The sequence below is a fragment of the Maniola jurtina genome, chromosome 10 (assembly GCF_905333055.1).
Source record: "Maniola jurtina chromosome 10, ilManJurt1.1, whole genome shotgun sequence".
NCBI lineage: Eukaryota > Metazoa > Arthropoda > Insecta > Lepidoptera > Nymphalidae > Maniola > Maniola jurtina.
In genome coordinates this window covers 14,859,993-15,148,350 of record NC_060038.1, presented here as the reverse complement: position 1 = coordinate 15,148,350, position 288,358 = coordinate 14,859,993, and the positions used below count along the sequence as shown (strand labels likewise).

At 37.7% G+C, this 288,358-nt stretch overlaps 10 protein-coding genes and 3 long non-coding RNA genes across 22 annotated transcripts; 6 read left to right on the top strand and 7 right to left on the bottom strand.

The window, feature by feature from the left end:
- Window positions 1-26,941: 26,941 nt before the first annotated feature.
- Window positions 26,942-30,904, bottom strand: LOC123869113. The gene is made up of 3 exons (XM_045911852.1): window positions 28,382-30,904; window positions 27,533-27,979; window positions 26,942-27,163 (listed from the first exon to the last, which is right to left on the bottom strand). Exons 1-3 carry the CDS (start codon window positions 30,686-30,688, stop codon window positions 26,942-26,944), a joined length of 2,976 nt encoding a protein of 991 aa, XP_045767808.1. The 5' UTR covers window positions 30,689-30,904.
- A 5,356-nt stretch (window positions 30,905-36,260) lies between these two features.
- LOC123868779 (calexcitin-1) lies at window positions 36,261-88,220 on the bottom strand. 2 transcript variants are annotated; one of them, XM_045911389.1, is made up of 7 exons: window positions 88,150-88,220; window positions 79,867-79,896; window positions 42,260-42,327; window positions 41,679-41,731; window positions 40,983-41,102; window positions 37,330-37,542; window positions 36,261-37,120 (listed from the first exon to the last, which is right to left on the bottom strand). In XM_045911389.1, the coding sequence occupies exons 3-7, from the start codon at window positions 42,315-42,317 to the stop codon at window positions 37,010-37,012; spliced, it is 555 nt and encodes a 184-aa protein (XP_045767345.1). In that variant the 5' UTR covers window positions 42,318-42,327; window positions 79,867-79,896; window positions 88,150-88,220; the 3' UTR covers window positions 36,261-37,009. The 2 variants fall into 2 exon arrangements, with proteins under 2 accessions (XP_045767345.1, XP_045767344.1); XM_045911388.1 differs by having other exon boundaries at window positions 79,863-79,896; window positions 88,150-88,219.
- Window positions 88,221-111,211: 22,991 nt separating this feature from the next.
- On the bottom strand, window positions 111,212-112,078 carry LOC123869112. Its single transcript, XM_045911851.1, has one exon. The coding sequence runs from the start codon at window positions 112,076-112,078 to the stop codon at window positions 111,212-111,214; it is 867 nt and encodes a 288-aa protein (XP_045767807.1).
- Window positions 112,079-135,394: 23,316 nt separating this feature from the next.
- LOC123868780 (neuropeptide CCHamide-1) lies at window positions 135,395-186,847 on the top strand. Of its 3 annotated transcripts, XR_006796715.1 has the most exons (10): window positions 135,395-135,428; window positions 143,813-143,923; window positions 150,366-150,443; window positions 159,402-159,437; window positions 162,515-162,606; window positions 163,010-163,092; window positions 163,321-163,426; window positions 163,854-164,019; window positions 185,360-185,364; window positions 186,836-186,847. XR_006796715.1 is itself a non-coding variant. In XM_045911390.1 (8 exons), the coding sequence occupies exons 2-8, from the start codon at window positions 143,824-143,826 to the stop codon at window positions 163,875-163,877; spliced, it is 519 nt and encodes a 172-aa protein (XP_045767346.1). In that variant the 5' UTR covers window positions 135,395-135,428; window positions 143,813-143,823; the 3' UTR covers window positions 163,878-164,610. The 3 variants fall into 3 exon arrangements, 2 of the variants coding, with proteins under 2 accessions (XP_045767346.1, XP_045767347.1); XM_045911390.1 differs by lacking the exons at window positions 185,360-185,364; window positions 186,836-186,847 and having other exon boundaries at window positions 163,854-164,610; XM_045911391.1 differs by lacking the exons at window positions 150,366-150,443; window positions 185,360-185,364; window positions 186,836-186,847 and having other exon boundaries at window positions 135,396-135,428; window positions 163,854-164,610.
- On the top strand, window positions 152,178-153,747 carry LOC123868792. The gene is made up of 2 exons (XR_006796720.1): window positions 152,178-152,333; window positions 153,562-153,747. It is a non-coding gene; the product is annotated as an uncharacterized LOC123868792 (long non-coding RNA).
- Window positions 186,848-189,986: 3,139 nt separating the features above from the next.
- Window positions 189,987-207,945, top strand: LOC123868794. The gene is made up of 3 exons (XR_006796722.1): window positions 189,987-189,997; window positions 192,398-192,403; window positions 207,802-207,945. It is a non-coding gene; the product is annotated as an uncharacterized LOC123868794 (long non-coding RNA).
- On the bottom strand, window positions 191,914-217,454 carry LOC123868783 (neuropeptide CCHamide-2). Its single transcript, XM_045911395.1, has 6 exons — window positions 217,339-217,454; window positions 207,293-207,367; window positions 200,428-200,495; window positions 198,137-198,260; window positions 194,260-194,333; window positions 191,914-193,499 (listed from the first exon to the last, which is right to left on the bottom strand). The coding sequence occupies exons 2-6, from the start codon at window positions 207,360-207,362 to the stop codon at window positions 193,437-193,439; spliced, it is 399 nt and encodes a 132-aa protein (XP_045767351.1). The 5' UTR covers window positions 207,363-207,367; window positions 217,339-217,454; the 3' UTR covers window positions 191,914-193,436.
- Window positions 217,455-226,481: 9,027 nt separating this feature from the next.
- Window positions 226,482-228,230, bottom strand: LOC123868777. The gene is made up of 3 exons (XM_045911385.1): window positions 228,021-228,230; window positions 227,144-227,510; window positions 226,482-226,726 (listed from the first exon to the last, which is right to left on the bottom strand). The coding sequence occupies exons 1-3, from the start codon at window positions 228,036-228,038 to the stop codon at window positions 226,527-226,529; spliced, it is 585 nt and encodes a 194-aa protein (XP_045767341.1). The 5' UTR covers window positions 228,039-228,230; the 3' UTR covers window positions 226,482-226,526.
- Window positions 228,231-232,413: 4,183 nt separating this feature from the next.
- LOC123868768 lies at window positions 232,414-249,595 on the top strand. The gene is made up of 5 exons (XM_045911375.1): window positions 232,414-232,871; window positions 246,690-246,942; window positions 247,553-247,723; window positions 248,226-248,358; window positions 248,843-249,595. The coding sequence occupies exons 1-5, from the start codon at window positions 232,730-232,732 to the stop codon at window positions 248,987-248,989; spliced, it is 846 nt and encodes a 281-aa protein (XP_045767331.1). The 5' UTR covers window positions 232,414-232,729; the 3' UTR covers window positions 248,990-249,595.
- Window positions 249,596-250,890: 1,295 nt separating this feature from the next.
- On the top strand, window positions 250,891-251,918 carry LOC123868788. Its single transcript, XR_006796716.1, has 2 exons — window positions 250,891-251,198; window positions 251,639-251,918. It is a non-coding gene; the product is annotated as an uncharacterized LOC123868788 (long non-coding RNA).
- Window positions 251,919-252,188: 270 nt separating this feature from the next.
- Window positions 252,189-257,675, bottom strand: LOC123868747 (CDK5RAP3-like protein). The gene is made up of 9 exons (XM_045911340.1): window positions 257,400-257,675; window positions 256,911-257,324; window positions 256,351-256,503; window positions 255,764-255,988; window positions 255,142-255,267; window positions 253,982-254,137; window positions 253,476-253,669; window positions 252,971-253,142; window positions 252,189-252,352 (listed from the first exon to the last, which is right to left on the bottom strand). Exons 1-9 carry the CDS (start codon window positions 257,403-257,405, stop codon window positions 252,281-252,283), a joined length of 1,518 nt encoding a protein of 505 aa, XP_045767296.1. The 5' UTR covers window positions 257,406-257,675; the 3' UTR covers window positions 252,189-252,280.
- Window positions 257,676-257,968: 293 nt separating this feature from the next.
- Window positions 257,969-274,559, top strand: LOC123868771 (leucine-rich melanocyte differentiation-associated protein-like). 4 transcript variants are annotated; one of them, XR_006796712.1, is made up of 8 exons: window positions 257,969-258,094; window positions 258,339-258,545; window positions 259,969-260,073; window positions 260,186-260,323; window positions 265,586-265,696; window positions 266,245-266,394; window positions 266,615-266,920; window positions 267,173-268,029. XR_006796712.1 is itself a non-coding variant. In XM_045911380.1 (7 exons), the coding sequence occupies exons 1-6, from the start codon at window positions 258,520-258,522 to the stop codon at window positions 266,847-266,849; spliced, it is 765 nt and encodes a 254-aa protein (XP_045767336.1). In that variant the 5' UTR covers window positions 258,252-258,519; the 3' UTR covers window positions 266,850-266,879; window positions 274,549-274,559. The 4 variants fall into 4 exon arrangements, 1 of the variants encoding a protein (XP_045767336.1); XR_006796714.1 differs by lacking the exon at window positions 258,339-258,545; XM_045911380.1 differs by lacking the exons at window positions 257,969-258,094; window positions 267,173-268,029 and adding an exon at window positions 274,549-274,559 and having other exon boundaries at window positions 258,252-258,545; window positions 266,615-266,879.
- On the bottom strand, window positions 273,205-285,965 carry LOC123868728 (peroxidase-like). Of its 4 annotated transcripts, XM_045911299.1 has the most exons (12): window positions 285,554-285,965; window positions 284,712-284,958; window positions 283,918-284,126; window positions 282,757-282,936; window positions 282,023-282,216; window positions 277,365-277,566; window positions 276,753-276,950; window positions 276,254-276,437; window positions 275,903-276,130; window positions 275,494-275,557; window positions 274,748-274,946; window positions 273,205-274,063 (listed from the first exon to the last, which is right to left on the bottom strand). In XM_045911299.1, the coding sequence occupies exons 1-12, from the start codon at window positions 285,735-285,737 to the stop codon at window positions 273,870-273,872; spliced, it is 2,283 nt and encodes a 760-aa protein (XP_045767255.1). In that variant the 5' UTR covers window positions 285,738-285,965; the 3' UTR covers window positions 273,205-273,869. The 4 variants fall into 4 exon arrangements, with proteins under 4 accessions (XP_045767255.1, XP_045767259.1, XP_045767258.1 ...); XM_045911303.1 differs by lacking the exons at window positions 282,023-282,216; window positions 282,757-282,936; window positions 283,918-284,126; window positions 284,712-284,958; window positions 285,554-285,965 and adding an exon at window positions 278,355-279,270; XM_045911302.1 differs by lacking the exons at window positions 273,205-274,063; window positions 274,748-274,946; window positions 275,494-275,557; ... (2 more) ...; window positions 276,753-276,950; window positions 277,365-277,566 and adding an exon at window positions 280,786-281,968 and having other exon boundaries at window positions 282,122-282,216.
- Between the last annotated feature and the right edge of the window lie 2,393 nt (window positions 285,966-288,358).

Below are 288,358 nucleotides of genomic sequence, written 5' to 3'. Positions count from 1 at the left end.
GCAATACCTAACGAGGTATTGCGACTCGCAGTGATGATAGTTTATTCGGTTTCAATACGTTATTTGGTTCTTTCGCCAAACAATTATCACAAGCAGCTCGGAGGCGGGAAGATGACGGCGGTACACCTGCGTGCCCCGGAGAGCACGTAGAGCCTCGCTCCTGTCGTGTCGGATTGCCGTTCCAGCGGACTATGAAGTGACGCAATACAAAATGCACTATAATATTATCACATAATATCTCCCGTGTACTGAGCTGAAACTCGGTTGAGATAACATAAAAACTTTTAGCTTCACTTACTTTTACTGCTTTTTAAAACATTTAACTGCCGATCGTTTCGTCATAAAGTCCGCCCTCAGTAATCGTTATAGGTATTGTACGTGAGTGAGTTCGTGAGTGCAGACGGTTTACACTTACTATTTATTATACCACTAATAAAACTATTACCTACTTAAAAGTTTGTTTTATTAGTTCAGTTTCTTTCTCAAGTTTGAAAATCATCTTTATGTAATCGAAATAGAGTTTTTTTTGCAGTGGTCAACGCGTCCACAAATTACCCGGTGCGACAGCAAACAACTTATTACGGAAAATTGTGAGCGGTTTCATCCACAGACAAGTGGGAAATGGTTGATTTTAATTTTTAAAGTTTACAACTTATTAATGTTCAAGGGTCTGTGGCAGCCGGCAGGGGCCGCCACGACACTCGGCAGGCAATGCATCACGTCATTTCTGATACTATTCCGAAGAAAATATAAAAAATTACACTTTATACTTTGGACGTAAGAATATGTGTTACACCTTTGCTACCGGCTATCTGCCAAAGCCACCGTGATACAAACTCCATAGTCGCAGATCAGTAGTAGGGGATTCGCCGGTTCTGCCCCAGGCCCTGGCCCCCTCCGTGCCTCGGTCAAGATCGAAACCTAAAAAAAAAAAAAAAAAAAAAAAAAAAAAAAAAAAAAAAAAAAAAAAGGTTTTGGGGTACGCTGAATCGATTGCGCTCACTCCCGACGTCGTATCTCTAACGGTTGCAAAGTTAGCTTTTCGAAAAACTAATCCCTACTTCGTTATCTAAATGCTCAATCACCTACTAATGACGCTCTATTGTTCGCTGGCTCGCTGCTTCATTCTATGGGTTTTAAAGGAAACGCATGAATCATAACTACTCTTTATTAGCTTTCAAATATTGATTTAAATAACTCACATAAAAATATATCATTCTCTACTGTATTTCCATTGAATAAATCTAAAAAATCTGAACTTGTATAGTAACCCGTAAACATGAAATACAAATACATTATACAATATTCTCCACAAACTGATGTGTAATCATTCTGTACCCGCCTTGTATTATAATGCCATATTCTTGTGTTTCTTTCCAAGAACTGCTTATGATATTTTGGTGGTGCTCGTCCAAATGAATCAAAATATTGTCCAACACCATTTGTATCTATATATATGGCTATCCAATGCGATCCTGGTTTATAATCGGGGTCTAGATTGCTTATTAAATAGGCGGGTGTTTCAACATAAATCGGTAACCGGTTTGCGGCATACACATTGTCTTGCAGACTTGGGTGGATTCTTCTTAAATATGTCTTTATCCCTATTGTATTCATATTACTTCAATACTACTGATCTTATCGCTGCCGAGGATCATACATGAATGGGACGTAAGACCATGTTATTTCAGATATATTATAAATCATCATCATCATCATGATCAACCCATCGCCGGCTCACTACAGAGCACGGGTCTCCTCGTGAGAAGGGTTTTCTGGCCATAGTCTACCACGCTGGCTGAGTGTGGATTGGCAGACTTCGCACACCTTTAAGAACACTATGGAGAACTCTCAAGCATGCAGGTTCCCTCATGATGTTTTCCTTCACCATTAAAACAGTGTTATTTAATTAAGTACTTGAAACGCACAAGACTTCGAAAAGTTAGAGGTGCGTGCCTGGAATTGAACCCCGACCTCCGATTAGAAGGTGGACGTCTTAACCACTAGGCTATCACAGCATAGTCTTATTAAAAATAATGGTCCATAACTTAAATAAAAACAAAAAATATTTCTTGTATCAGTGTTTTATTACAAACCTTAATAATAATGTAGGTACAAATTATAACTTAATCTATTTACAGAAATTAGGTTTCTTAGCTGCTATAGTCCACGCTTACATTACGATTTTTATCAATTTCAATAACATTGTCAAACTCTGCATATACGATGCAGTTTATCGTTTCAGGAATAGCTGAATCAAAGCGAACTTCTAGCCTCACACTACCGTGCTTTATAAGATTCCAATGACTAGAGTGAGCTGATAAATCAGGAGTTAAATCGAATGCTAAGAGACAATAGCCTTTTGCATATTGTTCCCTAGATATTCCGTTCCCTTCATTTAAAAAATGGATTCCCGTGCCTGAGAATAACGTATGATAGGCTGAACTGAAAGTATTATCATCGAATGATGGTTGCAAAGCTTTTGAAGGTATTTGTTGGCCATCAATATATAAACTAAATGTATTCATATGATAATTTTCAAAGTTGAATGGATTTTTCGTAAGAGTTCCATTAAATGCTGCGTTGTTAACAAATCCGACAATACATCTTTTAGGAACTTGACCAAGAAAAATATTATCGAGTGTTTTACCCTGAACCCCTGAAGGAATTGTTAAAACTTTAACTTCCGCTCGAGTTATTGGATATTTTGCAGTAGTAGATGCTAAAACTTTTTGATGTGCAAGTAATACAGTCGGATTGATCCGCGCGCGTCGATTAGTCATTATTCATTCCAGGTATTTGAAATTCTGTAGGTGCGTCATTAGAAAATTCCAACAATACATCTTTATCTAGGTAGTTAGCTTATCACGTTACTTTTGGCTTTGTTCAATAATTGTTACAATCATTAACCACATTTTTGAAATATTGATTGCAAAACCTTTTTCGATAATATGCTGTTTAACTAATTGTTATCGGTGCAAATACATTCTTCACTAACGATAATGGCATTGGTTTTACTATATAAGCTCAAAATAAATAATTTCTGTCATATTTACTACCTCGTTTCTACTGAAGAGTACTGAGAGAGTACAGTTTGACTTTAAATCTATATTGTGTTCATACAAGTGTTTATTAGCAGTGTGTGATTAAGAAGTGTCGTGTGATAAACAATGGAGGTGAGTGTGTAATTTATTTTCTTTTAGTTCCCTTTAAATTAATGTAAATATTTATGATATCAGTATGATAGTTTATTTTTATTGTTACAGAATATATCGTACTCCCCTTGCAACAGTCAAGAAAACAATACATATAAGCAATATTACTTTCCTGCGAATTTGGTAGAAGAAGAAACACAAAATTTGCTCATAGATCATGAAATGCCATCAAAGAAAATGAAAAGGAAATCTGAAAATATAGACATTTTTTTCGAGTCATCCCCAAAAAATAAAAACAAAACTAGTTCAACAGTAGCTCGAGCTAACAAAGATGGCAGTATATCATATATATCTACGAACTCCAACGATGGTGCGACAGCCACACATCTCATTAAATTAGAGGTGTATGACCTAAAAAAACTAGCCAAAATACCTCAGTCTCAACACTGGAAACATGCTAATGTAAAAATCAAATATTATACAGAAAAGGCTAATGGAAATTTTGCGAACACGAATGAGATAATTTATAATATTACAAAAGAAATCGCAGAAACAGAGGGTTGTAAAAAATACTCATTCAATAATTAATAACTTAATCTATCATTAGTAAACTACCTCACATAAATACTTCACCATAATTTAATTTGTGAGATTAATTCGACGTAACACTTATACAAGCAGTATAAAAACACATTGTAAATCCTATAGTAATGTCAGTAAGCCACCTGGTGCTGTTAATGAATAAGTCTCCCTCTGTAGTCTTATAAACTGTTAGCAATGGAAGATACAATTGACAGCTGTGTTAGCACATTTTTCAACACTTCAATTAATGATGAGGAACTCATTGAGGCTTTAGATTATTTTGACTTACTGGATCCAGCATATGACAATGAATTGTATAATATATGTGAAGCAATTGATTCAATCATGTAAGTATTTAAACATTATTCTTTTTAAAATTATATAATGTGTATTATTGATTGTTTTTATATGCTTCTATTTTTCATTTCTAGCCCAACTAAACAGAAACTTCAAATTGGTGGAGCTTTAAAGCGGTCCAATGATTTCACCGTGAACAACTCTGCGAAAAGAGTGAAATATAATGAGGGAGCCTCAACTTCATCTATTCAACACTCAGAAAATAACTCCACTACACCATCTGCATATTCAGAAGGTAATAAAGTGAAGTGTGATATTTGCAATATTTTTATAACCAAAAGGTATTTTTCTAATCATTTAAAAAGTAATTTACATAAAAATAATCATTTAAAGTCGCACCCATCATTATCGAATGTTTCTGTAATTGATTCAGCTTTTGGACAAAGAATAATAACGTACATGATAAATAGTAAAAATGATGATTTATCGATTTTTAAGACCCCTGAATCATTTTTGAATTCAATAAAAAATGATATTTTATTCCTAGTTCAAGAGTCGATCAAAGAACATACAGTTTTTAAGGTAAACTTCATTTTACACGCAGACTTTATACAACAAACCAAACAATTGACAAATTCATTTGACTTTCAAACATCAAACTATATAGTTTTCCGTGGAGACGATCTAAATATTTTCCTGTCATCATTATGTGACACTTTTAAAAATAAAATTAGTTCTTTTGAAAGAAAAGACAGTGGCTGGAGTTTAACAAACATAAAATGCTTACATATGAATGTAAATAAATTTAACCCGCTTCGTGGTACATCTTATATTGATTTACCTCAAGATATTAGAGCAAAAAAAGCGGTGATAAATGTTAAAAATGCTGATTATATGTGTTTCAAATGGGCATTACTTTCTGCTTTATATCCTCCTGCTAATAACAAAACCGATAGAGTCTCGTCATACAGCATGCATTCAGATAAACTTAAATTTGATGGTATATCATTTCCAGTCAAATTAACGGATATACCTAAAGTTGAAAAGCAAAACAATATAAGTGTGAATGTTTTTGGCTTAGAATATAATAAAGAAAAGAAAAATCATAGTATTGTAGGTCCCCTCTATTTTACAAAATCTCGAAATAGTACTCATGTTAATTTATTATTAATCTCAAATCAAACAAACTCGCATTATTGCTATATTAAAAACATGTCACGACTAGTTAGCAAGCAAATTTCAAACCAAGAACATGCCATTTATTTATGTGATGGGTGTCTTTTACATTTTCCTACACAGGAGAGATTAGAAACCCACCAACAAAATGATTGCGTTCATATCATTACAGAATTACCAAACAGTGAACTATCTAAAAAAAATTGGTTTGGACAACCATCATCAAACAATAAAATAAAGTTTGATAAGTTTAATAAAAAGTTAAGAATACCATTTGTAATATATGCTGATTTCGAAGCGTTTTTAAAACCAATAAATTCATGCTCAAACGATCCCTCTAAACCTTTTACTGAGAATATTCAGAAACACGAAGTGTATAGTTTCGGATATTATATTAAATGTTCATACGATGATAGCCTTTCAAAATATGAAACATACAGCGGTCCAGATTGCACTAAAGTATTCATGGAACGACTCTATGAGGACATAAAACTAATATGCAGAAAAAATAGTTTTCAAAAACGCCCAAACCCACTAACAAAAGATGATGAAATAACTATTGCAAATTCTCATAACTGTCACATATGCGAATCAAGACTGAATGGAGAATCCATTCTGGACTTTGACTGGCATACTGGAAATCTAAGAGGTGTAGCGCATGAATCATGTGTGGAAAAATATCGCGCTCCCCGTCATATTCCTGTAATTTTACATAATCTTAGTAATTATGACGCACATTTCATTGTTCATTCATTAAATTTTACGGAAGGTGAAATCGAAGTAATACCTCAAAATAAAGAAAGATATATTTCGTTTTCAAAAATATTAAATGTTAATAACCAACAGATAAGTTTGAGATTCATAGATTCTTTCAAATTTTTGCCGTGCAGTCTTGATCAATTAGCAAAAAATCTCAATGACGATCAATTTAGATCGTTAAAAAGAAACTTTCCTCATAATGATGACTTTAGTCGTTTAAGAAGAAAAGGTATTTATCCGTATGAATACATGACTTCCATTGAATGTTTAAAATCATCATCACTCCCATCTCAACCTCAATTTTACAATTCGCTGTCTAATTCCCATGTTTCCGATGATGACTATAATCATGCAAAAGATATTTGGAGTCATTTTTCTTGTCAAAACATGTTAGATTATTCGAATCTGTATTTGCAAACGGATGTTTTGTTATTAACGGATATATATGAAAATTTTCGTGATATTTGCATCAAAACATATGGATTAGATCCAGCTCATTATTACACAGCTCCAGGTTTAAGTTGGGATGCCATGCTTAAATATACTCAAATTGAGCTAGAGTTATTGACCGACTATGATAAAATAGCTTTTATTAAAACTGGGATCAGAGGAGGCATATCTCAATGTAGCAATCGTTATGCAAAAGCAAATAATCAGTTTATGGAAGATTATGATAAGGAAAAACCCAAATCGTATCTAACATATTTAGACGCTAATAATCTTTATGGTTGGGCCATGTCCCAGTATCTTCCAACAGGTGGGTTTGAATGGGTAAACACTGAAACAAACTTTAAAGTATCAGACACATCGGATATTGGCTTTATTCTTGAAGTCGATTTGGAGTATCCTAATGAACTTCATGATTTGCATTCCGACTTACCTTTATGCCCTGAAAATCTTCGTATCGGGAATTCTAAAGATATCAAGTTAGTACCCAATCTTAATAATAAAACGAAATATAAAATTCATTATAGAAATCTAAAACAATGTCTTAGTATGGGTATAAAGTTAACTAAAATTCATAGAATATTAAAATTTAACCAAAGTCCTTGGTTACAAACATATATAGATTTAAATACAAATATGCGAACTTTGGCTACTTCAGATTTTGAGAAAGATTTTTATAAATTAATGAACAATTCCGTTTTCGGCAAGACTATGGAAAATATCGAAAAGAGAGTCAATGTTAAAATGTTAACGCATTGGGAAAATCGTGGTAAAGTCTTAGGGGCACAAGACTTAATTGCTAAACCTGAATTCCATAGCTTAGCCGTTTTCAACGATAACTTGGTAGCAATACAGTTGCGCAGAACCAAATTAACTTATAACAAACCAATTTATTTGGGTTTTTGTATTTTAGACATTTCTAAAACTTTAATGTATGAATTCCATTATAATTATATGATAAAAAAATTTAACAAGAATATTAAGTTATTGTATACAGATACAGATAGTTTAATTTATCAAATTTATACAGACAATTTTTATGAAGATATAAAATGTGATCTAATTAATTATTTCGATACATCCGATTATCCACAAGATAATATTTACGGCTATCCAAAAATAAATAAAAAAAAGTTAGGATTCTTTAAAGATGAAAATAATGGGAAAATTTTAAGAGAATTCGTAGGATTAAGATCAAAAATGTATGCACTGGATGTGGACCATAAAACTTTTGCAAAAGCAAAAGGAGTAAATAAAAGTGTCACAAAAAATATGACCATGGAAAATTACAGATCGTGTCTACTTGATAAAAAAATTCAGTATTGTAATATGCTAAGATTTCGATCCATCAAACATGCGATTTTCACACAAAACATTAATAAAACTTGTCTGTCGTATAATGACACCAAGCGGTATATTTTACAAAATGATATTGACACATTAGCTTGGGGTCATTATAAAATTAGTAATAATGAGGTATTTTAAGAAATGTAGTGTAAGGAATTTTTAATGTAATTTGATGTGTCTTTAATTTATTTATTTTTTACTTGTAAATATTTTAAGGAATTTTTATTGTAATTTGATGTGTCTTTTATTTTATTTTTTTTACTTGTAAATACTATATAGTTTTAAGAAATTGATTTTAACTTTCGTCTTTATATGTATTTTATTACAACTTTCCTCTAGTTCATTTTTGTAAATAGATTAAAAAAAATTAATGTTTAATGTGATTTATTTCTTTTTGATTTTTATTTTGTTTCATAGAACTTTTATTCCATTGTATATAATGTATATTAAGTAAAATAAAATGTTATACTGTCACTGAAATGTCTCAGTCTTTTCTTAAACCTTTCAAGTAACACACGTTACAATGTTGTGTTTTATTCATCCATTTACTGCAATCGTAGCTGGTCCAAGTGGTTGTGGAAAATCAAATTTTGTTACAAATTTCATAAAATATGTGAAAGAAATTTGCAGTAGAGACTTTGCTCAAATTACTTGGTGTTATGATGAAATGCAACCACTATATAATTTATCAAATGTTAACTATCATCAAGGAATTCCTGATCTTACAATGTTTGATGGCAAAGATGCTCACCTTGTTATAATTGATGATCTTATGAGAGAATCTGATGGTCGTATTGTAGATATTTTCACTAAAGGTAGTCATCACAGAAACTTAAGTGTTTTTTATATTACTCAAAATTTATTTCATCAGGGAAAAGGACAAAGAGATATATCTTTGAATTCAAGTTACATTATTTATTTTAAAAATCCTCGTGATAAAACACAAATACGATACCTATCAAGACAAGTGTCACCAGAAAATTCAAAATTCATTGAGGATGCCTATAAGGATGCGACAAAAGAAGCACATGGATATTTGATGATTGATCTGAAACAAGATACAAATGACATGTGTCGAATTAAGTCAAAAATATTTCCCTCTGATGAATGTTGCGTCGTATATATCCCACCAAAAGATTATAAATATTTAAAGAATCATCAAATTCCTATCATTTACAAATAATGCATCGAAGCCTAAAGACACATAAAGAGCTGCTACAAGCGTTGCATACACTTAAACCTAAATATCAAAAAGCATTATTAAAATCCTGTGAAGAAGAAGAGATAAATTGCATTTGTGAGTGCATTCACAACGTATTACAAGGTAAAGTTCCACTAGAAGATAGACGAAAGAAAAAGTTAAAAAAAATTAAAAGTATACTTCGCACTTTGGTTCGCAAGGGAAAAAATAAACTAAGAAAAAAGATATTGATTCAAAAAGGAGGAGCATTTTTACCTTTAATTTTGGGTTCTATTTTGAGTGGATTAGTATCATCTATAGTTTAAAATGGAAAATGCTAAAAAAATGTTGCTTGTTGAGCCTAGTTTTATAGAAAAACTAAAGCAGCATACCAATACTGAAAATCCTATGTCCCGATTAGATGCAGAAATGCAAAAGATTTTAAATAGTAATATCGAAGATCGGAAAAAATGTATTTTATATCTACAAATTCTACAAAGATACCTACATTTTACCGAAGGAGAACGACAACCTATCGAGTTGCCAATCATTACTGACAATATAAATGAAACTAAGAGTTATAAAAATAACAACATGGAAAATAAAGACTTAGTATCGTTCGAGTCACCAACAGCTGAAGTGAAGGAAAATAAAAATTCGAATGAACATAGTCAACCACGTTACTCAACAACTCAAATACTAAGTCTTATACCAAAATCATATTTGAAAAAAGGTGAGCTGTTATTAAACTTGATTTCTTTGAGTAAAAATACAATTTATTGGGATGATGATGATGGTACAGTGATAATTAATAATGAAAAAGTCCCTGGAAGTAATATTGTTGATCTAATTAATGATTCGTTGAGACCACTAAAAAAAAGTGATCCAATAGGTTGGGAAAAGTTTGCCAAGGCATTACATGCAATCAAAGTACCATTGACTTACATCGGAAATTCTAAGAGGTCGGATTTTATTCATCAACTTCAGATGAAATCACTCGAAGGGAACTCTACATCTGATGAAAGAACTTTAAATACTCCACAAGGTAGTGGTGATAAATATATTAAAAAAATTAGGAAGAAAATTGATTGGGAAAAATGGACCCCTTATTAGAAATTAATAATATATATTATAATCCAAAACACCCAGCTGGGTTTAGTAGCATTGATAAATTATCAAAGACCATGAAAGGTAAAATGAGTAAAACGGATGTAAAGAAATGGTTACAATCACAAGAAACCTATACTCTTCATAAACCTGTTCACAGAAAGTTTTCTCGAAACAAATACATATTATCAAATCTCAATGAATTATGGCAGGCTGATCTTAGTGATATGAGAACTTATTCGAAATATAATGATGGTTTTAACTATATATTGTGTGTTATTGATGTCTTTAGTAAATATGCTTATGCTAGGTCGATGAAAAAGAAAAACTCTAAAACAATAATCGAATGTTTTGAAAGTATATTTAATGAATCTAATGCGACTCCTACACACATACAATCGGATAAAGGAACTGAGTTTGTTTCTAAAGATGTTAAAAAGTATTTTAAAAGCAAAAATATAAATTATTACACTACAAATAATCCTGATATAAAAGCAAGTATTGTAGAAAGGTTTCAAAGAACTCTGAAATCTAAAATGTGGCGCTATTTTACATACAAAAATACATATAAATACATAGATATTTTACAAGACTTGGTATATTCGTATAACCATAGTTTTCATTCTAGTATTAAGATGTGTCCTTGTGATGTTAGTTCTAATAATATAATGACTGTTTGGAGAAATTTATATGATAGAAAAGCAACTAACAAACCATCATCACAAAATTCACTACCTACATTTCATGTTGGTGATAATGTTAGAATTTCAAAATATAAACACATTTTTCAAAAAGGTTATGAATCTAACTGGAGTGATGAAATATTTGTTATATCTTCAATAATAGATAGATCCCCACATGTAGTTTACACATTGAAAGATTTACAAAACGAACCTATAGTTGGAACTTTTTATGAAAAAGAATTACAAAAAGTATTTTATGACCCCTCCTCAAATTATAAAATAGATAAAATCATTAGTTCTCGATACTCCGGCAACAGAAAAGAAGTGTTAGTGAAGTGGAAAGGTTATCCTGATAAATTTAACAGTTGGGTTTTAGAGTCTAATTTAAATCAAATATGATAAAGGAAAACTTTTATTTGACTTTACTTAGTAATAGTTCAATGGAATACTTCCCGGAAAACAAAACAACTATGTTTTCAACGAAGTTACCAAAATCCCTTATATTAGAAGGTGAATGGTTTGTTGGAGTTGTAGAAATTCAATATCCTTGTACGGTATTTACTGTTCAAGAACATGAAAATGTTATTAACACATCTAAATGGGTTTTGATGCCTGATGATGACACACATTCATTAGTGCACTATAAAGGACGGATTCCGGCCATGAACTATGACAGCATTCAACATGTTATAGAAACTTTAAATAGATATACTTTTGAAGAAATAGTATTTCATTATGATGAAATAACCAAACACGTATCAGTATCAATTTTGGATAACTCAATTGACACACTTAAGTTGTCCACCAAATTATGTTTACAACTTGGATTTGAACCAAACAAAAATCTTGCAGTAAATAAAATTGGGAGCTATCCTTCTAATTTAAAATTAGGGTTGCCATCTCAATTGTTTGTTTATTGTGATATAATAGAACCGCAAATTGTGGGGGATGTAATGGCTCCTCTTCTCAGAATTGTACCTTTAGATACGGCAACATATGTATATGGAGCAAATAAAATGCATATTTTCTCACCACCTCACTATTTACCTGTTATGCGGCGGGAGTTTGATACTATTGAAATAGATATAAGGTCAAGCACAGGCAATAAAATCCCATTCCAGTTTGGAACTGTGTGTATTAAACTTCACTTTAGAAAATTATAATGGATCCTTATCAAAAGATAACTTGTCCTTACGAGCAATATTATTCACATCAGGCTGGATCAGGTATTGGAGTAATTTATAAAGGTGTACCATATCAACGTGGTCATGGTATTGGGAGTTTTCTTGGAGGATTGTTTAGGTCTATTTTACCACTACTCTCTAGTGGTGCTCGAGCTGTAGGAAAAGAAGCATTAAATGCAGGTGTTGGTCTTCTATCGGATATGGTTAGCGCACGACCTTTGGAAGATTCTATCAAAACTCGTCTTAAGGAAGCTAGTTCAAACTTAAAAAGGAAAGTTCATGACAAGATAGACAGAATTAATATGTCTGGCTCAGGATATATAACTAAAAGAAAACGCCAATCTTCATTCATTCAACCGCTGACAGCTAAAGTGAAAGCTATTAAAAAATCAAGGCTTAGTCAAAATAAAATAAAAGATATATTTTCTAATTAATTATGTCTTTTTTACATAATCATTCATGTGAGTGTATTAAATCAGAATTAGATTTGTTTGCTTTGCCATCAACGCAAACAAGTATAGAAAATGGATTATGGATTCATTACAAACCCATTTCATCCCTTGCTGATGATGGACCGATAGAATTTCAAATACCTGGAACGAGCGAAGACTACATAGATTTGTCTCATACGTTGATCCATTTAAAAGCTAAGATAGTGAATCAAGACTTATCAAAACTTAGTTCATCTGCAGTTGTAGCTCCAATTAACAATTGGTTACATTCAGTCTTCAGTCAGCTGGATGTATACTTGAATCAAAAACTCATTTCACCTCCAAACAATACATACGCTTACCGTGCTTACATTGAGACATTATTAAACTATGCGCCAGCAGCAAAAGAATCTCACCTGACTTGCGGTCTTTGGTATGAAGATACTGCGGGGAATATGGATTCAGTAGATGAAAAAAATACAGGTTTTACTAAAAGACAGAGTCTTGCAGCCGAAAGTAAAGAAATAGAAATGATTGGACACTTACATGGTGATATATTCAACCAGGAAAAATTTTTGATTAATGGTGTTGAGATGTGTGTTAAATTAATTCGCTCAAGGGAAACTTTCAGTCTTATGGCTTCTTCAAATGATTTAAAACTTAAAGTGTGTATCACGGATGCAACCCTTATAGTTCGACGCGCGCGGATCAATCCGACTGTATTACTTGCACATCAAAAAGTTTTAGCATCTACTACTGCAAAATATCCAATAACTCGAGCGGAAGTTAAAGTTTTAACAATTCCTTCAGGGGTTCAGGGTAAAACACTCGATAATATTTTTCTTGGTCAAGTTCCTAAAAGATGTATTGTCGGATTTGTTAACAACGCAGCATTTAATGGAACTCTTACGAAAAATCCATTCAACTTTGAAAATTATCATATGAATACATTTAGTTTATATATTGATGGCCAACAAATACCTTCAAAAGCTTTGCAACCATCATTCGATGATAATACTTTCAGTTCAGCCTATCATACGTTATTCTCAGGCACGGGAATCCATTTTTTAAATGAAGGGAACGGAATATCTAGGGAACAATATGCAAAAGGCTATTGTCTCTTAGCATTCGATTTAACTCCTGATTTATCAGCTCACTCTAGTCATTGGAATCTTATAAAGCACGGTAGTGTGAGGCTAGAAGTTCGCTTTGATTCAGCTATTCCTGAAACGATAAACTGCATCGTATATGCAGAGTTTGACAATGTTATTGAAATTGATAAAAATCGTAATGTAAGCGTGGACTATAGCAGCTAAGAAACCTAATTTCTGTAAATAGATTAAGTTATAATTTGTACCTACATTATTATTAAGGTTTGTAATAAAACACTGATACAAGAAATATTTTTTGTTTTTATTTAAGTTATGGACCATTATTTTTAATAAGACTATGCTGTGATAGCCTAGTGGTTAAGACGTCCACCTTCTAATCGGAGGTCGGGGTTCAATTCCAGGCACGCACCTCTAACTTTTCGAAGTCTTGTGCGTTTCAAGTACTTAATTAAATAACACTGTTTTAATGGTGAAGGAAAACATCATGAGGGAACCTGCATGCTTGAGAGTTCTCCATAGTGTTCTTAAAGGTGTGCGAAGTCTGCCAATCCACACTCAGCCAGCGTGGTAGACTATGGCCAGAAAACCCTTCTCACGAGGAGACCCGTGCTCTGTAGTGAGCCGGCGATGGGTTGATCATGATGATGATGATGATTTATAATATATCTGAAATAACATGGTCTTACGTCCCATTCATGTATGATCCTCGGCAGCGATAAGATCAGTAGTATTGAAGTAATATGAATACAATAGGGATAAAGACATATTTAAGAAGAATCCACCCAAGTCTGCAAGACAATGTGTATGCCGCAAACCGGTTACCGATTTATGTTGAAACACCCGCCTATTTAATAAGCAATCTAGACCCCGATTATAAACCAGGATCGCATTGGATAGCCATATATATAGATACAAATGGTGTTGGACAATATTTTGATTCATTTGGACGAGCACCACCAAAATATCATAAGCAGTTCTTGGAAAGAAACACAAGAATATGGCATTATAATACAAGGCGGGTACAGAATGATTACACATCAGTTTGTGGAGAATATTGTATAATGTATTTGTATTTCATGTTTACGGGTTACTATACAAGTTCAGATTTTTTAGATTTATTCAATGGAAATACAGTAGAGAATGATATATTTTTATGTGAGTTATTTAAATCAATATTTGAAAGCTAATAAAGAGTAGTTATGATTCATGCGTTTCCTTTAAAACCCATAGAATGAAGCAGCGAGCCAGCGAACAATAGAGCGTCATTAGTAGGTGATTGAGCATTTAGATAACGAAGTAGGGATTAGTTTTTCGAAAAGCTAACTTTGCAACCGTTAGAGATACGACGTCGGGAGTGAGCGCAATCGATTCAGCGTACCCCAAAACCTTTTTTTTTTTTTTTTTTTTTTTTTTTTTTTTTTTTTTTAGGTTTCGATCTTGACCGAGGCACGGAGGGGGCTGAGGCAGCGAGGCATGGGAGGGGGCCAGGGCCTGGGGCAGAACCGGCGAATCCCCTACTACTCAGATCGTTCTTCTCCATGTTGGAAACAACACCTACGCAGAAAAACTTTCAGCTTTTAAAAATAACAAAGCTCTGGCCCTCGCGGCCTCTTATATAACGTTGCATAGTATCTAATAACTAATAAGTGGTTATAATATTTTGTTGTACATTTTCGATGAAAGATTGTTCCTGTCAGAAATAATTACAACTACGTTTATGTACAGTATTGTTTGTAATTGAGTACAATAAGATAACAAGCTTGATGGAACAAAGCATCTGATAGCGTGCCGAGATATCCGGTGTGTTTGGCGGCGGGCTCCCTGCAGCCGCATTCGCCGCGCCATGCACGAGGATTACTCCAGCAGAGCGACCTCCGCACTCCCTCCCTGCTGTACTCTTACGGGATGTAATTAGGACGCTAGTAAACACTTACAGCTATTATTATTATAGGTACCACCCAAACATAATCCAATACAATTTTTTTTTTTTAATACTTGTAATTTTAGCGGTTTAGTATTTTTAAACCCGCAGTCCATAACGTGCAAACTGCAAACCAGTGCCCGATCTACGACGCGGCACTGACTCCGCAGCACTTAATTACGCAACTTTCGTTAACTTTTAACGTTAGTCATATGTTTTATTTGCAATACATTGCGAACTTTTAAAAATATATAATTTATATTGTTTTAGTGCTTCGTTTTTTTGTTGTATCATGTTATCAGAAAGTAGGTACTGTCAACTGTCTTCATTCTTGCTAGCGATCTAACGGCGCCTGTCGAATGTAGATAAACAATATTACTATGTCGACGTTACATGTAGGTATTGGTATTATATAAATTAATAATAATTGAGTCAGCGACGAGCGGCCAGTTGTTTTACTAGTCGGTGACAGAAGTAGGATGTGAACCGAGCCTACTTCAAACTGCTAGCTACTCGTACCCGCAGCGCTACACACAGACCTACATTCATACATACTAATAGCTAATAGAGTTCGAATATGCAATCTTTTCTTTTAGAAGTTGGTTATGTAATTTAAAAGCTAGAGGCTGTTTCATACCAAGCACGGTATCCTGAAATACAGCCGTTAACATTATCATCATCATGTATACTGGCAGGTTGTTACTAGGCTGGTTTATGAATATAAAGTCAGCTCGTTTGGCTGGGCGAAATCGCGCGTTTTTGCCTGTTGTGTGAATAATGCTAGTACATCTACATATAAACATTATTATCTGAGCTGTAAACTTTTCCCAGTTTTAATCGATGAAAATTGTAGATACGAACTTCCCTCACCCTTTGATGCCTTTCACAAAAACCCTTTACTTTTATCTTATCGAGTAGTGCTCCCCTCCGCCCTCCGCGAGCGCCTCTGAAGTTGGAACAATGGCCGCACTGATCAGTATTCAATATTATCATGAACAAGAATGTATCATTAATTTCCTTAACATTATATTAATCAACGACTTAGCACGGTTGAAATGTATGAACATCTTGAGCGGCTCAAGCTGTAAGTTGATAACGAAGTACGAGCTTGTGAAGAACAGGAGGTGATACTCGCTATGTTGTCGCGTGGATTTAGGTTTTTCAAAATCCCATAGTTTGATTTTCCGGGACAAAAAGCTATAATATATGCGAATGTATGCTAGCTATTTTTTGCCTAGTTTCATTTATTTATTTATTATAGTAAAATCTGAATCAAAATATTGCAAATAAAACATATCCTAGGAAGCCTAGATTAAAAGTAAAAAAAACCGGCCAAGTGCGAGTCAGACTCGAGCACTGAGGGTTCCGTACTCGGGTATTTTTTCCAACTTTTTGCACGATAAATCAAAAACTATTATACATAAATAAAAATCTGTTTTAGGATGTACAGGTAAAGCCCTGTCATATGACACCCCACTTAGTATAGTTATCTTATTTTGAAAATTAAAACACATTTTTTTTTTAATAATATTACCACAAAATCGCGGTTTTCAGATTTATTCCTGTATTTGTGCTATAAGACCTACCTACCTACCAAATTTCATGACTCTAGGTCAACGGGAAGTAACCTATAAGTTTCTTGACAGACATGACGGATGGACGGACAGACAGACAACAAAGTGATCCTATAATGGTTCCGTTTTTCCTTTTGAGGTATGAAACCCTAAAAATTATTATAAACCAAATATAAAGAATGAATGTGTAAGTTAACGAATAAGAGTGTATATGTGAATGTAAGATTGTGTGTCTGTGTGTGTGTGTGTGTGTGTGTGTGTATGTGTTATTCTAGCAACAGCTGAATTTTGGGAGTAATTTTTCCTTTTAAAAGCAACTACAAGTATAATAGAAATCGGTTTAACGAATTTGCCGTGAAAATACAAAACGGACACACAACTAAACAGACAGACAGTAGACAGATATATAATATTATAATATAAGTGATCTAAATAATATGACAGAAAAAAAGGAGAATGATAGAACGTTAACTTTTAAATGCTGTTGGAACACGTGATTCCATAAAATATTCATAGAATTGCGCCAAAAATCACAAAACAAACAGAAGTGCGTGTTTGTTCTTTATGACCAAATAAAATTTTATCGATAGCGATTCAGGTTTTAATGAAACGTTGACACAGGTGCAGTCGGGCGGATCAGATCTGCAGTTCCGATGGATTGTGCTGAAACTAGAACAATAGGAACAAAGCTCGTTACTTCCTGATGAAACAATGTCATAAATAGGTATAAGCCAAAACTAGTTCTCAGTTCAGATTCACCCACATTCGTTGTGATGTGATTTGAAACGGCTGAAACCTCTATTATTCTCTAAATACTTACAATATCGCAAAGAGTCAAAAGTAACCATGGAGAGCTGAATCCCAAGAATTTCAGACGATTGCTAGCCGTGACATCGCTACCCAAAAGTGTTCCGGCCATCGTTGACTTTCAGTATCTTCTTCCTTTTTCTCAACTTTTTCGTCCCAAATCTGACTTGGAATCCGCTGGGCACAGAGCTCGTAACAGATGACAACTGAAAGTTTAGGTAAAGTGCGTGCTGCGGCCTCGACACGTGACCCTCTGGCCAGCCTCGCCCGCCGCGACGCCGACACGTGACCCTGTGGCCAGCCTCGCCCGCCGCGACGCCGACACGTGACCCTGTGGCCAGCCTCGCCCGCCGCGACGCCAACACGTGACCCTGTGGCCAGCCTCGCCCGCCGCGACGCCGACACGTGACCCTGTGGCCAGCCTCGCCCGCCGCGACGCCAACACGTGACCCTGTGGCCAGCCTCGCCCGCCGCGACGCCGACACGTGACCCTGTGGCCAGCCTCGCCCGCCGCGACGCCGACCGTGACCCTGTGGCCAGCCTCGCCCGCCGCGACGCCGACACGTGACCCTGTGGCCAGCCTCGCCCGCCGCGACGCCGACACGTGACCCTGTGGCCAGCCTCGCCCGCCGCGACGCCGACACGTGACCCTGTGGCCAGCCTCGCCCGCCGCGACGCCGACACGTGACCCTGTGGCCAGCCTCGGCCGCCGCGACGCCGACACGTGACCCTGTGGCCAGCCTCGCCCGCCGCGACGCCGACACGTGACCCTGTGGCCAGCCTCGCCCGCCGCGACGCCGACATGTGACCCTCTGGCCAGCCTCGCCCGCCGCAATAATAGCAAGTGCGTTTAAACTTACACCTCATCATTGCTTTTTGTCAGCTATGGGTGTCGCCAAGCGCAATCGCAATTCCGAGAGAAAACGGAAACGGTGCAGGAAACCGATGTGCGGTCGCGCTGAGGCGTGTATCGGGGGAAACGACCGGCGACCCTGAGAAATTATTTCTACGATATCATTAACGAGTAGGAGTGCTCGTTGCAGCAGCGAGCAAAGCGTCAAGGAGCTTACGTGCTTCGTTATTCCGTATTCTGTTTGCGGCGGCTCCCGGACACGGCGTCGCGCCGCTCTCGGAACACGAGCCCTGCGTCGAGCGAACGAAGAGGTTGTACATGACATCCTGATACCGCAGCGTTTTGACATCATTTTCCGCAGGGAAGACGAGTAACCTGCATAGATTTAATTCATTGTAGAAAAACTCTACAGAAAATGTTTCGAGTTATCTTCGAAGTAAAACTGTGGAATAAAAATCGTAGCGCTTCCTCTGTATCTACAGATTTATTTCTTAAATGACTTCTTTTAATGTTTATTAACTAATACGTCTTGCTTCGCTCGGGTGCTCAAAATCCTCATATTTGAATACCATTGGAGTGTTGTCATTGAAGTTCACAAAGTATAGCGCACTGCAGCGCGGCGCGGCGCGGCGCGGGCGGGCGGGCGGGCGACGCGGCGCGGGCGGGCGGTGCGGGCGGGCGGGCGGCGCGGCGTGTGAAACGCTTTCGATAGCGATCATGGAGTCTCGCTAAATTGTTAATAATACTTTGAAGAGGAGTTTTACTTGTAAGTGGTTGTAGTTGTCACGCAACACAAGCAACACTGTGAAGTTAGCTAATAGAGCTTTATTCAAGAAAGAAGATAATTATTATGGTTTAGTGAAATAAAAAACCGGCCAAGTGCGAGTCAGACTCGCGCACTGAGGGTTCCGTACTTGGGTAATTTTTCTAAGATTTTGCACGATAATCAAAAACTATTGACCATAAAAATAAATAATAAAATCTGTTTTAGAATGTACAAGTAAAAAAAACCTTTCATATGATACCCCACTTGGTATAGTAATCTTACTTTGAAAACTAAAACACATTTTAATTTTTTTTTAATGATTTAACCACAAATTCAGGGTTTTCAGATTTATTCCTGTACTTGTGCTATAAGACCTATCTACCTGCCAAATTTCATGATTCTAGGTCAACGGGAAGTACCCTATAGGTTTCCTGACAGACACGACGCACAGACAGACGAACAGACAACGAAGTGATCCTATAAGGGTTCCGTTTTTCCTTTTGAGATACGGAACCCTAAAAAGTGATTCAAAGTTATCTCAATTCATACGATGGTTCTTAGTAGTGTTATTATACTCCTACCAATTTTTGTGAATTTAAAAACATTTAGTGTTAAATAACGTTTAGCTCGCCGTCGTTACAGCTAAAGCTAATAACTGCCTATTGTTCAATTAAAACTTCCTTGTTTCCAAATAAGTATTGACACCGCCCACCGGTATGCTCTATTAACTTTGATCCATTCGATATGAAACTCTGTGCCATTGGTACAGGGTTGACATTCGCGTGCGCAGCGCGTGTGGAAAATGACAGTCGTTGCGGCGAAGAGCTCATTACCGGAAACTTGGCAGAGTACCGACAGCAGAGCGCTAACAGTGCTCAGAGGAAAACGCGGAATGTCTTTTATTACTCTAAGGGTTACCTACTTTTTTGTTTACTTTTACGATTTTTAGTATAATTGTCCGTAGAAATAATGAGTAAGTAAATCCATCAATTTTTCCTATTTTTTTTTTTTTAATGGGCCAAGTTGAGAATATCTGCTTTTTGGAAGGCAGCTATTAATATCCAAAATAATTAATGTTGAATTTTTGCTCTAACAAAATGTTTTTATTCAATTAGACTTTTACAATTACTTTTGAATCGTCGAGAGCATCTACCACTGGTTCGAAAAGCCTTCGGAAGAAATACATGTTATTTTTTTTTGCTGAAAGGAAGATTTTTTTGCTGTTGGTGGCGGAGGGATCAAAGGCGGCAATCACTTAGCTCGCCTCCGAGCTACTCCACTCGCTACCAGCCAGCGCACGGCGCACGCTCACAGCGCGACGCAGGTGACACGGGGCACGCTCTCGCATGTCACGCCGGCTTGATCCACTCCTTTGCTTATGAACTGGAGAAGGCTTCGTAGTCAAACGTGTTGCTCGGTACTTCATTTGCTGCAGTGGACATGTGTCCTTTGCATCTCATTTGTTTTAGGGAGCCCTTGAATTCGACGACATTATCTCGAGACGATTGTTTGGTTCGAGAGTAAGTAAAACGCGTTGCAGGTGTGATACTCTCGCAGATCGTGTATTGTACAGTCGCCAGTACGAGCGACTTTGGCCGGGTGCAAACCTAGCTATGTTGCTGACTGTACATACCGGTGTAATAGTCTTTCCATTTGCTTTAAATATTATTGACCATCTAAATTAGATTTCGAAATTAATCATAAGTACTTAGAAGTTTAAGCCAGAGTATTTTTGTTTACTAGAACATAGGCTCGATGGTAATAGCATTTCATTATTATAATGAAGCTCTATGACAGAAAAAAAAATTGGTTGTCTGTAAAGTCGGTTTACTGACGATAGTTGAACGTGACAACAAAGGCCGATTGTGCTTCTTTGTCGCTCGTTCCGCGCTCTCGCTTGCACTTCAAGCCTTACATGGAACGCCTCAGAGCGAGGTAACGCCGCATGAGTTATGATTTTTCGTGCGTGCAGCCGGCTCTATCGAATTATAAGACGTTGTCACGTCAAAAGGTTTGTTTATTTTGTTGTCACGAGCATATCGCGGGACATATCAGGAAAATTCCATCTCCTTCAACGGGAACATTCTAAGAGAGGTAGGGTTAATCTTATAATCTGCAAGTTTCAACAAACATTTCAAAGATCCCTTTTCGATATTCGTAGAGTTTTATAACTTTTTTCAGTGAACGTGGATACACGCTTCTCCACTTATCCGTGTACGTATCTAATTTCATTACAATGTCACGTCACCACGACTAGACTGTTTGTAAGTGCTTAAGTACCTATCTCAAAAAGGTACGGCATGATCAAACAATTTTCATTAAAGATATCTTCTGGTAGATCCTCGTACGAGTGGCTGCATGACAGCGCTCCCTGCGACGGCAGTGTTCTCGTAGGTTCACCGCAACCTTAGCTTTACTCATTAGCTGTTGATAATAAAATAATTGCACCGACTTTACGTTTGTCTCGCGTACAGTGTCTCTGTAATTTTGTTCTGCAAGTAATTTGTGGGTTTTATGAGTATTTTATATAACCAGCATGTTTTCTTACATAGTTTGAATAAAGCTTATATGATGATTGATTATATTTACATATTTAACCAATTTTGTATGGTAAATTATAGTTTTAATACTAAAATGAAATTGTTTATTGTTTCACTAAATGAATAAAAAAAATATAATCAGATCCCATCCTTCCTGTGAACGTGCAAACAGCTTGATGTCATTAAAATATTGATGAACTCATAACAGCATTACGCGAGCATTATAGTTGCCGCCATGCGCGACGTGCCTGCGATGCTAATGATTCATTATCATATTGTTCGATATATTCGATTGTCATTTTTCCTTTGACAATGACCAGTTGGGCGCAGCTATGGTTTGATTGGTGAGCTAAATATTTATATACAAAATAATATTATTATGATGGAAAACATTGCCGTGGATCGTAGGTATAATAGCAGTGAGTGAAAAGTAAAAGTACTCAGATTCTCTTACACACTTTGCGAAATTACGACGAATTTAAAGCACTAGCTTTTACTCGCGACTTTGTCCGCGTGATATACTTTATAGCATGTAGTGCTCGTGGATAATGTAGCCTAATATACTTACGTCAAATAATGTTCACAATCAGATCACTAGTTCCGGAGATCGCCCTCTAAGTACAAACTAACTTTAACCTCTTAATAATATTAGAATATACGATGCAAATAGCCGTCTACGCTTGTTACAAAATTGAACCTATATGGAAAGTTACGTTGGATCAGAGCTGCTTGTGCGGGGCCCGCAGTGTCGGCGGCGGGCGCGTACAACGTATGAGTAGGTAGGTGCCGCAGAGCGATTTTCATAAAGCCCGGCTCGGAGCGCGGCCGCGGAGGCTTTATTGCGTTTTCCCGTCGCTGCCTGCTCGCACTGATACGTATTACACTTACACGCGGTACACATGCTACAGTATATTTATATGAACGACTCAACTATTAATATCGCCAGTTTATTCTACAAGGACAGAAGCAGCTCAACTTGGCTGAAATTTTGGAGGTCTAAGGTTGAAATTTATAGAGCGCACTTTAACCTGTGCTTTGACTTTGTTGCACACAAAAAATGGCACTATCGTGAAATGAATTTGTTACGCAAAGCTATTTTTCTACGAATCTCATCATTTATTTCATTTACAAGGAAAAATGTAATCTGCTTGAACGGGGACTTATTCAATCCCGGGGCCATATCATCGAAATAATTGGTCGGTTCGCTCTCGCACTTTACATTGTTGAACGGGTATTACCTTCATCTCAAAATTCTAATCATTACCAGAGTCCACTATCAATACACTGCTCCGTACATAAAGGATCTTTATTTTAGGCAAGCTCTGTGTTCGATGTACGCGCGTCTACATGAAATTCTTCACGTAGTAGACCGCGCTATTTGACAGAAAATCCTAAACAGGCGAGTGCGAACGTGTGTCTGTCTATCTTGCTGCTAGCTTTGCGCGGGTTTGTCATCTAGTAAATAATAAGAAAAGAGACTCTTCTACTGGCTCGAAACATAGGTTCACTGGTTCACACACAAAACACGGCAGTAAAGTACTCTTTCCAAAACTAAAAGTCCAAGCAAATATACAAGTGTTAACCAAACCGTACTTACGGTTCCACATTAGTCCGGAGAGCTTCGCTATCTCTACAACGGACAGCTCAACGTATATTGTAGTTTTATTTTTGAAACGGTTCAAAAGGGAATTGGTTTTCCGTCCGCGTCGCGGCGCGCCTGCCCCCGCTGCACCGGGCGGCGCGGCGCGGGCTGTACGCTGAACGTAGTGGAACGGCTGCAATAGATACACAACGCTGGCTTTGTTCCGTCTACTTGCTCTAACTCCCGGTAGGTACAGTAAAAGCTAGACGTAGATTCGGATTGTGTAATACTATGGATACTTACTTTAATTTTCTTATTTGTTTCTTATTCAAGTAAATAAAATGCTCTACTTCATAATTAAATTTATCCAAATATGTGAAAAGGAAAGGTGACTGACTGACTGACAATGCACAGCTCAAACTACAGGACGGATCGGGCTTAACTTTGGCATCCAGATAGCTATAATGTATTATGACGTAGACATCTATTAAGAAAGGATTTTTGCAAATTCAACCCATAAGGGGATAAAAATAAGGATTTCAAAGTGTAGTCCACGCGGACGAAATCATAAGGGCAAAAGCTAGTCAAGTATAGTTTAGAAGAGAAGTAACTCGCTGAGTGCTGACGGCATATCAACGTGTACCTGCAGTCTACGCTTCGAGCAGAAACTTTGCGAAATAAAAATCGGTGGCACTGAATGCGTGCCTAAAGTCAGGGACTTTTAGCTCTATTTCACTCTGACGTTATTGAGTTTCGACACTCGAACTCTATCAACGTGGCGGAATCTTACATCTTATACTAACCCTGTTCCTCGACGTTTCCAGATAGTTCAGAGAGAGAGTTCCAAGTGGCCAGCAATAATTTACAACAAGTACCTTTGCAAAAACCCAGACTTTCGTCCAAAATGCTTATTCATTGTTTTCCAATCAGAACTGGAAACTTTTAATTAGGTTCCCGAGTCTCTGGACTCCGGAGAGGGATGTAATGTTGTTGTGCGAGTCGACGAGACGTGACCAAATTAAAAGCGTTTAAACATCTCCGTCACCACTTTGTTATTCCGAGGACATCGACGCCACCAAGTGTGTGACGTCATCGAAGGGTGGACTGAATAATTTTACTATTCTTACTCATGAAATGATTTTGTATTTTATGTACTGTGTTATATGTAATTATACCTACGTAATGACTACCTCGTCTGTACTGTAACTGTACAAAGCCATCGCCGCGCGGTACAATAATATACGTATAAGTACTTCGTGCTAAGAATAATTCTGGCTGCATTTTCACGCTGAACAGCCATATTGAATGTTTTTTAAAAATAAAGTTTACTAACTAACGATAGGTACCTACCCAATACTTACATCTAAGTCTGTTCTGACATTTAGAAGATATGGTGGAATAAAACAACTCACATACATATTACATACCTATATGAACTCTGAAAAAATTACTGTTCTTTTTTGGCCAGTCGTGTAAAAATAAGCCAATAGTTCTAATATTCTAATTAAGACACGAGTAAAATTTAAGTTTGTAACTAAGGAAGTGATCGGCTTTGCATTGAACTGCTCCACATGATTACTACTAATGAGAAAACAAATTGTTTATACCATGATCACTTTAGCTTCACAGCTCTATGTTGTGTGCCCGTTTGAAAAGATTCACTACTCATTTTGTTGCTAACTCTTTTCCGTGGAATCTGTTTTCCGCCTGCGGTAGTAGAGTGTAACAAGTATTTTTGAAGAGGGTATTGTCTCTATATATATTTTGTTAATTTTGTTAGATGATAGTTTAATGCTTGTAGTAAAAAAAAACCCGGCCAAGTGCGATTCGCGCACCGAGGTTCCGTACTCGGTATTTTTTATTCGACATTTTGCATGATTAATCAAACCTATTATGCCTTAAATAAAATAAAAATCTGTTTAAAATGTACAAGTAACGTCGTTTCATATGATACCCCACTTGGTATATCTTATTTTGAAAATTTAAACAATTTTTTTTTAAGAGCTAATAAGAAATTCATGGTTTTCGGATTTATTCTTTTACTTGTGCTATAAGACATACCTACCTGCTTTTCATGATTCTTCGGTCAACGGGAAGTACCGTATAGGTTTTCTTGACAGACAGGACGGACGGACGGAGAGACAGATAGACAGACAGACAGACAAACAGACAACAAAGTGATCCTATAAGGGTTCCGTTTTTCCTTTTGAGATCCTAAAAATTGTGAAAAATCGCACACCTATATTCAGAACTCAAAAAAATAAATGAATATTATATAATAATTAATAAAAAATATTATAAAAATATTAAATAATATGATTGCACTGTAATGCAATGTACCTACCAACGTATTGTAACATTTAGCGTGGCTATATTGTATCGTAGCTACAATAGTTCCGCGTAGAGGCGCGTAGCGTGACGGAACACAAAAATGCTGTTAGCGCCTTAGGCAGCTCGCGCAGCTTCGACGTATAACATCTGGGCCCCTGCTCGCTGCGAGATTATAATCCTTCACCAAATAGAATAGAAGACTTCGGGCGTGCCGTCAAGCGATTTAGCGTTCCGGCACGACGACGCCATCGTGAAACCGAAGGGGTAGAGTTTAATAAAAACTGTCATGCCCCTTCCAGGTTAGCCTGCTTCCATCTTACACTGCATCATCACTTACCACCAGGTGATATTGCAATTAAGGCTAACTTGTATCTGAATAAAAAAATAAAACTGTATTATTAGTAGAATTGCCGCGGAATTGCTGTTTCTCGGTTATAATGTTGTAGAACTTTTGAAGATAGTTCAAACTGTTAATTAGTTTCTTGCCAAATTCATCGCGGTGAAATCAACTAGTGGTAGAGTTGCTGCCAACAGAAACACTCGAGCTTAACTACTTCATTTGAATTCTACCTTTATAAAATTCTTGCCTATAATAATATATCGAGGCATGCATTAGTCTTTCTTTGATCGTAATAGTATTTTATCCTCATATTTCATAAAATGATGTTTCCACGGCAGCGCGTAGGTGTAATGGGTGAGCGCGAGCGGAATGCGTTCGACTAACTATGCTCCTGAGAAAAGCATATTATACTATCGAAGATTATATAAATGATAAAAGAGCGTGGATTTGACCTGCAGCTCGCTCCAGCAATGCGCGGGACTTTCATTACTTGTATACATGGCATAATATTTGTAGAGGATAGTGAAAGTCTCAGTAATTTAGTAAAGGCGTTAAAACGTATTTCATGATATTTCCTGAAAATATTATAACAGAGCTACCATTGTCAGCGGCTGTTCGTAAGAGAAGAAGTAAACAAACTTTGAACGTCTTTTGCCTTTTTTTTAAATATATTCCAAATTTGACATGAAGTACGTTTTTCATCCTATTTTTATTTTTTAACAAAAAAGGTTTAATCGCGTCGCCTACACGCCCGCCCCAGTGCTGGCTCAGCACTCATTAACAATAGGTAAAAATGCGACGCGTGCCATAGATCGCCTCAGGAGTCGTCCAGACGTCGTCCTCACGTTCACGACTCGCACTCGCCCGTCCTCGCCTGGCAGCACCGCTTCGATGACGCCTCGGGACCACGCTCCTCTGGGCATGTTAGAGTCGATGATCGCTGCTAGGACTTCCTTCAGCCAGAGGTGCCAGAATTGATCAGTCAGGAGCTACGAAATGCGCCACTGCTTCCTCAGGAAAAGGTCGGAGTTGTCAAACACCCCGAGTACAGGAAGGTTTGAGGAAGTACCTAGAAGAGAGTGATTAGTAGTGATAGCTTCTGTGGTTGAAGGCTCCACAGTTACATAAGTGAGGGGACGGCTGTTAACAATCTGTTCCACCTCTGCCATCAAAGTGATCAACACCTCTTCTGTTGGTGCGCGTTCGCTCAGTACAGTCTTGAAGCTTCTAAATAAACATTTCCAGGCCCGCCCCAGTGAGGGTTATATTTTCTTTAGCAGTGCATGCTTAACAATAGGCCTGGCTATTTAATGTTGACTGTCCAATTCAATAGACTGTTTCATTCTGGTAGTAGATACGTAACGCCATTCACTCGGAGAGGTAAGTAATTCATAAGTTTCCCCAAGTCGATGCGCTACGAATGTTTGATAATTTCGTGCATTATCTTTCATCCAGTGTAGTACAGTCATCGAACCGTACCAAAAGTATTTTCTTTTTGATTTAATCGTATGCTGTTTAAATATCATTTCCTTCAGTAACTTCAGCCATTCAGCCCACTTGGCATAAGGTTCACCTGTAAACGATTCGTCCCAGTCTAAACCGGTTTTCCATATGTCTTGAAATAATATTAATTTTCCTTTAATAGTAAATAGTGACAAAAATCCAAACACATTGAATATTGACATTATTACTGGTAGCACTTTTCGTTTCGTAAGTACCTTGTTGCCTGAAAGTAAAGTACATTCCGAGTTCTTTTCAGTAATTAACCTTTTGGCTGTCGGACCTAAGACTTCGGTTGGGATGAACTCTAATACCTCTCGCCGATTGCTAGTCCAGTTTCTTTTCTCGAAATCGCCTTGGCTGTGAATAAACTTAGTATCTTTAGTTAATTCTCTTGCAGTTTCTATGTTGTCAACGCTGTCGATATAACCATCCGTGTAGTGCTGTTTACAAATCGCTCGTACGGCAGCTGGCTTTGATGACTCATATTTCTGTGCGTTTTTGTTTTTTATAAATTGAGAACTAAACGGTAAGTACCAGATCTTTAAACTCAATGATATATTTGATATCTCTTTAACGAAATAATTTTGAAATAAATGATCTATTCTTTCTTTATAGCGTGTGGCAAAACCTTCATCAATTTTCATTTTTCTTTCTATTCCTTTTAGTCTTGCCATTGCCGAAGGAAACGAGTTAGGCAACTTCACGTCGTTATCCTTCCACGGCAACCCAACATACCATTTTCCATCTATTAAGCTGCTTGTCTTTTCTAGATAAGCTCTAGCCTGTAAGTCATCAGCATTCTCTCGTGGTGCAGCAGTAACACCTAGGGACTCTACAGTGAAGGAACGTCGAACTTCCTCATGCATCTCTCGCAGTACGTACTCACTCTTGGTATCTAGGTCACAGCAGTTCGAGCTGACGAGCAGGGTGGAGTGCCATAAACTAGCAGAAGCTTGCGCTCTCGTACTACCATGAAGACACCATCCAAGGGGGGTAAGTGTAGCATACGGTTCCCCTGGTTTACCTTCAAGTACTTGCAGTGGTAATAACAAATGGTAGTTATCCTGCCCTATCAACATCTGTGGCTTAGAATATTGTAGACTAATTTGACTTTCTATTTCAGAAATATGCTTGTATGTTTCCGTACATAAATGCGAGGTATCTTGCGCAGGTAAGTTTAGGTTTTTAACACTATTTGCTTCAAACGTAAATAGCTGTCCATCTTTGTTAGATATTGTCAAGTTTACAATCTCGCTATCGCATTCAAACGTGTGGCTATTCCATGCTCCACACATGCGAATCTTTTTCTTATATCCACATAGACCGAGCCGTGCAGCAAGGTCCGCACAAATTAGCGTCACAGTCGATCCGTCGTCCAAAAGCGCTGAGGCTGTCTCTATTCCGTGTGGCCCGTGTATTTGGACTGTTATAGTTTTTAATAGAACTTGCCTGTTATCGTCTTTGACATGCGTTACCTGTTGCGTTTCCGTCTGCGTTTGGTTTTCAGCCGTTTCGGGTTCGTTCCCGGCTTGTCGTTTAAACTCGTAGTGTAACAATCGGTGATGACCCAATCCGCAGCTCTTTATATCACAAGTACCAGAGCAGCTGTTGGAATGGCTATCGTTGTGCTTTTCTACTAAACATCGAAAACAGATACCGTACCTCTTGACGTGAAACCACCGGTCTTTACGTAGTGCTTTTTGAAACATTTTGCAGTCCGGCAAATTGTGTTTTGTTGAGTTCCGGCAAAATCGACATTTCGAATCGTTCGTGTCAGAATCACTCTGTAGCAATACACTATGAGATTTATAAGTATTATTTTCGGCGTACTTACGTTTATGAGTAGAATGTTCTGGCTTAGTATAATAATTAATGTTGATTGCTGTCTTCGTGGTTTTTACGGCTTCCTCTCTTAAAAAGTCCGAAAGTATGATTAATTTTGCCTTAGAGCCTTCGGTTATAAGAGGATAACTGTAGTCCGTCCATTTTGAAAGCAAAACTGTTGGAAATTTGGATAACACAGCCGACATGATGTTCATGTTTTTTAGGTACTCATCTTCGCCAATAGAAATAACTGCTGCTACAAAGTTCTGAACCTTGACCGAGAACTTAACTATATCTTTATGATATTCCTGTGACATGATAGGTAACTTTTGGATATCTTGAACTATTCTAGAAATAATTACATCAGGGTTTCCAAACTGTAGTTCAAGTGCATTCATTACTGTGTCGGGAGTTGTGGCGCCAATCAACAGCGCTATCACAGCTTCCTTCGCTGGTCCACGTAAGCAGCTACGCAGCCTCCACAGGTTCTCTCTAGGAGTGAAATTACATACTTCGGTGGACTCGTTGTAGGCCTGTTTGAATTGTAGCCACTCAAGCGGATCGCCTGCAAATACTGGTAAGTCCTTTTGTGTGCTGATACGACTAAGCAACCTTGAATTTGGTGCGTGGCTTTTAGAGATGGCTGCCATATCCTTCAGTGCGCTAGCTAGCATTTGAACGGTTATACTTTCAGTGCCACCGCCTGCAGCGGCGGGCGGGCACAGCTCGCCCAAATCCGAAACATCTTGCCGGACGGGCTGTGCTAACCTTTCGTCGTGGCTGCGCTCCAACCATTTCTCTACGTCACTGTTCGTGCTACGTACCTCATTCTCTTCCGCGTGAGAACTGTATTCCTCATCAAGTGCGGCCATATCTGCTTGTAGTTTTTTGTCTATCAGCTGCATCTGGATTCGTGCTTTCTCTTCCGCCGCCGCCAGCTCTAGATGCCTTTTTCTTGCTATGATGGAAGCTGAGCTTGACCTTTTCGTCCTACCGATACTCGGCGCGTCATTGTGAAAAGGCTTCTTGCTAATATGTAGCTCACCATCAAGCTCCACAGCTGGTGCCTGTTCCTTTTGCTCACCTTTGTTTACTGAGGTCTCTCCAGTTCGCTGTTCCTCCTCCTGCGCCAGCCTTCTTGTTGTGCTGCGTGTGTTCACCATCGTTGGTGGGGGAGTACGGAACATTAGATAGGTACCTTTCTTTACAGGTCCGGCTCGAAGACCAACTTTGTAGAGGATAGTGAAAGTCTCAGTAATTTAGTAAAGGCGTTAAAACGTATTTCATGATATTTCCTGAAAATATTATAACAGAGCTACCATTGTCAGCGGCTGTTCGTAAGAGAAGAAGTAAACAAACTTTGAACGTCTTTTGCCTTTTTTTTAAATATATTCCAAATTTGACATGAAGTACGTTTTTCATCCTATTTTTATTTTTTAACAAAAAAGGTTTAATCGCGTCGCCTACAATATTGTATATCAAATCTTTGAAAAGAGCAACCGCCGAGTTTCTTGCTGGTTCTTCTCGGTAGGAAAGGCATTCCGAACCAGTGGTAGATGCTCTTGACGATTCAAAAGTACTTGTTAAAGTCTAATTGAATAAAAATATTTTGAATTTTTGAATTTTGTCACGCGGGTAGTGGCTGCCAACTGCAGTACGATACAGCCAACGCGGTAGATTGATGAGCCCGCGTCGGAGCCCCGGGAGTCGGCAGGATGAGGACATTACTCATGTCGCACGAGGCTGGCGGGACGAGGGCGACGCCGGGCAACCCGGCCTTACCACCGCGCTGTGTCACTCATTTCCCGCAGTCGGCTTGAGTTCTCTAGTTTTGTCGTTTGAAATAGAAATAGAAAATCTTTATTCAAATAAATGTTTACAAGTGCTTTTGAATCATCGAATGCATCTCCCACTGGTGTTGAGTGCCTCTGACATGCAACGGTGCTACGAGACAGTTTCAAGTAGGTGCCCGTACCAGACAGTCATATGTCAGACAATGCCGACGTACTTATTCATTTTTAACCCCCGACCCAAAAACAGGGGTGTTATAAGTTTAACGTGTGTAGCTGTGTATCTGTCTGTGACCTCGTAGCGCTTAAACGAATGAACGGATTTTAATTTTGTTTTTTTTTTTTGTTTTTACGATTTGCTACTGTAATAATGATTGATGCAGGTTTATCGGAATCGACCTACTGGTAACTATTTTCAAATCCAATCACTCTGGAAGTTGTGATAAGCTGAATGTTATGGTATTCATGCTGCAGCACTGCATCGCAGCCAGTAACAACAGAGTGTTAACCAATCGGAAGTGATCGTGATCGTCATAGCTGGCAATCTACTTCGTTAGGCTAGTGTAGATCTAAAATATAAAAACAACAACTGTTAGGCTTCCTTTACATGAAGCTAGAGCTTATCGGATCGAAGCTCCGGACCTCATGTTTGTATCTAAATAAACAAAAATCGCGCGCGAGGGCAGCGCGCGCTGCCGCGTCTACGCCGCCGTTTTGTCCACTAAATTCCAACGTAACAAAATCGTGACAACGATGCAGACCTGCTCCTGTAGCAGCGCTGCGACTCCGGCTTCGTGTTCAGGAAGCTTTATAACTAAAATCAAAATCAAAGTGATTTGATTGAGTGAGAGTCTGAGTTCAATTTTGTAAGTCATTTCGGCAATGTAGTTTTAATCTAATTAGTCCTTAAATTAATCCAATCAAAAAAGATCAAAGTAGGTAATTTCTTTCTGTTTTTGTCTAACAAAGTGAATTGTTTTACTTACTACGATCTCGAAAGAAAGACTCTTTAATTTGGTAATTACCATAGTAAAGAAGTACTCAATTTTTTTGGAAACGATTTTTACAATCTAAAAGTTAGCACCTACTAATAATAATTATAAATGCGAAAGTGTCTGTCTGTTGCCTTATCTCCGGCCTATACTTGCATCTCAGGGCCAGATATATGGTACTTTTAATCTCGGAGAATCAGAGTTTCCACGCGATTTTTAAAAACCTAAATCCACACAGACGAAGTCGTGGGCATTATGCAGTAGGTACTTAAATAAAGCATAATATTTTTCGCCGCACGGAAATGACGTAAAACGTGAAATTACCTCGCGCCTAATTGAGGACATTAACATTTGATGTGCACCATCACGCGCAGGCTCTGTCGGCGTGTAGCGGTGAGCTACACGTGTGTGACCGAGCTGTGGCAAAGTTAACTACGAACCAAGTTAGCTCCTCCGGCTACTACACTCCGACACTGGCTACTCGTGGAACTATGCGATGTACTCAAGCCTTCATTTGGTAAAGATATATAAGGGCTATATATCCCCCGGGTTATGTATTAATTTGTTCTTGCTAGTTCTTCTCCATGGAAACTGCTTTCCGAACCGGTAGGGTTTCAGCAAGTCGTGACACTTTACAGCCACAGGTTGTCCTATATGAAATATTTTTTTAGTCACCAAAATATTATCATTAAAGTACAGTCATGCGCGGCAGGAAATATTGTACATCGAACTTTAGAAAGAGATTTTGAATTCATAGAGCGCTGGCTCTGTCACCCTTACCTATGTGACGACGTTTCGTCGGTCTAATGGACAGAGACAACGCTCTACGAAACCGATGTCTCTTCGATATATTTCAATATTTGCAAAGGCCTAAACATTATCTTCCACATCTTAGTTTGCCTTTTCTCTGAGCTTTTATACCGGCAAATAGTTAGGACCTGAATATCGTACACATTTGAGAAAGCACTTAATACTTTACTGTGAAAAGAAAATTATTTTTTCTGATAGATGGGATTAAATATGAGATAGCTATAAATAGCAGCACTTCAAGTGTATGTTTAAACAGCCTCTTCATATTCGTATCAGGGTTCGCGAGCGATCCGCTAACGCGACGACGACGTAACGAATATGTCGCGTGAACTTGTTGGTGATATCGTGTCGTGTCGATGAGGACGTGTCGTGGAGAGGGCGTTTATTTTATTAGTCAGTTGACGCCGGTTTACGCGCTGTAAGGCTTTATGGCCGCGATGCCATTAAATCTGAGTGATAGCAGTGATAGGCTGAACACTCATAACTTCTCTTATCGACACCTATCTATCTATTATTACTACTTATATTTCGCCGACGTCTGTGGCGCAGTGGAGCCGGGAACGCTGTCATCTGTCTAAATTCATATAAAAGGAAAAAGTGACTGACTGACTGACGATCTATTAACGCACACTCTAATTATTGGATGGCTCGGGCTGAAAGGTATGCAGATAGCTACAATAACGTAGAAATCCGCTAAGAAAGGCTGTTTGAATATTCAACCTTTAAGGACGTAGAAGCGGGGTATGTTTGTGCAGTTCACGCGGACGAAGTCACGGGCATAAACTTGTACATAAACGGGCATAAAGTTCTATTTCTGGTGGAGTGTGTATAGTAACTATATGCTATTAACTTTACTAACTAGTAAGTACTGCCTAATTGTGGTCTAATAATAATAATAATAATAATCAATAACTTACCTTGGAGTTTTCGTTGTTGGTTGCAATAGTTATTCCAATATTTACTTTTAAAATAAATTAATTCATATTATGTATTATTTCTTAATACTTTACTCCAAAAAAATTTAATTTCAACATTTCTTTAAACTCAATATTTCACAAAATGTACAAAACTCTAGTAAAGATTGGAAAACTCTCAAGAGCAGGTTCAAAGTACCGAATCTACACAGTTCATAAAAAATGACGACCTCATAAAATTGGATACGAGCTGTACCCTCGATATTTATGAGCTCTTTAATAATGATTGATATTAGCTCAATAAGTATTTTCAAAATACAACGGTGTAAGTACCTATTTGATCAGTGATAACATCGACTGAAACTAGTTTTATTAGGGTTATGCTATAATATTAGATAAGTATTACTCTTTTAATTTTTCCCAGGGCCTCGGAGGCCTAGGACGAAAGTTGGGATAACAACAACTAAGATTTCTCGCAATGTTAGTCACAACTTTCATGCTAGCCCCCTTCCGATTCACGTGCGTAAGTTGTATTATTGTAGTCATAACTGCAATTTGTGACAAATTACTGTTTAGTTGGGAGAGCGATCGCGGTGGACGCCAGTCACGAATTGCAGTTATAAGTGAGATGCGTTTGAGTGTAACATTATCTGAATCAATTATAATTTTCTAGTAAAAGACTGTTGAACTATGGCGCGCCACTGTAGGCATACAGGTTAGTATTATACCTACTTTAGTTTTTGTCAGTTTACTTAAAATGTAAATAAGTAGCTTTTCGCTGAAATGTATAGAGAGGTTGAAATCTATAGAGATACGAGACAGACAGCTATACAGCAGCGGTATAGCGCTGTCTCGTTTTAACAGTGTCTTTAGGGCGCGCTTACATTTAAACCAAAAAATGCGAGTTTGACCATCATAGGAAAGACTTCCACATAATTGAATACATGTTTCAAATAAATAAATCTTTCGTATTGACAGTTAACAGGGCTCTCTCCGTCACTCGTTTCATACAATCGTAGTTCCAATTTCATTTGAATATTAAGCAACCAAAGTCCATGAAAATTTGCACACATATTTTAGAAACTAATATCTGTGTCTGTGGGGTTTTAGATTTTTCTAAAAATATGCAGTTTTAAAATTACAGGGGCTCAAAGTTTTGTATGAAAATTTTTAAGGCCGCGTAACTTTGAAACCGAATATTTTAACAGAAATCTGGAAAACCACAGACATAGATATTAGTTTCTAGAATATGTGTGCAAAATTTCATGGACTTTGCTTGCTTAATATTCAAATGAAATTGGAACTACGATTGTATGAAACGAGTGACGGAGAGAGCCCTCTTAATGAACTAAAATATGGATTTTTAATCACATTAATGAGTAAAAAAAAAGAACTGGTACCAATTTTTGCAAATTATATGGCTAGTTTAACACGATTTTTTGTATAGAATAAAGCATAATGTGAAAATAAACTATGTTCTTTAATGAATCTATTTATGTAGTTTTGGTTTTGGTATCCATTTATTTGATCTAACATAAAAATAATAATAAACTCCAAATTGCAATAAGCAGCCACGCAATAAACAAAATAGTCTTTTTAAATATGATACATTAAATGTCAATACGAAAATTATGTTTATTTTAAACATGTACTCAATTATGTGAAAGATTTTCCTATTGTGGTAAATTTAGCACTTGAAATCTTAAATTTTTTGATTTTTGTGAGAGCGCGGCCTTTAGTTTGAGCAAAGTCAAAGTGCGTTCTCAGCCTGAGCGGCGCGGCGCACTACGCGCAGCGCAGCGCGCGCCACCTCGTCACCGCCAGCTGATAACTCAATCTTACCCTGATTGACATGAATCAATCAGGGTAACATTGAGAAATTGAACTGCAAATTAAGGGCTAAGGGCCGGCGCACATATGGCGGAGCGCAGCGCAGAGCATGCCCGCGAAGTTTTCTAATCGTATGTCACATTACGGGAATTCCTACCAAAGAATGCGCGTGCACGCGCGAGACTACGCGCGGATGCGCGAGTATCCGCACGGATGCACAATTGATTTAAGATATTATTTCAATGAGGACAATGTCGATAATATTTTGACTGTGAAAAATGCTCTGCGCTGCGCTCCGCCATATTACGTGCCCTAAAGGTCGGGTAAATCGCATCACTAGCGCGTTTGTCCGAGAAGGTTTCTGCGATTTGTTCGAAGCGAAGTGACAGGAAATCTAAAGTATAGTAGAGTAAAACAATGAAGTATTGTGACATAAACTTTTAATTCATTTTATATACATACAATAAAACATTTGAATGTGTAACAACTTGAATCGTTCGAATTATCTAAATCATCAAACAAAACGATCAATATTTGTATCATTCGATACAACAATAGTAATATAACGAATTATAGTTGAAATACAATAATTAGTAAGTAATACGAACATCATTGGACTAGAACCGTTCCGGCGACACGCGGCGAGAGGAGCGTGGCAGTGCTGCGCGTTGGTCTCTTGTTGCCTAACGTAATGTACGAGGGATACGACAACACGTCAATTTAATACAATTTCTTAACGCTCGGTTTACATCGAAACACGAAACCGAACCGACGAGTATTAGGAGTCGAGGAACTATAACTAGATATGACTACAGATATGCTACACGAGAGTGACGGCAGGAGGTTCGTCGTCAGCACGCGCCCTAAGAGATCGAAAAGTCATTTTGAGCGTCGATATGGGAAAACCTGTGAAGACTCCACGTATCGAATATTAAGAGGAAAATCACTATACGCTCTGCACACACACACACACGCAAAATGAAGTTGTCGAGTGACATTGACGTTTAATGTAATGGTGTATCTCACGATTCATAATAATTGAATTTGATTCCAAAACTCGTTGAAGCTTGTACGGGAAAACGCGATGGAACCGCGGCGTCGCGCGTCCGCGTCGCTCGCGCGAGCGCGCTGCGGGGCGTCGCCCGCGGCGCGCAGGGAGGGCTCGGCGGAGTTTAGAAGCTAGTTCGACCGAAGATGAAGTTGCCGGGCGCGTCGGGGTCCTCGGTGGCGAAGAACTCCTTCCACAGCTCCTGGAACTCCTCCCACGACACGCTCGCCTTGCCCTGCAGTACGAGAGCAAGCATGATAGCATTGTATTTTGAATGATTCTTCAGGAGAAAATCTGTCCCCTAGTACAGTCCCAGTATGCGATCTAAATCTACTTTATATACAATACTAGTATACTCACCCCCTAAAACGAATAGCATAAACGAATAGCACAATAGAATAATTAATATGAGTAAACTGCGCGTAGCAGTGGATGTGAATGTACCTTGGCCATCTTGGCGAAGGCGGCCTCGCACTCGGCGGCGCGGATGCCGTAGGCGGAGCACACGGTGGTGAACTCGTGGCAGTCGATGGTGCCGTCGGCGCTGGCGTCCTCCAGCTGGAACATGAACTGGCAGTACAGCTGCTGCCACTGCAGCGCCGCCGCCGGGTCCTGCGCGTAGTCGTTCCACATCGACACCCACTCCTCCACCGACACCTGCGCACACACACACACACACACACACACTTTACTTCTACTCCATCCCAAACTAATCTTCAAACAGAAAAATGGTAAAACGGTGAAAAGTCGTATAAACAGAAAATATTGGTATCAGCATTCGGAAATGTGTATAATTACGACACGGCTTGCGAGCTATGAATAAGGCTATATTTTAAGCGTTTCTCTGAACCAAGGTTACGGCCTGGCGATGGCGGGGGGCGGGGGGCGGGGGGCGGGGGGCAGGCTATGCTCCTCTTTTTGTTGAAGCTCGAGAGTGCTAGAGTGGAAACCGCGTATAGTAAACTTAACGTGGGGTGCTCCCGGGACGATGGGCTGACGATACAAAGAGGGTGGCGAGAAGCGGCTGGATGAGAAAGGCTGAGGACAGACCTGTACTTTACAGTAAATATCTAATGATGATGAGTTTTAACCTGAAATGTGTACTCTTTTTTTAAGTTTGGGTAGTTTTACAGACTCATGAAAATCCCAATTCCCTAAGTGAGTCACACTATTCCACATTGGCGGACACTCTGCACGTATGCAAGTGACACTCATCACAATAGTCTCCGGCGAAGCGCAGAGGAGCTCGAGACGGCATCGGAGAGCAGTGCTTAATCCCTTGAATGGGTTTCCCGACGCTCGTCGTGAACAAGCGGCGGATTAGACGCTCGCATGCAGCGCTGCGGCCGCATAAAGCCATCGGTCTCTGCTAAGCTGTAACGCTTAGTGCACATGAAACGCGTGGTCGCTACTTACATGTCATTGGCTCTAGAATATTATTAGGTATTAAATCAGATATCTCGGCAATTAGTATTGTTTCAATGAAATCGTTAAAGACAAATTTTAACTATTCCGTAAAAATATTGAAATTACTTAACCTATTTTATGATGTTACTAATATTGTAGACTCGTTTAATCGGAGCGATACTGAGGTAAACGACACACGAACGTGTAAACGGGACAGCAGCTTCGGCCGGCCGCGGAACCCTGCCGTAGGGCCTTTGTTCCTCGCCGGACCCAAACATCTATCAAAAAAGGGTCAGGCTTTTATTAAGACTGACATTTTAATGTTTGTGTATCGCCACCAGTTGCCGCGCGGTGTGTATTAGCATTTTTATGAAACACCGCTATTATTGTTCCCCTCACATCCCTGTGGTGTGTTTGTATGTATGTGTGTGTGTGCTCGTAACATCAATTGTTTATAACTAAGATTAATCAAATCTATTACTAAATTAAGTATACAAAAATAAATAGTTATGTAAAAGGTGATGTATGTGCGTGCGTGCGTGCGTGCGTGCGTGTGTGTGTGTGTGTGTGTGTGTGTACGTGCGTGTGTGTGTGTGTGTGTGCGTGCGTGCGTGTGTGTGTGTGTGTGTGTGTGTGTGTGTGTGTGTGTGTGTGAGTGTTTGTGTTTTGTGTGTGCTTGTGTAATCTATACTAATAAATAAAATTGGAGTGTCTGTCTGTAATTTCGAAATAACTACCGCATATTAAGGTCATATGGTTATTTGAACGATACTATAACTGAATCACACGTTTTTAAAATTTTTGTCTGTCTGTCTGTCTGTCTGTCTGTTTGAAAAGGCTAATCTTGGGAACGGCTGAACCGATTTTGACGGGATTTTCACAGACAAGTAGAGAATTGACCAGGGAGTAACATAGGCTACTTTTTTATCCGACTTTCAAAAAGGGAGTTGTGTTTTTATACCTATGTACACCGAAATCTCCGAGATTTCTGAACCGATTTGCGTCATTTCTTTTTTAATCGATAGAGGAACTTTGCGACATTGTTTCATAAAAAAATTGGAGTCCAACTCCTCAATCCTGATGCTGCAGGGGATCTGACCAATCCACGCGGGCGAAGCTGCGGGCATCAGCTAGTTATATCTATGTTTTAAGATCAAATTATATTTTACGCAATGTATGTATTTAGTAGTTTTTCTGTTTCCTCGTAATTATATTTAGGTAGGCAGTTTTTTAGGCATTTTTTAAGACCATGTTTACTTAAATGGATGATTTGAGCTTTTTTGTTGATACACCTAAACAAGTACGGTATAAGTATTACATTAAAATCGAGTTATCCATATCCATCCAAGTCCTAGTGTATATTGTTATACAGCAAAAGTTGCTTCTCATCCCGATCTTAGTCGTATTGGAGTGCCCTATGCTATACCTAGCTGTGACAATTTTATCACATCAAGCATATTGAATTGTTAAAAAAAAATCAGTGTCAGTCGGGATGACGTAAGGATTTCAAAGATCCAAATCTGTTCAGATATTTAGAAGTTGTGGTCAAAGAAAGAAACACATGAACCCCGAAAACATTAAACACCTTTTTGGGCAGTCGTGTAGAAAGAAAATAATAGCGTGATTGTATCAGCTTCATTATAATATATGATGATAGTATCGCACCACATACAGTGCTGGCGGCGCGGGGAGAGAAAGGAGCGCCGCGTCGCCGCTCGCTGATAACATCGGGCCCCTTTGTCGACCGCGTTGTTAAGATTAAGCCCATTAACCACGCCCGGGCGTTAGTCGCGGCTGATAACAGAGCCAGGCATCTACGTCAATGTAACTAGCGTCAGCATCAACCGAGTGGAATTTCGGAAAATGCTTTTTAATGAGGGTCGATGTACGTTAGAGAACCCACGTGCAAAAGGTAGCAGAAGAGCTGTAGGTATGCTGATATATGTCAGTCTGTTAGTTAAAGTAGCACTTCTTGGATATGTGATAATAAGATCACTCATAATTTTATATTGTGTTCTACATCTAAACTAGATTATATCTACTTCTTGTTTGATACCCATAACTGAACTTTATCTTATGCCATCACATAAAGAGAGTAGTAATATTACTGTTATGTATACACACACAGTATAGATATATTGTTATGCGTTCGAGAGCCATCTGCATGTCGACAGGTTCCGCGATGATGATCTATTTGAATTGTTATTTTATTATTAAATTATTTTTATTTTTTGATGGATTAACATGTTACAATAATTGTACCCCAGCGAGATAGAGCTTGGATTTTTTTAAGCCCAAAATGAATCAAACCGCCAAAGAACTAAAGTACTGACATAGAACTGAAGGCAACCATGTCGAAGTGGCAGTAATGGCCGACTCGCTTGTGTCAGAGACCGATGAACGTTGGAGCCGAAAGCTAGTCGAGTGGAGACCGCGTCGCGGCCGGCGCAGAGTAGCGCGCCTCCAGGCTGGCTTAGATGAGATTTTACATATCACCAACGTCGATAGGATTCGAGAGTCAAAAACACAACAACGTCAAAGTGAAATGGACCAAAATCACTTTGATTTAAAGTCTAAAATTCAGTACCGCCATAATCTCGCAAGTTTTCTGCGTTGAGCACCGCGTTGCCTTTAGAAGTAGATGTATGGACGAACTTGAGTAAGGTGCGCGCTAACATTGGAGCACCAACCTGGCCGTCCCTGTTGGAGTCGGCCCTCTTCCGCAGTCCCTCCCAGATCTTGATCATAATTTCATGTGTTTCAGTGTTCTTGGCGTCTCCGGGTTTCCAGCCTCGGAGACTGCAGATTTTCTAAACAATAATAACTTTTTTTAGAAAATATTTTAAAATCTACTGGTTTTGCACTAGTTACAACTAGAGAGAATAGCGTTTATGAATGCATTCAACTGTTCTTCATAAATGCTTTTAAGAGCTTTAATTTAAATTATTTTACTGGGCCTTTGATACATAAATATAAATAATAAAGTTATGATGTTAAAGAAAGAACCATTTTCTCAAAGTCACAGTAAAGAGTTTGTTATAACTTTGGCAATGATTATGAACGGGAGTCCAATTTCAGGAAACGCACCGCGATGGGGTCGTTTTCGTTAAAAATACTGCTTTCTATGGAATTGGTGAGCGGGTACTTCAGTACTTTGGATTAAACTTTTTCGTTGTTACAAATAATTTAGAATTAATTCAAGTAACGAATTTAAGAACAAAAACTTGCTTTCTTCCTCTAGGCAAGCATTACTGAGAACTAAGGCCTCATCAATGTTAATTTATAACTTTTTTAGACTAAATAAGGATATTATGAATATTGTCAAAGCCGGCCTCGCGACGTAAAGGCGCTTGTAGCGTGGTTGTGTATGGTACCCAGGTACCCACCTCTATGGCGAGTTCGAAGTCCTTGCGCTCGATGGTGCCGCTCTGGTTCACATCTGAAACACACGCACTGTCAGCGCCGTTCCACTTTCACCGCAAAATTAGCTCTTTGATACTGGCCTCATGGTTTTTAATAATAATTATTGGACGCGTATTTTTTATCGTCAGTGTACTTGTATATCATCGTCATAGCTAAACCGATTTTGATATTTATTTCTCTATTTGATATACTTAATATCAGGATCGTCCCATTTTTAATGAAATTCTTGTCGTTATAATTTTTGTTATGTACTTAGGTCGCAAACATAGCTCGGGTCAGATAGCTTCATAAGTACATGTGTATTGTGTAGCCGGCGTCTAGAGGTAAGTTACCTCATGCAGGCTAGACGGCAATGAGACTGAACGTGGATGTCCGCTATAGCAGCTCAGCGCATTCACTGCGACACGTGTCTCGCGACGTGTATTGCGTTGCGGGTGAGGCGCGCGCGCCGACAACAAACAATAATGAGGTTAGGTCGGAGCGCGCATGTCATGTGTTTGTGTTTGTGTTTGTGTTGTGGCTGTGAGCGCGGGGAATACGTTACCGAAGAAAACGTTGAACACGTAGAGTAGCTTCTTCCGCCGGAACGCTGAGATGGACATATTGGCTGATCTGCAACACACAGAGCGGACGCTGTTAGCGCGGGACGCGTATACTCACAGACTAATGGGAAACAAGATAAAGTGTAAAACTAAATCCCGCCTACTCTTAATGAGCACAACAGAACTTTTGCACATTTAAAAACATACTTTCTTGCGGGAGCTGCATCCATTCATCTTTAGTCTGATGCTTTCGATATGGCTTTGAGCGAGACGAAACATCCCTCGATACCCCGAGCGCGGAGTTTAGTTGTATTCATTTAGTTAGAGACTCGTGTTGCGGCGCCACTGCGGCACTGCGGCGCGCGGGCCCACGGCTCCCAGATCGAATTTTATTTAATCCTCGAAATGACCTGAAGTTTCCAAGATATTCACAATCTTCCCACTTTTTATTCGACGTTATATTGTAAGATAACTTGGCATGTTTTTTAAAAATGGGAATAAGTTTTTTCTGGAATTATTATGTTAAAGTTAGAGCACTTACAATTTTTTAAATTATTTTCTTTCTATTTTCTGCTATACAACTCTGTACATATAATATACCTAAGTAAAATGATAAGTAGCTGACTAGTATAATAATAATTATCGTACAGCTTAAATCACTGAGTCTATTTTCCACTATGCCTGCCTCCAGGCCGCCACTGCTGGGCACAGGCCCTTCCAAGAGCGCGCCACCAAACACGGTCCTGGGTCTATTATATACCCCATACAAAATTGAAGTTTCTATAAAGTAGACTTCCATAAGTAAGGATTTCCCAAAATCCCACTCGAGTGCAACCGGGGTAGGTCAGCTTACACGATGATAAATGAATATGTACTAAGTACTTACTTAATTGAATACTTAGTTGAATTTTTGCTTCAGAAAATAATATATTTAACCACTTAGTTTGATTTTATTAAGCAAGTGGGCATTAAAATGTCCGTTGCTTTCCGAAATAAGAGGTAGGTACTTCGTAGGAATGATTCTGAAGTAAGTGGCTGTTACAAGTAGGTAACTAAATGAATATAATAACATAATCGGTAACAAATTAATTCCATTCAATTTTATTGTTTGTGCTTATTGAAGTCAATTTTTGAAAAAATTCAGTAGGTACCTACTGAATCTTCCTCATACTCAATCTTTGGAGTCTTTGATTTCATAGTGGCTCAATTTAACTAAAAGAGTCTCGTGCTCAACGCAGTGAAATGCCTTGGATAAACCACAGAAAATACCAATGGCATTCTGTAACCCCTCCCACGCATTGAATAAATTAATAAACAATTACTTCAAATTTAAAAATAAGTTAAAAGATCATCTAATAAATAAGTGTAACTACGCAATTAGTGAATATTTAGGTTAATAAAGCATAATAATTAACAATTGTTACAATTCTCTTCCTTGACATTAGAATTAATTTTTATTATTAGATATTATATTTCATTTTATTCTATTTGATTACTGTAATTGTGTTAAATATTGCATGCCGTAAGGCTTTTGGTTGTACTTATTACAGGCTTAGATTAAGACCAATGTATATTACCCAAAGCAATAAATTGATTGATTGATTGATGTATTATATAGTTATTATATATAATGCTAAAATTATAATCATTTTGCAGTCGAGTAATTAATAAAATTATCAAATATATCTTTTACAAAGTTTTATCCATTCTTTGACTGAATCTATTATGCATACCAAAGAAAACGGTCTTCACATAAAAACCGAAAAAACTTGAATTTACCACAAAAAGTAAAGTTTATTCAAAAGGTTCGCAACTTCTCTCATAAAACGCGCAAAGTTTCAGACTTTCCAGTTTTGGAATATCATCCGAAGTTATAACAAGTGTAATTGTCATGGTTTGGGGCGAATTTATAACAATAAACAGAATGGAAAGGATTTCATAAATTTTGTGTAACTGGATTGTTCTGGTACATAATATTTTGGAGTATTTTAGATTTTCAGAAACCAATTTCCCCGGGGTTCCAGCAAACGCGCACAACATAATATAATTTATGAGCGATATAACAATGTTTATTGCTCTATTAAAATAAATATCTAAAGGTTGTTATACGAAAAATTGTAAATAAAGCTGAACTCGATTTGTGAAGGCTTATTTAGTTAGGAACTTATTTTATACCGTAAAGTTCTTGAGGCCGGTACGCAAACTGGTCGACTATGTAGTGTGTATTATTAATTATTATGTAAAGTGTACCTATCATGTTTACTTCTAGAACTTTGTAAATAATAATAATATTAAGTTTCAAACATTGTTTGTGAAATTGGAGGCTTAAAGCTAATCGCAGATCTCAACAAGAGAACATTGAAAATGGAGTGCGGTTGACGTTCAAGCTGTTGTACGTCGGAGCAACAGCATGCCACTGTGCTACATCGGCGATGGCAACTGGCAAATAAAAACATTAATTTTGGGACCTTAAACAGCATGTACCAATCTCTTTTATGCTCCCGGGATTAACGTGCTATACAATTGCAATATGTACATGATAGTGACGATATAATATCAGTCTGTCATCAATTCTTGCTACATTTCAAATTAATTATTTCGTGCGGCCCTGCAATGTCGCTATAAATATTATGCAAAGCGAGTGACGCATGCAGCTCTTGCGTCTTTGCGGCTCACATCAGGTGTGTGATCAACTTTAGAAAGAAATTGAGCTAAATTTACGAGCGTAAAGTAAAATGAACTTAATTACCACGAACGAAGCTGTTTGCACATAAGTGTATTAGCTCAGGACAATACGAGCAGAAAGCGGTTTTATAAAAAAGACGTTACAATCCTTCACCGCCAACACTACACGGGATATATTACGGGAAAATGGCACTTTTAGGTTTTTACTGGATATTTAGAATTTAGGTAAGGTCAAGACCGTTTCGCTTACATCAAGAGCTAAGATAATTAAGAAATAGTAAGTAAATAATTTATTTTGCAATCTCGTACACATAGGGATCTGTGCTGGGGCCCACTGGCTCGCCAAGAGGTTTCAGGTTCTATACCTGACCAATTGCGGAAACAATGTTTTTTTCGTTACTCGTATGATGTAAGATTCGTTATGATCTGCAAAGTACAAAGCGACTAAGCATTATCGAAGCCACGTAAAAATCGATCAGGTACTGCTAACCAGCCATAACTATCCTATATTTCTAACAAAGCTACCACACCCCTCCGCACTTCCTTTCCTTCTAAATCACTTCTTAGTAATGCGTCACGAATACTATCAGGAAAAATCTGAATACTATCTGATCTGGTCTAGTGGGAGGCTTCGGCCGTGCCTGGTTACCACCCTACTGACAAATTGTGCCACCAAACGATTTAGCGATCCGGTACGATGCCACAGAGTAACGAAACCACAGTCGAGGCTGAACTTGTAACTAAAAATATTGTAGTGACTTATTAACTTTTTAAGTTTTATTTTGTTTGCTTAAACCTATTCTTAGAATGGCCTTTTATCGTAGATTGTTTCAGTAGCTCTCACGTCTTAAGAAAATATTCTCAGATCAAACGGGTGAGGAAGGAATCCTGAACAAAAGCAATCTTATCTGCGCTAAGTTATTTCCCCGGACCGAGCTGCGAGATGTGACCGGGGCTCGGGGGACCGGGCGCTTCAGAAAGAGCAGCCGCGGTATTCAATCTATGTTATACTTTTTAATCAAAAAAGAATCAAGCATTAAAAATTCTAACATTTAGAAAGTAGACTGTGTCATCAAAGGAAATAAACGGGAAATAACGACATTCGACGCAGCAACGACATCTTCTTCACCGATCTAACGTCCATGTAAATAATATTATAAGTATACACATTAGATATCTACTTAATTAAAGATGATAAAATTATAAGAAACAGATAAGAAATAATCTAGGCAAATAAAATGTGAATGCAAAAAGATTTTATGAACAAAATTAATAAATAAAAAAGATGAATGTTAATTTATTATTGTTTCGGAGGGAGGCTGAATTCCGCGGAAGCTGTACAGCGTAAACATTTTCAACACATTTTAAATCTCTCCTCGTAAAGTAAAGTAGGTATCTATAAAAAGATCCGTTTGGGCGGAATGATAATGAAAAGGTATTTTCATCTCCGCAGGGCCACGACTTCGGCACACGAGCGGCAGCAGTGCGGACAAGCGATAAAAAACCAACGTTTATGAAAACGGAGAAGTGTTATTTTGGATTGTTACTTTGCCTGCCATTTAGAGCGAGATCTAGATTTATTCAACTTTACAGCGTTCTGTCAGATACATAGATCTCTCTCGTTTTGATTTTTAAAATGGCGAATTTTAAAATAGCTGTTATTCAAATTTAAAAAGTACCTCGTGTGCGAGTCCAACTCGCACTAGGCCGGTCCTCTACATCATATCTTCGGGCGTTACATTGCGCAGGCCGGGGCCGTGGCCCCGCGACAACGGCTTGGTATTCAGCGCGCGAGGAGCACAGAGCTGACAAAGCCCGCGCGGCGCCGTTTCAATAACGAAGTTAGCGCCTCGCGATCACCTTTTGTAGCTCACCGAGTGGAGCGTGTCGCACAGCCTCAGTCTGTGTACCACTCCCAGACTCGCGTACTGTTGATGGTTCAGCACGCACCTTTGTAAGCCATAAGGCTTACAAAAAGCGCCCAAATTCACTAAGTACCTAACGCTGCCGCGCCGCGCTCGCGCCGCGCGCCGCGCCGACTCAAACCAGTATGTCATGTGTAATATGTCGCAGCGACATGGCATTTAGCGGGAACTAACTCCCGCAACTCAATTAGTGCATTTCACTTAACAAACTACTGATAATAATACAATACTGAGCATAATCTTAAAGTAACGTAAGATTCTCACTTTAAGGTCATAAGGATATGAAAAAGTACAAAATCACTTGAAGGGCTAAACTCAGTCATTATCATAATCATCTTAATCACAATAATCACCGGTTAAAACAATGATATTAATCGCTTAAAACGCACGTAACTCCAAAAAGTTCCAATGGAATGCTCGGAGTCCGGCATCAGCTTGTGTCAACGTGTACGTCACATGGTCTGCTTATAGCGCACTCTACATCGTGTGACGCGGATGAGGGCAGTGGCTTTATTGAAACCATCAATCAACATGTAACAGTGTAAGGTTGAGTGGACGCGCGTGTGTGCGAGCGCTTGTAGCGAGGGGCGAGTGACGTTTACGATCACTGAGCAGACGGACATCAAATGTTACTTTGCGAAGGCTCGTGGGGAAGCTGGGTCGAAACTGTCCCGAAGGGACCGCTTATTGTTTGAAATACATTACTTACATAATCCGATGCGTACACTCACTTCACTACCCATCACTCCCATATCACGCAAATAAATGTTAAAGTGTGTTGATTTGTTGGTTCGTTGGTTTATTGGATTGTTGGTTTGTTCTCCAATCACACCGCTACGGAGAAACAGATCAACGTGATTTTTTGCATGAGTACCTACAGTTAAAAATCTGGAGAGAGAGATAGGCTACCTTTTGATCCCGGAAAATCAAAGAGTTCTCGCGGAACTTTACAAACCTAAATCTTGCCGTACGAAGTTGTCATAGTATATAGAATACATAATGTAGAAGGGGAGATGTACTGACTGATATGTCGACATGTACAGCTCTGACCGCTGTTTACAGAAACAGATTCCGCGCGTAGTGATCTCCTACTTCAATGGTTTACTCTGTAAGACACCACTGAGAAAACATTTCCAGAAGCCATGAAGGAAAGCCCGAGGGAGGGCGAGTCACATAGTGAATCAATATTTATTGATAAAAGCAGGCGTTACAGTGCGGGCGTCCATACACACCGGGCTACACAGGGAACCAAAATCTTAATTTGCTACGAGTAAGTATAATCCACTGAGAGAGGCAAATCTGTACGGTGCAACATGCAGCATTCGACACATTATGTGTGTAGGCTACCAATTCGTACTGGGCCAGCATGGCGAACTATGGCTTAAGCCATTCTCATTCTGAGGGGAGACCCCCCTGTGCTCAGTAGTGAGCCAGCGATTAGTTGATGGCGATGCTTAAAATTAAATATTGAAGTAGAGATATACTCGTACATAGCACCTTCGAAAATTCCGCAGTCTTAAGAGCTCCTGTAATAATAATTTATAGCCAATACTGAGTACCCAGTTTACGTTAACTGCGATCCTGAGCACTGAAACTGAAACTGAAATCAATTTACGGCGGGTTTTGCGAGTTACGCACACCTGCCGTCCCGAGGGACCCGTGGGGTTAGTGTCGCCAACGTTGATAGAATCACAGGGTCGAAACTATTTTTTGTTTAAGTAAAATGGACCTTAATTTAATTGCCTATAAAGCTTAAGTTCGTCCATTCTTCTGCAGATTTAAGCAGATGCAAAATAAAAATATATCTTAATCATCGTCAATATATGAACTGATAGACATCAACTGCATAAGTCTAAGACATAGGTCTCTTGTGGAGACTTCCACATGTTCGGTTTTGCGTCGCCTGAATCCAGCGGCTCCCTGCCACTCGTCTGATGTCGTCCTCCCACGTAGTGAGCTACAGTACTTATTGCATTGCTTTTAAACAAGTATCTTTAGGTCCATTTTACTCTAAGGTCACGGTTATCAAAAAATTGATGAATGTCTAAATGACTAGGCTCGGCTGCAGAGACACGTTCGGCTTCGCATCCAGCAGCCCACGAGGTAGTGTTATAGTTACATTGCTTATGCCTTGCATCATTTTATATTATAAAATTTTGTTTAAAAAAAAAATAAGTAACTGCTGAAGTTCTTGCCGGTTTTCCGAATCATACTCTACGAGCGCTGTGGTATAGTTTTGAGATATTATGAGCGCATAGAAATAAATAGATTCCTTTAATTTTATTTCACGTTATTGCATATCGACGCTCGAATTCCATCAACGTTAGCGAGAAATAAAATCTCATACTAAACCTACTGAAGGAACGTTACGGTGCTCGTAGGCTTAGCACGTACTAGCGAAATGAATGCTCAGCTTAACTCTAGCTTATACACTTAACAGATGTATGAAAATGGAATACAGTTTACGTATATTTGTTTTAAAAGCTTTTTTGCGCGCTTTTATAATACTTGGAAGGTTTAAGCAGAATTTTAAAATATAGTCGTTGAAAACTGACCTTAATGGAAAAAATTCCCACGTGTAAGCCTCTCACTAATCTTACGTAGGAAATATTTATAAGTACTTGTACTAAAATATCATGAAATTATTAAATTCAAAAGGGAATGAAATATCAGCTCGATGTATGTAAAATACTCAAAGTACTTCGGCAAAAATATTTTTACGAAATTAATATCAAAGATTTTAATATTTACAATCTCTGCAAATTGTTAAGTACTACACATTTTTGCTATAAAGTTACGCTATGTTATTTTTCAGAACCCGTGGATATATTCTTTCGTTGTTTTAATATACTTAATCTTAATTAAAATATTTGACATCAGTCCCGGCCTTTACCTCGACTCTTGTACCGAAATTAGTTTCATCTGCCCCTCCCCCCTCCCCCGGCGGCGCGGCTGCCTGTAATCACCTGCACTATCTACTCATGTGCTAGGGCCTAGGACCTATCTCATTATCATTGCCACACACACACACACACACACACACACACACACATACACCAACACGCACGAACGCACGCATGCACACATACATACTTGCGGCTCATGAAATACTGACTTTTACTTTTTACTATAACTATTTTTCTTTCAGCACAACCTGTACGACTTTAATCTCATCCTCTGGAATCTCTTTAAACCTAATAGTGGCTTTGACTAAAACGAGGATATATTTTTTCTTTGATCGTGTCGAGAAAAAGGAAACTAAATTGTAGGTATATGTAATTTTTCCAGCGCTAGTGCAGTGGGCGTGTCCCTTTACCCCGTTAGCGGCTCGTGAGCGATGTGTGGCTGGGAGCCGGCAGCGGGGAACAGGACGGGGTGTTTTGTTCACTGGTATAATAAGTACTTACTTTACACTAAACCAGTTTGATTTCTTTTTACGAGATTTCAATATTAGAAGCCGGAGTTTCATTAAAAGTTTGTGCTTAGGGTTACTTTTTATTTGTTAATTTTGATCCAATTATTGCAGGGAAATTGAGGGCTTTTGGTAATAGTTCAATAAAAGTTTGGTAATATTTAGGATAAACTGAGTTTTAACTAATTTAAAACTCTCGTCTATCTTTACAAAGAAAATGGTTAGAAAGTTACTAGCAGCTAGTTTTCCAAGTAGGTAGATACGGCGTAACTTACATTAACTTAGTGCGGAAATTTTAACTGAATCCACGCTACGAAACGCTACGAAATATTTTGTAGAGTACTTTAATCTCCCGTACATCAGGTCCAGCTGTTTTCATGCGCGTCGTTTTTCACTTTAATTTTATGTTTTAACTTTTAACTGAATAACGAACACAATTTCGGTTAAAATATTGTAGAAAAATAATGAAATCATTCCAAAAGTTAAAGAGCTAAAGCTAGAGATCCTACTTGCTTTGCTTTCATGACCGCGACTAAGTAAGTAACCTAACCTGAGCTTGACAGGGATAGCCACAGAATTAGAAACTAGTCTTTATAAATCTGTGGGGATAATAATGAACGAATGAATGAATGAATTATTCAATAAAATCGAATTGAAATTGTCATTTTCACTGCAGTCTGTAAGCTAGGCATCTTACAGACTGCATTGAAAATGCAAACAAAGTGCAGAGAGGCCTCCAGACCACAGAGGAAGGTACGTATCCGCCTACGCGTATGTAATGTACGTGGTCTAGCAAATACTTACCAATTTTCATAGGTACTTATTACATGAAAAATTAGAGGCTTTCGGCCAAACTTTCACCAATCAATCAGTCAATCAGTCAGGACAAGTCATTCTATGTGTAGAATATATAATGCCGGTGCGTGGTGCGTGCGCTTGGCGCCTCGCATGCGGCATGCCAGGGGCCCGAGTTTGATTACCGAGTTCGCTGCGAGCGCACAGCTATACGTTTTGAATGTTGTCGTTGCTATCGGAGAACACGACAGCGCGCTGGGACATAAAATCGTGTTACCGATGTTCAATTCAGTTTTTATTTAGTAAAATGTTTAGTACTTAGCCTAAAAATTAAGGTACTACTTGCACTGCTAGCTTTATAAGTAACCAGGTACATTATACTCATAAGTTACTTTTACAGCTGTACCTATAGCTATGAGTTGACTATGACAATTTATGTAGATAATGCTAAATCTTTTATTTTATTTTATCGATTACAAGTTAGCCCTCGACTGCGATTTCACTTGGTGGTAAGTGGACATAGTGTAAGGTGGTAGCGGGCTAAACTGGCATGGTAGGTATGACAGTTTTTGTTAAACCCATAAGTACCCCATATCGATTTGTACGCCGTACGCCGGGCATCGTTTGTTGGCACGGCTTTGCAGGTGGGCTGGTAACTGGTAAGTGGTAACTAGCCACAGCCGAAGCCTACTTTATTCGCGGTGAAAGGATATTTTATTCTTAATCAGTTTAAGATTCATTTGACTACTCAAAAGATTCAAAACCACTTGAGCATTGTACTAAGTATAATTTTATTGAAACAAAAATAATTTATATTTTATTTTTATTTCTTTTTTCTTAGAATTTAAGACAATATCCGTCGCCATAATTTAATGGTGTGCAAATGTCTTCCAGCGAAAAATGGATTTAGATGAAATATTATGTAATACATCTGTTACAGTCGAACAAGGACTCGTACCTGCAAAGTGGGTATCCAAAGATATCCGTCCTTCGTGTCCAAACATTTGATTGCGCATAATGGAGGCACGTAGCTACAGCTCACGGCAGGTAAGAGCAGGTAACACATGGTAACACACCTGACACGGGTTAACACCGTGCTGATACGCAAAGGGGTAAGTATACCTAGTACACGCTGGGCTACGCTGCGTGAAGCTTACATTGCTTTCATTTATTATGATTTATTCTGTACAATGTTGTGAATAGGAGGGTTCCGTGTTCCGTGCGGGGTGAACCAAGGTCGTACCATCCACGTTTTTACTTTTTATAGACCAGGAAACAGGCGGTCGGACTGAAATTCAAAAGGTCGTAGCTTCAAATTGCGCTGAATGCAGTATTGTCCTACTAATTCTTTGTTTTAGCAGTTATTACATTTACCTTATTGAAGAGGAAGGGGGGAATTGAATATGTCTGAAATTATTATTAATCAAACGATTTTTTATTGATCATCTAATGGCCGTCTAAGCTTTCCTCTAATTAGTTTCGTATTGAAATAATATTATCATTTAATTAAGTAGAACCTTTTGAAGGGAAACGTAATCAGTTGTTGAAATAATAGATACTTTCTTTTGTTCGCTCGGGTTCTAATTATAACTTTGCAATTAGTACAAATTAGTAGAATTAACATTAAAACTGAGAAAATAAAAAAACTCAGTTAGATGTTTAAAAAGCTTATAGGAACTCGGGTTTCTTAAAATAAAAATTTATTTTCTTTGGTTTGTATTTAAAACTGCGAACTGTTTGTTGAATAGTGGCATCAACGTCTTGAACTTGAAGTTCAAAACGGATTATACTATTATATACGTAGTATATATGTAGTATATATACGTATAGAAAAAATCCTGACTCACTCACTGACTGAGTCATCAACGATCAGCCCAAAGCCTTGGACTTAGAGAGCTGAAGTTATCAAAGAAATTCCCATGGCTACGTAGCACTGGAACGCTAAATCGCTTGGCGGCACGGCTTTGCCGGCAGGGTGGCAACTAGCCACGGCCGAATCCCACCATTAAATCAGACCAGAGATAATTTAGAAATTATAAATTCCCAATTGCGCCTGCTCGGAATCGAACCTGAGACCACCACTGTGGGGGGGAGGGAGGGTGTCTCTCCTCGTATCGTGAATCCGGAGCTGGGTCTCGGAGCTCGCGAGGGACGTGATGAATTTTCCTAATTACAATTGGCGGCAAAATCCGGCCGCTCATGATAAGCCGTTACAATAACGGAAGCAGTTGCCGCGTTCCAAAGTTAAATATCACCCTTCCCCAACTAATTGCTGATAAAAACGGATTAATTAATGACTCACAATACGGGGTCGGTAAAGTTATGAATATTTCGGAGCGTTCTAAATACTCCAATTAATCTCTCCGGGAGGGTCAACTTTGTTGTTCGCAATTGTCTTGTGAGCTTTTTATTTGCGAACTAGCTGATGCAAGGTCTTTGAAAATCCCAAGAACTCTTTGGTTTACTGAGATTCTATAGTATACAAAGAAGCCAAGTATGTCACTCTCCAGTTTTTTGACTACACCCATGCAAAAAATTACTTCGACCTGTAGCTGATTCGTCAATCGATATAATATTATAATCTAACCAATATAACTTTTCCATCGAAATGTAATTTCCGCAATTCGATGCAAGATGACTAAAGTTTCTAACCTTTCTTCTTTCTCGTTAAATGGCTCTTAACTTAACAGTCAAAAGTTCAACTTATATCTCAGTTAAAGATTTATTTGGCTACTAAAAAGTTGAATATTTATCTAAAAATGGCAGCGCTAAGATACGCGCACAAGCGGTTTGGTCTCGGTGTTAAGTGAAAATATTATTTTGTTAAGGAAATTGAACTCTCCCAAGTGGGTGCTTGGAACGAAGACTGGATAGGGCTTGGATAAGCAGAGTTCCAGAACGGTGAGAGATTCCAGTTTAGATTGCAATTCAATTCATTTATTCATTTGCATAAATATGGATAAATGAGAATCTAAGTTAATAACATCTTCACATATACCCACATTATTTTATGCAAATTAACTAACTAACGAGTATTTTTTTGCGATACGCTGAAGTGGTTAATCAAACGTAACGAGAAATAGAATAATTTCATTCAGGTACCTACCTGATGAGGAAAAATTATAGATTTTTTCCCAATTATTGAAAGGCCCGATACCGGGAGGTTTCAGCGAGAGCTTTCATACAGTAGGTAAGTATCGCTAGTGCTCGTTACAGCGTTTCTTTCCCGGGAATCTTAAAAGCGTTCGAAGTGGAATCAGGTCAACAACTAAATAGCTGACGCTATTTCCGTAGCTTCAAGTTAACCTGGATGCATAAAAATATATTATTTGAAAACTGAAATAACTGTAAGCGGTGAACGAATAGTTACCTGAGCTGTCTGTCGTCGGCAGGTGCACAGGATATAGACTATATATGGCTCCGACATCAAAGTCAAAGTCGTCAGTTTTAGACCATTTTTGTGACTAAACAATTAGGAATATGGAATTTCGGTATATTTTGTACCATATACCTACACTGTAACTAAAAAAAATACTGAAAACAACGGTGCATGAAGTAGTTTGTATTCTGCGCCCAAAACATAATTATTATCTACGGGACCCTTAAAGAGCGAGGCCCGACTCGCACTTGGCTGTTTTTTTTTTGGTTTCGCGTAATAGTGATATTTATGTTCCGTGTGAAAGCAGGCATTTGTCAACACGCCACCGACGCGCAGACGAATGAGCCCCCGGGTTTGACAAATGATTCAAGCGGATGAAAACACCTCCCATTAATAAATATAAGCAAAAAATGTCGATACAAATATTTTATCTGTATGGATGAATATAAAAAAGATATTGATTATCATACGCTCTTGGGTACCTAAAAACTTGAAATTTTGTATTTAAATTGTATTGTTGTAATTTTATACCGTAGAGAAAGAATTGTAAGAAAGAATATTCACAATTTCCATCCAGAGATGGGGGCGTAGCTAGTTTTAAATTAATACAGAAACGCTCTATACATTTTAATCGACTCCTGTTTCGGTTGATTGATTACTGTCTGCTAATTTTATCGAATTTTTAAAATCGAAATATTATTTTTATTAATTTTCCTTCGTTAGGTCAATTCTCACAACGCATCCTCGCCGCTTGCTCGTCTAGAGGGAGAGTCAGCTTAACATTCAAGTTGTACCTATAATTGATGAATTATGCAGTTACCTAAGTGATCTTCAAAAAAGCAAATATTTGGTATGTACACATTTCGTGTTTCATTTCTTCTACATTAGTACAAAAGAAATAAAACAACCACTAAACGGTTGAGGCAACATCGTTTATCACTTTTCCCATTTTTCCTATTACGTTTGGAGGTAAAAAAATAGCAAATATTATTCAAGCAACATGGCCGCGATATATCAACTCTTTACCGCAGCGCCTGTACAAGCGACATAAAGCGACGCGGGGCGACAGGCGTCAAATGAAATGTTACAAACACACCTTGCAGTGCGTCGTGGACAGTTTCATAAGCAATTTTACTGAAAGAATATGGAACTATTCAGACACAAAGCACCTGGAAAGATTATGACACTTTTCATTAAACGCTAAATTAGTGGAACGCTAAATTGCTCGGTGGCACGTCTTCCGGTGTGGTGGTAACTAGCCACGACCAGGGGCTCGCACTAGACAACACCAGAGCCATTTTCATATACAATGTTTTACCTTCAGCTTAATAAAATGTGTTTTAACACAATGTCTAAAGTATAATTTCAACGCTGAGGTAACTTGAACCACATTTCGTGCAATTGGACCTAAAAACAGCGCCGTCAGATCAAACCAGTATACACCAGAAGCTGTGACCTAGCATTAAGAAGTATTATATAACGTAGGCTATAGCTACTGCTGCCACTCTCAATGTTTCCCCGCACCGCTACTTTATTATGTGATATTAACCTTAAGGGGGTCGTTACCTGCTGCGGGTGGCTGGAAGGGAGCCGCTACACATTTGTTGCGGGAAATAAAGTAGGCGCAGCCATTGTGCGAGATGTGAAACGCTAAGAATGAGCGGAGACGAGAATATATGACGACAAGCTACATAATACATGCAAGCTATACAGCTGTACCTACTGCCCGCCCACCCAATATTGGATAGATACAATAGTTAGGCGCAACGCACACCGACAGAGCCTAGGTATGGCGTTTTTCTATATAAGATCTCTGAAATATAAGCTTTTAATACTACTTTTATTCCAAATCAAAGATTTCTAATTTGTAGTACATTGATAAACTGATCAACGTAGAGCTTTTAAGCCATTAGCTTTAACGTAGACCCAACTAAGACAGATTTTTTAAAAAGTTTACCCAAGTGGAGCTAGGGCGAATCAGTTTGTGTAAATACAGTATAGTATAGTAGCAGCTAGAACATTGTATTATTTTCCGCTCGGGACACTGTCGAAAAACAACAACAAACTCCAACGCCACACTCGAACCTGTCAATGTACAAAGTAGTTGAGAGAGTTGAGTATTCCCAAAGACATAGAGATAGCGCCATTACGTCACTATAAAACATATTATTATTTCCCGTCGCGCATAAACGAGTATATTGCAAAGCCGGAGTGGCGGAGTGAATGCCAAAGCGGAATGTCAAGTGTCGGGAGCTAACGATGCCGCCGCACTACGCGTCACTGTTCGCCTTTATGCTTTCGTTCGCCTGAATGCTCATATTTTCTTGCGCTAAGTCTTTACCGAGGAATAATATTATAAATGGCAACCTCGACAGCTCAGCGGAGAGAAAAATGGAAATGACGTCACAGTTTCAAATCCTACCTGCATCCTAGACCACTCAGTGTGACTACGTTTTTTCGTGGAACGTTGCAAACACAAGAATAGTAAATAGTTGTTATTTTTCGGTTTCATTTTTCATGTTATTTATGTAGGTACATTACTTTAGTCATATACAAAATATTTAATCAGCCATCAGGTATGATGGCTCATGAATCATCAGGTATCATGATCCTCTATTGTTCATTTACGTGTATATTTCAGAAAAAAAACTGAAACATGAGAAAGTTTCAACATGATCCTAGTCGTTTATCCTGAGGCCTGACAAACGATGCCACTACTCACTGGACGACCTATATAGGTTAACCCTGCGAGCTAGAAACAGAATAAATAATAAGCCTGCGATCCGAGATGTTATTTTATTTTAGTCATCATTATTTATGTTGAGATAAAAATGTACACAAGTTTATTTAAAAAGAAAGAGCTGCCGCTACAATGTTGGACTCGACAGCTGCTCTTTGTGATTCAAACGATCACATTCAGCTATCGTAGTAAACTATGATGATGACGATTATAATATTTTTATCAACAAAATAAATTCAAAGTGTGTACATAATTGTATGTGGATTTTGCATCGTTTCGATTCGCATAGTCTCGTTCAATTAACTTTGAGTTAGTTAAGTTATTCCCTAACTCTTATTTCTAATTTGTTGAGTTTAGTTTGTTCTGTTAAGTGAATACAACGATTATTCCGTTAGTGGGCGGAATTCGGTCAACAGAACTTTATTATTATTACCGCACCTAATCCATAGTCCATAGTCAACATATTAACCGTCTCTGTTATTACAAGCTGTAATAACAGAATATATGTAGACCGCACGATATAGTATGATTTGTCGGAGTATAGACAAGGTGACGTCATCATGGCAGCGCTGAGCACAGAGCTGCATCAGATAGAGTCCTGCTGCAGCGCGGCGGCTGAACTGAATATATAAATATCGCTCACCGTATATTATATATTATGTTCCGAAGTTTGAAATCAACTTAAGACGATCATCGGCCATCCTTTGCCGACATATTATACAATATATTTCGACGTTATAATATTATGAGTTCCACGCGCGGGGCGCGGGGCGCGGGGCCGCACTAAATGGACAGTAAATCACTAAAGTTGTGGGTCTCACACACAGCTCGTAGACCTTTGGAAGGTCCTCGCTAGAGATATAATTACGGGGGGCATTTGAAATGCAAATAGCGGCAAACGTAGCGCCCCTCAGCCTCGCCGCTGCCGGCGCGGCGGCGCGGCGGCGAGGCAGAGGGGCGAACTAGTTTCGTTTGTATTAGAATTTAGGACGCTAGACTTTGTTGGTGATTTATGTTATTAACTCGGTAGAGATATTGTGCAAAGCAAATTGCGCATCTCGCTTCAATTTACCTAATATTTTTAGTAGGTACGAGTACTTTACGAGAAAGACGCGCTGATTTATTTTGAACATCTTAAAATGAGCTTCTTTCTCTATACTTATTACTTATCTATATGTACGGTCGGCCTCAGAATTCGAGTATCAATTCCGCAAAACTATTGCATCAAGAACCTGTTGCACTTATGACCTTCTTCTATAGAAGTTAGTGATACTTTAATAAAATCAGAGAATCTAACTAAAGATTAGTTAGATTCTCTGATTTTATTAAAGTATACCTACTTGCATAACACTATCAAGGGAAAAGCAAAAAAAATATATAATCCAAATTAAGGGGGAGAGACTTCACTGTCAGTGAAAAAAGAGAAAACTACCCAGTAAAATCTAAGAATTTCTGACTTAACTTTACCCAGTTTAGAAATTAAACTTTAAAATAACGGTGGTTACGTGAAAATGGCGCAATTTCTAAAGTCATTTGCGGACGTACTTAGTTGGCGTCGGGAGCTAAGTTTGCAGAAGATGTCATTACGGACAATGTTCGCAGATATTCACACAAGTTTTAAGACGAGACAAGTTTCATATTGTTGTAACTGCCTGAGTGACGTTGCGCGAGATAAAAAAGCACTGCGGAAGGTAAGAAGCTGGTTTAGATTCTGACTGGTTAGGTATTTTATACCAGAGAAGTTGAAAATGTTGTATTTTTATTTTAAAAATGGATGTTAACATTTTGGTGACATATCAAACGAATGCCTACGTTTCCCTCTCGTGCACGCGAGAGGCGCGGGGCGCGATCAATGAATAAATTTTCACGCGAATGATAAATAAATACATGGGTTTAGGCTTAGCGAACATTTCCCGAATACCAAACCCAAGTTGTTTTCCCAAAGCAACCGCAAAATAAACATTAAAAGCGATTCAGCCACACACGCACACACACGAACAGTTTTTCGTTCGGGAAGTGCTCGTGTGACACTTGTTCCACAAAACATGGCCTCGGCCGGATCCCGATCGTAAAAATTTAATCGAGTTCGAACAAGCAAAGCGTGAAATACATTTGCCTACTCCGAAAATGTATGGCCGGGAACGGATCGGGATAACGCAGGGAAACGGGAATGATTCGGCATTCACTTGAAAAATTATTACACTCAGGCTGTTGGTGTTAATAATTTCGTACAAGCAATGAATTTCCGAAGAAATTTCGAAAAATCAGGCTAACTTTGTGCACAATTTCAGCTTTCTAGGGTTTGAGTTGGGTGTTGATGAGGCAGTCGGAGGGTGAGGCAGGACTTTCTTTTTTTATATGTATTGATTTGGTTTTTTTATTTGAATTTTGCGAAATATCACCATTTAGTTACGATGTTTTCTTTCTTGGAAAAGCATGCAATGAATTAATGTGCATAATATACAGGGTGTTTGGTAATTAGTATAATATAATGACGACACGTAGTACGTATCCATGCTATTTTGATCTGATAAATACAATGCTAAAGTATAAAGACGAAATAAATTATAAAAAATTCCATATAAAATTTTAAATTTTTTTTATGTCAAATTTTCATGACCCTAACGTGTCCTAACTCACTGAAATCGTTGGCCATCTTTAAATAAGCGGAGCCAACGATCTCAGTGAATTAGGGCACGTTAGGGTCATGAAAATTTTGACATTAAAAAAAAAATTAATTTTGAATGGAAGTTTTTATAATTTTATTTCGTCATTATACTTCAGCAATGTATTTATCAGATCAAAGTAGCATGGGTACGTGTCGTCATTATATACTAATTACCAAACACCCTGTGTATTACGCACGAGATTTATTATGTTTTGCTCAAAACTTTGAGGCATTTATCCGCGATTCGAAATAGCGACCATAAGCATGGATTCCACACGTTAAGGTTCCTGTTCTTTGACTATACCTACAATGAAACACAGAAATCTTATTATAATTTATGTGCCCTGAAAAACGCTTCAAACACTTCTATGTAATAAAAATAATACTTTTTAATCACTAGACACAATATTTTCATTAACAACATCTGGTGATAGTGTTAATGTGTTGGTCACATATTGCGTCGTAAATATCGGAATGCAATAAACGGCCATGCGCGTTAGGCTTAACAACTGTGCGAGTTATATTTTTACGCATATGTATACGCATTTAAATTGAACTGTTTGTTTATTTTGTTTAACGGAATTAACGATATTGGCGCGTCATTTGTTTCCGATAATACGTTGTGGTAATGTAAATATTTGCTGTGAACATTTTCAAGAGTTAATTTTATTCAAATGAAAATGCATATAAGAATGATTTAAAAAAAAAAATAGATTCGCTTGAATTCAAAACTTCTTTCTTTTTTAAAGTTGACTAAATTTGAATGCATGGCATGAGATGCTAGTAGGATGCTAACATTGTAAAATGTAGTTATTACTACGGATTGCAAATATTTTGATAAAAAAATTAAAATTCTAATATCTTCACACTTAATTCACTTAAAAAATATTTTCCACCAACTTCCTTTAAAATAAGAATCATTGAAATGGAATCGGAATTAACGTAAATAATATATGTTGTCTGTCTGTCCGTCCGTTTGTCCATTTGTCCGTCTGTCAATTTTCTGTCCGTTTGTATTTTCAATTTTCAAAGTAAGATAAGTATGTATAGTATATGCCAAATGGGGTATCATATGCATAGCAGTGAAAACTGCGCTGGCTCAACATCACTTTGATTTTCTAGCACCTCTTCTTTATAGAGCGATTGATAGGAAAACTCCAATCAATAATAGTAACAAGCCATACAACCATACATACATACCAACCCACACACACACACACACACACATACACACACACACCCACACTCACACCCACACACACACCCACACCCACCCACACACACACACACACACACACACACACACACACACACACACACACACACACACACACACACCATACTACACAAATACTTTTATTCATTTATATTAACTTAATTTTAATTTCTTTACTTTTAATTATTCGTACCTTACTTTAAGTTATTTATTTATTTATATGAAAGGACTGTACATTTTAAAACCAATTTTTATTTATTTTTATGCCTAATAGTTTTTATTTATCGTGCAAAATGTCGGAAAAGTACGCGAGTACGGAACCCTCTGTCTGTTTTTGCCTTTCGCATTCGTTAACAAGGTCGTGTGGTAGTTATGGTACATACATTTTGCGCCTCTTACGCCTTTACAAGAAACTATGTATTTGCTTCTATTTTTTCAAGATAAGGAAAAATGGACTAAAACTAGTAAGAGAAAAAGACGAATTCCCTTACAAGGAGTCACAAATTGACAACATTACTTCGATAAAGGAGCCCTTTATCTACGAGCTCCGTTGTTCCTGGAGCGACTCTCGCTAATCGCGGTACATTTGTCAGACCTTTGTTCTGAGACATAGGTTCAAGTGAATCGCTTCGTAAAACAATCGAGACTTTGCCGCGCTGATTGAGAGGGAGGCTGCGAGCAATCGGATTGGGTTTTAGCATCGATTTTCGGGATTGCTCTGGTTAAGTGTAGGTTGACAGTGAAATAAATGTTAATTAGGCAGAACCCCACAAAGCCTTCCCTTCAAAGTGTTTAGTAAAGACGATATTAGCTACTCTTTCACTACCAGCTTTTTTCAAATCAAATAGATTATTTTGAACCCAGAACCAACATACAATGTGAGAAGAATAGATTTATTCGTTGTAGTTGATTGCAGTTTTCAGAACTTTATTCTGTCAAGGAACTGTTCAATTGTGTTTCTATTTCAGGAGGAGTTTAGATTAGGGACCCAAAAGTACAAAGTTCCGAAAGGTACATAGTAGGTACATAGCACAGGTATGTACCTGTACAGGTAGGTACACTTATAGTTTTCAAATGAAAAGCTTACAAATGTTTCAGCTGAGCCCTTTATAGATGTTGTCTTTTGTACCAAAAAAAAAACACAATTATATTGAAAGTTATGAGTATTTTACCTAACATAATTATTACTTATGATCTTGCTCCCACCTGTCCCCGAGGCGCCTCACAAAATGAAGCCTCTCCCTACAACACGATTTAAATATTAATCACCGGCACTTTCCAAAAAGACGCACCATTTCGCCTTTTTTGAATATTCGTATCTTAATGAAACGAAGGAATTCATTATTTAACAGATAAATTAATTTATTCCGGACCACTTCGCACAGATTTAAACAAAAGAAACTTTTTAACATTTAAATTAGATTTAAGGAGAGTGCCAAGTTTGTAATTAAAATTGTCGAATGAAGTAATGATTTACTTTTAGCCTTTGAATTTAAGAATAAACAGTGCAAGTATTTATTCTAAAAATTTAAAACAAGATCAACAGATTTCAAAATTCCTTAAAATCTACGTCTTCGCTAGATTCAGCGGTTGACTGTACCGCTGGGTGTTGATATTCGTATGTTAGTTAGTTAGTTAGTTTAATTTTTATTTTTATCACCATTGAAACAAACAAGTTAAATCCCCAAACCTTAACGAGGGTCTCGGGTGTCTGTTACGGAATCCTAAAATTAAGTGATGTAAACGAGTTCGCTAAAGAAACTAGGGCAGAAAAGCAGTTACATATAAATGGAACGTTACACAGAGTCGTGTGGAGTCCCCCGAGGCCCGCAGACAACGTTTCTTTGTCAAAAGTAAGAGTTTTCATATTTCACGGCCTCGACTAGCGCTCAGTTTTAGCTACAAACGCTTTGAAGTGTAAAAACAATAGTCGAATGTCGGAAAATTACTGTAAATATTTCTTTTTATTTGTAGCCGTATTTTTGCCAACGTTTTTTGACGCCAAGAGTGGTAAAGTTTAAAATTTTTAAAAGAAAATAATTACTCTTCCAATTCCCACTGGTAAATAAACCCTTTGTGTTCGATCTGTACAAAAATATAACAGTATCAGTAAAAGAAAAGTGCACATACCTATTCCTTAACTTTCCTAGGGATGCAGAAAGAAAGGATTTGAGAAACCCGAATCGAACTCATTAAAAATCTGATCATTTTGACTTCATACAGTCTTGTCTTGCCCGTCTTAGCTCTGGAGCATTTTTGTGTTTTTAAAAAGTGATACACAAAGTTTTTCGTAAAAAGACTTAAGTTTTAATATGCAGGTGCGCAGGACTCATAAAAAGTTATAATATCTAATCATTGTAGGCGAAACAGCAAAAGGCCTAGACTTAAAAGCAATAAACAGCAAATAGCCGCGGTCGGCCAACAGCGGAATGTGTGCGGTTTCTGCGAGCAATGAAATAATTCGTCTTGATGCCGCCCCGGCTGCCCGGCGCGCGGCTGCCCGGCCCCGGGGAGACTTGCCCTGCCGACAGTAATGCCTACTGAATGTACGGTTTAACGGTAACATTACAGAAAATGAGCATGGAGGAAACGTATACAGGACGCTTGGGCATTTGGATTAAAGTAACGAATTTTTATAACACATTTTTGTTACCACTCACTCACACGTAGAAAATGACTATTAAATCTAAATAATATACAGGTTGTAATTAGAACGCTAGCAAAAACGAAGACAGGTGATAGTACTTATGTTTACTGATAAGTGATAAGGTACCACAAAAAATAATGCGATAATAAGAATAAAAATTCTGTAAGTATTTTCAAAAGTTTGCAATGTATTGCAAATAAAAGATCTGACTGACACTAAAGGTCAACGAACATTGCATTGATAGAAACCGCAAGGTTAATGCCACGTCGCAGGTAGAGCATTGACTCAGAGTTTTGCACGCTATACATTGCGGTTTTAAAAATACTAAATTGACCAGTAAAGCAAGTCTACAAGTATAAAGTTTCTTGCTGTTGTATCTATAAGTTCAAAGTTAAATAAATACATTATTATTAAAAAAAAAAGGAAAACACAATCCAATACCAATAGGTATTGGATTATGTTTTGCCTCTCGTGGCTCTGAGGCTTGTGGTGATGATAATTTAGAAAAGAGAAGATTTTCTAGCTAATAATACATATGTTATATAGAAATCAATCAATCATAATATTATGTTGATCGAAACAATACTGTATGTTATAATGTTTGATGCGAATACAGAGCAGGGCAGTTTGCAATAAGGCCCACGGTACTCATGTAATATTCAGTGGTGTCCGGTGAAGGCGCCATGTTTTTTGCTGCTAAAGTTTTCGTGTCGCAGCTGTCACCCGCGACGACGCGGACGCTTTGAACACTTGCAGAGTTCTTTGAATAGGTAACATTTCCTCCACATGCCAGCGACGGCGTGACATGCGGAACTCGAAATTCTATAAATTGTTATCTTGCTAGAGCAAGTTGTTCATTTTTTGTTGAAATTGTAAATGAAGTGCTTAACACTAAAACAGAGTTCTCCATAAGGTTCTCATTGGTGTGTGAAGTCTGCGTATCAAAACTTGGCCTGCGTGGTGGACTGTGGCTTTATACTCTTCTCGTTCTGGATCCGTGCTCAGTATAAAAACATAAACTAAAGACGTTTTTTTTGTATCTTTCTGAACATAATCTTTTCGGCATTTCATAAATAAGTCACCCAAAAACAAACTAAACATATTCAGAGAGATCGTGAGTGACTCTCGATCAAATCAATCTAATTACTATGAAAATCCGATTGATTTCATGAGTGCGGTAATTTTACTTAGGGGGACTTATTTACGTGCGTAACTGATGTGTACATCTATTCAAACTTATTTTGGTGATACATAATACTGTTTGAGCAATTTGTATGCTTTGAAGATATAACTTTTCGTAGTATTTCAGAGACTAGAGGGAACCCTTTTAGAGAAATTAAACTAAAATATAGAGGAAATAGTTATATTCGAAGTGCTTTACTTATTTTCTTACTTACCTAAGTCGTATAATACATTTAAATACATCTTTACTTAGGTAGGTACTTATAATATTAAATATGTAAATATGTAAAATATAAAAGAGTTTATTTTAATATGATAAGCTAGCTGATGCCCGCGACTTCATTCGCGTGAATTTGGGTTTTTAAAATTCCATGGAGACTTTCCCAGATAAAAAGTAGCTTAAGTCACTCTCCACATCTTTATGTATATCTATGCTACTTGACTGAAGGACAAAATATATGTGACTGACGGGAAAGTTAACAAACCAATAAACCCACAAACAATCACACTTTTGCATTTATAATATGGGCAGTGATAAAATATTCCAATAGGGTTTCCTCACCCCATGGAAGTCGCCTAACACCGCACACCTGTATAGGCTCTCCTATTCAAACCCCCATGCCTCCGTCAACAAAAGCCGCGCGGGGCCCAAACTGCAAATACGACTAAACGAACCCGCTTCGGTATTACGTGCAAACACGTATTTTTACTGTTTCAAAATCTAATTTGATTTTAATTAATTTTAACAAGATCTTTTTTAAGCGGATGTAAGGTAGGTAGGTACGGGCTATTACAGAGATGTTAGCTGTTAGCTGGACTTTGGACCAATAATATGACACAATAAATAACATTAGCATTAACAATGAAAACATGAACAGTACGCGGCCGTCAAATATATGCCGGCATAACGTCGTGCAATGATCGTCAACCCATCTCAGAATGAGGAAGGTTTGGTCGTCGTCCACCTCAACGCTGCATTTGGCGCACTTCACACAGCTTTGAGAACACTGTGGGAAATTCTCAGGTATGCAGGTTTCCTCACGATGTTTACCTTCACCGTTAAAGCAAATGATAATTATTATGCGTAAAATGCACATAACTTCGAAAAGGTACAAACAACAGGTTGCGTACAAACTGAGACGCCGTATTCATACGAGTAAAACACAATTTTCACTGTATAAAAATAACCAATTATTCATTGTTTCCAAATTCAATTTCATTTAAATTAGAAAATTTGTTCATTAGAATAAAAGCTATTACGATTCATGAGCAAAAAGATACCTTCCAATTCTGCCACCTTGCCTAAGTATTTCGCTAAGATGTTTACAATTAACTTTAATTAGGTATCGGCTCGGATTTCAGGATCCGGTTTTAATTGAGTGTCCGTTTGTCTCAGATTCCAATCCGTACAATAAAACTTTCCTAATAGAGCTCGGAAAATCGGATTGGACTGTTAATTAGCTGCGATCGAGATCAAACAATTTCTAAGTAATTCTATTCACTAAGAATGTCTGAATATCAGATTATGTAAGCTGGATAAAAGGGATGTCTTAATCAGTAGGATTTAATTGTAGTAAGTGCGGTTAAATATGAGAATGACTTTCTATGTCTTTATGAGAATAAATATCTTTAAACCTAAACCTAAATATCTAAACGCAGTTTCAGAAGTAGGTACTCAAGGCCAACGTTCAATTGTTCGTTACACAAGTGTAAATTAAAAATTTATAACACCCCGACAAGTGAAGGTTACAGTAACTAGAAAAGAGCTGATAACTTTCAAACGGCTGAACCGATTTTTTTGGATTATAGCTAAAAACACTCTCGTTCAAGCCACCTTTCAAACAAAAAAAAAACGAAATTAAAATCGGTTCATTAGTTTAGGAGCTACACAGATACACACGTCAAACTTATAACACCCCTCTTTTTGGGTCGGGGGTAATATTTTTTGCAAAGAGCTACTTAAATTAACCTGACTAATATTCCTCTGTCTTCCAATTAAACGTAAGAAACAAAGAAAGAAAAACATTTATTATGTGATTTGTATAATAAAGCCGGTACTGGAAGTATCAAGCCACAACAATGACCATTTGGAAACTACAGCCTTCTGAATTCCATCCCACCTTCTTAACCGTAAAGCTTAATATTTGTCGCCATATAAATTATACCTACCTTAGGGAAAATAACTCGCGCTGTGAAGTATAAATTCACAGTGTACCAAACTAAAACTAACATTTAATTTAAACCAGCAACTCTTGAATTTCATGAACTAAGTTATCTCGACATTGCTTTTCTTTAAAACTTGACAGAAAAATTTTCGAGATAAAATTCTTGTTGATTTTTCTTGGCAACTGGTGCCAAAATTTTTTTGCTCTCACGAGAACTGTTATACCCGTTACGAATAAGTGAGAACTGTCTTTCAAAGTAACAACAAACTACGTTAGTAAATAATTAAATAGTAAATCCACCGGCCGTTTTATTATTTTGTGCAAACCATTGCATAAATTTAAACACTGTGTTAAACCACGTTAAAGATAAGTCGCTTTTATTATACACTTGACGAATTTCTAATTTTTTCCATTTCATTTCTGGATTCAGCAGTTTGAAACCTTGCATCAGCAAGTTTGGAGTAATAATCTGGGTGCCTTTCAAAAGTTGACTTATCAAAACGTGATACTGATACCTCGGTATGAAATATACAAGTCTGTGTCCAAAATAAGTAAATAATACGTCATTCTATAATCGTTCAGCCAGAATAAGATCCAAACTAAAAGAGAGTGTGGGCAAGCGAACCGCATCCTAGCTAGATAAACTGCGCCGGGCTCAATAAATATAATTCAAAGCTGCTGCCACAGACTTGCAGTTGCCGCAAAACTAGCCAATCTTTGTTAGAAGAGGTTCTTTAACAAGTGTAAATTAAAAATTTATAACACCCCCGACGATCCAAAGTATTTGAGTTTTCCAAAACATCATTTTCAAATAAATAATTATGTATTTAGGCAACGTCCATCTTGACAGCTTGACATTTGTCTATTGACATAATATTATGAACCTAACGGTTATCTAACCTTCTTTTTTACAAGAAAACTAGAAAAGAGCTGATAACTCTTAAACGGCTGAACCAATTTTTTTAGATTATAGCTAAGAACACTCTCGATCAAGCCACCTTTCAAACAAAAAAAACTAAATTAAAATCGGTTCATTCGTTTAGGCGCTACGATGCCACAGACAGATACACAGATACACAGATACACAGATACACACGTCAAACTTATAACACCCCTCTTTTTGGGTCGGGGGTTAAAAATAGGTCACAGTTGACAAAATACTATTTCAAAAATGTTTGAATGCTCTGAAAGCTCTAAAGTATTGGATGTCGTAAATATTATACAGTTTGTTATCGCAGCGAATGCTCGTTGCGTTTACATTTGAAACTTCCTGCAGAATGTAAAGATAATATGTACAAATGTGTCTCTGGCTGGGAGCTGCGCCGCGCACGCTCGCGCTCGCCAATAAAGTTTTATGTCACAAGCACTCGACCAGCTTCGATAAAAGATTGGGGCATCGCTTGTATTCAAAGTTTTTAGGTATTATTGGATTCCATGCATTTCCGGAATTGTATTTGTACACCTTATTGGAAGCACTTCGAATGATTATTATTATTTGAACTTTGTTGTTAAACACAAAATGTTACCAGAAGATGAAATTACTTGAGATTTAAAAATAAAACGCTCGAGATCCTATATGAATCACTACTCATATTATAAATACAAAAGTGTGTTTGTTTGTTAGTTTATTGATTTGTAGGTTTGTCCTTCAATCGCGCCACAAATTAGCAAAGGATCGACGTAATTTTTTTTTGAATGGCTATTAAAGACCTGGCGTACGCCATAGGCTACTTTTTATCTCGCAAAATAAAGAGTTCCCACGGGACTTTTTGAATTCAAGGGCATCATCTAGTATATTATAAGAATATGAAGTGCCCTTCTGTTTATGCGTCTTCACTATTTTGGGAGCTTCAAAACAAAAGTGAGGCACAGGTCTTCAAGCAGTAGGCAAGCGCGCTCCACATCCTCACCTACTTTGGTGTGACAGCAGTCAAGCGCACAGCTATTTAGTTTGAAAAAAAAAACGAAAGTACCGCTTATGCCACAATATCAATAACAGTCGACAGAGGTCGCTAGAACAGTACAATTGTGGCCTTAAAACTGACCGCCTACATTTCATTATCATTTTTAGGTCTCTACGTAAGAAAGTTTCCGTTTTATTATACTATACTAATATAATAGGCTAGCTATCATTTTCAAATGTAATTTTCTTGTTATTCCAAGGAGAACATAAAAATGTTCATTATAGAAACGGTCCCAATTTACATAAATTACAATGAAGTACAGCTGACTCTCGAAGTGGGAAGCTGTACTGTCTCGGGAGCTTTCGTTGCTACGGAAGGGACATTGTTACATAAAATACAAATGAGAAAATAACTATTTTACTAATTGTATAAATTAAGCAGAATTGCAAGTATAATTGTAATTTTCTTTTTCTATGTTATAATTATACAAGTGTAAATTAAAAATTTATAACACCCCCGACCAATGAAGGTTACAGTAACTAGAAAAGAGCTGATAACTTTCAAACGGCTGAACCGATTTTCTTGGATTATAGCTAAGAACACTCTCGATCAAACTACCTTTCAAACAAAAAAAAAACTGAATTAAAATCGATTCATTAGTTTATGAGCTACGATGCCACAGACAGATACATACGTCAAACTTATAACATCCCTCTTTTTCGGTCGGGGGTTAGTAAGAGTTTGAGTCTTTAATACTTTTTATAAGTTACGTTTACGTAATAAATTAGCATCATTACAATATCATTATCTTACAAATTCAACAATGACTGATGATGATTTGACTGAAATGATTTGACTTTGACTTGTTAGACTTCCACAAAGCAGATAGGTCGCTTGTACCCAACATAAAATCGAACAAACTGCGTTTATCGAAAGCGCGGCGTGATGGAGAGTTCATCCCAAAGGGGTCTTCACTCTTCGCTCGGCCAGAGATAAGTTGCTTTCCCTATAATTAATTATCTTTGACTCAGCATAAACTATGTGTCTCTCAGGACACAGCGCTGATCTCCCGTGAAGCCAATTAGGCTTTGGCCTCACGTTTCGTACGGGAACATGCCCAGGGAAAGGAAAGAAAAGCGTAGAGACGGACGTGGTTGTTTTATTTTTGTGATAAATTCAGGGTGAGGTCCTAATGAAGGCGAGCAAGCGTTTTTGCGGAGCGCGGCGGCTAACTGCACTCGATGTAGAAACTTAAACACGCCATTACGTGCGCACGTGGCGGGATTGTGAATTGGTTCCGTTTCTCTCGTCTCACATTTCCTTTGAACGAGTGTTACAGCCGTGCGTCGCGTACTTCATTCTTATTGCTTAACTTTCTTTTTATTATCTGAGTTAAACTTCGCCTTATGTTGTGTAAGATCATTTGAAGTTTGTATAAAAATCTATATAATGTTATGTTTGCTGAGTGTTTCGCCAAACGGAGCAATCTGTACTAGGCCGTTAGGCTTGGGATAGGTCATAATATTATATGACATCATGTTGAAACCAATATGCTGCCGTGTCGTAACGAAACCTTTTAAGTAAGTACCTATTTTGGTTTTTTAATCTGATGCTTACTTTCAAGGAGCTTTTATAAATGATTATCACACTAATATTATAAAGACGAAAGTTTGTATGTGTGTGTGTGTGTGTGTGTGTGTGTGTGTGTGTGTGTGTGTATGTTTGTTACTCCTTCACGCAAAAACTACTGAACGGATTTGGCTGAAATTTAGAATGGAGACAGATAATATCCTGGATTAGCACATAGGCTACTTTTTATCCCGGAAAATCAAAGAGTTCCCACGGGATTTCAAAAAACCTAAATCCACGCGAACGAAGTCGCAGGTATCGCGCTAGTAATATTATAGATCCTTAAATAAAAGCCCCTTGCCAGCCCCAACGTTACAATCTCAAATTTAAATCAAACTAAGTAGGTATATGATATGTATAATTAAACCTAGAACACGGAGGAGCGTTAGTGTGAGACATCAACCACTTTACTTAAACTTTTTTTTGATTAAGAGCTCGTTCACACAAGCTACGCGTACGCGTAGACGTAGCGCGTACCATTGCATTGTAATGTACGGAACTGTATGAAACATGGCATACCGCTTGCGTGGCGTGAACGTCGCGTAGACACAATGCATGCAGTTACGTCTACGGGTTCACGCGCGTCACTACGCCCGTCTCACGTGTACGTGCTGCATACGCAATTGATTTGGATCGACCATAAATGTTCGAATTTTTCTAATTGCATGTGTCAGTTCCTAAATCTAAATCCTATAACTAATTTCTATTATTTTCACTACTTACAAGCCAAGGTCTACGAGGCGGCTCCAATAGAATTGTTCCATAACATACTATCCCATTATCAAGTGATCTCTTATTAAAATATTCATCCAAATTTTAAAACATATTTGTTTCTCGAAAGTAGAAGAATAGTTTAACCGCCTAACTAAAGCCTGTGATTATAACACAGTTAAATCAATGAATAAACGCCGAAACGGCGCAATTTCCCTCCATTAAATGCTGCCGCGTGAGTAGGTAGGTCGGTATAACGTGTTACAACTAAGTGACGATTCCACTTCGATAACACGCTATGGACTATACAAACGAAATAATGGTTTTACTTTCTTTGAAACTTAATTTATGGGTATGGGTACAGCCAGCGGTAATCATGGCTACATCAAAGAAATGTGAAGTAGTACAAGCTTAATCTGGCGACTTCGTCTACTAACACCTGACTAGCTGTGCTTCTAAACGACAGACTTAATTAGAAATAGACTTATCTACTTGAAATAGGTAAGTCGTAGGTGTACGTCGTTGTTTTCGCATGTAAACCGTAAAATATAAAATTATTAATCAACTAGCTGATGCCCGCAGCTTCGCCCGCGTGGATTGGTCAGATCCCCTGCAGCATCAGGATTGAGGAGTTGGACTCCAAATTTTTTATGAAACAATGTCGCATAGTTCCTCTATCGATTAAAAAAGAAATGACGCAAATCGGTTCAGAAATCTCGGAGATTTCGGTGTACATAGGTAGAAAAACACAACTCCCTTTTTAAAAGTCGGTTAAAAAAGTAGCCTATTTTACGCCCTGGTCAATCCTCTACTTGCTTGTGAAAGTCCCGTCAAAATCGGTTCAGCCGTTCCAAAGATTAGCCTTTTCAAACAGACAGACAGACAGACAGACAGACAGACAGACAGACAGACAGACAGACAGACAAAAATTTTAAAAACGTGTGATTCAGTTATGGTATCGTTCAAATAACCATATGAGCTTAATATGAGGTAGTTATTTCGAAATTACAGACAGACACTCCAATTTTATTTATTAGTATAGATGCTAACGGTACAAACATCCTGACTGACTGACTAATTAATTAACGCACAGCTTAAACTACTGTACGGATCGGGCTGAAAGGCATGTAGATATCTATGTATTATGATGTAGACATCCGCTAAGAAAGATTTTTGAAAATTCAAACCCCAAGGGTAAAATAGGGGTTTGAAATTCATTATTCCGTTCGCGGGCATAAGCTAGGTGTATGAATAAACTGCTGAGTGTAGTAATTAGAATGATTTATTGACAAGCGTGCGAAGTGCAACATGTGTGCGAGTGTCAGTCAGTGAGCCGCGGACCACGCTAAGGCCCTTCTCCCGCGAGGCGATCGACAAGCGACTCAAGTAAATTGTACGCGTATCCGACTAGTCGCTCGTCAGTAGCCGATGTACAAATTCGCCATGTTCCGCACACGACGCGTCGCGTCGACAACGCGTTTGACGCCAGTCGCACGCTCGAGACTAGGCAGCGTCGCGTCAAAATAGACTCCGATCTACAAGTAAACATTGAGTTTGTTTTCGAAGTAGAAAAATTCAGTTGTTTATACGATTATAATACTCCAGAATACATGAGAAAGGATATAGGAAATACGATTAAAATTCGATTTGACAGGTAACAAATCCAAAGGACAAAAATTCAGTTTGTATTTGGTTTGACCGCTCAAGAAAGATGAAGGAATATAGTGTCGTATGCGGAAACCAGGTCGATAGAGTGGCAATTGCTACACCAGTAGGCGATCTAAGGATCGCATAGCTTATGGATATCTCCGTGGGAGAAGGGCCTAAGTCGCGTGTCGAGGACACGTGCGGTACATCGAGGGCCTTGCTGGTGGTATACAATATACATACTTGTAAAATATTCATTCATTTTTAAATAGGATATGGAACACCTTTCCGGTATCAATTTACTCTCCACTTTTAATATAAATAGCTTAAAGGTAGGAGTAAATAGGCATCTTGTAGGCAAGCGCGCTTCATTTGAGACTGCACTATCACTTACCGGCGGCTCTGATTCTATCAACCTACGAGTAGGTACAGGAATTTATATAAATTAAAAACTATATGTAACCTGTAAACGTAATTTAATTTACCTAAATTAGCGCGACGACGCATTAGTGACCAGGCTTCGGCTTCCCATTCAGGAGTCCGGGATTCAACTCCGGGTACGCACCTCTGAATTTTTAGAGTTATGTGCGTTTTAAGCAATTAATTACTCGCTTTAACAGTGAAGGAAAAAGTTGTGAAGAAACCTGCATTCCTGAAAGTTTTCCAAGATGATTCCTTAAAGGTGTGTGAAGTCTGCCAATCACCCACACTTGGCCTGTGTGGTAGAGTATGGCCTACACCTTTCTCATCCTGAGAGGAGGCCTATGTTCAGTAGTAGGGTGGTAGTGGGTTGGTTAATAAATAATTAATTGTTCTCTCTAAGTATCGACTTAGTTGCGGGGCTCTTCCAGAACACAAACAACAAAGCCATACTAAACAATTCTATTTCATCTGAGATCACCTTATTTCTCTTTGGCTCTCAACTTTGGTCACAAATATCAAGAGCCTCGGTCGCTAAGCGTCGCAAGCCGCGAGATTACCAACTCGAAGTCACAACTTCGCTCCCTCGGCGTTTATGGAATTGCCGAAATGTTCTGTTTAAACTCACTAAAGTGTTACAGAAACGCAACATTCGATACAATTATTAATTAGTTTCATTGTCTTTGTTATGAAAGGAGAACCTATTTATTTTATTTACTAGCGACATTTTTTACACAAACAGTTTTTACACAACCAGATTTTACACAAACCAGCCGTCGATGTGCTCGGACCGTTAGCTGACTAAGGCAAGCGCAATTGTATCTGGTGAAAAAACGAGCGAAGCACTCCGCTTCTAGTACTGGATCGAGCGCTATAAAATGCTCAAACAAGACAAGAAAAATTCCATGCGTGTTTTTCGCGTGGAGTATCTGGACTATACCTACTAATAAAATAATTATCGTCCTTAAACTTATTAACATTTTATATGATCGCCATACTACTATTGAAACAGAGCCTACTTCCTTTAGTATCTACTCGTACCTAGAAGCCTAAAATTGAAACGAAATATCACTCGAGCTAAGTAGGTACTCGAGAAAGTAAACCAAATATTGTATATTTTTAATTTTTTAAATATATTATATATATTTTTATTATTTATATTTATACATATATTTTCCAATACTTGTTTATCACATACAAGAGGTCCTGAAAAAACTTTTTCTAATATTTAATGTCTCGGTGTAGCAACTTTACTTACTTTTACTTTACTTATACTTTCTGTACTTAATAATTTTAAAATGACTGTGACACACAGACAGACGGACAAACGTCTAACTTAACTAAAAAAATCATAAGAGTTTAACTACGGAACTTTACAAAGAACTTTCTTTTGAAGAACTTAGGCTGGAAATCTTGGCAAGTGTTTTTTTTTTATTCCTAAAACACCGAGCGCCTTGCCCTTATTCCGCCTTTTTACATTTCTGTTCTTTTAGTCATATGTATTTCCACAGATAAAAGAATATATTTCCCCAAAAGCCTTACATAACAAACGAGCTGATTTAAATAACAAAATATAACGTATTCAAGTGTGTATTTGTACCGAAAAAGGTAACGCGCGTTGCGATTCGCGAGGGGCGGCCAGTGACGCGGATTTGATAAACCCGGCGGCGCGAGACGTGCGCCGTGTACAGATGAGAGGCGCGGGATGCTGTGAGATAAACTACCGTACGATGATAAGGAACGCAGATAAATGTACCTATCTCTATCATGTATTACGTGACTACTCAGAAAAATATAATTTAATTCAATTTCCTATTCAATATTCGGTTTTGGGTTAACGTTCTACGCCAAATACCATAATTCCGTTTTGTAACTCATTTCGTCTTCGAGCTAGAGACCTGTGACACACGGACAGACAGTCATATAAACAAACGGACAGCAGAATGACATTAGTAACCCTCCGTTTTACCCTTTGGGTATGGAACCCTATAAAGTAGTATATGTTTGAGGCTCGCGTGTGTTTGCACGTTCCTTCTACATGCCTGAACAGATTTGGATGAACTTATGACAGATTAGGTCATCACAATTAATATTTGCTATATTTTTTTTAAATCAACATGGCGGCTGTATGATGGTGCCCTTTCAAATTTTCATAGTTTGGCAGAGCTCATTATGTTCTTAATTTTTTTAATTACGTCCTGTCTTACTAACTTTTGTTTACGATTTTACACATTTACCAATTTTACAGTTTTTCTTTGTTTTCTCGGGTTAAAAGTTTATCTTGAGATCTGTCTTTCTAGGTGTGCCTTTCATTTGAATCCAGACAACCGTTTACGCGCGTTTTTAAGCTCCTTTTGGCTCATTCGATATTTGTAGGTCGCATGTAAGTACTCATTATATTTCTCGATGTGAAATGTGCCTATCTGCTTGTGTGCTATCTTATCGCGGCCTATCCGTTCAAACGATTTTGGACCAAAGGTACAGGGACAGCGGTGGCAGCAGCAGGCTACTTTTAGTCCCGTAAAAAAGGTTCCCACGAGATTTATAAAAATCTAAATCCATGCGGACGAATTAGCAGCCAGCATCTACGTTATAATAATACTAAGCTCTTGGTGTTGTAATTCAATAAGTTCGCCTAATTGCTAACTGTCAAACATCTCCACGCCAAACCAAACCACTGGAGAGCACTTCGCACCCGCACTACGTCATTATTCAGTAGTTACGACTTGTTAACCAGCAATTTGCATCTCGTCCCTCAAGAGCGCCCGCGCCGGCCGCCGCGCCGTTGCGGTGTTCAACGACAGAACTGCTACTATTGACTCAGTAGCAAACGAGTAGCATTAGCATTGATAGAACTGCTGCTATTGAATTAGTAGCAAATCCACGCGGTAGTTGATTGCAACTTAGTATCGACGGGAACAAATTGAGACTTGGCCGTCATCCAACATTCGATTGCTGCAAAACTAAAAAGTCTATTTTCAGGGGTTGCTTGATAATAATAGACGATGCATTGCTCAATTTTATATGTGATAATAGAGTTCTGTTTTATTTTTATTTTTATTATCAATGATTAACTGAAAACAATCAATGATACTCGTTATCCTTCTAACTATGCTAAGATTTAAATGATTTTTAAGATTTTAATGAAATTTGGTACAGAGTTAGCTCACATCCCGGGGACGGGCATAGGATGCCTTTTATCCCGGAAAATCAAAGAGTTCCCACGGGATTTTTAAAAAAGCCTAAATCCACGCGGACGGAGTCGCGGGCATCATCTAGTGTTTTATAAGCAATAGCGAGATGTATCAACGTCGTCAACGTCATGAAAGTGGACGTGCCTGTAATGAGCGACTGTACTGCTGTAGTAAATAGGTTAATCCAATAAAGTTTTCGCGAATATAATAATTGGTCGCTGTCCAGCTGCCAGCCCGCGAGTAGCCGCCACTGCCCCAATTGTTCGGACGTCAGATGCACTCGTTGTTAACTTGACACCACTGCAAAGTTTTGTTTAGAATTTATGTTACAGCGAAAACTCAAAGTGAAATAAGTTATATTATCTAAAATGGCTTAATGGTTTGGTGACGGTTGTCCGTCTAGCGCAGTTCTATCAACGCTGTGGTTTCCTGTTCCTTTCGTCAAAGTCTTGCACTTTGAACAACTCACAAAGGCCGTTGGGAGCTACGGGCTACAACACCGCGGCCTACGGGCTACGGGCTACAACACCGCGGCCTACGGGCTACGGGCTACAACACCGCGGCCTACGGGCTACGGGCTACAACACCGCGGCCTACGGGCTACGGGCTACAACACCGCGGCCTGCGGGCTACGGGCTACAACACCGCGGCCTACGGGCTACGGGCTACAACACCGCGGCCTACGGGCTACGGGCTACAACACCGCGGCCTACGGGCTACGGGCTACAACACCGCGGCCTACGGGCTACGGGCTACAACACCGCGGCCTGCGGGCTACGGGCTACAACACCGCGGCCTACGGGCTACGGGCTACAACACCGCGGCCTACGGGCTACGAGACTACGGAATACGGACTCTCCCGCCCTCCTCTTTTTCATTTCATTGCGGACAACAGACAGACTTGTCAAAAACCTTTAAATGTGGGTCTTCAATTAAAATAGCGACATACGAGTACCTAGTATATTACTATTATTTGTATTTACGTTTGAAATGAGGGAATGTAGTATTAACTCGCACGTAATAATTAATTAATTTCCATTGCATGGTTATTGACTTGTGCTTTGATTATTATTGAACTATTTAACTATGTAATATTATAAGCTGTACATGTAAATGATATTAGTTCGGAACTCTGGCGTGTTATCTGAATGTTGACTCAAAGTTTGTTGAATTTAATTGAACGTCTAGTTCATACTTCAACTGTACTGTGCGCTGCAGCATCGCTGAAATATTCTAACCTCGAGCTAGAAATAATAAACGTTCATTGGTTTCTATCGGGAATTTTACTAGACCTCTGCTCAAAAGGGGTCTAATATTGTGTTCAGGGTGTATATGTGAGTGAATTTCTTTGTTCAAAGATTTCACCATTAAGTCATTACTTCCAAATACATGAACAGATTTGGATGTATCGTTAGAATCTTTACATCATCCCGAGTCGAGTAACACAAAAGTTATAAATTTGAAAAAAATCAATATGGCGGCTGTGTGGTGCATATCAAATATGTAAAGTCTTTTTAGTAAATTTTTTTGTAAGGCAGTCGTGTTTTTAAATTTTTATAACGATTTACTTTTCTTACCGAATAAGAAAATTTCTTCTCTTCACTGCAAAGTGAATAATTGTCACTCTTTGTATCTTTTTATTCAATTCAAAACAAAGCAATTATTTCAAAGCCTGTCCGATCCTCATTAAATATTTTAACGATAGGTACTATTTTTAGTTAAATAGAACGGAACCAACATTTGTTGCTGCCTTTCTTATTTCCTAATGATGCGCTTTTTGCTTTAAAACCCATCAACCTGACATTTCTGAAAACGCCTCAAAAAACTTACTTTCCTCAATGATGGAACAAATTAAACTCTACCATATCTCCACCTTCATACAATCATCGTCATCATGATCAACTCATCATCGGTCCAGGCTCGCCGATGTATGGACTCTAATCCGAGGAATTTCCGCTAACAATTTGTTATACGTAGGTAGATAGAAAACTTGTTGACGCGGTTGCACCCGCGCGATGCATGAGTCAGTGGGAATACAGCTTGTAACGGTATAACTGTGTTTCTATTCAACGCCTCCCCAAAAAACCTAGAAATAACACAATTCAACACATAGTTAAAGTATCAGTGAGTAGATAATGCCGTGTTAAGTTAACACTGAGTAAACGCGCAGTAATGGCGCGCCAACAAATAGTTACCGTCGTCGCGGCACGCCTCGTCACGGGCAGCATTGTACAAAGATTTGCGCCGAGATCGTGCTGCCAATACTTCCCGGCCTATAACTTGCCAAATATTTATTGTGGTTGATTCGTTTTACGAGCACATATATTCATTCAAAAATTAATGAGTATTTGTTTTCTATTGTATTGTAGTATTCGTTTTCTATGCATTCGCGCATCGTTTATCCAATTGAGTTGATTCAGTTTCTGTTGGTATTAATTTTTGATTTGCCACTATACAAATTTAAACATTGGGCAAAAGTTAAAACACACTTATTGAGTCGAGGCTATATTACAATTGATGATTTTTTTTTGTGACAAAGATGCGTGGAAGCTCCGGTAGCTGAGCTTTCAGCTGCCCACAAGAAACTTATTAAACAATTAAACTTTTACAAGTGCTTTTGAATCGCCAAAAGCATCTACCATTGATTCGGAATGCCTTGAAAGATGATGTAATGTGTTACACATTGTAGCTTTTATGATTTAAAAAGAGCAACTGCTGAGTTTCTTGCCCACTCTTCTCACTAGAATTTTCATTCCAAACCGGTGGTAGTGTCACAGACGTAACATAAAAGACCCTAGTTGTCCGTGTCCTACATGAAATAAATACATTTTAGTTTGATTTAAACTCTTCCCGATTAAATTAGCCGTAGCATCCAATCGCAGTGGGCTGCAGGGATAGTTTACTGTGCGGGAGGTATATGGTACTCAAGTATATGCTAAATACAAGTATACACTCTATTCCTTCACTCTTATAAGGCAGTACCCAATCAGAAGGTACGACCGAACTCCGACCGGAGATAGATCGGACGCATTACCACCGTCTGTATAAAGTGAAAAAGTTGCTTCGAAAACATGAATAAAATACGATGTAATTTCGAAGGACTTAAAGAGCTAAGTGTGGCTACAACTCAGATGACTTTAACTTCCATCCGAAAAAAATCCTCGGTATTTCGTTGAGGCGCTTCAATCGCGAATGGATGCCTCAAATCATGTTATTTTATTTGAAATCTAGGTGCATAGGTATATGTTATCTAATACTTTACTCTACTTAATTGAGAAGTACTTACCTATTTGATATTAACTCGAACACACGAACTGGATCTGTAATCGAAAAATATATTATTAGTAATTATTAGTAGCCCAACTTAGTCCGTGGCTTTATCAATGTGGATTTAGGTTGTTTAAAGATCCCGTAAGAATTTCTCAAAATGTTCAAGTACCTATAGTTTGAGTAGTGATTCCTTTCAGTTCTCTAGGTTCATATGTGCGGGTTGCGAGAGATCACTTTGTGATAAGGTCGCCCTTTGTTAAAGGAACTAAACTATAATTATATTCCCTCTATCGTTTTATCACACTTAATATTATAAAGGCGAAAGTTTTTGTGTATGTATGTTTGTATGGTTGTTACTCTTTCACGCCACGCCGGACGGATTCGTCTAAAATAAGTATAGAATAGAGGTAGACTTTACCATAAATTAACGCAAAGGCTACTTTTTATCCCGGAAACCAAAAACATCTCATGGAATTTTTGAAAACCTATATCGACAGAAACGAAGACGCGGGCATTTAGCTAGTAGGTACATGATTATATTATATCGCTCGATGAAGACAGCGACGCTGGCGGCGATGGAGTATGGCAGTAAGTACTTCAAGTAATGGCATTTTAGCCTCTAAGCTATCAAGGCTTTAAACCTATTCAGATTTTATTTTTGAAAACCAAATCTGAGCTAACAAAGAAAATATAATTCAATAGACACTGTTGCTTAATAACCTCTCGTGTCGACGGAGTGTACTTATATCTTATGCAAATGCCTCCAGCGCGAGGATAAACACTTTTTCACGTAAAAAGTTAAGCGCTGAAGCGTGGAGTGGGTGCTTTACACAACAAGCGCAGGAGAGGCTGCCGTATTTCAGCCGCAAATGCCTGAGACTTTCGCGAGAAACGCGCACCAAACTGAGCCACTAAATTACACTCAATCTAAACAATAAAGATCCTTCGTTGCTTGTAAAATTAGACTACACGAAAACACCAAAGTTTTTTTTTTTATTCAATGTACATAAATTCTTGGGAAGCGTATTACTAAGCGCTCTTCCAGTTTGACTCATCAGCCAAGTTTACCATGATGTAGTAATAAAACGTAACGGTAGAAGCGATAACTTAAAATTATTATTATTAGCCCAGTCCGCCTCCAAACTGTACCTAGTCATAGCTGAATACTTGACAATGGTAGCACAAAACTGAAATACACTTTTTTCTTTTTTTTTCTAAATAAATATAACTTTCCTTGTGATAAAAGCTTTAAGTACAGAAACCTAATTAATCATCGAGGTTTATACGGCCCTGCTATTTCCGGGTAATTTTCCTGGTATACTTAACACGTGCTTTGTACAGAACGGCGAAATTTGATAAATAATCATTAGGTATAAAAGCTAAGGGCTGCCCTGCAACTGCCATGCATCAGTTTTGTATAACCTGCGAAATTCATGAATCAAGTATGTAATTAAGGGTGCTGACCTCTACTAATATAATACAAGTGCGCTGGAGCTGCGATTGACGATCGATTTTGAAGCAACCTGATTTTCGCCGTCTACATAATGTCAACACGAAGACCATTTGCCACAAAATGACAATTTTAACTGTCGGTGGTGTACGTGGGCACTTTGTATGGCTAAACTGTATGGCACACCTCTTTAGAGAAAAGTAATATAATATAGTGTCTTAGACAAATTGGCAAAATTTGAAGGTATCTCTATCGCGCCAGCAATCTCTGGCCTTTCCCGGTAAACTTCGAATTAATGATCGTTGGCGAAGTTTGTATGGCTTGCCTGTCCAACCGAAAACTATGTAGTTTCGTATACAGCTAAATCCATGTAAAACATTATGTAAACAAGATAAGCTTCACTACTGAAACTCCACTAGCTTAGTAGGTAAGTTATGTTCCTTAAAATATTACTGCGGAAGAACGGTTAATTTTTAGGGTTCCGTACCTGAAGGCGCCAACAGGACTTTATTACTAAGACTCCGTTGTCCGTCCGTCCGTACGTCTGTTTGTCTACGGGCGATATCTCGTGAACCGTAACATGTACAATGTTGAAATTGCCACAGAATGTGTATTTTTATTGCCGGTACAAAAACAAATAATAAAATATTCAAAATGGTCGCCATGAAAATTAAAAAAAAACAAAAGTATTATTTCGAGTATAATGGTATTCGAATAGAAACATTCGTGTGCGAATCCGACTCTTACTTGGCCTATTTTACTTGAATACGTTGAAAGAAAATAGCAGATGGTTAATACCTGAAATAAATTGGCAACATTTAGAATCTGACTCTGAAAATGAAATATGGGCATATTTTGCCAAAATCGAGGAACAAAATTTATGACCGTCGGATAACTTCGAACAGCCTTTTTTCTGGAATAAAATATTACTGAAATGGAGTAGGATATGAATTTTATATGATATTTCCAGAATTGGTAGATATGATCTCATTGTACTGAGATAAAGTCACACCAAGTTGTACATAAGATATAGCCAGAGTGTCGGCGACGTTATAATATCGTGATAAGGCTTGGATGTATGTACGAAAGACGTGACATCTTGTTTTACTGGACTAGGCCAGAATTAGGCCCGAGCACACCGAAAGAAAACAGGGTAAATATTTAACTAAAGTACTTTTCTGCTTTTGCGATACGTATAAAATTGACACAAACTAAAAAGTAAAAAAAGTTGATGTCGGATGGATAGTAAACTCTAATAAAATAGGTGTATTGAACGATTTTTGATACAATTGTGTTTCTTAAGATAAAAATACGATTTTACTGAGAATCTCTTCCTTATTTTTGAATCGGGAAATAAACTACGCTCCTTATGATAATAAGGAAGCGCTGCAGCCTTAATTCGAAGATAAAAAGCAGTTCGTTTGAAAAGAAATCGTAAAACTCTATTTGCATAAGGTATTAAATATTTAATTTTTTTCGAATCGGAATATCTTTCACGGATGAAAAATGGAATTAATCTCGCGGGAAAAATTGCCAATATAGGTAATATACCTGTAGGGAGGTAATCTTGCGGCATCATTTACGATCTACGACGAAGGAGTTCCAACGCCGGTGAGCGCCAAACATTTTAATGTGTTTTCTCCGGATGGAGATCGTTATAAAAATTGGGTTTGAAGAAGATTGATACATTCGTAATACTTTAGCAAGAAGTTTCTTCAATTTGTCGATAATTTGCGTAATTTCTTCTCAAATAAAGATCTACTGGCTCAAACAAATTGGTCGTAATATAATATCGTTCTAAAAACTACGTAAATTATTTTAGCTTAAAAATAAAATTAGTAAGTACCTAGATGAAGCTCCTATATAATATTATACCAACAAAAGGTTTTTCTGGAAGAATTGAATTACTACTGTATCTCTGAAACTCTGAATTCTCGTAAATATTTAAACTGATACTTATAACGTAAATAAAAATACGATAATTTCGTATCGGAATACGCATAAGGAAATTACTTAGTAAGTAAGGATAAGTAAGTAAGGGTTCCGTAGCTACGCTAGTTGTTAGTAAAAACTGGACAAGTGCGAGTCGGACTCGCGCACGAAGTGTTCCGTACCATCGTACAAGGTAGAAAATTCATTTTTTCGTGAACACATACTAATTATTTTTTGTGATGCAATCACAAATTTACTGTTTACGAAATTTTTCCTTTACTTGTACTATGAGATCTACCTACCCAACCATGTTTCTAGACACGACAGACGGACAGATGGTTTCTTTTTCCCTTTGAGGTACGGAACCCTAAAAACTGGTCATTATGCCTTTAAGGGTTGTTTTTATAATAACTATCTAAGAGACCTAATAATGATTTTAAAATACCCATGCAGGCTATTACTCGAAGGTTAAACAATACAATATTTTCTCGACTCTTTACTTTCCATTTTCCATTTCCTCTATTTCCCTCTTATCAATAATATGTGTAGGACATTACAATGGTTTTGAAGAGTACCTACTAGTTGCTACTAGTAAAATATTCTTCTTTTGATAAAAAAAAGTTTCTTTGTGTTACTTCAAGGTATATTTCGGTTTGCTAGAAGGAAATAATTTGCCGTTATCATTAGCAGGTGTCATGGCGGCACAAAACATGACGCGTCGGGTTTATCGATGTTGGCAAAACTTGTACCAGAAAATGAAATTTCTTTTTTTCTCATTATACTCTTAATTAAATTATAATGGTTATTATTATTGCGGGAAATGGTTTTTTGTCATACTAATATAAAAAGTACAAGTTTTAGCTTTTATCATGGACGGGGACGATCATCCCATCACGAGCAGGCCACATGCAACTTAATGGTGGAAGAATTAATATCGATATTTAAAATCACCGTGAGGAAACCTGCATGCCTGAGAGTTGTACATAATGTTCTCAGATGTGTGTGAAGCCTGCCACTCCGCACTCGGCCAGCGCAGACTACTTGTGGCCTTAATTGTTCTCATTCGGAGAGGACACGTGTGCACAGCAGTGGGTTAATCTCATGATTAACTGATGATGATATCTGCAGATACATCTTTCGATCCCTTTTTTTATTATTTTATTTGGTTCCAAAACACCGCTTAGTCTCAAGTCCTTGTCTTCTATCTTATCTTTATAATAGTTATTTATTAATCACAGTCTTTTGTTTCATGAAATAGCCCTCAATTATTTATTTACTTACTTAAAACCCGAGACAAAAGGGAAACGAAACGAAATTAAGTGAATAAAGTATACCTAAGTAGAAACTTTCATTTAATTATTTATTGTTTCACGTGAAATCAATTACTTTAGTGGGAAATAGAGTTCAATAGAATTTGCAAACAGTGTTTAGCTGGTTTAGATCGGGACAGTCGAACTCAATAATTTGTTATTGAAAAATGAAGAGTTACTACATGCTGACTTGACACGGTCTCGGAGAGTGGGTTCGATTCTAAGTTATGACCTAATAGATTTAAATGGAAAAGATTTTCTGAAAATCCTTTGGTAGACGCCAGTCTATAATATTATTATCGACAAAACTACTATCAAATACTACAAAAACATTATCAAACCGTAAACCGTACGTAGATATGTCAGTCAGTCAGTTACACCATTTATAGAGCAGCCACCGAGTTTCATGCTGGTTCTTCTCGGTAGGAACGGAATTCCGAACCAGTGGTAAATTGTTTAGATCATAGCAGTTGTAAAGTTTATTTCAATAAAAATCTTCATATTGTATAAGTGAATATTTTTTAACATAGTTAAGACGGGCGCTAAGGATCAATAGCTATTTAATGAATAGGGTCGTAAGTACATTGCCTCGCACAAGCCAAGCTACGAGCCGGAAGTAGTTATTTGCTAGCGTGCGAGCGATAGGCGCCCTGAGCTAATATATGGCTGATTCACATTATTCCAGTACCATACCAGTCCAGTCCAACCCAGCGATGTAGTGACAACTGCAATTCGATTATCAGCCTATTTTTTAAGCTTTACATTAAGCGTGTTATTGTGCATTTGGACTTTGCTCAGACTCACGTCAGAGTTGGAACGAGTCGGATTAATATAAATACATACAAGTGTAAATTAAAAATTTTCAACACCCCCGACAAATCATTTTCAAATAAATAATTATGTATATCTAGGCAACGTCCATCTTGACAGCTTGACATTTGTCAATTGACACTTGAATATTATGAACCTAAGGGTTATCTAACCTTCTTTTCTACAAGAAAAACTAGAAAATAGCTGATAACTTTTAAACGGCTGAACCAATTTTTTTGGATTATAGCTAAGAACACTCTCGATCAAGCCACCTTTCAAACAAAAAAAACTAAATTAAAATCGGTTCATTCGTTTAGGCGCTACGATGCCACAGACAGATACACAGATACACAGATACACAGATACACAGATACACAGATACACAGACACACAGATACACAGATACACACGTCAAACTTATAACACCCCTCTTTTTGGGTCGGGGGTTAAAAAGAAAAACTAACTGACTGACTGATCTACCAATGGCTCAAACTACTGGACGGATCGGATAGCTATTACGACGTAGAATCCGCTAAGAAAGGACTTTTGAAAATTCAACCCCCAAGTGGGCAAAATAGGGGATTGAAATTTGTGTCGTCAACACGGACAAAGACGCGGGCATAAGCTAGTGTAGCGATAAACATCTCGTTTTATCTCTGTCTTCAGTATAAATAAAATCAAAATATGCATAGCCGCACCCAAACCATACCTACTGGTTTGGGCGCGCTCCAGTGCATATAATAAAAAAAAAAAAATTATGTAAGCTCTTGAGTGAATATTTTAACTCACACCATACATGCATGGGTAGAATATAATATTACCAACTTATACAGCTTTTATATTTCAGATATAATTTATAGACGACGAATTCGTTTATAAGTTTTCAGCCGATGACTTATATTTATTGTTTATATCCAGCTAATAGAACAATGTAAACCCGCCGTTACAGCAAACAGAGGAGCGATTGGTATCGGACTTCGCAATCCATTATCTGTATCTAGCCAATAGTCATCCAATTTGCCCGTAATCCACCATTTACTCGCTGCCTGCGATTTTATATACGAGTAAATGGTTTATGTGCGTTTTGAGCTAAGTAGCCGCACGTTTTGAGAGTAAAATCAAAAGTCCATTCTGTGTAGGTGTCTCACAAAAACTATACCATTCGATCATAAAAGTTTTTGTATCGATGAAGTGCGAGTGAGCGCTACGCAACACAAGTAAATAGCCAATTCCCTGAAGTACATTTATAACTGTCGCTCGTAAAACGACCGTGTGTTTTTACCTTCGCCCGCGGGACCTGCCCGCCCGCGCGCGTCCAGCTGCGTCATAAATAACACCCTCGCTTATGTACTAGCCATCCCAGCTCCCAGCGCTGGGCAAAGGCCTTTATAACACTCAATTAAAGGTAATCAATTGAAATCTAGGCAAGATATACAATTATTTGCAGACAGACAATATTAAACCTATGTCACATAACGATCTGTTAAATTAAATAGGTTTATAACATTAGTATTATGTTAAGAAAACTCCTACTACTATGTGATTAACGGAAAGGGGTCTCAATCCTCAGCAATGAGGAGCGCGACGCAGAGAGAGGGAAAGAGAGAAAGGGTTGTATTTCCTACAGAGGCATACCTACTTTGCAGGCCTTTGTGCAACGTAATTTTGTATATTTTATGAAATAAATGTCATAAAGGTTCCGTAACTTTTATAGTAGATATACTTTATTAATTTGTAGTTAGTAACGAGCATACTGTAAGTAGTATATGAATATGTTACGGTTTTATAAAGACTCTACCGGCCATTTCAAATGCAAATTCTAATGTAAAGAAACTGGCTAGAAACTCCTAGGAAAAGTCGTTAGGTACTCTTTTAATCTCGATTAAACCCATATATCACTAATAGCAGTTCCAGGAAACGACGATTTATGTAACACATTCATCGTTTAAGAAGTTTTCCGAGAGAGAAATCGTCGGCGGATATCCCGGCGCGATCGACTCGGAACTTTAAAAAAGTTATTTATTACCGGGAGCTGAGGTTCGCTCGCCATGTACAATCAATTTCAAAACTTTAGGAAAAAATACGTTTCCCGGATTAAAAATTCCCGTTTTATAATTCCTATGATTTATGGAAATTTAAATACGTGTGGTTTTTATTTTAAAATCAATAGTTAACAAGCATTAAGACCGAGCTTGTTAGGTGATCGCTGCCCGTCGCATTTGCATTTGCAGCACCAGAGGACCCGCCAATGCGTTGCCGACTATAGACAAAATTATTAAGTGATGACACTAAACTAGACTACATTATATTAGTTTAGTATTACAACATCTGGAGACAGGACTAGCTCATTTTCTGCGTAAAGGATCAGCCTGGCTGTTTTGAGCGGAAATGCAGCCTTGGCACCATTTAACGCGAACATGATTTCATACAAGGCTATCCTTAGGTTTTATCGTACATTTTTATTAAAGAAAAATTTAAATTATTATCTAACTACGAAATATGATGACGGCTATTTTATAAACTAAACTCTAAGAACACTGTCGTAATTTAAATTTAAAAGTACATTTAGTTTTAAAAAGACTTCCTGTAATCAGCAATTCGTTTCAAGAACTTTTGGCACAACCAAAACTTTTCAATCACAAACTTTTACGTATTCTTTTGGTCTCTGTTAAAAAAGGTTTCAAAATTTTCATTTTTTTTTAAATATTGATTACTGAAATTAAGTTTTGTTCGTTTGCTGTTGGTCTATTAATGACTTATTATTTAGAACACGAATACATGTAGGTATAGTGAAGACTTACCTTTTCAGGCGATGGGCGGCGAACGCGGCTGAACGAGGAATGCCGTGCGGCGGAGGCGTTTCTACCACTACGTATTGCAGGGAGCAGGCCGCGCCACAGCTAAGCAATTGTACAGTATGGCAAAGGTTACTCAGGGAAATACTTTCGCTACGCATGGGCGGGGCCTTGCTAAGCAGCGAGTGCGTTTTATAGAGAACTAGCTGATGCCCGCAACTTCGTTCCCGTGGATATGAGTTTTCGGAAAAGCCCGTGGGAACTTATTGATTTTCCGAAATAAAAAGTAGCTTATGTGTTAATCCAGGGTATAATCTATCTTCGTTCCAAACTTTAGCCAAATCCGTTTGGCAGTTTTGCGTGAAGGAGTGACAAACATACACACAAACTTTTGCCTTTATAATATTAGTGTGACCAGATAGTGTGACAATGTGACAGAAATGATTCAGATCCACTGGTTTACTTCCGCACTTTCTGAGAAAAGACCTGTGTTCTATACAGGTTTCTTCTCAAACAGTGCGGAAGACTTCACACACCTTTGAGAACATTATGGAGAACTCTCAGGCATGCAGATTCCTCACAATTTTTTCGTTCGCCGTTAAAGCAAGTAGCATTTAATTAATTAAAATGAATGGCGTTTACCCTCTGTACGCTTGCTAAGCTGCGGCGAACGCTGAGGCTAAGGAGTAGGGCCGTAGATTGATCGCAGGGCCAGGCGGGGCCGCGGCGCGTATCGCCGTATCGCTCCAGCGCGGTGGAACACCAGCTTTAAGTTTACGCAATCGATTACCCGCCATGACTTGTCAAATTAGCAACAAATTACCAGTGGCTTATGATCGCGGATAAGTTTCACGCCTACTTTTTTTAGGGTTCCGTAGTTAACAAGGAACTTTTATAATTTTGGCTTAGCATAGAGCCCCTTATTAGATTAGAAAGCTGTAATTTGCCAAGGGTTTATTAGATAGGTAATATTATCACTATCCTAATACTTCCGTTAGTATTTTTGAAATGGCCGCCAAATAGAATAGCTGCTATTAAAGTGCCAAATAGTTACCATAGATAAAATCTCTATATTTCACGTATTTAAGTACAACATGGTGAACTGTTTGCAAATAATTTTTTTTCAAAAATGGAATTCTTCCTTCGTTTGAAAAGTAGCCCGCCATTGTTAAAATTTTACTTTTGTTGTACCTTCTTTTCTTTGTTCGTCAAGTAGACTTCCTTCACAGAGATGCCTTCATATTCGATAAGACATGGTCATGTGTAATAGGCTAGGGTCGGCACATAAATGTAGATCGTGACCGCATCAAAGTCCCTTCTCCCAGACCCTGCCGAACCCTCAACAACAATTTCTGTACCGTTACTACACGTATGCTGTAATTAAGTATGCCCAAGTAGTGATAAGCAGTGATAGCCTAGTGGTTAAACGTCGACCTCCTACTCACAGGGTCGGAGGCTCGATCCCCGGGCATGCACTTGTAACTTTTCTGAGTTATGTGCATTTTACTGTTAAGAACTTAGAATATCACTCGCTTTAACGGTGAAGGAAGCCATCGTGAGTAAGCCTGCATGCCTAAGAGTTGTCCATAAGGTTCTCAAAGATGTGTGTCCACTAGTTTAGGCTATACCTACGTTATCTGTTAGTCAATCACAGTATACGTTTTATAAATATACAGGGTGTTTGGTAAATAGTATATAATGACGACACGTACCCATGCTACTTTGATCTGATAAATACGATGCTGAAGTATAATGGCGAAATAAAATTATAAAAAATTCCGTAGTAGTAGGTAGGTACGTGTCGTCATTATATACTAATTACCAAACACCCTGTATATCCTTATCCATACTTCCATACTAATCCATACTAATATCTATACTAATATAAATCCGTCTGTCTGTCTGTTACGTTACGTTTCACAGACTATCCATTTAACCAAGTTTGAAGAAATTTAGCTTGCATCCCGCGGAGGAACCTAAATCCAAATGGATGAAATGACGAGCATAATTTACTTGATACAGGGACCCTGGAGACAGAGATAGACGATTTTTTACTCCAAAAATCACAGAATTCCCACGGGATTTTTAAAAGTTTAAATCCACGCAGATGAAAATGCAGGCAACAGCTAATGCCTTATGTAATAGGTATATTAGATAAGTACCCGTAAGGTAGAGTAGGTCACTGAATATAAATTGTTCCCTAAAATGGAGCATTGACATCTATTTTTGGATCGAGTAAATGGGCATTTCGTGTAAAAAAGAAATACACGGTTTTCGTTTCGTTTGTTATACAACGTTTTAGGTTTCACCTCAATTATGTGAAGTTGGTATTGTAACTACGACGCGGTACTAAATTATATCATGTTTTAAGTACCGTACCTACAAAGTAAAAAGCAACCCTTAGGATCACTTTGTCTATCCGTCTGTCTCCTTCGAGGCTGTTTTCTCAGTTAGCTGTCCTCCACAGCTATATATACAGTATTTTATTTTAATTTCAACTTGATACCTCCTATAAAGTTAAAATTAAAATAAAATACTCAGGACTACAATCCCTTAGAGGTATGGAAAAGTCAAACTTCTAGTTAGCGACTGAATGCGATCTCACCGTGGTGAGGGACGATGGAGTCTGAGATGAAAGCGAGCTAACATAGAAGGGGTATCGCAAAGTTTTATTAAATACATATACCTCCAATCGATATTCCTGTACTAAAACTTTGCAATCATACTAGCTGATGCCCGCGACTTCGTTCGCGTGGATGTAGGTTTTTAAAGAATCCCGTGGGAATTCTCGATTTTCCGGGGTAAAAAGTAGCCTATGTGCTAAACCAGAATATAATCTATCTGCATTCAATCCAAATTTCAGCCCAATCCGTCCAGCAGTTTTTGTGTGATTGAGCAACAAACATCCAAACATCCACACTTTCACATTTATATATAATATTAGTAGGATTTTGGACTAGTAAAAGAAATTGTGTAAAACTTTTGTTAACCTGTCGAATTGATTTCCAACAAAAAGATATACAAGTACTGTTTGTGAGAACTTAGCAAGTAAGTATATTCACTAAACTCTAGATCTAAATCCTACATCCATCCTAATTGGCGTAAAAAAATCCTGCACCGTTCTCCGCTGTTAAAACTCGCTTCCTACTTTCAAAAGACTTAGAAACAAGTATGAAACTTCCAGAATTCCTTGAGAACATTAAACTGGGTAAGGCTAATCTTTGGGCTACGACTTTGTAGCACAAGCGAGAGCTTAGTAAAGCAACAAAAATATAACTTAAGGCAAATAACAAAGCCAACTTGAAACCAGCCGTGATATAGCTACCATGCGCGATTGAAGGCGTTTCTACACATTTCCTGTCGCCTAGTCCTCCAAAATAAGCCACCGCTTATGGAATAAAGTCATGGCCCAGCGGCTAGAGGAGAAAATATTACTGGTCTTAAACTTAACTGTTACCCTCTTGAACCGCTCGCTGTTATATAAATTCCTAAAATGTATATAAAAAAATAAACAGAGCATTGTACGAGAAGCTCCGTTTACTCTGTGAGATAAATTGCGGAGCTGACGAAGCAAAAGTACTTGTAAAAGTTTTATTGAATAAAAATATTTTGAATTAGAGTTTGAACAAAATGATTACAAAACTGAATGCAAGCTGCTGAAACTGTACCTGCTCACTGCAGTTATACTGTCTTGATCGAAATCACTTCAGATTTTATTGTTTTGCTTGAAAATGAGTCCAGATTTCATTTAGTGGGAGAAGTGTAGTTACAGCGTTTTGTTCGCCAGCTCCTCAATGATATAAGATTTTTGTTTTAAACGCTCTACCTACTTTCTCAATGCGAGATTACAAGTTTTTATGTAGGTACCTATAGCAATACCAGAAGTATTCGGAAAAGAGGCTCATAGTAGCACGGTTGATATTACGATTATATAGTGTATTAGTATTCAGAAACATGTAAAATCAGTATAATTTATGTAAGTATAGTTCAGCATAGAACTCCAGCATATAAGCCCACGTGGTTTAAGCTGGAGCGAAGGATTGTAAGGTGTGAAAATTATTTTTGTAACTTTGAATAAATACATAATAAAAATAAAAAAACGAAACGTAACGAAAAATAAAAAGTCGAAAGTGTCTATACCATATTGTCTCTATATTTATCTCTCTGTCTTGTTTTATATTATGAGCTTGCTTGATAGATAACTTTATCTATTCTAACATCTCAAATATCATCAACCTTCACCTTCACCTAATTAAGAAAAATATTGTCTCGAGCCAAAACATAACTATGTATGATGTTTTGTATAATGTCAAAACATAATGAAATCCCCGAGCTTAGCTTTTATCAGTAATGAAATTCGCACCCCCACATAATATGAGGTATTTTCAGGTGTTTCAAAAACATGTTAAAAGCAATTAATTCGGCCTCCCTCCCGTTGTTATTGTAAAATATGAATTCCCCATCAGAACAAGGTTCTGTGCAATTTGGCGCCCATCGCAATCTCCTCCTCGCACAGAGCCGATGGATGTAATTGGGTTATTAGAAGGGTACTTTTATACCTTCGCTGGGGTAGCCAAAACTCCTATATAGTAGGAAACGATTTTTTTAAATTCTTTTTCGCCTTCTCTCATTATTTTTAGGATTCCGTATCTCCAGAGAAAAACTCTCTGTCCGTCTGTCGTATCCGTCGAGACCCGTCGAGAGAATCAAAACCTATAGGGTTGTTCCAGTTGACCTAGAACCATGAAATTTGGTGGGTATATTAATGTCATATTTTACCTAGCATTAGTAAAGGAAAAAACCCTAAAACCGTGAATGTGTGATTACATCACAAATAAGTGTTGTTTCTTGTATAATGATAATACGGAACCCTACGTGTGAATTCAACTCGTACTTGATACATTTTTTTGATTGTTTTATAAGTTAGGCTTGCGATTGCACCAAGTGGTAAGTGATGATGCAGTCTAAGACAGTAGCAAGCTAACTTGGAAGAAATATGACAGTTTGTATTAAGCCCATATCCCTTTCTACACGCAAGCCCTTTATCGCTTTCTACACGGCATCGTACCGGGACATTAAAGTTGTTGGCGGCACAGCTCTGCCAGTAGAGCACCAGCACGCCGGGACGACCAGCGTGTATCGGATTTTCGGATTATGTGCCCTGCCCATTGCCACTTCAGTTTTGCCATCCGCTGAGCTATCATATTATGTCGGTTATTCCGGTTCTCCTACGGATCTCCTCATTACTGATCTGATTGACTGATTAGACTGGCTACTTTTGTATGTACTTTGGCGAGTCCCGATGTCTGCGCAGTGAGCGTGGTCACCTCAGCGATCCTGCTGATATTACAAGCGATTGGAGTGAGCGCAGAGAAAGCTGATTACAGTCTTGCGATGAGATTTTTCCACTTCAGTACAAGTGATTATTATATTACGGACTTAATTTATGCAAATTTAGTCACTCGTACACAAAATCTAAGTTAATATGTATGATGTAGGTTAGTCAGTCATTTCCTCCTTTATTTAAAGCTCATCTTAATGTTTTAACATAAATGACGTAAACCTGCAACATGCCACAACAACTACTTAATTTAACATCTATAGGTACTTTGTTAGGTAAAAGTACTTACTGAAAGATAAACTTGGCTATCCAATTATTAGCATATTATCACTACCCATTACTATAAATGCGCAAATCAGTTTGTTTTTAGTTTAGTGGTTTGTTCTTCAATTATGTCTCAACAGAGCTATGGATTGACTGACGGGTTTTTTGCATGGATGTAGTTAAAGACCTAGAGACTTAGAGAGTGACATAGGTAACTTTTATCCCGAAAAATCAAAGAGCTCCCATGGGATTTTTAAAACGTGAACGAAGTCGCGGGCATAATCTAGTTTGACTAAAAAATCCTCTGAAAGCATTTCAAAGTACAGTTCGCGACAGATAGACACGGCAATCGGGGTGAGGGCTGGTGCGCGGGGCGTCCCCTCGCTGTCCCCCCGCCACCCCCCGCCTCTCCCCCGCCTCATACTCCGATTGCCATGTTGACCTGTTGCGTAATATAGATATCAGTGTTTAAAAAGAATTGTGCCTACCTGACAATCCAAGTTTCCTAATAAATTACTTCCCATCATAATATTATTATAATAATTTAATAGTAAATTTAATAGTAAATGCACTTTCTATTGTTTCAAAAAATATAAATATATTAAGAAATTGTATTACTTTAGGTTAGTGTTAAATTAGTTTATTCATAATATTGCACCTGTAATTGACAACCATACTGAAATTATTTTGTAAATTTTATTGTCATTTAACTGTATGGAAGTTGTTGGTGAAATAAATAAAAAAAATAAAGTTAAAATTAAAAAGTGCAGCAATTAATCGCGATTGGAAAAATTGCAGCAAAGTGGAGTGGATGCAGGCTCGTACTGCAGCGAGGACGAGTGGATTGCTCTCCTGACTTGCAAAAGATAAAAAACCGGTCAAGTGCGAGTCGGCCTCGCACACGTGGGGTTCCGTAGCATCGTACAAGATATCACACTTTTTAATTTCTTTTGTGATGTACGTTACCACAAATTCACGGTTTTCGGATTTTTCCCTTTACTTGTGCTGCAAGACATTGCTACCCGATGACCTAAAGTCATGAAGACATTATGTTTAGGTCAACGGGAAGTACGTATATAGACAGAGTGAATTAGAGTGAGGGAACTCTCGGTATGAGCTTGAATCGACGATATGTCAAATATTAGGCTATAGCCCAGTCATTTGGTAATTTTAGATGAAAAGTTTTCCGGGAGTTATGCAAATTGGTGGTTTTATAGATTTACTATGGTGACGTAAAGTCAAAGAAAAGTAGGGCTACTATAGGGCTTCCTGGGTTAAATGTACTAACATTAGACGCCTGCCAGTGACGTCGAAGTCTCGAGGTTTTCGAAATTCCCTAACCGCCGTGAACTGTGCTATAGGTTTTAATTCCCTTGAGAGACAGACAGAGAATGAAGTGATCCTATAAGGGTTTTTCATTTTGAAGTACCTACGGAACCCTAAAAATGGAATACCTATAGCGCCTGCCAACCGCCGCGTCCGCTGCCCTGAGATCTTGATAAATACCAACGTACCAATAGCACTCGGACAGTACTCACATAGCACGATGGTATCATTGTGTCTCTCTTCTTGATTCTTGATTGGCAGAACTCACACACGTTGCAAAACATTATGAAGGTAACTCCATAATGTTTTGAAACGTGTACTACTACTGAGAGTAACCTCAGTCATGCACATTTCCTCACGATGTTTTCCTTCAACGTTAAAGTAAGTAGGTAATAGGTATGTACATTGTACATATTATTAAATGTCGAAAAAAAAATTCAATTTCAGATAGGTACATGTTCCTAACGAGATGTTTTTTTGCGGTAATTTGTGACAGAAGGGCTGGTTCATTTATTTTGCAAAAGACCAGCGTGGAAAGGCAGCCAGTTTTCTTGGCACCATTTTACGCTAACTAGAGTATAAAAGATTTTAAAAGACGATCACTTGATCATCTATGCAGCATTTTCAAGAGCTATAAACTTATCATCACAGTATCACATCACACTAATATTATTATAAAGGCGAAAGTTTGTGTGTATGTATGTATGTCTATGTATGTGTGTGTGTATTTTTGTTACTCTTTCACACAAAAACGACTGAATTGATTTGACTTAAATGGAATGGAGATAGATTATACCCTGGATTAACACGTAGGCTACTTTTTATCCGTACAAATCTATGAGTTCCCACGAAATATTTAAAAAAAACTATATCCACGCGAACGAATTCGCGGGCATCAGCTAGTATGAATTTAATGTCTAAACTTGGGTGAAAATACAGCAAATAGATAGCACTTCGACGATGAAATATGACGTATTATTAGTTTCCTTTCGTGTAGCAGCAGCACGTACTGCGTGGGATTGTTGGTAGTGTAGAACTGTCGGCGGAGCGCGGGAACACGTGACACTTCAATTTAGTGCAAAATGGCTTCGCACTTCATTGCACACGATATTCCACACATGTACACAAGAGTTTGGCGTTTTGCTCTTATTTTATGCTGTACACTAATTTGAAGTTTTACAATTCGATGTTTTAAATTTTTTTTAAATAATAAAATAGCGAGCAAACGAGCAGGCGGGTTACCTGATGTTAAGTGATTACCGCCGCCCCATTAACATTTGCAGCACCAGAGGTACCACCGATGCGTTGCCGGCCTTTCAGGGATTGTTGGTCGCCTTGAATAACCCCACGTAATCTAAAATTATGTAAGTTAAGCAAGCTCAGCGCTTAATCACCCACTCAAGAAAATAATTGCGATCCTTTTACATTTTCTTCCCACTGAGTCACACCCAGAGTTATAGTGTGACTCGTTGGGAATTCTAATGGATTAAAAGGTTGCAACTAGTACTTAGTGACTCGATGGGAGAATCGATGACACTATTGAGTGTGACTCGTTGGGCACCCACCCTTAAATACCAAGGTCTTTGGACAGAATGTGTTGCCAATGATGACATGGATCCGAGACTTGGTCGCTAACTATAGACCTCATAAGAATACTCATAGTCACTCAGCGGGCGGTGGAGAGAGCTATGCTTGGAGTTTCTCTACGTGACCAAATCAGAAAGGAGGAGATTCGTCGAGGATAATTTATAATGTAGGAAGTACATTGTAAAAGCTGGTTCATTGCGCCCAAATGTAAGAGATGATTAATTAAATAGACCCTATTAAATGTAAAGTATCCTTCAGAATTTATTACGAGAGAACTCCTATAATGAGGTGCTTATATTGCGGATTAATTATCTCAAGGACAACGCTGTGCCAATATTTGTGTTTCATAAGGAAATATTTTACCTATTATGAGTTTAATATTACGATAAACCTATTAGATTCTATCGAAATTACTCTGTACCCAATTCAGTGATATTATTGTTATGTACCAGGTTCCTACAATTCCTTCCTAAAATTAGCCTATGTCCTTCTCCGGGATACAAGCTATCTTTATATCAAATTCCGTCAAAATCAGTTCAACGAATGGACCATAAAAATCTAGCAGATAAAGATACAGGCAGACAAACTTAGTATGGATAAAGAATGATATACGATTGGATGATTTTCATCTGGGAGGACTTGGTGGGTCCTCATTGATGTATTTAAAGGTGTATAGAGTCTTCCAACTGGCACTTGGCCAGCGTGGTGGACTATAACCTAAACCCTTCTCACTCTCCACTTGTGATCACGGTTCTCCTGTCAGCGGTAGGTTAATTAATGATGATTGAGAAAATTCCGCAAAAACAGTGTAAGCATTTAGCTTCAAATTTAATTTTTAGTTCAAATTTAGATTAGTGCATAACTGCGCATCGGGCGGTTGGGCACTGCGCTGCACTATCCACATCCGATGGGCACGGTTCCAGAATGACCGCTTAACAAATCAACCATATTTTCCGGATTCAGTTCCCCGATTGTGTAAGAAAAACGTATCCGTCGTTATCGTTATCTCGGTTGGTTGGTTGAATTCGCAGTTGACATTATTCGGGTTCCGTACCCGAAGGGGGCTGACGGGATCCTATCACTGAACCTCCGCTGTCCGTCCGTCCGTCCGTCTATCTGTCTGTCAGGTTCTGTATCTCATGAATCGTAATAGAGTAATTAAAGAGCTGAAATTTCCACAGAATGTGTATTTCTATTGCCTCTATAACAATAAATAATAAAGATTTTAAAAAAGACGCCATGGAAACCTAAAAAGTGTTATTTCTTAAGCGATGGTACGGAACCCTTCGTTGTGTGAGCTCGACTCGCAATTGACTACCAATCAAGAGGCAGAATTTGCTACTGATTACGATTACGATGAATAAGTTTTTCTTAGTCACTAAACATGTAAAAATACAAAATTTTCCCGAATACAGAGCTGAATATCGTAGTTACATGACTGCCCGGCTCCATATACAACACACGTGCCAAAAATGTTCTATCGTCGCGGGCATCAGCTAGTACGTAATGATATACCTAACTAATCATTATTGACTACGTGATTCAAGCGCTGCTGCATCGGTACCTGCAGGGCATTACGAGGTTTCCTCTATAACTCATTGGTAGAGCAAGATTAATGAACAGAAACACTTTAAATACACCAATAATGACTTTTCCACTAGTTTCAAAAAACTACATTTTCTTTGGGTAATTATCTCGTTCTTCAATGCTGAAACTCATTTATTCAAAAATTCAGTGTACTTGGTGGGAAATCAGAATTTTATTCCTACTTGTGAATCGTAAACAGCAAAAGGCGAAGGGCTTGATTGTAAACCCAAGCAACCGTTAGCTCCGGCGCTCCGCTGGCAGATGGGCAACGAAGCAATTTCGCTCGAGGGGCGAATTACTGACAAATATAATTTTCCTTACAAATGCTTACAACTTAAATTATAATGAGTAACTTTTTTTTTACTTTGACCTTGTAGTGTGGTTTTGGAAGTCGGTTTTTGCAAATTAGTAGTTGTCTTATGAGGCTGCATAGTGATTCTAGACATAGAGTGAGTCCTTAATCAGTGAATACGAAATACGCAGACTCAACTCAGAAGAAACTAGCGCAAAACTCAGTATTAACTTTAATATAATATTGAAAATTTTCATGTATTGTTTGGTAACACGTGAAACAAGATTAATTTTGAATGATATCAAGCACGGGCACAAAGGTACCTACTCGTACGTTCAATGAGCCCCCGGCAACACGAGCGTCAGCTCATTTCGTCTCTTATCAAATAAAAAGCAAAAGGCAAACAAATTCCGCAACTTTTGTGATTCAATTTATAAAGCTTTGTCTTCTTTGTGAGGAAAAAAAATTCAGCATTTTTATTATTTGTGTAACAATCGAAAGATAATGAGATTACTTGACTGTAAGTGAACGTTTTGTACGACGTTATAATATTAGCGTCTGATAAAATAAATAAATAAAGCAGTTTAGTTTGATATAACATTGTCGGTCATCATCAACATGTTATTCTCAATCCATTGCCGGCCCACGACTAAATGCAGTAGACAAGGGTGTAGGCCATAGTCTACCACGCTGGCCAAGTGCGGATTGGCAGAATGCGTACTCCTTTGAGAACATTACAGAGATCTCTCAGGTTGCCTCGCGATTGTTTTCCTTCACCGTTAGAGCAAGTGATATTTATCGATAGGAATCGAACCTCCTGATAAGGTGGGCAAAGTCTTAAGCACTCGGATATCTTTGTTCCTTTTGTATTGCTAAGTTGTTAGTACTTAGATAAAAGACAGAAGTTCTTGACTATCTTAACTTGAGTCGCATTGGAGTAATTGGAATAATTGTTATTTAAGTAGATTAAGGCTTCTTGTCGTACCTATGTTCAGATAACTTTGGGCGCAATTATTGAATTAGTTAAGATTTAGATTACTTATAATATTTAGGTCAGTACATTTTGTCAAAGAAAGTCGATGTTTAATATTTTTTTTACACAAGTTAGCCCTTGACTGCAATCTCATCTGGTGGTAAGTCATGATGAAGTAAATGGAAGCGAGCTAACTTGAAGTATGACAGTTAAACCCATACTACTAACCGGTTTCTCTTACCGGAACGCAAAATTCCTTGTCGGCACGGCTTTTGCCGGGAACTAGCCACGACCGTCGCGTCTCCCACTAGACCAGACCAGACACAATTTAGAACCACTAGACCAGACCAGACACAATTTAGAACCACTAGACCAGACCAGACACAATTTAGAAATTATAAAATTCCAAATGTCCCTGCCGGGAATTAAACCTGAGACCGAGAACACAGTTGAATTTCTAAATATCCTTTCTTGTGTTTACAGACATCCAATTCCAATTTTTTCATAATATACCTACATAGATTTAGAAACTATTTAAATACTAATTCGATTTCATCTACATTATATTCTATTTCAATTCCGGTATAAACTTCCATTCTAAACCCGCTGTAACATGTGAAACAGAAATCTGTAGAAGTAATTCGCGATGAAATAGAAAAATGTGGTCACTCTCATCTGCGGAGCTCACCGCCGACACGTGAGTGACGTATTGCGAACTTGGACATCATGGTTCCAACTGCACAAATACCTACTACAATATGCTTTGCTTTTAATTTAGTTCTAACTTCTAATACACTATTATTCTACACATATGAAAAGACTTGTCTATACATATAAAAAGACGTCCTGACTGACTGACTGATCTATCAAAGCACAGCTTAAAAGCGACTGGGTTCAGAAACTTCGAAGGGCAGTTTAGGCTCCTTTTACGACTAAGAAGTAACTTTGAAACTTCCACGCTTGGTTTAAATGGAGGATGAAAATCCGACATTTTTCATGTTAGGCATATCTATGAATCTTGGTAGGCATTCAATTAAAAATAAAGAAATACGTATTTCTCGGTTTTTGAGAATTCTTAACGTCTTGGGTGTTGAAATAGGGGATGAAAGTCTATATAAAATTTTATCAGGGTGCCCTACCCGAAAGCTGTCAACGGGGCCCTATTATTAAGCCTCCGCCGTATGTCCGTTTGTCTGTCTTACCATGCCCCTACTACTATACATATATTACTAGCGACACGCCCCGGCTTCACACGGGTAGCTTATTAGTTAGAGTCATGTGGGTCAAGTGTATTACCATCTTCATAGGGATCTCTAATTTTTTTTAAACTTCGTTACTCAGGAATAATTTAGCTTTTTACTGGTGAAAGAATTTTCAAAATCGTTTCAGAAGTTCCAGAGATTAACCCTTTCAAACAAACTTACATACTTTAACTCTTTATAATATTAGTATAGATCATATTATATCTGATACAAATATTATACTAATTCGATAGAACTGTTCCCAAACAAATACCTCACGTAGGCACATATCTAGACTCACACCACTTACTAATGTAGGTATATTAAAATATCTAGCTATAAGAGCAGTGGTGTGGGACTGACATCGATTCCTTGCGAAGATAAAACCGTGATTTATCGATCTCAATATGAAATAATGTCTCAACTTACAACATACAGCCTTTTCAAGCAATTTTACGAGTATATTGGACCTACCTATATCTACATCGTACAATTTTCTTGTCTACAAACAATATAAGTTTAATACAAAGCCCGTCTGCCGTGCATAGCAGGGGTTGTTTATTTTACCTACTTTTACGATGTTATGTCCTATCGTACCTAGACTACCTAGTGAATAAAGTTGTTGATATTCAAACTATCTTACAGTATATAATACCTGCTACCAATTCATCGCTGGCTCACTGGTTTCTCAGCAGAAAAGCCATATTCTGCCACGCTGGCCAAGTGGCATTGCCAATTGTGTGCGTTTAAAGCAAGTTATATTAATAGCTTAAAACGCACATAACTCGAAAAGAATTAGTCACAAGATTACAAAAATATAAAAGGTAACCATAACGTGTTATATAGTATTTTTATGGAGAAAACACTAACGGTTCATTTACATGTAAACGTTTTAAAGTTTACTTTTAAAAGCAAAATGAGTTGCACAAGTTAGTGTACGTGTGAGTACCTACATAACTAAGGTTATAGATAAAGTCAAAGTTTAACTGAAACCGTAACTTTGACTCTAGTTTATTTCAACTCTGAAAACTACAGCGTAATCGAATTGACCTTACAACTCATCCCACAACATTACTGAAGAACAAGTTTTTTAATTATCTGTTAGTAAGATATTCCACCACAGGAAAACTTTGTAGGCTTTGCGGGAGTTAGATATAATTCTGCCAAATTGGAAAACCGCTGTAGGTACATGTATAGCCACAAGGATACTTTAAATTTCTGAAAGTTACGTACTCCGTAGATGAAATCATCTCAATATGATAATGAATGAATATTATGAAAGGAAAAGATGACTGACTGACTGACCTATCAACGCACAGCTTAACAGGGCTCTCTCCGTCACTCGCTTCATACAAACGTAGTTCCAATTTCATTTGAATATTAAGCAACCAAAGTCCATGAAATTTTGCAGACATATTCTAGAAATTAATATCTGTGTCTGTGGTGTTTTAGATTTTCTAAAAATATGTAGTTTTAAAATTACAGGGGCTCAAAGATTTGTATGTAAATTTTTAAGACCGCGTAACTTTGAAACCGAATATTTTAACAGAAATCTGGAAAACCACAGACATAGATATTAGTTTCTAGAATATGTCTGCAAAATTTCATGAACTTTGCTTGCTTAATATTCAAATGAAATTGGAACTACGATTGTATGAAACGAGTGATGGAGAGAGCCCTCTTAATCTGGAATCCAAGCAATCAGTAGCAATGCTTGACATTGCATCTTCTTACTCTTCTTGAATAAAGTGAAAACATCAAGCTTCCAACGCATGTGGGATGCACATAGCATACAAGATCAAAGAAAGTAATATTCAAGTCAGGTTTAACATTCATAAAGTAACTTTTACTCGTGCTTGAGAAAAATTCTTATTCAAACATCTCAGTAAGTTATATTTTCTAAGTTGATTCACTGTTTGTTGGTAAACTGTTTAATTGGCCGGCGCTCTTCTTATACCAAGCAAGCGTAGAGTAAGTCAAGAGTAAGTTTAAAATAGGTAAGTACGACTACGACTCGATAGGAAGGAAACTTGTTTAACAGCTCACCACAGTACATACATTTCGAGGACGGTATTACAAAGGTATTCAAAGTTTAGAACTCTTGTCCACATACTTTGACGAATGTTTAAGAACTTCTTAAGAGAACAATGATCAAAAATGAAGTATCTTTCAACAGAAGTATAGGTAAGCTGCTGGCGAGGGATGAAAGTGATGAAGCACGCTTGTCTCAAAGATGCCAATTCGTTTAAAAGAGGAGGGAAAACTGATGCCGGAATAGTGTTCCATATCTTGGCATTTCTAACTAGAAACTAGGAAGCAAATCGCTTCGTACGTGTGATATCGATTGCTGTAAAAACGTGAAGAGGTAGCAAGTCAAAAACCTAAGCTAATTCATTTAGAAATTCAGCTAACACGAAGCATTTACAGTTTGAAGCTAACAACCGGAATAGCCCAGGTATAAAACACCATTACCAGACATTGCTTGGATTCTTTAAAATAAGGAGTCGTTTTACGAGTTATCGTAAAAATTCAAATTTTATAGCAGATAATGGAACCCAATCCGAGGAATATGATGCTGGGCTCAATCATAAACCTGATAGCTCCTGGATCTTGGTGAGTTCATATCATGTAGAATGGGTGAGAAAAATTGAATCAAATAAATAAATGAAAATTGACTTAGAAAGACAACACTCAACTGTAGTACAGTTCTGAGCGGCTAGTTCTGTAATTCGTCTTTGAGTGGTGAAGTTGATCCGGAGAGTCGACGTGTACCCAGCATCCGGGGAGTGAAGACAATCATTTTGTGGAGATGCAATTTGTTTATGCGATGAAAGGTGCGAGTACAGAATAAAGAAAGTAGTTATTGTACATATAACTGCCTCGTCGGACTAGACTCAGTGGTTAGCGGGTTAGCTGCAGATGATGAGATCCTGGGTATGATACCCAGATATTTTTACTGTATGTTTACTAGCTATATATCACACTAGCGACCCGCCCCGGCTTCACACGGGTAGCGTACTACAATTTTCGTAGGGACCTCGACTTTAGCCTGTATTACTCCGGAATAATGTAGCTTCCTACTGGTGAAAGAATTTTCAAAATCGGTTCAGTGGTTTCAAAGATTACTTCCTACAAACAAATTTACAATCCTTACCTCTTTATGGTATTGGTATAGATTCCTCCTACATCAATATTATTACTATTATTATTACTGTAAAAAAAACTCTTCTGAACACACTCCGTTCAATTTCAGTCACTTCCCGGATGCAGTGGTGAGCGCTGTTGTATTATCGATAGAAAGCCGGTCGGGGTCTGGAAGGTTTGAATAATTTCTATTTTATCTCTGGTTTTATTTCTATTTTATTCTATTTTATCTAATTTTAAAAAATAACTCCCCAACGTCTCTTCAGTGCAAAAATCACTCCAGTTAAAAACTACTGAAAAACATATCGTCGAGACTTTCCCACTAAAATAACAAACAATTGTAGTGGTGGTCGCGTTAGTCTAGTTAGTTTAACTCGCACAGAGCTGCGGTGTCTAATTTAATTTAAAGCCAGTGTACACTACGGACACTGCGGTCTGCAGCAAACTGTAAAAGAAAAAGTTTTTCAATGAAGTTTCCGCTGGAACAAGCAGTCGTGGCTCGGTGCCTAATGTTACTTTAATTGTTTTTAAACAATAGCTTCCTAATAATGTGATTTTCCAGTGAGAATACTAAACTGTGAGCTCTGCAATATTCCTCTTTCCCCTCTAAGTGTAGCGCTTGATCTAGAAATGGATAAGTACCTTTGCCCAGCGCTGGGAGCTGGGATGGCTAGTACATAAGCGAGGGTGTAGTTTATGACGCAGGTGGACGCGCGCGGGCGGGCCGGTCCCGCGGGCGAAGGTAAAAACACACGGTCGTTTTACGAGCGACAGTTATAAATGTACTTCAGAGAATTGGCTATTTACTTGTGTTGCGTCGCTACGCACTCACTCGCTACTTCATCGATACAAAAACTTTTGACGTAGGTACCGACCAAGAGCTCGCGAGGGCCAGACCTTCGCTATTTACAAAAACTTTCTCGATCACTGACTACCTATGTCGACTATAGATACAGTTTAAAAGTTGAAGGGTGTCTGGCGTGGAGTTGCCGCGACACTAAGTATCTGGCAATGCATGACGTGATTTCTAATACTATTCCGAAGAAAATATAAAATAATGGACTTTACACTTCGTCGTAAGATTACCTGTTACCTCTATTACCTGTTATCTTCCAAAGCCATCACGATCCAAACTTCATAGTCTCTGATCGTACCTCACTGTGTTGGGGACAACTTTCAGCTTTTATAAAAAAAAAGGAAGGTCTGGCACAGCTGGCTCTATTCCAATCCAAGATCTTATTTTCAAATTATGGTTACAATTCAAACGTTTAAAACTCAATTTTAAATCTCTTCATCGATGAACGTGGTAGGGATGACAGGTCCTTAAAAAACATCCTTTCCCCAAGAACTCGTGCCTTCTTCCCAGAAAAGCATAAATATGAAATTATGACGACACGGTTATATTATATTTCTCTATAATTAATTCTCTATACATAACTATAAATATAACGTAATCTGACAGTAATAGTTTACTCTGGTAATAGGGACGATGCAATATTTCACCGTTCCGTTTAATCCTTATTGATTTCCGCACCACATTTTAACGCAACGGTCTTTCCAATATCCAAGTTCCAATTATAATATTTTCAAACACAGTGTAATGTTATACATTTTATGTTTCACTATTTGACATTATTTTCACCTTGAAATAGCAACTATTGTAATTAAATTTTTGCATAAAGTTACAAACCTCAAAGCTAGGGCATTAGAGCCAGTTTCTCCAGCGCTACTAGGTGCTGGTAAATAACTAAACTGCGTCGCTGCGGTCGGACGAGCACTAATAGTCCCTGCTCGGTGTGTCTGGTACAACGACCGCAACTGCTGATATCAAAATTTTATAGCTTAGGACTTTAGTTTACAAATAACTTAGCCATTTAAATGTAATGTGTTACATTCTGTGGCGAGATTAATTAACATAACTATGCACAGTTGTGTATACGACAAAAACCTTAAAATTTAATCTGTATTTTGGAAAAGAAACGGTGATTGTGATATTAATGATTCTTCATAATCAAGATAGGAACGATTTGTCTCGGTTGTATACAGAATGTTAGTTAACTTGAGCCTAATTTTTTGAAACAGAGTCCGTGCCCGAACGGGACAATTCAAAAAATTGTAGCTTGTCTCTGAGCTTTTTATGAGGCCACTATGGACACTTAGCGGACGATGGAGAGAGCTATGCTTGGATTTTCTCCACGTGCTCAAATCAAATATGAAGAGATCCGTAGCAAGACTAGAGTAACCGACATGGCTCAGCGAAGCTGCAGTGGCAATGGGTAGGGCACATTCAAAAAACAGTTAGACGTTGGGGTCTCAAGGTGCTGGAATATCGACCTTACACCGGAAAGCGCAGTGTCGGAAGACCCTTCGCCAGGGAGCCGCTGAACGACGGCAGCGCAAGACTGTAGCGTGTGGACATACCTACAAGAGAACTGTGTGGGTAGTGGAGGTCTATCGGTTGATAATGATGATGATGATATGAATGTATTCATACTTGAATATGCCAGTAATAAGCTAAGCTGATCCCTAGCTCCACGGCCACGCCTGTGCTGTCTGGGCTCAAATGTATAAACATTTGCCCAGCCACGGTACAAAAAAATAAACCACGTTTATTTCAAGTTTGATTTGCGTCATATTCTTCACATTTGTGAATATTATGTAAAGTGTATTTCCCTCGCTCCCGTCGCCGCGTGCTGTAGCGGGCAGCCTGGCAGCGCGCCAGCTGCGGGGCGCCGTTCATTTGTGAGACTGCTCGCTCTGACTTCCTTACGATTTATTCTATACAATATTATGCCAAAACTTTAAACACATCCTGTGTTGAGCCTATTAGCATCCTGCATAATTAAAGCGGTGATAGCTTAGTGGTTAACACCTCCGCCACCTGGTCGGGGGTTCAGGTTTCAATCCCGGGCACGCACCTCTAGCTTTTCGAAGTTTTGTGCGTTAGTATCACTTGCTTTAGCGGTGAAGGAAAATATCGTGAGGAAACTTGAACGCCTGGGCCTCGAAGAGTTTTCCATAATTTTCTCAAAGATGTGTAAATTTTGCTGATCCACATTTGACCAGCGTGCTAGAATACTGAATATCATTCTGACAAGAGATCTGTGTTCGGTAGTGAGCCAGCGTATATTCTTATTCAAATAAACCATAATTTGATGATGATGATGAGTGACTGCAGGCGCCGAACTGGATCGTAACAAGTGTAAATTAAAAATTTATAACACCCCCGACAAAGTATCTGAGTTTTCCAAAACATCATTTTCAAATAAATAATTATGTATCAAGGCAACGTCCATCTTGACAGCTTGACATATTTTGTCAATTGACATAATATTATGAACCTAACGGTTATGTAACCTTCTTTTCTACGAGAAAACTAGAAAAGAGCTGATAACTCTTAAACGGCTGTACCAATTTTTTTGGATTATAGCTAAGAACACTCTCGATCAAGCCACCTTTCAAACAAAAAAAACTAAATTAAAATCGGTTCATTCGTTTAGGCGCTACGATGCCACAGACAGATACACAGATACACAGATACACAGACACACAGATACACAGATACACAGATACACACGTCAAACTTATAACACCCCTCTTTTTGGGTCGGGGGTTAAAAAGGTCGTGAATTCATGAACTGTCAAAATAAGTACTTCATAATAATATCACGACGTGGTTATCCTTGGTACTTTTCTGTGTACTGTGAAAATACTCCCTAACGGCCAAAGATGGCGTGCTACGACACCCGTAGCAGTTCTACGCTACGCCGTAGCATAGCCCTTGCTACGCAGTAGATTGTACAAGAGCTTTCCACTAGGTGGCGCTACTATACATTTTGAACAACCCACCACCGACCGTCATGAAACCCAGCAATTACAGAAACTTCTACTGGATGGCTCTCTAAAACTGAAGATTGACATACAATTTGTTTGTAATGTACAGTCAAAGACCGTAAGTCGTTTAGCACCTTAATGATCATATTCGCGTGGCACAATTATGCACATGCGTTAGATGTGTGTGCATAAAAAAAGATACTAAATGCGACAGGTTTTCGATGCAATAGTTTCGTGGAATTGCAACTCGAATTCTGAGGCCGACCGTACCATTCGAGGCGATCTTGTTACAATACACGGACTGACTTGTAGCGTGTCTTTGTAATGTATCATTCAAGGTTTTTTCTCAAGCGTGCTCCATTTTTAGTCTAAATGGCAGACTTGCACTGACTAATAATGTAACACTCAAAGATATTGCGCGAAAAAACGACAGTCAAGTGGAGCACGTGCCGCGCGGCGCACACGATACATTACAAAGTAACGTTATAAGTCAATCTTCGGTTTAAGTTACAAAATTCGATACATTACACCAAAATGTTACAAGCCAGTCTCCAGCTTTATGGTTCAGTTATAGCCTTGGTATATAATTTACAAGAATATTATGTAATGGTCAGAACATCCTGAACAGATGTCAGGGATAGTAAATTATTATTATTAGAGAATAGTTGTTTAAGTTTCCTGGGGCAATAATGGGCTCTTTATAGTTTCCTACATGTCAGGCCATGTGTCTGTAACTCAGTTATTTGATATAGAAGCTTTTACTGCTGTAGGATTGCACGAGTATACCCCTTTTCATCAAGTTTATAAGGGTGTATCTAAATCGACATTAACTTGTATAAAGACCTAGTTTTTATATGTATATCCATCCTTTGAAGTAATCCTATAGGGATTAAGTGATTATGTAGATACATCGATCTCTATGGATAGTTATTTGGTATCTTTGTAGCTCTGTTGCTTACGATTCAAAAAGAAGAAAATATTATTTTTATTTGATGTTTTGTTTCCAAAATTATTGAATTTAATACCTATATGTAAAATATGTAAAGATTTGGATATTTGTTACTTCTTCACGTGAAAATGACTGAAGCAATCTGGCTGATATTCGGAATGGATATTAAATATAGCTTCGAGTACCCTGCATTAACACATAGGTACATAACCCACATTGCATTACAAAAATCTCGATAAATCGAAGAGTCCCCGTGGAATTAAAAAATATCCATGCGGACGAAGTCATAGGACATCATCTATGTAGTTAAATATAAATACATCTTCATTTCTTCATCCAAAACCATTGAATTTATTTCAGTTTTCTTAACCTCTGTAGGGTCTGTTTCAAACTAGGGTCTGTTTTCAGAGCATCAATCACTTGTTATTATTTTGTCAGGAAAGGCCCTACATCGAAACTTACTGATTCAATTCATTTCTGAGCCAATAACTTTGCGAACTTTGAAATAACAAACAGACAGCAGTAAGATATCTACCTACCTTTAATAATTTCGCATTTGTAATACATATAGAACATTCCCTCCAAAACCAGCGAGGCCTCGCAATTATTATTAGTTTGGCATATTTCAATCCTTGAGTTAAAATATGGAGCTGCAGACCTCATACACAGGCGTCAAAAACATAATTCGACTGTGTGTCGCAACATGTCCTGTTTCAAATGTTCGACGATTCCACGTTACGCTATTTCGTACTCCGCAGTACAGTTCAAGATAGTTAACTAGTTTGGAAAATAATTGGAAAAGCACGTACACTAGTGGGCCCAGGGCCCGCTACAAAGCTAGGCGTAGACAATCACTATATTTTAGCTGAAGCTGTTTTCCTTCATTTACTAAATACTAAAATAGTAAGAGCTGTCTTAGGATAATAATGCGGTGGATTCCTCGATCCTTGAGCATACGATCAACTAATAGACCGAGATATTATCGACTCTTGGTTTTAACGGTTATTATCAGATGTTAGTGATAATGACCGCGACCGACGACTTAACGTGCTCTCCGAAGCACGGAACATAAATGCCTGGACATATTATTATTATAAAAGAATAAACTTACTGACTGACATATCAATGTAAGATTATTCAAAAAATTTAGACTTTTACTAAATAAATTTCAGAAATTTCATCCGACCGAAGTCTGGATGGGTAATCACTACTTATCACCCGGTCTATTATAAATGTGAAAGTGTGTTTGTTTGTTGGTTTGTCCTTCAATCACGTTGCATCGAAGTTACAGATTGACGTAATTTTTTGCATGGGTTGGGTATAGTTAAAGACCTGGAAAGTGACATAAAGTAATTTTGTCCCGGAAAATCAAAGTGTTTCAACGGGATTTCCGGAACCCTAAATCCATGCGGACGAAGTTGCGAGCATCAGCTAGTCTTTTATACTTTTGCTACTAGAATATTGGTATTATGATAAAGACAGTGTTTGATTGATGCAAATTAACAAAACCTTTTTTCGAATATATAAAAGTAAAGTGAAAAAACGTCAGACGTGACATTTGTCATTCGCCACAGACTATTTCAGTTTTTAACGTCTGGTGCACACGAACACTCCCCCGGCCTTGGAAGGCATCACTTTCAAAGGTTCTTAATCACTTGCTACCGGTTGGAGTGGTTGGAGCAGTTGGATGCGGATCACACGTCACTGGTAAGGGGCAGATCTTCGAGAATGCTCGCCGTACCACGTTGCCATTAGCCATGCGTATGGATGCTACCCTAGAGACTCCGTCCTTTCCGGGAAAGATGGCGACGATGCGGCCCATACTCCACTTCAGAGGGGGATTGTTGTCCTCCTTTATGAGCACAAGTGTGTCTTCTTTTAAACTGTCACCGGCCTTGTTCCATTTTGTTCTCACTTGGAGCTCGGAGACATACTCTTTGGACCACCGGCTCCAGAAGTGCTGTCTGGCTTGCTCGACTCGCTGATAGCGCGTGAGTCGATGCGCTGGTACTTGCTCGTAGTCTTCACAGGCAGGCGACGTCAGCGGACGGCCAACCAAGAAGTGTGCGGGTGTGAGAGGGGTGAAATCGTTCGGATCAGTCGACATAGGAGATAGGGGACGGGAGTTAAGGACGGCTTCTACCTGTGCCAACACCGTGCTAAACTCCTCAAATGTAAAATTTGCATTGCCTACAACCCGTCTAATATGGTGCTTGCATGACTTTACCCCTGCTTCCCACAGCCCTCCAAAATGCGGGGAATATGGAGGGATAAACTTAAACTTAATGTTATTGTTTATAGCGAATTCTTTAATCTCATCTGCGCAATTAGCTAAAAATTTTGAAAATTCTGTCATTAGACCTGTAAAATTCCTTCCATTATCAGAGAAGATCTCGGCTGGCTTGCCACGCCGCGAGACGAAACGCTTTAGCGCCAGCAGATACGCATCAGTCGATAAATCTCCGACTAACTCGAGATGAATAGCTCGTGTTGCAAAGCAAACGAACAGGCTAACGTACGCCTTTATTAATTTAGCGCCTCTTCCTTTGCGATTCTTCTCCCTTCGTCTGGTTTATCAACTTTCTCAATTCTTCAGTCTTTTCTTTTTCCTTAGAGTATAACAGCTTCCAAAAAACTACGTCTTGAGCTAATTCGTCTTCGCGCGTACAAGTGTCATTGTTGTTAGGAGATTGCCCATTTTGAACTACAGCGTTATTATCCTCCACAGGTCCGCAATCCTCTCTAAGTGATAATACTGGAAGTGATAGACTTAACATTTCCGAAGAGTGTGAAATGGTACATTTGCGACGTTCTGTATTCAACGATCTACGACCGGTCCCACATGATATTCTTTTGTTGTTTTTTTTTTCCAATTCCTGAGAGTTAGCTCTTTTTAGACCATTTTCTAGATTTTTGTTCGAACGTAGATTACTGTTTTCTTGCAAAGCTTCCTGATTTGAATTATTCTGGCTTATATCAGACATCCTTTTTTCAGCATTTTTGGCCTGGGAGCTATATTTTTCATTAATAATTGAGAGATTAAGGGTAGTTAAGCTTGAGAAATTTTTTTCTCTTTCGCCTTCTTTTTCGTTAGCTGAGTTTCTGTCAATTATTTCTTCTTCTGATTCAACTAGTTGTTGCACTTCATCATCTTCACAATCTTTACTAGTTGAACATATGCCTTGCTTTGGATGAAGACGATGACGGGTTTTGGTCAACTCAGTATGGCATAGTTTAAAATATGCGTTCTTCAAACTCTGCCATGTTCTGTTTGTAACTTTAGAACTGGCGGCTAAGTCCATCCACACCTTTTTTCCTGTAACTTCACCGTATGCTTTGTGTAAGCTTAAGTAGTCCACTATAGCTTTTAACTCCTTCACAGAATATTGTTGCTCCATTTTGAAGGGCACGAACGTACACAATTTTTTATCTTTATGTGATAATAATTATCAATCACCGTATTTAACTCACGTTTACATTGAGTATATGACTAGTTTGAAAATTGAAAAATTTCTACGCGGTAAGAATATTAATTATCAAATCAAAATTAAACAAAGCTAAAGCAGGGCGCCGGCAATAGAACACAAACGAATAACCATTTGTAAGTCATTTAGGGATTTATCACTGGTGGATTTGGCGCTTGCATCGAAAACGACGCGTAATTTGGTTGTGGTACTATTTTCGTTAAACACACAGAAGTGTGGCATGAAGTAATGTGGAGTTGGAAAATCGTGTATACGATCCATGTGCCCCAGGCTAATATATTCGTCAATAAAAGCCTTGTATAGCTGCGCGCAATTCGTTGATCGAGAAAGTCGTTTTTCCAGAGCGACTAAACGCCTGTATGCTTGTGTATACGAGTCACCTAGTAAGGTGGGAGACTCGCTGAATGGTATTTTAACAATAAATCGTCCCTGAGGATCGCGCCTAGTATTTAGGACAAAGTCTTCTTCGCAAGCGCGCTCCACCTCAGACTGCACATGAAAGCCACGGGAAACTTCTTCGAGCTCCCAGAATTTGCGTAACTGGGAGTCGATTGAATGTAATTGTGTGTAGTTACAAAGAATAGTATTAGAAATAACCGGTAAGTTATTTATCGGTCCTGAAATGACCCAACCTAATTTTGTATTTTGTAAGAAAGGGCCACTCGCAAGGGGAATTTTCCCTTCGCTTAACAGGTCCCAAAAGTGATCAGCACCTATTAAGATGTCTATGTCAAAACCGTCCAGGTATGAGGGATCAGCTAGCGTTATGTGATGCGGAATTTTAATTTGGTTGAAATTAATAGGTATAGATGGCGCCGGTGGTGTTATTTGCGGTAACACCAAACATTGTACATGGGTAGAATAATCGTCATTTAATGATCGAATGTTAATTTTGCACGATTGAAAACATTGTGTGACGGAATTTCCTATTCCTTGTATTTTTCGTGTGGACTGTATTAATGGCGTATTAATTTGGTCGCAGATTGCCTTTCGTATAAAGCAACACTGACTCCCGCTATCAAGCATGACGCGGCATATAATAGTTTTTCCCGAATCATCTGTTACTCTGACTAGCGCTGTCGATAACAATACAGGTTGTGTGAGTGACGCCTGCGCGCATTTGACGTCTGTCCCACTAATAACCTGTGACGAGTAGGTCTGAACCGATGTGCATTGAGGGGAGTCACTGATGCATTCATTCTGCGCTGGTGCTAGTGGTGCTAGTGGCACTAGCCACTTGACCTTCAGTTGCGCTGTGTTCGCGATGGATAATTGTGTTATGTTTGAGGTTGCACTTCCGGCAGGGCCCGAACCTACAAACGTCCGGTCCGTGCCCGGCACGGAGGCAATTCACGCATAATTTATTTTTCTTAATATAATTAATTTTATTGTCTATGGTGGAGTCCAAAAAGGTCTGGCATGAATATCCTATATTCCTAATTCCTGTGTTAACACAGTGTTCAACAATCTAACGCTATTTATCTACGCGCTACAACATTTACATGTAAGTACTTTGCTGTGACTTTACTTCTCTTTTACAAACTACAAAATGTCTAAAACTGATCTTACTTTGCCTAAATCTCCATTGTTAGACCCATCTGCGCAATTAATAAAAGAGTTAATCAAACAAAGGGGGGTTTTAAAGGGCAGATTAACTAAATTATCTGCATATGTAAGTTCCTTTGAAAATCAGGTTTTAGACCGCAGTAAGCGGGCAGAATTAAATTTAAGAATACAAGGTGCATCTAACTTGTTGTCTGAATTCAATCAAGTTCAAATGAAGTTGGATGGACTCCTTCCAGACTCAGAGGATGATGAGCAGCTTGAAGAGAGGGAATGCTTTGAAAACAAATATTATGCTATCATAGACCAAGCCGAGTGCATCTTAGGCACTGAGTCCGTGCCATCTACTGTGAGAAATGAGTGTAGGGACAATCATGATGCGTATCAGGCGGTAAAGCTGCCAACTATCAACTTACCTTCCTTTGATGGTTCGTACGAACAGTGGCTCGAGTTTAAGAATACTTATGTGTCTCTCGTTCATGTGTCAAATACTATAAGTATTATTCAAAAATTTCACTATCTTAAGTCTGCACTTAAGGGCCCTGCCGCACTTGTTATTAATTCAATTGAATTTACACCAGATAATTATTTTGTTGCCTGGGAATTACTTATGAATAGATATAATAATAGTAGGCTACTGATACATAATCATGTTAAAGCGTTGTTCACTATTCAACAAATATCGAAGGAGTCGCCTGTATTGTTGCGCAAACTAATTGATGTTGTGTTGAAGAACCTAAGATCCCTGAAGTTACTAGGCGAGCCCACAGAACATTGGGACACACTTATAATTTACATGGTTGTGTCAAAACTAGATGACTCAACGGAGCGAGCGTGGGAAAAACATAGGAGTGAGTTAGGATTAGGTGAACAACAGAAGGACGGCAAAGTGCTAGTACAGGTGACTCATTTGTTGGAGTTTTTAAAGGCAAGGGCTGACATGTTGGAAACACTACACGTGTCACATAGTAAAAATAATCAAGATTTTAATAAATTTACAAAAAATTCAAATAATAGTCCAGGCAATAGGGATACTTCGGGTAACAAGGTACGCTGCAATGTGTCCACGTCTAATTTGGACAAACAGTTTAAGAGATCATGCCCTTACTGTAAAGACATTCACAACCTATATTCATGCCAGACCTTTTTGGACTCCACCATAGACAATAAAATTAATTTTATTAAGAAAAATAAATTATGCGTGAATTGCCTCCGTGCCGGGCACGGACCGGACGTTTGTAGGTTCGGGCCCTGCCGGAAGTGCAACCTCAAACATAACACAATTATCCATCGCGAACGCAGCGCAACTGAAGGTCAAGTGGCTAGTGCCACTAGCACCACTAGCCACTAGCACCACTAGCCACTTGACCTTCAGTTGCGCTGCGTTCGCGATGGATAATTGTGTTATGTTTGAGGTTGCACTTCCGGCAGGGCCCGAACCTACAAACGTCCGGTCCGTGCCCGGCACGGAGGCAATTCACGCATAATTTATTTTTCTTAATAAAATTAATTTTATTGTCTATGGTGGAGTCCAAAAAGGTCTGGCATGAATATAGGTTGTGAATGTCTTTACAGTAAGGGCATGATCTCTTAAACTGTTTGTCCAAATTAGACGTGGACACATTGCAGCGTACCTTGTTACCCGAAGTATCCCTATTGCCTGGACTATTATTTGAATTTTTTGTAAATTTATTAAAATCTTGATTATTTTTACTATGTGACACGTGTAGTGTTTCCAACATGTCAGCCCTTGCCTTTAAAAACTCCAACAAATGAGTCACCTGTACTAGCACTTTGCCGTCCTTCTGTTGTTCACCTAATCCTAACTCACTCCTATGTTTTTCCCACGCTCGCTCCGTTGAGTCATCTAGTTTTGACACAACCATGTAAATTATAAGTGTGTCCCAATGTTCTGTGGGCTCGCCTAGTAACTTCAGGGATCTTAGGTTCTTCAACACAACATCAATTAGTTTGCGCAACAATACAGGCGACTCCTTCGATATTTGTTGAATAGTGAACAACGCTTTAACATGATTATGTATCAGTAGCCTACTATTATTATATCTATTCATAAGTAATTCCCAGGCAACAAAATAATTATCTGGTGTAAATTCAATTGAATTAATAACAAGTGCGGCAGGGCCCTTAAGTGCAGACTTAAGATAGTGAAATTTTTGAATAATACTTATAGTATTTGACACATGAACGAGAGACACATAAGTATTCTTAAACTCGAGCCACTGTTCGTACGAACCATCAAAGGAAGGTAAGTTGATAGTTGGCAGCTTTACCGCCTGATACGCATCATGATTGTCCCTACACTCATTTCTCACAGTAGATGGCACGGACTCAGTGCCTAAGATGCACTCGGCTTGGTCTATGATAGCATAATATTTGTTTTCAAAGCATTCCCTCTCTTCAAGCTGCTCATCATCCTCTGAGTCTGGAAGGAGTCCATCCAACTTCATTTGAACTTGATTGAATTCAGACAACAAGTTAGATGCACCTTGTATTCTTAAATTTAATTCTGCCCGCTTACTGCGGTCTAAAACCTGATTTTCAAAGGAACTTACATATGCAGATAATTTAGTTAATCTGCCCTTTAAAACCCCCCTTTGTTTGATTAACTCTTTTATTAATTGCGCAGATGGGTCTAACAATGGAGATTTAGGCAAAGTAAGATCAGTTTTAGACATTTTGTAGTTTGTAAAAGAGAAGTAAAGTCACAGCAAAGTACTTACATGTAAATGTTGTAGCGCGTAGATAAATAGCGTTAGATTGTTGAACACTGTGTTAACACAGGAATTAGGAATATAGGATAAGGATTTAGATGGGATGTCTTGGCTGGCACGTCTCACCGAGTCGCTTTGCGGTGATGCGAAGTCGCGCCACAAGTCTTGTCCCCGCTGGTTATCCGGCTCGAAGGACCAATAATTTGTTTGATTGATGCAAATTAACAAAACCTTTTTTCGAATATATAAAAGTAAAGTGAAAAAACGTCAGACGTGACATTTGTCATTCGCCACAGACTATTTCAGTTTTTAACGTCTGGTGCACACGAACAGACAGCGTTATTTATTGACAGAGTACCTAATAAGCGGAAAATTACTAAACGACAAAACATGATTATAGTAAAAACTTCTGCGTACAACCGAATGAACTTTAACTAACAAAATGTATGTAAGTATAACATAGATTTCCAATATAAAATCTAGCAAAACGTAAATAATACTCCCTAAGTCTATTTTGTGGGATAATTAATTGGTGCTCTAATTATGACAACTCTTTGATTTGAGACAAGTCAAACTTAATTTATTCACAGGTTGAACTGATAACGTTGAATTATTCTATTACACATTTTTTATCGAAGATGTTAAACTGCCTCTTTGTCTATTCTTTTTCACATGGCTCATCTGTTTGACCGGTTTGGACGTTTGGTATAGCTTGCATCCCGGAAATATCAACTTCAAAAAGTTCCTGCGGAATTTTCAAAAAATTTAAATTCACGCCGACGTAGTTTCTGGCATCATTTAGTAATTTATAAATAATTTGACCGAAACAAATAATCTGTATTACCGTAATATTGCGAATGTTTTCCCGGTCTAAAGTTGAACACCGCATGCTGCCTTATGCAGCATTCCATTTGTAGCATGCCACTGTCGCAGGTGGTAGTTCTAGTGTAAAACAGGCTTTATAGCGTAGATTTAATGAGATGCATAATATGTTAATTAACCTTTTGTAGCGATGCACATGATCACACAATGATACAATTGTGTGTTTTTGAGCGTGCAGCGCCGCGCGCCACGCTCGCTGCACTCACTGCACGACACAATTACCGCGAATAATTGACTGCCTTCATCATTGCCGAACTTTATTAATAAACTTGCTCATTTTAACAAATAATTGTTGACGTGTCTCATTTTAATTAACTAACTAACCGCAGACCGAGCACAATCGATACGACAAAATGTTTTCGCGACGCTTTGTCGAGCAAAAAGCTACGAGAAAGCGTCGACCCCCTGATTGTTCTAGGAGTGCGTGGCAGGTGTAAGTACTGGTAAATTACACAAACTGTTATTACAATTTCATTTGATCTATTAACAGGGCTCTCTCCGTCAGTTTCTCCATACAATCGTAGTTCTAATTTCATTTGAATATTAAGCAACCAAAGTCCATGAAATTTTGCAGACATAGTCTAGAAACTAATATCTGTGTCTGTAGTGTTTTAGATTTTTCTAAAAATATGTAGTTTTAAAATTACAGGGGCTCAAAGATTTGTATTTTTCTTTAAAAAAAGGTCCAACTTTGTGCACGTTTTTCTAGACAACGAAGCAATTTAATACAATTTGGAAAAACCACAGACCTAGAAAATTTAATGAATATTATGTAGTAAAAAAATTATCGTTATATATTTTATATTGTTATAATTATATGAGAACTACGAAAACCAGAAATTACACCCAGAAATCTTGAAAATTTCGTTCTGTCTCGATTTGTGCAAGCGGGGTGGCGTGGTGCGGGGGACGACCAACCCCCGACAGTGACGGGGGGCGGAAACTGACAGTCTAAACACACGGGCCACATTTAGACTGCACCCGACTCCAAACTTGTCGATGGGTCTAACTAAATACACTGGTACATTTCAACTTGCGGAATGACGCATTTTATGCGCTTTAATAATATGTGGGCTGAAAAACATGCATCGCAAAGCGCAGACGGGAGGTTATTTTTAACTTTTTTTTTTTAAATTATATTTTATTTTATTTATTATTATTTACATTAAAAATATACAGAGAGTTTTTGTTACAGTCAGCGAATATTTTTTTTTTTGCTTCAAAATATGCTACATATAGACTAGCGCTTGGCTGCAATCGGACCTGCTAGCAAGTGATGATACAGCCTAAGATGGAGCGCGCTTGCCTAGAAGTTGCCTATTCAATCTTGACTTGAAGGTACCCATATTACAGGTGGAAGGGAAAACTCATGCCGGAAGGGCGTTCCATATCCTGGCGGTTTGGATTAGAAAAGAGGAAGCAAATCGCTTCGTACACAAAGCAAAACAAATCGGTAACCAGGCAACACAACGAAGTATTATGTGTGTGCATAGCTCGTTTACTTATTATTTTACACCTATCTCTCTTTAATGAATTGTCGGTCTCTTTTCACCATACCTACTTGCAATAATTACAAATTACATATTTCGCTGAGTTCCCCACAGCAGGCACTAGGTAGTATTGCCGCTTACCCACGCTGATAGAATCCGATCGTCGAAGCACAATAATGTCAGAGTAAAATGGCCTTAAACCACCTTGAGATAACGTCTAAAATTCACGACTTTAATTAGCAGTTTTCACTTGCAGTGCTGGCTGTAGATATGTGGACGAATTTAAGCTTTAAAACAAGACAGTTAAGGTCTATTATAGTTATACTTCATCACTGAAATGTTTCGAGCCCACAAAACGATAAATTATGCGGTGTAGGTATGTTGATGTCCCATTTTTTAAATCTACCCTACCTATTTTATAAATTATTGTCAAATAGAACTTGAGCACGCGGATTAATAGATCTTAGTAGTGAATTCATTTATGGTGTATTGTGTTATTTTTCACACTGAATAACTACTGAACTTCTCACCACCGTGGAACATTTATTTATCTTTGTTTAAAATGCAGAGATTGATATTTGAGCGGAATATTTCGATAACCGAAATCGATGACATTGGTAAGTAAACAAATATAACCTACTCGTATTGAAATTATGTTTATGCTTTTTACTTATGTGTATTTAGTATTTTCTAAATGTTAGCGTAATGTTTTTAATCCATTTAATACTTTTAATCAGACGCATTATAATATAACAATGTAACCAATATAGTAAATACTAGCTGATGCCCGCGACTTCATTCCCGTGTATATAGGTTATTAAAAATCCCGTGGGAACTCATTAATTTTCCGGGATAAAAAGTAACATATGTATTAATCCAGGATATAATCATTTACAGATGAATACCGTGCGCTTGTGGGTCTGTCACTACGGAGACACGGGGCATGTAGACAATTGTTGACCTGGGCCCAAACCATCAGCTTATAAGATGGAGTAACATCACCACCAAGAAATCGTTGCAATGCATAGCGTGGATTCCTTTTTAAAAACTTGGTTGACACCGACCAAGCACAATGTTGTTCTACAAACTGTGCGGAAGCATTTGCGTGCTGCCGGAATATATTACGAAGAAAATATTACGAATGGTTTGCACCAGGAACATAGACTTTCATTTTGCAATGAAATATATAAACTTTGACTGATGTAATTACGTTGTTATTTTTACTAATGAAAAATCTTTTGAGTCGGACAAGGATGGACGTAAAATACCATAGTAATAGAACAACAGGTAAACGATATATTATACTTTGAATAAAGTGGTAACTTCAACCTGGGAGTCTCTGTGGGGCAGCATATACTTGCTGGAATATGGTTACTAACATGACGAGTCGATTACAAAAAGTAATAGCTTACGAGGGAGGCCTACCTTTATACATTATTAAATAAAGTATAGGTAATTAATTTAATTCTATTTGTGAGTGATATTATTGTTATTGCAGTTAGAAGTTATAATTGATTTTGATTTCTAACTAAGTAATTAACATGTTGATTCATCTCACAAACCTAAAAGTAACCCAAAACGTAAATAAAACATTACGTTCATACTTGACCGACTTTTAGCATACTTCACATCGATATTGGTTTTAAATTACTATAGGGGTAATAGGTGTAGATAAAGTATGTCAATTTTTTTTTCCTCTTTTGTATACCTTCTGTTAACTTGATGTGTTAATTTTTTGACAAGCGTCTTATTTATTTCTTGCTTATTATAATAATTTATGAACTGCACAAAAGACAAATAAATAACTTCTAAAATAGAAAAGTGTTATTATTTTTGTTTTTTCTTGCTTATAATTATATTGTTTGAAAGTATAATAATTTTGACTGTATAAAGAAGACAAAATAAATAATTGCAAAAATAAAAAAGCAATCCCCCACTAGGATTAGAACTCACGCCATATTTAAGAACTTCAACACTATTACCACTCGGCCATCAGAACTATGTTGACGAATGTGAAATTTGCAACCCTATACGACTGGTAAGGTTATCTAGAAGTGTGAGTGAGTGTAGTAAGTGTGAGTGTATCTATTATCGGATAGCATCGGGTCGTATCTTTGTGTGTTATACATACGCGCGCATTAGTATGCTCTGTCGAGCGAATTATTTTTCCGAGTGTACGTGTTACTTGTTGCTTGCAGTAAACTGATAAAGTTTTTCTTATCCTTCAGTATAACCAGTCAATGTTATCCGGAACGGAACATTCCGCATTCGTAACAGCGGGAAAGCGTAAAATATCTATCTATCTATCCAGATTCCCGACACAGTGCGTCACACGCTATTGATAATTACATCTCTCTTATATCTATTGAAATAAAAGGTTACAGATAGATTACAAGATAGTTTATTTATATCTTAAGTTACTTTTTAAGTAAACGTGTATTTAATTATTATCAGTGAATCGAAATTATCTTTCATACCGTGAAAATAAACCAGTGCGGTGAAATTGCAATTATGCATTTAAATTGTTTTTATTTTATCCGAGTAAGTTAAAATCGTTGTTCGCGCGGTTTCTATGCTGTAATAAGATAAGCGAAAGTAATATTAGGTACAGTTTGCACGATTATAAACCGTACAAAAAAAATTGGTTGTCTGTAAAGTCGGTTTACTGACGATAGTTGAACGTGACAACAAAGGCCGATTGTGCTTCTTTGTCGCTCGTTCCGCGCTCTCGCTTGCACTTCAAGCCTTACATGGAACGCCTCAGAGCGAGGTAACGCCGCATTGTGATGGTACGTGGATCGTCTCTGTTTAATATTTGGTGATTGGCTATAATGAGGAAATTATTATAAATAAAACGGCTAAACTCAGGGACACCTTTGGCATTTGGAGTTATATGTTAATACACGTAATGCCAAGTATATGGCAGGCACAATACGTCGGGTGGACAATGTAGACGTCTCCAATCAAACTACCAGACTTTCGCGGTTTAAAAGAAGAATTTTATCTTATAGAGCTATTATTTTGACTCATTCAACTCTCTCAAGAGAAAAACCTGAGGAGAAAAAAAAAACAGTTTAATTTATACGTTCTGGCTTGAATGAAAGGTCGGTTGATACATGTATATGCCGAATCGGCCATCTTCCACTGACCAGAGCTCCTTCTAGCACGGGGGAATCCCTGCGCCGGTATCCGGCATTTAAACATTTTTATTGGGGCTTACAGTCAACTTCCCTTATTGCGCTGCGAAGCGTTTTCAATTGCCTAGGTACGGAAACCTAGGTTCTTTTCAATGAGCTCTGGGCTCGCCCCTTACCATGGTATATTTTGGTATTTATATTCATTTGTTATATTATGTCTAAATTGGCCAATTTAGAAGTCGGGAAGTCGCTGCTTGTAAGACATGGCGTGTGTTGGTGTGCCGGAACTCTGCCGCCAGGAGCCACCTTATCGACCGTGTGCCTTTTTTTTAATTAAATCCGACTTTATAAGTCATGGATATCAAATTAATAATTCTCCCAAATTAATACTTTCAACTGTCCCTAGGTTTTACCAGAATGCGGTGCCGTCGCTCGATTTCCCAAAACTCAGCGTAACAATGACACAAAAAAAAAGGTTTATACCTGCCCTTTTGTCCGCTCGCGGCCATCGATGCTCGCTGCCTCTCGTTCATTTCTTGAAATGATTATTAACCGCGATGGCACCGTGGTTAAGTCATTTCTCTATCTACTAGAAGGTCAGGGTTCGAAACTTTGGCAACTATTCCCAAATCTTTCGTAGTTGTATACGTTACAATTAATTTAAAACATCACTTGTTTAGTGCAGAGAATAACATCGTGAGGAAAACTACAAGCCTGAGAGTTCTCTATGAAGTCCGCGCTCAGTAGTGAGCCGGTGAAAGCTGTTCATGTTGATGAAGACGATGTTTATACCGCGGTAGCTAGTAGGTTATAGCACACCGCCTTATTTTAGCTATCGAGTGATTTTTCTACCAGATCAATAATTGTAACGACAAGAGTCATTCCATCAGACTGCATTAGACTGCTAATTCAATTTTGATCCCTATTTAATGCTGAATAGGAGCTAGTATTATAAATGGATGAATTGCTGAAAAAAAAAACTAGCCTAAATTTTACTTAATAGCAGGAATTGTGATTGGTAAATAGGTCATATGAGAAAATCTTAATATTGGAGCTCAAGTTAGTTCGATACATGGTTTCTTTGTATCTATGGCTTTGTTAATATTATAATATGGTAGTCTAGCCTCCAAACAAATTGAATCTCCATTATTAAATGTCTAGGAAATGTATCTAAATATAGCAAATAAAAGATAATAGTGTTGTATAAAGTCACCATTACTATCGTGTAAAGTCACTTAAGCAGAATGTTATATATTGTCTATTGTCTGTGTCATTATTGTCTGTGGTCTCTCTCTTGAAATAAAAGCATCATACAACATGGTGTCAGAATTATAAAAATTAAAATTAAAATGAATAGTCAAACTGCTAAAAAGTACCAAGATTTTGTGGAAAATTAGTAAATCAGTCGTAAAAGTTAATTAAATAATTTACAGTTTAAAACAATTTAGACAAAATGCCGAACACAGAAAAAACTCCTCAAGTCATGTCGGCAAACGACACGTGTTCGACATCAAACATTTTTAATAATGTTCCCAAACTTGTCGTCTCGAAGGCTGATAGCCAGAGCAATGCAGTGGAGTGGAAGAAGTGGTGGCAGAGTTTCCAAATGTTCCTTCTCGCCACGAACCTGGAAGCTGCGTCCGAAAAACGTAAAATAGCCATATTGCTACACACTGTCGGTGAAAAAGGCGTAGAGATTTACAATTCTTTTAACTTGGATTTAGAGAAGATAACATTATCGGAAGTAAAAAACAAATTTGACAATCACTTTGAGCCACAAAAAAGCCTAACGATGACACGTCATTCATTTTTCACGAGGGTCCAAAAAGATGAGGAAACTATTGATTGTTTCATCACTGACTTGCAGAACAAAGCAAATAAATGTGAGTTTGGAGAGCTAAAAGACTCATTAATCAGAGACATCTTTATAGCGAACATGAGTTCCAAATTGATTAATGTGAAGCAAAGATTACTGCAAGAAAACAACCCTACTCTTGAAAGAACACTTACACTAGCAAAACCCGTCATCATGGCGCAAGAAAATGCTCAAAAAATTGAGAGTACACAATGTCCAGACACAGTCATGCACATACAAAGGCAAAGACCAAGGTCAAGGTCCAGAGGTTCTTCAAATAAACAAAGTATGTCACATAGTCAAGTCAAGTCAAGGCAACGCAGTCAGAGTCCATTTAGTCAGCGCAGTGCCAATAACAAAACCTGTGGACGGTGTGGTCAATTTCATCGCTTCAAATGCCCAGCTCAAGGAGTTAAGTGCAATTCGTGTAATCGTCTCAATCATTTTTCAAAATTTTGCTACTTAAACAAAAATAACATTAGAAATTTACAGTCAACGGTCAATTCTACAGAACAGATGTCTAACAGTGATCAATTTTTTATAGGAATGGTGAAAAATTGCAGTGGTTCTTCAAATTCTAATAAGTCTTGGTATCTTAGCATGTTTATAAACAATGTACAAGTCAAATGTATATTAGATTCTGGTGCTGATATAAATATCATGTCATATAATACATTTAAAACATTAAAATTGTCACAGTCAATAATTAAAAAGTCTCAAGCCAATGTAAAAGGTTTTGATGGGTCGTCAATAGAAGTTTTAGGTCAATGTGATTTAATTTGCAATTTTAATGGTTGTCAACAAAGAATATCATTTTATATAGCTAACATTAGTTGTTCTACAGTCTTAGGTCTACCTACATGTGTTGATATAGGTGTCTTAAAAAGAGTCTTTGTGATCAACAATAAAAAAATGTCTCAAAGTCAAATATTAACAGAATTTAATGATGTTTTTCAGGGTCTTGGATGTCTACCTCCTGTTTGTCGCTTGAAGCTTCAGAACAATGCAGTACCATGTGTTGATCCTCCCAGAAAAGTTCCATTTGGATTATATAGCAAATTAAAAGAAGAATTGGATCGCATGTCGGAAATGAACGTCATAGAAAAAGTCACACATCCTACTGAATGGGTAAATTCTGTTGTAGTCACTGTCAAAAAGTCAGGTCAGTTAAGAATTTGTCTTGATCCTAGGAATTTAAATAAATACATTATCAGAGAACATTATCCTCTTAAAAGTATAGATGAAATTAGGTCAATATTAAAAGGTGCTTCTTATTTTTCACATCTTGATGCTTTTTCTGGCTTTTGGATGCTTAAACTAGATAGTGCGAGCTCAGATCTTTGCACATTTCAAACACCTTTTGGTCGTTATCGTTATTTAAGATTACCTTATGGTATTAATGCTGCGTCAGAAATTTTTCATCGAGTAATGACAGAAATTTTTGCTGATCTCGAAGGAGTCTTAGTTTTTGTCGATGATATTCTAGTATATGGGGAAACAGAAGAAATTCATAACAAAAGATTATATAAAGTCATGCAGAGAGCAAGAGAAGTCAATTTAAAATTAAATAAAGATAAATGCAAATTTTCAGTCAAAGAAGTATGTTTTTTAGGCTATGTCTTTAGTAAAGAAGGTGCTAAGGTCGATCAGGAAAAAGTCAAGGCTATTGTCAACATGCCTACCCCAACTAATGTCAAAGAACTACAAAGAGTCTTAGGTATGATAAATTATTTAGGTCCTTTCATTCAAAACATGTCGGAAAAAACTCAAGTTCTAAGAAATCTTCTAAAAAAAGACTCAGTCTGGGTCTGGGATGAAAATTGTGAAAAAAGTTTCCAATCTTTAAAAAATGCAATCACAAATGCACCTGTCTTAGCTCATTACAACCCAAATATACCTATAGTCTTGTCAGTCGATTCATCAAAGAAAGCATTAGGAGCAGTGCTCATGCAAAATAAACAGCCTATAGCCTACAGTTCTAAAACTCTAACTACAACTCAAGAAAGATACGCTCAAATAGAAAAAGAGTTATTCGCTATTCAATTTGGTTGTGAAAAATTTCACCAATATGTCTATGGCAATAGGGTCACTGTACATACAGATCACAAACCCTTAGTCTATTTATTTAAAAAACCTTTGCACGATGTACCAGCACGTCTACAAAGAATGATGCTTGCCTTACAGGCTTATGATTTAAATGTAATTCATGTGCCTGGTAAAGAAATGTACATATCAGACACATTGTCTAGGGCAGCTTTAAAAGAAAATTATATTCCAAATTATGAGTCAGATTTGTCATGTCATGTAAATGCAGTATATTCTAACTTGGCTATAAGTGAAGAATACAAAAATAAAATTTTACAAGCTACTAAATTAGATAGTCAATTGCAAATGTTAAAAAAGTACTGTCAGGATGGATGGCCTACTAGTAAAAATCAAGTAGATCCTTTATTGAAGTCATACTGGAATATTCAGGCGGAAATTCATGTCATTAATGATTTATTGTTTAAAAATGATAGATTAATTATTCCAAAGTCAATGCAAAATGAAATGTTAACGAAAGTCCATGAAGGTCATCAAGGCATTAATAAGTGTCTAAGTCTTGCTAGAAATATTATTTTTTGGCCAAACATGAGTGCAGATATAAAGAATTTAGTTGATCAATGTTCTATTTGTGCTAAATTTAAGCCTAATAATCAGTCAGAGCCATTGCAAAGCTATAATATAAGCAAATTTCCATGGCAGCAAGTAGGTATTGATTTAATGCATTTTAATAACAAAACTTATTTAGTTGTCACAGATTATTATTCAAAATTTATTGAATTAGCAATGCTGAACAGTAAATATACAGCTTCTAACATAATAATACAGTTAAAATCTATTTTTGCACGCCACGGGATACCAGTCTCCCTGGTTTCCGATGGTGGTCCACCTTATAATTCAGCAGAGTTTAAATCATTTCTATATAATTGGGATATTGAACATAAACTTACAAGTCCATACCACCCAAAGTCTAACGGTCAAGCTGAAAGTTCTGTCAAAATTATGAAAAATTTATTAAAAAAATGTTTGGAGTCTAATAAAGATCCATACATGGCTTTATTACAGTATAGAAATACACCTAAAGCAAATTTTCCATCTCCAGCTCAGTTATTAATGTCCAGAAATCTAAGAATGCATATACCAGTCACTAATAAAAAGCTTAAACCTAAAGTAGTCACCTTCAGTGATTATAAAAAAAGTTTTGATAAAGACCGAGCACAAAGTAGAAGTTATTACAATAGAAATAAAAAACCATTACCACTTTTACAACCTGGTGATCATGTCACTTTTAAAAAGAATCCTAATTCAGACTGGTTTCCTGCTATTGTTAAAGAAAGGTTAAAGTGTCAGAAGTCATACATAATAGAAGACAGTAAAGGTAATAGGTACAGGAGAAATAGAGTACAGATAAGGTTCACGTCCAATGAAAGTTGTCACAAGTTCGATTCCGAGGTGCAATCCAATGCTTCTGAAACCCAAATTAGTCAAAGGGAAGAGGAACCAAGCGAGAGACAGGTGGAAGCAGACCATGATTCATTTACAGATTCATTCATGGATTCAGTCCATAAACCTAAGGAATTTTACAAGTATGTGACTAGATCTGGTAGAGAAATTAAATTACCTATGAAATATGATTTGTAACTTTTTAACTAAATGTAACTTTAAATGTAATTTAAAACTTATACTTTTATATGTAAAACTTAAACTATTATAATATGTACCTATGTAAAAAATTGTCTCTTTGTAATTAACTAATTAGCAATTTACTCAATAATGTCATGTCATGTTATAGTGTTCAACTTCTTAAAATGTCAACTAAAAAATTGTAATAATTTATTTATTTAAAAAGGGAGATGTTGTATAAAGTCACCATTACTATCGTGTAAAGTCACTTAAGCAGAATGTTATATATTGTCTATTGTCTGTGTCATTATTGTCTGTGGTCTCTCTCTTGAAATAAAAGCATCATACAACAAATAGTTATACCCAAGTGCATTTATTTCTGGTAAATAAGTGTTTTTATTTACTCATACAGTTGAGTATTTAGAAAAAGAGAAGAGAAACTAACTTTATTATTTAGACTGGAAATTAAGTAACTTTATTACATTAATTAATTCCCGGCCGAATATTTGCTTCCTAAGCCATACTAATTATTGAAAGGGAAAAGCAAATATTCAAACGAAAAACCCTTTCGGCTTTGGATATTATTATGTACATCATTTTTATCTAAAAATACACACATGCCCACATAGTCAATGGAGATATTTTCTATAATAAAGTAAATTTTAAGGACACACATTATGCACAGTTTTATACAATCAATCTAGATATATTCAGATCCCAGCTCCACAGTTAGTTATTTCGTCTCATTTAAACACTTTGGTTTAAGTAGTTTAATTTTATGTTCAAACGTGAAGTTAACTCATTGTGCGGTCTAGAGTATAGATACCATTTTTATAGCCTCGTATTCATAATTTGAGGATTATGTAAATCATTTCAAACAAAATTTCTACAAACCACCTCTGCAATGCCAGGTTGTGGGTCCCCGATTTACGTCATATAAAATACAAAGTGTGTAATGCATTATCTGGATTCAATTCTAATTAAATCAATCAACTAATTTAATAAACTAGGGTTGTGGAGCTGATTTCAAAATAATCTAGTTAAAATTAAATGTAAATTAGTACATCACCATATATCAGCTTCTGCTGGCCCGGATACACACTATTTTATTCTATTTATAATTTACTATTATTAATCTACACAATTTCAATATATTTCTACACTTAATATTCACTGTTAGGCTCTACTGCACGTTGAGCCAGACCTCAATCGAATGATCCCTCCCGGTCCCCCAGTGTAGCCTTAAAACGTCCACACGGATATCTTTGTCCACGCCCATGATCTGAAATGCAGAAAAAAAAAACCAGCGAAATTTTGGTTTCTGATTGGTTCACTCTTGCGCACAGAATTACCCTATTGGCTGGAAATAAAATGTATTTCAAACTTCCCTTTTGTGGGCCGTCCATTTTTATCTTCTCACGCCCTCGCCTTGTCTAGACCACTCTCATAACACGTGATTACAATTTTGTACACTTGTAGAGATTTCTAAGTTAAAATTTACGACTTTTTTCTAATTTATGACCGACCCTAACGCAATTTTAGTTTTTTTTTGAGAAATTTATTTTGCCCTTCTGTTTTTTATACTTCCTTTCCTACAATTACTCAGAAACTTAAGCTAATTTATTTGCTTGTTTATGGATGGACTCAAAGAAATTTAGTTTTAAGACGTATATTCTCAGTATTTAATTTATTTCATTTTTAATTTTTTTGTTCTACCATTCTTTTGAACCTTCAGAGTGATTTATCTTTGTTTTACAAGCCGTTTCCTTTCTAAGAGCAAAACTTAAGAGATGACCATAAAAAAAAAAATATATGATGAATATGTATGACTATCTCAGCATGAGTCATGTTTTTTCGTGCGTGCAGCCGGCTCTATCGAATTATAAGACGTTGTCACGTCAATAATTGATTTTTCTTTACTTTTCAATTATTTACCGTGAAAATCTACAATAATTTAATAATCCTACATCTATGTGCATAAGAACACAGAGCACATTACTTTGTGCCATAGATATATAGGTACCTACAAAGATTTTTAACGCTTGCGCTTGCTGATGATTGCAATAATAATTTTTGCTTTTTTGTAATCGAAAACAGAACACGGACGTCAAACAGGTTGACTAATTGCAATCATTTCTAACCGGCTAACATTGTTACGCTAGTGGCCCAAATTCACTGTCGCAGCAAGAACATAGTAAATTCAGCCAATCACAGCAATTTGAATTGGTTATCACAAATGTTCGGTACATTTAGTATCGGTAGTAATCGAGAATGCACAAACCAGGGCAGATAGAGATAAGAACAATAATATCATACGTAGGAAATCGACGGGGGGCCATCAGGGTGTATTCCCTTAATAGTTTACTGTTGAAATGAATTCCTCTTTTTAATTATGTGGTTTTTGGAAACTTTGATAGCAGCTTCTCTAATACACGTTGAGTCACCATACTTGGCCAATGTGAATGATGGCTAAGCAACTCGTGTTTTGTCAAGATGCGCCATAAAGCCGACATCGTTGGTATACGTAAGCCCAAGTACATTGGCCAAACACATTGGCCCTATGTGTAAGCATATAGGAAAAAATATCAAGAGCGAAAGGATAGACCATATTATCACCACCCACACTGAATAAAAACCTTTTATGAGCCCTATACAAAATGAGCTATAAACTTATGGTGCTAAAATTAAAATGATGCTCTGCTAAGACGCCATTCGCTATTCAAATAACTCTAAATATCTAGACAACATAGAAAATATGTGGAAATGTCTGTACGTAAAAGGTTGGCAATATTTGGGTGATAGTAACTCAGTAACGTTTCTATACTAATAATAAAGAGTTGATTTTAGTGTCTTTAATAAACTGTTTAAGTTTGCCAAAAAAAAAAAACGATTTCGTCACACATGTCGTCGTTACAGAAACACACACATATTATCATCACGATCACCGGCTCACTACTAAGCACGGGTCTCCACTCAGAATGAGAAGGGTTTGGCTATACCACGCTAGCCGAGTGCAGATTGGCAGACTTGACACACCTTTGAGAACATTACATTATGAAGAACTCTCGGGCAGTCTTCATCACGATGTTTTCCTTCAGCCAAGTGATATCAATGCACATAACTCCGAAGGTAGTTAAGATGTTTATTATTCATGAAAAACAAGAAATACCTATGGTTTAATACAAAAACAACTGTCATGTGGAATAAGAGTATATATAATAAAAACTTTTGAAATAAAGTCGGGATAGTTTGCAATCTTCACTTTATATGAGGACACTTGACGGGAGCCTTTCCTCTGCTGAAACTATCTGCTCACAGCGCCACTCATTGCTCTGTGCTCAATGCTCTATGCTCAGCTGTGCTCAGGAAAACTCGTGTAAAACTTGCGAGTCGCCGCTTTCTAAGTTTGCTCGAGCTGCTCTTAGGTTTTATGTTTGAGGCGGTAAAGTTCTCTATCAGTTAATAAAAATAGTTTATCAAGTAATAATTAAACTGATTAAACGGATAGCCGCGAGAGTCTACGGGAGTCGGCCTATTCCAGAGATCGGACTTTTCGGAGAGTGTGTTTTAAGCAATTAAGTATCACTTGCTTTAAAGGTGAAGTCATTACTTACTAAGGAAAGCTGCATGCCTGAAAGTTCTCCATAATGTTCTGAAAAGTGTGTGAAGTCCGCCAATCCAGTATGGTTTATGCCCTTCTTATTCTGGGAGAGCTGTGCTCAGTAGCGGGCCGGCGATGGGTTGGTTATGGCGTTGATGATGAATTAAATGGAAAAGTAGCTTGTTTATTTACTTCATATTTTTATTTTTCATATAAAATCAAATTGTAGTTACAAAGTAATAATAAATTAAGTTACATTGGAAATGCTTAAAACAGAGATTTCTTCCAGTTTCCTCTTCAAGGTTGTTTACCTATTTTATAGACTAAAGGGTCAATTTAAATAATATCTTTTCCAAAATATGGCAACAATATAATACACCGTTTCAAAATCAAATAAATGCGGTAAAGTGCGGTAGGTATTGCATTATTGTGATTGAGGTATAATGTATATCATGAAGAATAAATGACTATGACTAGGTAATGGTGATGATTTAGAGTTAACGAAAGTTCCAAACGCGCTCTGGTTTGAGAAGAAGCCCACATATAACATTACTGGTAACTCGATATAATCATGGACGTGACGGGAGCTAAAAGCCAACTTTTCCAATTCGCGTCAACCGGGAATCGAACATGGTGATGTCCCGACCTTCGACGAAAGCTCGTAAACTGGGCTCTGTATGCACAATAAATTGGTTGTCATTAAATCGCGTGGAGTGTTTAATGTCACACTTTATAGCGGCCTGAGTCCACCGCGAGGTGGAGGTACCGTTCCTGTGCCAATGTGGACAGTATAAACATATATAATTAGGTATAATATAGCCACATGAGTAGATACCCCTATAAAGCGGTAGGTATGCCTGTATAAATGTCTGGTGGAAGGCTTTGGCCCTGGCTAGTTACCACGCTGCCGGCAAAGCCGTTCCACCAAGCGATCTAGCCTTCCGGTACGATGGCATGTAGAAACCATATGAAAACTGACATATCCCTTACAGGTTAGCCCGCTTTGTGCAAACAGAGCGGAGAGGGCTGTCCGTCTGTCAGCGGGCCGTATCTCGTGAACCGTAATAGATAGGGAGTTGAAACTGTCACAGAACGTGTATTCCTATATGAAAAAAAGTGTTATTTCTTGTATGATGGAACGGAACAGTTCGTGTGCGAATCCGACTCAAACTTTTGACTTTTATAAGTTCCAGATCAGTTCAATCATCAGAAAAACTTTAAAAGCAGCGATCACCGCTATCAAACGTTGAACAGTTTCTCAAGAGATCGCACTAAATCAAGTTTCATTAGAAGCATAAATTGTGCGTCATCACAATCACAGTCTGGGGCGAAGCGAGGGAAGCTGACAAGTATCTCCCGTGTGTAGAGTAGCCAAGTGATCCAATTGATGAAAGAATCCTATCCATAGCAACGCCGAAAAGAGTAACCGCTGAGTTTCTTGCTGGTTCTTCTCGGTAGGAACGGCATTCCGAACCAGTGGTAAATTATTTTGACAATTCAAAAGCACTTGTAAAAGTTTACTTGAAGAAAAATATGTTCTATTCTATCCATTCTAATATTATAAATGCAAAAGTGTATCTGTCTGTCTGTCTGCTAGCTTTTTACGGCCTAACAGTTTAACCGATTTTGATGAAAGTTACAGCGTTAGCTAGCTATTGTCCCGGAGAAGGACAAAGCTACTATTTATACCGGAAAATCCCCACGAAAAAGTTCCCACGGGATTCTTAAAGGCTTATCCGTTTAACTAATTTATATTAAAGGCACACAGGTAGCTTGCATCCCAGAAATTGACATGGTTAACTTTTTATCCCGATAGATCAAATTCCATGGGAGCTCTCTCATGGAATGTATAAAAAACATAAATTCATGCGGATGGGCATCACCTAGTTTCAAATGTCAAATATTGCGAAGCCGGCCGATGCGAACCTGCGTCTCCCCTGGGATCGAACCTCGTTCCACGGTTTTTGGTAGGTATATATTTAAAATTACTTAAAAACTAGCTAACCTATTTAGGTTAGCTAGTTTTTAAGTTATCAGCTGATTTCGGTTTTAAAATTCCCGTGGGAACTCTGATTTTCCGGGATAAAAGTAGCCTATGTCACTTTCCAGGTCTTTAACTAAAAAAAAATCACGTTCGGTCCTTTGTTTCGTTGTGACGTTATTGAAGTACAAACCAACAAACAATCACAATTTTGCATTTATAATATGAGTATTGAGTAGTGATTGGTTACCCTACCTGTAGTATCATGTGTTTGTTTTGTAACGTACTTGATTGTATTTATTAATTAGTGTCGGTGGCACAGTTTTGAAGCTCTCTTCAGTTGGGAGCTGTCGCTAAATTCATAATTTACTGCTTACTACCACACTATTCTACATACATATAGAATTCGATCAACATCTGTACATATACTTACTAATAATATAAATGCGAAAGTGTGTCTGTCTGTCTCCGAACTTTTCACGTTTCATTCCATGCGGTCGAATGGCATTATTTGGTACAGAGATTGTTTACATCCCGTAAATAAGAACATAGGTTAATTCGTGTTGAGGAAAATCGACTATCGGGATTTTTAAAAACCTAAATCCCCGCAGACGAAGTCGCGGGAATCATCTACTTGCAAATAAGTATAGGTTGTTACGGCTATGCTCATTAGGCGATGTAAACTAATGTAAACTAGTCGGGCTTACGTCGGCTAAATAGTAAATACGTGAGTACTGCCGTAACAACCTATACCTCTTCGTAAAATGGAAATCACTCACGATAGTTTAAACGTTAAAATACTTGATAATAATTTAAAAAATAATACATATTTTACTATCATCATGATTAGCACATTGCCAGCCCACTACTGAGTATAGGTCTTCGTGCAGAATGAGAAGGGTTTAGGACAAAATCCACCACACTGGCCGTGTGCGGCTTGGAAGACTTCACACACTTTTGAGAACATTATGGAGAACTCTCAGGTATGCAAGTTTCTTCACGATGTTTTCCTTCATCGTTAAAATAAATGATTTTAAATTTTTTAAAACGCGCATAATTCCGAAAATTGCCGGATCGAACCCCCGACCTCCTGAAAGCCCGAGGTCTTAACCAACAAGCTTTCAGCGCTCTATCAATGTGAATGTATATTGTATTCAAATAGAGATTTATGCTACATAATTTAAAAATCCTTCCCTAATAACAAACAATGCATAAATATTATATTTTGGTTTATTTTTGCTAAAGGCGCATAGTTTTTTATTATTAAAAGAAGGCGGTACACAATAAGAACTCATATTCTTTTGTTTATTGTAAATTTTCACCTTGCACCTGCACATATGCAGGGTTCGTATCTTTGTACCTAGGTATAGGTATACGAGTAATGGCGAAGCAGCTCGGAAGCTGCGCGAGCTGCTCTCCTATAATGAGAAATTTCTATTTATTATTTTAATGTCCTGCAGATAAAGAAACTTGTGATCACACTAATATTATAAAGGCGAAAGTTTGTATGTGTGTGTGTGTGTGTGTGTGTATGTTTGTTACTCCTTCACGCAAAAACTACTGGACGGATTTGGCTGAAATTTGGAATGGAGATAGATAATATCCTGGATTAGCACATAGGCTACTTTTTATCCCGGAAAATCAAAGAGTTCCAACGGGATTTCAAAAAACCTAAATCCACGCGGGCGAAGTCGCGGGCATCGGCTAGTATAATAGTAAATCTCTGGCCCACACAAAATTCATATACAAACGTTAGAGAACGCGTCCACTGATGACTTTTACGATTTCACCGAGCGCTGTGCTTAACTATGACAGAATTACCAACAAAATATTATTGTAATTTTATTTGATAATATAGACAAAATGTATTATTTGTAGGTACGTGGATTTTTAAATGGAATGGATTAAAATACGCTTTCCAGGATCCAGAAACGCCATTGATGTGGGGTGATGTAGGGGCTCCGTGAGTGTGCCGATGAGGCGTCCACGGGCGCTTCTTTCTAATCCCAGATAAAGAAGTCTCCGACTAGAATTAAATTTGTGCCACGGGACCGTTACGAGCTAGCCTAGCTGTAGCTGAGTGTGGTTCGTGTCGCGAAGTGTGAACCGAAAGCAAATGACAGGAGTGTAAGTTCCATTTTCGAAAACGGCCACATTGTAAACCAATTGTAGCTAAAATACTCCTTGGGAAAAGGGCTGTTTTTGCTAGGATTATAAAAAATAATAACAGGACTGAACTCGCCCCATAGGTCGCCAGTGCGCAGCCGGCTGATCTCCATGGCACATATATAAGACGAGGAGCAATGGCGGGTGGTTAGACACCTGTGCTCGGTGGCCAGTGGTGGTTGCAGCTGAAGTGAGTCCCATCACATTACTTTACGTCATTCCAGATAATATCTCATTGCTTTCACCTAGGATTACGATATTGATTGTAAATAACTAAAAAATGCTTCCTAAAAGTGTTCATGATTATTTTTATTATTTTTAGATTTAAAACTTTAGTAAACTGGAATATATTTAGTTAGTTCAATATAGTAAGTTCATTTTTTCATTAGTTTAAATACATAAATAATTTGTCAGTTTTTAAGTGTGTGAGTTTAAGAAAATATTATTGTTTATCTAAATATGCGACAAAAATGTCCTGACTCAGTTACTTACTGACTCATAAGCTCCCAGTACAAACTCTTGGATCTAATAAACTGAAAATTGTCACAGAGGTTTCCTTTATACTGTAAACAAGGAATAATGCCTGATTTCTCGAAATTCCTAGGGCAGGAAAGCCGCGACGAATGTTAGGCAATAAATAGAAAGAAAAACTTCCAAATGTGCATGAATTAACTAGCGTAACTAATTAAAATAAAGTTTATTTTACTTTAAAACGTAATCTTAAAACATTTCAATGAAAAACTAACCAATAAGTTGGAAATTATTTCCTAGAAATAAATTACGTATTCATATTGAGTAGTTTGTGTGCATGTCTAAGCATTAATTTTAAACTGAATTGTACAGTGTATGCTAAACATGACCCTTCTAAACATAGTTTTCTTTTTACTATTTAGTTAATGTAACCTTTCAAAGGTATAATAAGTATTAAGTTCTAAAAATCATAAATATTTTTTTATAAAATAAACAGATTGTACCCTTGTAAGTTGTACCTAACTTTGAAAAAATTAGCATTGCATTTTTTTAAGAACAAGTGTTCTTACTTTAAGACCACGCCGTCTGTTAAAATCTACTGCAGATTTTAAGGATCATTAGGTATGGGATCATCGAGTAAAATCCAGAATCAAAGTTCCAAATTTTTGAGTGAGGATAAAAGAGCTGTACAACACATCCTAGCCATAATATTTATGGGTGCACTAAAGTTTATTTGCACAGTTAAGTGTAGACAAATGTATGTTATATTTTGAAAACTTGCACAGTTTAATTCCCAGGCCCAGGTTTCTTGAGCTGACTTAATGATATGACATCACATTAACACTATGGTCACAAACATGTATTGTACATAATAGTAGGCACTAAGCCATTATTTGTTTAAACAACAAGTTGTGACAAGAGCTCTATACAAAACTTTTTATTACTTCCTAAAAAAAACAATAATTGTGGGCTCTTTTGCTACAAGAGAAACAAAATAATCATGTCTGAGGTCTGAAACCATTCTGAAACAATGATACAACACTATGATACTACACATTTGACATTTGACAAGTATTGTCAATTATACTGGAAATTAAGGATTATACTTTCAGAGTAATTGTCAGGTTACAGCGTAGCGGGGAAAAGTAGGAACGAAGTGTAACTTGGTTGGCGCCGGATGCCGGGGCGTTTAATTGCACAGCTAGTAGCTGTAAACATGCACCTAAATAACTCTGTAATTCGTAATGAGGTATCGTTAGTACTTGTCAATACACCTATCTATTAACCTAACACCCTTTTGATTCTCAATGATTGTTGCATTTGTAAGATAATGACGTACCTAATGGTGGTAAGTGATTACGTAAACTTAAAACTAAAGCTACGAAGATTCCAAACGCAGCCAGTTCGAAGAAGAGCCCACGGTACTTACAATAATATGTGAAATATGTATTTGAATGTAGTTAGGTCTTATTTACCTAAAACGTGTAATTTAACTTTGCTAACGATAACAATGCCGTTGTTAAACACAGAAAAACGATGCAGGCTCCCTTCGAGTCACACGCTTGTAGCAATCATTTGATTGTGTCTCGCTGTGAATTGTTTTCAGTGTAATTTTTAGGGCGCTTTCTCGACTCTTATCTCTTTGTGCTTATGTTGTAAGACAATTAAAGACAGTTTTTCTACCAATAAGGAGATATTCAAACCATACTCATAAAATTTAAAAGTTATCATAGTCATTAAACAAAATAAGTTAAACTGCCGAAATTAACAAATTAATGGCAATAACATACACCTGTTACCGTGTAATCAATTTGAATTAACCAACGAATCAAACTAACGCAATTAAGCAGTGTACACACGGGGCTTACATTAACTGTTCACACTCTACAGTCTTTGCATGCCACAGGCAGGTGAAAAATGACGCGCAAATGAGCTATGATTGTTCAGTTCCTACTTGATATGACTGACATCACTTCGGCGGGGAGGGGCAACACACGCACAACAGACGGAAACGTTTAAGTGCGGAAACCAGCCCAGAGAGAAGAAGAAGAAGAAGATGACTGACATCGAATGATGAAAAGAAGTCATAGCTCTTTTCTGTATAACAGATATTCGGGTTCATGTTTTATTGTGACCAAAATTCATAAGTCAAGTAAAACTTTATCTGATAGAGCATTACTTATAATAGAGCATTGCAAATGTTACACATTTGAATAAACTAAGCATTGTACTCATTTCCAGACCCAATAATATGTCTGTAAAATATACTTTTGGTTAACGATGGAAACAATTTTTTTTTTAATGAAACTTCTTTTAAAGAGTGACTACTAAATAAAGATCAGTTATCGTTTATTTTTGATACGAACATGATTTATTTATTCTGAATTTAATCGCAATATCTGTCACCATATCACAGAAGTGATTTTTTCGTTCGAAACTTTAATATGCCTCTGTGTATCGGTAACAAGTTTCTTTACTTGTATAAAATTTCAACTATAAAGCCCTTACAGTTTATTTATAAAGATGGATAGACGGACACACGAAAACTTTAACGATCCCTTGCATTGCTAAGGAACCTTAAAATTGATCGATATAAATATAGGGACGTCTTCGGGCAAGTAATTCACTGATTGCGCACTTATTCTGTTTTCGGGTCATTTACCACATCGGTTCCACGGTACGCTGTCCACGGTACTCTCATACTGGTGGAACCATACTCACAAAACGCGACTCAACGCAACGTTTAAAGAACCGTATAAAGAATCTAAAAAAGCCGCATTAATTAAAAAAGTATATTGTGTGAGTGAGACGGAATTATTACTGTCCCATTGTTTCGATTCATTTTTATAATAACATGCATTTTTATCTCTGGCTAGGACTCACGACCCTCAGCATGAAGGAAGTACGACTATAAAGAAGATGGCAGTTTTAATTAGTAATAGTATGGTAGTGAAAGTCAAGGTTTCTGATATAGTACATCAACATACGATAAGTACTTAGCGCACGAGTCGCATTAGAATAGAATATATTTTTATTTAAGTAAATAAACTTTTACAAAAGCTTTTGAATCATCAAAATAATTTACCAATTATATAACTTACCATTTCAATGTGCAGCGTATTCTTAGCAGAAGCAAGTTATTTCTAACTTGGGCCACGGTTAGGCCATGGTCACATAAAATATCTACTATATTTAAGACTTAGGCGGAGAAATTCGGAGAAATACCCATTGCGGTATTGTCTCAAGAAACCTGTAGGTACCTAGTTGAAATTCAACGAACATGCACAAAGCGATTTGCCTCTTCGTTTCTAATTCGAACCGCTAACATATGGCACAACCTTCCGCCATCAGCTGCTTTCCCCTCCAGTTTTAATATTTTTAAGTCAAGAGTGGATAAACATCTTTTAGGTGAGCGCAGCATCATTGGCTGCATCATCACTTACCGACAGCTCTGATTGCAGCCAAGCATTACTCTATAAAAAAAAAATTGTATGTGATTGAATAGTTATAGTGTGATTAATGGAAGAGGTCGCAAACGTTAAAAAATGAGTGCATTATGACGTAGAGAGTGCGGGATAGACAGTACCTAAATAAATGAATTGAAATGGTTTGCGTCACGCTTTTAAAGTATGTTTCGACGATATTACGAAATATTCATTTCAATGAGGACAATGAAGAGATTGAACTTGTGAAACAATATTATCGACTAGCTGACGCCCGCGACTTCGTCCGCGTGGATTAAGGTTTTTCGAAATCCCGTGGGAACTCTTTGGTTTTCCGGGATAAAAAGTAGCCTATGTGCTAATCCAGGATATTATCTATCTCCATTCCGAATTTCAGCCAAATCCGTCCAGTAGTTTTTGCGTGAAGGAGTAACAAACATACACACACACACACACACACACATACAAACTTTTGCCTTTATAATATTAAAAGTGTGATAAGACAATTTCTTTTTTTAGATTTTTTTCTGTCTGTCTGTCTGTCCACTCTTTATGCTGAAACTACGGAATGAATTTGAACGCAACTTGGAATACTTATAGCTAATAATCCGGGTTAACATGTTAATTATTACTATCCCGAGAAACATAAGGTTTTCTTTAAGATACGGGTTCAAAATTTTTATTTCCATAACTCCGTCAAAGAACTGATTTTTCAGAAAAAAAAATTACAAAGTTTTACAGACAGGTTGATTCCATGCAAGCCGGAGCGGGACAACTAGTACAAAATAAAATAATCAATTTCTAAATATAAAAATGCGATTTTGTTAAAATCTTTCGGATCATGTTTAAAACACTATTAATCAATGTATATAAAAGGACAACAGACGTAACATTCTTCGCTCTTTGAATACTCAGCGAGGATAAAAATGTAGCTATTCTAAGCTTGAACGTAGCATCGTTTATTGTTAACATGTTGAACGAGACACGCGAGTTTCTTCCCGGGACTAGCGGGACGTCCGCCGCAAACGACATGCAAATCTATTGTACAGATAAATGCACTCCCCGCATCTTCGTGAATGCAGAAGAAAAAGCGATTAAGTAATAATCAAATAAATAAATATAACTCCAAATTTAAAAAACCCCTCGATACAAAAACCTCTATAAGAAAACTAGAAAAGAGCTGATAACTTTCAAACGGCTGAACCGATTTTCTTCGATTATTATAGCTAAGAACACTCTCGATTAAGCCAGCTTTCAAACAAAAAAAACTGAATTAAAATCAGTTCATTCGTTTAGGAGCTACAATGCTACAGACAGATATACAGATACACACGTCAAACTTATAACACCCCTCTTTTTGGGGTGGGGGTTAAAAAATTGCACATACTTCTGGCAAAATGATTATATATTGGGCTCACATGGTGTGTGCGCCTTGTTAAGAGCTTACTATATCAATGATCCTATGAAGTAAGGTCTTATGACTCTGATGATATCTATAAAATAAAATAAAGTGTAACGTGCAGTTCACACTCACAGTGCAAGTGAAACCTTTAGAAAACTAAACTTCGACAGAATGAGACGAATGCAGAGTATTTGGTTTAGGATAACTGTAGGGTTTATTTATTACTATATTGTTACCAAGTAAAAAATATTACGCATTTTATTCTACATATTATATAGAGTACAAGTTTTCAATTTCAACAAAATATGCCACGAGAGGTTATGGCAATAAAGCCTGAAATAATAGGCTACGGTAGCCATAAATCATCTCTATTTATCTCATTCTGTCGCAGGCTAAATCCTATAGTGTATTAAAGACTCTTTTTATTTAGTGTTATGTACTAAAGAAAAAAAAGAAAAAAGTCTGTGGATTTATAAAATCAAAACGCTTTTGCTTTTCATTTGTACCACACAGCAGTGATTATGATCTCCATTTTGTTGAGAAAAGTTTAGTACAGAAAGAAACTGCACTTGTAGGGTCTATGGGATCTCACACAATACTTGTACTTGTCTTAAAGATCCGTCTTGTAGCATTGTGATTAAAGATATACAATATACATGTTTCGTGGGAAGCCTAGAATGTTCGTGGTTCTAGTATATTATTATCTTATTTCTTAACCGCTAGACTGTTAACTGTTTTCGGAGCCAAAACCTGATAAGTAGTTCTCCATAATGTTCTCAATGGTGTGTGAAGTCTGCCATGGTGGTCAAAATGGTACACTATGGCCTAACTGTTCTAATTCTGTTAGAAGACCAGTGCTCAGTAATGAGCCGGCGATTAATTGATCATGATCATGATGGGGTAACTTAAGCTTTAAACTTATTGTATTTGTATTTAGATTGGTGGTTTCGTAATTAGGTAAGTGTTAATAAAAGAAGAAATTTTACGTTTCACTCAAAAACTAATATTTTTAATTAATGGCCCATGGATGTATAAATACAAGGATACTGATAAAAAAATCTCTTACTTAACCAGAGTATAATCTTATGACATTTTCATCATTTCTTGAAAGATATTAAAGTTGGTTATGTATGTGATGTGGGTAGGTATGGATGTCTTTTGTTCATAATCCCATTAGCTTGAGTGCAGGCAGTGTGCCGGCGTGTGTGTTGTGTGTTCATGTGTGTTTGTGTAGAGCACCACTGAGACACAAGATATCAAGACATTAGGACTTCTATTGTGACTTCTACATATTTGCGTTGTTCATAGTCTATAGGTCCAGACTTGGCGCCTTACTACAACTTTTTCCACTAACGAACTAAAATTCTTATTACTTGTATTCATAAAGATTCTTGTAATTAATTTAACATAAATTAATCAAAGGTTGTCCTTGGCCAAACAAACAATAATAAAATAGTAATTATTGAGTCTAATCATTTTTTACTTCTACCTTAGTAACAAAATATCCAATCCTACATATTGTAGTAATTTTTGTGAAAATTCCTGTACCACACAAATGACTATTCGTTCGTACGATATATTTTTTGAAAATTATTACTTACGAGCTAATTATAACGTAAACATCCACTAAAAAGATTTTTGAAAATTAACCCCTAAGGGTTTACCTCCTTAGGGGTTTTATATTTATGTAGTCCGCGCAGACAAAGTCGCGGGCATAAGCTAGTTATAAAGTATATTAGTCTAATATGAATTAGGTATGTGCAAAATCTCTACCTATTTAAAAATACTGCCCTGGCTATCTATAATTCACTGTGGCAATTTAAAAAACTATGAGAGAAGAACTGCAATAATAATAATTATTAATTAAATAATTTTATCTGAGTTCCTATCTAACTGTTATAGTCCCTAGTTGTAAACTTTTATCATTAAATAACAAACGGAGTAGATAAAAAACTTCATTACAATATAGTTGTAGCCCTGTGTGGGATGCGGTGCACTAAGCGGGGTCCTAGTGGTTAGGACGTCGCCTTCTCTTCCGGAGGTTGGGGGTTCGATCCCGGGCACGACCTCTAACTTCTCGTGTGTTAACTGTTAAAGCGATTATACCACTTGCATTAACTGTGAAGGGAAACATCATGAAAGAACTCGTTTCACGCTCTGTTCATAAATTAACAAAAAACATTGCTCCTTAAAGCCTAATAAATAATAATATTACTTATAGTCAAATGAATCTTATTGAAGGCAGATATTATTATCTTATAATAGACATTATTATTGTTTCACTCACCATAAACTCTTGGTAACCAAATCAATTCAATGTAAAATGTTGACTTACCCTTTTAAGTGGTATATTTATTCAATAAACAATGTAAATAATTCCACCGAGGATGGTTAAAACAATTAAATTCAATTGGACTGCTCATTTGATTTGTTGATCATTTTGAAAAGTTAAGTTACTTTGTTAAATATTTTCTCAAAACACACTTAAGTGAATATTTAATATGTTCAAGGGTCAAATATCGTGTCCCTATCGGAAACCAACGATAAATAGTCAGTCTATTTAAATAGAACCTAAGACATATTTTACTACTTCAATGCAGATGTTACTACAAAAAGGACCAAAAAAATTGGCAGTCAGTGAGGACTGCCGATAGTGCCGATAAAAGTGAAATTTTAAAATTACTATGAAATAACAATGTTTTTTTTTTTTCAAATTAATAATAAATTTTAAAATCGATAATTAAAATTTCAGCGTTAGCTTAGACACTCCGAGCACTATAAACATAGAGATAACTTGCAACTTCATCCATCATCAGCTCACTATGGGGTGACTATTCAGCACAGAATGGGGAGGGTTTGTTTGGTAAATAGTCCAAAGACTTCACACATTATTGAGAACATTATACAGAACTCTCAGGCTGCAGGTTTCCTCACGATTACTTCCTTCGCCGCAAAAGCACTTTATTCAATTGCATAAAACGCACATAGCTCCGAAAAGTGTGTGCCCGGAATTGAACCCTGGACTCGGCTAGCTACTGGAACTAGCAGGCTAGGCCTACCGGAAATGGATGTAGGGTACTTATCATCCAGGAAAATCAGGAATTCCCAGAGGGTTTTTAAAAGACTGCAACTTAACTTAAGTCACGGATATTTAATCATTATAATTTTTTAATCAAAATAATCATAATCATAATTTATTTATTACAAGTACACGTTTTACAAAAGTAATTAGTATAATAAATGAGTGTTTGTCCGCAGCAACAGTAACAATGCAGAGCAGAGGCAGTGCGTCGAGGCCGAGCGCCAGCCGAGCCATGCGCGGCTTGCTGCTGCTGATGCTGCTCGTGTGCTTGATCGACTGCTCCACAGGTAACTACGACTCCTTCTACACTCCGCATTTAGGGTTCCGTACCCAAAGCGTGGCAACGGGACCCTATTAGTAAGCCTCGCAGCCGTCCGTCCGTCCGTCTGTCAGCGCACTGTATCTCGTGAACCATAATAGGTAGAGAGATGAAATTTTCACGAAATATGTATTTTTATTGCAGCTATAACGGCAAATAATAAAAAATTCATAGTAGCCACCAGGAAATTAAAACAAATTAAAAAGTGTGGTTTCTCGTACGATAGTACGGAACCCTACGTGTGCGAGTCCGACTCGCACTTGGTCGATTTTTCTTTAAACTTTCGTTTTTTTGATAAACAAAGTGCAGGAATCTTCTTAGAGAATCGTGCAAAGCGAAGCAATTTGCCGACCTTCATCAGCTAGGTTTTTCATTCATTGCTTTAATTGTCCGTCCGGACTCCGCGGTAACCAGGTCGTATGGTGCGCCTCAGCGGCTACTTGTTTATCGTTTATGTGAACTGAGGAAAACTGAACTATACGCTGTTATACTACCACGTGTCACTCGTAAAATTTTCCACAGAGCCACTAGGCAAAGCTCTCAAATGATTTTAATCGTACCGATTACTAATACACTATGATTTTTTTGCACAAGACAATCTGCTGTTTTAAGACATTTTTACACTTTGCTACAAACCAGTCTAAAATACCAATATTCATTTAAAAAAAGTTTAAAAAAAGTAAGTAAGTGGTTCTCTCAAATCTCAAATTGTGTGCAAACACGTCATGCCAATAGCAAGTGTAAAACATCGTCAACATAACGATATACATCCAAATTAGGAGAGTCCCTTTTCTTGATGAAATTATTAAACTTGTGTGTTAGAAGTTGTAATAAATCACGCAGTGCCCAGTACACTGAGAGAAGAGTAGCTAGGAACGCTATCGTTGTGATACGCAGTGTAACATGTTTAATACGTTATAAACGCAAAAAAGCCTTGTACTGATTGTGCTTGGATTGATGCTGTATTGCTGTCGTTGCGCGTTTTGTACATCGAAGCCTTATCTCAAGAACTCAATAGTTAATAGAACTCAGTGTTGGATTAAAATTCCAGCTTTGAAACTTTTGAGGGACACAGAGGTCGATTTATTTGTCAACTGTCGCCAAACCACACTCATGTGGCCAAACTATTAAGTCGAGGCTATTATACAATTGATGAATTCCTTGGTGACAAAATTACGTGGAAGCAAAGCAACCGACTGAGCTTTCAATTGTTTACAACGTGGTTGCAATTTGTAAAGCTTCTTGTCGGCTCCTCTCATTTAGAGTGATTTATTTTTATAACAATGCATATAATATAATAACGTTTCTGCGAATAAAGATCTTAAATCTTAAATCTTGAATTCAATTTACTTTACAAGTTACAATCAGTTACGATAAGTTAAAGAAAAAAAAAAAGTTGAAAAAACTATAACCCGACTACGGAAAAAATAAGACAACTTGAACCCGACTTGGTACAAGTAATATAAACTAAAAAGAAAGAAACAAGATTGTGCTTAGTGCTATCAATTATCATCGTCTTGAGTGAGATTCAATACAAAGGCCGTGGTCGTGCGTTGTCGACAGCGTATTTCTTATCCTTGATTGAGGGCATTCCCAATGATTTTATTTGTCTACCAAATTAGAATATTTTCTTTTTGCTGTCGCTTGTTATTGACGCATACTTCCTTATCCTTCTGAAAATTAGAAACGCATAATAAAGCAGTTACGTAGGACTTAGTTATTTGTTGTGTACACACACGGCTACGATGTAGCTTCGCCTCGCCTTCCCCATGCCGGCTTCGTTCAGGTTTGCACGAAATTTAAGCAAACAGTCATACAAACAATTGTTCATTTTGTTGTTTACTCTGTCTAATTGTCGTTTCTCAATAGTACAAAAAATCTGTCAAAACGTTTTCCTTTAGATAATACTAATTTTCAATTTGATAAGTTCCAAAATCCTGCAAAATTACGAGTAAGCAATATCTTTAATCATATAAATACATTTTCTTCTGCGAATCATTTAAGCAATATAATTTGTAAAATGTATTGAACATGAAAATATCTTTTGTGGTATTTCGTTCACCGTAACTATATACTAAGAAGGGATGTATTAGAGATATATTAATTAGTTAGCTGACCCGCCCTTGGCTGCGCTCGGGTGGAAATACAGAAAATTCTTTGTTAGTGAGGATTTATAGAAGCCGTTATACCTTCGTGGTTAGGACGTTCGTCTCCTGTTCGGGAAATCCGGGGTTCGATCTCGGGCATGCAACTCTAACTTGCAGGTTTCCTCACGATGTTTTCCTCCATCGTTAAAGAAAGTCATATTTAATTGCTAAAAACACACACAACTCCAAAAAGTTGGAGGTGCTCGCTCGGGATCGAACCCTCAACCTACCGAAAAGAACGCTGACGACATGACGTCTTAACCAATAGGCTATCACCGCTTAAAGACATCACACAACTCACTCAAATCAAAGTGACCGCTAACTAGCGGTCCACGCGCTGAGAGCTAGCGGAAAGCTCGCTGCTGTAAAATGTAGGTACAGAGTACGACTTGAGACTTGAAAAAAGAAAACATTCAGATATGGGCATTCAAATGCCCATATCTGAATGTTTTCTTTTACCGTGCGGAAGCGGTGTCGTGTAAGTGAGCTATGACCTTTTCTATTAATATAGATTAGAAGAAGCCAAAACGACGGAGGGAATCTGATCTTATTTCGGACACAAGTTAAATTAATTAAATGCCAAATTCAAATACCTAATTATGATCAAAAACGCGTGTCAAATGTGTTCTGGATCACTTGAAGACCCCTCGGAAGACTTTGATCCCTCATTCCACATTTCACAACACATTTCTGTGAAGTATTTGTAACTAAAAACCTTGGACGACTAAAAACTTGAAAATTACTTTATGGCAGGGCTTCACAATCACAGCTTCCTCATTACAAACTTCACATCATATTACAGACTGATTACAGATTACTGTTTACGTATTAGATACGTGTCACGTTTCTCCCTTTTATTCTAATTTGAACCCAAAAATTGTACTACTTATCAAAGGTGTTTCCATGGCATCGTCTCCTAATGTAAGTCAGTTTTTGCATTGTCACCCTGAGTATTAACGACACGACACTTTTATTCTGAAAGTATTCACGTAATATGACAAAAGTCGAATTTCTGAATTCCTCTACCCTGGTAAAGTAGAATTGTGGGACATAAATCCAGTAATAAATAAAAAGTACCTCCCCTAGTTTCTTTCAAAAAAACGAAATTATATCCTTTTAGATATTTAAAAAAAATATCCAGCGTAGTTTTTCATGCTGTTTTTCGGTAATAGATGTTAGGGGTATTTCGTGATTCGTCATCATCATCAACCTATTACCAGCTCACTACTAAGCGCCAATATTTTTTTTTTCGATATAATATAATCGATATTTAATAGAACTACTTGATAAAAACCTATGGTGGTGCGCTTGGGACAAAAACGTTAATTAATAGTAAGTGTTTATTTTATTTTTTAGTAAGATTTTATTTACTAAAAAGATTAAACATAAAAATTAAAGAGAATAAACTTGGAAATCTCCGACTCTACAATTTTATTTTATGTTACCTACTTTCCCTAATGGACATTTATAACTCCCCCTTATTAAGTAAGATTAGTTAACATTCCAACATGGAGAACGTTTTGTTTTAATAAAAAATAACGACTTTTTTAGTGTTATTGCCATAAAATTATAAAACAGTTAAAATTGAATAAAAATTAACCCTTTGAAATCTTGATTAGCATACGAGTTTTACTCAATTCAAAAATAATTTGTACTTTTTGTGGGCCCAAAAATGATTAAATAAAATAGTAGAGTAAAATACACCTGGTCATAGCTGCCATATTATGCCTATTCATCATTGCAAGCATTAAACAAATAGAATGACAGGCTATTCTCACTTCCAACTAAGTATAAATAAGTTTTGTTGAAGTTAAGTTCTGTTGAAGTTTTTTTTTTGCTATTTTTTTACAGCAAAATAAGTAAATCACACACGTTTTTAGACAATTACTGTAGTGTTACTTGGAAACTTTGGGTAGTTTTGACAGTCCAAAGATTGGATTAGCGGTAAACGATGGAAGTTAGCACTTTGACAGTTTCGGTAATTTAGTGATTCCATAAAATGTTTGCAAGTACCTACGTGTTGAGGTGAGAATATAATCTACTTAACTTATATCCAAGGTATCCAAGCTTGTATTTTATTGTACAGTATTCTGTTCCCTTGGGAACTTTACGAATAAGTACTTTAACTTCTAAACCAACGTATCGTATTACATCTTTGTCTTAAAAAAACGTTACAAGACTGATCATAATGATGAAAAATTTCCTAAACAATTGTAAATAGCATTGTAAGGAATATTAATTTTTCAATAATCTTTTAAATTTTATCGACAAACCTACTTAATTGTCGTGTTTCTGGGGTGTCGTGTTCGATTATTGTCTGGGGTTACTTAAAAAAAATTGTTTTGTTTGTTAAGGAGGCTTCAGTTGAGACTAGTTATTATTCTAACATCACAGTCGTACAGCCAGGTATTTAAGAATTCCCATACGAAGCCGCGTCACTTACCATCGAGTAGACTATGTCCTTTTTCTAAAGTCGAACGATTTTCATAGCTGTTATAAGTAGTTTCTGGAACTATCCAGTCGCGTGGTTAGTGAGAAGAAAATTAGAAGATGTGAACATGATATTATATTTTCATGTCTTCAATAAAGTAATAACGCATGTCGTAAAGCGTGCGGCTCTGGCGGCCGATAGTAATTACGTTCTATACACCGTAACGGTCTATAAAGTATGGCTAATATTTACTCTGAACCGCTAAAAGTGGTGATATTCTATTGAAAAACACGTCGGAATCCCATTTTGAGCGGTCGAGAGTTCTATTTTGAGCACGCACCACTTTTGGAAAGAGCAACCGTCGAGTTTCTAGCCAGTTATACTAAATAGGAAAGGCATTACGAGCAGTAGATGCATTTGGCTATTCAAAAGTACTTATAAAAGTTTATTTGAATAAAACATTTTTCTGTTCTATTGTATTCACTATTTAAACAAGTAACAGGGAAATGCACATGCATTAGATGCACGACAGGTAAGCGGCAGTGAGCGGGGCGGCTGTCGTGCGCGCTAATTGAGTTTTTATTATTAATTAATTAACAAAGGTCGTGGACTTCTCGGTAGCGCCCTGTTGCCACTCACTTACGGGCGCGCGCTGTGAGGTAGGTCCGAACACGATATGCACAGATTAATCGCTGTCAGATTACAATGACATGGAGTTATTATATCAATTATTTATTCTGGTAATTCATATTATAGTTAAAAAATAATTTGAATCTAAATTAAATTACATCTAAAATCTCATTGAGACCACCGCAACGAAGCATTGCACCCAAGACACAAAGACAGAGAATTTTTTGCTGATAACGATCCTATAATTAACTTAATTTTGACAAAAAATCTGAATTACGGCCTTTATTCTTCTGACGGCAGCGCTGGCAACATTGCCTTTTTGGATGGCCAAATTAATTCTTACAAACTATTTAAATTAATTATGTTTTTTTTTAATGTTCCGTTAACTTTTTGGGGTACAAAGCTGATTTTACAATCAAAATACATGATATTACTTGGATCAACATATGTATTACTACTTATATCAAACTTTTTAATTACTACTTATTTGAGTACCTACCGTCAAAGTCCACCTGCGACGTTAGTTTGAGGAGTATAACTAGAAATAATCGCATCAATTAGTATGTGCATTGGGAGCAGGCAATCTTGCAATAAGTAGGTGAGGCAATTCAATAGGTGCTCAATGATAAGGGAAACGTTTAAAGTGGCATAAAGCCACGGGATATCGCTGTTTGTCGACTTTATTCTCGCCCTTATTTGGTTTGTCATTGTCTACAAATTGTATTCTTTATCTTATTCCGTAGTAATTGTCATAAACTGCATAATGGAAAGGACCTGAAACTAGGCTCAAAGACTTTATTTAACGTTTAAAATTCGGATTTTTTATTTTCCTTATACGTCATGAGCTCCTCAAAAAATTTGTTTTACCGTGAAAAATCACTTCAATTAAAAAAACAGCAAAAAACTTGGTATAAGTTATAAAAACAGACAAATATTTACTGATTTTTCTTTCATTATTTCTTAACGATGAAGTTCACGTTCTTTCTTTTACCACTTTATGACTAGGCACTTTATATATAGAAAGAATGTCTCTAAAATGTATTTATTTTACATAGTTTTAAAAACAGTTTTATTGGAATATAAACTTCGTGTTAAGGATTCTTTCTTTTTTAAAACATGTTTTTCTAAAAATCGACTAGAAATGTGTATGCCAAAAGTAAAACAGGTTTTTTTAGGTCTAATAGTGTTATGTATGTCCACAGAGCAGAGAATTAACAATAGAGCTAGCAAGGCATCGAATCTTATTCAGAAAGTCAACGGGTGGCGAAGCCAGCGCGGAGGTATGAGGTCCCACTCTGCTTGCACCTGGCTCCAACTTTTTATACTGCACGTAGTTTGACCACTCATAGTTATAAGTATTAGTAGAATATCATATTTTTTATATATCACTATTGTAAAACGCATACCAGCAAATACTTCATAACCATGTACCGTAACGTAGGTATTTACCCACGACATTTTCCATCATGTGTAAAAACCCATCTCACGTTACTAGTTCTCAAAGTCAGTAGATGATAATGCTCAGAAAATACAAAACTTGACTTTATTTACAAATGCACGTTTTATTTAACTGTCCACACGTTTCTTAATAACTTCTCAACAAAGACCCTTTGTATTTGTCAGTAATGTGTTAATAATAAACGTTTTCTAATATGTACCTACTACTGATCTCTGATTTGCTAATAATCGCCTAGTACTTTGAAGTTAAAATTACCGGTTTTTGTAACGTCACAAAGTTTCATTATTCATTAATAACGGCCGTTAGGAAAGTAATAATTCAAAGAAACGTAGTAACTTAAGACTGATAAATACAAGGACTGCTAAATACTTTGAGCCACGTGCCTGCAGTATGATCACCAAAACCTGAGCATGCGCTTTGCTGTACATATCAATATTATGTATAAGATTCGATACAATGTAGTTCAAAAAACGCACCAACACCTCACTAGCTTGTAATCATTATAATTCAACAAAAATAGTGACAAAAATCCGTTCCGCACATTTTGTGTACTATGGTTTATCATAACATGTTCATATGGTTGCAAAAACTTTTATGATTCGAAAATCAAACAAAAGCTTCCACCGCAGCCTCAAATACGACAGAGTTTACCTACCCTGTAATATCATCGCTTAAAAGGGTTTAAGTTGTATAACAACCTGTTTTTGTACCTTAGATAGGTAGGTGTTGGAGATTTTTCTTTCTCTTTAGATTTATGAACAAGCATTGCCGAAAGCTTCTAATTACCTTGTTACTTGTATGACCCTTTTTTTAAAACAAGCCGAAACATGTTTCCCTGTAAACCCGGCTAATTCAATCGCGTAGCATCGCGTAGCAAGCACCGTAGCATCGCCGTAGCCGGTCGTGCGTGCACTCCACATTCCCGCCTCTGGGCATTCATTGCTCTGTACCGTTAGTACAACATTGAACACCGCATACATGGTTAATAGTATCGACTACTCCTGACTGCCAAGGTTAACGTATTCATCGATAGTACGAGCTAGTCCTAACTGTCAGTTTTGGACAGAACGTAGATACCATGACGATACCAACATGTGGAAACGTAGGTCCAACTTTTGTCTCGCTTACACATTCACAAAAAAGTGGGACAGATATACGCTGCCATTTTGTCTAATTTGGCATATATTATTTCGTTTTTTGACGCTATTGACAGATGATTAACAGCGTGACAGTGACAGTCAAGCGACACCCACCGCATACTCTATGGTATGTTTGTCTATGGTAATTCATCTATATTCACTCTGAAATCACTAAAACACTGGTATCCAAAGCCAAATTTTCGTCAGATTAAAAAAAGTTACCGTTCTGTTGTCTGTTAAAGTGAAAATAAATAAAAGCAAACTGAATGAAAGGATTTTAATATACAGAAGTTCATTTAAATAGTTATTCAAGAACTAGTGATTATAATATATATTGTATTTAGGTGTGTAGGTACTATTTAAATAAAATGCAATGAGTACCTAATAATATCGTATGTCAGCTTTATATGTACGTTTACTGTCTCTTGATATCACGTCTACATAGGTTTTTTTAGAATAATAGCACTTAATAACTAGATTGGTATGTACTTAATAGGTACATATAACTATCTACATACCAATCTCTTGATTTGATTAAGGGAAGTGACCTAACCTATAGTGAAATCACAAGTGTAAATTAAAAATTTATAACACCCCCGACAAGTGAAGGTTACAGTAACTAGAAAAGACTAGAGATATAACTATCTACATACCAATCTCTTGATTTGAATAAGGCAAGCAAGTGATCAGGTTTCAAGAGTATCTAGTCGCTTATAGTGAAATCATAACTTCATTATTATTTTGTACCTACTTAAATAACTAGTCTATTAGGTACCTAGCATAAAATGGGTTCAAAAACTATTGAGCCATAGCCCATCACTGATTATTTAGTATATTTGTTAGACAGCTTTGGCTATTAAAATTCCAACATTTTTTTAGGCAGCTTTGGTGTTAAGATTACAACATTACATAGACTTAATCTTGTAATATACCATACAGTTTGGTTCTACAAAATTAAAAGCTAGGACTTGTGTTTAAAGTGGCAATAAAACATTTAATCTATGTATAATAGTTCAATAGAAAGGCAACCTTATATAACACTTTAATAAATAATTAAGTGATAAAGTTAACATAATCTCTTAATTTTTTTAACCCCGAACCAAAAAGAGGGGTGTTATAAGTTTGAGGTATCTATCTGTGGCATCGTAGCTCTTAAACTAATGAACCGATTTTAATTTAGTTTTTTTTTTTTGTTTGAAAGGTGGGCTTGATTGAGTGTTCTTAGCTATACTTAATCCAAGAAAATCGGTTCAGCCAATTGAAACTTATCAGCTCTTTTCTAGTTACTTGTAACCTTCACTTGTCAGGGGTGTTATAAATTTTTAAATGTTTATGCTTAGTAACTTACAAATATGCAGAATCAGGACATTGAGTTTAAGCTGTATGTCAGAATAAAGTGTATCTGTTTGTCTGTCCGCTAGCTTTTTACAGCCTACCTGTTCAACCAATTTTGAGGAAAGGTACAAGGTTCTTGTATCCCGGAGATGGACATTGCTGATGTTTTATTACAGAAAAACAGTTCCTATGGGATAAATCCGTGCAAATTAAGTTGTCATTATTATCATTTATTTGGTATGGAGTATTTGGTGTCATACTGGACTACATAGACTAGGTATCCTGGAAATCAAAGAGTTAGCACTGGATTTTTAAAACTTAAAAGGGCATCATGTAGTTATTAAATATTATAAATAACACAAGACTACTATCTATCTTAACAGATATATAGTAAAATAAGAAGAATATTGCCTAATTGTCTAATTAGCAATTTAGAAAATTAAAGATCAATAATTCCTTTTTCAGTGAAACCCGAGCTTGAAAGCCTGTGGATTAGTGCCTAATCCACTTTGCTAGAAGACTGCATTGTGGTGTTCCTGCATCAAGACTACACTACAGAATAAGCTCCCATAAGCTGTCAGTGCAGTAACACTCCTGTACAATTTTGTAATAATATAAATATTTAAAATTAAATAAAATGTTTTTTTTTTCTCTTCTGTTTTATTAAGTATTAAAAAATGTTTTTATAGCTAGAACCAGCAAGAAACTCAACGGTTGCTCATTTCAAAGATTTTGATATATTGAATGAGTTATTGGTTAGGTTAGAGAGCTGTGGCAGGCATGCCAGTCTTCGTTGTTATTTTTTTATAACCACTTCTTGAATGACTTACTGTCTGTTATTAAGTCTGTATGTTACTGTAGTAATTGTTAAGCTATAAGTAATCAATTTGGTGTGCTAATCTTTGAATTGACAGAACCAATTTTGATGAGACTTTCACAAGCAGTTGGGACTTGGGGTGAGACGCAATCTTTAAACTAGAATGACAGGTTCTAAATCTAGTGCTGTCCTTTTCCGTAGTGCAGGGAGCATTACAAAAGGAATAGCATTTAAACCTGTCGCTTTAATTTAGTTTTGAACATAGATTTCAGGCAATATCCAGGCAGGCAAATTCCAGGATTGGTTACTTATGTAAACCCTAAGAACTTTTATTTTTAAAATGAAATAAAACAAATTAAAACAATAAAGATTTAATGACTATTACTTAAAGATCTATACCTTACACCTGTAATAGTATTAATACCTAGGTACTTTTAGATACCTAGGTATTAGGTACCAATAGGTGCATAAATAAGTAGGTACCATACAACTGTATAATTAAATTACATAAGATGTATTTAAGCACCTACATCATAAACAGTTCTTAATATATGTATAGGTATTCTACAAGATTGATGACCTCGGGTTAGTCTTGAATTGAGTTAGGTAGGTACTTGGGATCAGGGAGGCAGGCATCATAATCTGGTAATAATACTGGTGATCTGCAACCTGAAAAAAAAAAATTGATTCAGAAAATCACACTAATATTATAAAGGAGAAAGTTTGTGTGTGTGTGTGTGTGTGTGTGTGTGTGTTTGTTACTCCTTCACGCAAAAACTACTGGACGGATTGGGCTAAAATTTAGAATGGAGATAGATTATACCCTGGATTAGCACATAGGCTACTTTTTATCCCGAAAGATCAAAGAGTTCCCACGGGAATTTTAAGAAACCTACATCCACGCGAACGAAGTCGCGGGTATCAGCTAGTATTTAATATAAGCTACATAAAATTAGGCAGATAGGGAGGTTCATTTAACACAACATTTCATTAACTTATGCCATGTTAGGTAGGTAGGTAGGTACTTGCTTGTCTGAGTGGATGCAAGCTGGCGTGGCTCCATCATCAATGAATGCAAGGAGTGATAGGTGTTATAGGTACTGTTTGCAATTGTATAAGTATACCTACCTACTTCACCTCTGTGAGGTAATAAGTTTGAAGAACATGTACTGAGTGTTTAGGTACCTACCTAGGTGAATACTTCTAAACAACTACCCAGCTGTGCAACAAGCCAACTCACTATGGCTTTGCACAAGTACCTACCTAGGTAACTATACTGGTGGAATTTTAATAGATTAATTTTATTTATCAGATATTATGATAGGTAGTAGCTACTTTCTATAAGTGAATCCAATCATGGCAAAATGTTCCAGGTAAGTAAATGATGGTGAAAACAGCTGCAATGAAGAAATTTAAATAGAATAGAACTAAATATTCAGATACAGAGATAAGTAGGTACTAATGAATTTATCACTAAGGAATTGAAATTTAAACAGAGTAACACATAAGTACCTACCTGCTTGTACTTGGAGCCACACGTATTATGTACCTACTATAAGGCTTAGAATAATATTATGTAGATATAGGTAGGTAGCGTACCTACCTATTGTGCATAGACTTTCTTAACTTAGCCTCAATGCCCAATGGTGAGGGTGATATGGTAGGTACTCTTTGTGGTCGATCTTCTAACATTACAATTATTCTACCTTAACATTTAGCATTATTAAATGCATTCTGCGAGCCGATGGCTATCGCTGCACAAAATGGATCGTTCGAGATGCACTTTTATCATTTCAGTCTACGGAGTACGGACGTCTGTCGTCTAGGTAGGTACTTCTAAATGTAGGGTTTTTCAAAGAGGTTCACCACACCCAGCCTTGAGGCTTCCTGTGCCCTCATCCAGTCACTTAACGTTACTCTGTAATATCGCCAGTCAATGACACGGTATCCCACACTACACTTAGGTAGGTTCCTGAGGTACGCTGTGCTTGTACCCAATCTCCGCCCAATACGACAGGCATGGATTGTTCATTGCCACTTCAACTTGCTGGTGGCTTGGGCTATGTTAGAACCTTTCTTTGACGGATGCACTATGTACATCACAAATAACGCCGCTGAGTCAAATTTAGTTACACAACCACGACGGTTAGCTTTCACAGTCTGCTTGATCATTCTCCTCGCCTCCCGTGGGCAAATTAAGGCCCAGGGACTTATAAAATTTCATCATTTTGTTTATTTATCACTGCTCTCAAGCTTCTCTCACTGAGTATTTTTTGGTGAGTTACAATTCGACCACCGACTCGTAAACTTACGCGAAAATGACGTCATTTACTAGTTTTAGCGTGTCAAATTGGTGTCAAACGATGAACTCGTGGTTCGGATTTGCTGGTATTGGTATTGGTTTCGACGAAAACGGCTGCCATTCTCGATGGTGACGTATTAATCTGGTATTTGGTATGGTAAAGTAAAAGATATACTCGCATTTGCTCGATCAACTTTAGTTCGTAATGTTTCCGCCTGTGTCGCTGGCTGTAGATGTATGAAAAAACTCGTTTTCGAGTTTAGTATTTTAAAAACTGTGAAATCTTATACTAGCCATACTGTACGCGGGTAGGAGCTGAACAAGTTAGCTAAATTATCATTCAACAAAAAGCTACGAGGCATTTACTGTAGTCGGGGAGCTGATGGAAATTTTGACAAAGTACTTGAGCAAATGACATATTTTTGTAACATCGTACCATGTTATTGTAACGCAATAAATTTATATTTACATAAATAAAAGGAGGAACTGACAGACTTAACCATCGTACTTACAACTCAAACAATCCAGCCGGTCTAAAACTTGAATTCTGGCTTATAGGTTCTCTCTAATGAAATGAAATGATTTCTTATTACCATTCAAAAAGTAAATTCTATTAAGAACAGCCGGCAAGGAACTCAGCAGTTGCTCTTTTATTAAACAAAATGTTACAATATGTAATACACAATACGCAATTTACCTACCTTGTGCAAAGCTGACCGTTCCTATACAACGTTGTCGTTAATAAATTCATCAATTGTATAATAACCAGGCCTTAACAAATGTTGTTTATGTATAAGCAAATCTGAGAACTCTTTCAGAATCTATATAATATGTATAATTTTGTATAAAGGAAAAGCTGACTGACTGACTATCAACGCACAGCTCAAGAAAAGATACCGCTATTTAGCGATAAGACCGCCTTTTTGTACCTTCATTTTTTCATTTTTATTACCTGTTATTTGCGTTTGTGGTGCAACATACATACATACTCCCACCGGCGCTCGTCCCAGTGGCGTGCAGTGTACATGTTAGCAGTGTAACTGTTAAATAATCATATTTTCCGTAGAAACAGAGCCTCGCCGGTGTTCGCGGAACTGTAAGCGCCTCAGTGGCCACATTCGCGCGCGAAGTGCGCTGCCAAGGCTGATGCACTGGGAGGTTCCAATTTACTTGTAAACGCTATCTATAAAAAATGTTTGCAGCTATGGTCCGGTATCCACCTAAACGGAGAGGAGAGATGTGTTCAGTCGACCGATCGGATTCATAATAATAGATGACGCGAAAAAATCATCACGTCAACTCTTAAAAATCTGATCGGTTGGCTGTACACATCTCCTCTCCGCTGGTGGAGGACGACCTATCTCTGTTCTATAACGTACTTTGAAACCATCCAACCGATGTGCCCCAAACCGGTTTTATTAGAAAGACAATAATGCGAAGATGGTTTTAGACCGATATTTTTTTTGGCGTAGTAGCACTCGCCGGGTATCGCTAGTTATTAAACATGCACACAAAGTATTTTATTATCATTCTCTTTAATAAAAAAAGTTGTATTGTTGTAAAATATTGTCTAATATTTACGGCTAGTCCGTCTATTCAGCCCTCTGTGTGTCGAAGCAATTAAAAAAAAAATAGGGATGACTGTAGAGTTAGCTCAGAAAATCACTTCGAAAATGTTGCTTTTAAAAGAGAAATAACTTGCGAATTCCCCCGCGCATACGCATCACGCAGATAAAGTAAACTAAGCATTCCCTAGTCACTACAAACAATTCAATATTCATTATTCCCACAATTCCTACATGTTTATTCGACAAAGAATAGAACATTACTCAAATGACAAATCAGCTTTATACCTACTCTATGAAGTTAAACCTGACAGGCAAAGCGATGCACTTATAAAGACCTGGGGGTTCGAGCAAACGCGTCTCTTTAACCGTAATATGAACTTGCTAGACAAAGTATTGAAATGAAATTATTTAACTCCACGTGCAAGTGTTTGGTAAATCACATAATAACATGGCAATGAGAATGTTGAAGGTATCAAATCAAACAGTTAGTGCCTATTATTTGATTTGATCAGTAACTAGCGGAGACAACGAGAGATTATGGCACTAACAGTTTGATTAGTAGCAGATGCAAAGAAAGTATCAATATTCTTTCGCTGTCTCTGCTTCTTGACAAACGTTCAAACGGTCTTCCCACGTTTAAACAGAATGGTCGAGTTTCACGAGTTAAAGCTTCTCACTAGTTTATTTTCGCGATCAGCTGATTGCAGAGTTTTCCTCTTGGATTTTGAAACAAATTCTTAAGTCCTCTATGACATAATATCTCCCACGGGTATCATGCAACGATGCTCAATATTGTTTTTGCACATCTTCACGTCGGTCCTAATCTCGGCTTGTTGGAATGTTACGGACTTTTTCTAACACCTTTCAAGAAGTCATACAAAACACTGCGAATTTATTAAATTCAACGCAAGTAGCATTTTTTTGGCATGGCATGTTACAATAATATTATGATATGTTCGAATCAAACCTAAGTTTTTTAAGTAAGGTAGCAAATGTTTATTATGAAACGCTTTTCTCTACGCTACCTGTGAAATGGTCCATCTCTAAGCCTTAGATTTCTGCTTCACTGTAAATGCTGACATTTTAACATTAACCTTTCCGCCATTTCTAACAAAGAGTTTCATACAAAGATATATTGTGCGCTTCCCAGCACAATGCCAATAAGCCATAAACAGCAGATCGCATCACATGCATTAGAGGAGTGTCCACGTAATGCACTCCATAACCTCTTCATAGCCCTCCCGGCTCCCCGTGCCTCCCTAATAGCCTAATAGCCGTAACTAAGTTGACTTGAGACTTGCCACACTCATAAAGCCAGGTATACACCTATGTAATATAGATCTACGTCATCTGTACATATTTAAAAGTAGAAACTGGCTGACTGACTGACATGTACACTTCAAACCGTGAGTCTAGGCACTTGAGATTTTACATATTCTCACTTAGATAAGATTTTCTTTTTTTTTTAATGATCGTTTTTTTTGTTGTTAAATATTAAAATCCTTCTCATTCTGATAGGATACCAATGTTCAGCAGTGGGGCGACAGTTGAGTTGATGATGATTATGATGACATTATAAAAAAAACTTCCTCAAAATTTTGGAAATTTTCTGTTACAGGTTCCTGTTTAAGTTACGGACACTCTTGCTGGGGAGGTGAGTACGAAACATTTTTTTTACTAAGCTATATTAAGCTTACTCATAAAAAATATTTATGAAAAAGAATCGAGGAACATGAGGATTCGATGTAGCGATGGCAAAATTATCTTCCTTGGTATTATTTTGAAACTAATTTGGAACTACCTCTGCCCACCAACTACCCACTCTACTTTTCCGTTAGTAGAGTCAACGTAACTTAAGGTTTTAATTAAACTCAAGCTACTTGTAAATTCAAAAGTTTTCTGTTGATACTTAATTAAAAATCAGGTAAAAGTTTTCTTCCAAGTTTCAAGATAAAGCGCCAATTTTCAAGCTCAAGGCAAACAAATTTAGTATTTATTTTTGGTCTTAGAGACCTAATTTCTTCACTTTATTACGATCTCTGTTACTCTTCCTAAATCTTATAGTATTGCCTTAAGATGTTCAAAGCATTTTAAACTGAAAATTATTTGTATCCATAATTAATTACTTTACATATTCAGTTGTGAAAAAGAGCCGTGATAGCTTAGTAGTTAAGACGTCGCCCCCTATAATATTATAATATAAAATAGGTCGATTTCGAATTCAATCCTGGGAGACGTCTAGCTTTTCAGAGTTATCTGCGTCTTAAGCAATTAAAATATCACTTGCTTTAACGGTGAAAGAAACATGGAGAAGAAACCTGCCTGCCTGAGACTTCTTCATAATGTTCTCACAAGTTGTGAAGTCTGCGAACCTGCAGTTGGTCAGCGTAGTAGACGCTTCGCACTTTGCCAGTGTGCAGCCCTCAACGTAAAAATCCCGACAAGTGCGAGTCAGATTCGCGCACCGAGGGTTCCGTACTAGAGTCGTCTTTTTTTGGCATTTTCTCTTCTCATTGTGAGAGTATATGACTGACTGTATAGTGAACTGATGATGGGTTGCTCATAATGATGATCATTCAATTCACATAATTAAAACTTTGAAAACTCTATAATATGAAATTGGCCAGGACGTGGTTTCCTATGAATTTCTTTTGACATTATTTAAGCGGATGGGAGCCAGATATATTTTATCGACCATGTGAAACCGTTGGAGCTTACTTTATCTTCAAAATGAAGTATCATTTCCGTATTATCTGTTTCATATCAATGGCAGGGCTTCTGCTTAATCCGGGATACCAATAATGATTAAACGACGTACGATGACGTTTACATTTGCTTAAATTGTTGCTTATTTTAGATCATTCTTAGATTAAACTATTAACTTTAGGTTAAACTATTCCATTCATAGATATAAATAGATAGATCATAGAGATAGATAGATCTCCCAACTGGCTGTGGAAGACTCAGCCAGTTCGATCCATCGTAACTCTCAAACTAGTCATAAATATTTAATTGTCACACTAATGTGCTAGCTAGTAATATGCTAGTTATGACATAAATTAAGCAATAAATTAACGACTGATTTTGAAATCATTCTCAAATCGACCTATACGTACATAATATAAAAGGATAAAAATATGACAATCAAGTATCTTTCTTCTATAACTATGAGTTACGTTTTAGTTTTTGTACTGCATCGATTTAGTTGGTATGCAGCATAAATTCAAATAAACTGCACTACAACGGTTTCAACGTAATTATAGCTATTTATTATTAGTGTGTTCAAACATTTATTGAACACGTACTCGTAGCGACAATTATCGCGTCGTCGTCACACACGCCGCAGCTGCGCGCTCGCACGGAGCTTAGTGGGGCTTCGATAGCATCTGCCCGCGACCAGGCTTTACATTACCTGTTACCGCCATCAAAAGCGAGCCATAAATCTACCGCCCATGGCCCAACTATGTACAGTCAACCGCCGTAAGTCGCTTAGCACCTTAATGATCGTATTGGCGTGGTACGGTTATGCACATGCGTTAGGTGTGTGTAACGTGTATATAGAAAAAGGTCATATTAAGTGCGACAGGGTTTTGATGCAATAGTTTCGCGGAATTACTAGTCTCTGTTGTTCTTGTGTTTAAAAACAAGCAATAAAGTCTTTATTTGATTAGTGTGCTTTCGATTTTAATCGGTGTTAAATTGCGCTTTTCTGCACGAATTTTGCCGATGTAACTTATAAGAGTAGTCGTACTGTACCTATGAGTATGTACAAATCAACCCATGGTCAACTCATCGCCGGCCCTCTGCTGAGCACGAGGATTACCTCGCAGAATAAGAAGGGATTAGGCCATAGTCTGCCACGCTAGCCCAGTGCAGAACGGCAGACTTCACACACCTTCGAGAATATGGAGGACTCTCAGGCATGTTTTTTTCACGATGATTCCCTTCAACTTGAATAATATGGTAATAAAGAAAAATCCTATTTACTCATTAGTCATTTTCCAACTTTAATAAAAATGGGCAGATTAATGTTATTTTAATATCAGTGTCGCAGTAATCGTGGTTAATCCCGCAACCGAAATGGCGGGAAGGTAATTAAAAATGTGTTCACGTGCACGTCCCCGGCACGTAGCAGTGAACTAAGCCCGGCTTATGAATTTAGACGTTCAACATTCATATGACATCATTAAAGTCATTTTAGCGGTAATTTTTGACACACACTTCCGTACTAATTCATGACACGTGTGCCTACCTACGACCTCTATGTAAATAATTAATTTTAAATACGTATCAAAAATTGTGGAGTCGGCGGGATTCGAACCTGCGTACTGCCTGGAGTGCCGATGACCGCTACGCGATGGTTCACTTACTGCCAGTGCCGAAACTTTTAAAAATATTCAAATTTTCGAAAAAACTTTCTAATAAATAATATAATTGTCTATAGTACTAGACTTTCCCCAGCTGTGGGACATTTCTTTACATTTTCTAAATTGATTACAAGTTAAACTTTAATTGAAATTATCTCATTTGATGGTACAGTATATGTTATTTAAGATGGAAGGAGGCTAACTCGGAGGGCCCATACCCCGTGGCGTGCAGCTCATAGAAACATAGAAACACTTGCTACCCTACTTGAATGGTTATCATAATGATAATAGTCCCCGTTTGGTTCAGGTATAGTTTGAACTGTGTAAAGGCTTTACTGAATGTGTGTCACGGCTTGTGTTTCAGCGCACGGCAAGCGGTCCAGCAAGCCGCCCGCGGCCGCGCCGGACTGGTACATCACCAGGATCCTGCGACGGATGGCCGCCGGCAGCGAACTGGTAACGGAGTCCTTTGATAACATACGTAGCTCCTTGCTTGAAACGTCACGAACGCGACGATGAAATGCCTAGACAGCGAGCCCATATAAACATGAGAGAGCGTAGCTAGAGAAAATGCAAGCGGCTAATTTAAATGAAGAGATTCTCGATTCAGCGTATATTTTTTACTATACGGTATATAATAAAAAATAAAAAAGGTTTGGGTTCTGTCGAATGTCCACTCCTCACGGGTTCATAATTTCTTTAGGAAATCCAGTATAATACACAAAAAAAAAATTAAAAGCTGGGTAGCTGTTCAGTGTGGAAATGCAGACAACAGTAATAGTAAAATTGTAATTTGTTTACAAATCAACTAAAGTAAACTTTTTATCAACGATGTTCAATTTTTATTTTCTTCTCATAGAACCGCGCAAAACAACTGGACAGTCAAAACGATGACGCCATCTACCGGGTGGAGGATGACTCGCCCTTGAGCAACAGGTTTATGTGAGTATTTGATGGTTCGTATCTAAAATATAGCATACCTTTTTAAGCTCCACTCACTAGATGGCATTTTATTATATCATAAAACGTTCAATAGATGGCGACATTTGTGTTTTTCAGAGGCTTCCGCCCCCAGCATCAAAGATGTGAATTTCTACAATCCCAATATAGCTTTCAAACTACAGGGGGATAGGCCTCGGGGAAAGTGACTGAATTCTTTTTTTGTTTCAGAAGCGATAATGAAGAGCTTCCTACAGAGCAGGCGGCGAAAGGTCTCGAAGCGAAGCCTATGATAGACGATGATGCACTTTCCAAAATGAAATTATGGCAACTCATGGTAAGAACGACCTTAAACTATTTTGCACTAGCTGCTTGGCAGTAACTACAGTCCAGATTTCAGTAAATTTTTACAGAAAATTTCCCTATTTTCGCCAACTAACCTAACAGGGCATGGAACCTGAAATACTTTGCTTGAAATAATAGGTATGCTTTGTTAAGCATTTTGTTTCAAGCGATTGTCATTTGTGTTTTGATAAGCTTGTTTAAGTTTTAAAAAACACGCACTGATTGAGAACCTCTTCTTTTTTGAAAGTAGGTTAATAACCTATAAGTAAATAAATACCAATACCAATTCAATTAAAGCAAAGACGTTAGCCTCAACTCAGGCAATAATGCCCGGGTTTGATTCCTGAATGAGTATATTTATTTAGACATACTAACTAATGAGAATATTTATGTAACGTCAAAATCATTTTTTTTTTCAGAGGGCAACGTCAGAGGAAAACTGAACAGAGAACGCATGGACTGAGCACTCTCCATTGTTTCCTACCCGTGGCCGAAAATATCCAATTTAATTGCATTATTGAATACTCCACCGAAAGGTCAATTGTAAGGCTGGGCTGCAATTGACCCTTGTAATATATAGAATAAGTTACTTATTAATGAATATACCTTTATTATATACTTACTTTATACTTCTTCACTTCCTATTTTATATAATAATAATGTTGTTGGTTATTATATATTATCATATATTTTAAATAAATCAATTTCTTATTGTTAAGGGTTTGAGTAATGTTGGTAGTTAGGTTTAATTGCCTGTAGGACCTGACACCTAAGTTAATTCTCAAAAATAACGTAATAAAATTCCGTGTTTTAAATTTTTTTCTAAGCCAAGGAATGAAGACAAAAATCTTTCTTATTAATTTGGAAATACACTTTGCAGTTGAAAAAATAACCCTCTATCGTAAATTTTGTATTGTTTTTTTATTCAAATCTAAAAAAAATCTATATTGTATACGAAAGTTAAAAAGGTTTAAGGTATAGAAAAAAACCTTAAAAATAATGTGCTTTGGCTCAATGTGTGTACATTATCTTAATTGTAGGTAAGTATAAGTAAGGACAATTACTGTATTATCAAGTGATGTTGTAACTTCTAGCAAGTTTTAGAAGGGCGCACGGTTTACACTTCACTGCAAGTTGGTGTTCACTACTGAAAAATAATAAATGGCCTGAAATATAATATAAGGCATAATTATTTAAGTTGTTTATATTTTATTCCACTTTCTACTTTGATTAATAATATTATGTTAGTGCAACCGGTATTATACGTGAGTACTAAGTAGGTATACGCAATACAACTAAAAATACATTATAAGATCATAATAATAACTAACCCACCCCGGTTTTGGTTAGGCGTTTCTGATGTTGAACTAGGTACGTAGTGTATGTCTAACTCCAGAATGAAAACTATCTCTGTACCAAGTAAATGATGTCAACAATGTCGTCCATGTAGATTTACCTTTTATGTACTTCCCGTGGAATGTCTTGGGTTTTCTGGGACCAAAAGTAGCATATTATGTCCTTTCCTGGGATGAAAGCTGTTTCTGCACAAAATTTCGTCAAAATCGGTTAAGCAGACACACTTTCGTATTCAAAATATATTAGTAAGTATAGATAAAATAGGTAATTTTAATATTATAATTTATTCGAATTTGTTATAAAATGGTTATAAATATAGATCGCTTTGGTGTCCTTCAGTAATTTGACAGTAACGAAGTAAGTATATAATATGAAGGTCGAGCGTTACACTCGGATCCTCAGTCCGCAGGAGCCGGCCACTGAGTGTGTAGACTGTAGACTGTAGAGGCGCATAAAGGCAAGTTTACACTAAAAGCATTGTAGCGGCATCCTCCCTCGGGGCAAAGGTAGTGTTAATTGCGGCCACTCACTGATATGAATATGCCCCAAAGCACAGCCGACAACGATTTATACAATAATTCAGCGAGGTTTCTCCTCATGCCGATTAACTAGTCATAACCACTAGAAATCTACATCATAATCAAATTATACAGAGAAGTAATGCCAGTCATTCAGGGTATAACATGATTCATAGCTAGCTGTATTCACAATCATTATTATGTGGTCTCACAGTGCGCTCGAACGCATAGTGTAGGTTCCACCAATCAGTCATTGTAAACTGACGTGACACAGTCATCTGATTGGTGGAACCTACAATACGCCTTCGAGCGCACTATGAGATATAGTAATGATTGTGAATACGGGTAATAGCTACATAGCAAAATCAATTTATTTCTTAGGTATTCTGCGTCTTTACTCTACCACCGATCTGCTGAAAAGAGCCATCAAGAAACTCAGTAGCTTTGCTCTTTTCAAATCATTAAAAGTTACAGTACCTATGTAGCAATACACTACACCAGCTTGTGGGCAACTGAAAACTGAGCTGGTTGCTTCCACGCAACTTTGTTATTAATAAATAATTTAGCAATTGGACTTAATGAGTGTACCTCTTTACACTAAGTTTGTTTTTTGTATTGGCAAATCTAAAAATTCTTTTTTTTACAAACCTTACTAAATATTCTTCATTACAATGTGTTTTTAACCGAATGAAAACAAAGAAGCAGTATTCCAGGCAAAAGCCCGCTCAGCTCTTATGACTTGATAACAACATTAGTGACGGCCGCTGAAAGGTAAGAGGCCCTATTTAGGGCCAGGCATACTTTCAGCTTAATCGTGCAAGTGCCTACTAGCTGCACGCTAGAGGTACTTGTGTACTTTTTAATCAGGGTCCCGTAGTAAACAAAGAAGCCTTATAGTTTCATCATGTCCGTCTGTCTGTCCGTCCGTCCGTCCGCGACTTAACTCCGAGAGTATTAATACTAGAAAACTGTAATTTGGCATGAATATGCATATTAATCATATAGGTAAAGTCGTAAAATAAAATCTTGAAAATAATTTAGGGTACCTAACTATGCGCATCTAAAGTGGAATCGAATATTTTTCTCGTCATATTATGTAGAGTGTCGTTTGACAAGCGTTAAGTAGTATGTAACATATAGTAATACATATATATTTATTTATTTAATATACCTAACCTCATCATATATATTTGTATTTTCGTAACTATAATAATCTATAAAATTATATACTTAAGGTTTAAAATATTATGAAAGCAGAAGGAACTCTCCTAGTCCTCTGTAAAACCTTCTAGAAAGTTATGCATGGTCAGTGGTCACCACGATACAGGTTACCTAGTGTGGAGACCACAGCAAACGACAAGGTTATAACTTTGTGAAAACAAAGATTTTTTTTAACATGTCTTTCAAAAATATTGTAGGTACGTGAAAATCCTGTTTTTCATTCAGGGACCCGTTTTCAAAATATTGGATATAGTCATATAATATGTTATAATATAACCAAGTTAAAAGGAAAGCCATCACAGCAAGGCTTGACAAGTTAACGAGTCGAGTACCTAACAGTCGACCAACTTATAAAATGTACTTGGAGTAGTATAAACATTGTAATTAGTTGGATGAAGTCGTTAGTTGTGTAAAACCGCTATTACATTGTGACAGGCAACTACGGACCCCTACACTGCGCGTAGCCGACACACACTTGACCAATTTTTTGTAAAGGTTTCGGAAGGAAAGACCTCAGACCTCCAACTTTAATTAAAAGTAAAGCTCCGGTACTGCATTGAATTTAGAGAGAATAAAGATCTTTGTATCGGAAAACCAAAAAGAAATAAATGGAAATAATTAGAACCAACCCTCCGGAGTCTAAATCAATCAAAAAAACAAACTGCATTAAAAACATTTCAAGAGGAAAAATCCCCTACCACTAGGTTTCTTCTTACAATTGTAGTTTTTTTTCTTCGAGAAAAGTTAATAATAATGTGTTCACCACAAGATTAGGGTCTCAATTTGGAAGAATAGACCAGACCGGAAATTTAGAAATTAAAGCATTCTAAATACCTGCCTAGAATCGAACCTGGGACCTCCCACTAATAAGACCACAGCGTTTACCACTGCGCAAAGGAAGTCGTCGTGTGTTATATGAACTCGATCCTGATTACATTGCAATATTGACCTTGGACGTGATTTCAATTTTTAATGTACTAAGTGTAATTACTATAACTTACTAGAAGTTATACTTACAGAAAGAGCGCGTCTAGTTGCCGTAGTAAGGGTAAACAATTACAAGAAACAATACCAATTCATTTTTTTGATTGCACCCAGTTTTACCATTCCAGCTTTCGTAAACAGCTTACATTGTTCCTGTCAGCGGAAAGTCCATTTAAAAATCCATTGCTAAAGCCGAACAAACAGATGAAACAAACAATGTTTTATGAAAAATTTTAAAGTGTACGTAGGCTACAACTTTACTTTTTTTCATTCATACAAAATCCATAAAGTACCTTATTATTGAAAAACTCAACTCATTGCTGAGTTATTTTTGTTTGTTAATGTGCTCCAGATGATACGTCAGACAAATAATTACTATTATGAATGTTTAGAGGTCAGGATTTCAATATTATTTCTATACGTATTATTTATTTATATAAAAAATCAGAAATATAAATCACTAGCCGATGCCCGCGACTTCGCCCGCGTGGATTTAGGTTTTTTGAAATCCCGTGGGAACTCTTTGATTTTCCGGGATAAAAAGTAGCCTATGTGCTAATCCAGGATATTATCTATCTCCATTATTAATATTAGTGCGATTTCTGATGGTGACGCTAAAAATTAAAATATATAATTAGTAAGCATGGAATTTTTGTAAAAATAAAAATTAACTTATGTGAAATCAGTCAGAATTAAATATTTATGAACAAAACTCTTACTTATTTTGTCTACTCTATGTAAGTACGATGTACGTATTGCAACGATCAAGTAGTAGTTACAGACGTAGATTGCAAAAGTGTCAACAATCTGCGTGGAGCGAGGATATAGAACTAAATGCTGGTACACCAAATTACAAACTTCTCACAGTCAAACACATGATGTTTCAGCATTGTCTATAAGATGCGGCGATCAGCACTATAGCAAGATACCAATATCTTCTCCGATAAAGAAGAATCTTAATCAATAAATATCTTCCTCAATAAACTCCTTATACAATAATCTATGACTTTTGTAAGTCAATAACTTGCAATACCCGATATTATGGTATTTTCATGTGAAAAGTTCCAATAAACTCTAATCTGCATAAAACTTTTCCAAATTTCAAATCCTAAGTCCTAAGAAAAAGGTAGTAAAATTATATAAATGAACTAATATTAATTACAACTTTTTTCAAATTATTAAAATCTTTATTTTATCAAAATAATGTACAACAATACAGCGCGCTATGCGGCTTTCAGCATGCGGCAATCTATTTTATGCCGAGATATCATACAACTGGAATATTTTAAATTAAATTAAAAAAACCGGCCAAGTGCGACTTGCGCACTGAGGGTTCCGTACTCGGATAATTTTTCCAACATTTTGCACGCTAAATCAAAAATTTTATTATGCATAATAAATGCATAAAAATAAATAAAAATCTATTTTAGAATGTACAGGTAAAGCCCTTTCATATGATTACCCCACTTGGTATAGTTATCTTACTTTGAAAATTGAAACATATTTCAATTTTTTTTTAAATAATGTGACCACAAATTCGCGGTTTTCAGATTTATTCCTGTACTTGTGCTATAATACCTACCTACCTGCCAAATTTCAAGATTCTAGGTCAACGGGACGGACAGACGGACAGACAGACAGACAATAAAGTGATCCTATAAGGGTTCATTCCGTTCCGTTTTTCATTTTGAAGTACGGAACCCTAAAAATTATAACTATGCCATGATGCAACTCTGTGGCATTCCACGATGTTGCACAATGTTCTTCTAGTATAAAGTGACTAAGTGACTTCTTACGAATAATTAGGTACAAAGGTCTCTTCCAGTAAGTGAGTATCGCGCAGTTAAACTCTTGTACAAATTGAATGTTCCACACCGAAGTGATGGTGCATGTAAACCGTCCCGGGCAATCGAGCGCTGTCGATATCTGATACACTGATACCTACTCGTACCTACACCTATAATAGCTGTCTAGTTCACATACCTACCAGCTACACTCTGTACCACCAATAGAGATTTCGAAAATCAACTTTTTGATAAAGTCACTGCAAAGAAAATGGAATTGTTTATTTGAAGACCATAAACGTGGATTTCACAACACACCTTTCACGGTGGATTCCCAACGAGTCACACTCAATCATGTCACACTGTGACTCATTGGGAATTCGAGTCACACTATTATTAGAATTGCAACTTTTTGGTGTGACCTTGACTAATACACTGGCCCTGGGATTGCCGGCTTGTTCTTGAAGAAACTTGAATTTCACAATTTTACCGTAATTACATCAGCAGTAAGTGTACTTACTTGGAAAGGAACTAAAAGTTAGTGATAAGACATCTGTCAACATAGTGCCAACAGATTTAGTGTGCCTCGTGTACTTACACTCTCAGTGGCAATTACACAACACGAAGACGAACGTGGGGCGAACAGCCACTATTCTTTGTCAGAGAACTTTAAAATACGTATTATATTTTGCGTCAATTTTAAAATTCGCTCGTTAGTCCATTTGAATGGCTGACATGACTACGTGTCATAAATGATAACTGGGCGTTAGCATTGAAGCTGAATTATCCAATAGCGCTATTGGATGGGTATATTTGGTTGCAGAACATCGTTCGTTATGAGACTGTAAGTAATACGGCGGCAGCTATCACGTGTGCCGTAAAAACGAGATCGTTAGCGAGCCTCATTTCCTTATTCTGATACGAAGCTAGGGCTGGCAATTACACTGCCCTACAGAACATCATTCGTCATGAAACTGTAATACGAGGCACTGCCAGCTACCACGTGTGCCGTTATAAAATGAGAAAAATCCGTCATGGATAATACCACCGGCCTCGGGGGAGCACGTTCTATCCCACCGCTGATGACGGAGCACAAGGGACGACTCCGCCAGCGGATGTCCGCCGCAGCAGACCCACCACTGGGACGCTACGTGCCCCCAAACACCGTTAGAGGCATGCCGGAACCACAGCACGCCAACCAACCCGAGGACCACACTGTGAACTACGGGTTATGCCTATCGTAACAAAACGACTACTTTTGCGCTTGACTGCGGCGTAGCTCAAATAGCTTAATAATGCGTCTTTGTGAATCTGGATGTACGCTTCTTAGAGTTCTTTAACTTGCATTTGATCCCCCTAACCCCACGACCTACGTCTAATTTCTCTGATGATTAGATTAAAAATTCAAAAAATCCGTTTGCTAAAGATGTTGAGGATGATTTTTCCTTACTTCGACAAGCATGTAACAAAGCCGCCAGCCCTGAAGAAGATGTCGTAAATACCGGAAAATGCATGGCTGTGTAGAGCCGGGCTGTCCACATGCGGGGAGTGAAGGCGAGCCTCGTCAATATATACGGTATACCTAAACACGTGGATTGGCATAAGTCGTTTACAGGCAACAGATGAATAGGCTCGCTTTATCTTTTAATGATACAGTTTTATGTTACCTGCCTTTAAAATTCCTCTCGAATTTGAAATATGAATTATACATTACTATGTATAGAATAATACATACTTAGTTATATAGAATGTTAATATATACTTAGTTAAGTAGGGTAAAATTGGGAGTTGTAGCTCACGTCTCTAGATAAAAGCGCGGCGCGTCTAGCGGTCTAGCTGCACCGCGCCGCGCATCGTATAGACGTGAGCTACAACTTCCAATTTCACGATCGATGTTAAATATAATCAGTAACAAGAGAATGATCAGGTTGTCACAAACTCCTCGAAGATGATTCAATGGTGATATTATTCTTGGATAGCCTACTTATCGCTATTGACATCTCATTTTAGAATTATTTGGATTTATATAAGTAATCGTTTATTTTAAATCGTTCAACAAATTACTTTTAATGTGTCAATTTCAGATAAATCCTAATGACTCAGCTTTATAAGGTTATTTATGAAAATCAGACGGTTTTAGTTACACATTAATCAGCTGATGGTATCAAGTCAACATACTTATTATTTATTCTTAATACGCGTGCGGAAACTTTAAGACCTTGATAATAAATGTTGGATTTCTTTGAGATCGTTGATATCAGAATACCATCGTATTCCTTATAGTTTAATATATGTACATGATGCAGCCCACACAAATTCCATTTTACAATAACAACGTCAACTAAATCATTAACTTTTAATATCATTTTTATTTGTTTATAATTATGATGATTACTTTGAGTTTTTGAAAAGGAATGACTTCCTTAGACCATGTACATGAATAAACTAAAGTCGTATTAATCAACAACTAATAAAAATATTGACTATACTTTGCTAGTCATACTTATATTACTAATCAACCCTTAACAAAAGGAAAGTAAATAAAAACTACTAGATATATATTTTTTTAGAAAATTTTATTATCGAGACACCATTTTCTTAAAACAAGCACGTTTTTTAATGCACATATTGAAGGATGGTATAAACAACTAAACACATCACTATTCGTTTCGTATTGTTCATACAAACTTAATAAACTAGGGCAAGATTTATCTTCCAAATTATAAACACTATCGCAACCAAACATTTTCGATATCCACTGCACTTTTTCTACACCTTTAGCATAAACACGTTTATTATTTAAATAATTATTCATGTTTACATATCCTTTGTAGTTTAAGTATGAAATAAAACCTTCTTTCCAATGTATTCCTCTGTTTTTTTCTATCCAACAAACTTGTTTTCTTTCCGTTTTCGTTAAATTATAAAATGGGTATGGTGGCTTGATTAAATAAGTCTGGATATGATTATTACACAATATAGCTATTTCTTTTACTATAAACTCATTGGAATCCGTCTTGAATCCTTGTACATCAATGATGACACTCATGACAACTTGCGAACAATATTACTTAAGGGTTTATATTCAAAGAGGCGATCGTTTATTATAAGACAATATGCTGATGTTTTATCCGGGATATCTTGCGAACTTTCAATTTCCAAACGTACGTCTACAGGTCCTGTCTTTAAATTCTCGTTTTGTCTTGAGCAGTCAATTACAAACAGTGGTGCTTTTTCTTTAAATGTGATCAGATCAAACAACGGGTCAACAGGAAGATTATAATAAGACTGACGAAATTGAGTGTACATTTCGTATAATATACTGTATTTATTTTCATCAAATTTCAAATTAAGTGAATCGTATGGGTAATACTGTGAATTTAAAAACAGTGTTACATTTGTTAATTTGCAATGATCAAATATAGAACTATCATTAGTCTTACTGTTTTTCCTATTAGTTTGTAGACCAAAAATAACATATCGAGGCTTTTCAAGTTGAGAAGTAGTTTTAATTGACCACGAATGTTTTGTAGTTTTAGGAAGTAAAGGATATTCATATAAATCCCAATTTCTGAATGCTATTTGAATAGGTTTGTCTTTTTCTAAATACTTAAGTAGTGAGAGTCTTTCACGATCCGAAACTTTTATATGCGGCACACGCCACTGAATTGTTCGTACTTCTATATGTATATTATCATCCTTGTGAATTGTTACACTATTTAAATTACTATTACTTCTATTCAGAATAAGTTCATGTTTACAGTTTATAATAATTTTATTATAATCCTCGGCAAATCCCATTATTTTATTCAATGGTATAACAGCATTAAAATATCCCTCTGTCATTTTAAAACCATCCATTTGCCAACCCCACAATGCTGCGACTTTGCTATCCCCCTCATTCATCGATATGTATGATTTTAATGTTGTGGTTATTCCAGGGTTTCTTACGCGATCTATTTCAATACCGTTCATTTCATACCTAATGTCTTGAAATAGAAACATAACAGGGTTATTAGTAAAATTTACAGGTTTCTTTATTTCTTTCCCCGATTGATCTTTTCCAGTCACTGTGGCAAAGCCTTCAACATAAATTGAACTATTACATGGTAATATGTATATGTCTTGCTGATGTATTGGAATGCGAATTTCATCATTTTCTTTAAAGCTGTTATTGTATGGATTGTACGTGTGGATCTCATAACTTTCGATAGAATTATCGAATACTGGGGTGTTATTAATATTTAGAATATTCATACTTTGAATCCGAGTGATCGGAGAAAATCTTTGTTTCTTTTTGTTACAATATTACGATTTGCTTTAATACGTGTACGCGCTTTAGTAGCAGGCAAATGATTGATTCTTTTCACCTCATATCCAAGTGTTTTATTAAACACTATCATTTTGCTCTACGTAAATGAAGCCTCAGTTGGATATTTTCTTCTCTAAAATCAATATTGTTACCGTTTTCGTCAATGATTTTAACAGTTATGGATGATATATTACTCTTATTAACAGGAAGATAAATAATATTTTTTGGAATTTCTATATATCGATATCCTGGAGGAACGTTAGGAATAAATTCATGAATAATATGTGATGCAATTCCATTATTAAATGATCCGAATATAAGATCACATTCGATCCTGATGACAGACAAGGGAAGAATGTTAACTGGATTAACAGACTCGTGCCATTTATTTGCTTCAAGTTTTACATTTGGGAAACCAAGTAAGCATCCTAAACTGTTTTCTATGTCAAAATGTACAGTTTTGGAACAAAAAAGCGAGCATGTTAAAGTATTATTATTTGGTTTTATTTCAATTTCACAGTTGTCTAACTTACTCGCAAGATATTCTCTTATGTCATATAAATCATAAGTACCATATGGAATTTTTAAATATTTACATTCATCACCATATGCAAATATGTTATTGCTATGATTTATGTTTGGTATTGAGTTCAGAGCAGAAAAATATAATAAACCGCATTCATATTCACCATCGAGAATAAGAGGAGGTTGAAAAAATGATTCCAACACAGATTTGTGCCCGGTAATAGTGATTGTTACAGACATGATCGTAAACTAAATATTTACTGATTTTACTGAACTATTTATACATTTTATTTTGTGTATTCCAAAAACTTCTTAAAAACTTTATACATAGATGACCACAGTTATAAGGATGACTACCTTGAAAATTTTTGTAATTATAACTCATACCAGTTCCTAAATATTGAATTAACTCTTTAGGTGGTTTTAAATTTCCATAGCTGTCAAAGTATTGAATTTCATTATTTACTTTTGCATAGGCTACCCAATGAGAGCCAGGATTATTGGAGCTATCCAAATTAACTATACCACATTCTTTTCGAAAAGGATGTTTTGGCATCTCATCTCTCATAAACACCCCTCGAAAGTAAGGAATGTCTTGCGAATGGTTGATGATGTCGATATTGGTGAGCGCTCGTTTGGGTAGCCTTTCTCTTAGTTTTTTTCATTTGAAATGTAAATTCCTAAACTACCTCTATGCGGTTTGATATGTAAACCTTTGCCTATATGGAGGGTTTCCATTTTTTCGTGATGCCTCTTTAATTCTGTAAAACGTTTTTTAGCGTTTTTCAAATCATTTATAACTTTAGCGATTCCTGCAGCACCACCAGCTAAGCTACCCGCAGCAGATAATCCGGCAAAAATAGGTATCAAAGGAAGTACTCCACCAGTTTTTGGAATTGGTATAATTCGAGGAAGTTTTATTGACGAGTCTTTAGTCAATTCTTTAGCCGCTGCTATGGCTAATTCTATAGCCATTTTCTTACATTTGGGTTTCATTTTTTGCACATGCTTTTTTGCATGAGCAACAACATGTTTAAAGTGTTTTTTCAAACCAGTGCCTGAAGCGGATTTTTTTGGCGACACTGTTTTAGAATTGTTGGCTTTACTAGTCAGTCCCGACCCGGTATACAATTTAGCTATCATAGCTTTATTAACTAAATTTGCTGCTATCTTTTCTCCCAAAGTTGCATCAGATGCTAAAGCACGTTGCTTAGCCCTTTTCATCAATATTTTATCAGCTTTATGACGATCACTTAATGAAGTTGACAAGTCGTATGCAATATCGTGTTGTTTACAATATTCATCCAATTTATTTACACCTTGATCTCCCCGTGCAAGCCTTTTATACAATTTTGTACCAGCACCACAGTAATTATATCCAGGTAGATGAAGTTCAAATGGTAAATGATTTATAAACCAATTCAGAATACTGCTCTCTTTCATTACTTTTATTACAATGAATGAAAAATAACTATACTATCACTTAAATAACAATAAATAAATTGGGAACTGGTTAGTTATAAAATATTCGTTCGATCTATCCAACTATTTTCACTCGATGGAAATCCTAACCACTTTACAAATATCTTGTTTCCTTTTCTTTTTAAAACTTTTTCAATAAGATAGACATTAGGATTTTCTGTTTTTTGAAGTTCTTCTGCATAAAATGAGCCCAAAATTGGCTGATGTTTAGCATCTTTTATAAGGTAAGTAACAGGATTCGTTTTCTGTACTTTTTTAATTTGGAATATTTCGGTGGACCAATTAGGAGTATAACCTTTCTCAAAAACACCTTTATACTTACTAATGCGCACAAAATCTCCAACTTTTAAATTTCTCTTCTTAAGGATTTTTAACTGTTTTCCTACATTAAATCTTTGAAGTATAAGTTTCTTATTATTTTCATTAACTTCGTTAGGAGATAAACCGATCGTTCTGTGTTTAGAGGTGTTATAATTTTCAACTATTTCTTCTAGCACACCTTTAGTCCAAGTGTAGTTTCCTTGGAAACTGAATTGTTTATACATTTTATTTTTTAAAGTTCTTATAAGTCTTTCAACTATAGAAGCTTTTTTAGTGGAATATGTAGAATAATGATTGATGTTAAACTTTTTGACTATCTTTTTAAAATTTTCGTTGTAAAACTCAGTTCCAAAATCTGTTTGAAGGTTTTTTGGAATACGTCCTTTCTTTAATATAGATTCAAACGCTTTAGAGACCTGATCTTTATTTTTAAACTTTAGTGGAAATGCCCAAGCATATTTTGAGAATGTATCAATTACAACTAAAATATATTTATAACCTGAATTTTGTTTCGAAAGAGATTTCATATCAATCAAGTCAGCTTGCCATAAATCGTCTATATCTCTCATGACAACATGTCGACGAGGAAAGTTTACTCTTGCATTTTTATGTATTTCATTTACGACGCTGTTTTTGCTCATGTTTTACTTTACTAGCCTCGGTGATTTCGATCAAATTACTTACTTTAATATTTATTTCTGTAATAAACTGATTAATTGATGATATTTTTTTTGAAAGATTCTCTGCCAAAACATCAACGTATTCTTTTGTAACACAATCGTTAGAATCTACCGGCTGCGCAAGATTTTTTACTCTTTTATGCTGAGCATCCAAATTATTGTTTGTACACTTCAAAGCGCATTCTAATAACACTCCTTTTATTCTTCGCATCTTATTAACATGATGTCCAAACTTATCAACTTTCATGTTCAACCTGCTTATCAATACTGAACACGCTCCATAAATGTGCTTTCTTTTATTCTTTTATTATACCCGCTTCTTTTAACTCTTCAATAATCGAAAGAATTTCATTATCATGATTAGTGTTGCCAGCGTCTCTGGACGCAATAATCAATCTTAATCTTTCAATTAACTCATTAGGATCATCCCAATAGATGAGATCAGTATCAGTTTTGTATTTCTTTAAAACTGGTAGCCTACCACCGTACTTTAATTTGTTTGTTTCACACATATCCTTTTCATAAAATAATGGTTTGATGATTTGAGAATATTTTTTTCCTTTGTCACCTTTAATTTGATTAGCAGGATTGTAATCCCTTTTATGAGCACTAGTACTAATTAAGATATCTTTATATGTGATTTTATCACTTTCAGTTACTTTATTCAAGTTTGGTTTATTTCTTAATAAAAGTTCTATTAAACCAGCAGTTAGTTCATAACTTTTATCATCAATAGTAATAAAAGTTAATTTGTTTGAAGACATATCATCTACAGTTGAAAATTTGACGGGGGTATTTCCTATCATCAATTTTTTGTTAATGCGACGTATACCAAATGGTATAGATACATTGCTTTGCTCGCCAAACAGATCATTGTCTGCCAGTGTTTCGGAAATGTTGACTTCATCATTTAGAAATTCCAAAGGTTCAGACATTTCCTCTTGTTTTTTCGGATTTTCTTCAAAGTTATTATCGTTGTGAGTAATTTCAATATCACCATCTTGTTTTGAGTTTATATTTGGAATTTCAGGCGATTGATTATTTCCAACACTTGCGTTGTTACAATTAGTTTCGTGATAAGATTTGTTTGTAGCATATTTACTTAGTGTAACAATTGCTTTCAAAGGATCAGACAGTGGTTTAAATATTTTTTTCCGCCTCAGTTCTAACTCTTCATCTTCATCACGTAATCTTTTTACTTTACTTTTAATAGCCTTTACTGATTTAATTAACTCTTTTTTCAAACTTTTTTCCATTTCTTTTTTTAATTCTTTTACACAACCATTGAACTATGTAGTAAAAATTAAAATGAAACTAATTTTAAATTACAATCTGTTTAAATCATTTCATTCAAAATTTTACAAAAACGTCGAAAGATTTTCTATATCTGCCGTTATTTAATTCACAATCTTTGTTAATTATTAAACATGTGTATGGATCTTTCCATATATCTGAACATAATTTTTTGAAGTCTGACCAAGTCATGTCAGAATTGACATGTTCGTTATAGATGTGTTTCAAATTTATATCATCTTGTTTAAAAATTATTAAAAAATTTACGTTATCTCGAATTAATTGTTTTGGTATCTTGGAATATGTTTGAGTCAAATAAAAACAGTCGATGTTCTTATGTCTACCCATTGAAAAATAATCTCGGATATTTACTTGGTTCTCGCAAGTAACATCATCAAAAATAAATACAGAATTTTTCAAGGCTTCAGTAGGAGGAATAACCTCTTTATCATCTTTGAAGGTAAAGAGCTTAACAGCTGGAACCATGCTTAAAACTTTATTCAAAAAACAATATTTTGGTTGAAATGTTGTTTTAGAATATAGGTAAACATTTTGAAACTTGAGTCCATTTTGATGTAGTAATAAGCTTAACATTGTGTTTGTTTTGCCACAATTTGACGGTCCACATATTATACAGCGAATCGTATCGGGCAACAGCAAACTATGCCTTTTTTGGATTGATGACGCTTCTATATTTAAATTGTTAATTTCCAATGTTACTGGTTGTTTGATCAACTTCATTGTGTTTTCTGTTAAAAAAGATGAAATCCTGTTATAAAGTCTTCACATTATATTCTATATAATTTTATAACTAAAATGTAACATAATGTTAATAACCAATTTAAAGAAATGACACCATACACGTGTAAACTCGGAATGCGTTGCTGTGTCACTAAAGATTTGTTTTCACTTTGCTCAAATTACCCATTTGAGAATACAAGATTATATAAGATTTTACTATCGATGCATGTTCATTCCTGTTACAGTTCTCGGGAAAAAACTTGGAATGTGATGCTGTGTCACTAAAGCATTATGTTTTCGTTTTGCTCAAATTACATCGTTTTAGATCGCAAGACAGTATTAGATTAATTATTATTTATTAAAGCTTCATTCCTGCTACAGCTCCCGAAGAAAACAGTAGCCGCGCTCATAATTTTATCATAATATAGTATTTTACTTGGTAAGTTATTATAATTATTTTATAACAATGTGCTGACTTTTAATAAAGCATGTATTTTTTTACTGTTATTTATTAATTATTTTTCTTTTTGTTTCAGAATTATGTCGACTCCTATCTTACCCAACGAAAATCTAACAAATCCTTTTTACTACGCACAAGATGTAAACGGGTTCGCGGAAACTGAATTTCAGAGACTTTGCGAGGATTTAGCTCAAAAACAAGCAGCAGAACCAGTTCAAGCATCTAGTAAGGAGATGAAAAAAAAGAAAAAATGCAGTTTATCACTATTGAAGCCTGTTTCACCCCCGACTTCTACATCAACATCCTATGTTATTCGCAAAGCAACTGGAAGACGGCTTCATTTAATAAAAATAAATATTTATGGACTAAATGGAGGAGAACAAGATGAAAATATAAATGGTGATACACCTAGTGTTAGTGCACAGTATGTAGTCAAGGATAATTACGATGAAGTTATGGATGCTACAGAAAATTTGATAGGTAAAATAATGTCAAAAATTACTCACTCCATATAAATGTGAACTATTGTTGAAATGTAATTTGCTTATTTTTAAACATCATCATATTTTTTGTTTATAAAAATAGTGTTTTTTAGAGTAAGGAGCTGTAGCATGAATTCATTATTTATGAAATAAACGTGGTTTAAAGAATAAAATTGTTTTTTTAAATTTTAAATTATAAATTGAAAACATTATGATTGTACTAAGTACCTAATAATATTAACGTATTCCATGTAAATATTAGGTAGTACAATCAAGTTTTTTCAAATATTTCAAGGGTTCGATTCCCTTAAATGTAAAGGTTTTTTTAATTTTGCTTGATGTTTGCTTACTGCATTTTCATTTCTTGACCAAGGCGATAAGGATATAATGTTGAAATTGAAGGTAAAACGTAAAGGTCAGTAAGCAAACATTATCACCTGCTATGATATCACTATAACTCAAGTTATTAATCTCGATAAATATAAGAATAAAAAAACTAAAAGGTAAAATAATAAAATGTCAGTGATGATGAGTAGTAAATATTTATTTCAATATTTGCATGCATACATGAACAATCAAAATTGCACAGTAATGAATAACATAAAATCTAGTACAAATTAACAACTAAAAAATTGTACTGTAGTGCCCCCACGGCAACGTTTTAAATTGCTTCTTTAAAATTTGTCTTTTATCATCTTCACTATTTAAAACTAACTTATTAATTTTTTGGGTATATACATTATGATTTTTAGATCTAATAACACACATATTCTTTCTGACTGATTGATTGTAGTATAACACATTTTTGTATTTATCTATATCCAACCTTTTGGTAACAGATGTTGTCACTCCTTTTGCCTTTTTAATAGACATTTTTTGTGATTCAATACAATACAATTTTGCTCGTAAGCCAACAAATTCAACAATAACATCTCCACCCATCTCATCTTTAAAAAACCCCGGAATTTTCATATTTGCTTGAGGGATATTGTAAACATTTTTATCGCTAAAATTGCTGGTATCGAAAAACTTAATATTCTTTTTCATGTCTGAATAAAAATCATCAGTATATATGCGATATAGTAAGCTATCAGTATCAGTATAACAAAGTTCAATATTTTCTTTATATAATGGTTTCATTATAGAATAGTGAAAGTTATATAAATGTGTTTTAGCTAACTCTAAAACAGTAAACCCCACATAAATTGGTCTATCCAAAATTAATTTCGTTTGTTCTAATTGGATTGCCACCAAATTATCTGTAAATATCGACAAACATTTAAAGTTAGGCGCACTTACATACTTTTCTGCTCCAATAATCCTGTTTGTCTTATTATTCTTATCTGTCCATGTATTAACAAGTTTTACATTTACTTGTTTTCTTTTATTTTCTATGGTTTTACCAAAAATAGCATTATTTTGTTTTTTGAAAAAGTCTTTTTCAAATTCAGACTCTGCTTTTTGCCTCAAAGAGGTATTCAATTCAATATATGGTTTCAAAAATTCTTTTTGTTCAAATGATAGAATTCTATGAATTTTTAACAATTTTAGACCGTTTTTAAGACATTCTTTTAAATGGATGTAGTGAATAACATAGGAACATTTGTCGTATAAATTTGCAATAAGCTTGGCATTTCTATGACCAAAAGGTGTAAATTTTTCAGCAGCAAATGGTAAATCTGAGTGAGCGTCATGTATTTCAGATGGATAACTAAGATCTACTTCAAGTATATAACCAATGTTACTATCAACAGTAATAGAATCAATTTCAAATGTTTCAATTTGGTCTTTGTTCAAAAATTTAAAATTACTTGTAGGAAGTTTCATCATCATTGCATAACCATACAGGTTCACACAGTCTAAATATACCAAAAAGCTACTTGATTTGTTGATATCATAGTCAGACATATATTTATTGTTAGCTTTAGCATATCTTAAAGAACACTGAGCTAGACCACCTCGTATACCTTTTTCAATCATTTGATACATCTCCACATCAGTTATAAGGTCTAATTTTACATTGGTATGCAAAAGCATTGCATCCCAACTTAAAGAAGGTGAAGAAACATAATAGCACGGATCTAAGCAATAGGTTGCTAAGCTAATTTTCCTGAATTTTTCAAAACTATCTGCTAGTAATAGTACATCACATTTTAAATATAAATCTGTATATTCGCCTAAATTTTTTATTTTAAAAGTTTTCCAAACTTTCATTGCATGTTTATAATCTTCTTCCGAAATAAGTTCTGAAGTAAGTTTATTAAAAAAATGTTTTCGTTTTGGTAACTCAGTTTCATCGTAACGTTTTAAAGAGTCTATATAATCATAGCAGTAGACACCCTTTCTGCAAATCAAATCAAATAAATACTGATCACTGTAATACCTACGCAAGTTTACGAAGTCGTCTTGATGTAAAGATCTAGCTAATTTATCTAAGCTACAACTGAGAAAATTAAAAGAATCGATGAATTTCAGTTGAGCAGCAGTTTTTGAATCAACTGATATAAATTTTGTGAACGATATGTATTTTTCTTTATTTTTTGGAATAATATTTATACGACCGTTAATACTCGCTAACTCTTTAATAAAAAGATGGCAATCGTAATTACTTAAATTATGAAATATAATAGGTATAAAAGGACATTTCTTTGCACTCAAGTTGCAAATGTTGTGAGCCGCGCCTCTATATTCCCCTGTAAAATGATCATGATCTGCTACAATTTTATCTGTGGATGTAAATTTTTGTTTACATATACAGCAAACTTTTGCATTATGAAAACATTTCTTTTCAGTTTCAGTAAGTAGTTTCATGGGATTATTTTCTAACAAAATTGCATGTAATCGTTTGACATCATTTGAAATTGTTTCTACAAATTTTTGAGCACAGTTAGCTCCTATGTATGAAACCAGTTCATTAAGTTCAGGTTTAGACTCACAACAAATATAGTACGCGAAAGATGTGGCTTCATGAACCTGTATGGTTTCAGTATGCCCAGATTTACTTTTATCAGAATATTCTCTTAATAAACTTTCAAAATCACCATAAATCACAATTGGTATTCTTTGAGTTCTTTCATAATTATCAAAATATAATTTACTATTTTTCTCTGGAAGAACAGTTTTAATTCTAGCACAATTATGTTTGCATAATTTTTCTTCTGAATTGAAATAAATGAAGCACTCCTCACATAAAAAAATTTTAGACTTATTTTTAGTAAGTTGACTATGAACCAACCGTTCAAAGTTTCTTATCAAACAAAAATGTCTTTTATTGTTTTTAGTAATGTAAAGCAAATTAACATGAACAAGTTTACGCTTGCTGGTTTTGTACAGAGGCCCATTAATATCACCATTTTTTTCTAAACTGTATATATTAACACTTATGTCAGAATTATTTTTTTCAAATAATGTGATATCCTCAAAAGATGGTGGAAACGACATACCATCTATTTTTAAAACTTTTGAATAATGAGGATATGAAGATACTCTATTACAGTTTTTATTGGTGGGATACATATGTGCTAATATACTCCACAGAAAACACTTATCATCACTATTTTTAATATTTACACAAGATCTAGTTTTCAAAATTTTTATTGGTAGTGGAATATAGGAGCCTGTCCTTAAAGGATTGTATTTATTAATGTTTACTTCTAAATTATTCAAAGAGTCAAAAGACCAGCCTGATTCTGAATGTTCAAACTCTGACAATTTGTTAAGCAGGCTTTTTACACACTCTAAATATATATTTTTTATGTTTGTGGATTGAAAAATTTGTACATATTTAGTATTAAACGACTTCAAAGATTTTTCATTATTTTTTGGCAAAGTAAAAGTCGCAAATAGTTCAAAATTTATTTTAAGAGCATTATGTTTCTCAAGACTTCTTTTTACTAAATTACATATCGTATTTACAACTTCAGATAAAAATTGCTCAGGTAACAAAAATTTTTTTGATGGACATACACGATAGCTTAGTATTCTGTTCTTAAAAGCAGTTCCAATTATTTGAACATTATCGAATTCTGTGCGAAGTAAACAATTAGACTTATGAATATAACTTTTTTTGTGTGAAAAGTATTTTGGCACTGTTATATTACAAATATCACAAAAAGTCATTATGAGATTATACTAAGTAAGAGTACTTATTATTTGAAGTTAGTAAAATACAGTTAAAATTTTCATGCTGGGTATAGTGTAGGTTTAACCCCTTTAAAATCTTCCTTAGCAGCAGCGACCAAGCGATTCGTTGCCTGCCAAATTTCTGAGTTGGTATCCATACATGACTTATAAGTAAAAAGGGCGTGACGCCATCGATTACCCGGGCTTATCTTTGATGCTTCAGCAGCGTTATAGATGCGGAGTTCTAAGTAATAATCGCCTTCCGCTATTAATTTCTCTGGTTTTCGCTGGGTAGAATACCCTGATGCTATTTTCTTGGTGATAAAATTTTTAAGTGGTTCAAGCTTTTGCACCACTTCTTCTTCGTACTGAAAAGACAAAAATAATATTTTTAGTTATTAAAAAATATTAACTCACTTAATAAAATGTTTATTAATAAATTGTTTATAGGTTTCCATCAATAAATTCAACAACCCAGAGTTGAGTTGCGAAACCTATCCTAAAGCTAACAATTTATTTGATCCAGCTCAAGAATCGAACTTGAGACCTTAGGCTCCATATTCAAACGTGCTAAACTAATATTAACTAATAATTAAATAATTAAATATAATGATGTAAAAAACCATTAATATCTTCTCAAAGAGTTTAGTTGATGCTTATATTCAGTCAGAATTCTAATATTTCTTGAAAACAATTGTAATAATATTATATTTACCGTAAAAATAAAGTGTAATAACTCACCTCAGACTCCCATGAAGGACGTACAGCCTTGACAGGCTTTTTTTGAAGCGCTTTCTTACGCTTTACAGGTGGTTCCGGTTCAGATTCTGAATCTGACTGCCGCCTTTTTGATTTCTTCGTTTTATTGAGTGATTTACTCTTTGAAGTTGAATTTGAAGTTATAGGTAATTCGTCATCCGAATCAAAAGGATTATTACTAAAGCTCGAAGCCCTGTTATAGAAAAAACATTTTTTTAATGTTGTTACATCATACTATTAACTAGTTCTGAAACAATTAAAGATTTTTTTTTTGGTGAAATGAAATTTAAACATGTATGTACTCAATGTAACTTTTTAAAATACTATTAGGTAAGAAGTTAATATTAAAAAATATATTATTTCTCTGTAGATGCAACAACTCTTTCATTAAAATATGTAAAAAAATAAAAATAAAAAAATACATACATACTGAAGCTAAACAACTGCTTATTTGAAATTTAAAAAATGATTTTTTAAGTGAATTAAGTAAACGTTTGCTCGTTGAAGTGCTCACAAAAGAAATGCGTAGTGAAAACAGTGCTTACAGAATTTAGGTTCTTCTAATAGTCAATCAATAAAGTCAAAAGTTCATAGTATTTGCATAGAATAATAACTCTTAAACATAAAAGTAATTAGAATGACATTCAAAGATCTCATTATTACACACATACATAAGATGCCGCATGCATGTTTAGGATTCCCTATTAGGAAGCAAAGTGCAAATATGCAATCCTGCAATACGAGTCATTAGACACCGAAAAGAATCACTTTTAGTTAACACATGATGTATCCCGACTATACCTACTTTGATATTATTTTTTAACACTCATGGCGTCTGTTCTGTATTTCTACATTAGATAAGTATGCATATTATGCACTATGTAGGTAATGTTTACAGCAGTTGAAATAGTGTAATGCCAAAATACAATATAATATTTCATTAGTTACTTACCAAAAGCGGATCGATTAATAATAATAATAATAATTTTATAAAAATTATCGCCTATTTAGAGAATAAAAAGTACTTATACTTACTTATATGAAATATGATTTTATCGACAAAAATAGTTAGGTAGAAAAGTGTTAATGTAAGTATTTTATGGAATAGTAGGTCTATCAACCGAACTCGATCTACTCTATGAGTCATGATAGCATAGTGATTAAGACGCCCGCTGCCTCCGGTTATAAGTCGGGCAGGGGTTCGATCCCAGGCATGCACCTCTGACTCGGACACTTGCTTTAGTGGGATACCATAACACTAGAATGAATGAATGAATGAATTGGATGAAAATTAATACTACAACACTTGAATTTTAACCTTCTATTATAAGAGTGTGGTTAGTAATTATTATTGATACTTATATACCGACATACTTACCTGTTCCGGCATAGCATGCTTTCCATCCTAACTGACACACCACTTACCATGTTTTGAATACTTGAATAAATGAATGAATGAATGATTGAACGATCGTCTTTGAACCTTTATACCGCAACACTTGAATTTTCGATAAGGGAGTGTGGTTACTAATTATACTTATATTAATAAACTGACAAATGTACCTGTTCGGGTTTAGTATGCTTCCATCTTAAACTGACACACCACTTACCATGAATTGAATACTTGAATAAATGAATGAATGAATGATTGAATGATTGAATGATTGATCGATTGTCTTTGAACCTTTATACCGCAACATTTGAATGTTCGGTAAGGGAGTGTGGTCACTAATTATACTTATATTAATAAACTGACAAACGTACCTGTTCCGGTTTAGTATGCTTCCATCTTAAACTGACACACCACTTACCATGAATTGAATACTTGAATAAATGAATAAATGAATGATTGAATAATTGAACGATCGTGTTTGAACCTTTATACCGCAATACTTGAATTTTGACTTTACGATAAAGGAGTGTGGTTACTAATTACTTATATTAATAAACTGACATACCTGTTCCGCTTTAACATGCTCCCATCTTAAACGGAACCTCCGCTTAACATAAATTTAAGATGAGTGCTACATTAATTGCATTAGGTAGGTTCTTAAGGGTTCCAGTACAAAATATAAATTATTCTAAATAATCTAATCGATGCTTAAGAATAGAATTTCTATAAAATATTCCAACTCAGTATCGTAACTAGTTGCATCACTCGAGAATGTGCTAAATCAACCATTGAATCATCTTTCTACATGAGTTAGTAACAATAACCTGATCATTCTCTTGTAACTGATATCTATTGTGAAAATATTGTGTGTTCTAGCTTAAGTCTTATAGATCCGGCGCGCGCTGGCGCGCCGCGTCATCTAGAGACTTGAGCTAGAACACACAATATTACCCTACTTAGTTACGTAGATAATATGTACGGACGTTTTAACCACAAGGCCATGACGGCACACCTTGTATAGTAAAATAGAAGTCCTTACTTTTTGATAATGAGGCAGGTGCTGGCGTCACTTTAGGCAGAGGGTGATCATTACAGAGATCCGCTCGCCGGTCCCTATTGAAAAACCCTTTACAATAAAATAATTTCTTCTTATACTGGAATAGATTCCAGGTTGACATTTTTATTTCATCCTTACTCTGATGCCCACGACTTGGTTTACCAGGATTTAGATTATGTTAAAATCCCGTGGGAACTCTTTGGTTTTCCGAGACAAAAAATATATATATCTACCCATGCAAAAAATCACGTCGAACCGGCTCCGTTGCGATGTGATTGAAGGACAAATCAACAACACACTTTCGCATTTATATTAAACTAGCTGATGCCCGCAGCTTCGCCCGCGTGGATTGGTCAGATCCCCTGCAGCATCAGGATTGAGGAGTTGGACTCCAAATTTTTTATGAAACAATGTCGCAAAGTTCCTCTATCGATTAAAAAAGAAACTCCAGAAAGAAAGAAACACAACTCCCTTTTTGAAAGTCGGTTAAAAAAGTAGCCTATTTTACGCCCTGGTCAATCCTCTACTTGCCTGTGAAAGTCCCGTCAAAATCGGTTCAGCCGTTCCAAAGATTAGCCTTTTCAAACAGACAGACAGACAGACAGACAGACAGACAGACAGACAGACAGACAGACAAAAATTTTAAAAACGTGTGATTCAGTTATGGTATCGTTCAAATAACCATATGAGCTTAATATGAGGTAGTTATTTCGAAATTACAGACAGACACTCCAATTTTATTTATTAGTATAGATAGTGATTCTGAATACTTCTCAGTGATTCGATGTCACAGGGCAACGCTTATGTAAAATACAATATAAATGAAATGAAATGAAATTTATTTATTTGCTAAATATGCGTGGTTAACAAAGGTCTTATAATCTAAAAAAGTCCCTGCATATTTACTGAAACTTCAGTATGCAAATATTAATAATATACTCTACAGGTATTTTTTATTTGTATTACAACAAATAATGTAGGGAATATAATTAGACAGGAACTTTTAAAATATTATAATTTTAATACTTTGTTGGAATTGTTAGTTTAAAAGCCTTGGAATCAAAAGCCACAACGGGGTTCTTTACCACAAAAGACTTTAAACAAATGATGAACTCTTTGTTTATTAACTTGTAGTAGAATCTTACAGTACTAAAAATAGATTTAATGCTCAACTACTCAAAAATTAAAATTTTCATAGATCATACCATCAACTATTTTAAATCTTCTATTCATATTAAATGCTTTCAGCTTATGAAAGTAATTGGAAAAATAATGATTGCTTCGAGCGTGCATTGTTTGAGGCCACATTATGCGACGGGAAATTCTGCATTATTTCTATGCATTTGTTTAACTATAAACGAGACTTTAACTACTTAATAAGTTTAAACGACGGTGTCTTCGTCACTCGCACCATACAAATTTAGTTTGGTTCTCATTTGAATATTAACCAATCAAACTCAATATTATAATTTTGAAGACACGTTCTAGAATCCAATTCAAAATCAAATTCAAAATATTTTTATTCAATTAGACTTTTACAAGTTCTTTTGAATCGTCAAAAACATCTACCTACCAGTGGTTCGGAATGCCTTTCCTATCGAGAAGAACCAACAAAAAACTCGGCGGTTGCTCTCTTCAAAGATTTGATTTACAATAATATTATGCCATGTATAAAAGCAATAGAGTTCCCGCGCATTGCTGGAGCGAACTGTAGGTCAAATCAACGCTCTTTTACCATTTAAATAATCTTCAATTGTATAATATGCTTTTCTCAGAAGCATAGTTTTAATAGATTTTTTGAACCTGTGTAAAGGCAAGTCCAAAATTGATTGAAGAATTTTGTTATAAAAGATTATACCCATTCCCACAAATGACTTTTGGACCTTCCTGAGGCGGAGCGTAGGAGTCGCAAGCCTGTATATGCTATCCATATAGCAATTATTAGGTTCTAAAACGTGTCTAAAAACTACACCGAGTTTCATTGGTTTAATAAATAAGAAACCAACCAAGTACGTTTGTATAGTGCGGGTGACGAAGAGACCACCGTAAATAAGTTTTAAACTATATTTTCTATTGTAAAAAATAATTTCAACCTGTGTGTATTTGTACCTAACACAGTGTTAGGATTAAAATGTTTTACATCACAAACTCCATAATTACAATCCTTTGACGCCACAACACAATAAATTATTATATTATTGTATGTTTTGCGTGAGAGTTACGCGCGAAATTTGTAACTTTTGATTATGCTACATAACTTTATCGCGTTGTGAAAGGGTCACAGACTTTACCGACATCTTTAAAATACAACCTAAATTGTTAAAATAACCGTACGATAGTAAACTGTAAAATGAGCTCTAATTACCTATCTATCAATCCATACTAGAGCTACCTTATCACGGCCTATCCCATAGATTTATGAAGACCTACCTATACGTTTTTTATTCAGATAATAGTTAAAAGTCCTTGACTGCAATCTCACCAGATGGTAAGTGATGATGCAGTCTAAGATGGAATCAGGCTAACCTGGAAGAGGTATGGGAGTTTTCATTAAACCCATAATCCTCGAGGTCGACACAGTTTAAATAGTTTTGATGGCATTTGGTATTAAGCTAACTAGCATCTTGAGAAGTATATAGGCTAAGATTTATCGCTGAAAATCAAAGAGCCCATGAAATTCTTAAGCCCACGCGGACAAAGTCGCGTGCATCATCTAGCGTAGCGATACATAATTATTATTATTACTGAAGTGATATAGGTACAAGTTATAACATGTTATGGTATGTAACCTATGAGTTGAATAGGTAGGTATGTTAGGATTCGGCATATCTAAACTAACTGTGCCTAATACTATAGGAGGCTTCAATTTACGTGCAGATAAGTGATCACACACAATTTGTTTTGTTTGAATATTATCAGTTGTTGAGGTTCAATCGATTGAAAATACCTATTGTTGTTAAGCAGATATCAAAACTTACGTCTCTGTTCTTAAGTAAAGGTATACTTAATAGGTAGCTTATTGGTAAATGAGGTTATTTATGAATATCCAATTATTTTCTAAACAATAACATTAGTATAGTTTCCAATTTACAATAATTTTCAATGTATGTTATAAGTTTTTGAGAGTGTGTGTGTGTGTGTGTGTGTGTGTGTGTGTGTATGTTTGTTACTCCTTCACGCAAAAACTACTAGACGTATTTGGCTGTGGAATAAAGATAGATAATATCCAGGATTAGCACGTAGGCTACTTTTTATCCGGGATAATCAAAGAAATTGCAAAAAACCTAAATCCACGCGGGTGAAGTCGCAGGCATCGGCTATTTGAGCTATATTTCTTACTTTTGTTCTTCTACGGATCTCCTAATTTCTGATTTATTCATCACGTAAAGGAAGTCCAAGCATAGCTTTGTACATCGCCCTCTGAGTGACTCTGAGCTTTCTCATGAAGCCCATAATTAGCGACTTTTGTCTCCGCTAGACTAAAACAAGTACCTATACTTAAGTATTTAGCGTTGCACCATATTCGACTGGATCACAATACATAAGCCACTATAATGCGTTCCGGCCCGCAAAGTAAACATTACTGTGGCACTTACTCGTAATGAGCAAGAAATGGAATAAAACATGCAACAGTGAACGAATTTCTTTTATTAAGACAACAATAGGCCCCTTAGTGTTAGCAACAATCAAGGTTTGCATGAAAGTCCGTGATAAATGAAGAATTTTCAGGGTATTTTGAAATTCCACCGTCTCACCGATTTTCATAAATTCCACTCGAGCGAAGCTTTATTTTTTTATTCAGATACAAGTTTGCCCTTGACTATAATCTCACCTGGTGGTAAGTGATAATGCAGTCTAAGATGGAAGCGGACTAACCTGGAAAGGGCATGGCACTTTTCATTAAACCCATACTCCTTTGGTTTCTACACGGCATCGCACTGGAACGCTAAATCGCTTGGCGGCACACCTTTGCTTGTTGGGTGGTAACTAGCCCCAGCCGAAGCCTCCCACCAAACCAGACCAGAGATTTAAAAATTATAAAATTCCAAATCCCTGCCGGGAATGGAACCCGGGACCTCCATCTAATAAGACCACAGCGCTTGCGTCAGGGCGGTCGTCAAAAGCTGGGGTATGTTAAGTGTGTAACTATAAGTTCATACACTGATCCAATATGGAGCCCGTGTGTGAAGGCGACTCCTAATTCGCAATTAGCTAATGGAGGGCATCCCACGCTAATGTGCCAAATTCCAAAAATTTACAACACGCCTGAACTATCGGGTAAGCTCCACACAACTTCGACTGTTTACTACGAGAACAACAAGATAGAGTAAAATTATATATTATTGTTTCACTAGATCTTGCCCGCAGCTCGGTCCATGTGAATATTATAGGTTATTGAAAATGCCGTGGGAACTCTTTCATTTTCTGAGACAAAGGTAGCCTATATTCGTCCCCGTAATAAAAACTATCGTATCGTATAAGTCCGTCAAAATGTGTAGCAAACAGACTGACAGATACACAGACACACTTTCGCAGAATATAAAATTAGTATGGATATTTACAAGTGTATAAAAGGCTTAGATCAATATGCTTTTAACCAATATAAAATTCATTATTGAGATCAAATTGAGATTCAAAAACTGAAATAAGCGTTAAATGATTAGTGCATATTATAGTGTCATAAAAGTTACTATCATTAAAGACTTGTACCATTAAAACCTTGGTAAATCTGAATTGTTTTATTGCAAAATCCTAAAATTTACCGTAGATCCGGCTTTTACAGTAGCATACTCAGCTTTTACAGTACTCATAAAAAAATATGATTTTGTCGTTGTTTTAGTATATGAGCATATTTGAATCGACTTTTATAAATCCAATCAAGAGAATTCGTCAACAGAATGACTCGTGGACGTAACGTCGAACATTGCTGTACTTTATGAAGCTCGCTCGTCGAACATGCACGTGTGAACTCAAATAAAACACCACAGACAGATTGTGTGTAACCATTTATTATCAATACACAATCTTCATGATACTTTGCTCCACTACATAATGTTTTTACGGACGATGATGGTAAACTTATGTTAGCTATAGAGACGCTAAATATATAAATTTACGCTTAATTTTATAAGTTTATACATACCTACTCAACTCACAAAGTTTTAATTATTTAATAAATATTTCAAAACAAAAAGATGAAGCTACTTTTTGGACACCACATTATTTCAGTCTACAGTTCTGACTGTTAAGCATCTTAAAAGACCTTAAAGGATTGCAAGGATCCTCTTATCCTTGCAATCCTTTTATTACATGACTACCAAACAAAGAGTGTAATATTTTCAGGGTTCATGTAGATTGTAGGTATAATGTGAGTTCCTCTATCCCACCATAACTTCGGAATTCCCGAACAGATTTGGATGTATGACGTATCGTTAGACCATTTCGAGTATTTAGAAAAATATATACCTAGTAGTTACAGGTGCCTCAAAATGGTTGGCGTCCACTGAGATTTGTGTCTCTATCATTTGTTCGTTGATGCTTCGACAGATAGGTACCTCATTGATTAAAATCCGTCGAGTGATTGGGACGCTTCAAGAGTGTAAAGAATCTCATACCCAGATATCTGAAGCTGTGTTTGCTGACGCGCTGTTGACAACATGCAGTCTAAACAATGTCGATATATACACAATTAATCGGTTTATTTTAGAAAAGCGGTTTAGTTTTTTAAGCAGTCAAAACATAGTAAATGAATAATATAAGTATTCATTCAGATTCAGCTTTTGCTAACTGTGCCTAAATTTATAGCCAAGATAAGTAACAACATATTATAACATCTTTGAATATTTGAAGCCTTTTCCTATAATTCAACTTTTATTAAACTTTTGAAAGAAGTTTAAACATTACGTATAACACTTTAACAGTACGAAAATACATTAATTTATGCTAAAAACATCAAATTTAATCAACTTTTTCATACAAATGACAGTATATTATATACAGCTCGAAAACATTGAAACAAAAATCCAGCCTTTAAACAACAAATCAATAAGAAGTCATACATTTAGGTTTGGTTGTGTTACACTTTTAATTGACGAATTATTTTTCTAAAGAGATTTACAAATTTGAAGTATTTGACTTTAAAATATCATATTATATCTAAAACAGTCAAGGTAAAGTTCAAAAAATAAGCCCAGTCTTGATTCTGTTAATTTTTTTTTACTTACTATGGAAGAAAAAAGATAGCATGTTTTAATAATATAAGACGATATTTTGTATATCAAAGTTATCGCCAACTCCAATAAAGGTTTTCATTGCAGGTCAATCAAATCATTTGAATTGAATGACCTAAAATGAAAACGTATTTGTTTAGGTACAAGGTTCATGTTAGGAAAATCAAATATTAAAAAAGTATATTTGCACAAGTGAATGGGCTTACTTCGTCGAACAACTTTCAAAATGTACATTTATTAATGAATCGTATTATTTTGTCTATACATATAAAGGTATACAATTTATATAGTTTCGAACAAGTACCCATCGTCGTTGCTTTGCCTTGACCGCCTGTAGTAGTCCATCTGTAACAAAAAGACGTACAGACACCTTTAAAATCTGAATAACTGAACGCAGAAATGATTTCTGATAAATGAATATTCCTTTACTTGTTTACTTGCCAATGCTCGCGGCTTTGTTCGTATGGATTTGGGTTTTCAAAAATCCCGTGAGAACTCTTTGATTTTCCGGGATAAAAAGTAGTCTATGTCACTCGCGGCTTTGTTCGCATGGATTTGGGTTTTCAAAAATCCCGTGAGAACTCTTTGATTTTCCGGGATAAAAAGTAGTCTATGTCACTCGCGGCTTTGTTCGCATGGATTTGGGTTTTCAAAAATCCCGTGAGAACTCTTTGATTTTCCGGGATAAAAAGTAGTCTATGTCACTCGCGGCTTTGTTCGCATGGATTTGGGTTTTCAAAAATCCCGTGAGAACTCTTTGATTTTCCGGGATAAAAAGTAGTCTATGTCACTCGCGGCTTTGTTCGCATGGATTTGGGTTTTCAAAAATCCCGTGAGAACTCTTTGATTTTCCGGGATAAAAAGTAGTCTATGTCACTCGCCAAGTCTTCATCTATACCCATTATCCATGCAAAAAAATCACACCAATCCGTTGTCCCGTTGCGACGTAATTGGATGACATACCAACAAACAAATACATTTTCGCATTGATATTATTAAAGTAGTGATAGCACTGCGTGAGAGCCGTGTTAGCCTACAAGATGCGTGGCGTGGCGGACCCTGGCTGGTGGGGTGGCTATGGTGATGATGATGATGATTGACCTACCCAATATCTGAGAACGTTCCGCAACTTTAGTTTCATGGCATCTCGTGCAGTGGCGCCCTCCCGATCGTAAGCTCCTGTAAATAAAGTTAAACAGTTATATTGAAACACACACACAAACACACACACAGTTTTTTTTTTTCAAAAAGTGAGCAAACGAGCAGGTAGGTCACCTACTACGTAAGTACTATCTAACACACCTATAGTCTCTCCTTTCACCAAAGGTTTCCTGGTGGAGATTGCTCTGAGCAATAAGGCCGCCTTTGCAAACAATTATTTTTAGTTTATAGTTTCTTGTTTCGTCTTGGTTTTTTTTCTTGTTTTGTGTGCAAAAAAGTCTTCAATCTATCTATCTATCTATCTGATGTTGGGTGATTACCAACGCCATGGACCAGAGGAACCGTAGATGCGTTGCCGGTCTTTCAGGAATTTTTTCGCCCCCTGAATAACCCCATGTTGAAATCTAGTAGGAACACCGCCGAAAAGAGCTGGTTCCACAGTTTGCATGCGCGGGGAAAAAAGATCTGGCACAACGCGCGGTCGGAGTGCACCAGCACCCAGGTGGTGAGGGTGAAATTGTTTAGCGTATATATTTTTAGGGGTTCGTACCCAAGAGGTGTCAAAAGGGATCTCATTACTAGATCTCCACTGTGTCACAAGGGTCTATAGCTTCAGCTTCAGTAGTAGGTATAGTCAGTAGATTTTTTTGCAAAATACGTGTTCCCGTGACCTCAAAAAGCTATCCTAAAGTATGGACCGTTTGGTACGCAGATTTTCGTAACACGAGGTGTGTGAGGCCCACGGGAAAACGATGTCAAAATTAACTATTTTAACTTTCGTCATGAGTAAATATTTAATGATCTAAAAATAACTAAGCGCAACTGACTCTACGGTATTGCTACGATGCTACGCCGTAGCACTTTTGCCACGACATTATAAAAGAGTCATGTCGTAAAATCAAACCGTAGCTCATAAACATTTCCTCTAAAGCCTTCGGTCATTGTCACCGTCCCTTGTCGCGCCGGGAGCAGATTATCTTAACACCATTCTATGGAAATATATTATCCTTCCTCGTAAATCTTACAACATTATATGACGCCCCATTTCATATTATGCGACCTGTAAAAAACGTAACATAAAGTCCTCAATCCACTATGACGTAGAGTGCTATAGTATTTTAAATCTAACTTGCGTAAAAATGAACGCAAACGCGTCATTTTTAACCCCCAACCCAAAAAGAGGGGTGTTATAAGTTTGATGTGTGTATCTGTGTATCTGTCTGTGGCATCGTAGTGATCGTAGCTCCTAAACTAATGAACTGGTTTAAATTTAGTTTTTTTGTTTGAAAGGTGGCTTGATCGAGAGTGTTCTTAGCTATAAATCCAAGAAAATCGGTTCAGCTGTCTGAAAGTTATCAGCTCTTTTCTAGTTACTGTAACCTTCACTTGTCGGGGGTGTTATAAATTTTTAATTTACACTTGTACTTTATGTATCAATTAATGTCACGTCAAAAGTACGATTTAAGTCATTATTTTAAAAGTGAATCGGTGAACCGTACTTTATATATGGTAGTTGACCCATAGAGTTAAAATTTCACTTGAGATGTCATTTTGTACGGACTTTATTTACGACATAACAACGGAAAGTGAGGGCTAGCGCTTAGCGCAAGACAGAGTGAGATAAATTCGAGTTTTGTAATAAGAACTGCCGTCGACCCAGCACCTCCGTGTTGGATGACTGCGGAACAAACAATACCTCCGTCTCTAACAGGGATGATGTCATCTCCTGCAGCCAGCATCCCGAGCGCGGGTAGCCGGGCTGCGGCGGCGTCTCCGCCTGCCCCAGCTGCCGCCGACCCAGCACCTCCGTGTTGGATGACTGCGGAACAAACAATACCTCCGTCTCTAACAGGGATGATGTCATCTCCTGCAGCCAGCATCCCGAGCGCGGGTAGCCGGGCTGCGGCGGCGTCTCCGCCTGCCCCAGCTACCGCCGACCCAGCACCTCCGTGTTGGATGACTGCGGAACAAACAATACCTCCGTCTCTAACAGGGATGATGTCATCTCCTGCAGCCAGCATCCCGAGCGCGGGTAGCCGGGCTGCGGCGGCGTCTCCGCCTGCCCCAGCTGCCGCCGACCCAGCACCTCCGTGTTGGATGACTGCGGAACAAACAATACCTCCGTCTCTAACAGGGATGATGTCATCTCCTGCAGCCAGCATCCCGAGCGCGGGTAGCCGGGCTGCGGCGGCGTCTCCGCCTGCCCCAGCTACCGCCGACCCAGCACCTCCGTGTTGGATGACTGCGGAACAAACAATACCTCCGTCTCTAACAGGGATGATGTCATCTCCTGCAGCCAGCATCCCGAGCGCGGGTAGCCGGGCTGCGGCGGCGTCTCCGCCTGCCCCAGCTGCCGCCGACCCAGCACCTCCGTGTTGGATGACTGCGGAACAAACAATACCTCCGTCTCTAACAGGGATGATGTCATCTCCTGCAGCCAGCATCCCGTAGCGCGGGTAGCCGGGCTGCGGCGGCGTCTCCGCCTGCCCCAGCTGCCGCCGACCCAGCACCTCCGTGTTGGATGACTGCGGAACAAACAATACCTCCGTCTCTAACAGGGATGATGTCATCTCCTGCAGCCAGCATCCCGTAGCGCGGGTAGCCGGGCTGCGGCGGCGTCTCCGCCTGCCCCAGCTGCCGCCGACCCAGCACCTCCGTGTTGGATGACTGCGGAACAAACAATACCTCCGTCTCTAACAGGGATGATGTCATCTCCTGCAGCCAGCATCCCGTAGCGCGGGTAGCCGGGCTGCGGCGGCGTCTCCGCCTGCCCCAGCTGCCGCCGACCCAGCACCTCCATGTTGAATGACTGCGGAACAAACAATACCTCCGTCTCTAACAGGGATGATGTCATCTCCTGCAGCCAGCATCCCGTAGCGCGGGTAGCCGGGCTGCGGCGGCGTCTCCGCCTGCCCCAGCTGCCGCCGACCCAGCACCTCCGTGTTGGATGACTGCGGAACAAACAATACCTCCGTCTCTAACAGGGATGATGTCATCTCCTGCAGCCAGCATCCCGTAGCGCGGGTAGCCGGGCTGCGGCGGCGTCTCCGCCTGCCCCAGCTGCCGCCGACCCAGCACCTCCGTGTTGGATGACTGCGGAACAAACAATACCTCCGTCTCTAACAGGGATGATGTCATCTCCTGCAGCCAGCATCCCGTAGCGCGGGTAGCCGGGCTGCGGCGGCGTCTCCGCCTGCCCCAGCTGCCGCCGACCCAGCACCTCCGTGTTGGATGACTGCGGAACAAACAATACCTCCGTCTCTAACAGGGATGATGTCATCTCCTGCAGCCAGCATCCCGTAGCGCGGGTAGCCGGGCTGCGGCGGCGTCTCCGCCTGCCCCAGCTGCCGCCGACCCAGCACCTCCGTGTTGGATGACTGCGGAACAAACAATACCTCCGTCTCTAACAGGGATGATGTCATCTCCTGCAGCCAGCATCCCGTAGCGCGGGTAGCCGGGCTGCGGCGGCGTCTCCGCCTGCCCCAGCTGCCGCCGACCCAGCACCTCCATGTTGAATGACTGCGGAACAAACAATACCTCCGTCTCTAACAGGGATGATGTCATCTCCTGCAGCCAGCATCCCGTAGCGCGGGTAGCCGGGCTGCGGCGGCGTCTCCGCCTGCCCCAGCTGCCGCCGACCCAGCACCTCCGTGTTGGATGACTGCGGAACAAACAATACCTCCGTCTCTAACAGGGATGATGTCATCTCCTGCAGCCAGCATCCCGTAGCGCGGGTAGCCGGGCTGCGGCGGCGTCTCCGCCTGCCCCAGCTGCCGCCGACCCAGCACCTCCGTGTTGGATGACTGCGGAACAAACAATACCTCCGTCTCTAACAGGGATGATGTCATCTCCTGCAGCCAGCATCCCGTAGCGCGGGTAGCCGGGCTGCGGCGGCGTCTCCGCCTGCCCCAGCTGCCGCCGACCCAGCACCTCCGTGTTGGATGACTGCGGAACAAACAATACTTTCATCAGCATCATCATCATGATCAACCCATTGCCGCCTTACTACTGGGAACCAGTCTCCTCTCAGAATGAGAAAAGTTTGACCAGAGTCAACCAAGTAGTAGGCCTAGTGGCAACCTCACACTATGTGAACATTGTGGAGAACTCTTAGGCGTTTGCATTTTATAAAAACTTTGAACCAATACTCTTTGCTTTGAACTTAAGAGACATCTCCAATATGTCTTCTAGAAGCTTATTGTTCTTCTACAGATCTCCTTATTTCTGATTTGATCACGTAGAGCAACTCTAAGACATTCATAATTAATTTTTATATTTAACAGAAAAAGTTACAAAAAAAGATAAAGCTAGGCCTTATAACACAATACTAAGTTCGAGTATTTATTTATTTACTTCTAAGTTCTATTACAAGCTTACTTAGCTAACTTAGTTGTAGGGGAAAAGCGAACCCGCTCAGTATGGATAATATTATTCCTAAAAAAATGTGACAAGATTTTGTTTGAAAAAATTCAATCAAATGTTAACGACATGCTCGTGAGCACCGAATCTCATTACGAGTACTATAACACATCATCATAATCACATGCGATAGGGAAAACCGGCCAAGTGCAGACTCGCGCACCGAGGGTTCCGTACTCGGCTATTTTTCCGACATTTTGGATTTCAAATCAAAAACTATTTTACATAAAAATAAATAAAAACCTGTTTCAGTATGTACAGCTTATCTTGCTTTTAAAATTGAAAATATTATTTTGTTCATAAAATTTTTTTTTGTAATGTAACTACAAATTCAGGGTTTTCGGATTTTTCCCTTTACTTGTGCTATAAGACCTACCTACCTGCCAAAAATGATTCTGGGTCAACGGGAAGTACCCTATGGTTTTCTTGACAGACGGACAGAGGGACAGACAAAAGACAGAAAAAAAAATCCTTTAAGTGTTCCATTTTTAACCTCCGACCCAAAAAGAGAGGTGTTATAAGTTTGAAGTGTGTATCCGTGTATCTGTCTATGCCATCGTAGCTCCTAAACTAATGAACCGATTTTAATTTAGTTTTTTTTCTTTGAAAGGTGGCTGATCGAGAGTGTTCTTAGCTATAATCCGAGAAAATCGGTTCAGCCGTTTGAAAGTTATCAGCTTTTTTCTAGTTACTGTAACCTTCACTTGTCGGGGGTGTTATAAACTAATTTAGACTATTGTTAACTTGTCAAGTGTGACTTTGAACTAAATCTAATAGAGCATTAGATAATACACTGATCGCGGAGAAGGCGTCGGGATCTAGTTATACTTACCTAACATGTGATGTGTGGCACCATTTAAAAAATAAACGTTTTTCTGTCTTTCAACATTTTATCGAATACATAATTACGTTTGAAGCACCTGCGGTCATCAACTATGGTTAGTTTACGATTTGTTGTATGCGACCCAAAACAATTCGTCTTCTTTGTAAGTGGCCCGGAGAGATTTCAAGGTTAGCAAAGGGTAGAACCACCTAAATGTATATTGATACTTTTGAACTGGCGAAATTAACTTGGAATAAATACTTAATCCTAAAAATCCGCAATTAATAACCATCCTTTTAAACGATTTATATGAAGCTAGATGATGCCCGCGACGTGGAATTAGCTTTTTTTAAACTCTTTGATTTTCCGGGATAAAAAGTAGCCTATCCTTCCGCGGGGTGGAAGCTAACGCTGGACCCGTCAAAATTGATTAAACGGTTGGCCCGTGAAAAGCTAGCAGACAGACCGACAGAGACACGTTCGCATTTAGAATATCGCAAAATGGATTTGGTACAGAGGTAGCTTGCATCCCGGAAACTATATAGACAACTTTTTATCCCGGAAAATCAAAGAGTTCCTACGGAATTTTGAAAAAAGCTAAATCCATATGTTATTAATGCGAAAGTGTGTCTGTCTATCTGTCTGTCTGCTACCTTTTCACGGCCCAACAGTTTAATCGATTCTGACGAAATTTGGTACAGAGTTAGTTAGCTTATATCCTGGAGACGGACATAGGCTACTTTTATCCCGGAAAATCCAACAGTTCCCACGGGATCTTTAAAATCGTAAATCCACGCGGATGTAGTTGCGGGCATCCTCTAGTACTGTATAACTTGTACTACTAGATAGAGGCGGTGAAGTAAGTCTTACGTCTAGCGACGAGTCGCTCCGCTTGCCGTGTCCGCCGAAGCAAGAGTGGCCGAACGCCGAGCAGCCGCCTGCGAACAGAACATCGTTACACCACCTGCTGACCACTGCCCACCTGCCGACATTGCTTGCAACAGTAATGACACTAACAAGTACCTAACTAGCTTCATTAGTTCAATAATGGACAAAAGCAAATGCAAAAGTATGCATGTCCGTCTGTCTGCTAACTTTTCACGGCCCTTCCGTTTAACCGATTGTGAAAAAATTTGGTACGTACAGATTGGACAGGCTCGCATCCCGGGGAAGGACATAGGCTACTTCTACGTAGGACATTAACAACCTAAATCCACGTGAATGAAGTTCTGGGCATCATCTACTCGGTATAGAGCTAGCTTGCATCCTGGAGATGGACATAGATTACTTTTTATACCAGAAAACTTAGGAGTTCCCACGGGATTTTTAAAATACACGCAAACGAAGTGGTAGTACCAGCCTACCCTCCTAAAGTTTAATGAAACGAAACATGAAACTTCAATGTATCGAAGGAAGATGGACGCCGGTGGTGGTCGGGCCGAAACACAGATAACCAGCACAAGGGCGGAAAGTAATTATTGTACATTACGGTGTTGAGGACCGCGACAAAGTGAGGGGACATCTTCCTAATTGTGTTACACCGTGTATAACGTCATTATCCCTTGGGTGAAACAATCGAGGTGGTTTCATCTTTGAACAAATAGGTATCCAAAATAGATAGATAAAAAACTTTATTACAAAGAAAATATGAAATAACCAAAACAAAACAAAGAAACTAAAAACCAAAAACAATTGTATAATTCTTTTAAAATCACATTTGTTATTAATATAAGTATAACATTTACATTATTCTCCTGCTTTCCAGAAAATAATGAAAGGTAATAATTTGTAAAAGCCGTAGATTATACAATCACTATGTACCCATGGCCTATATTCATTTTCAATCGCACTGTTACATGAGTCAACCTAATATTTAGCAAGTCACTTGATTGAAATTATTCTGATAACCTGTATTATTATTGAAGTGAAAAAAAAATTGTACTGAAGAAACGAAAACCCGGAACTAAAAAAAGACAAACACATACATCTATGGGATTCAGCCTGTGAGAGAATCAGATAGAATACATTACAACATAGTTTTTCCTATTATTTCATACATTATAGTTACCATAGGCATCTCCTTTGCATATATTATTGAAATTGAAAAACTTGGAATCAATCGTCTCATTCTCTGGAAGTTCAATTTTCTGAAGGTTTCATTTCTATTGCGTGGGAACTGCTGCACACATAAGTTGTATTAGTAGAAAGTATAGCGTAGACTCGTACCTACAGTTTGACTCTAATTTTATGTATGTGAAAAGCTAGTACAGTCAGCAATAAAGCTAGGTTAGCACCCGTCCATAGTCACTTGTACTGGTGGTTGCAAACCTGGCTGTTATGCTGACTGTACCTATACTAAACACATGTTCGAACTCCAAACTACGACAATTGTCTTAAAAAGCCAAATTTATAGCTAAGACCTTTGAACAGTAAATTCAAGTCAGGTTAGGTTTGCACAGGTATCGCCGATAGTTTGCTGAACCAGTTAGCCGAGCTCGTCGCGCGACCTTCGCCCGTCGCCGGTGAATCGGCTGCACAAATAAACCCTAATGCTATTGTGATCTCCGGATTCCTACATCAGATTGAACGTCGAATTATTAACTGAAGGTTATATTCAGATTCCAAATATTTCAATAATGCTTATGGAGTCTATACTATTAGACTATAGGTATAGTGCATATATTTTGTGGAAAGTTTTACTCTGTTTCAATCAGGTTAACTGTCATGTCCAAAGACGATTTAAGTTTAGTCCTTGATTTAAGGGTCATCCCATGGATGTAAGAAGTAATTATTCTTATTACCTCTTCCTAATTCCATGGGAAACCCCTTAGATTAAGTAACAATGCAAGTAAACCGTACTTTTGACATGACAGCTGTTGTGTTATAGAGTAAAAGCGTTCTCAAACTTGTTTCATTTTGAAATTCGCCATCTTGCTTTTTATAATTTATTGTCATATCGGCAATATAAATACAAACTCTCTACCTGTATTCATGAGATGCAGCCCGCTGAAAGATAGACGGACAAATATACCGAGAGACAGTAGAGGCTTAGTAATAGGGTACCTAAAAATTTCCCCTCAAAATGTCAATAGCTACCTACTCTGATGCTGCCAATTAAATCTTCACGTACAATTCGGTCTATTTTTATCCTCTCTACTACAAAGAGATTTCGATGGTATTTTGTTCTTCACCACAAAGTTAATCCTTCAAAACTGAAAGCTAAATAATGCTCTAGAAAGAGAAAGAGAGAGAGTGGAGTGATTTGCAACGGAAACTAAACTAGTAAACATTGCCGAGTAGGTTGCGGATAGGATTAGCTCTAACGAACCCCATGACATAATCTTCTTTTCCGTAGTTCAAGTTATAAGAGAAAATAATATGCATTTTCGATCAAAAATTAAAATACTGCGAAGAATATTGTTTGATAATAATCCATTAATGCATAACACAATAAACATAAGAGGCATAAACTTTTTACCTTATGTCTTTGTAACATTAATATTAAATGTTAAATTTTGTTTGAATATTTTAATAAAATAACTACCTCGCCTTTTATAATTACACATTTTTTTAAATTGTTATCCTGTTAAACACATCATAAATATTTGAACATCTGAGGTGTCAGTTATAAAGAGTAGGTACATTATTTGTTGTATGCTTTCTTTCTGTCTGACCTAAAGTTTCCTGTTTTTAATTGCAATAAGATACTAAGTAGATTTAAACCGCTTCCTCTTACGATTCAAGGTGGTTTAATGTAAGCACGTTGGCCAGACATGTCCGCCACGAGGCTCGCTGCGTGATGCAGAGCCGCCGGTGGCGTCTAACTGCGTTTACTATGCAACCATAAACCCCCCGATAACACGAATAACTTACAAGGTCAAGATTGTGCAGCTTTAGGCTACACGGCACTATGTAGTTAGTTAGTTTGAGCAAATTGGCTTTTCATTTCTGATTATCCTCCATTACCGTGGTTGGTTATGAATATAGCAAACACAGCACTGTTAGCTTAGTATCACAAAAATACGATTTTCAAATGAAATAAAAGGCATTTTGGTTATTCCTAATAACTAACAACAAGAATTATTTAAATCGAAATAAGTAAATACAAGAATGTGTCTGAATCTAATATCAGTAACGTGCAGTTTGGAACTTTGGAACCAAAAATCCTGAAATAAACACATTTTTATTTTTTACCTATGACCTAACATAAATATAACTTGAAAAACTACTGACTATCCTACTAACTTTCACCCCTTATTAACCCCCTTAGGGATAGAATTTCCAAAGCTCATTTCTTAGTGGATGCCTTCGTCATAAAAGGAAAATATCAAAATTTAAAGCGGTGGCTGTGTGATGATAAGTCGGGACAAGTATTTTTGTATAAACTAGCTTATGCCCGCGACTTCGTCCACGTGGACAGTGGACTACACAAATTTCAACCCCCTATTTTACCCCCCCTTAGGGGTTTAACTTTCCAAAATTCTTTCTTTATATCTTAGCTATTATAGCATATCTATCTAGTTTATGTAAGCTCGATCCGTCCAGTATTTTGAGTTGTGTATTGATAGATCCGTCAGTCAGTCACTTTCCTACCTATAATGTTTAGATAAATTAGTTCAAATATTATCACTCACAACAATTGCTTCTCATACAGTGATGTTCAAGTAAAGTATGAAGTGTTTTGGAAAGAAAAGTACTCTTCAGGAGTGGTGAAATAGATGCCTGTTTGACTGCCGAAGATAACACACGTTCGCGAGTGATTGTGATTATCATCTTATGTGCGTCATGTTTTGGTAAACTCTTTCTTAAAAAGTTATTTGGTTACCTATCCCTAAGTTCTTGAAAATATTATTTAAGATTAGGTACGCATGTTTGTGATATAGGAGTAAAATCTCATATAGATTTGTGTACACTGCATCCGTAATAAGAACCGTGTTAGCCATCTGTGTTTAGGAGATTCAGGGTTCAATCCCGGGCATGCACCTCTAACTTTTCGGAGTTATGTGCATTTTAAGCAATCAAACATCACTTGCTTTAACGGTGAAAAAAAACATCGTGAGGAAACCTGTATATCTGAGAGTTCTCCATAATACTCTCAATGGTGTGTTAAATCTGCTAGTCCGCGCTCGGCCAGCCTGAGCGTGACGCGCTAGGAGACCTGTTCTCAGTAGTGGACCGGTAATGAATTGATCATACACAGAATTGAGACAGAATCGGAGTCAAATTTTCGTACTACATAATACAGACTACACATATACCCAATATAAAATCAGTATTTATAGTGTTGTTCATAATCTGCAAAAACAATTATCCTCGTGTTTATTTGCGTTACTTTCTAATGTCGATGCCTAACGTACTTTTTCTTATCCTGGCATAAACGTGCCCCCTGTAACTCCCAATTCCCGGTTTAATTTTATTTAATTTCTTTACAATGGCAGCCTATTTACGTCTAATATCATGACGAGGTTCTTGCAAGCACGTATAGGAATCAATTACAGAAAAGTTTCCTTGTTTTCGTTTTAAATCATGGTTTTTTAAATCTTGCTTCTCAGTCATCGTCTTTTATAGGAATAATTGAGAAAACGGACTTACAGGTCACCGGATGTTAAGTGATAAGGATAACCGAGAGCTGAGAGTCACGCAGTGAGCGGTGGAGAGAGCTATGCTTGAAGTTTCTCTACGCTATCCAATCAGAATGAGGAGATCCTTGTAACACTGCCAGGTTCAAGGGAATGCGAAGGAGAAGTGGCAAAGGGCAGAGATTATAGTTCGGCAAAACGATAGTTGTTGGGGTCCCAAGGTGCTAGAATGGCAACCTCGCACTATAATGCGTAGATTTGGAAGACCCCTCATTAGCTGGAGAAACGACATAAACGAGGGAGCTGCTGGTTTCAGGCGTGTGGAGTCCCTACAAGAGACCTATTTCCAGCAGTAGACGGCTATCGGTTGATAATGACGATGATAAAAGCCTATTGCTAATACCGTGGAAAGGAATGGAATTCTTTTATAATTTTCATTCATTTGCGACGCCAACAACGGTTTTTATTAATGGAATGATTACTCCCATAGGTATAGCAGACAAATAGTACCTACTTATGTAAGACCACACATGTTACATTTGGCTTGATTAGACCTTTTTCACTCGAATGAAAATTACTTATCTAAGCTCGGAGAGTGCCGAATGAAAGACCACCCCGTGCGGTAATGTATTGTGGGTTTGCGTGGAAGCGTTTTTTACCTCAACGTTTAATATAATGGGAAACGCAAATCATAGAATATATGAGATCTTGATTGTTACAAACGCTATACTATCGACGGTTCCACGAAAAGGTTGATTTGGGGTTCGATCGTAACCAAGAAACGGCAAAATGAGTTCCAAAAATAGCATTTTTAATGTATCGAAACGTAAATCTATAAATATTTCTGCAATAAAAATACTTTTACTGCTTACCAATTTGAGTAAAGCTTTTTTTCAATGAAAATATTAAGTACCTACCTACACAAATACTTAGATCATAAAAATACGTTTAATTTGTTTGTTTATTATCTCTCGTAGAGTAACAATGGTACTAATTGGTACATCACAGTACATATCTATGATCGCAGTACATACACATGTACTTATTGCATGGCTTATTTAAATTGCGTGCTGGCTAATGATTAAGAAGAAAATACAAAACGCACGAAAACAGACAAGAAATCCCTCTAAAAAGTCGGTGACTTCACTATAGACGCGTATATTGTTTTTTTTTCTTTTAAAAGTTTTTTTTTAAAGTACTTTATGATAAATATGGCAGACTTTATAAAAATTAAGTACAATGCACATAAAGTGGAGTGGTGACCGCGGAATGAAAACAAAGTGAAACAGAACAAGTCTATGTTTGGTAAGTACACTACTTGTCCAAAGTTTGCAGCTGATGCCACAGTGTACACTAGTCCGAGCAGTTCAACCACAGTTAGGTAATATGTAGTTACATTTAACTTCGTATTAATAACTAAAAGGTATACAGTATACACAATGTGGAAACAATCTTAAGTCGTACACCTTTTATAAACAAAATGCTATAAACCTTCACAATAATTTTGAAATTACTTAAAGTAGTTGTAGAAAATAACTGTATATTTTTGTTTATTTTTGCTCTGCAGTTGATAAGGTTTGGAGATTCTCTACATGGTCAAATCATAAATAATAAGATCCGTATAAAGAACCAGAGTAACTGAAGTAACTCTACGGGTTGCGAAGCTGAAGTGGCAATGAGCAAGGCACATGGTTCGTAAAACCGATGAACGTTGGGGTCCTAAGTTGCTAGCAAGGCGACCTTGCACTGGAAAGCGCAGCATTGGAAGACCCCCAACTAGGTGGACAGACCAAATCAAACGAGTCACAGGGAGCCGCTGAATGACGCAGGCGGAAGACCGTGGTGTGTGGAAAGTCCCTACAAAAGATCTATGTCCAACGTTGGACGTCAATCAGTTGATAACGATGATGATGATGAGTTGATAAAGTTTAGCCTCATTATATCGTTTACTTCATCGTATCCAATGTCCACTTAGTGGCCTAAAAATCATGGGAATCAACTAGTATGTATAGTATCTACATTGAACAAAGTTTTGTATGTATAAAACCATTGATTTTGAAAGAGCCACTATAAAACCAAAAAGGCGAAAGGTTAAACTTGGCTGTATGAAGGTGGCTAGTTAATACTACTAAGTAGGTAAGGTAGTAGATACTTACGCTTAGCACTGACTCCCACGGAGATGATCAGGACTGCGAACACAGATGCGATCAGGATACTCTGCGCCATTTTATCTGAAGCAAACACGACTGTCAATACTTATGAAAAACAATATAAAACAAAATGTTTTAAGTAAACGGTTTTATTGTAAAGAAGCATAATATAATGCAGATAATGTACTAAAAACAAAAAAAATAGGTTGGCAGGTGGCATGTATTAAACCACTCTTCTGTGATTCTAGATTTAGAGCATCGATCAGACTTAAATAAAATCGAGCATAGTGAAAATTGAGTTAATAGAAATTCGACTTTTTTTAGTTATTTTATCTGATGTACGGATGGCTATACACATTTATTTCAATACAAAGAATTTCATCGCAAAAACATAAAAAATTGTAAATACTAATAGCATTCCTCAAAATTATGAATTTAGTGGTGCCTACGATTCGAAACTGGCTAGAAGCCATTGGCTTGCAGTTTCGAATTGCAATTTCGAAACCTCTAAATAGCCTCGACAGCTCAGCGGTTAAAGAAGCGGACTAAAATCTAAGAGGTCGCCGGTTCAAACCCTACCCGTAGCACTCTGCTGTACCGACTCCTAGCACAAGCTTTACGTTTCATTAGAGGGGAAAGAGGAATATTAGTCATTATGATAAACTGACATATCAAATAATTCCTAATATTATTAGTTAATAAAACAGAGTAACAAGTATTAATTTACAATTATATCATCTAAAATGTAAATTATTAAAATAATGAACCTAAAACTAAAAACCTGATAAACCTTAAACTGATAAACTTAGTTAATATTCTTTAAAAAAAAAACTATTCACACGTTTTCCTCACTGACCCGGCACGATTTTGAACAGTAAAATGTCACGTAGGTATATTTATTTTGAAGGTATAAAAATGTTTTGTTTAATGTCCTTTGATTGGTGGGCTTCACCAAAACGTCAAATGAAAAGAAACCATACTTATTCGTAATTATTATTTATTGGTGCGAATAAAAATACTTGCCGTCAAACCTAAACATCAAAGAAATCCTAAATTAACGCGCATTCGCTTTTTGAAGTAGAACTTATTTAGGTAACTTTAAATCGTCCGTATTTAAATTAGTCGCCAAACAGAACAGTTAGGTTTAGCTTAGGCTGCCATCTTGTATCGAGGTGGTTTAAACTACGAGTACAGTTAGCTCTATAATTTTTTTACGACCTTTTTTTACAACACAACTTTGTCAGCGTAAGCTTCAGTCTTTTACAAATCCCGTGGGAACTCTTTGATTTTACGGGATTATTAAAAGCAGCTTTTACGCGTCTCCGGAATGCAAGCTAAAAAGATGATGTCAGCGACTTCTTTGGTGTGAATTTGGGTTTTTAAAAATCCCGTAAAAACTCTTTGATTTTTCGGGACAAAAAGTAGCCCTATAATATTCTTCCTTGGGATGCAAGCTCAAACGTCAGTAACGGTTTTAAATTGTAGAATTTTTTTTTTCATTATAATTATTTTCATATATATATATATCATTTTTCATAAAAAATTAAAATAATGTTTTGACCATTGCTTATTTTGTGACCTAACCGAATTTCGACCACGACAGCTCTAAAAGGACGCAACTCAGGAGACAACAGTGTATGTGCAAACAGGTGCACTCTCTATTCCCTCACTCTCATAGGCCGATGATTGCCTATCCGACGCCACCGGAGATTGATTCTAGTAATTTTATTTACAAAAACTAGTTTTTGCCTCCAATGTATATCGGATAATTAGAGGCATCACATTACAACTAATTAAAACATCTTAATTATGATAAAAAGTGACTAAATAGACTCGTAAACCTTGGTAAACCTATAATAATAGTCCTAAACAAACAGACATATTATATTATACTATTACAATGTGCTGTGAGTTGGTCACCAGAGAATATAAACAAAATAACAGAATGATACAATTTATTTACGTTTATTCACTGAACTACTAGTTTCTTTAGAGATTAATTTCTTTGTTGAAAATGATAAGTACCTAAATCTAATAACTACGTGAACATGCTATCCGCGTGAAAAGATAACTACCAAGATTATTAGCTGCATTTCAACAATGAACAGCCAGCCTGATCCTTTGCGCAAAAAATAAGCCAGCCTTTTCGTCACTAGATATCCTTTTTTAACCGTGGGGAAATATCTCGTTGGATTTTTCAGAAAACTCCATGGCCACGGCAAATGGATCAAACTCTGACTTTTGATGAGAGGCATACTTTCGCCGCTTTCCAGTCCTTTCCAGCTCCTCAGTTAATTTGCACCATAATATTTTTTATGTAAGCTCATTTTGCAGTCGCTGGTTAAAAAAATTATACTTAGTGTAAGTGTTTAAGTATAGTAACTAAAACAAAATAAGCTTGAACGACCTAAATATTCAATCTACCTAAGTATTAAACTCACATAATGAAACTGGCGGTAAAATCACTGTAGCTAGTGGGTATGAATATTATCTGAAGCACGGATGAATAAATAATTTGCTATTTTTATGTGTTCAGGTACTGAGGATTCCTGCATTTTAAAATTCTTGAACCATAAAATATTCTCACTGAATTTTGCGATAAAATATTTCATCAAAGTTTTGGGATTTTTCTTACTATAGCGTGTTTTTTTTAAACCAAACGTTAAACATTACTTAAAGTATGTAAATGAAATTATTTTGTTACTCTATGGTGCTACTCATCTCTAAATGGCTTCTATGAATAACTTTTTCTTAACTTCTAGTAAACCTAATTTACAAGCTCAAGTATTATAAGTATGTCTGTGTAGTCAAGCTTATTATGAGCTCAAGAATTTTTTAAAGAATAATACGTCCCGCGTCTCTTTACTAACCAGAAGGTGCTGTGCCCCAACGGAATTCCAATGTTATATCACATCACACTAATATTATAAAGGCGAAAGTTTGTATGTGTGTGTGTGTGTGTGTGTGTGTGTGTGTATGTTTGTTACTCCTTCACGCAAAAACTACAAGACGGATTGGGCTGAAATTTAGAATGGAGATAGATTATACCCTGGATTAGCACATAGGCTACTTTTTATCCCGGAAAATCAAAGAGTTCCCACGGGATTTCGAAAAACCTAAATCCACGCGGGCGAAGTCGCGGGCATCGGCTAGTGAGTAATTATGATATAAAAAAGTTGTAATTTGTAAAAAATCAAGAAATTAATACTAATATTGTACCACATTATTGAGAAATTGAAAGGATGTTAGTTAAGTTACTTATCACACTATCACACTGATATTATGAAAGCGAAAGTTTGTGTGAAGTGTGTGTGTGTGTGTGTGTATGTTTGTTACTCCTTCACACAAAAACCACTGGACGGATTTGGATGAAATTCGGAATGGAGATAGATAATATTCTGGATTAGCACATAGGCTACTTTTTATCCCGGAAAATCAAAGAGTTCCCAGGGGATTTTGAAAAACCTAAATCCTCGCGGACGAAATCGCGGGCGTCAGCTAGTTTAATATAAATCATGATGAAGTGCATAAGCGGTGAATAGTGAATACCTAAGTGTAGAGCGGTGATAGCCTCGTGGTTAAGACGTCCGCCTCTGTTCGGAAGGGCGGGCGTTCGATCCTCCGCACGCACTTCTAACTTTTCACTTTTAACTTTTCTAACTTTTAAGATTTCACACACTTTTGAAAACATTATGGAGAACTCCCAGGCATGCAGGATTCCTGATGATGTTTTAATTCACTGTTAAAGTATATTTATTTATTTATTTATTTATTTGATTTATTTATTTGACTAGCTGACGCCCGCGATTTCGTCCGCGAGGATTTAGGTTTTTCAAAATCCCCTGGGAACTCTTTGATTTTCCGGGATAAAAAGTAGCCTATGTGCTAATCCAGAATATTATCTATCTCCATTCCGAATTTCATCCAAATCCGTCCAGTGGTTTTTGTGTGAAGGAGTAACAAACATACACACACACACACACACACACACACACACACACACACACACACACACACACATACAAACTTTCGCCTTTATAATATTAGTGTGAATAAATCAAATAAATAAATAAATATACTTTAACAGTGAATTAAAACATCATCAGGAATCCTGCATGCCTGGGAGTTCTCCATAATGTTTTCAAAAGTGTGTGAAATCTTTTTTTAAATAAAAAGTAGCGAGCAAATGAGCAGTGTCAGGGTCAGTGATCACCACCGCCCATGAACATTTGCAGCCCCAGAGGAACCGCCGATGCGTTGCCAACTTTTTAGGAGTTTGTTGGTCCGCCCCTTGAATGACTTCTTGTTGTAGTATAATGGGAACGCTGCCAATACGCATTCGACCAGCGTGGTAGACTATAGCCAAACCCTTCTCATTCTAAGAGGAGACGTGCTAAGCAGCGAGCCCGCGATGATGATAATGATGAAGTGAATTTAATTAAAAATAATAATAAAAAATACCCGTTGAAGTAAACCAGATAGGGCGTATTATGGCGTAGCTAATGTTACTTGAAATGTAACTAACACCCATAACGAAATAACTTTATAAATAACTATAAGCCTGTTAACATGATGTGGTACACATACAAAATACGATATCCCTAAAGCCCAGTTGATAAAATGTTGAAAGTTACACTTTTATATCAAAAGTTGGGCCCTAATGGAAATGAATGAGGCATGGATATCCACCTCGTTGATTTAGTAGATGTGTGCCATATGTATAGTTATACGTGTAGAGACGTCAGTTTTGCATTTGAATTAAACCCTTACAATTTCAATTTACGCTCCACATTTTTACGGTTTCGTATTTCGAAAAGAAAAACGGAATCCTTATCAAAATAAATAAATAAACTATTATGCGTAAAAACAAATGAAAATCTGTTTTAGATGTACAGGTAAAGCCCTTTCATTTGATACCTTACTTGGTACATTTATCTTACTTTGAAAATTGAAACGCATTTTTTTTTGTAATGTATCCACATTAAATTCACGGTTTTCGGATTTTTCCCTTTACTTGTGTTATAAGACCTACCTAGGTAGGCCAAATTTCGTGATTCTAGGTCAACGGGAAATACCCCATAGGTTTTCTTGACAGACACGACAGACGGATAGACGGACAGACGGGCAGATGAATAGACGGACAAACATATAGACAAACAGATAGATAGATAGATAGACAAACTGATCCTATAGGGGTTCCTTTTAAGCCTAAAATTTAACCTTAAAAATGTCAATAATTATGTATAGAATCCAAGATGAGAATTTAGAAGGTACATACCTACCTGTTGCTTTCTATACCTATTACCTATCTTAAACTATGATGGAAGTCCATTACCTAATTAGTTTGGCTGTAATATTGTAAACTAATGATTATTTAATTAGTAGGTAACTTGGAAACTAGGTTATTAGGAATTCTATAATCTATAATTACTTGAATTTGAGCGGTGACATATTACACTTCTTATACGTAATTTATAGGTAATTTTACCTATGATTTTTTAATAAATTATAAAATAATCCCTATTTTAGTACCTTTAAGAAGTAAAAAACATCTGGTGTTTAATCCACTTCCTAAATCGTTTGGAAACAACTTGTCCATTAATTTTAGTATAGAGATATTACAAAGATTTAGGAGAAATTACAATAAATGCTGTACTACTCTTATAATATTACCTACCTACAATTACATCTTTTAAAATGAATGAGGTATGGAGGAACAAAGTCCGTTTTTCCACTCGAAGTGTTAGTCAGAATCGCAGATGATCACACGGCAGAGCAGCATCACAAAATTTTCAAAAAAAAATAAAACCGACTTCAAAAACCACAAACACTAAAAAGCAGAAAATAATTTTTGTTTAGCTACACGTGTAAATGTTCTAATTTTGTTTTAATATGCTCGCTCGACTTCATACCAAGGTACATTACACGTGTAGCAAAACAAAAATTAGGTTTTTGAAGTCGGTTTTATTCTTTTGAAAAGTTTTTTAATAGGATTTTTCAGTAGTAGTAGGTAATCATCAGGTGAGATACCTTCCGTAAAAAGGTAGCGTGAGTGGTTGCGCCGCCACCGCTGTCCCAGTGAGATAGTGTCCTTAAGCCGAGCTACAATATGAATTTAATGGCACGAAATTAGTTTTATGACATTAATTTCATAAGCAATTTCACGTATAAACGTCTAACTTCGTGTGTATTGAAATTAGTTGCGTGATATTAATCTGAACATGCATGAAAATAATAAGTTCCGCTTTAGTGTTGGATACAGCAGCGAGGTATCATTTCTCGTGTGGGCTAAACTCATTCGCTGCACGTGACAGTGACAGCTTCCGATCGCCTCGAGCCTCAGCCCTCAGGCGTCAGGCGTCAGGCGTCAGGCGAGGATTGATTCAAATCTCGTTTGCACAGCGAGCGTGAACGGTTCACGTTTGCTGCACTAAATGAAAACGCAACTAGATACTAATTTGGACAAGAACTCTTTGACCTGGTTCCTCCTTCACCTTTCTACCATCGTACTGCCAGGCATCGTCAAGGTCTGCATCCGTACGTAGTCGAAATTCCTCGAACACGTACAAAACGATTTGCTTCCTCTTTCCTAATTCGAACCGCTAGGATATGGAACGCCCTTCCGGCGTCAGTTTTCCCTTCCACCTATAATATGGGTACCTTCAAGTCAAGAGTGAATAGGCAACTTCTAGGCAAGCGCGCTCCATCTTAGGCTGCATCATCACTTGCTAGCAGGTCTAATTACAGCCAAGCGCTAGTCTATATAATTAAAAAAAAAAAATTGTAAAACATTCTTGCCTTCTTGGATTCCGGGAGCAAGGATGCTGTACCATATTTTATAAATTAGTATTAAGAGGACTAAGACGTAGAGAGTAAGATATTTTTAAGATAATTTTGTATACGATTTAGATTCTACAAGGGTGACATGTTCACTTTGTGACCAAACCCCTATAAATAAATTTGATTTAAAAAAACGCAACAAGATAAATATGATTTTCAAAAATATTTACAATACATAGACTGGTAAAATCAAAACCCTTTCTTTTGGCTTTGCCGTAGTCGGGTATTATTTAGTTACTAGATTGTGCTGTCGCACAAAAGAAAATAATGAGAAACAGTGTCGGGCCACGCGCAGTGTAGCGTTCTGTAGTTGCCCGTCGCGAGCGGTGTATCGAAAAATGGTTTACACACACTTACACTATTTTTACCTGACTACGGCAAAGCCAAAAGAAAGGGTTATAATTTTAGCAGTCTATATAGGTTTGTATTTACGTGTGTTCGACCTAGCGCCTAAGCTACTGAGCCGATTTTCATGAATGAGGTGTCAATCGAACCGTTATTATAGTCCGGGTGACCTAGGCTACATTTTATAAGAAAAAAAACGTACACCACACTATAAGTTAGACGAGACAAAATAAATCGACCCGCTTTAGAAGCGGAGTAGAATCCTAAAAAGGATATCAAGTTTATGTGTTAGTAAATATTCAAATGATGTATCTAAGTTTGCGCGATGTATTATGCATTCGGGGAATCCCCCCCCAGTGTTCAGGTATTCCTAATTGCACTTATCTGGATTGACTGTTTGGGAACCCGCGTTGACGTTTATATAACCCGCTTACAATAATTGGTAATAATCTACTTTACATCTCCTAGATATTCATTAGTCGTAGCGCTACCTGGGAATTTTCCCTTCATTGCCGACTTCTCTGGCACAATGACTGTAGCCAGGGCCGGACCGCACTTTAGCGTCAAAATATAATATACTCACTTATATTTTTTTATATTTATCCAAATACATACTAATATTATAAATGCGAAAGTGTGTCTGTCTGTCTGTTTGTCTGTCTGTCTGAAAGCTTTTCATGTCCTAAGAGTTTAACCGATTTTGATGAAATTTGGTACAGAGTTGGCGCACTACGGCGCACCACGCGCGGCACAAAGCGTCAAAATAATTGAATATTTTTATTCAAATTCAAAATATTTTTATTCAATTAGACTTTTACAAGTTCTTTTGAATCCTCAAAAGCATTTACCACTGGTTCGGAATGCCTTTCCTACCGAGAAGAACCAGCAAGAAACTCGGCGGTTGCTCTTTTCAAAGATTTGATATACAATATTATGCCATGTATAAAAGCAATTGAAGTCCTGCGCATTGCTGGAGCGAATCGCAGGTCAAATCCACGCTTTTTTATCATTTACATAATCTTCGATAGTAGTTTTTTGAACCTGTGTAAAGGCAAGTCCAAAATTGATTGAGGAATTTTGTTATAAAAGATTATACCCATTCCCACAAATGACTTTTGGACCTTCCTGAGGCGGAGCGTAGGAGTCGCAAGCCTGTTACGGTGTCTATTCAGCCTGTTGTGTAGATCGCCAACTCTCTTGTAACTAAGATTAGATAGATTTATTTTTTTATTATATTATTATTCGTTAATATTTCGCGAATATTTCATTTCGTATGATGCATGTCGCACTAGAGCGGCGCTGCACATCACGTCTCTGCATAGAAAACAGCTATTTACGTAAAAAACAACATTATAATAACATCTTATTTCTTAAGAGAATCGTCTAGTTGTAAACTTACATACAAAAGCGATAACGTTTTTCTCCCGGTAAATGTAATCCAGTATTCATAATAATTTGAGCATAATGTTGTAGATATAATAATGAACTATACTCGTACGTTTTAATTTTAAAGAAATATTCCTTATGTTAAAAGTTACTAGCGTCTTAATATCCATATTTTTGACCTAAAAACTTTCTTGAGTATTTTTTTTTGTAATTTAGCTAGACTAAAATACTAAAAAAATTAAACGTACGAGCCTAGATTAAGGTGTACTAAATCTAATGAGACCAAAATTGATTAATTTTATAAACATTTTTACTTACGCCTACTTTTTTTTACAGGCCTGCGTAAAACAGCCTTTAGTATTGTACCTAAGCAATACTCGTATGACATAAACGTTTTAAAGAGCTGTGTCGGGATATTCCCGATAGGCTCGAGTGCCTGCGTCGGAGACAGCGCTGACAAATTGTTGGATTTAACTATTTGCAACTGCATGCAAAATAGTGCAATAAAATCCAAATCAAAATATTTTTCATTCAATTAAACTTTTTTAAGGACCTGTCATCCCGTCTCGTGGAGTCCACGGGTGACCGGAGGTCTCGCAGTTACCTCGGTCAGCATATTAGTCTGGCCATTCTACGAGGTAACACAGCCAGCGTTCTGGGCACCCTGCCTCGTTACAGTGACTTGGATGACATTCTTACCCTACTTCGGCAAAGCCGAAAGGAAGGGTTATCATTTTAGCAGTCTATGTATGTATGTAAAAGGTCCGGGTGACATAGGCTATATTTTATACGAAAAAAAATTGCCATAAAGGATTTTACAAACAAAAAAGTGGAGGTCTCCAAAATTTTTTTGCTATTGTACTAAGAAGAATAAATATTAAACTTTTACAATTTTTTCTTATTTTATTCATGTATAAGTTAGCCGTTGACTGCAATCTCACCTGGTAGTGAGTGATGATGCAGTCTCAGATGGAAGCGGGCTGACCTGTAAGGGGTATGGCAGTTTTTTATTAAAACTATACCCCTTTACCGGCATCATACTGGAACGCTTGACGGCACGGCTTTGTCGGTAGGGTGGTAACTTGCCACGGCCGAACCTCCCACGTGAAAAGTGACGTGAAAGTCATTTTAGTTAGCAGGACAGTCGTGGTTTTCATTTACTTGGCAGACTTGTTTATTTTAGTGTTTGATAAACCTTGCTATATTTTTTAAAAACAATTCATTAAAATCTGCCATTGAAATCTTCAAGCAAGACAATCTGAATGTGTAATCTTATCATTAGGAAAATTTTGAAATATACCTATTGACGAATTTAAAATTATTAAAATGTTACCTGATTTAAAAAAAAATTTGAATAATCCCGGCAGCGAAAAGTTTTTTCTTTACATTTTCTGTTTTCAACTTTATTAAGTTTTCGAAAATGACCTAAAACTGCTACAATAATAAAAGAGTGAAATTTCAAACTATTAACTATTACTTACGTGTGGATGATCAGGTGAGCTGTTCAGCTGTTGAGGTGTTGAGGTGTTGAGGAGTTGAGATGTTGAGGAGTGCTGGCGTGTGCAGGTCGTGCAGCTGAGGTGACCAGGTGCCGTGTTCGCGCGCGTAGCTTTAAGTGCGCCAAGGTGGCCCGAACGCGCGCTTTTAAGCGTCGACCGTAGAACTGAGAATGTAGTAGACACGGCATTGCGTGGGATTAAAAAAGTTACATTTCATTGCTTAAGTTTTAACAACTGAGAAAGAACTCGTTATATTTGCACATTTGTCATGACAAGAATACGGTTTACCGTACTCAAACCGTATTTTTGACATAACAGTTGACACATAGAGCAACCGTGACCAGTTCAGATTGAACGCATAATAATATATTTTGATTCACAATTCGCTAAGGAAACGAGAGGTGCATTGTGGCTCGTCAGAAACAAGAAAACGTCCAATAGAGACTCATAAAGGAATAAAAATAACAGTGGGATCTATCTACGAAACTACATACTATTTTATCTACTAAAACCTGTAGAAACTATTGTAAGTAGTGAAACGATTTATTAACAGTATTTACTTTATCTACAAATTATTAAACCATGCACTCTACTCTAAAATGCATAAAAACACTGATTTCATTAAATTATAGCCAAATCAATAAAGTTTTGGCCTTAACAAACAATTTTGATTGCAATAGAACAACACGGAAAACGTCAATTCAAGAAATCTTCATCAGATGACTGGAATTAACTGATTTTGACGAAAGAGAAAGCTGTACTTATCCCTCGGCAGAACATAGGCTACTTTTGGACTCGGAAAATCTAAGGGTTTCCACGGGATTTTAAAAAAGCTTTAATCACAAAGACGACATTGTGGGCATCATTTAGTTACATCATGGAGACGGAATACACTACTTTTTTTTTTTTGGGAAAAATCATTGAATAGAGTTCACAGGAAATTATTAAAAGTAAATCCACGCGGACGAAGCAGGCTATAAATTACAAATATTATGTACCGCGAACAAAAGCTAGAGCAAATGCTAATTTTCAATTAAAAAACAATCGTTTCTATCTAATCAGTTAGTCGCTCTACCGCCCGCCCTACAGAGCACGATTTGCACGGATTTGAAGCTCCGCGCCGTGCGAGCGAGAGCCGCGCCCGCCCTCGCAGCCGTCCCGCTCGCACGCCAAGTTCGCATCAAGTTATTAAACTTGCAATCAGTTGATTATGGCGTTGTTTTTAACACTTCATGAAAGCCACTCGAAGCTTTTTAATTACGCACGTGGGTGTATGTGTGCGGAATTGGGTAATACGCGCCTAGTGCTTGTCCGGGCTTCGTCAACAAACGGGCTTTGATTGTAATGATAAGCTGTTTGTGTACTACATGCCCGTGATAAAGATGTCGGACTTATTTGAGTGGGCCATCACTCCGTGAAAAAGTAGCATTACTCTGCAATAACATGGTTCCTGATCTATTGTTTTTATATTTTGACACTTTATAGAAATTACAACCTTTTTTGTGCCTTTTCCAATAAAATAGCAGGCAGACAGAATATAGATAGACTATAATAAATATAATGGGAAAAAATGAGACTGTAGGAGTACATTTTAGCCACAGACTTTTGCAGTAAAAATGACGCCACATGCAAGTCGGTGAACACTGCAAATCTACAAGACATAATTATTATGTTAAGTGCAGATTTTTCAGTTAAGTTCATATAATTTTTACCAAATAAAGCACAATACATAGAACTTTCAAAAGTTTACTTTCGTTAAGTTTACGCTGTTAAGGATGGCCTCAAGTGACCGCTGAAACTTAAATAATATGCAGGAGGTTTTTGATAAGAGATTTTAAACAGGGAATTTGGCAGACAGAATTTAATTTATAATTAATTTGATTAATCCAGGATGCTTTAGCCTAAGGACCCCACTGATTCCCAAAGTCCAAGATTTATCTAAAACATTTTATAGTTTATTCCCGCGACTTCATCCACGTGGACTAGACAAATTTAAACCCCTATTTTACCTACATTACATTATTATATTACATTGCAAATAAATAATATAAAAACTAAACATTTAAACTACCTAAAAGTGTTAGTTTTTTTTTTTTTTTCAATTTGAAACTAGAAACGCGATCAAAATTATCTTTCGTAAATTCAATACGGCGTACACCTTTAAAATAGAGTGATTTTTCAATATTTATCACCATCCATACATCGTCACTATAAAAACTAAAAGCATTGAATTTCGACACAAAATATCGTATCCACGACCGTAAGGTAAGAATGTACGTGCTCTGTCTAACCATTTACCCATCACGACTTTATCTTAAGGTGTTAAAAATGGATAGGATACTTTATTACCTATCTAAGAACAAAAAGCTTCGCAAGACTTGCCTCCTGAGCTTTAGGCGTATTTGAAAGCAAAACATATTCTCTATTGGAATACTTGATTAGACAAGTAGCTTACAATATCCACGTGTGTTATTTTTATGTATGGGAGAAAGGATATTTGACTTGTGATAGTTTTTAATTTAACAAACTCGTATTCTACTCTTTTCCAGGTTAGTGATAAAATAAATAGGGACAGACCGGGGTTGGAAGCTACATTTTTTTTCTTTTGCTTTTATGACAACCAACTTGTGGGATAGCCGTACTCATTATTTTCATCTACCTAGCGATGGACAGAGGTCTCTTGTAGGGACTCCCACACACCACGATCTTGAGTAAATCGTATATATTTTTATGTCACTTGTAATTGGTGTCTAGATATAATCGACTTAATAAGCAGAGGGTTCTGAATACAGTTCAAAACATATTATATTACAATATCTGCTAATACACCGGAATCCGCGAACTTAAAGTTTGAACTAACTTTGCACAGTGTCGAACAAGACACCCAGAACCAGAATGATAAATTTGGTATCGCCCGTGGCTTTCTGCTTAGCATCACAACTATCTAATTTCTTGCAATTCATACGGTATGGGTGTTATTTTATATTATGTTATGTCAATCAATGTCTGACTAAATTTTTAACCGACTTCCAAAAAGGAGGTTGTTCTCAGTTCAGTCCGTTTTTTATAGATTAAAAATCTATTCATCATCATCCATCATCAACTTCAAGTTATGTCCAGCTCACTACGAGCATGGTTTTCCTGTCAGAATGATAAGCGTTTGGTCATAATCCACTACGCTGGCCAAGTGTGGATCGCCTGACTGCACACATCTTTGAGGACACTATGGAGAACCCTCAGTCGAGCAGGTTTCCTCACGATGTTTTCGTTCACCGTTAAAGGATGTAATATTAATTAGTTGTTTGTAGATAAAACGCATATTATACTTATATACTTTGATAATTAAGAGGTGCTTGCCAAGGATTAAACTCCAGATATTATAGCAATTATTGTGAAAAATTATTATCTATACCTGAGACTCCGAGTAACAATATTTTAAATCAATATGTGAAAAACCGGCCAAGTGCGAGTTGGACACGAAGGGTTCCGTACCATTGTATAAAAATAACACTTTAAATTTTTATGAACTTTCATGGCAGGCATTTTAAAATCTTTATTATTTTTATTATGGCGGCAATACGCACATTCTGTGAATATTTCAACTCTGTACCTGTTACGGTTGTTGAGATACAGCCCGCTGACAGACTGACGCATGAACGGACAGCGGAGGTCTAGTAATAGAATCCCGTTGGCACTCCTTAGGTAGGGAACCCTAAAAACCATGACGTCCACTCTGAAGACAAATCCTTCCTCGTAAGTAGACGTAATAATGTGTCAGTAGCTGAAATGGTTGCAGTCCGTAACAAACGATCTCCGCTCGTTCGCCATTGTCCGTCCGTCTCCACCACGTCTACACACTTACCGAAGCAATCTCCAAACATACGAACTAGAAAACTGTCCTTTCCCGGAACTTGGAGATCATTCTAGCTCCATACATTTTTGGGCCTTTTCTGAAAGTGCCGGCCAACGAAAAAAAATGGTACGGATCGTTAGAACTAGCCATTTGGAGTAATAGTTAATATGGCAGAAAAGTTGTAGGATTGTTCTGAACCAAGTTATACAAGGTGGAAGATTCGTCATTTTCATACATTTTATTGATTTCTAAAAGTGCTGGGAAACATAAAAGAATGTTAGATATTGCTAGAACTAATGATTTGAAGCAATTATCATTATGACCCGAAGGCTGTGGGGCCATTATATGTCGTGTTATACAAGTTATACAAAAAATTAATATATTTTGTATAATTAATTGCAACTGTTTTTATGGTTTTGTTACTGTTCTGATTGTTTTATACGAATTTGAATACACGTACAATTATTTTGACTCCCACGAAGTGCTGGATCAGCTGCAATGTGGACAAAATTCGTTTATACATTGCATTCGATTGTATGCGGCCTTGTAATACTAGGTGATCTCATCCAGCCAACTCCCAAACTTCTGCCATTGGGAATTGGGATATCTCCGGCGAGCTCTGTGATGAATGCACCATTTGGTTATACGTACTGTTCACCATAGTAACTACGGGCTTGCTTCAGTCGATAGCTGCCCAAAGCAACCTGCGTCAATTCTTCTGTGAATCTAGGAAAGTCTTTGAACGGAGGATGTTGGCTTCCATAGCCTGGAAATGAGCTCTTCTTCTATTATAATTACATATTGTTTGTGATAACAAGTTCTGCTGAACTGTTTTGCTCATTGACCGTTCATGGATTACGTCAAAAAAATCACGTGCATGCACGTTGTTGTCTATCAGAACATGATAGCCTTTCAGCAATGCTGACAAAATCCGTATTATGAATCCACTTAATGTCCGGTTACAAATCCTGAATAACCCTGAGTAAACAAAAATCTCTTCCAAAGCGGTCATTAATCATTTACATTATCCAGCAGCAAATGGTAAAAAGTCTAGATTTATTGTCTTCGTCAGTAGTTAGCTGGGTTTTATACTGATGTTTTGTTACTGGCATTTGTGCCACATAACCGCACATCTCAAGAAAGAAAGATTACCTCAAGATTGTTTATGGTATCTCTAAAACCATGGACTAAGATAAAAATCCAGTAAAAATCTTCTATATCATTTAAGGTATCATTTAAAATCTAGGCATTGGAAGTTGCTGCAGCGTGTAGATTATTGTTCCATCGCAACAAATATAAAGGCTTTTAGTGGTTTCGGAACTTGTGGTTAGGGTATGATTTTCACAGAAAAAAGTAAATAGTGCTTTTCTGAAGATATATGTACATGCTTGTATCTGTCTGTCCATGCCCTTTATAGATAGCCTTTCTTTCTTGAGGCATGCGGTTATGTGACACAAATGCTAGAAACAAAACATTTAAATGAAACCCAGCTAATTACTGACTAATTACTGATCGATTATTTCAGGATCGCGGTAACATCGCTAAACAGCTATCATGTTCTGATAGACAATAACGTGTACTACAGACGTGATTTCCTTGACAAAATCCATGAACTGGTCAATGAGCAGGTCAACAGTTCAGCAGAACTTGTTATCATAATTAATATGTAATTATAATAGAAGAAGAGCTCATTTCCAGGCTATGGAAGCCGACATCCTCCGTTCAATGACTTTCTACAGTACGTATAACCAAATGGTGCATTCATCACAGAGCTCGCCGGAGATATCCCTATTCCCAATGGCAGAAGTTTGGGAGATGGCTGGATGAGATCACCTAGTATTACAAGGCCGCATACAATCGAATGCAATGTATAAACGAATTTTGTCCACATTGCAGCTGATCCAGCACTTCGTGGGAGTCAAAATAATTGTACGTGTATTCAAATTCGTATAAAACAATCAGAACAGTAACAAAATCATAAAAACAGTTACAATTAATTATACAAAGTATATTCATTTTTTGTATAACTTGTATAACACGACATATAATGGCCCCTCAGCCTTCGGGTCATAATGACAATTGCTTCAAATCATTAGTTCTAGCAATATCTAACATTATTTTATGTTTCCCAGCACTTTTAGAAATCAATAAAATGTATGAAAATAACGAATCTTTGACCTTGTATAACTTGGTTCAGAGAAATCCTACAACTTTTCTGCCATATTAGCTATTACTCCAAATGGCTAGTTCTAACGATCTGTACCATTTTTTTTCGTTGGCCGGCACTTTCAGAAAAGGCCCAAAAATAATGATCTCCTTTCTACGTTCAAAAAAATTTAAGTATAAAAACCAAACTGTAGACACATTTGACCGTTCAATAGTACTAGTAAAAGATTTTTGAAATATATTTTTAAAGATCTTTTAAAAATTAACTTTGTGGTTTTTATTTATCTCAAGAAAATCCTTAACGTTATGTGATTAATATGAACAAATCACGACTTTCGTCAATGAGGAATACGAAGCGCAGAGAGTATTAAAAAGTTTTCTAAAGCATACCATTTGAGATTGCAAAATCACTTACCTATCGTGAAAGACTGAAATGCAACGTATCATCAAGACGTGTTAACGAAATTTAAACTTTAGCACATCAGGTAAAAGTTTCAAGATCTAAATTTATCAGGCCTTATCAGAATACCTAATTATTTGATGCGGGTCGGCTAATGGTCACTTTTATTCTGTGACATTTCACTAATCGCTTCATGAATCCGATTCTACTGTGACTCATAGCTCAGTTCAAAAGTGTAACAAGTCGAAGTTTTGAAATAAACTCACTGAGTTTATTTCAAAACCGAACAATGGCCTCGACCTCGTTCTCGTGGCTTCAGTTTTTTTTTAACCCCGTGGGAACTATTCTATTATCCGAAGTAAAAAGTAACCTAGAAGAAAAATCCTATTATAATGTAAAGGATTTTTAAATGATAAGAAAGTTTGGGAATGAGTTTCCAAATCCTGGTGATCCCACGGGATTTTTATAGGATCATCCGTTTAAATGTTTTAGGACAGAAACCATCAAAAGGTGCACAGTAGTACCTACTTTGAATAAATGATTTTGAGTTTGAGTTCGAGTTTGGTTTCTATAGTCTTAGGTCTCTTTAAAATATTAACGAAGTAAAATATTTACTAAAGGTTAGCTATGCGATTTCACTGATAATAATTATATTAGGTAAGTATTTATAGTTAATCCCTCATTTATGAAAAGTTCGCGAAAACTCAACCTATCTGAATATTCCGATTTTATAAAATGAAAATTGTTCAGATTGAGAGATCGTGCTTAAATGACCTTTTTTATTTTATTTACTCATGTTTTATTTACTTTAACTCAAGTAAATACTGACGGGAGAGCGGAATTATATCATTGTTATTAAATAATTGCAATAATATTGTAGGAATTAGGGTTCCATTGCAATATTTCTTGGCAGCCTATAAATATCTCAAATCATTTAATCTACGAAATTGTTTTAAATAAATGCTCTCATAACTATTGTACATAAAATATTGTAGATATAGTAATATATTTCCATTGTGTATAATCCATTTAATATTTACAACCAACGTAGGTAACCAGAAATGCCAAAAAGATGAAAGATGTCCCTTTTTGGCTGCCTTTATTATTATAACTGTGCTAATTTCCTTTTAAATCGAAACCAATGCAGCGAGGCATTGGTCTCAAGATGCTGTCAGCAGTGCCCCTTTGGATGGCCGAACTAATTCTTTGTCCAAGGTAGCTGCCAGCTCTCGGGTCCCCGGTTGACTCGATAACCGTTTTCGAAATTTCCTCAAAAAGAATTCTAGCCTTCGAGCCCCACGGCCCCAAGGTATTTCTATTTATTTTGACTCCAGTATGAGTATCTCTGAATTAAACATGATAATTGTTGGGCAGAGTCAGTTGCTTCAAATTTTTCTCGTTCCAAGGGATCCACAAATTGAATTAAAACTTTCAATGAAACATTAAGCGGTTTGATCGCTTTCAAAGTAACTTCATACCTAAATAATTCTAAGCTTTTCAAAATTATAGCTACTTAGCATAAGAGTGAATTATATAATATTATTTACGTAGATGTTTGGTTTATACATTTATAAGAAATCTTTGATCTCGTATTTTTACCATAAACAGATTTTGGTCACCTCTTTCTAATGTTAATTGAATGACCTGGGACCGTGTCTAGTTTTTGATGACCTCCCTGGCACAGTGCCGAGCGCCGCAGTTTTATTAGTGGGAGGTCCCGGCTTCGATTTCCGGCAAGAAAAATTTGGAGTTTTACAATTTCTAAATTTTCTCTTGTCTAGCAACCTCCTTACTCTCTTGTCTAGCAAAGCCGTGCCACCAAGCGATTTAGCCTTCTGGTACCATGCCGTGTGGAAACCAGAAAGGTATGGGTTTAATAGAAACTGCCATACCCATAACCATCCAGGTCGCTTCTATCTTGGACTGCATCATCACGTGGTCATCACTTACCATCAGGTGAGATTGCAGTAAATGACTATGTATAGTTTTATGATTTTATATAGTTATGTAATCTGAATGTTAAAAAATAATTCAACATAATTGTGGAACGATTATTTGCTTGGATATTAAGTCTTTAACCTGTGAGAGTGATCTAAGTAGTCTTTTATCACATAAAATCAAAGAGTTTGCACGGTATTTTTATAATCCTAAATCCATGCAGGCATCAGCTAGTTTGGTCTCAACTCTAAAAACATACATACATACATAGACTGCTAAAATAATAAGCCTTCCTTCTGGCTTTGCATTGTCGAGTAAAAATACGGATCACTTATAAAATAATTTGTTTCCTTTATCTGGTAGATATAATATACCTTTCTGCTATGTGAATTGAAAAGGTCATCGTGTGGGATGCTGCTCATCTGTATCAATTCGAATTTCGAACACACTAGCGTTTGAACACAATCCACGAAAATCTCAAAAGGTATTGGCCTAAGAGCCTGTGAGGGCCACACCTTCGTTATTTTATAAGAGCTGAAAACTTCTATGCGCATTGTCCTTAACACAGCGAGGAACGATCAGCGACTATGAAGTTTGGATCTCTACTAGAGCTAGATACCTGTGGCAAGCGGACAGACAGACAGACAGACAGCAGAGTGACTAATTATACGGCTTCGTTTTTAACCTTTGGGTACGGAATCCTAAAAACTGTCAGATTAACGTTCACTCCAATGAAATTTTTTTATTGTTTAAGGCAAAAGTAAAAAAAAATTGCAAAATATTTTTTTTTATTCGATAATAATATTTTATGAATCACAAATCGTTCTCAGAATCACTAAGATCTGCAGCCCGCTCCGGCCTCGCGGTTCCGCCGTTCGGTTTATTGCTGCTCATCAGTTGCATCAGGTCCACCTTCTGCATCGTCACCCTCACCAGATCCTTCAGTATCTTCCTTATGTCCTCGTCTTGAGAGATCAGACTCTTGATGTTTTCTCGCGTGAACGCCATAGGACCTAAACAAAATAAAATCTATTGTCATCTCTTTACGAACACTATCTAGTATCTATAAGTAGAAAAAGAGAAATTGACAGATTAACATATCAATTTCTAGGTACAGCTGACCATTGAATCTAGAAAATTGATATTTAGGCTGTTAGATTCTTTCTAGGTTCGTACGTTAGGGTCCCAAGGTACCAGAATGGTGACCTCATACTTTAAAGCGCGTTGAAAGACACCCACTACGGGAACAATAGCATGTGGAGCCCGTACAAGAGACCTAATTCCAGCAGTGGGCCGTAATCCGCAGTGAGCCGCCGGCGATGATGATTAAGTTATATTCAGGATACTGAATATAACTTAATTATTTTTTTGACCCGACCCAATTAATTTTGGGACCCGATAGTGTCCCTAAATTAATCGTCTGTACTTACCCATACCTCTCCTCCCGGGGAGGGGAGGTCGGAGAGGTAAAGACATTATAGGTTTCTTTCTTCTTTGTCCCGGAGGCATGACATCTGGTTGTATGGGCATAATGCCTTTCGGCTCTATGTGGTTCATGGCTGCCTGCCTGCCCAGGTTCACCTGGTGGCTGTCCACGCACTGGTCTCCGCAGCACATGGTGCAGCACATCTTGCACTCCGGCTGCGGAGGAGGACCCTTCAGCAGGACTGGAGGAGGAGTAGGCTTCTGCTTGTGGTTGCAGTCTTGGTAGTACAGTATGTTTTCTATGCTTTCCGATGACGCATCTTTGTGTTTCTTCTTGCAGAAGATGCCTGTTAGATGTACGGTGATTATGACCTGAACGATCGTTGGAAAAATGCTATTAAATTTTTCAAACATTATATATAAACTACTGATTTTACTGTTACAACCTAAAAACTAATCAAGTGTGGGTCAGAACACGCATAAAGATAGAGTTCAGTAGTCATGCTCACTCTAGGGCGAAGCGAAAGTTGCTTTTTATGTTCAGGAGCTTCCCTTATTTATTTATTTTTTAATCCTATGCTTCTGTGTTGTAGCAATAGCTTTCTGGAACTATGCTAAATTTCAACTTTATAAATCTTGTAGTTTTATAGGTCCAATCCGAAGCACTCACCTCTGACTTTTCGGAGTTATAATATCTTTAACGGTGAAGGAAATAATAATCGGGAAGAAAGCTGCATGCCTGAGAGTTCTCTATAATACTCTCAAAGGTATGTAAAGCAGGCATAGCCAATCCATTCTCATTCTGAGAGTAGACTCGTACTCAGTAGTGAGCCAGTGCTGATGATCATAATTGTAAAGAAGTACTTACCAACTACTACTTACCAATTTAAGAACCTCCATCACGTCTTACTTAGTGAAACACTAGAAACTTGAACCATATCGTGTATGCATGTTGGGAAAACATACTGCAGTATTTAGTAAACAAACATCGCTCGCTAACTTCTATACTTGTTTATTAAAGTCCACGAGTTCGACAAACTTACATAACTATGTAGTTAAATCTTAATTTTGATGTGACAAAGTAGTATTAGGGAACATTATTTGATACAAACTTGCTCTGACTGACGTACTGATCTCTGATATCAATGCAGTTTGAACCGCAGCGCACTCCGTCACTCGATTCATACAATCGTAGTTCCAATTTCATTTGAATATTAAGCAACCAAAGTCCATGAAATTTTGCAGACATATTCTAGAAACTAATATCTATGTCTGTGGTTTTCTAGATTTCTGTTAACAGTGCTCTCTTCATCACTCGTTTCATACAATCGTAGTTCCAATTTCATTTGAATATATTAAGCGACCAAAGTCCATGATGCAGACATATTCTAGAAAGTAATATCTGTGTCTGTGGTGTTTTAGATTTTTCTAAAAATATGTAGTTTTTAAATTACAGGGGCTCAAGGATTTATATGTAAATTTTTAAGACCGCGTAACTTTGAAACCGAATATTTTAACAGAAATCTGGAAGACAATATCGACAATAGACTTTACTAAAAAGATTTTTGATAAATCTATTCGCAAGTGTGTTAAATAGAGGATAAAAGTTTGTTCATAAGCCCGTCATTTTTCAAGTTATTGTCATGAAAATTGGTGTTTGGAGTTTTGGTTCTATGGAAATACGTGTTTCAGGATTTTAGAAAATTCTACTCCTTCCGATTTTCAATATTCCAGTCGAGCAAAGCCGGGACAAGTCTGCTAGTTTGTTGTAGATGTTTATACTGCAACCTGACTGCAACATTCAACCGCGAATAACAGCAATACGGAGCATTAGGGATATATTTTTCCATTTAAATATTTGAGAAATTAAATAAAATTTGAAATATTATTAAGTAGGTACCTACAACTTTTTGTAACTTAAAAATGGATCAACTATTATTATCATGATTCCCTCGTTATCTCTTATCAAACACTTGTGAACACGCTTCATATAATAACAAAACAATGAAAGAGCTTAATGAACTGATACCAGCACTTCACGCAAATACTACTGATGTGATTAATGAGCTTTACTATGATAAATATGAATTAACTCGATCCAGAATTTTGTCTCTTTTGAGGAGAACAGGACATTAATGTAGGTAGGTATAATAAATCTAAATTTTAGAAAATCATCACTTATAGGAGCAGATCTGTTTTACTACTTAATTATTCTGTACTATTTTTGGTACTTACTCTATTCTATAAATATAAATAGGTACATCAAAACTTCGTCGTCGTCATCAACCGATAGAGTCCACAGCTGGGCATAATAATATGTATGTTGTATGGACTTTCACACGACACGGTTTGCGCAGCCTGAATCCAAGTACATTCAAGGTTCAACAACCATAATGAAAAACGTTTAGATATAAGCAATTATTTTATTTCAGCAAACTCTGATACCTCTGATACCTTCTATAGAATTTGGTAACAATTAAAAGATTTAATTTCGGTTCATAAGAAAAAAATGACTGACTGACATATCAATGTACTTACACATCGCAGCGGCTCCATGCCACTCGTTTGATATTGTCAGTCCACCTGGTGGAGAGTCTTCCATCGCTGCACTTTCCGGTACGAGGTCGCCATTCTAGCAGCTTGGGACCCCAAGGACTATCTTTTTTCAAATTATGTTTCCTACCCATTTTCATTAAAAAAAATTAAAGTAGGTGGGTACGGTCGGCCTCAGAATTTGAGTAGCAATTCCGCGAAACCATTGCAACAAAAACCTGTCGCACAAATGATCTTTTTAAATAAATACGCCACACATACCTAACACATGTACATAACTGTGCCACGCAAATATTATGATCAATAAGGTGCTAAACTACTTATGGCCTTTGACTGTACGGCCAGCTATCGATAGTCGTTGGTGCAGATTACAATAATATTATTTTATATCAATTTTATTGGGTATGCCGCCATTGTGCAAGGAAAGTGTGTTAACTTTATTACTTACTGATGGTTACTGTGTTAGTGAGTATTAAAGACACCTATAATTACATATTTTATTATATCCTAACACTATATGTAGAACTCATTGTTATTAAAATCTCCATTGCAACTTTATTACTTATCTAGGTAGGTATGACTTAATTTAAAACTACATATAAATCAATGAAAAATCATAGTGGCGTCCCGGTATAAGAAGAGGAGCCGTGATAACCGGGTGGTTACGACGTTCTCCTAATATTCGAGAGGTCGAGGGTTCGATCCCGGGCGCACATTTCTAACTTCTCGGAGTTACATTATTATACTTATGCGTTTCAAACAATTAAATATCAGAGATTTCCATAATGTTTTCAAATGTACTATGTGCCATCCGCAGTTCCACACTGGGACAGCGTGATGGAGTATGGCCTAAACCCTTCTCCTTCTGAGAGGAGCCCTGTGCTTAGTAGTGGGTCAGCGATAGGTTGATCATGATGATCATAAAGAGATCAGTGAAGTAAATTATCAATATTATTCTTAAATGGAACTTTGCTATAGCTTTTTATAAGGCGCTTAAAACAATTTGATTTTCAAATAAAAACAATTGTTTACCATATTTTCATGGAAGCAACTAGCTGCACTTTCAGTTGTATAAAGAGGCAAAGACACTAGTTCTACATGAAGTTAGTCAATTTTTAGGGTTCCGTACCTGAAAAGGAAAAACGGAACCCTTAAAGAATCACTGCGTTGTCTGTCTGTCTGTCTGTCTGTCTGTCTGTCAAGAAACCTAATAGGGTACTTCCCGTTGACCTAGAATCATGAAATTTGGCAGGTAGATGGATATTATAGCACAAGTACAGGAATAAATCTGAAAACCGCGAATTTGTGGTTATATCATTTAAAAAAAAAATTAAATGTGTTTCAATTTTCAAAATAAGATAATTACTATACCAAGTGGGGTATCATATGAAAGGGCTTTACCTGCACATTCTAAAACAGATTTTTATTTATTTTTATGCATAATAGTTTTTGATTTATCGTGCAAAATGTTGTAAAAAATACCCGAGTACGGAAACCTCAGTGCGCGAGTCTCACTCGCACCTGGCCGGTTTTTTATTTGTTTGTTTGTATGATATATCTCGAAGGGGTATGGTGGTTTTTATTAATTAAACTGACTCCTTGCGACGTGTTACGACGAAGTAGAAGAAATACCTAGGCCTGAGGGTTGGTGATATACTGAAAGTACTATTATAGTGATGAGCGCCACAGCTCTCTTTCCAAATGACCTTGTTATAGTATTTAAGAATTTAAATCTGTAACCGTTACCCAGATTTACTGATGCGTCTATTTTGCCCGGTGGAACAATAAAAAGGCCTAAACATTGCAATTAACTGAGTGGGTTATGGACTGCCAACAATGCTAGGTAGGTGCCCATTATTGTAATAAAAACGAATGTTTTTTATTTGGACGACGACAAGTTACTCGCCTTCTAAGCGGTAATAGCCTTATAGTTAAGACATAATCGAACCCCAAACCTCCCGACCTCCTAGTCGGAGGTTCGGGATTTGATTCCGGGCACGCTTCTTTTCGGAGTCATGTGCGTGAAAATTGGTAGGAGAGATTTTTATTGTCCTGAAATTAGGAGAGATCCTATTATTTAGGTATGCAATAAACCTGTGAGTAGGTAATCAATTTGGTGAATATTTCAAACGAACCTAAGGTGATAAAAAAAGTATTATATATTTTGGAAGACACCTGCGCAAAGAAACCGGCGCTTGCAGAGATTACATAACAAAACCTTTTATTTCATTTTAGTATTTCCATAAAAATCGATAGAGGAGTTTGTTGTCATTGTTAACGAACCATGTACTTACGTGGGTTATCCATATAACCTCATAATCATCGCCATCATCACTACCCACCGCTTAGCCACTACTGAGTACGATTCTCTTCTCGGAACGAGAAGCGTTTTTGACTTAGTTCACCACAAGTGTGAAACCTTTGAAATCATTGTTGGTTTGTCCTTCAATCACATCGCAAGAGAGCAACGGATCAACGTGATTTTTGTATGGGTGTAGTTAAAGACCTGGAGAGTAACACAGGCTACTTTTCATCCCAGATAATCAAGGATTTTCCACGAGATTTTAAAAACCTAAATCCACGCAGAGAAGTCACAACCATCAGATAGTTATAAATACGGCGCTAGAGTCTAGACCCACTGATCTCAAATATGCATTCAAAGCAGAATTAAATAGGTATTTTTCAAAAGGTTGAATGGCGGGAGATCATCTCACAACACGCACGCACGTAGCGCCCGCGCCGCGCGCTCTTTGCCGCGCGATTTACGCGCCAAATACCAATTAATCAATAAAGCAAACAAATATAATTAATTGAAAAAACATTTGAAAAAAAAATATCTCGTTCTTTTTATGTATCTTAAAATATATATTTTTCAATACAGAATCTTAGAATATTTACAAAACTAAAACTTGTTTATTTTATAAGTTGTAATTTAAGTTAAATAATGCAGTGAAAACTGAAGTGATAAAAGTAAATGCCTTAAAAATCTCAGAATTAATTATTTATTATGTAGAACTAAAAAACTGTAATTCTGTACAATGGAGTTTCCAAATTATAATAATGTTAGTTGTAAAATAACAATGTGGTGTGTTAGAAGTGGAAAACCGATGAGTTCAAAACTAATCTATGCGGGCCTGATTGTGTGTGCTGTTTTTGTGACATCGGTGTTTTGTGATACAGGTATATTATTGTTATGTTACTGACGTAGAAAGCTGTTACTTAATTTATTACAAGTTTTAGAATAGGTTTGCACGCTACAGTCTTTAGGGGTTTAAATTCTTTTTAAATTATTTTTTTAATTTTTCCTGGATAAAATATCCCTTATGTCTTTTTCAGGTTGGAACTTTTAAAGCTTTGTGATTTTTTGCTTAAAGTTTAGAGTATGGCTTATCATTATTTTTATAGCAATTCTTGAACCCTATAGATACATACCTTTTCGATATTATTGGATCGTGCTCTTTTTTCCAAAATTGAAAAACGGTACTTCTAACATCTTCTAACAAACGAAGTCTTTGATCAACTGATTTTTAAATGAACTAATTTTATTACCTATATAGGTTTTTTTTAATCCCGTAGGAATTCTTTAACTTTCCGCGAAAAAAAGTTACGTTTCAAATATAACTATCATAGTTATTTGTAGCACACGCTATACTTAGAGGTCTTCAAATTAAACTAAGTTCCAAGTAAGTATAGATAGTTACTTTCGTATATTACATTTATGAGAACGAAGTAAATTACGTAAAACATAAAAAGTAACTTGTTAACTGCCTAAAAAAATTAGCATCATTATAATGCAGAAAAAAACTGTAATGACCACATGAATGGCAAATGAACTGGTTAAGAGTTTAAGAGAAATTCAGTAGGTAATTGTAGAGCGAGTCGCGTTGCGCAACCGCATCCGAATATTATATCATAATAATATAATCAATGCCACGGCGAGAATCGAGTGATCGATGCGACTCGATTATACAAGCAAATTCTCGATATGGACTACATAGTTGATATACCGTGTTTTACAGGTGTAACTATGAATCTTTTTAGGCTAAGCTAATAGAAAAATTATACTCTGTAATTTATTTTGGTAAGAATTCTAGGTCGATATGAACTAATTACTAGAAGGACAGACCATATCTAGCAATTCGTAGATCTAGCTGTTAGATACGACTTACGAGCGACTTATAAACATAAGAATGTGGAATGAGGCTTCTTCATGTATCGAGCAGTAGCATCTTCAGCGAGTCGATTGCGTTTGTCAAGCAATCGGTAATAATTGTTTTCGTGACTAACTACTTATAGACCTTTTAGCTTCTTCTGTGACTCAAAGAGCTCGTTAAGCCATCGGTCCTGTTGATTAAAATAGTAGATAGGTACTCTTAGCCCCCTGTCTCGCCCCTTGCCTAAGGTATAACAGCTTGTGCCACAGCAAGCTGCTATTTTCTCAGGATCACTCAAGGGTTGGCTGGAGTAAAGGGAACGGCTGGAGACCCCACTCCAGCCACTTCCTGGGAATTCACCGCATTGCTTCCCAAGAACCCTACTGTGTAGATAAGGACTCAGCAACGAAGAATGTCACGCAGAAAGAGACCTCAACGATTAAGATGACGCATTCGGTAAAAATACGATATCGGATAAACGCCTTTAGCTATGTAATAAACAAAGGAATCGCGACTTTTGAATACTAAATTGAGCATACATCATATATGTCGTAAATGTAAGAAATAAGAAATAATAAGGCCATTACTATGCACCAGTGCCCATATTGTGTTTACTCGATGCTCGTAAGACGCAGCACGGTAGGATGAGCTCGCTTCCTGTATCTCGACCACCTGCTTTGTGTACGTGTTTCTCTGAGTTCCGTGAACGCCTAGTCTCGTTAGTGGTTACCACTTACCATGTAAGTCAAGGGCTAGGTTATAAAAGGGCCCGGATATAAAATGTAGGGAAGTCTAACAAGACTTCCCTACATTTTATATCCGGGCCCTATATTAATTTTATATTTTAGGTTATTTTAAGGTATTTCTACTGAACGAAAATAAAAGAGATGTTTCACTTGCTACGTTCAGTGAGTAAGTCACACATACATAATACATCGCAACCTTTTCAAAAGTAATCTACTGAGTAACTAAAGCAAAGTTGAAGAACAATCTCCTTACCTCTCATCACAAGTAATTTCCAGTGTTTCGCCAAACGAAAAGTGCCTGCGACATTTTTGGATGATCTCAAGTTACGACTTTCTGCTTTTACTGAACGACGCTTCTCTTTAAATCAATTTAATTTATTTTTGCCCACCATGATGATCAGGAAGGAGACATGATAATATTAATTGCTTTTTTTTCTTACCACGTTTGCTATAAGAATCAGGATCTGAGTAATTATTATTCTAATCATTGAAACATGCTAAACTAGTTTTTGTTTTTCTTCTGAGTTTCCTCATGGGTAATTAATTGTGTGTTTTTATTTTTAAACTATAATTTTTATTTTAGACAATCTTGCGCTCGACTGCTTCCATACAACAATTGATGGCAGTGCCTATTCTTACCATCAAATAAATCCAAAAAACAGTATTAGGAACCGGAACAATAATTGTTAGGGATTATAAATGTAGAGTTTGAAATAGACCAACCTACTTACGATTACTTATCAGGTTTGTGGTCGTACCTAAATTCGAGGTCAACTCCATCATAAGATACTTAAATATTATTATTTGAAGACCTTTCAAGCGCTGGCAAAAGCTTCGAACTTTTTGTCTATTGCAGTTAGGTATAGGTAGACAACTAATTTTGTAACATTAATACGAGTAGATTGTTTATCTTAAGTTCTTAACTAATCATTATGTAATTCGTAATCAACTGGTAACCTTATGGTTTAACAGGTGAAGATTAAAATGTCCAAATCTGCGCCTTTCCAAATCGTTGCTTAAGTTGTAACACCGCGTGGTGAGGAGTTAAGGCTTATTTCAGCTTTGCAGCGGTAGGACATTGAAATACCTGTTTCACTTACGATACTTTAATCGCGACTAATATAATTTTACAATGCTTAAGTCTATTGTCTAATCTATTGTGTGCGTGAAGAGCGTCTGAGTGTGCGTGATGTATATTTTACGTATGACTTATACAAGATAGGTAGGTAATCTATCTTATTTGAACACCGCGTGTAATTTTTTGGCGATTGTAAGTTTTAATATTTCGAAGCCGTTCGCTTGAGAATCTAGAAACGCGTAGTTTCAGCTAGTTAGAAACAAGAAATCGTTCAACAGACATTCTTATAGGAATAAAAAACTGTCAAGTGTGAGTCGGATCCGCACACGAAGTGTTCTATACAATTTTATTTGCATGGCGGCCATTTTGATATTTTTATTAGCTGTTAAAGCGGCTATAGAAATACACACTAAAAATTTCAACTCTTTACCTATTACGGTTCATGAGATACAGCCCGCTGACAGGCGGACAGGCGAAACAATAGGGTTCCGTTGAGTTGAGACCCTAAACATACCTAACAAGTAAATCCTGAAAATATGTAGCACAGAATAGGTAAATCAAACAATCCAAACTTTTGAAAACAGCACGTTTTTTCGCTCTTCTGGAAAGTTGCTAATTTTGACTTACGTTGCTTAGGTAGATACGAAATATAGACCTTCTAGGTGGTTTTGTAAGTTGTAAGCTTCTCGCAAATTACAAAATCATCACTGCAGGCAAGCTTCTCACACTCGCTGATCTCTAAGATACTTAAAAACTAAATAATTATTTGTGTGTCATTTTAATTTGCATTAATTAGACCCTGACAATAATTGGATTACAAATTACGTATTGTTTTGGCATATTTTATTGTGTAGTGCTTGTGTTGTGTGATTGTTGTGTAAACGTATGAGATTGTTATTCAAGGCATCAAAAAGTTATTGCGATGAACTGAGAAGCTCATCCTTTTCTAGGGTTCCGTAGGATGCTATCGAGAACCTAAGCTAATACTAAGCCTCCGCTGGAGACTCCGTAGCTAGAGCGTGACATGGCTATTTTATCCCGAAAATCAGAGTTCCCACAGGATTTCGAAAAACTTTAAATCCATGCGGACGGAAGTCGCGGGCATCAACTAGTTTTCATTAAGGTCGCCTTACTCTTGCGAATTGGGGATTATATAACTTTTGTTAAAATTTCTCTCAAAACATTCACGGTATCACCTTCATTCCCTTCGAGTTTAATGAATACCGAACTGCGTCGCAGTATACCTACTTCATTTCTGAGGGTCGTGTCTCTTCCCATTTGTTAATGTGTTGTTAGGTGTACTTTTTATGGAATAGTAACGTGATGGGGTACTAAGTATTTTCGATTCTTAGATATATACTATTATCAGATGTTAGGGATGATATCCGGCCTCTCCGAGAATGTGGCTACATATCAATTATAGAATCATCATAATCAAACCATCACCGGCTCACTACTGAGCACAGGTCTCTTCAGAATGAGAAGAGTTGGGCCGTAGTCCACCACGCTGCTGGCCAGATGCGGATTGGCAGACTTCACACACCTTTGATAATTATTATGGGCAACACATTTTACAGGTGTCGTCGCGATGTTTTCCTTCTAAACCACCGAACATTGGTTAAATTGGTATGTGCTTAAAACTTATGGTAACTCCGAAAAGTTAGAGCTGGTGCCCGGGATCGAACCCCCGACCCGCCAAATAGGAAGCCTACTAGGCCATCATCGCTTCATTTTATAGAATCAGTCATAAAGTAACAAGGCATTTATTCTAAAATCAAAGGTCATATGTTCTTTGGACAACAAACCTTTGGACAAACCTTTGAGTTACAATCTCATCGAGAATAATTATAGTCATTACGCTAATCATAATTTAAAACCCAAAAAAAAGATGGTAGTAAATAATGAATAGCTAAATCACTAGCTAATATACATAATTGCACGTCCACACTAAAGCTCCTTATACATCGATTTAAAATCCAACAGAATATTTTTTTTTACGATCTTACCTGATTGTACTGAAGTATTAAACTTACTTTTCTTTTATAAAGATTTCGAAATTCTTACTACCTACAACTCAATTAAATTAGCACAATTGAAGAAAATTGATTTCTACTATATTAGGAAACCATTAAATTGATTTTAGAGAATTTTAAGCACAAATTTTTCATGCCTGTAACTTTTTTATTGAAAAACTCACGTTATTAACATATTGTAAACTAGATTGTGCCCGCAACTTCATCCGCGTAAATTTCGATTTTCCAAAAATCCAGTGGGTATTGTTTAATTTTGCGGGATAATAGTAACATATTATATGTCTCCAGAATGTAAACTATTTCTGTACCAGATAGATAATGCCTGCCACTTCTTCTGTGTTCTTGAAGTTCCGTGGGATCTCTTTGACTGCCCGGGATAAAAAGTGTTCTTCCCCGGGCTGCAAGCTATCTCTGTGACAAACATCAAAATCGGCTAAGCAGGCAGACAGACAGACAGACTGTACAATCTGCTAAGATGTTTTTATAAATTCGTAATCACGTATATTTAGTTTCCGTAATCGCGGATAGATGGCGTTATCGCCTGATTGCGTCGCGCGGTCAGTTGTGGCCTGTGAAAGAATATATTATCGAATGCGGTACTGATCGTTGTTGTACTCAGTTGTATACGAGTTAAGTAATAAACAACCATATAACCAGTGACCTGAAGAATCATTTTACTGTACACACCTGAAGTTGTAGCGTGTACAATATGTTCCTGCGATCCGGATATAGCGGATTATAGGGTTGGTGGTTTGTACAACCTAGTCGGCATCGACGTGGTGGCGGATTGTCATCGATGGTGTCAACCCTGGAGATTGGAGCCAGGGGTTTCAGCCTGAAGAGGAAGACCAGGCTGTGACGTCAGCGGCCAGTGGTGGAGCGAGAGGGAAGATCAACCGAGGACGTCACGAGGACCCGATGACGACACGACCCGACCAGGAGTGTGAAGTTGGTGCGGAATATAGTGAGTGAAGTGTGCCGTGATAAATTGTGAGTACTTTATTATTTACTTATTTGTCAAGCTAATTTGGACCTTCAGTCAAAGAAATAAATTCAAGCCAAATTGGACCTTAAGTCAAAGAAGAAATTAACTTTAACAAATTAAAGCTAGTGCATGGACATAGACTAATTCTCGAAGAAAAGTGAAGTGACGGGGAATCCATGCCCAAATTTCGTCTATGTCTGTAATTCTCAAACACTTAGAAAATTTTCTTGTAGATTGTAACATAGAATTAGTTAAGTTATAATAAGGACTTGTGATTTTCTAACTTGTAAAATATTTTACGTTCTATTTCGGACTTGTTAAATTTTCAAAATTGAACTTTAACTTGTGTTTTATGTTTAAATCTATTTGTTGATTAGTTTAAAATTTCCTTTGTTTAAGTTTAAATTTCTCAGAGTTATTTGTTTACGCGCCACATATAATAGCCATGGAAGTTTTCGATAAACTTCAGGAGGATACTAAGGAGCTTATCTCTAAAGGTAAAGTCAACTTTAGGAAATCACCTAAAGATCGTATAACGGTTTCATATGTAGAGACGCGTTTGGAGGCTTTAGAGAATCAATGGCAATTATTTGTGGACGTGCATAGACAGATAATTACAGAAGTAACTAAGGAAGAATTTGAAACGTCTAATTATTCTAGAAATTCAATCTATGATAGAACGGAAGAAATATATTTAGATTATAAAACTGAATTAAAAGAAACGTTACTAAAATTAAAAGGCAAAGGTAAAGCACCCGTACAGTCAGTAAGTTTGTCAAGTGAAGATAGTAAATCTAAATATTTTGTTAAATTGCCTGAAATTTCTATACCAAAGTTTTCTGGAAAGTACACAGAGTGGACAAGTTTTAGGGATCTTTTTACTTCATTAATACACAACAATCCTAAATTAGATGACGTTCAGAAACTACATTATCTTAAGAGTCATTTGTCTGGAGAAGCAGAGCAGCTTTTGAGACATTTTCCCATTACTGATGAAAATTATAGTGTTTGCTGGACTCAGTTAAATAATCGTTATGATAATAAAAAATATTTGGCTAACAGCATTTTACGGCGTTTCATGAGTCAGAAAGCATTGCAAAATGAATCGTCTAGTGCCATTAGAGAATTATTAGACAATATGAACGAATGTCTTAGTGCTCTACAAAATATAGAGATAGACATTAGTAACTGGGACATAATTATCATTTACATTATGAGTCAAAAGCTGGATCCTGAGTCCAGGAAGCAATGGGAATCAAGGGCAAATGAATCTGATGAATTGCCTACTTTGTCTGCTTTTAAAGAGTTTCTTGAACATAAGTTTAGATCTCTAGAGTTTTTGGATGTTAAACCTAAGCCTTCTAATGTGAGTAATAAGGTCAATGTTTTTCATGTAGCGAATTTTAATGGTTCTAATACACCCAATCTGTCCAAATTTTGCTGTCAATATTGTAGAGGCGATCATAAGTTAATGAATTGTAAAGAATTTGCGAAGAGTGACTATAATACCCGGCATAACTTTGTCCAAACTAGTAGGCTGTGTTTCAATTGTATGAGCCCGGACCATTTTGTCTTTTCATGCCGTCAATCCTCTAGATGTAGAGTATGTAGAAGGAAGCACCATTCTCTACTTCACCCCCAGGCAACGGAGAATGTAGAGTCAGAGAAGGTAGAGTCAGAGAATGGAGAGTCGAGTGAGAAAGATGTAGTCGTTTCGTCAGCAACCACATCACAAAACGAAGAAATTGCCCGTTTTTCAAGGGTTTGTAGCCAAGTCCTCTTGCCTACAGCTCTTGTTGAAGTAGAGTCGGGAAGAGGTGCTGATGTAGTTGTTAGATGCTTGTTGGATCAAGGCTCAATGGCTTCTCTAATCACCGAGTCAGCTGTACAAGCGTTAGGACTGAAGAAAATTCCCAACACGGTTTACATTTCAGGAGTTGGTAATCAGGACAAGTCTGTAGCTTCTATGTCGATGGTAGAAATCAAGCTGAAGTCTATCCATGATCCTCAATACACTTTGGTAGTCAAAGCTCATGTAGTTAACAAACTGACGCCTTTTCTTCCCTCAAAGAAGGTTAACGTTCAGCTATGGCCAGAACTAACTAGGTTGAAGTTAGCTGACCCGAAGTTTGATATACCCAATAAAATAGATTTGCTGCTTGGTGCAGAAGTGCATAGTCAGATTTTAGCTGAAGGTCTCATCAAGGGTCCTCCTGGGTCCCCTGTGGTCCAAAACACTCACTTTGGATGGATCTTATATGGCCAGATTCATGCAAATCCTCAAAAATCTAAGTTGTGCCAAGAAAACAGTGTTATGGTCAGCATGCACACTCAGATAAATGAGAATGATATGTTGAAGAAATTCTGGGAGCCAGAACCACATGATATTTCATCCAAGGAGAAATTTCACGCTCGGACTGACTCTCCCGTAGTACTTGCGTCGCGTAGCAGTCAGCGAAGTAGATGGAAGACCTTCAATGCTAATCGTAGATCGGATATTTTGAGAGCTGTCGAAGATCGCGATAGTTTGAATTTGTGGAAGCAAGGTTACTCTTGGCTAAGCAAGGTTAAAATAAATTACAGTCCACATAAAGAGTGCCAAGATACCAAACTAGTAGAGAAAGACAGACAGACATCACCGAAATCTTTTTGTCGTATTTCGCCATCTAGTCAATCCATCGTACGTCCGATGGGTCAGTTTTCTCACTCAGCTAGATGGCTATAGGACGTAATCGTTGACAAGCATGCTGGTTCGGACAATGTTACGCATGATGTGATAGGTAGATACAAGATCACTTTTGCTGTTAGCGATTAGTCACTGACTTACAACCATCTTATAGATATCTCTTGTAGCCAAGAAGTTGAGAATTTTGTAATTTAGTTCCTAAGTATTTTGTTAAGTTGTAAGCAAATTGCTTTCTAGTGTAAGTTAAATTTAAGGTTGTCATAATGTGTTACTTCTATGAAATTATTCTGTAGAGCCACCATGGACTAGTGATTAATGATCATCAAATTGTTAAGTTCTATATTTGTTATACTAGTTACTTATGAACCAGCAGCGGTTCATGGTGGGCGGAATGTACAATCTGCTAAGATGTTTTTATAAATTCGTAATCACGTATATTTAGTTTCCGTAATCGCGGATAGATGGCGTTATCGCCTGATTGCGTCGCGCGGTCAGTTGTGGCCTGTGAAAGAATATATTATCGAATGCGGTACTGATCGTTGTTGTACTCAGTTGTATACGAGTTAAGTAATAAACAACCATATAACCAGTGACCTGAAGAATCATTTTACTGTACACACCTGAAGTTGTAGCGTGTACACAGACAAACTTTCGCATTTATAACATTATGTATTAGCTTGGATAGAGTTTCTGCAAATAAAGAATTTAAAGTTTTAAACAAGCTCCATTCTTTTATCGCCACTAATTTAGGTACCTAGTTTAATTTTAATTTTTGTTTCAAAAAATTCGACTGAAGGATATTTTCACATATATACCGCTATAAGCTAGATGTTTGCGTTTGTAAGAGGCTTTACTTGTAGAAGTTTGAACGTCATCAGATGTAAATGATGGTCATTATAAGTTTAGTGTGCGAACGGATTTGCATTTGATGCATGACTTAACACTCCTTGCCTAGTGAGTTGTGGCCAAGGTTATGGAAATATCTTTGTTCTCGCTACATCAACAAATAAACAATTAAGGCAATTAAATAATAGATGTCCGTGGAAAATTTGCATTGTCGATTAAAAGTCGTAGTTTTTATTATTCTAACTGTTCGCTGTTACGTAAAATCCATAAATATTATACCTACGGTAAAAATTACAAAGTCGTGATTGCAGATAAGGTGAATTTGTACGAAATTGTACAGTCTATTTCTTATTACAAAGTAATATTAGCTTGTTCTACTACCTATCTTTTTGAAGTAAAATCAGCATTTATTTTATTCCATAGATATATTGCGGCAGTTCGGAGCTATGTGGGTTCTAACTATATCACTTACTTTAATAATGAAGGAAAACATCGTGAGGGAAACCTGTATGCCTAAGAGTTCTTTATGTTATCAAAAGTGTGTGAAATCTGCTAATTTGCCTTTGGCCAGCGCGGCGGACTATATAGCGTCTGCTACTGGTGTGAAAATGGTTAAAACGCTTCGAAATAGGGGGTTTTACCAGCAAGGTAGAGCTTTTGCCGACCGTGGCAGGGATCCCTAAAACGTGAACATCAAAACTACTTTCGTTGTCGGTCAGCCGGTCAGCTCAGTACCGATGCAGTGGTTTGGCCTTTAAACACTTTCTCTTACGAAATCATATCGCGTTGACTTGATACGGGTTTTTATTCCGCATACTTCTGTATCATTACTTACCTACTGTTCACAACTCAGTGTCACCGAAACTGCCGGCGCACGTGGGTAATCTGTGCTATTTCACCTAACACTGGTGAGAAAGAGATCCCCGGTATAGAGATGCGCCGGCTGGCCCTTCCCTCCACCAGCCGCGCGAACTCAAATGTTTTGGGTGAGCGGCATGATGATTTTGAAAAATCCGAAAGCTGTGAATTTGTGGTTACATCACACAAAAAATGTGTTCATGAACAAATACATATAATTAGTATTTTCAATTTTCAAAGAAAGATAACTAAGTGGAATTTCATAATTATAATTATGAAAGGGATTTACCTGTACATTCTAAAACATGCATAATAGTGTTTGGTTATACCTATTGGTGCAAAATGTTGAAAAAATACTCGAGTACGGAACCCTCGGTGCGCGCGTCTGACTCACACTTGGCCGGTTTTATTTTGCATAATTTCAAAGTTATTTCATTTTTATTACACTAAAAGTAGTCCAAGTTTAGCCATTGGCAATGAAATTTTGTACCGATTAATTGTTTTAATGTTAGAAGATCACCGCTAAAAAGGCACGGCCGAAACCTCCAACGAAACAAGTATTGACCTAGATTTAGAATAGTAAAATCTTTTCAAAGTCAAACTGACCTATAACTGCAAATCTTAAAAATTTATGTCTCTTGTTCGCAAGGCAAGTCTGCTCCACATTCAAGATTCATTGATTTCAAAGACAATCAAAGTTTTTTTTTAGAATATTAGCCATGCTAATCATGACTCATACTCCCCTTTCCCATCCAACTAAGCTTTAAGCTTGTGCCAGGAGTGGGTACGACAATAGTGCAACGGGTGGGGTTTGAACCGCCGATCTTTCGGAATTCAGTTCGCTCCTCAACCGATGAGCTATCGAGGTTAGTTCTTAAGCTACTATACCTATCATTCTTTGTTGTTTGAAATAAACCTCATGCTTGAATTCACTTTAATTATGTAACATGAGGTGAGGTGAGGTAATTATGCATCTAAATAGTGGGGCTATTGTAACACGTATGTATCATTGTTAAAATAGTCGCATTTCATGCACTACATGTTGGCAACAATCACTCTGTGCCCGAGAGGAGTGCATCATGGTAGATCACTGATACGGATTCAATGAGCGACTGGGTAGTTGAATTATACAACACTCCTCCTATTTGGGGAGTCCGCAATGCATCATCATGATGAGATCATTACCAAGATGAGATTGTAGTCAAGGGCTAACTTGTATCTGAATAACATAAACTGGCCAAGTGTGACTCAGATTCGCGCACCGAGGGTTCTGTACTCGGCCATTTTTTCCGACATTTTGCACGATAAATCAAAAACTATTATGCATAAAAATAAAAATAAAACTGTTTTATTTAAAATGCACAGGTAAAGCCCTTTCATATGATACCACACTTGGTACCTTACTTTGAAAATTGAAACAAATTTAATTTTTTTTTTTTGATGTAACCATAAATTCACGGTTTTCGGATTTTTTCCTTTACTTGTGCTATAAAACCTACCTACCAGCCAAATTTCATTATTCTAGGTCAACGGGAAGTACCCTATAGGTTTTCTTGAAGGACACGACAGATGGACAGAAGGACAGACAGACAGACAGACAACAAAGTGATCCTGTAAGAGTTCCATTTTCCTTTTGAGATACGGAACCCTAAAAATCGCGAGATTTTTGTTCGCCGTGCGGGCTAGGGACTTTACGACGCACTTAAATCCGAAAAGTTAGAGGTGCGTGCCCGGGATCGAACCTTCGACCTCCCATAAAAGGCGGACCTCCTCACGCTACCTACCACCGCTATCCGGCTATCCGCAATCTATCTATTTATCTGCGAGCATTACCTTACTACATAATATATTATTATATAGGTACCATAGCTTACGAGAGATCGATAGATAACTTGCTTTATACTCGATTGGTTAATGTTGCCACATTGCAAGAATGAATTCGACAATGATCATGATGACATATCGATGTAGATGTTGATATTTGCATTGTATAATTTCTACTGACTAGGAGGTCGCAGTTTTCGCAACCATTCTCGATCGCAATCCATTATCACTATTAGTTATTAGACATATTGTAACGACCTTGACCTGATGACCTCACATCTTACACCGAACTCATCAGTCTAAATAGGCTCCATTAACACAACATCAGCTGTGATAGCCTAGTGGTTAGAACGTTCGGCTCCTAATCGGAAGTCGGGGGTTCGATCCCGGGCACGCACCTCTATCTTTTCAGTTATGTGCGTTTTAAGCAATTAAATATCACTAGCTTTGACGGTGAAGGAAAACATCGTGAGAAAACCTGCACGCCTGAGAGTTCTTCATGTTCTTAAAAGGTGAAGTCTGCCAATTCGCATTGGGCCAGCGCGCTGGCAGACTATGGCCTAAGCCCTTCTCACTTTGAGAAGAGACCTTTGGGCCGGCAATGGGTTGATCATGCAACACAACTGAAGGCTTAAGTCTACCGCTTAATCTTATTAGGGTGGTTTTATTCATAGTGCACTCCTGACAAACGCAGTTCGGCTCTCTCGTTTCTCTCGGCTGCATAATTAGATTGCATTTTGTCAAAGATTTTAGCTTTTTAAGTGCCTAGATACTAGATATGTATAATTATTTATTCAAACGAACAGCTTCTTGCTTCAGAATAGCCAGCGTACGCAAAATCAATATTTTGTTATTTGATTTAGCATAACTCATTCGTAGGTATTTAACTAAATCTTGACCTAAATACATGCAATATTACCAACCTACCTAGACTTTAAAATTGAAGAATTTGCTTTTTTTATTATATTCAAGATCACAGAAATTATGGTCAATACCTGTCACTATAACAAACATCTATCATTGATGCCTATCATCGATCTAGTATCTTTTTACCGCTTCTTTTCAAAACTCGACAAGGTCCAGCATGCTTGTGGAAATTTTAACGTGGGGTTATTCAAGGGACGGGCAGACAGACAGACAACAAAGTAATGGTTCCGTTTTTCCTTTTGAGGTACGGAACCCTAAAAACCGGCGAAAAATTAGCGGTTCCTCTGGTACTGCCAATGTTCATGGACTGCAGTGATCACTTAACTTCGGGAGACCCCATCTTACGAGCTGCTCGTTTGTTCGCCATCTATACTAATAAATAAAATTGGAGTGTCTGTCTGTAATTTCGAAATTACTACCTCATATTAAGCTCATATGGTTATTTAAACGATACCAACACTGAATCACACGTTTTTAAAATTTTTGTCTGTCTGTCTGTCTGTCTGTCTGTCTGTCTGTCTGTCTGTTTGAAAAGGCTAATCTTTGGAACGGCTGAACCGATTTTGACGGGATTTTCACAGACAAGTAGAGGATTGACCAGGGTGTAACATAGGCTACTTTTTTAACCGACTTTCAAAAAGGGAGTTGTGTTTTTCTACCTATGTACACCGAAATCTCCGAGATTTCTGAACCGATTTGCGTCATTTCTTTTTTAATCGATAGAGGAACTTTGCGACATTGTTTCATAAAAAATTTGGAGTCCAACTCCTCAATCCTGATGCTGCAGGGGATCTGACCAATCCACGCGGGCGAAGCTGCGGGCATCAGCTAGTTTATAATATATTTTTTAAATCGTTTCAGATTTGTCCCGATCTCTCACTTACGAGCAAATCTACAACAGCACACACTACGTCCAGTTAGAACACTACACAACGCCATACAAAGTGCCCAGCCGAAGGAACAGTAGTCAAAGATATTACACCAAGCCGAGAGCAGAGGGAGTCAGGTGGAAAGACAAGTATGAGCTGAGTGGTCAAGGACAGCTGCTGGTGGGGTTTGCGCGCGACCCCTTCCGACAATCTATACCGGAAGCTGATTATCGTAACGGAGTAAGGTAAGAAACTATGAATAATCTAGTCATCATCATCCCACTGCCGCGGGCCCACTTCTAAGCAAGGGCCTCCTCGTAGAATTAGAGTTTAGGTCGTAGTCCGCAACGCGGGTCAAGTGTGGATTAACTAGTTGACTTCACACACTTTTGAGAACATTAATAGAGAACTCTCAGACATGCAGGTTTAAATCAAGTGATGTTTTTAGATTACAGCTGATGTTCCCTCGAGCCACTTGCTGTACAAGCGTGGCATCTCAAACGCCACGGGTAGGTCCAAATTGTGTCTTTTCTTTTTTGTGTGATAGCTGGTAGGATGACCGACTTGCGGTCAACTTTATACATGCTTCAGATATAAAGCAATGACGATATAAAGATTGGAACGCGTTTAACTTGTCGTTAAAATGAAAAGAACTCTGACCTTGAATTTGTGCAATGAATTTATCGATTTATTTCTTACTTAGTCAGAATTTTGGGCGACTTTATGGTGTTTTTAAAAGAAATTATTCATTCCCATTCAAATACTGTTTTATCCATAGCAAAAAAACTAGCAGATTTTTAGGTGTCAAACACATAAGGATAGCAACGCTCAAGCTTCATTTTCTCTACATTACAGATCGCTAGACCCCCAGCAGTACTCCAACAACGGCGACCGGGGCAAGCGAGGGGTCCTCCACCTGTACAACATGCTGACCTGCGCCACGGGCTGCGACCCCCTGGACTACAAGGGCTACGGCTGCTACTGCGGCTTGCTGGGCGAAGGCCGGCCCACGGACGGCATCGACAAGTGAGGAAACCTGTACATATTTCCTCAAAGTCAATAGAACAGACGCATCCATTCTCGTACCTCTAACTTAATCCATATGCAAATAAACACTTCTTATTCTTATTCTTATGGGGAATTGCAGAACCAGCCTCCACATAACCGACATAGCTTAGTCTGGCTTATGGCGCTAGTATGCTAGGGTGGCGATCTTGCACCGGACAGCGCAGCATGGAAGACACCCCATTCAAAGGACAGACGATATCAAAAGAGTCGCAGGGAGCTGCTGGATGGCGGCGGCGCGGGCGCAGAGCGTGGCGTGTAGACCCACACCAGAGACCTATATCCAGCAATGCACGATGATGATGGTGATATAGGCATTGCAAGAACTGATTACCCATATCGTCTAAGTAACACGAAATTCGCCATTCTATAAATTTAACTTCTACGACAAACTAAAACCATATCAGTAGTTTTAGTTTTAGACGCCTCTTCCTCACGCAAGTAACGGCTGCGTCGTTTCCAGCTGCTGCCGCATCCACGACGAGTGCTACGAGAAGTTCCGCTGCCCGTTCTACACGGTGTACTTCCAGCCCTACTACTGGAAGTGCTACCACGGCGAGCCGCTCTGTGCGCTCGAGAACCACTTAGTGCGAAAGGTATAACTCAGTCCTACTAACTCCAGGCGTGTGGTGTGTTGAAAGGCAACGAAAGGGGATTTGTCCGTTCTAACTTCTACACAGTGTGCTTCCAACCCTATTACTAGAACACATAGGATTCAATATCTCCTGAGCGATATCGGCGCTGCGGCCAAACTGATTAACAGCTACACAGCAGATAATATACACGGGTGCAATGTGTTGTGGGCTTGACCGTAACAAAAGGAAGATCATCTTCCGATCTATGTCTTTCCCTGCAAGGATGTAAGCTATCTCTGTTCCTTTGCTCAAAATCGGTGTGAGCTAGCAGACAGAGCCATTTTCGCGTTTGTACTTACCTATACCTAGTGTGGAAGTATGGATATGGATTTTAAGAGTTGGTTCAGGTAAAAGTTACTTCTAACTATACAGTGGCTCTTTTGGGTTAGGATGCTTTTCCGACTGGCCTAGTGTTTATCTATTGAAAGCTTTGTTTGTTTGTCAGGGAGTGAACAGCTGCGCAGGACAACTCTGCGAGTGCGACCGTCGGTTCGCGATGTGCGTCCGGCGTTACTCCTGCCCTCGCGGGAAGGCGCTGTGCAGGTCCTCGCCACTCCGGCTGCTGCAAAACATCCTCCTGTCATACAAATGACACTGATACCTGTTCCACGCTGCGCAGGCAGGTCAGCGCTCCTGATCTGAACTATGCCTAACATGTTGTATTCTGAAGTAGGACAATAGCTGTTCAATGGTTTTTTTTTTGAAGTGATAGCTTCTTTAGCCGTGTTGAATGATTTTTGGTGAGGGAAAAACGTATGAGTATACGTCAACGGTGTCGCAACACTACAAGTTTTGCTCCTACCAAAAATCGCTTGATGTGGCTAAAAGAAGTTATCACTTCAAAGATGGTACGGAACCCTTCGTATGCGAGTCCTACTCGGACTTTACCAGTTGTTTTAATTAATTGTAGATTTATAAGCAGTCTTTATATTTTTAACAGTTGGGTATTTGTCGCCCGTAGAATTTGCCATTGATTTCTGTCATACCTAACTTTTCATTAAAAATGTAGTTACCAGTTAAATATTAAGATAGTAAAAAATGCCTACCTACCTATTTATTTAAGAACAAAATAAGTTTAAACTAATTATTCAATTTTGTAAATACGTGTAAATAATGATTAATGTCAATGATACAACAGCTATCTAATTTTAATGTAATTGTTTATGTTATACGAATAATTATATTATTTATATTAGTTACCTACTTACTTATTTAAGAAAAATAAACAAAAACCTTTCAGCAATTTTTTTATTTCTATATATATATGTAACTTTTATGTGATTATCTGTATACCACATAGCATTAGATAGTTCAGTTCCGATAGTTCAATTACTATCCAGGCCGAAAATAAAGCAATTTTTTACGGCCGAGTAATATTGGAAATCATTTAAAAAAGTAACAAGTAAGTAAAGTAAGTTACGATGCTATCAATAAATAATTGATATGTCGAGAATTGTATAGTAAGACTTTTCTCTCATTTGCGAGGAAACAATACACAATTAATGTATTAAAAAAATTGTTGGAAATTGCTGGCGTGCGTAGAGAAAAGCATCGATTGACGTTTTATTTTTTACCTAATCATAATGAAACAATTTCCGAGCAAGTGAGAGAAAAGGTATTTTATCATCTCTACCGGACATAATAGTGGGACGTGTTAAAACCTCACAAAGGTCTAAAGATGAGCAATTTTAATCAGAATGTATGTGAATTGGAAACGACTGACCGGGCGCAGGATTAGAGCAGGTAATTACGACGGCGAAGTGAGCTAAACGGCAACGCTCGTTCTACTCAATCTACCCGTGAAGCTCACACGGAAAACCAGACAATTGAACCTGCCAAGCAATTCAACGCACCTACTACAGGCATCTAGGCTCATCTGAACTTAATGATTACTAGAATCTAACTTAGATAATAAATTAAGTAAGTAAGATTACTTACCTACACAATAATCAAAAATTATGTAAGTAAGATTCTAAAATTTTTTTTGGAGCCGGTGCCAATTATTATTAGCCGCACGAATCGTTTACTCTTCAAATTGTTTGTGACTCTACATTGGCACCGACTCCAAAAAATGGTAATATACTTAGTACTGGACACTACTGCATTAACTCTTGTAGGTAGGTATACTACGTAATATTATCTATATTCGGTACTAAATCAAATTATTTTTTACCTTTTAGTGTTTCTGGTGATTGAAGTCGGTTTTTTTTTTATTTTTTTGATCACAAATTTAGTGACCCCAGTGTATTGAAATATGCTATAGGTAACTAAAAATGGGCCACCTCGGAAGTAAGACCTACCGAACAAAAAAAATCATATTTGCGGAATAATCGCGTAACAAACATACAGTTGAATTGAGACCTCCTCCTTTTTTATGTCAGTTAAAAAGTACCTATTATGTCTGCTTTGGGCCTTAGAGGCCGTAGCTATACCTACTCTACTAATTAATTTTTTCTGATCAGCGAGCCGTTCAGTTTATCGGAATGAGTAAGTGCAGTCATAACTAGTCGCCGGAATCGAAGAAAATGGGGAAATTCAAAAAAATACTTGTAACCGTAACTGATGATCAATTTCCACGCAATTCGATGTACTTTAAGTAAACAGATAAGTTATTGATTTAAGTATACAAGACAACTTCTTGGTCTCTCAGGCAAAAAATAAAATACTTCAGGCTCGGACTTCAATAGATCTAGGTACCTACTTTGCGACATTAAAGTAGGTAGGTACTTGAATAGGTACGAATTACGAGTATACAAATTGTGTAGCATAATATTTTTACAGTAACATTATTAGTACAGAAGGTAAGTTTATCCGATGTCGCTGTTTTTAGGGTTCCGTAACCGAAGGATTCCAACGGGACTCTATTACTAAGCCTCCACTGTCCGGCCGGTCTGTCAGCGGGCTCAATCTCGTGAACCTCTGCCAAACCATACATAAATATACCTACCATCATTGTTACTCACATTTCGCAAAATAAAGAATCATTTCATTTCATTTCATCATCATTTCATTTCAAACACGATTCTAAATCAACGGGAAGTACCTACTCTATAGGTTTTCTTGACAGACACGACAGACGGACAGACTACGACGTGATCCTATAAGGGTCCCTTTTTCATTTTGAGGTACGGAACCCTAATTATCTACTTCTCGCTTCGAAAACCATAAGCTAATGAAATTTCAAACTCAGTTACATTAATTATTTATCTTTAAGTTCTTAATACCTACCTACTATTTTCAGATGAAGCTTGTAATGTTTACTTCTTGGATTTTAATCATCACCCTCTTGGTTTTCGACGAAGCTAATCTCATCTTCGGACAAAATTCGCTACAACCGCTAAAATGCATCAAATCACGAAGAAATGGAGAAAAGGATACGGTATCAGCTATTTGCTACATATATAATAATACTTACCCGTATTATTATTACTATTACTACCCCTTCTACTATTATCCTTACCCGTATTATTATTATTACTACCCCTATGTTTGGGGTTGATTAAATTGTGACATAAAGCGGCTTTTTACTTATTTCTTTTGATGACTATAATTTATTTAGGTACCTATTAGATACTGAGAGAAACTGGCTAATAGCTTCCAGCTCATACCGCTACAGTACTGGGTCAAAAAACTCTGTTTAGTATAACATCTATCTATCTACCCCCGCTAAGAACGGATTTTGAGAAACTCCAATGGCATTTTTCAAAATCCTAAATCCACGAAGATGAAGTCTTAAAAAAAACATGCAAGTTAATTGAAACACGAATTGGTTTATCATAAAATGTATTTTATTATTTTATAAGTAAAGATAAAAATATATTTGACTCTGTCAATTAAAAAAAATCTATCTCCATGTGGATGTGTGTCACGTTGTACAGTTGAGCTATAAGAACTTGACTCCGCCGATGATGTTGACCGGCCTTCCTTTGTACTTCTTCGATATTTCCTTCTCGATCTGAAAATAATAGTACACTACAGTCTAGGTCTCAAATAAAGCAATTACCGGTCGAATAATATTGGAAGGCTGAGCCGAAGCCGAGGACTTCTCAAGTGATTTTGAAACTAAACGAGGGCGGTAATTGCTATTTAAAAAGAGACTTTTATAGTACTTTTCTCTCATTGCGAGGTAACAATAACCATATGATTGAATTTGTGTGGTGGACTCGACCGTAAAATAGGAAGATTCCTCCAAACGGGTATCGTCATACTAATATTATAAACACGAAAGTATGTCTGTCTGAAACTGTGAAAGTTTAACCGATTTTAATTAAATTTGATACAGACTTAGGATACATCCCGGGGAAGTACATAGGCAACTTTTTATCCTGGAAAATCAAAGAGTTCCCACAGGATTCTTAAAGACCCATCTGTTTAACTGATTTATATGAAAATTGGTACAGAGGTAGCTAGCATCCCAGAAATTTACATAGGCAACCATTTATCCCGGAAAATCAAAGAGTTCCCACAGGATTTTTAAAAACCTAAATCCACGCGGACCAAGTCGCGGGCATCATCTAGTATTATTATATAGTTTTCTACTTTATATTATAGTAAGAGAAGTGCGGTATCTCACGTCAGCCTGCAGCTCCCGGGTGCGCTCGATCAGCCTGGTCAGCAAAGGCCGAAGCTCCGCAGCTCTCGCGGCCGCGGCGAGCCCGCGCGCCGCCTCGCGCGCCGCCAGCCGCGCCAGCTTGTCGCACACCGACAGCTTCTGTTGCAGCTGCGCCGACAGCACGTCCACGTATCTGAACACGCAACAATTGGCTCTATATAGACATGCGCTTGATTGATGGATATGTATTGTGGCAAGAATGGATACAATAAGGAATGAACATATACAGGGTGTAATTAGAACGGTAGCGAAAATTGAGCGCTATTATTAAACTACCTAAACGCAATCCGATACCAATAGGCAATAACCATTTGCCATAAGGCATGCCATAATGTCTCGCCTATGACGAGGCATTGACGCCGCGGCACCTATCTACGCAACGTTCGTTGACCTCTAGCGTCGGTCAAATGTTTTATTTGGAATACATTGCGAACTATAGAAAAATATAGCAATTTTTAATTTTTGCCTGGGTGAGTGCTTGACGTTGTGCAGATGTGTGATCTCGGGCGCCAACATGGCCGACGTGGCAGCCTGCACGGCCGCCAACATGGCCGCCAGGGCCGCCTCGCTCTCGGTGGGCAGCTGCTCGATGAGTGAGAACGTGTGGCTCTCGTTCGCCGCGTTCGTTTCGTACAGACGCATCTTAAGGAACGACTCTAGCTGGAAGTACATACGAGCCCAATGTTAAAAATAATTAACTGTACGAGGGATGATAGCTTAAGATATCGGTCTGTTTGGGAGATCCGGTGTTTAATCCTCAATATTTTCGGAACTATGTGCGTTTTAAGCAATTAAATAATACTTGCTTTAGGAAAACATCGTGAGGCAACCTGCATGCACTTAGGTACTAACTAAATTATTCATAATTTTTTGGTTCTGTTGTACACAGAATATCAGATTTCACTATGCATCCTCTTACAAACATAGTATATTTTATCTAAGTTGGAGTGGACTAATCTGGAGAACCCTTACTTCCAGCAGCTGGTCGAGGAACTGGCTCCTGGTGTGGGCGGAGTCCAGCACGGTGAGAGCCTCCCTCCCGCGCGCCACGCCCCCCGCGGCCCCGGCAGCTTCCACCACTATGCCGCTCTCGTCCAGAGAGATTGCCGATATGTCCACGGCTGCGTCCTGATATTTATTTATTTAGAAAAGTGATCATTTTACACCAATTTTGTAGACCAAAACACTAGATAAAAATTAAGACTGGTGTTTGCAATTTGCAGCCCAAATAGACCACAGCAGAATAGGTAGTACACGGAAATTGCATCGCTACACAAACTATACATACAGGCCGTAATTAGAACGCTAGCGAAAACGAAAACAGGTGATAGTAGGTACTGCTGATTACTAATAAGACACCACAAAAAAAAAACAGGTTTTTTTTAAACCTGAATTTTTTAAAAGTTCGCAATGTATTGCAAATAAAACATCCGACTGACGCGAGAAGTGAAAAAGGTACTGCGGGGTCAATGCCGCGCCGGAGGCGTGGCGTTGACTTCGAGTTAATACTAAATCACTAAACCTACAAGTATAACGCAAACGGTTATTGGTATTGGATTATGTTTAGGTAGTATAATCATAGCGCTAAGTTTATGCTAGCGTACTAATTACACCCTGTATAAAAAGACTTGTCCTGACTGACTGACTGCTAGGGTCAGAAACTTGAAATTTTAACAGTGGGTTACTTTTATGGTGTAAACACTCAATACGAAAGCCTGTGCTGTCCCACCATCCGTCTGTCTGTCGGCGGGCTGCATCTCATGAATCATAATAGGTAGAGTTGAAATTTTCAGAGTGTGTATTTCTATTGCCGTATGTAACAAAATAATAAAAATTTTGAAATAGCCATTAGAATTTTTTTTAAAAAAAAGCTCATATGCCCTTTGTGTGCGAGTCTAACTCACATTTGACCAATTTATTTTTAAACAAAAAGATTAACTCATGATCATTTCATGGAAATTATGTTAACAAAACAAGTGAAATATTTTCATATAACTTGAGTACCTTCAAGACTGAATAATAGGCTCTTCTAAGCATGCTATAACCTAGAGCTCATGATTGCTTTCCTTTAGGCATGATAGTCATCAAGCACAAGCCTATCCTGCAATTTAAAAACAAAAGCTAGACCATACCACATCAGCCGCAGCATCCATGTTCCCCCAGTCAATCTCTCCGCCCGCGTCTCCGTCTCCAAAGTCAATCTCAGCGGACACGTCGCCCGAACCAAAGTCTATTTCCGCGCTGTCACCAAAGTCAATCTGAAGGAAATATTTTAGTGTTTATTATAAATAATATTCCCCTAATCAAAAAAGCGGCGATAGCCGAGTGGTTAACAGGCTTTCAAAATCGGGAGGTCGCGAGTACGCGCTCTAACTTTTCAAAGTCAAAGTCATGCGCATTTTAAGCAATCAAATATCACTTGCTTCAACAGTGAAGGAAAACATTGTAAGAAAACCTGCATGCCTGAGAATTATCCATAATGTTCTCATAGGTGTGTGAATTGTGCACTGCCACTGGGCCAGCGTGGCAGACTATGATCTAAATCCTTCTCAGTCATAGGATGGGTTGATCATCATTATCATTATTGTCGCTGTTGTCGCTGATGTGTCTATGTCAGAAGTGCTTCGAGTTTCCCAAATATTTGTCTAATCTATTCTTGAACTACATTATTGTTTTCTTCAGTTTTTTGTTCCCAACCAAACAAAATTTTATAGTCTTATATGCAACAAGTAACAATTCATTTTCATTTGATACCTGGTCGCCAGCCGCCTGATCGTCCTCCAGCCCAATTTGTATAGGGTGGGGTTCAATGCTGAGCGGGGGCTCCCCGTAGCTCCACTGGTACACGGTGGTGTTGCCGTGCTCCACCACATACTGCAGCAGGGGCAGGAGCTCGGACGCTTGCTCGCCCAGGATGTACTTCGTGAAGGCCGAGTACAGTTCTATTGCTGGTTGTAGGGGTTTCAGGGATTTGCCTATCTGTAAGAAATTGCTGACAAAATTAATAATAAACATTTTAATGATAAATCTATACTAATGATATAAATGCGAAAATGTATCTGTCTGTCTGCTAGCTTCTTACAGACCATCTTCTTAACAGTTTTTGAAGATATTTTGTTGGCACAGGGATAGCTTGTATTCCAGAGAAAGTATAGACTACTTTTCATCCTGCAAAATCAAAGATTCCACAGGATTTCCAAAACTTGGCTTAATGGTTTAGGCATGACCCCCTACTTTGGAAAAAATGGTGGGCAGTAGGCAGGCGAGGGTCCATACTAAAATGTTCAAACTCCTTTGTAAGAAATAATGTGTCCAATTTGTCATAAGACCCTTAAACATACCTTATCATATATGTCAGGCAAGCCCTGCAGCCGCTCCAGCAGCTCCCGTTTGATCCTGTCCCCCTTGATGCCTAGCTGCTTGCACAGGCTCAGGAACTCCGACTTGCTGGATGCCTGGCTTTTCAGGTAGTCAGATTCTTTCTTTTCACATTCCTAAATGAAAGAACACTTTTATATCAACTATTTCTATAAATAAAGAACAAAATAATCTATTGCTATAACAATATACAAGTATCTTTTATCAATCATCAAGGATGTTGGGTCCCCATATTATTTTTCTACTGTGCCCAGGAGAGGATGTTAAGCAATGTCACCACATACAATGTTGCAGATTTGCTAGAGAAACAAAGATAACACGGCTTAAAAATAGCTTAACATCCTCTTCTGAACACAAAATTCAAACCCTTCCACCAGAAAAATTATAAATTCCCAGATTGTTCCTGTCAGGAACCCAATGCGAGACCTCCCACTTATAAGACCAAGAGCTCACCCTTGCACCAGGGAGGTTGTCAGGTCAGATTGTAATTTTCTACTCAAGAAATTAGAATATTTTAACTTACTGTTTGCATTTGTTCTTCTTTTGCAATCTGCTTTTTTAAGCTTGGAATCTCATAAGTGATATTCCTAACGAAAATCTGAGCCGCTTCAGCTAAATACAAGTTATCCTTCTCATAACTCCTCACAACATCTTGCCAGTCTTTCATTCTTTGTGATCCATACCTGCCAAACAAGTTTTTAGTGTCGGCCTCAGTTTCCTTCAGGATTTCTATAATTTTGAGACAGTGGAAATAGTTGATGTAGCTGCCAGATAATAGGGCAGCTATGCCCTCGTGCGCTGGCATATCCTGGATGGCGTTATTGATCTTTTCTCTCACTGCTATAATGTTCTTCTGCCATTCTTTATTTACGTGGCGTCGACTGACTAGCCAGTCTTGTAGCTTACCTATATTGATATCTATGGGGATATTACTTTCCTAAAACAATAAAAATATAGTTAGAAGTAACATAGTTACGTTCATAAAACTTATAAATCAAAACCGACTACTTACGTCCATTATCTCTACTTTAAATGAAGCATATAAATATTTGGATGCAGCAGTATCTTTATAATGAAACTTAAAGTGGAGTTTCTAACTTTCTTTAGTTTATTAACATAATAGGTAGGTACGTGTTTATTTGGTTTTTAAAATGTGACGTGTCAACCAGGCATAGGTTGAAAGAAAAGAAACCAGTAACCACCGAAACGAAAGAATCAAAGTATTATGTATTATGAAAACAAGTTTTCATTTTGAGTTTTGGACATTGGAGTTTTGACGTTTTGATATTTTTGACAGCCTGTATAGTGTCAACTTTTTTTTTTCTCTTTCGTCTGGCTCTACAAAGATAAGCCAATGTCAAGTTTATAGTTATTTGTAACAAGTTAGTTAAACTATACAAGTATGGACCCCGTCTGTGCTGGCACTCGCCGATATACGCACGGCACCCCTTTAGAGCGCCTTCCAGTCAGTTTCAACAAAAAAAAAAACACTGCAAAAAAGCAGAGCACGCCCGCCAGCCAACACCAACACAGACGAAGTCCTTTGTCAACTTTTGAGAATGACATTTGTGTAGTGTTGGAGATGTGTTGGAGATTGCAGCTAGTCGTTCAAAAACTAGATGATAAAATTAGCGTTATCAAAACTCGTTAAAACCTTTTTCTGGATGATAACTCGTTAAAATATACTTTGCAAGCAAAAATAGCTAGGTGAAAGTGCAATAATATTTTTCAAAGCTTCATTTTTATTTGTCAGTATATCATCATCATCATCATCATCAGCCTGTGGAGGTCCACTGCTGGACATAGGCCTTCCCTAAAGAGCGCCACCACACCCGGTCCTCAGCCTTCCCATCCAGCCACTTCCCGCCAGCCGCTTAATATAATTGTCAGTATATAGTTAATCTGAATCACAAAACTTAATGAATAATAACTAACTAGTCACAAGTTACAGGTCACTAAAGTACAATCGGAAACGTAAATAACTTCTTATCTATTCATGTCTCATAGTAGCTGAAGCCTAAATTGATAACTCATGTGGTATCATTGTGCTTGTGCTATTATCAAACATGATTCACGTTACATTGAATGTGAGAACAAATAAATTATTATTACTTTGATAATATTTAAAAAAAATGTCTTTAGATGAATCCACAAGATGGTGAGTAATTAAATCTTTTTTAATGTTTTATCGGACATTTTAAAATGCATTGTTAGTTACCGAATGTTTCTTAAGTTTTACCGAATACTTTTCTTCTCGGAGAAAAAGTATTGAAAATCTAATCTCGGGTAAGCGGTTTTTACCACAGATTAGGTATTAGTTATTTTTACTGTCACACTGTAGTGTACACGTCTTTGACGAGTCTTCTACCACCCAACGATAGAAGAATATTTTTTAAACGTAATATTCCTCAATGAATATTTCCGTTGGTTGTGGGATCCTCAGTAGCCACAGTCAGTAGCCCGGTGGAAGATTGTAAGATAACGTTTACTCTATTTATTTTTCTGAGGCGATTGAAAACGAACCAGGGCATGAAAATTCAAAAATAAATAATGTAAGTAATTTTACGGTAGTTAGGTAGTTATATTATAAACATAAAGACGGAAAACCTTTAGGGCACCCACTGTGGGAAAAGTTACCCAAAGAATATAACTACCTGAAAGAATTATATCACACAAAATGGTGTTTGGGAATATAAAAAGATTTAAGTAAAAACTATAAGCCTATTTAGTGTGATTTCAATCTTTGGTAAACCAAAGATTGAAATCACACTAATATTTTATAGGAGAAAGTTTGTATGTGTGTGTGTGTGTGTGTGTGCGTGTGTGTATGTTTGTTACTCCTTCACGCAAAAACTACTGGACGGATTGGGCTGAAATTTAGAATGGAGATAGATTATACCCTGGATTAGCACATAGGCTAAATTTTATCCCGGAAAATCAAAGAGCTCCCACGGGAATTTTAAAAAACCTACATCCACGCGAACGAAGTCGCGGGCATCAGCTAGTTATAATATAAAAACGTGTTTTATCAATTATACAAAGCATTTTAGATTGTCAAAATAATTATACAAAATACAGCCTGATAATACAGAAAGAACGAAAAAATAAATATTCTGTGGTGACATGTCAAAACTCAAATGTCAATAAAAGTTTGACACATTTTTGACTGTAGATTTTTGTGATATAATAATAATAATAAATTATATTATGTTATTGTTATTGTTATTTGTTTGCTTAGTACATGTTTAGTAATTATATTTCCATTTGCTCAAGGAAAGAGATAAATCTTATAAAAAGTTAATTTTCTTTGGAAGTACAACTAACTTTATCGCGTAAGTGCATATTGTATGGTCTGTGTTAAGCTACATATGTTATACCCATCGATGTATATGGATGGGCCCTTCGAAGATAAAAAACGCGCTCAAAAAGTCAAGAGAATTTTCAAAAGTCTCTTGACTTTGTCAATGACGATGACGTAAGATTCAAGCGTATTTTTGCGGACGGAATTGTATGGGAAAGGCTAATCCATATACATCGATGGTTATACCTATCTACCTTTAACAAACAATTTTCTGGTCTAGTGAGGACGAAGAAGGAGTGATAGCGATAATTGATGTGACGAGCGAGGTGCTGGTGGACTCGGTCACCGCGATGTCGCTAAGCGTGATACCACCAGACTTGATACAGTAAGTGCATTCATCCTGACTTGTGAACACTACCATCATAGTCTGCCAGGCGCTAGTGTGTAAAAGTAATCTTCACCTAGGAAAAAATATTCATGTTCCATAAACTTTGTAGATCAGTGCACGATGCAGGTGAGGAGGAGCCAACGAAGCTGACCCTGGCATATGAGCGGCTGTACGAGCTGCCCAGGACCATTGTAGAGAGGTTTGCAGACCACATCAAATATCTGGACATCAGCCATAATAAAATTACGTAAGTACTGTATTGCCATATTAATAGTTTAGTAATTGTGGCATAATAAAACGAGAAACCAAGGAAAATATTGGTTTTATTTAACTGAAACAGTTGATTCATTTGACAGTAGATGACAGTTGTCTATGGAGGTACAGTGCGGAGGTCGCATCACCTCATTCTCCCCCGGTTCAGTTTTCACTCTCACTCCCATCAACCACAAAGTCCGCCAGGTAGGTGGGTATAATTTTCGCGTCCTATTAGATCTCCTGGGAAGTCCAGTCCGAAGAACTGGCGAGGACGTTGACGGCTCTTCTAGACGAGGCGATGACGAAGGAGCGATATTTTCAGATGTAACTAGGTGTGGAGTTATTTTCAGATGGAAACGTGAGGCTATCGCCTTCGGAGGCCGTTTCAAAGTTATCGTCTCTGCTATCATCAGTAGAACTGGGGAAAGGAGCCAATTGACGGTTTGATACCGTTGAGGTTTCTCCATTATCCCGTCTTATGAGAGAGTAGTAGGGATTGGTCTCTAGAAGCTCGGCTTCCTCGACAAGAGGGTCCGTTTTTGAAGAGCGGATGTTCTTCTTAACGAGGATCGGTCCCGGCGTGAGCCAAGATGGCAGTGAATCTCCGTTCGGGGATCTTCTAGGGTATGTGAAAAGTTTTTCGTGCGGAGTAGCGTTCGTTGCCGTACATAGGAGAGAGCGGACACAATGCAATGCGTCCTTCAGTACTACTTCCCAATTTTCCACCGATAATCCCTTTGACCGAAGGCTGAGTTGAATAGTTCGCCAGAGCGTTCCGTTAAGTCGTTCTACTTGGCCATTACCCTGGGGGTTATAGGGCGTAGTTCTGGACGAGGCTATGTTTGACTGCCGTAGAAATGATTTGAACTCTTCGGACATGAATGACGACCCTCTATCACTATGAATGTAGAGAGGTTGGCCAAATGTCAGAAAAAGATCTTTCAGGCAAGTAATGACGGTGGCTGAGGTCATATCCTTACATGCGTAAGCAAAAGGAAACCGACTGTACTCATCAATAATCGTAAGTATGTACTTGTTGGCTGTTTCAGAAGGCAGTGGTCCTTTAAAATCTATGTTGATCCGTTCAAACGGCGACGTAGCTTTTATCAATTGACCCTTGACCTTAAGAAACCTCGGTTTTATTTCGGCGCAGGTAGGGCACGAAGCGGTCATCTCCTTGACATCATTAGCTGAGTAGGGCAAATTTTTAGATCTTACCCAGTGATACATTCTAGTTACTCCCGGGTGGCAGAGTGCGTTATGTAGTTCTTTCAACTTGTTCATATTCATGTAGGCGCATACGCGAGATAGAGCGTCCGCAGCAGCGTTTTCAGTGCCTGGTCTATAAATTATATCGTATTTGAAGCAAGACAGTTCTAATCGCCATCGTTGGATCTTCTCATTTTTTATTTTACTGTTATGATTTTGATTGAACATGAAGGCTACCGATTGTTGGTCTGTTATAAGAAGAAAATGTCTACCAATCAGGTAGTGTCTCCATTTCTTTAGGCTCTCTATTATCGCACAAGCCTCTTTTTCGATTGAGGATTGTTTGCATTCCGAGTTATTCAATGTCCGAGAGAAAAAAGCAACTGGTCTTCCATGTTGAGTCAGCGTAGCCCCTAGCGCGAATTCCGAAGCGTCTGTTTCGACTGTAAACATTTCATTGTCGTTAGTGGCTACTAGAGCGGCTGCCTTAATATCTTGCTTGAGTTCTTCAAAGCACTTGAGCGCATCAGGTGGCAACGGGAACGTAGTCACGCATGTAAGTGGCTTTATTTTTTCGGAGAAACGCGCGATCCATTTAGCGTAATGAGCAAGCATCCCTAGGACTCGTTTTAGTTCACTAGTTTTAGTTGGAGCGGGAAGCTCTAGAAGAGGTTTTAGTCTTTCCAGGTCAGGACTGATTGTGTTATTTTCAACAGTATATCCAAGCAAGTTGGTTTTAGTCTTATTGAAAACACTCTTCTGTTCGTTTAGAGTTAAATGAAATTTATTAGCGGCGTCTAAAAAACGTTTTAGATTGTGGTCATGATCCCTTTGATCTTTGCCGCAGACGGTTACATCGTCTTGGTAGGCGAACGTTCCTTCTAATTTCTCTTCTGTTATGATGAAGTCCAAAGTTCGTTGAAAAGCTGCAACGCCATTAGTCACGCCAAATGGAATGCGTGTAAACTGGTACAATTTGCCGCATGCTTCGAAAGCTGTATATATCTTTTCATTTCCTAAGATGGGTATTTGATGATATGCGCTCTTTAAGTCGATTTGACTGAACACTTTAAATCGTGATACGTTGTTCACGACTGATTCTATGCTTGGCAAGGGGAAGGCATCCAGTTCGGTGAATTTGTTTATTGTCATGGAGTAATCAATGACAAGTCGTTTTCGATGAACTCCTCCTCCCGCTACGAGGACTTGAGCTCTCCAGGGGGAAATGCTTGTTTCAACGACCCCGTCTTCAAGTAATTTAGACACTTCTTCTTTTATAAAGTCCTCATCTTCCTTGCTGTAGCGCCGGCTTCTCACGACGATCGGTCGAATGTTTGGCGACAGATTTGTAAATACGGAGGCTGGTGGCACCGAAGCTTGTAACACGTTGCATATCTCTAAAGGTTCGCCAGGCCCACCAAGATTGAAATGAATGCTCGAGTGATGTTTGAGCAAGTCATGGCCGATGATGACGTCGGCACAGAGGTTGTCGACAACTAGAAGAGGTGTTTGTTTATAAGTATGCTTATTCATCGTAATAGTAGCAAAGCAGACACCTTCAACAAAGGAAACTTGATTGAGAGAAGCGAGATTGACTGTCTGCTGGCAGGGTTTTTTTGCGTAGTTTCATTATACGAGCAACTTTACCATTAATAAAGCTGACCGAACTTCCTGTATCGACGAGAGCATCAGCCTTGTATTCGTTGACCATGATTGGAATTGTCGCACTCCTAAGGCTCGAAGGAGAGGCAGCAGAAATAGCTCCACTGTAGAATTGGTCGTTGTTAGGGGTTGTAGGATCTTCAACTGTCGTGGAGTTCAAGTTAAAATTGCCCGATCTACAGACGCTTGCGAAGTGTCCTTTCTTTGAGCACTTTTTGCAAGTGGCTTTGTTGGCTGGACATCTGAACCTTGGATGAAGACTCCCGCCGCAAAAGAAGCAGGGTTTAGCCGGAGGTGGCGTGTTCGGGGCGGCTTGAAAAGCTCGTGACGATAGAGCCGCCACTAGATTTTCGGATTCCTTTACCCGTGAAATACCTTGCGATATGGCGGTAAGTTGCGAAGAGCTAATACCAATAGTAACTGCATCCTTCTCTGCCGTTTCCAGAGCTACGGCTTGATTAAGTGCTTCTGAGAGAGTGAGTTTAGAGTTTTCTAGTAACCGCTCGCGAATCCTTCGTGATAGTAAGCCGGATATGAGAGCACTACGAACTGCTTGGTCTTCATGCTCTTGGGCTTTGACGTCTTCGAATTTACAATCTTTCGCAGAAAGTCGGAGAGCTCTAACATAGTCAGGGATCGTTTCGTCGGCTCGTTGCTTACGATTGAAGAGAATGTGTCGAGCTAGAATAGTATTTTTCGGTTTGACATAGATGTCTTCTAGAACTTTCATCGAATCTTTATAAGTGGAGCATGTTTTGATATGCTTATAAATCGATGCCGATAAGTGGTTAACTAGGATCTTAAGCTTAAGGGAGTCCGGTACATCTTCGGTAATCTCTTCTGCTAAGAACATCGATGTGGCTAAGAAGCTTTCAAATGTCGATTTCCAATGTAGCCATTTTGTATCGGAGTCCGCGACATCAGGCTCGATGTCAAACTTATCGGGTCGCAGATATCTTAACAGCGAAGGCTTGCCTAGTTTTTCGTCAGGCATTTTCAGTTAAATAAATTGTGGCATAATAAAACGAGAAACCAAGGAAAATATTGGTTTTATTTAACTGAAACAGTTGATTCATTTGACAGTAGATGACAGTTGTCTATGGAGGTACAGTGCGGAGGTCGCATCACCTCAGTAATTAAGACCTGCCACCTATTTGAAGAGTCTGGAATTGGATTTTGAGCATGCACCTTATAACTGTTGTGTGTTTTAAGCACTTAAATATCTCTTGCCTTAACAGTGAAGGAAAATATGGGGAAAAGCGCTTGGAAGTCCCAGTGAGAGTTATCCATAATATTCTTAAAGGAACTTAAATGGTAAAATGAAACATCATGAGGAAACCTGCATGCTTGAGAGTACTCCATAATGTTCTCAAAGGGGGTGTTAAATCTGCCAACCTGCACTTGGCCAGTGTGGTGAACTATGGCTAAAACCCTTCAAATTCTGAAAGAAAACATATGATCAGTAGTGAGCCAGTGATGGGTTGAAATGGGATAAATACTGTATTGATCTATCTATTATTTAAAGTTGGAAACTTAAGATTTATATGGTAACTATGAATTTTTATTCAAGAGTAAAAGTAGAATTAGAGATACTTAATCACTTTCACCCATTTATTTGAAGATTTTCTATATTATTTTATTTAATTTATGTAAATAAAAAGTTGAAACATTTTTGTAAACTTGTTCTGCAAGCTATCAAGTTTATTTGTAATTCTTGTTCCAGTAAAAACTGGTTTAGTTTCTTTAACTATGCAGTAAACAGGTAGACTGAATGACATTTAAATGTGACATTAAATTATATGAAAATATGTAGAAATGTGAGTTTTTAGGGTTCACTTTGTTGTCTGGCTGCCTCATCAACACCCATCTAAAGAATCTAAACCTATAGGGACCAGTCATGAAATTTGGCAAGTTGCAATGTCCTCAGTTTTATAGGCCATATAGCACATAAGTAAAGAGCCAAATCCAAAAACCGTTAATTTGTGGTTACCTATTTCCCCCGCGCCATTTTACTATTGAACCACTAGGCATAGCCAAGGTCTGCATCACTAAATAGTTGAAATACCACAGACTCGTATGAAGCGATTTGCGTTCTCGTTTCGAATATACACTGCTAGAATATGGAAAGCCCTTCCGGCTTCAGTTATAATATCTTTGGCTATAATATTGGTACCTTTAAAAGAAGAGTGAATATAGGCACCTTCTGGTCAGGCGCGCTCCACCTTAGGCTGCATCATCTCCTGCTTGGTGTGATTGCAGTCAAGCTCTAGCCCAATTAGTTATTTTAAAAAAAGCACAAAAAAAAACAAAAAGTATTATTTCTTGTAGGATGTACCTACGCAACCCTTCGTGTGCGCTCTTGATCTGTTTCTGCTTGTTACAGAAACCTGGATGTATTGGTACACTTCAAGCACCTGACTTCTCTCATAGCAGATGACAACCCCATCACAGAAAACTGCTTCCTGCCACCCATGCCTAGACTACAACTGTTATGGTAAGTATTTACACAAAATCCATCCAAGACTATTTCCAGATGAATCTTTATATCTTTGTAAATACTCATAGGAAAACTCAAGCTCACTTAACGGGCAATAGTGAGAGAGTATGCTTGGAGTTTCTCTACTTGATCCAATCTGAAATAAGGAGATCTATAATAGAATATAATAGAAACCACAGCAACTAACATAGTTAAGGGAGTTGCAAAGCTGAAGTGGCTATGGGTAGAGCACATAGTTCAAAAAACCGTCAGACGTTGGGGTCTCCACATGCTAGAATGGTGACCTCGCACTTGAATGCGCAGCATTGGATGACCCCCCACTATTAGGACAAGCAACACCAAAAGAGTTGCAAGCAGTGGCTGGATTCAGATGGTGCAAGTCTGTGGCGTGTGGAAGTCCCTACAAGAGTCCTATATCCAGCAGTGGATGTCTATTGGTTAGTAATGATGATGGTGATGATCTATACAGGTGTACAAAAATGAATGTATCTTTGTTTGTCACTTATACATTCCTATACCATTCATGAGTTGTTTCTCCTGGTCAGGCTCAACCGTTGTAAGATAGCATCGCTGTACCCCTGGGTGGGCAAGCTGAAGGAGTCGTGCCCCGAGCTGCGCCTGCTGTCCCTCATGGGCAACCCTGCGGCTCCCAGTTATTTCAACGGCGGCACATTCTACGATTATTTGCAGTACAGGTCAGTTGATCCTCTGTAGGATAGCATCCCTGTACCCCTGGGTGGGCAAGCTGAAGGAGTTGTATCCCGAGTTTAAGACCCTATGTTACTATTGATGTTATCTGCTGAGTTTTTTTATCAGCTCTTCTCAGTAGAATTTGTTTTCCGAACCAGTTAGAGCCCTTTTTCTTTTCATAAGAGTCAAACATTGGTCTACAAGAAATATATTTTGAATTTTCAGGCTATTTGTCATCTCCCAGTTCCCTTCCCTAAACCATCTGGACGACAGGAAAGTGACAGACGACCAGAGGGCTGAGGCCCAGAGGCTATACAGGAGGCCTTTACTGGAGAGGCTGCGGCCGGCCCCCGGGGGCCTCGCGCTGCTGGGGGCCTCCGTCACTTGGAACTCGGTGCAGAACAAACTTACCTCTTTCTGGAGCAAGGATAAACCCCAGGGAAGAAACTTGCTCATTTAAAAGTTGGTGAAAATGTGACAATGAATATGTGTCATATCATGCTCAAATGCTAATCACTAAAGTATAGTATAGTGTGTGTGTGTGTGTGTGTGTGTGTGTGTGTGTGTGTGTGTGTGTGTGTGTGTGTGTGTGTGTGTGTGTGTGTGTGTATGTTTGTTACTCCTTCACGCAAAAACTACTGGACGGATTTGGCTGAAATTCAGAATGGAGATAGATAATATCCTGGATTAGCACATAGGCTACTTTTTATCCCGGAAAACCAAAGAGTTCCCACGGGATTTCAAAAAAACCTAAATCCACGCGGACGAAGTCGCGGGCGTCAGCTAGTCGTTTATAAATTAATAGTGTTATGCAAAGACTTCTATGTACTACTATACACTCTTGACTTCCAAAAAACCCCATTCCAAACAAGAAGTTTTCAATGTGAGTTGCAGCATTTGCTAATAACTTGATGGTCAATATCATCTTTTTTTTTAAATATTAGCCATGTTAATCAACACTCCCCATTATTAAATGATGTTATGGTACAAGTTAGGGCCTAAATCAAGAAAAATTAGCTCAAAAAATTTGGCCTTTCTAGGCTAATAGAAATCTAGGAAAGTGCATGTGATTTCAACATTTAAAGCATCTATGCAAGCGCGTGCATTTAGACTGCAAATACTAACTGCATAATGTATTCAAAAGAAAGTAACTGGTCTCTGCAGGCCAATTGCCCATAGTCTTCATAGATTTCTAGATATTAGATAACTTTCTAGATAATTTCCCATAATCACGCAAAAGATTTTAATACTGTAATAATCAAAAACGGGTCTAGATCCCATCTGTTTCTTGTCTAGAACTAAAAGCTATAGAGTTTAGGTTCAACTAGGTATAAGATGAAAATATTATCTTCCTCTAATATTATGACGTCCACTTTACTAAAATACTTTTGTGTAAATATTTTTTATCATAATTATTATATAAGTTTGTTTTTAATCTTAACTTACAGTACTACCACTTTTATAAGTCATATCGCCAAAATTCTTTTGGCGTAGAAAAGCGCAACCGACTAAAACCGAATGTATACCAATGAAATACAGACCTTATTGCTTGACGTTAAGATTTTAAACACAAGAACACCAAGGACTCGTGCTGTCTCGCTCATGACTCGTGCGTACAAAACATGGTGCGTAGGCAACAACGAATAGCGTACGGAGATATTTTCGCGCCCTTCAGAAATAAGATTTCTGCGCAGATATAAATATACTGCGCAACTTATAAAAGTGGTACCTGTATATAATTCACGAATTTACGATTATGTGGTCTTACGATGGCGTCCTATTGAATGTTATTTTACTTATTTTTAAGAATGTTTACCTCTATGTATACTGAGATATATATATTGAGTTATTTTTGCGGTTGTGCTTTTTGCCTAAAATTTTTGTGCCTTTATTGTAATTCATTTATGATGCTCATAAGATCGGGTGTTTTACGTAATTGTTGTTATTGGCTGAATTTATGGTGCTCTCGCTAAACATTAGAGCGTTAGCCAATCATGAGCAAAGCGATTATCGCAATGATTGCATTGCTATTTCGTAATAGGGCACTATCTTATCGACCCTTACAAAATACATGACAACTACTTTACACTATATTATAGGACTAGCTGATGCCCGCAGCTTCGCCTGCGTGGATTTAGGGTCTGAAATCCCGTGGGAAAGTTGTCACAAAGTTCTTCTATCGATTAAAAAAAAAATTACGCAAATCGGTTCAGAAATCTCGGAGATTTCGGTGTACATAGGAAGAAAAACACAACTCCCTTTTTGAAAGTCGGTTAAAAAAGTAGCCTATGCTACTCCCTGATCAATCCTCTACTTGTCTGTGAAAACCCCGTCAAAATCGGTCCAGCCGTTCCGAAGATTAGCCTTTTCAAACAGACAGACAGACAGACAGACAGACAAAAATTTTAAATACGTGTGATTCAGTGTTGGTATCGTTCAAATAACCATATGAGCTTAATATGAGGTAGTTATTTCGAAATTACAGACAGACACTCCAATTTTATTTATTAGTATAGATTAGTTTTAGAAAATATCTATTATGTAAATAGAAATATGAAGTTTTAACGTACCTACCTAATAATTTAATTAGTTTTAGTTCACAATGCATAATATTCTGTAGGTATGTGATAGATATAAGTCGATGTATGTATCTGTACATATAAATTGTACAGAGTAGAGAGGTAGCATGTAGATATAAAGAGTTGAACAAATGAAAGAAACGAATGAGGCTAAACTAAAAAAATGAGACAAAGATAAAAATAATAACTTAAAGCATTGAAACAGCATAAAGTGAAATAGTAACTTACAAACTATACATACATATTTACGAATTATGTAGATAGATATAGTATTACTGGATTATGTATATCAAATAAGAATACTGTCAGCTCATGTTTTGTTTTCGGCGTGGTAATTTTACGCTTAAAACTCATAAGAGATATCATGAGGTTCGCTTTCTGTAAAAGTTATTAGCTTTAACAGTTAATTGATTTATTACATTATTTATTTATTATACACTCAACAAGTAAAAGTATTTTGTTTTGACAAAATCCAAAGAAGTACCTATTGGATTAATAAGGCAAGGTACGAAGCATTGGCTGGATTTTACAACATTTAAAGTTTCCTGTTCATTTTTATCATTGAGTTAATTTGAGGCGGAAGGATCCTCTGGAAAAGTTTTAAGATTAAGTTATTAGTAAGAAAGTATATTTTGATTAGGTTAGTTTAAAATGTACAGCCGGTAATTTAAAAAAAATATATATATTTAATTTTACATAATAGGTGAAGCTGGTTGATGCACCAAAAATCGAATTATCATAGGAATTTAATTAAGCTAACATTTTTATTTATTATCAACTTCAAATATACAGTAGCAAACTGATTAGTTGGAATACATGCAGTGATTGGAATATTTAAGTTCCGATAGAAGAATCTATATCGTGGCTTGTTCCTTTATGGACAAGAATATTTTTTTTTGACTCGTGGGACCACTTACACAAAATATCAACGTTCGGTTTGGAGGTCTTCCATGGCTATTCCTACAGTTCCATGAGGTATTGAAGAGGTTAACACTTTGTCGCTCATCACATCAACCAGCACGGCATTTGGGTATGATGGATGGATGTAGATAGGTACACATTTGATGGGGGGGGGGTTTAGTGGTTTGTATCAATAGGAACCAGGGGTTGAATGAGGAAGGCTGAGGACAGTACGTGTGGTGCTTACTAGGGAAGGTTTATGTTCAACAGTGACCTTATGATGATGACGATGTAGATGACGATGATGATGATGATGGACGTACGAGGACGAATCTTTTACGAAACGAATAAAGGAAAATCGAACAGATGCGGGTCATTACGGTTAACATATAAAATAATGTATAAGGTACCTACTTTCTTCTAATCTTTATGATCGATCAGCTTGTGATAGAGATCTTGATGTCGTAGAGAATAGAGATGTATCGAACGGAATATTTATTTCATTTTTTTTCCTGCTATTATGTTGATATCGCTTTTCTCTATGAAAAGGAATTAATGATAAACTAATAGGTATCATTCGGCGGCGAGTCGCGACTGTGTCGTTCCCAGGGTCGAATTTGGTAGTTCTGCTTATGTTACTCGAAACGACAAAGTACGCCATATGGTGCATATTATGGCTAAAATAAAATATATAAGTATCATGTGAAATTATAAATCAAAGATTCTTTTTGCATATAGATATTATATGGTTAAGAGGCACAAGTGACGCAACTACTGTACCCTGGCGTTTGTTTAACATTGTCCATTAGTACTTCAGAATGTGGATTTTGCTAGGAAAAAAAAAAAAAAAAAAAAAAAAAAAAAAAGGTAATTGTAAGAAATATGGGAAGCGTAATCTGCATTAAAAGAAAAAGTTTGAATTGGAAGCAACCAGGCATAGGATTTTCATACATCCGTAATCACGTTCCTTTCAACTCTCTAACTATCACGGTTCACGATACGCCGTTCACGGTTCAGGCCGTGACGCACGTGCAGACGGACAGACGGACGGAGAGCAGAGGTTTAGAAAATAGGGTCTCGTAGGCACCCTTCGAGGGGTACGGAACTGAAGAAAACTAAATTATAATAATGATAATAGGTTTTCTAGGTTACCAAGTAAAATTACTTCTCTTAGGTCGGATTGTATTATGATGGATGCTTATGAAACAAAATTAAATGAACGGTCTACTCAAAGTGTTTTATGTTTGCAGGATCCAAGGATGTTGGAAATGAATAAATGAGGAAAAGAAAGACCCAAAACTAGGTATGGGTCAGGGACACAAAGTCCCAAGGAAGGAAAGCCCCGAGGTTACGGGCTATGGACAAAAAGTCCTATAGGAGGAAGGAGGTAGACCCTAGGATAAGGGTCATTAAAAATTTGGATCTGGAGGGAAAGAACCCTAGGATAAGGGTCATTAAAAATTTGGATCTGGAGGGAAATAAGGACAATCACATATGTATCCCGGTAGAAGAGAGACGCGCCAAGGCTCGGAATCCGCGATTTTCCAATAAGAAGGGAAGAAGAAAATATGTGCGTAAAACTATTGCGTTGAAAGTGTATGAAAATGTTTTGTGATTTAAATCGAGAACTGGCGGCGATTAACTTTAAGTTTAGAGAGTTTATTTTATCAAAAGGACAAGAAGTTCACTTACACATATTCATATTAAGAATCGCTCCCGATTCTAAATATAAATATAGAAGAAAACATAATCTTTAAAGGTATGGTGACTATACAATAATATAAAAAGTCAAAACACGTTATATTCGTTAACAAACTATACCTACATCTAGCTAAGATATCTATGGTGTTTGACACTGTTTGATTAAACTTTAAACTTTGTAAAAGATTTTTCCTCCAGTATGAGTTTCGGCAAGTACATTATGTAGTAGAGCTAGGTAGTTTACATACCATAATTAGTCCTAGCTTTATGTAATTGTAGCATAATAGGTATGTTCGTTTTGTGTACCATATTTATGAGATTTAGCTTTAAAGTGATGCGTGTATGTACGGACTTTAATAGTATTTTCCTAACAAATAGACATATTTTGAATTTGTATAATTGACTTATATAATATAGTTCATCAGTTTTCTTATATAATTCTTTAGTGGGAAGGAGAGTCTAGTTGGAACAGAACTTTTAACAATTTATTTTGAGATACTTGAAACCCTTTAAAGTAGTTTTTAGTAATTAGTTTTACATGCTCATCCCCAAATCTCTATTGAGTGTTCCTGTAAAATATTGGCTTGTGAGTTATAATTGATGCTTCGGACTTTATGCATATACCTACCTTCTTTGATTAAATTGAGGCCTCCTTTAGTTGCTACTGGTCTCGCAATTTTTGATATCTTTATGATTTTTGAAAAATTATTTATAAATTTAGAGTGTCTGCATCTTTTTATTTTAATATTAGCGGAAGAGAACAGAAAAATGAATTTTAGATTAAAGGCTAAATTTGAGTGCTACTGTAGACTGGCAGGTAAAGTTGCGAGGGTAAATAGTTTGGAATTGAATTGAGTTTATCTGCTATTTTCTAATTATATCGGATGGAAAGGGGTGCTGCGAGTGCTCTAAAATTAAGTTGCAATCATAATCAATACCAATGTATCAATAAAACTGTATATTCCTTCTAGTTAAGTTAGCAAGAATATTAATTTAATTAATTACTATCTTAATTTTTTTTTTGTTGAACTAAGTCTTTGTCATTTTGGTTGTGAAGTTTACATGTTACTTAAGTTTTAATTTTTTTTTAAAAGCGATGAGACTCGCTTAAAACAGGATGGCCGAGCTGTAAGCTTGGCCCATATTAATTATCTATAAAACATAGTTGGCGCCACTCAAATCATAACATCATATTAGAAGGCGTCATTGATTGGCTGAAGTTGTTCAACATCTGATCGATAAACGTACTGTATATAAAATTCTTATAGTTTTTAGTTGATGAATTGTAGCATAATAAAGGATAATATTTGTAATCAATATATAAGATGAAAACATCTTTATTACTTAGATGATTTGTGAAACGAGCTTGATGATTTGTATATTAGTCACTAAGTTTATTCATTGTACAATTTGGATTGGCCGATAACGATAAGATAAAAAGGGGAGTGGCTAATAAACGTGGAGAGGTTACCTGTAAGAGTGGTTTTAAAACGACGACATTCAAAAAATATACTAACGTAAGAGGAACAACATTTATTTGACACAAATGTAAAAGTTAATAAATTTAAATATGAAATAAAAGTGTAATAATTTATCATAAAGATTGTGTTTGTGATTTCGTCAGACCTTACCCAAAAAAAGTATACAATTTATTGTTATTTACAAAATTATTCAATAAATTACTTGAAAAATTTACTGTCTATCATTATCATATACAAAAAACAACCATTGATCTTGTAGAGATTGAATAAAACAGCTATAGTTACACACAAATATGTCACGATTGAAGTGCACCACCTGGAGACTAGCTCCGTTATACTTGACTTTTTATAGGACACATTGCAATCTCAAACTCTCACCGATTCTTGGACGTGGGCGGAGCAGGGACATTTCTGATACGACCTGCACCTCAGTGGTTGGTAATTTATTATAAACGTTGAGCAAAACGTTTCATCCGACACTGAATGTCGACCACATAAGGATGCCAACGTTTACGGTTTCTCGCTGTTCTGTGGTAGAATGGGGAAGGAGGAACTAGGTCGTGATATTCCAGTGCCGGTTCAACGTCGGTTTGTCTCAGTCGTATAGGATACCCGGGATCCTGAGACTCCTCATACCTGCCGCGGACGGTACCGCTGGGTTTCTTAGATGGATAATGGATATGCTGTAGATGGTATGCCACATACCCGCTTTTGCGCGGGATGTGTAACAGCATTTTTACGAGCGGAAAAAAAGATCGTGATGTTCCGGATTCTTCTTAAGACTCCACGCGTTCCTGAGCATCTGCAGACTCGCGGCTATCAGTCGTACAGCTCGAACTTGGGCCGCTTCCACGCGGTGAGGTCGACGCAGGGGATGGCGTGGTAGTCGTCGCAGCTGTACTTGGGGTTGTGACCACTCTCCACCTCGAAGGCTCGCCGCTGCACGTGCTTGACACCCGTGTTGTCGCAGATGAGGCGCGCCATCGACGCCTTCTTTAGCTCCTTCAGTTGATCTGAGAACAGAAGTTTGTATGGTTCAAACAGCTAGACAAATATTGAAGTTAATCGCAAATCGCAATTTGAGTCGAAAGGATCCAGGTGGCATAGACCGTGATGTGTGAAATTCCCTGCAAGAGACCTACGTCCAGCAGTGGACGTCTATCAGTTGACAGCCCTGATAACTTAAAAAAAATGGTCAAGTGTGAGTACCGTTTTTTAATTTTCAGGGCGGCCATTTTAAATTTTTTATTAATAGTAATAGATAAGTTTTTGTTGGACTTCGTCTGTGTTGGTGTTAGCTGGCGGGCGTGCTCTGCCTTTTTGGAGTGTTTTTTTGTTAAAACTGACTGGAAAGCGCTCTTAGGGTGCCGTGCGTGTGTCGGCGAGCGCCGGCACAGGCGGGGTCCATACTTGTATAGTTTAACTAACTTGTTACAAATAACTACAAACTTGACATTGGCTAATCTTTGTAAAGCCAGACGAGAGAGGAAAAAAAAAGTTTTTGTTATAGCTGCAATAAAAATACCTGCATATTCTGTGAAAATTTCGGCACTACCTAACGGTTATGGTACCTATTACGGTTACGGACGGACAGCGGAGCTTAGTAGTCTCGGCACCCGGGGCGCCCTTCGGAGTTCGGATACGGAACCCTTAAGTGCAAAAAAGTTTTTTTTATAGATTTATAATCTTAATCTCACCGGGTGTAAAAGAGTGCGCCATCTCGCTGTTATCATAGAAGAAGCGGTCGCCGACGCGCGTGCGGTAGAACTGCTCGGCCACGATGCACTGGAAGGTGTGGCCCAGGATCGAACCCGGCACTGGGCGCTCCAGCGCGCCGCCCACGAACAGGTCGATGTCGTCCACCGACTCGTACAGCTGGCCTAGAGCGGCTATGCGCTGGAAAAAATAACATCAAAGTGTAACCAGAACGCTAGCAAAACAATAAAAAATTCTATTTACCTATACTACCTTAACACAGTCCAATGCCAATAACCATTTGTCTTATAAGTAGTTTTAGTGATTTGGTAATTTTCAAACCAGCATTGTATAGCGTGCAAAACTCGGGTCAATGCCCCACCTACGACGAGGCATTGGCTTCGAGTGACCTATTTACGAAACGTTCGTTGACCTCTAGCGTCAGATGTTTTATTTGCAATACATTGTTGACTTTTAAAAATTCAGGATTTTTTTTTAATTCGTAGTTTTTTTATGGTATCTTATCAGTACCTACCATCACCGGTCTTCGTTTTTGCTAGCGTTCTAGTTAAAATTCAAAATATTTTTATTCAATTATATTTTTACAAGTACTTTTGAATTGCCAAAGTTTCTACAACTGGTACACCCTGTACATGCATAAACTTAGTTTTTGTTTTTCAACTAGGTAGGTAGGTACATAGGCTTGCAATTATATCCTTTTTATTCTATGGTTGAAAGAAATACTTACATCTTGAGATATTTCACTAGCAAGATCCTGAAAAGTTGTTGCCCTTTGTAAACCACAGATTTCCCTGTAAAATATTAGAATACATTAATTTATTAGCCAACGTGGTGCAGAACTCTGACTAAACCGTTCTCATTCTGAGCGGAGACCCGCGCTTAGTCCTTGGCCAATGGATTGAGGTGACTGATGATTGAGTAATCTGGGCTACAAGTTCATACTTACCCCTCGTTCGCTCTTAATGCCCCGAAGAAAAGAACGGAGCATTAGCAAACAAGGAAGGGGTAGGTATGGATCTTGAACAAAGAATCGATTTGAACTTGACCTCGAAGTCAGCAGTATGGTAGATACTGCTGACTTCGAGGTCAAGTTTACCAAACCTTCGAGGTACCTAGTTTACCAAATAGGTACCCACCTGTAGTCGTTGTAAGAAGCAATGCCATGGTCCCTCCCTCTCTGGATGTCCATAGCGATGAGGTCCAACCCCCACTTGTTGCGAGACTTGAACAGCAAGTTGGTGATCTCGGCGGTGCAGTGCGGGTCCACTTCGGCTGACCGATGGGTGATGATTCCGCGGATGAGGTCGTCGAACGACTCTGGAGTGGCTTCCATCAGACTCGGGTTGAAATAGTGGTCGCTCAACCTGTAAGGACATTTTGTGCTTTGACAGTCATGTCGTCGATTCAGGATCAAACCGAGAGTTCCCTCACTCTAGTGCACTCTGGCTATGTTCAACAGCGGAAGTTCACAGAGTGATGTGACTCACTTGTGCAAGTAGGCAGCCTGGCAACTCGCGGGACACAGCATGATGGTGTCCGGTACGACGGTGTGCAGGAAGCGGAAGGCGGCCGCGCCGAAGCTGTTGATGACTCCCGGGTTCACTTCGTCGTTGTAGTCGCGGCTGTACAGCGATGACGGGGAGATGCGGTAGTAGCGGAGGTAGCTTTCACCTGGAAGTTTCAAGAAGCGAGAGGTTTTTGCTGCTCCATTATCATTAATTTCGCGGATTAGTGGTTCAATATAAAATAGAAAAGTTTTATTCCACAAAAATTTTACAAATTGCTTTCGAATCGTCAAATAAAACGACTAGGTACTGGTTTGAAATGCCCTTCCTACCGAGAAAAACCAGGAAGAATCTTGGCCTAGCATGCGCCCAAATTATCGTTTAAGGCAACAGTGAATGAAATCAGAAAATAAGCCTCTATAATTATTGGCAATCTCGGATAGGAGTAGGCACCGTTAGGCAACACTGACATGAATCTTACCGAAGTTCAACGGCAGCCACTCCTGGTAAGTGATGTGCTGGATCTCCGCGACGACGACCCGCCTGGCCTCCTGGAACAGCTTCTCGTCGCTCCACAGCGGGTTGAGGTCGGCGAGCACGTCCGCCACGCGGTTGTGCTCCCGCAGCAGCAGCGTGTGCAGCGCGGCCAGCGTCGGCGTCTGGTTGATTCTGGTATCACCTGAACATGCCGACAGATCATTAAACGCAGAATATAAGCATAAGAAGAGAGCATAACAATGACAGGCAGAGGTCGCTCAGCTTCGTAAGGAGATAGACTCGTTAGACTACTCATAATGCTAATACGCTATTACTCAACGAGGTCTTATGATCCAAATGATCACTTTGGTATTTCATGGTAGGTATGGTTTGGTATTTGGTATTAGTTACCTGTCATTTGTGTTTAGTGATGCAATAATATACATACATACATGCATACATCACATATCAATGAAGAAGTACCTAGGTAGCTAACATCTTATCTATCTAAAAAAATATTAGGGTTTATAAGACACGCTAAGACAACGTCATCATCCTATTTATATATAATATAGATAGATTATTTTCTCTTCTAAATATTAGAAGCAAGGCTTACCAGCTAAATAACACGGCTCCGACAAATTCCTCAGATCGCAAACAGCCAACTTATCATCAACCGAAGGCAGGAAACCTCCTTTGCAGTGTCTCCTGGTCTCTTCCTTCAACCTGCCACCACATTTGCTCCGAAGCTTCGACGCGAGTTTCGGATCGGAGCCGTAAAGTATTGATCCATCGAGAAAACTTGACACTGTATTCATCTGTAAATAAACAAGACAATACTATGTTGAAATGTTCTACATAAGACAACCTACTCGTTGACTACCTACGTACTATAGGTACACGTTGCACTTCATCTGCTTGAGGCATTTGGGCTTTAATGCCCAAGTGTTGGAACCGCCGGGATAACCAAATCTTATGTACTTACTACTTACCCTATAACATGGGCTGTGGGCTGTCAAAACTCCCCTACAAGAGAGCTATGTCCAGCAATGGACGTCTATCGGTTAAAACTGATGATGAATACATGTAAATGTCTGGCAAATTCCTCGTAAGCATAGTAACGCATTTTTTTGTTTTGTTATTGCATTAATCTGATTAAGAGTGTTTAATACAGCCTGATAGTACCTAGGTAATCTAACTGTGAGAAAGTCATGTTTAATCAGTACAAGTATAGACTTTGTGTCCTGAAGATCAGAATTTGACCATTTTTACAGTTCTCTCTCCCTCTTTAGCACTAAACAATTTATTTCGAGCACTTAGCATCGAGCTTTTTACAAAATTTATTTAGTGCTGATTTCAAAAAACGTAGAGTCATTCAGCAATGTACGAATAATCCCCCATCTCATAACGAGACAGCGGAATGGGTGGTACTCTATCCTGGCCTGAAACTGACTTGCTCAGCATGCCCCAAGCTGCAGTCATCCCGCGGCGCGGTGACGCTCCTCACGAAGTTGAGACACCTGACGCCGTGCTGCCGGTAGAACGGGTCGTCCTCGGCGACGCAGATCGGGATGCACTTGTCGTTGAGCATGGACTGCCAACTGACCTGCTCAGCATGCCCCAAGCTGCAGTCATCCCGCGGCGCGGTGACGCTCCTCACGAAGTTGAGACACCTGACGCCGTGCTGCCGGTAGAACGGGTCGTCCTCGGCGACGCAGATCGGGATGCACTTGTCGTTGAGCATGGACTGCCAACTGACCTGCTCAGCATGCCCCAAGCTGCAGTCATCCCGCGGCGCGGTGACGCTCCTCACGAAGTTGAGACACCTGACGCCGTGCTGCCGGTAGAACGGGTCGTCCTCGGCGACGCAGATCGGGATGCACTTGTCGTTGAGCATGGACTGCCAACTGACCTGCTCAGCATGCCCCAAGCTGCAGTCATCCCGCGGCGCGGTGACGCTCCTCACGAAGTTGAGACACCTGACGCCGTGCTGCCGGTAGAACGGGTCGTCCTCGGCGACGCAGATCGGGATGCACTTGTCGTTGAGCATGGACTGCCAACTGACCTGCTCAGCATGCCCCAAGCTGCAGTCATCCCGCGGCGCGGTGACGCTCCTCACGAAGTTGAGACACCTGACGCCGTGCTGCCGGTAGAACGGGTCGTCCTCGGCGACGCAGATCGGGATGCACTTGTCGTTGAGCATGGACTGCCAACTGACCTGCTCAGCATGCCCCAAGCTGCAGTCATCCCGCGGCGCGGTGACGCTCCTCACGAAGTTGAGTCCTGACGCCGTGCTGCCGGTAGAACGGGTCGTCCTCGGCGACGCAGATCGGGATGCACTTGTCGTTGAGCATGGACTGCCAACTGACCTGCTCAGCATGCCCCAAGCTGCAGTCATCCCGCGGCGCGGTGACGCTCCTCACGAAGTTGAGACACCTGACGCCGTGCTGCCGGTAGAACGGGTCGTCCTCGGCGACGCAGATCGGGATGCACTTGTCGTTGAGCATGGACTGCCAACTGACCTGCTCAGCATGCCCCAAGCTGCAGTCATCCCGCGGCGCGGTGACGCTCCTCACGAAGTTGAGACACCTGACGCCGTGCTGCCGGTAGAACGGGTCGTCCTCGGCGACGCAGATCGGGATGCACTTGTCGTTGAGCATGGACTGCCAACTGACCTGCTCAGCATGCCCCAAGCTGCAGTCATCCCGCGGCGCGGTGACGCTCCTCACGAAGTTGAGACACCTGACGCCGTGCTGCCGGTAGAACGGGTCGTCCTCGGCGACGCAGATCGGGATGCACTTGTCGTTGAGCATGGACTGCCAACTGACCTGCTCAGCATGCCCCAAGCTGCAGTCATCCCGCGGCGCGGTGACGCTCCTCACGAAGTTGAGTCCTGACGCCGTGCTGCCGGTAGAACGGGTCGTCCTCGGCGACGCAGATCGGGATGCACTTGTCGTTGAGCATGGACTGCCAACTGACCTGCTCAGCATGCCCCAAGCTGCAGTCATCCCGCGGCGCGGTGACGCTCCTCACGAAGTTGAGACACCTGACGCCGTGCTGCCGGTAGAACGGGTCGTCCTCGGCGACGCAGATCGGGATGCACTTGTCGTTGAGCATGGACTGCCAACTGACCTGCTCAGCATGCCCCAAGCTGCAGTCATCCCGCGGCGCGGTGACGCTCCTCACGAAGTTGAGACACCTGACGCCGTGCTGCCGGTAGAACGGGTCGTCCTCGGCGACGCAGATCGGGATGCACTTGTCGTTGAGCATGGACTGCCAACTGACCTGCTCAGCATGCCCCAAGCTGCAGTCATCCCGCGGCGCGGTGACGCTCCTCACGAAGTTGAGACACCTGACGCCGTGCTGCCGGTAGAACGGGTCGTCCTCGGCGACGCAGATCGGGATGCACTTGTCGTTGAGCATGGACTGCCAACTGACCTGCTCAGCATGCCCCAAGCTGCAGTCATCCCGCGGCGCGGTGACGCTCCTCACGAAGTTGAGACACCTGACGCCGTGCTGCCGGTAGAACGGGTCGTCCTCGGCGACGCAGATCGGGATGCACTTGTCGTTGAGCATGGACTGCAAACTGACCTGCTCAGCATGCCCCAAGCTGCAGTCATCCCGCGGCGCGGTGACGCTCCTCACGAAGTTGAGACACCTGACGCCGTGCTGCCGGTAGAACGGGTCGTCCTCGGCGACGCAGATCGGGATGCACTTGTCGTTGAGCATGGACTGCCAACTGACCTGCTCAGCATGCCCCAAGCTGCAGTCATCCCGCGGCGCGGTGACGCTCCTCACGAAGTTGAGACACCTGACGCCGTGCTGCCGGTAGAACGGGTCGTCCTCGGCGACGCAGATCGGGATGCACTTGTCGTTGAGCGTGGACTGCCAACTGACCTGCTCAGCATGCCCCAAGCTGCAGTCATCCCGCGGCGCGGTGACGCTCCTCACGAAGTTGAGACACCTGACGCCGTGCTGCCGGTAGAACGGGTCGTCCTCGGCGACGCAGATCGGGATGCACTTGTCGTTGAGCATGGACTACCAACTGACCTGCTCAGCATGCCCCAAGCTGCAGTCATCCCGCGGCGCGGTGACGCTCCTCACGAAGTTGAGACACCTGACGCCGTGCTGCCGGTAGAACGGGTCGTCCTCGGCGACGCAGATCGGGATGCACTTGTCGTTGAGCATGGACTGCCAACTGACCTGCTCAGCATGCCCCAAGCTGCAGTCATCCCGCGGCGCGGTGACGCTCCTCACGAAGTTGAGACACCTGACGCCGTGCTGCCGGTAGAACGGGTCGTCCTCGGCGACGCAGATCGGGATGCACTTGTCGTTGAGCATGGACTGCCAACTGACCTGCTCAGCATGCCCCAAGCTGCAGTCATCCCGCGGCGCGGTGACGCTCCTCACGAAGTTGAGACACCTGACGCCGTGCTGCCGGTAGAACGGGTCGTCCTCGGCGACGCAGATCGGGATGCACTTGTCGTTGAGCATGGACTGCCAACTGACCTGCTCAGCATGCCCCAAGCTGCAGTCATCCCGCGGCGCGGTGACGCTCCTCACGAAGTTGAGACACCTGACGCCGTGCTGCCGGTAGAACGGGTCGTCCTCGGCGACGCAGATCGGGATGCACTTGTCGTTGAGCATGGACTGCCAACTGACCTGCTCAGCATGCCCCAAGCTGCAGTCATCCCGCGGCGCGGTGACGCTCCTCACGAAGTTGAGACACCTGACGCCGTGCTGCCGGTAGAACGGGTCGTCCTCGGCGACGCAGATCGGGATGCACTTGTCGTTGAGCATGGACTGCCAACTGACCTGCTCAGCATGCCCCAAGCTGCAGTCATCCCGCGGCGCGGTGACGCTCCTCACGAAGTTGAGACACCTGACGCCGTGCTGCCGGTAGAACGGGTCGTCCTCGGCGACGCAGATCGGGATGCACTTGTCGTTGAGCATGGACTGCCAACTGACCTGCTCAGCATGCCCCAAGCTGCAGTCATCCCGCGGCGCGGTGACGCTCCTCACGAAGTTGAGACACCTGACGCCGTGCTGCCGGTAGAACGGGTCGTCCTCGGCGACGCAGATCGGGATGCACTTGTCGTTGAGCATGGACTGCCAACTGACCTGCTCAGCATGCCCCAAGCTGCAGTCATCCCGCGGCGCGGTGACGCTCCTCACGAAGTTGAGACACCTGACGCCGTGCTGCCGGTAGAACGGGTCGTCCTCGGCGACGCAGATCGGGATGCACTTGTCGTTGAGCATGGACTGCCAACTGACCTGCTCAGCATGCCCCAAGCTGCAGTCATCCCGCGGCGCGGTGACGCTCCTCACGAAGTTGAGACACCTGACGCCGTGCTGCCGGTAGAACGGGTCGTCCTCGGCGACGCAGATCGGGATGCACTTGTCGTTGAGCATGGACTGCGGCAGCACGTCCTGCCCCTCACCCAGGCAGCATTGTATGGCGCCCTCGTCTGTAAAATAGAAATTGAATACCAGGACCAGCTTGGTGCATTGAATTTACAGGATCGTCGCGATAGAAGGCTCATTAACGCCCAAGCGCTGCTCAATTCTAAGCTCCAAATGCTGTAATTTGCTATTATTGCTGCGGAGAGTGTGCTAAGGAACCATTGGATTTACCTAGTTCCCCGTCGCCATTTTACCATCGGACCGCGAGGCACCGTAAAGGTCTGCAGCCCTACATAGTCAAAATTCCACAGACTCGCTTCCTCGTTTCTAATACGTTCTGCTAGAGTATGTATAAAATGCCCTCTCGGCCACCGTTTTTTAATATGAAGACCGTCAAAAAGAGTGGATAGGCGACATAGGCACCTTCTAGGCTAGATCACTCCACCTTAGACAGCATATCATCAGTCATCGCCTACTTGCCTATTTATGCTTATACGAAATCTATTCAGGCAATTTAAGTTATGGTCGATTACAGAACCTTACATATCTACATACTTTTTATGCGAAGTCGATTAAATAAAAAGTAGCGTAATGTAGTAAGTTACCAGTGGATTCCATAACATGGAACACCATGTCGTGCGTGACGATCTGCCCCCACTGCATGTTGAGCGCCGTCAGCACACGGCTGGCGCCGGCGCGCGGCTGCTCGGCGAACACGCGGCTCGACAGCGCGCGCGGGTTGGGCAGCGCGCGTCCGCTGCGACCTACTGGCATCGCGTAGATACCTGGTGGGGAAGCGTAAGGTTGGCATGTGCTCTGAACAGGCAAGTAAGTTATCCATGTACTAGTATTATAAATGCGAAAGTCTGTCTGTCCGTCTGCTACACCACCCACCCGCCCACTTTGGTATAGAGTTAGCTCATATCCCGGGGACGGACATGGGCTACTTTTTACTCTGGAAAACAAAAGAGTTCCCACGGCATTCTTCAAGACCCATCCGTTTAACCGATTTATATGAAAGGTACGGAAGTAGCTTGTCTCCCGGAAATTGATGTGACAACTTTTTATTCCGAAAAAGCAACGAGTTTCTACGGGATTTTTATAAAACCTAAATCCACGCGGACGAAGTCGTGGGAATCATCTAGTAGAGTATATCAGTCACAAGCCACTGACTGCTTCTATGATGTAATGGACGCCATGTCGTATAGTTTTACTTCCCAGTCTAGAGGGCAAACGTGGAAGAGGACGACCAAGGCTGGGTTCAAGAAAAACTTTATGTGTGTGTGTGTTGTGTGGAGAATAGCTAGTATACTGCAGTGTAGCTATGCTTTACATAGTCATTATCGCGCTTTTACCAAAGCACTGGTAATAGAGCAGATCAGAAGTTCATGATTCTAATGTTACTTGACGATTGCGTCCAGTTAATCTTCCTACCACCTAGGTAGATACCTATATAATACCTACCAGGTGTAACAGTAATTTTTCACATATTCTTGACATGTTTCTACGAAAGACCATGTATGTCTCTTCATCATGTGTCGACTTTAGACCTTCTCCACTTACTTGGGTGATTCGCTCAGTGTCTAACAATGAACGATAGCCACCGAGCTCATTTTTTAATCCATTGAAGGTTTTCTACGAAACAATATTTTAATATCACCCAATGAAGCAGCAACGTAGAGCCAACCAAGCTCGGTGGCTATCATTCAGTGTTAGACACTGAGTTAGCGAATCACTTAGCAGAGCTTTGTGAAGAAGGAACTTACCGTCAGCATATCTCGGCGAAGTGATCCTCGTGAAGGGCGCGCCGCGTCTGCCCCACGCGGGGCGCTGCAGGTTGTTGCAGGCGCCGTCGAAGCTGCGGTACTTGTTGCTGCCGAGGCAGGACACGGAGACCGGCTTGCAGGAGATGTCGTGAGGGCGCACCGGGTTGTTCTCCAGGAATGCGAGGAACGTGTTTGGGGTCACGTCGGAGCTGCGAATGGATTGTTCACTATTTCATCATCATCATCATCGCTAACCTATAGAGCTTCGATAGCTCAACGGTTGAGGACTGAATTCCGGAAGGTCGGCGGTTCAAACCCCGACCGTTGCACTATTGTCGTACCTATATAATATAGGTCTCTTTTAGGGCCTTCCACACGCTACGGTCTTGCACCGTCTACCAGCGCATTCAACGGCTCCCTGCGATTCGTTTGATGTTCTCGCTTTGGTGCAAGGTCGCCATTCTAGAACCTTGAAACCCCTAACGTCTATCGGGTTTCGATTTATGTACCTTGCCACTTCAGCTTCGCTACCCGTTTCAGAGCTATGTTGGTTACGTGGCTCTCCTACGGATCTCCTTGTTTCTGATTTGATCACGTCTACGTGATCAAATCAGAAATAAAAGGATAATGAATATTTTTCAAAAACATGGATAATGTCCTGGAATACCGCTTATAATATTTAAAATAAAATGGGTTGTCCTACACTGACGAAAGCATGTGCAGCATAAAATAATTTAATTAGCTGCATCGAGAGCTGGCTACCAAATAGAACAGAAGTTTCCACGTCAACTTACTTCGAGCACACCTTCATCTGCAGGATCTTAGTCGCCGACAGAAGTTCGTTGGACAGTTCAGAAGCCTTCTTAACCTCGCTGGGTAGTTTGGACGTGAAGAAGTGCAGCATGGTGGGCGAGCAGGCCTCCAAGCTGACGCCGTTGCGGACGAGCTTGTTGGCGCGCTGCCTGGCCTCGCGCGCCAGCTCGCGGCCACATCGGAAGCTCTCGGCAACCAGATTTTTTGTGATCAACGGGTCGTCTTCTTCTGCAAGTTTTCTTTTGTAAATGAATGCAATACTTTTATATACCACAAGAAAAGAAAACATTAATACTAATTACTAAGGTAGAAGGTTGAATTATAGAATAGCGATGGCGATGTCTTCCAAGCAACAAAGAGATTACGTAGGCGCGTTAATTGGCGTCAAAGGGGAACTATCACACAAAAAACTCGAACCTCTGTTATGAAGATCGAAAGAGTTGTTCTGTAGATTACGTAGTTATACCTTCGTGTCGAAAGAGTGAATAGGTAGGTATCTTTTAGGAAAACGTCAATCTAGGCCGCATTATTACTTATTATTAGGCATGATTGTCGTCAAGCGCAAGCCTATCTTACATTACAGGCCTCGTTTACAATATTAATAAAATACCTGGTGATGAGTTAAATTTAAGAACAGTCAAAATTTTGTTGGATATACACAATGTACACTTTTCAACTCTCTAGTATTAGGACGGTTCATGAGATACAGCCCGCCGACAGACAGACGGACGGACAGCGGAGGTTTAGCAATAGGGTCCCATTGGCACCCTAAAAATGTAGCAAAGGTAAGAAGAAATTAATAAAATAATTTGTGTTAACGTACCAGAAGAGAGGAACAGTTCATTAATAGTTTGGGTTGTGGTCGAGAAGAGGGGGCACAAATCCGACAGCAAATCCTCGAACAGAGTCTCCCACCCGCAGCTGAAGCAAGCGCTCACGGACGCACAGAATAAATACAACAACACCGAAATTGACAGAATGTTCCTTCTTGACCGTTTTCCATCCATACTTTTTCTTTATTCACTTTAGGCACACGCTTGACCACAATCACACCTAATGGAAAGCGATGATGTGGTCTAAGATGAAGGGCTTTGCCTAGAAGATGCCTATAATTCACTCTTGTTTTAAAAACACTCGGATTAATTGGTAGGAAACTTTGAAAATATTGTTTGTCTATATTTAATTGATCCAGCGTAATTTTTCAGGTCACATGCTCTAGGTGTCGTCGCGTGAACTTGAATAGGGAAATTCGAAAAAGAAAATGTAAATGTGATAGATAAAATGTGTGTAATAAAATTGACGATAGTCCTATAATATATCGTAATGTTCGGCAGGTTGAACCTGAAGTTAATTAAAATCGTTTGTTTTTTAGGGTTCCGTTTGGCCAGAGAAAAAATGAACCCTTATAGGATCACTTCGTTATCGTATGACTATCAGATCTGTTTGTCTGTCGTGTAAGTTAAGATTCAAGAGTTCAAGACCTGTCAAGGGAATCGAAACCTGTATAGATTAGGTACTTCCCGTTGGATGTATTAGGTACTAGGATCATTAAAATTAGGCAGGTAGCGATTTGTGGTTACACAAAAGAATTAAAAAGTGTTTTATCTTGTTCGATACTACGGAACCCTTCATGTATGAGTCCGTCTCGCACTTGGCTGGTTTTTTAGAATCTAATAACAATATGGCGACAGCTTATCGGGTCACGTTCGTTGCGTTAATTCGACTTGAAGAAAACATTTCACGGATACTTAGCAATGTTGTGGCGTCGCCATTCTTTTTTGGGGTTCCGTACTCGAAGGGTGCCAACAGGACCTTCTTATATTACCTACTAAGCCTCCGCTGTCCATCCGTCTCTGACAGCGGGCCGAAGTCTACCTCATGAAACGTATTAAGTAGAGACAGAGAGTCGATATAGAGAGTAGAGATATTTTTCATTTTCATTGCCGCTCTAACAACAAATAATAAAAAATTCAGAATGGCTGCCATACAAATTAAAAAAAAAATTAAAAAGTAGGTAGGTACATAGTTTTATTTGTTGTACGATGGTACGGAACCCTTCGTGTGCGAGTCCGACTCGTATTTGCCCGGTTTTTTGTAATCAATATCGGTTTCATTTTCATAAAATTTATATGAGTCATAGTGCATTCATAATGAATGTTCGAAAAGTTATGTAAAACATGAAAGTTGTGAAAGGTTTATTTTATCGTCAACTAAGCAGCTACATCATCGTCCTACTATTGTGGCATCATTTATCTACCTACTTATATGTGAAACCTAAATTCAAAATATTTTTATTCAATTTAGACTTTTATTGATGGACTTTTACAAGTACTTTTGAATCATTTGAATGAATATTTGTGATACTTTTTTTAATTTGCAAGTTTGCAAGTACTATAAGGTTGGAACGTACGGTTTTCAAAGCCTGAACTCCGAGTGACCGTAGGTTTAAAATGTCACTGATTAGACCTACCTAGCTAGGTTGAGCTTTATGCTTAGAAGAGGAACAGGGCAATCTTAGATTAAGGATTGGATCAATCCCTAATCTAAGATGGCCCAAGATCAATCCCAAGAATCCCAATATCAATCCTTAATGTAAGAGATTTGTCACATTTACCTACACCTTGAAACTCTTGTGAGTTATGGGGAAATAATAACGCAGATTAGCAGTGGATGAACTGGATCACTTTTATTAGGTATAACAAATTAATTCAGAGAGCTAATCAATACATGTCGATGCCGCCATCATGGTTGCCCAAGAGAAGGGACTAAGTAAAGGTTGGCTGTCAAACAGCAAACACTATTGGTTGTCTGTGGTCTTAGATGAAAATCAGGGTTGCCAAGTCATTTATAAATTGACCCCTAATTTTCATATTTACAACACTTCCCCTCATGCGTAACATGAGAAAAACATTACAATGTAGAACAACATTAAACATTAATAACTCAGATTAATTAAATACAACAATCTCCACATTGTCTATCTCATGTCTAGCATGACTGTGAACCAATCATCTCAAAACCTTTATATTCCAAATGACTGACTAATAAAAAGATCAAACTTAAAAATCCCTATGACTCTGTACTTTTCATACCCAAGTCATTAACAAAACCCAAATATTTAAAGCTAGACAAGGGCTTTGTAAACAAGTCAGCCAACATATTATCAGACCGTAAATAGTTAACACTAACATCCTTATTCCTTACAAAATCTTTTACAAAATGATAGCGAAGGTCAATATGCTTAGTCTTTTTGTGGCAGTATTCTCTAGTCTCAAGCAATTTTAGTGCACTTTGATTATCACTAAAGATTCTACAACAATAATGTTTATCAAAAATTTCAAACAAAAAATTTCTAATAAAACATACTTCTTTGCACGAATCACTTAGGGCTAAGTACTCAGCTTCAGTACTTGAAAGCGCAACGCATCGCTGCTTGCGCGACTCCCAACATACAGTGGAGTCGCCAATCTTTACAACAAAACCACTATAAGACCGCCTGTCCACGACATCATTGGCCCAGTCAGCATCTGCAAACACTGACATATCAAAAGTACCCGATTTAACAAAAACTAATTTTTTATTTATGGTACCATGCAAATATCTTAATATCCTTTTTGCAGCCAACCAA

Excerpts from the sequence above, each read along its gene's own strand:
- LOC123869113 (XM_045911852.1), bottom strand. The coding sequence starts at position 30,688 with ATGTTCCGTACTCCCCCACCAACGATGGTGAACACACGCAGCACAACA. Across the intron at positions 27,980-28,381 it reads TGCCGTGGAAGGATAACGAC|TTCATCCCAACCGAAGTCTT; the intron begins GTGAAGTTGCCT and ends GAGGTATTAGAG. Across the intron at positions 27,164-27,532 it reads CTCCGAGTGAATGGCGTTAC|CTCCTGACTGATCAATTCTG; the intron begins GTATCTACTACC and ends CGCATTTCGTAG.
- LOC123868779 (XM_045911389.1), bottom strand. The coding sequence starts at position 42,317 with ATGTCCATCTCAGCGTTCCGGCGGAAGAAGCTACTCTACGTGTTCAAC. Across the intron at positions 41,103-41,678 it reads ACTTCGAACTCGCCATAGAG|AAAATCTGCAGTCTCCGAGG; the intron begins GTGGGTACCTGG and ends ATTATTGTTTAG. Across the intron at positions 37,543-40,982 it reads ACTCCAACAGGGACGGCCAG|GTGTCGGTGGAGGAGTGGGT; the intron begins GTTGGTGCTCCA and ends GTGTGTGCGCAG.
- LOC123869112 (XM_045911851.1), bottom strand. The coding sequence starts at position 112,078 with ATGGAGCAACAATATTCTGTGAAGGAGTTAAAAGCTATAGTGGACTAC.
- LOC123868780 (XM_045911390.1), top strand. The coding sequence starts at position 143,824 with ATGCAGAGCAGAGGCAGTGCGTCGAGGCCGAGCGCCAGCCGAGCCATG. Across the intron at positions 150,444-159,401 it reads GTGGCGAAGCCAGCGCGGAG|GTTCCTGTTTAAGTTACGGA; the intron begins GTATGAGGTCCC and ends TTTCTGTTACAG. Across the intron at positions 159,438-162,514 it reads CGGACACTCTTGCTGGGGAG|CGCACGGCAAGCGGTCCAGC; the intron begins GTGAGTACGAAA and ends CTTGTGTTTCAG.
- LOC123868783 (XM_045911395.1), bottom strand. The coding sequence starts at position 207,362 with ATGGCGCAGAGTATCCTGATCGCATCTGTGTTCGCAGTCCTGATCATC. Across the intron at positions 200,496-207,292 it reads CGTGGGAGTCAGTGCTAAGC|GCGGCTGCTCGGCGTTCGGC; the intron begins GTAAGTATCTAC and ends TTCTGTTCGCAG. Across the intron at positions 193,500-194,259 it reads GGAACGTTCTCAGATATTGG|ATGGACTACTACAGGCGGTC; the intron begins GTAGGTCAATCA and ends TTTTTGTTACAG.
- LOC123868777 (XM_045911385.1), bottom strand. Across the intron at positions 226,727-227,143 it reads CCCCGGGAGGAGAGGTATGG|GTCCTATGGCGTTCACGCGA; the intron begins GTAAGTACAGAC and ends TATTTTGTTTAG.
- LOC123868768 (XM_045911375.1), top strand. The coding sequence starts at position 232,730 with ATGGAGTTTCCAAATTATAATAATGTTAGTTGTAAAATAACAATGTGG. Across the intron at positions 247,724-248,225 it reads CCCACGGACGGCATCGACAA|CTGCTGCCGCATCCACGACG; the intron begins GTGAGGAAACCT and ends CGTCGTTTCCAG. Across the intron at positions 248,359-248,842 it reads AGAACCACTTAGTGCGAAAG|GGAGTGAACAGCTGCGCAGG; the intron begins GTATAACTCAGT and ends TTTGTTTGTCAG.
- LOC123868747 (XM_045911340.1), bottom strand. Across the intron at positions 255,989-256,350 it reads TGCCTGACATATATGATAAG|ATAGGCAAATCCCTGAAACC; the intron begins GTATGTTTAAGG and ends AATTTCTTACAG. Across the intron at positions 253,670-253,981 it reads TCCTCGACCAGCTGCTGGAA|CTAGAGTCGTTCCTTAAGAT; the intron begins GTAAGGGTTCTC and ends ATGTACTTCCAG.
- LOC123868771 (XM_045911380.1), top strand. The coding sequence starts at position 258,520 with ATGTCTTTAGATGAATCCACAAGATG. Across the intron at positions 260,074-260,185 it reads ATACCACCAGACTTGATACA|ATCAGTGCACGATGCAGGTG; the intron begins GTAAGTGCATTC and ends TAAACTTTGTAG. Across the intron at positions 260,324-265,585 it reads ATCAGCCATAATAAAATTAC|AAACCTGGATGTATTGGTAC; the intron begins GTAAGTACTGTA and ends TGCTTGTTACAG.
- LOC123868728 (XM_045911299.1), bottom strand. The coding sequence starts at position 285,737 with ATGGATGGAAAACGGTCAAGAAGGAACATTCTGTCAATTTCGGTGTTG. Across the intron at positions 277,567-282,022 it reads GCTTGGGGCATGCTGAGCAG|ATGAATACAGTGTCAAGTTT; the intron begins GTCAGTTGGCAG and ends GTTTATTTACAG. Across the intron at positions 276,438-276,752 it reads GTGGCTGCCGTTGAACTTCG|GTGAAAGCTACCTCCGCTAC; the intron begins GTAAGATTCATG and ends TGAAACTTCCAG.